We start from the raw sequence: 280,780 nt of genomic DNA on the forward strand, positions 1-280,780 counted from the left end.
CTGCCGCTCTCTCCGGCTCCCGGAGCCCAAGAAGCGGCTTCTTCGCGCAAAGACGATTGTACCGGTCACAGTGCTCTCTTAGCGCGGCTTCTGCCGAAAGACGCCCGGGAGCGGCGCATAGCTCCGGAGAGCATCGTCCCTTCGTCTTTAGCGTCTTTTGTGGTCTACATCCTAGCAGAAAGCTTTTCCACTCTGTCTGGCAAGGAAAACCTGCGGGAGCACAGAAAACATCTCCCATCGTGTTCTGGACGTTGCACGGAGGTCTGCCAAGTGTTTGGCAAAAAGAAAAGAAAAGCTGTCCAAAGCAGCTTCTTATCGAATATTCATGTGACTGGAAATGTCAGGAGAATGGTAAGGTACTGTTTTCTATCAGTTGGCAAGTTGAGCACACGATCCCAGTGTTGTACAGCTTCTTTCTTCACCTTTCCAATGCTGCCGCTCTCTCCTGCTCCCGGAGCCGAAGAAGCGGCTTCTTCGCGCAAAGACGATTGTACCGCTCACAGTGCTCTCTTAGTGCCGCTTCTGCCGAAAGAAGCCCGGAAGCGGCGCTTAACTCCGGAGAGCATCGTACCTTCGTCTTTAGCGTCTTTTGTGGTCTACATCCTAGCAGAAAGCTTTTCCACTCTGTCTGGCAAGGAAAACCTGCGGGAGCACAGAAAACATCTCCCATCGTGTTCTGGACGTTGCACGGAAGTCTGCCAAGTGTTTGGCATAAAGAAAAGAAAAGCTGTCCAAAACAGCTTCTTATCGAATATTCATGTGACTGGAAAAGTCAGGAGAATGGTAAGGTACTGTTTTCTATCATTTGGCAAGTTCAGCACACAATCCCAGTGTTGTACAGCTTCCTTCTTCACCTTTCCCATGCTGCCGCTCTCTCCGGCTCCCGGAGCCCAAGAAGCGGCTTCTTCGCGCAAAGACGATTGTACCGGTCACAGTGCTCTCTTAGCGCGGCTTCTGCCGAAAGACGCCCGGGAGCGGCGCATAGCTCCGGAGAGCATCGTCCCTTCGTCTTTAGCGTCTTTTGTGGTCTACATCCTAGCAGAAAGCTTTTCCACTCTGTCTGGCAAGGAAAACCTGCGGGAGCACAGAAAACATCTCCCATCGTGTTCTGGACGTTGCACGGAGGTCTGCCAAGTGTTTGGCAAAAAGAAAAGAAAAGCTGTCCAAAGCAGCTTCTTATCGAATATTCATGTGACTGGAAATGTCAGGAGAATGGTAAGGTACTGTTTTCTATCAGTTGGCAAGTTGAGCACACAATCCCAGTGTTGTACAGGTTCTTTCTCCACCTTTCCGTTCATGCCGCTCTCTCCGGCTCCCGGAGCCGAAGAAGCGGCTTCTTCGCACAAAGACGATTGTACCGGTCCCAGTGCTCTCTTAGCGCCGCTTCTGCCGAAAGAAGCCCGGGAGCGGCGCTTAGCTCCGGAGAGCATCGTACCTTCGTCTTTAGCGGCTTTTGTGGTCTACATCCTAGCAGAAAACATTTCCACTCTGTCTGGCAAGGAAAACCTGCGGGAGCACAGAAAACATCTCCCATCGTGTTCTGGACGTTGCACGGAGGTCTGCCAAGTGTTCGACAAGAAGAAAAGAAAAGTTGTCCAAAACAGCTTCTTATCGAATATTGATGTGATTGGAAATGTCAGGAGAATGGTAAGGTACTGTTTTCTATCAGTTGGCAAGTTGAGCACACGATCCCAGTGTTGTACAGCTTCTTTCTTCACCTTTCCGATGCTGCCGCTCTCTCCGGCTCCCGGAGCCCAAGAAGCGGCTTCTTCGCGCAAAGACGATTGTACCGCTCACAGTGCTCTCTTAGCGCCGCTTCTGCCGAAAGAAGCCCGGAAGCGGCGCTTAACTCCGGAGAGCATCGTAACTTCGTCTTTAGCGTCTTTTGTGGTCTACATCCTAGCAGAAAGCTTTTCCACTCTGTCTGGCAAGGAAAACCTGCGGGAGCACAGAAACCATCTCCCATCTTGTTCTGGACGTTGCACGGAAGTCTGCCAAGTGTTTGGCATAAAGAAAAGAAAAGCTGTCCAAAACAGCTTCTTATCGAATATTCATGTGACTGGAAAAGTCAGGAGAATGGTAAGGTACTGTTTTCTATCAGTTGGCAAGTTCAGCACACAATCCCAGTGTTGTACAGCTTCCTTCTTCACCTTTCCCATGCTGCCGCTCTCTCCGGCTCCCGGAGCCCAAGAAGCGGCTTCTTCGCGCAAAGACGATTGTACCGGTCACAGTGCTCTCTTAGCGCGGCTTCTGCCGAAAGACGCCCGGGAGCGGCGCATAGCTCCGGAGAGCATCGTCCCTTCGTCTTTAGCGTCTTTTGTGGTCTACATCCTAGCAGAAAGCTTTTCCACTCTGTCTGGCAAGGAAAACCTGCGGGAGCACAGAAAACATCTCCCATCGTGTTCTGGACGTTGCACGGAGGTCTGCCAAGTGTTTGGCAAAAAGAAAAGAAAAGCTGTCCAAAGCAGCTTCTTATCGAATATTCATGTGACTGGAAATGTCAGGAGAATGGTAAGGTACTGTTTTCTATCAGTTGGCAAGTTGAGCACACAATCCCAGTGTTGTACAGGTTCTTTCTCCACCTTTCCGTTCATGCCGCTCTCTCCGGCTCCCGGAGCCGAAGAAGCGGCTTCTTCGCGCAAAGACGATTGTACCGGTCCCAGTGCTCTCTTAGCGCGGCTTCTGCCGAAAGAAGCCCGGGAGCGGCGCTTAGCTCCGGAGAGCATCGTACCTTCGTCTTTAGCGGCTTCTGTGGTCTACATCCTAGCAGAAAACATTTCCACTCTGTCTGGCAAGGAAAACCTGCGGGAGCACAGAAAACATCTCCCATCGTGTTCTGGACGTTGCACGGAGGTCTGCCAAGAGTTCGACAAGAAGAAAAGAAAAGTTGTCCAAAACAGTTTCTTATCGAATATTGATGTGATTGGAAAAGTCAGGAGAATGGTAAGGTACTCTTTTCTATCAGTTGGCAAGTTGAGCACACGATCCCAGTGTTGTACAGCTTCCTTCTTCACCTTTCCGATGCTGCCGCTCTCTCCGGCTCCCGGAGCCGAAGAAGCGGCTTCTTCGCGCAAAGACGATTGTACCGGTCCCAGTGCTCTCTTAGCGCCGCTTCTGCCGAAAGATGCCCGGAAGCGGCGCTTAACTCCGGAGAGCATCGTAACTTCGTCTTTAGCGTCTTTTGTGGTCTACATCCTAGCAGAAAGCTTTTCCACTCTGTCTGGCAAGGAAAACCTGCGGGAGCACAGAAAACATCTCCCATCGTGTTCTGGACGTTGCACGGAAGTCTGCCAAGTGTTTGGCATAAAGAAAAGAAAAGCTGTCCAAAACAGCTTCTTATCGAATATTCATGTGACTGGAAAAGTCAGGAGAATGGTAAGGTACTGTTTTCTATCAGTTGGCAAGTTGAGCACACAATCCCAGTGTTGTACAGCTTCCTTCTCCACCTTTCCGATGCTGCCGCTCTCTCCGGCTCCCGGAGCCCAAGAAGCGGCTTCTTCGCGCAAAGACGATTGTACCGGTCCCAGTGATCTCTTAGCGCGGCTTCTGCCGAAAGAAGCCCGGGAGCGGCGCTTAGCTCCGGAGAGCATCGTACCTTCGTCTTTAGCGGCTTTTGTGGTCTACATACTAGCTGAAAACATTTCCACTCTGTCTGGTAAGGAAAACCTGCGGGAGCACAGAAAACATCTCCCATCGTGTTCTGGACGTTGCACGGAGGTCTGCCAAGTGTTCGACAAGAAGAAAAGAAAAGTTGTCCAAAACAGCTTCTTATCGAATATTGATGTGATTGGAAATGTCAGGAGAATGGTAAGGTACTGTTTTCTATCAGTTGGCAAGTTGAGCACACGATCCCAGTGTTGTACAGCTTCTTTCTTCACCTTTCCGATGCTGCCGCTCTCTCCGGCTCCCGGAGCCGAAGAAGCGGCTTCTTCGCGCAAAGACGATTGTACCGGTCCCAGTGCTCTCTTAGCGCCGCTTCTGCCGAAAGATGCCCGGAAGCGGCGCTTAACTCCGGAGAGCATCGTAACTTCGTCTTTAGCGTCTTTTGTGGTCTACATCCTAGCAGAAAGCTTTTCCACTCTGTCTGGCAAGGAAAACCTGCGGGAGCACAGAAAACATCTCCCATCGTGTTCTGGACGTTGCACGGAAGTCTGCCAAGTGTTTGGCATAAAGAAAAGAAAAGCTGTCCAAAACAGCTTCTTATCGAATATTCATGTGACTGGAAAAGTCAGGAGAATGGTAAGGTACTGTTTTCTATCAGTTGGCAAGTTCAGCACACAATCCCAGTGTTGTACAGCTTCCTTCTTCACCTTTCCGATGCTGCCGCTCTCTCCGGCTCCCTGAGCCGAAGATGCGGCTTCTTCGCGCAAAGACGATTGTACCGGTCCCAGTGCTCTCTTAGCGCCGCTTCTGCCGAAAGAAACCCGGGAGCGGCGCTTAGGTCCGGAGAGCATCGTACCTTCGTCTTTAGCGGCTTTTGTGGTCTACATCCTAGCAGAAAACATTTCCACTCTGTCTGGTAAAGAAAAACCTGCGGGAGCACAGAAAACATCTCCCATCGTGTTCTGGACGTTGCACGGAGGTCTGCCAAGTGTTTGGCATAAAGAAAAGAAAAGCTGTCCAAAACAGCTTCCTATCGAATATTCATGTGATTGGAAAAGTCAGGAGAATGGTAAGGTACTGTTTTCTATCAGTTGGCAAGTTGAGCACACAATCCCAGTGTTGTACAGCTTCCTTCTTCACCTTTCCCATGCTGCCGCTCTCTCCAGCTCCCGGAGCCCAAGAAGCGGCTTCTTTGCGCAAAGACGATTGTACCGGTCACAGTGCTCTCTTAGCACGGCTTCTGCCGAAAGAAGCCCGGGAGCGGCGCTTAGCTCCGGAGAGCATCGTCCCTTCGTCTTTAGCGTCTTTTGTGGTCTACATCCTGGCAGAAAGCTTTTCCACTCTGTCTGGCAAGGAAAACCTGCGGGAGCACAGAAAATATCTCCCATCGTGTTCTGGACGTTGCACGGAGGTCTGCCAAGTGTTTGGCATAAAGAAAAGAAAAGCTGTCCAAAACAGCTTTCTATCGAATATTCATGTGATTGGAAAAGTCAAGAGAATATTAAGGTACTGTTTTCTATCAGTTGGCAAGTTGAGCACACAATCCCAGTGTAGTACAGCTTCCTTCTTAACCTTTCCCATGCTGCCGCTCTCTCCGGCTCCCGGAGCCCAAGAAGCGGCTTCTTCGCGCAAAGACGATTGTACCGCTCACAGTGCTCTCTTAGCGCGGCTTCTGCCGAAAGAAGCCCGGGAGCGGCGCTTAGCTCCGGAGAGCATCGTCCCTTCGTCTTTAGCGTCTTTTGTGGTCTACATCCTAGCAGAAAGCTTTTCCACTCTGTCTGGCAAGGAAAACCTGCGGGAGCACAGAAAACATCTCCCATCGTGTTCTGGACGTTGCACGGAGGTCTGCCATGTGTTTGGCATAAAGAAAAGAAAAGCTGTCCAAAACAGCTTCTTATCGAATATTCATGTGATTAGAAAAGTCAGGAGAATGGTAAGGTACTGTTTTCTATCAGTTGGCAAGTTGAGCACACAATCCCAGTGTTGTACAGCTTCCTTCTTCACCTTTCCGATGCTGCCGCTCTCTCCTGCTGCCTGAGCCGAAGATGCGGCTTCTTCGCGCAAAGACGATTGTACCGCTCACAGTGCTCTCTTAGCGCGGCTTCTGCCGAAAGAAGCCCGGGAGCGGCGCTTAGCTCCGGAGAGCATCGTACCTTCGTCTTTACCGTCTTTTGTAGTCTACATTTAACCGGAATGCTTTTCCACTCTGTCTGGCAAGGAAAACCTGCGGGAGCACAGAAAACATCTCCCATCGTGTTCTGGACGTTGCACGGATATCTGCGATGTGTTTGGCATAAAGAAATAAAAGCTGTACAAAACAGCTTCTTATCGAATATTCATGTGATTAGAAAAGTCAGGAGAATGGTAAGGTACTGTTTCCTATCAGTTGGCAAGTTGAGCACACAATCCCAGTGTTGTACAGCTTCCTTCTTCACCTTTCCCATGCTGCCGCTCTCTCCGGCTCCCGGAGCCGAAGAAGCGGCTTCTTCGCGCAAAGACGATTGTACCGCTCACAGTGCTCTCTTAGCGCGGCTTCTGCCGAAAGAAGCCCGGGAGCGGCGCTTAGCTCCGGAGAGCATCGTACCTTCGTCTTTAGCGTCTTTTGTAGTCTACATTTAAGCAGATAGCTTTTCCACTCTGTCTGGCAAGGAAAACCTACGGGAGCACAGAAAACATCTCCCATCGTGTTATGCACGTTGCACGGAGGTCTGCCATGTGTTTGGCAAAAAGAAAAGAAAAGCTGTCCAAAACAGCTTCCTATCGAATATTCATGTGCTTAGAAAAGTCAGTAGAATGGTAAGGTACTGTTTTCTGTCAGTTGGCAAGGTGAGCACACAATCCCAGTGTTGTACAGCTTCCTTCTTCACCTTTCCCATGCTGCCGCTCTCTCCGGCTCCCGGAGCCCAAGAAGCGGCTTCTTCGCGCAAAGACGATTGTACCGCTCACAGTGCTCTCTTAGCGCGGCTTCTGCCGAAAGACGCCCGGGAGCGGCGCTTAGCTCCGGAGAGCATCGTCCCTTCGTCTTTAGCGTCTTTTGTAGTCTACATTTTAGGAGATAGCTTTTCCACTCTGTCTGGCAAGGAAAACCTGCGTGAGCACAGAAAACATCTCCTATCGTGTTCTGGACATTGCACGGAGGTCTGCCAAGTGTTTGCATGAAGAAAAGAAAAGTTGTCCAAAATAACTTCCTATCGAATGTTCATGGGATGGGAAAAGTCAGGAGAATGGTAAGGTACTTATTTCTATCAGTTGGCAAGTTGAGCACACAATCCCAGTGTTGTACAGCTTCCTTCTTCACCTTTCCCATGCTGCCGCTCTCTCCGGCTCCCTGGGCCAAAGAAGCGGCTTCTTCGCGCAAAGACGATTGTACCAGTAACAGTGATCTCTTAGTGCGGCTTCTGCCGAAAGACGCCCGGGAGCGGCGCTTATCTCCGGAGAGCATCGTACCTTAGTCTTTAGCGTCTTCTGTGGTCTACATCCTAGCAGAAAGCTTTTCCACTCTGTCTGGCAAGGAAAACCTGCGGGAGCACAGAAAACATCTCCCATCGTGTTATGCATGTTGCACGGAGGTCTGCCATGTGTTTGGCATAAAGAAAAGAAAAGCTGTAGAAAACAGCTTCTTATCGAATATTCATGTTATTAGAAAAGTCAGGAGAATGGTAAGGTACTGTTTTCTATCAGTTGGCAAGTTGAGCACACAATCCCAGTGTTGTACAGCTTCCTTCTTCACCTTTCCGATGCTGCCGCTCTCTCCGGCTCTTGGAGCCCAAGAAGCGGCTTCTTCGCGCAAAGACGATTGTACCGCTCACAGTGCTCTCTTAGCCCGGCTTCTGCCGAACGAAGCCCGGGAGCGGCGCTTAGCTCCGGAGAGCAGCGTCCCTTCGTCTTTAGCGTCTTTTGTAGTCTACATTTTAGCAGATAGCTTTTCCACTCTGTCTGGCAAGGGAAACCTGCGGGAGAACAGAAAACATCTCCCATCGTGTTCTAGACATTGCACGGAAGTCTGCCAAGTGTATCCATGAAGAAAAGAAAAGTTGTCCAAAATAACTTCCTATGGAATTTTCATGTGATTGGAAAAGTCAGGAGAATGGTAAGGTACTGGTTTCTGTCAGTTGGCAAGTTGAGCACACAATCCCAGTGTAGTACAGTTCCTTCTTCACCTTTCCCATGCTGCCGCTCTCTCCGGCTCCCGGAGCCCAAGAAGCGGCTTCTTCGCGCAAAGACGATTGTACCGCTCACAGTGCTCTCTTAGCGCGGCTTCTGCCGAAAGAAGCCGGGGAGCGGCGCTTAGCTCTGGAGAGCATCGTCCCTTCGTCTTTAGCGTCTTTTGTGGTCTACATCCTAGCAGAAAGCTTTTCCACTCTGTCTGGCAAGGAAAACCTGCGGGAGCACAGAAAACATCTCCCATCTTGTTCTGGACGTTGCACGGAGGTCTGCCAAGTGTTTGGCATAATGAAAAGAAAAGCTGTCCTAAACAGATTCTTATCGAATATTCATGTGATTAGAAAAGTCAGGAGAATGGTAAGGTACTGTTTTCTATCAGTTGGCAAGTTGAGCACACAATCCCAGTGTTGTACAGCTTCTTTCTTCACCTTTCCGATGCTGCCGCTCTCTCCGGCTCCCGGAGCCCAAGAAGCGGCTTCTTCGCGCAAAGACGATTGTACCGCTCACATTGCTCTCTTAGCACGGCTTCTGCCGAAAGAAGCCCGAGAGCGGCGCTTAGCTCCGGAGAGCATCGTCCCTTCGTCTTTAGCGTCTTTTGTGGTCTACATCCTAGCAGAAAGCTTTTCCACTCTGTCTGGCAAGGAAAACCTGCGGGAGCACAAGAAACCTCTCCCATCGTGTTCTGGACGTTGCACGGAGGTCTGCCAAGTGTTTGCATGAAGAAAAGAAAAGTTGTCCAAAATAACTTCGTATCGAATGTTCATGGGATGGGAAAAGTCAGGAGAATGGTAAGGTACTGTTTTCTATCAGTTGGCAAGTTGAGCACACAATCCCAGTGTTGTACAGCTTCCTTCTTCACCTTTCCGATGCTGCCGCTCTCTCCGGCTCCCGGAGCCGAAGATGCGGCTTCTTCGCGCATAGACCATTGTACCGCTCACAGTGCTCTCTTAGCGCGGCTTCTGCCGAAAGACGCCCGGGAGCGGCGCTTAGCTCTGGAGAGCATCGTCCCTTCGTCTTTAGCGTCTTTTGTGGTCTACATTTTAGCAGAAAGCTTTTCCCCTCTGTCTGGCAAGGAAAACCTGCGGGAGCACAGAAAACATCTCCCAATGTGTTCTGGACGTTGCACGGAGGTCTGCCAAGTGTTTGGCATAATGAAAAGAAAAGCTGTCCAAAACAGCTTTTTATCGAATATTCATGTGATTGGAAAAGTCAAGAGAATAGTAAGGTACTGTTTTCTATCAGTTGGCAAGTTGAGCACACAATCCAAGTGTTGTACAGTTTCTTTCTTTACCTTTCCCATGCTGCCGCTCTCTCCGGCTCCCGGAGCCCAAGAAGCGGCTTCTTCGCGCAAAGACGATTGTACCGCTCACAGTGCTCTCTTAGCGCGGCTTCTGCCGAAAGAAGCCCGGGAGCAGCGCTTAGCTCCGGAGAGCATCGTCCCTTCGTCTTTAGCGTCTTTTGTGGTCTACATTTTAGCAGATAGCTTTTCCACTCTGTCTGGCAAGGAAAACCTGCGGGAGCACAGAAAACATCTCCCATCGTGTTCTGGACGTTGCACGGAGGTCTGCCATGTGTTTGGCATAAAGAAAAGAAAAGCTGTCCAAAACAGCTTCTTATCGAATATTCATGTGATTAGAAAAGTCAGGAGAATGGTAAGGTACTGTTTACTATCAGTTGGCAAGTTGAGCACACAATCCCAGTGTTGTACAGCTTCTTTCTTCACCTTTCCGATGCTGCCGCTCTCTCCGGCTCCCGGAGCCCAAGAAGCGGCTTCTTCGCGCAAAGACGATTGTACCGCTCACTGTGCTCTCTTAGCGCGGCTTCTGCCGAAAGAAGCCCGGGAGCGGCGCTTAGCTCCGGAGAGCATCGTACCTTCGTCATTAGCGTCTTTTGTAGTCTACATTTAAGCAGATAGCTTTTCCACTCTGTCTGGCAAGGAAAACCTGCGGGAGCACAGAAAACATCTCCCATCGTGTTCTGGACATTGCACGGAGGTCTGCCAAGTGTTTGCATGAAGAAAAGAAAAGTTGTCCAAAATAACTTCCTATCGAAAGTTCATGGGATGGGAAAAGTCAGGAGAATGGTAAGGTACTGTTTTCTATCAGTTGGCAAGTTGAGCACACAATCCCAGTGTTGTACAGCTTCCTTCTTCACCTTTCCCATGCTGCCGCTGTCTCCGGCTCCTTGGGCCAAAGAAGTGGCTTCTTCGCGCAAAGACGATTGTACCAGTAACAGTGCTCTCTTAGTGCGGCTTCTGCCGAAAGACGCCCGGGAGCGGCGCTTATCTCCGGAGAGCATCGTACCTTAGTCTTTAGCGTCTTCTGTGGTCTACATCCTAGCAGAAAGCTTTTCCACTCTGTCTGGCAAGGAAAACCTGCGGGAGCACAGAAAACATCTCCCATCGTGTTCTGGACGTTGCACGGAGGTCTGCCATGTGTTTGGCATAAAGAAAAGAAAAGCTGTAGAAAGCAGCTTCTTATCGAATATTCATGTGATTAGAAAAGTCAGGAGAATGGTAAGGTACTGTTTTCTATCAGTTGGCAAGTTGAGCACACAATCCCAGTGTTGTACAGCTTCCTTCTTCACCTTTCCGATGCTGCCGCTCTCTCCGGCTCTTGGAGCCCAAGAAGCGGCTTCTTCGCGCAAAGACGATTGTACCGCTCACAGTGCTCTCTTAGCCCGGCTTCTGCCGAACAAAGCCCGGGAGCGGCGCTTAGCTCCGGAGAGCAGCGTCCCTTCGTCTTTAGCGTCTTTTGTAGTCTACATTTTAGCAGATAGCGTTTCCACTCTGTCTGGCAAGGAAAACCTGCGGGAGAACAGAAAACATCTCCCATCGTGTTCTAGACATTGCACGGAAGTCTGCCAAGTGTATCCATGAAGAAAAGAAAAGTTGTCCAAAATAACTTCCTATGGAATTTTCATGTGATTGGAAAAGTCAGGAGAATGGTAAGGTACTGGTTTCTGTCAGTTGGCAAGTTGAGCACACAATCCCAGTGTAGTACAGTTCCTTCTTCACCTTTCCCATGCTGCCGCTCTCTCCGGCTCCCGGAGCCCAAGAAGCGGCGTCTTCGCGCAAAGACGATTGTACCGCTCACAGTGCTCTCTTAGCGCGGCTTCTGCCGAAAGAAGCCCGGGAGCGGCGCTTAGCTCTGGAGAGCATCGTCCCTTCGTCTTTAGCGTCTTTTGTGGTCTACATCCTAGCAGAAAGCTTTTCCACTCTGTCTGGCAAGGAAAACCTGCGGGAGCACAGAAAACATCTCCCATCTTGTTCTGGACGTTGCACGGAGGTCTGCCAAGTGTTTGGCATAATGAAAAGAAAAGCTGTCCTAAACAGATTCTTATCGAATATTCATGTGATTAGAAAAGTCAGGAGAATGGTAAGGTACTGTTTTCTATCAGTTGGCAAGTTGAGCACACAATCCCAGTGTTGTACAGCTTCTTTCTTCACCTTTCCGATGCTGCCGCTCTCTCCGGCTCCCGGAGCCCAAGAACCGGCTTCTTCGCGCAAAGACGATTGTACCGCTCACATTGCTCTCTTAGCACGGCTTCTGCCGAAAGAAGCCCGGGAGCGGCGCTTAGCTCCGGAGAGCATCGTCCCTTCGTCTTTAGCGTCTTTTGTGGTCTACATCCTAGCAGAAAGCTTTTCCACTCTGTCTGGCAAGGAAAACCTGCGGGAGCACAAGAAACCTCTCCCATCGTGTTCTGGACGTTGCACGGAGGTCTGCCAAGTGTTTGCATGAAGAAAAGAAAAGTTCTCCAAAATAACTTCGTATCGAATGTTCATGGGATGGGAAAAGTCAGGAGAATGGTAAGGTACTGTTTTCTATCAGTTGGCAAGTTGAGCACACAATCCCAGTGTTGTACAGCTTCCTTCTTCACCTTTCCGATGCTGCCGCTCTCTCCGGCTCCCGGAGCCCAAGAAGCGGCTTCTTCGCGCAAAGACCATTGTACCGCTCACAGTGCTCTCTTAGCGCGGCTTCTGCCGAAAGACGCCCGGGAGCGGCGCTTAGCTCTGGAGAGCATCGTCCCTTCGTCTTTAGCGTCTTTTGTGGTCTACATTGTAGCAGAGAGCTTTTCCCCTCTGTCTGGCAAGGAAAACCTGCGGGAGCACAGAAAACATCTCCCAATGTGTTCTGGACGTTGCACAGAGGTCTGCCAAGTGTTTGGCATAATGAAAAGAAAAGCTGTCCAAAACAGCTTTTTATCGAATATTCATGTGATTGGAAAAGTCAAGAGAATAGTAAGGTACTGTTTTCTATCAGTTGGCAAGTTGAGCACACAATCCAAGTGTTGTACAGTTTCTTTCTTAACCTTTCCCATGCTGCCGCTCTCTCCGGCTCCCGGAGCCCAAGAAGCGGCTTCTTCGCGCAAAGACGATTGTACCGCTCACAGTGCTTTCTTAGCGCGGCTTCTGCCGAAAGAAGCCCGGGAGCGGCGCTTAGCTCCGGAGAGCATCGTCCCTTCGTCTTTAGCGTCTTTTGTGGTCTACATTTTAGCAGATAGCTTTTCCACTCTGTCTGGCAAGGAAAACCTGCGGGAGCACAGAAAACATCTCCCATCGTGTTCTGGACGTTGCACGGAGGTCTGCCATGTGTTTGGCATAAAGAAAAGAAAAGCTGTCCAAAACAGCTTCTTATCGAATATTCATGTGATTAGAAATGTCAGGAGAATGGTAAGGTACTGTTTTCTATCAGTTGGCAAGTTGAGCACACAATCCCAGTGTTGTACAGCTTCCTTCTTCACCTTTCCGATGCTGCCGCTCTCTCCGGCTCCCTGAGCCCAAGAAGCGGCTTCTTCGCACAAAGACGATTGTACCGCTCACAGTGCTCTCTTATCGCGGCTTCTGCCGAAAGAAGCCCGGGAGCGGCGCTTAGCTCCGGAGAGCATCGTACCTTCGTCTTTAGCGTCTTTTGTAGTCTACATTTAAGCAGAAAGCTTTTCCACTCTGTCTGGCAAGGAAAACCTGCGGGAGCACAGAAAACATCTCCCATCGTGTTCTGGACGTTGCACGGAGGTCTGCCATGTGTTTGGCAAAAAGAAAAGGAAAGCTGTCCAAAAGAGCTTCCTATCGAATATTCATGTGATTGGAAAAGTCAAGAGAATGGTAAGGTACTGTTTTCTATCAGTTGGCAAGTTGAGCACACAATCCCAGTGTTGTACAGCTTCTTTCTTCACCTTTCCGATGCTGCCGCTCTCTCCGGCTCCCGGAGCCCAAGAAGCGGCTTCTTCGCGCAAAGACGATTGTACCGCTCACATTGCTCTCTTAGCGCGGCTTCTGCCGAAAGAAGCCCGGGAGCGGCGCTTAGCTCCGGAGAGCATCGTCCCTTCGTCTTTAGAGTCTTTTGTGGTCTACATTTTAGCAGAGAGCTTTTCCCCCCTGTCTGGCAAGGAAAACCTGCGGGAGCACAGAAAACATCTCCCATCGTGTTCTGGACGTTGCACGGAGGTCTGCCATGTGTTTGGCATAAAGAAAAGAAAAGCTGTCCAAAACAGCTTCTTATCGAATATTCATGTGATTAGAAAAGTCAGGAGAATGGTAAGGTACTGTTTACTATCAGTTGGCAAGTTGAGCACACAATCCCAGTGTTGTACAGCTTCTTTCTTCACCTTTCCGATGCTGCCGCTCTCTCCGGCTCCCGGAGCCCAAGAAGCGGCTTCTTCGCGCAAAGACGATTGTACCGCTCACTGTGCTCTCTTAGCGCGGCTTCTGCCGAAAGAAGCCCGGGAGCGGCGCTTAGCTCCGGAGAGCATCGTACCTTCGTCATTAGCGTCTTTTGTAGTCTACATTTAAGCAGATAGCTTTTCCACTCTGTCTGGCAAGGAAAACCTGCGGGAGCACAGAAAACATCTCCCATCGTGTTCTGGACATTGCACGGAGGTCTGCCAAGTGTTTGCATGAAGAAAAGAAAAGTTGTCCAAAATAACTTCCTATCGAATGTTCATGGGATGGGAAAAGTCAGGAGAATGGTAAGGTACTGTTTTCTATCAGTTGGCAAGTTGAGCACACAATCCCAGTGTTGTACAGCTTCCTTCTTCACCTTTCCCATGCTGCCGCTCTCTCCGGCTCCCTGGGCCAAAGAAGCGGCTTCTTCGCGCAAAGACGATTGTACCAGTAACAGTGCTCTCTTAGTGCGGCTTCTGCCGAAAGACGCCCGGGAGCGGCGCTTATCTCCGGAGAGCATCGTACCTTAGTCTTTAGCGTCTTCTGTGGTCTACATCCTAGCAGAAAGCTTTTCCACTCTGTCTGGCAAGGAAAACCTGCGGGAGCACAGAAAACATCTCCCATCGTGTTCTGGACGTTGCACGGAGGTCTGCCATGTGTTTGGCATAAAGAAAAGAAAAGCTGTAGAAAGCAGCTTCTTATCGAATATTCATGTGATTAGAAAAGTCAGGAGAATGGTAAGGTACTGTTTTCTATCAGTTGGCAAGTTGAGCACACAATCCCAGTGTTGTACAGCTTCCTTCTTCACCTTTCCGATGCTGCCGCTCTCTCCGGCTCTTGGAGCCCAAGAAGCGGCTTCTTCGCGCAAAGACGATTGTACCGCTCACAGTGCTCTCTTAGCCCGGCTTCTGCCGAACGAAGCCCGGGAGCGGCGCTTAGCTCCGGAGAGCAGCGTCCCTTCGTCTTTAGCGTCTTTTGTAGTCTACATTTTAGCAGATAGCGTTTCCACTCTGTCTGGCAAGGGAAACCTGCGGGAGAACAGAAAACATCTCCCATCGTGTTCTAGACATTGCACGGAAGTCTGCCAAGTGTATCCATGAAGAAAAGAAAAGTTGTCCAAAATAACTTCCTATGGAATTTTCATGTGATTGGAAAAGTCAGGAGAATGGTAAGGTACTGGTTTCTGTCAGTTGGCAAGTTGAGCACACAATCCCAGTGTAGTACAGTTCCTTCTTCACCTTTCCCATGCTGCCGCTCTCTCCGGCTCCCGGAGCCCAAGAAGCGGCTTCTTCGCGCAAAGACGATTGTACCGCTCACAGTGCTCTCTTAGCGCGGCTTCTGCCGAAAGAAGCCGGGGAGCGGCGCTTAGCTCTGGAGAGCATCGTCCCTTCGTCTTTAGCGTCTTTTGTGGTCGACATCCTAGCAGAAAGCTTTTCCACTCTGTCTGGCAAGGAAAACCTGCGGGAGCACAGAAAACATCTCCCATCTTGTTCTGGACGTTGCACGGAGGTCTGCCAAGTGTTTGGCATAATGAAAAGAAAAGCTGTCCTAAACAGATTCTTATCGAATATTCATGTGATTAGAAAAGTCAGGAGAATGGTAAGGTACTGTTTTCTATCAGTTGGCAAGTTGAGCACACAATCCCAGTGTTGTACAGCTTCTTTCTTCACCTTTCCGATGCTGCCGCTCTCTCCGGCTCCCGGAGCCCAAGAAGCGGCTTCTTCGCGCAAAGACGATTGTACCGCTCACATTGCTCTCTTAGCACGGCTTCTGCCGAAAGAAGCCCGGGAGCGGCGCTTAGCTCCGGAGAGCATCGTCCCTTCGTCCTTAGCGTCTTTTGTGGTCTACATCCTAGCAGAAAGCTTTTCCACTCTGTCTGGCAAGGAAAACCTGCGGGAGCACAAGAAACCTCTCCCATCGTGTTCTGGACGTTGCACGGAGGTCTGCCAAGTGTTTGCATGAAGAAAAGAAAAGTTGTCCAAAATAACTTCGTATCGAATGTTCATGGGATGGGAAAAGTCAGGAGAATGGTAAGGTACTGTTTTCTATCAGTTGGCAAGTTGAGCACACAATCCCAGTGTTGTACAGCTTCCTTCTTCACCTTTCCGATGCTGCCGCTCTCTCCGGCTCCCGGAGCCCAAGAAGCGGCTTCTTCGCGCAAAGACCATTGTACCGCTCACAGTGCTCTCTTAGCGCGGCTTCTGCCGAAAGACGCCCGGGAGCGGCGCTTAGCTCTGGAGAGCATCGTCCCTTCGTCTTTAGCGTCTTTTGTGGTCTACATTTTAGCAGAGAGCTTTTCCCCTCTGTCTGGCAAGGAAAACCTGCGGGAGCACAGAAAACATCTCCCAATGTGTTCTGGACGTTGCACGGAGGTCTGCCAAGTGTTTGGCATAATGAAAAGAAAAGCTGTCCAAAACAGCTTTTTATCGAATATTCATGTGATTGGAAAAGTCAAGAGAATAGTAAGGTACTGTTTTCTATCAGTTGGCAAGTTGAGCACACAATCCAAGTGTTGTACAGCTTCTTTCTTAACCTTTCCCATGCTGCCGCTCTCTCCGGCTCCCGGAGCCCAAGAAGCGGCTTCTTCGCGCAAAGACGATTGTACCGCTCACAGTGCTCTCTTAGCGCGGCTTCTGCCGAAAGAAGCCCGGGAGCGGCGCTTAGCTCCGGAGAGCATCGTCCCTTCGTCTTTAGCGTCTTTTGTGGTCTACATTTTAGCAGATAGCTTTTCCACTCTGTCTGGCAAGGAAAACCTGCGGGAGCACAGAAAACATCTCCCATCGTGTTCTGGACGTTGCACGGAGGTCTGCCATGTGTTTGGCATAAAGAAAAGAAAAGCTGTCCAAAACAGCTTCTTATCGAATATTCATGTGATTAGAAATGTCAGGAGAATGGTAAGGTACTGTTTTCTATCAGTTGGCAAGTTGAGCACACAATCCCAGTGTTGTACAGCTTCCTTCTTCACCTTTCCGATGCTGCCGCTCTCTCCGGCTCCCTGAGCCCAAGAAGCGGCTTCTTCGCGCAAAGACGATTGTACCGCTCACAGTGCTCTCTTATCGCGGCTTCTGCCGAAAGAAGCCCGGGAGCGGCGCTTAGCTCCGGAGAGCATCGTACCTTCGTCTTTAGCGTCTTTTGTAGTCTACATTTAAGCAGAAAGCTTTTCCACTCTGTCTGGCAAGGAAAACCTGCGGGAGCACAGAAAACATCTCCCATCGTGTTCTGGACGTTGCACGGAGGTCGGCCAAGTGTTTGCATGAAGAAAAGTTGTCCAAAATAACTTCCTATTGAATGTTCATGTGATTGGAAAAGTCAGGAGAATGGTAAGGTACTGTTTTCTATCAGTTGGCAAGTTGAGCACACAATCCCAGTGTTGTACAGCTTCCTTCTTCACCTTTCCGATGCTGCCGCTCTCTCCGGCTCCCGGAGCCCAAGAAGCGGCTTCTTCGCGCAAAGACGATTGTACCGCTCACATTGCTCTCTTAGCGCGGCTTCTGCCGAAAGAAGCCCGGGAGCGGCGCTTAGCTCCGGAGAGCATCGTCCCTTCGTCTTTAGCGTCTTTTGTGGTCTACATCCTAGCAGAAAGCTTTTCCACTCTGTCTGGCAAGGAAAACCTGCGGGAGCACAGAAAACATCTCCCATCGTGTTCTGGACGTTGCACGGATGTCTGCCAAGTGTTTGGCATAAAGAAAAGAAAAGCTGTCCAAAACAGCTTCTTATTGAATATTCATGTGATTAGAAAAGTCAGGAGAATTGTAAGGTACTGTTTACTATCAGTTGGCAAGTTGAGCACACAATCCCAGTGTTGTACAGCTTCCTTCTTCACCTTTCCGATGCTGCCGCTCTCTCCGGCTCCCTGAGCCGAAGATGCGGCTTCTTCGCGCAAAGACGATTGTACCGGTCACAGTGATCTCTTAGAGCGGCTTCTGCCGAAAGAAGCCCGGGAGCGGCGCTTAGCTCCGGAGAGCATCGTACCTTCGTCTTTAGCGTCTTTTGTGGTCTACATCCCAGCAGAAAGCTTTTCCAATCTGTCTGGCAAGGAAAACCTGCGGGAGCACAGAAAACATCTCCCATCGTGTTCTGGACGTTGCACGGAGGTCTGCCAAGTGTTTGGCATAATGAAAAGAAAAGCTGTCCAAAACAGCTTTTTATCGAATATTCATGTGATTGGAAAAGTCAAGAGAATAGTAAGGTACTGTTTTCTATCAGTTGGCAAGTTGAGCACACAATCCAAGTGTTGTACAGTTTCTTTCTTAACCTTTCCCATGCTGCCGCTCTCTCCGGCTCCCGGAGCCCAAGAAGCGGCTTCTTCGCGCAAAGACGATTGTACCGCTCACAGTGCTCTCTTAGCGCGGCTTCTGCCGAAAGAAGCCCGGGAGCGGCGCTTAGCTCCGGAGAGCATCGTCCCTTCGTCTTTAGCGTCTTTTGTGGTCTACATTTTAGCAGATAGCTTTTCCACTCTGTCTGGCAAGGAAAACCTGCGGGAGCACAGAAAACATCTCCCATCGTGTTCTGGACGTTGCACGGAGGTCTGCCATGTGTTTGGCATAAAGAAAAGAAAAGCTGTCCAAAACAGCTTCTTATCGAATATTCATGTGATTAGAAATGTCAGGAGAATGGTAAGGTACTGTTTTCTATCAGTTGGCAAGTTGAGCACACAATCCCAGTGTTGTACAGCTTCCTTCTTCACCTTTCCGATGCTGCCGCTCTCTCCGGCTCCCTGAGCCCAAGAAGCGGCTTCTTCGCGCAAAGACGATTGTACCGCTCACAGTGCTCTCTTATCGCGGCTTCTGCCGAAAGAAGCCCGGGAGCGGCGCTTAGCTCCGGAGAGCATCGTACCTTCGTCTTTAGCGTCTTTTGTAGTCTACATTTAAGCAGAAAGCTTTTCCACTCTGTCTGGCAAGGAAAACCTGCGGGAGCACAGAAAACATCTCCCATCGTGTTCTGGACGTTGCACGGAGGTCGGCCAAGTGTTTGCATGAAGAAAAGTTGTCCAAAATAACTTCCTATTGAATGTTCATGTGATTGGAAAAGTCAGGAGAATGGTAAGGTACTGTTTTCTATCAGTTGGCAAGTTGAGCACACAATCCCAGTGTTGTACAGCTTCCTTCTTCACCTTTCCGATGCTGCCGCTCTCTCCGGCTCCCGGAGCCCAAGAAGCGGCTTCTTCGCGCAAAGACGATTGTACCGCTCACATTGCTCTCTTAGCGCGGCTTCTGCCGAAAGAAGCCCGGGAGCGGCGCTTAGCTCCGGAGAGCATCGTCCCTTCGTCTTTAGCGTCTTTTGTGGTCTACATCCTAGCAGAAAGCTTTTCCACTCTGTCTGGCAAGGAAAACCTGCGGGAGCACAGAAAACATCTCCCATCGTGTTCTGGACGTTGCACGGATGTCTGCCAAGTGTTTGGCATAAAGAAAAGAAAAGCTGTCCAAAACAGCTTCTTATTGAATATTCATGTGATTAGAAAAGTCAGGAGAATTGTAAGGTACTGTTTACTATCAGTTGGCAAGTTGAGCACAGAATCCCAGTGTTGTACAGCTTCCTTCTTCACCTTTCCGATGCTGCCGCTCTCTCCGGCTCCCTGAGCCGAAGATGCGGCTTCTTCGCGCAAAGACGATTGTACCGGTCACAGTGATCTCTTAGAGCGGCTTCTGCCGAAAGAAGCCCGGGAGCGGCGCTTAGCTCCGGAGAGCATCGTACCTTCGTCTTTAGCGTCTTTTGTGGTCTACATCCTAGCAGAAAGCTTTTCCAATCTGTCTGGCAAGGAAAACCTGCGGGAGCACAGAAAACATCTCCCATCGTGTTCTGGACGTTGCACGGAAGTCTGCCAAGTGTTTGGCATAAAGAAAGGAAAAGCTGTCCAAAACAGCTTCTTATCGAATATTCATGTGATTAGAAAAGTCAGGAGAATGGTAAGGTACTGTTTACTATCAGTTGGAGAGTTGAGCACACAATCCCAGTGTTGTACAGCTTCCTTCTTCACCTTTCCCATGCTGCCGCTCTCTCCGGCTCCCGGAGCCCAAGAAGCGGCTTCTTCGCGCAAAGACGATTGTACCGCTCACAGTGCTCTCTTGGCGCGGCTTCTGCCGAAAGAAGCCCGGGAGCGGCGCTTAGCTCCGGAGAGCATCGTCCCTTTGTCTTCAGCGTCTTTTGTGGTCTACATCCTGGCAGAATGCTTTTCCACTCTGTCTGGCAAGGAAAACCTGCGGGAGCACAGAAAACATCTCCCATCGTGTTCTGGACGTTGCACGGACGTCTGTCAAGTGTTTGGCATAAAGAAAAGAAAAGCTGTGCAAAACAGCTTCTTATCGACTATTCTTGTGATTGGAAAAGTCATGACAATGGTAAAGTACTGTTTACTATCAGTTGGCAAGTTGAGCACACAATCCCAGTGTTGTACAGCTTCTTTCTTCACCTTTCCGATGCTGCCGCTCTCTCCGGCTCCCGGAGCCGAAGAAGCGACTTCTTCGCGCAAAGACGATTGTACCGCTCACAGTGCTCTCTTAGCGCGGCTTCTGCCGAAAGAAGCCCGGGAGCGGCGCTTAGCTCCGGAGAGCATCGTACCTTCGTCTTTAGCGTCTTTTGTAGTCTACATTTTAGCAGATAGCTTTTCCACTCTGTCTGGCAAGGAATACCTGCGGGAGCACAGGAAACATCTCCCATTGTGTTCTGGACATTGCACGGAGGTCAGCCAACTGTTTGCATGAAGAAAAGAAAAGATGTCCAAAATAACTTCCTATCGAATGTTCATGGGATTGGAAAAGTCAGGAGAATGGTAAGGTACTGTTTTCTATCAGTTGGCAAGTTGAGCACACAATCCCAGTGTTGTACAGCTTCCTTCTTCACCTTTCCCATGCTGCCGCTCTCTCCGGCTCCCGGAGCCCAAGAAGAGGCTTCTTTGCGCAAAGACGATTGTACCGCTCACAGTGCTCTCTTAGCGCCGCTTCTGCCGAAAGAAGCCCGGGAGCGGCGCTTAGCTCCGGAGAGCATCGTCCCTTCGTCTTTAGCGTCTTTTGTGGTCTACATCCGAGCAGAAAGCTTTTCCACTCTGTCTGGCAAGGAAAACCTGCGGGAGCACAGAAAACATCTCCCATTGTGTTCTGGACGTTGCACGGAGGTCTGCCATGTGTTTGGCATAAAAAAAGGAAAAGCTGTCCAAAACAGCTTCTTATTGAATATTCATGTGATTAGAAAAGTCAGGAGAATGGTAAGGTACTGTTTTCTATCAGTTGGCAAGTTCAGCACACAATCCCAGTGTTGTACAACTACCTTCTTCACCTTTCCGATGCTGCCGCTCTCTCCGGCTCCCGGAGCCAAAGAAGCGGCTACTTCGCGCAAAGACGATTGTACCGCTCACAGTGCTCTCTTAGCGCAGCTTCTGCCGAAAGAAGCCCGGGAGCGGCGCTTAGCTCCGGAGAGCATCGTCCCTTCGTCTTTAGCGTCTTTTGTGGTCTACATCCTAGCAGAAAACTTTTCCACTCTGTCTGGCAAGGAAAACCTGCGGGAGCACAGGAAACATCTCCCATCGTGTTCTGGACGTTGCACGGAGGTCTGCCAAGTGTTTGGCATAAAGAAAAGAAAAGCTGTCCAAAACAGCTTCTTATCGAATATTCATGTAATTAGAAAAGTCAGGAGAATGGTAAGGTACTGTTTTCTATCAGTTGGCAAGTTGAGCACACAATCCCAGTGTTGTACAGCTTCTTTCTTCACCTTTCCCATGCTGCCGATCTCTCCGGCTCCGGGAGCCAAGAAGCGGCTTCTTCGCGCAAAGACGATTGTACCGCTCACAGTGCTCTCTTAGCGCGGCTTCTGCCGAAAGACGCCCGGTAGCGGCGCATAGCTCTGGAGAGCATCGTCCTTTCGTCTTTAGCGTCTTTTGTGGTCTACATCCTAGCAGAAAGCTTTTCCACTCTGTCTGGCAAGGAAAACCTGCGGGAGCGCAGAAAACATCTCCCATCGTGTTCTGGACATTGCACGGAGGTCTGCCAAGTGTTTGGCATAAAGATAGGAAAAGCTGTCCAAAACACATTCTTATCGAATATTCATGTGATTAGAAAAGTCAGGAGAATGGTAAGGTGCTGTTTTCTGTCAGTTGGCAAGCTGCGCACACAATCCCAGTGTTGTACAGCGTCCTTCTTCACCTTTCCGATGCTGCCGCTCTCTCCGGCTCTTGGAGCACAAGAAGCGGCTTCTTCGCGCAAAGACGATTGTACCGCTCACAGTGCTCTCTTAGCCCGGCTTCTGCCGAACGAAGCCCAGGAGCGGCGCTTAGCTCCGGAGAGCAGCGTCCCTTCGTCTTTAGCGTCTTTTGTAGTCTACATTTTAGCAGATAGCGTTTCCACTCTGTCTGGCAAGGAAAACCTGCGGGAGAACAGAAAACATCTCCCATCGTGTTCTAGACATTGCACGGAAGTCTGCCAAGTGTTTCAATGAAGAAAAGAAAAGTTGTCCAAAACAACTTCTTATCGAATATTGATGTGATTGGAAAAGTCAGGAGAATGGTAAGGTACCGTTTTCTATCAGTTGGCAAGTTGAGCACACGATCCCAGTGTTGTACAGCTTCTTTCTTCACCTTTCCGATGCTGCCGCTCTCTACTGCTCCCGGAGCCGAAGAAGCGGCTTCTTCGCGCAAAGACGATTGTACCGGTCCCAGTGCTCTCTTACTGCGGCTTCTGCCGAAAGAAGCCCGGAAGCGGCGCTTAACTCCGGAGAGCATCGTACCTTCGTCTTTAGCGTCTTTTGTGGTCTACATCCTAGCAGAAAGCTTTTCCACTCTGTCTGGTAAGGAAAACCTGCGGGAGCAGAGAAAACATCTCCCATCGTGTTCTGGACGTTGCACGGAAGTCTGCCAAGTGTTTGGCATAAAGAAAAGAAAAACTGTCCAAAGCAGCTTCTTATCGAATATTCATGTGACTGGAAAAGTCAGGAGAATGGTACGGTACTGTTTTCTATCAGTTGGCAAGTTGAGCACACAATCCCAGTGTTGTACAGCTTCCTTCTTCACCTTTCCCATGCTGCCGCTCTCTCCGGCTCCCGGAGCCCAAGAAGCGGCTTCTTCACGCAAAGACGATTGTACCGGTCACAGTGCTCTCTTAGCGCCCCTTCTGCCGAAAGACGCCCGGGAGCGGCGCATAGCTCCGGAGAGCATCGTCCCTTCGTCTTTAGCGTCTTTTGTGGTCTACATCCTAGCAGAAAGCTTTTCCACTCTGTCTGGCAAGGAAAACCTGCGGGAGCACAGAAAACATCTCCCATCGTGTTCTGGACGTTGCACGGAGGTCTGCCATGTGTTTGGCAAAAAGAAAAGAAAAGCTGTCCAAAGCAGCTTCTTATCGAATATTCATGTGACTGGAAATGTCAGGAGAATGGTAAGGTACTCTTTTCTATCAGTTGGCAAGTTGAGCACACGATCCCAGTGTTGTACAGCTTCTTTCTTCACCTTTCTGATGCTGCCGCTCTCTCCTGCTCCCGGAGCCGAAGAAGCGGCTTCTTCGCGCAAAGACGATTTTACCGGTCCCAGTGCTCTCTTAGTGCCGCTTCTGCCGAAAGAAGCCTGGAAGCGGCGCTTAACTCCGGAGAGCATCGTACCTTCGTCTTTAGCGTCTTTTGTGGTCTACATCCTAGCAGAAAGCTTTTCCACTCTGTCTGGCAAGGAAAACCTGCGGGAGCACAGAAAACATCTCCCATCGTGTTCTGGACGTTGCACGGAAGTCTGCCAAGTGTTTGGCATAAAGAAAAGAAAAGCTGTCCAAAACAGCTTCTTATCGAATATTCATGTGATTGGAAATGTCAGGAGAATGGTAAGGTACTGTTTTCTATCAGTTGGCAAGTTGAGCACACAATCCCAGTGTTGTACAGCTTCCTTCTTCACCTTTCCGATGCTGCCGCTCTCTCCGGCTCCCGGAGCCGAAGATGCGGCTTCTTCGCGCAAAGACGATTGTACCGGTCCCAGTGCTCTCTTAGCGCGGTTTCTGCCGAAAGAAGGCCGGGAGCGGCGCTTAGCTCCGGAGAGCATCGTCCCTTCGTCTTTAGCGGCTTTTGTGGTCTACATCCTAGCAGAAAGCTTTTCCACTCTGTCTGGCAAGGAAAACCTGCGGGAGCACAGAAAACATCTCCCATCGTGTTCTGGACGTTGCACGGAGGTCTGCCAAGTGTTAAGCATAAAGAAAAGAAAAGCTGTCCAAAGCAGCTTCTTATCGAATATTCATGTGAATAGAAAAGTCAGCAGAATGGTAAGGTACTGTTTTCTATCAGTTGGCAAGCGGCGCACACAATCACAGTGTTGTACAGCTTCTTTCTCCACCTTTCCGATGCTGCCGCTCTCTCCGGCTCCCGGAGCCGAAGAAGCGGCTTCTTCGCGCAAAGACGATTGTACCGGTCACAGTGCTCTCTTAGCGCCGCTTCTGCCGAAAGACGCCCGGGAGCGGCGCATAGCTCCGGAGAGCATCGTACCTTCGTCTTTAGCGTCTTTTGTGGTCTACATCCTAGCAGAGAGCTTTTCCACTCTGTCTGGCAAGGAAAACCTGCGGGAGCACAGAAAACATCTCCCATCGTGTTCTGGACGTTGCACGGTGGTGTGCCTAGTGTTTCAATGAAGAAAAGAAAAGTTGTCCAAAACAGCTTCTTATCGAATATTGATGTGATTGGAAAAGTCAGGAGAATGGTAACGTACTGTTTTCTATCAGTTGGCAAGTTGAGCACACAATCCCAGTGTTGTACAGCTTCTTTCTTCACCTTTCCGATGCTGCCGCTCTCTCCTGCTCCCGGAGCCGAAGAAGCGGCTTCTTCGCGCAAAGACGATTGTACCGGTCCCAGTGCTCTCTTACTGCGGCTTCTGCCGAAAGACGCCCGGGAGCGGCGCTTAACTCCGGAGAGCATCGTAACTTCGTCTTTAGCGTCTTTTGTGGTCTACATCCTAGCAGAAAGCTTTTCCACTCTGTCTGGCAAGGAAAACCTGCGGGAGCACAGAAAACATCTCCTATCGTGTTCTGGACGTTGCACGGAGGTCGGCCAAGTGTTTGCATGAAGAAAAGTTGTCCAAAATAACTTCCTATTGAATGTTCATGTGATTGGAAAAGTCAGGAGAATGGTAAGGTACTGTTTTCTATCAGTTGGCAAGTTGAGCACACAATCCCAGTGTTGTACAGCTTCCTTCTTCACCTTTCCGATGCTGCCGCTCTCTCCGGCTCCCGGAGCCCAAGAAGCGGCTTCTTCGCGCAAAGACGATTGTACCGCTCACAATGCTCTCTTAGCGCGGCTTCTGCCGAAAGAAGCCCGGGAGCGGCGCTTAGTTCCGGAGAGCATCGTACCTTCGTCTTTAGCGGCTTTTGTGGTCTACATCCTAGCAGAAAACATTTCCACTCTGTCTGGCAAGGAAAACCTGCGGGAGCACAGAAAACATCTCCCATCGTGTTCTGGACGTTGCACGGAGGTCTGCCAAGTGTTTCAATGAAGAAAAGAAAAGTTGTCCAAAACAACTTCTTATCGAATATTGATGTGATTGGAAAAGTCAGGAGAATGGTAAGGTACTGTTTTCTATCAGTTGGCAAGTTGAGCACACAATCCCAGTGTTGTACAGCTTCCTTCTTCACCTTTCCGATGCTGCCGCTCTCTCCGGCTCCCGGAGCCCAAGAAGCGGCTTCTTCGCGCAAAGACGATTGTACCGGTCACAGTGCTCTCTTAGCGCGGCTTCGGCCGAAAGACGCCCGGGAGCGGCGCATAGCTCCGGAGAGCATCGTCCCTTCGTCTTTAGCGTCTTTTGTGGTCTACATCCTAGCAGAAAGCTTTTCCACTCTGTCTGGCAAGGAAAACCTGCGGGAGCACAGAAAACATCTCCCATCGTGTTCTGGACGTTGCACGGAGGTCTGCCAAGTGTTTGGCAAAAAGAAAAGAAAAGCTGTCCAAAGCAGCTTCTTATCGAATATTCATGTGACTGGAAATGTCAGGAGAATGGTAAGGTACTGTTTTCTATCAGTTGGCAAGTTGAGCACACGATCCCAGTGTTGTACAGCTTCTTTCTTCACCTTTCCAATGCTGCCGCTCTCTCCTGCTCCCGGAGCCGAAGAAGCGGCTTCTTCGCGCAAAGACGATTGTACCGCTCACAGTGCTCTCTTAGTGCCGCTTCTGCCGAAAGAAGCCCGGAAGCGGCGCTTAACTCCGGAGAGCATCGTCCCTTCGTCTTTAGCGTCTTTTGTGGTCTACATCCTAGCAGAAAGCTTTTCCACTCTGTCTGGCAAGGAAAACCTGCGGGAGCACAGAAAACATCTCCCATCGTGTTCTGGACGTTGCACGGAAGTCTGCCAAGTGTTTGGCATAAAGAAAAGAAAAGCTGTCCAAAACAGCTTCTTATCGAATATTCATGTGACTGGAAAAGTCAGGAGAATGGTAAGGTACTGTTTTCTATCAGTTGGCAAGTTCAGCACACAATCCCAGTGTTGTACAGCTTCCTTCTTCACCTTTCCCATGCTGCCGCTCTCTCCGGCTCCCGGAGCCCAAGAAGCGGCTTCTTCGCGCAAAGACGATTGTACCGGTCACAGTGCTCTCTTAGCGCGGCTTCTGCCGAAAGACGCCCGGGAGCGGCGCATAGCTCCGGAGAGCATCGTCCCTTCGTCTTTAGCGTCTTTTGTGGTCTACATCCTAGCAGAAAGCTTTTCCACTCTGTCTGGCAAGGAAAACCTGCGGGAGCACAGAAAACATCTCCCATCGTGTTCTGGACGTTGCACGGAGGTCTGCCAAGTGTTTGGCAAAAAGAAAAGAAAAGCTGTCCAAAGCAGCTTCTTATCGAATATTCATGTGACTGGAAATGTCAGGAGAATGGTAAGGTACTGTTTTCTATCAGTTGGCAAGTTGAGCACACAATCCCAGTGTTGTACAGGTTCTTTCTCCACCTTTCCGTTCATGCCGCTCTCTCCGGCTCCCGGAGCCGAAGAAGCGGCTTCTTCGCACAAAGACGATTGTACCGGTCCCAGTGCTCTCTTAGCGCCGCTTCTGCCGAAAGAAGCCCGGGAGCGGCGCTTAGCTCCGGAGAGCATCGTACCTTCGTCTTTAGCGGCTTTTGTGGTCTACATCCTAGCAGAAAACATTTCCACTCTGTCTGGCAAGGAAAACCTGCGGGAGCACAGAAAACATCTCCCATCGTGTTCTGGACGTTGCACGGAAGTCTGCCAAGTGTTTGGCATAAAGAAAGGAAAAGCTGTCCAAAACAGCTTCTTATCGAATATTCATGTGATTGGAAATGTCAGGAGAATGGTAAGGTACTGTTTTCTATCAGTTGGCAAGTTGAGCACACAATCCCAGTGTTGTACAGCTTCTTTCTTCACCTTTCCCATGCTGCCGCTCTCTCCGGCTCCCGGAGCTGAAGATGCGGCTTCTTCGCGCAAAGGCGATTGTACCGGTCCCAGTGCTCTCTTAGCGCCGCTTCTGCCGAAAGAAGCCCGGGAGCGGCGCTTAGCTCCGGAGAGCATCGTACCTTCGTCTTTAGCGGCTTTTGTGGTCTACATCCTAGCAGAAAGCTTTTCCACTCTGTCTGGTAAGGAAAACCTGCGGGAGCACAGAAAACATCTCCCATCGTGTTCTGGACGTTGCACGGAGGTCTGCCAAGTGTTTCAATGAAGAAAAGAAAAGTTGTCCAAAACAGCTTCTTATCGAATATTGATGTGATTGGAAAAGTCAGGAGAATGGTAAGGTACTGTTTTCTATCAGTTGGCAAGTTGAGCACACGATCCCAGTGTTGTACAGCTTCTTTCTTCACCTTTCCGATGCTGCCGCTCTCTCCTGCTCCCGGAGCCGAAGAAGCGGCTTCTTCGCGCAAAGACGATTGTCCCGGTCACAGTGCTCTCTTAGCGCCGCTTCTGCCGAAAGAAGCCCGGGAGCGGCGCATAGCTCCGGAGAGCATCGTCCCTTCGTCTTTAGCGTCTTTTGTGGTCTACATCCTAGCAGAAAGCTTTTCCACTCTGTCTGGCAAGGAAAACCTGCGGGAGCACAGAAAACATCTCCCATCGTGTTCTGGACGTTGCACGGAAGTCTGCCAAGTGTTTGGCATAAAGAAAGGAAAAGCTGTCCAAAACAGCTTCTTATCGAATATTCATGTGATTGGAAATGTCAGGAGAATGGTAAGGTACTGTTTTCTATCAGTTGGCAAGTTGAGCACACAATCCCAGTGTTGTACAGCTTCCTTCTCCACCTTTCCGATGCTGCCGCTCTCTCCGGCTCCCGGAGCCGAAGAAGCGGCTTCTTCGCGCAAAGACGATTGTACCGGTCCCAGTGATCTCTTAGCGCGGCTTCTGCCGAAAGACGCCCGGGAGCGGCGCTTAGCTCCGGAGAGCATCGTACCTTCGTCTTTAGCGGCTTTTGTGGTCTACATCCTAGCTGAAAACATTTCCATTCTGTCTGGCAAGGAAAACCTGCGGGAGCACAGAAAACATCTCCCATCGTGTTCTGGACGTTGCACGGAGGTCTGCCAAGTGTTTCAATGAAGAAAAGAAAAGTTGTCCAAAACAACTTCTTATCGAATATTGATGTGATTGGAAAAGTCAGGAGAATGGTAAGGTACTGTTTTCTATCAGTTGGCAAGTTGAGCACACAATCCCAGTGTTGTACAGCTTCTTTCTTCACCTTTCCGATGCTGCCGCTCTCTCCTGCTCCCGGAGCCGAAGAAGCGGCTTCTTCGCGCAAAGACGATTGTACCGCTCACAGTGCTCTCTTAGTGCCGCTTCTGCCGAAAGAAGCCCGGAAGCGGCGCTTAACTCCGGAGAGCATCGTACCTTCGTCTTTAGCGTCTTTTGTGGTCTACATCCTAGCAGAAAGCTTTTCCACTCTGTCTGGCAAGGAAAACCTGCGGGAGCACAGAAAACATCTCCCATCATGTTCTGGACGTTGCACGGAAGTCTGCCAAGTGTTTGGCATAAAGAAAAGAAAAACTGTCCAAAACAGCTTCTTATCGAATATTCATGTGACTGGAAAAGTCAGGAGAATGGTAAGGTACTGTTTTCTATCAGTTGGCAAGTTCAGCACACAATCCCAGTGTTGTACAGCTTCCTTCTTCACCTTTCCGATGCTGCCGCTCTCTCCGGCTCCCGGAGCCCAAGAAGCGGCTTCTTCGCGCAAAGACGATTGTACCGGTCACAGTGCTCTCTTAGCGCGGCTTCTGCCGAAAGACGCCCGGGAGCGGCGCATAGCTCCGGAGAGCATCGTCCCTTCGTCTTTAGCGTCTTTTGTGGTCTACATCCTAGCAGAAAGCTTTTCCACTCTGTCTGGCAAGGAAAACCTGCGGGAGCACAGAAAACATCTCCCATCGTGTTCTGGACGTTGCACGGAGGTCTGCCAAGTGTTTGGCAAAAAGAAAAGAAAAGCTGTCCAAAACAGCTTCTTATCGAATATTCATGTGACTGGAAAAGTCAGGAGAATGGTAAGGTACTGTTTTCTATCAGTTGGCAAGTTGAGCACACAATCCCAGTGTTGTACAGCTTCCTTCTTCACCTTTCCGATGCTGCCGCTCTCTCCGGCTCCCGGAGCCCAAGAAGCGGCTTCTTCGCGCAAAGACGATTGTACCGGTCACAGTGCTCTCTTAGCGCCCCTTCTGCCGAAAGACGCCCGGGAGCGGCGCATAGCTCCGGAGAGCATCGTCCCTTCGTCTTTAGCGTCTTTTGTGGTCTACATCCTAGCAGAAAGCTTTTCCACTCTGTCTGGCAAGGAAAACCTGCGGGAGCACAGAAAACATCTCCCATCGTGTTCTGGACGTTGCACGGACGTCTGCCAAGTGTTTGGCAAAAAGAAAAGAAAAGCTGTCCAAAGCAGCTTCTTATCGAATATTCATGTGACTGGAAATGTCAGGAGAATGGTAAGGTACTGTTTTCTATCAGTTGGCAAGTTGAGCACACAATCCCAGTGTTGTACAGCTTCCTTCTCCACCTTTCCGATGCTGCCGCTCTCTCCGGCTCCCGGAGCCGAAGAAGCGGCTTCTTCGCGCAAAGACGATTGTACCGGTCCCAGTGATCTCTTAGCGCGGCTTCTGCCGAAAGACGCCCGGGAGCGGCGCTTAGCTCCGGAGAGCATCGTACCTTCGTCTTTAGCGGCTTTTGTGGTCTACATCCTAGCTGAAAACATTTCCACTCTGTCTGGCAAGGAAAACCTGCGGGAGCACAGAAAACATCTCCCATCGTGTTCTGGACGTTGCACAGAGGTCTGCCAAGTGTTCGACAAGAAGAAAAGAAAAGTTGTCCAAAACAGCTTCTTATCGAATATTGATGTGATTGGAAATGTGAGGAGAATGGTAAGGTACTGTTTTCTATCAGTTGGCAAGTTGAGCACACGATCCCAGTGTTGTACAGCTTCTTTCTTCACCTTTCCGATGCTGCCGCTCTCTCCGGCTCCCGGAGCCGAAGAAGCGGCTTCTTCGCGCAAAGACGATTGTACCGGTCACAGTGCTCTCTTAGCGCCGCTTCTGCCGAAAGATGCCCGGAAGCGGCGCTTAACTCCGGAGAGCATTGTAACTTCGTCTTTAGCGTCTTTTGTGGTCTACATCCTAGCAGAAAGCTTTTCCACTCTGTCTGGCAAGGAAAACCTGCGGGAGCACAGAAAACATCTCCCATCGTGTTCTGGACGTTGCACGGAAGTCTGCCAAGTGTTTGGCATAAAGAAAAGAAAAGCTGTCCAAAACAGCTTCTTATCGAATATTCATGTGACTGGAAATGTCAGGAGAATGGTAAGGTACTGTTTTCTATCAGTTGGCAAGTTCAGCACACAATCCCAGTGTTGTACAGCTTCCTTCTTCACCTTTCCGATGCTGCCGCTCTCTCCGGCTCCCGGAGCCGAAGATGCGGCTTCTTCGCGCAAAGACGATTGTACCGGTCCCAGTGCTCTCTTAGCGCCGCTTCTGCCGAAAGAAGCCCGGGAGCTGCGCTTAGTTCCGGAGAGCATCGTACCTTCGTCTTTAGCGGCTTTTGTGGTCTACATCCTAGCAGAAAACATTTCCACTCTGTCTGGTAAGGAAAACCTGCGGGAGCACAGAAAACATCTCCCATCGTGTTCTGGACGTTGCACGGAGGTCTGCCAAGTGTTTCAATGAAGAAAAGAAAAGTTGTCCAAAACAACTTCTTATCGAATATTGATGTGATTGGAAAAGTCAGGAGAATGGTAAGGTACTGTTTTCTATCAGTTGGCAAGTTGAGCACACAATCCCAGTGTTGTACAGCTTCTTTCTTCACCTTTCCGATGCTGCCGCTCTCTCCTGCTCCCGGAGCCGAAGAAGCGGCTTCTTCGCGCAAAGACGATTGTACCGCTCACAGTGCTCTCTTAGTGCCGCTTCTGCCGAAAGAAGCCCGGAAGCGGCGCTTAACTCCGGAGAGCATCGTACCTTCGTCTTTAGCGTCTTTTGTGGTCTACATCCTAGCAGAAAGCTTTTCCACTCTGTCTGGCAAGGAAAACCTGCGGGAGCACAGAAAACATCTCCCATCGTGTTCTGGACGTTGCACGGAAGTCTGCCAAGTGTTTGGCATAAAGAAAAGAAAAACTGTCCAAAACAGCTTCTTATCGAATATTCATGTGACTGGAAAAGTCAGGAGAATGGTAAGGTACTGTTTTCTATCAGTTGGCAAGTTCAGCACACAATCCCAGTGTTGTACAGCTTCCTTCTTCACCTTTCCGATGCTGCCGCTCTCTCCGGCTCCCGGAGCCCAAGAAGCGGCTTCTTCGCGCAAAGACGATTGTACCGGTCACAGTGCTCTCTTAGCGCGGCTTCTGCCGAAAGACGCCCGGGAGCGGCGCATAGCTCCGGAGAGCATCGTCCCTTCGTCTTTAGCGTCTTTTGTGGTCTACATCCTAGCAGAAAGCTTTTCCACTCTGTCTGGCAAGGAAAACCTGCGGGAGCACAGAAAACATCTCCCATCGTGTTCTGGACGTTGCACGGAGGTCTGCCAAGTGTTTGGCAAAAAGAAAAGAAAAGCTGTCCAAAGCAGCTTCTTATCGAATATTCATGTGACTGGAAATCTCAGGAGAATGGTAAGGTACTGTTTTCTATCAGTTGGCAAGTTGAGCACACGATCCCAGTGTTGTACAGCTTCTTTCTTCACCTTTCCAATGCTGCCGCTCTCTCCGGCTCCCGGAGCCGAAGAAGCGGCTTCTTCGCGCAAAGACGATTGTACCGCTCACAGTGCTCTCTTAGTGCCGCTTCTGCCGAAAGAAGCCCGGAAGCGGCGCTTAACTCCGGAGAGCATCGTACCTTCGTCTTTAGCGTCTTTTGTGGTCTACATCCTAGCAGAAAGCTTTTCCACTCTGTCTGGCAAGGAAAACCTGCGGGAGCACAGAAAACATCTCCCATCGTGTTCTGGACGTTGCACGGAAGTCTGCCAAGTGTTTGGCATAAAGAAAAGAAAAGCTGTCCAAAACAGCTTCTTATCGAATATTCATGTGACTGGAAAAGTCAGGAGAATGGTAAGGTACTGTTTTCTATCATTTGGCAAGTTCAGCACACAATCCCAGTGTTGTACAGCTTCCTTCTTCACCTTTCCCATGCTGCCGCTCTCTCCGGCTCCCGGAGCCCAAGAAGCGGCTTCTTCGCGCAAAGACGATTGTACCGGTCACAGTGCTCTCTTAGCGCGGCTTCTGCCGAAAGACGCCCGGGAGCGGCGCATAGCTCCGGAGAGCATCGTCCCTTCGTCTTTAGCGTCTTTTGTGGTCTACATCCTAGCAGAAAGCTTTTCCACTCTGTCTGGCAAGGAAAACCTGCGGGAGCACAGAAAACATCTCCCATCGTGTTCTGGACGTTGCACGGAGGTCTGCCAAGTGTTTGGCAAAAAGAAAAGAAAAGCTGTCCAAAGCAGCTTCTTATCGAATATTCATGTGACTGGAAATGTCAGGAGAATGGTAAGGTACTGTTTTCTATCAGTTGGCAAGTTGAGCACACAATCCCAGTGTTGTACAGGTTCTTTCTCCACCTTTCCGTTCATGCCGCTCTCTCCGGCTCCCGGAGCCGAAGAAGCGGCTTCTTCGCACAAAGACGATTGTACCGGTCCCAGTGCTCTCTTAGCGCCGCTTCTGCCGAAAGAAGCCCGGGAGCGGCGCTTAGCTCCGGAGAGCATCGTACCTTTCTCTTTAGCGGCTTTTGTGGTCTACATCCTAGCAGAAAACATTTCCACTCTGTCTGGCAAGGAAAACCTGCGGGAGCACAGAAAACATCTCCCATCGTGTTCTGGACGTTGCACGGAGGTCTGCCAAGTGTTCGACAAGAAGAAAAGAAAAGTTGTCGAAAACAGCTTCTTATCGAATATTGATGTGATTGGAAATGTCAGGAGAATGGTAAGGTACTGTTTTCTATCAGTTGGCAAGTTGAGCACACGATCCCAGTGTTGTACAGCTTCTTTCTTCACCTTTCCGATGCTGCCGCTCTCTCCGGCTCCCGGAGCCCAAGAAGCGGCTTCTTCGCGCAAAGACGATTGTACCGCTCACAGTGCTCTCTTAGCGCCGCTTCTGCCGAAAGAAGCCCGGAAGCGGCGCTTAACTCCGGAGAGCATCGTAACTTCGTCTTTAGCGTCTTTTGTGGTCTACATCCTAGCAGAAAGCTTTTCCACTCTGTCTGGCAAGGAAAACCTGCGGGAGCACAGAAAACATCTCCCATCGTGTTCTGGACGTTGCACGGAAGTCTGCCAAGTGTTTGGCATAAAGAAAAGAAAAGCTGTCCAAAACAGCTTCTTATCGAATATTCATGTGATTGGAAAAGTCAGGAGAATGGTAAGGTACTGTTTTCTATCAGTTGGCAAGTTGAGCACACAATCCCAGTGTTGTACAGCTTCCTTCTCCACCTTTCCGATGCTGCCGCTCTCTCCGGCTCCCGGAGCCGAAGAAGCGGCTTCTTCGCGCAAAGACGATTGTACCGGTCCCAGTGATCTCTTAGCGCGGCTTCTGCCGAAAGAAGCCCGGGAGCGGCGCTTAGCTCCGGAGAGCATCGTACCTTCGTCTTTAGCGGCTTTTTTGGTCTACATCCTAGCTGAAAACATTTCCACTCTGTCTGGCAAGGAAAACCTGCGGGAGCACAGAAAACATCTCCCATCGTGTTCTGGACGTTGCACGGAGGTCTGCCAAGTGTTCGACAAGAAGAAAAGAAAAGTTGTCCAAAACAGCTTCTTATCGAATATTGATGTGATTGGAAATGTCAGGAGAATGGTAAGGTACTGTTTTCTATCAGTTGGCAAGTTGAGCACACGATCCCAGTGTTGTACAGCTTCTTTCTTCACCTTTCCGATGCTGCCGCTCTCTCCGGCTCCCGGAGCCGAAGAAGCGGCTTCTTCGCGCAAAGACGATTGTACCGGTCCCAGTGCTCTCTTAGCGCCGCTTCTGCCGAAAGATGCCCGGAAGCGGCGCTTAACTCCGGAGAGCATCGTAACTTCGTCTTTAGCGTCTTTTGTGGTCTACATCCTAGCAGAAAGCTTTTCCACTCTGTCTGGCAAGGAAAACCTGCGGGAGCACAGAAAACATCTCCCATCGTGTTCTGGACGTTGCACGGAAGTCTGCCAAGTGTTTGGCATAAAGAAAAGAAAAGCTGTCCAAAACAGCTTCTTATCGAATATTCATGTGACTGGAAAAGTCAGGAGAATGGTAAGGTACTGTTTTCTATCAGTTGGCAAGTTCAGCACACAATCCCAGTGTTGTACAGCTTCCTTCTTCACCTTTCCGATGCTGCCGCTCTCTCCGGCTCCCGGAGCCGAAGATGCGGCTTCTTCGCGCAAAGACGATTGTACCGGTCCCAGTGCTCTCTTAGCGCCGCTTCTGCCGAAAGAAACCCGGGAGCGGCGCTTAGTTCCGGAGAGCATCGTACCTTCGTCTTTAGCGGCTTTTGTGGTCTACATCCTAGCAGAAAACATTTCCACTCTGTCTGGTAAAGAAAAACCTGCGGGAGCACAGAAAACATCTCCCATCGTGTTCTGGACGTTGCACGGAGGTCTGCCAAGTGTTTCAATGAAGAAAAGAAAAGTTGTCCAAAACAACTTCTTATCGAATATTGATGTGATTGGAAAAGTCAGGAGAATGGTAAGGTACTGTTTTCTATCAGTTGGCAAGTTGAGCACACAATCCCAGTGTTGTACAGCTTCTTTCTTCACCTTTCCGATGCTGCCGCTCTCTCCTGCTCCCGGAGCCGAAGAAGCGGCTTCTTCGCGCAAAGACGATTGTACCGCTCACAGTGCTCTCTTAGTGCCGCTTCTGCCGAAAGAAGCCCGGAAGCGGCGCTTAACTCCGGAGAGCATCGTACCTTCGTCTTTAGCGTCTTTTGTGGTCTACATCCTAGCAGAAAGCTTTTCCACTCTGTCTGGCAAGGAAAACCTGCGGGAGCACAGAAAACATCTCCCATCGTGTTCTGGACGTTGCACGGAAGTCTGCCAAGTGTTTGGCATAAAGAAAAGAAAAACTGTCCAAAACAGCTTCTTATCGAATATTCATGTGACTGGAAAAGTCAGGAGAATGGTAAGGTACTGTTTTCTATCAGTTGGCAAGTTCAGCACACAATACCAGTGTTGTACAGCTTCCTTCTTCACCTTTCCGATGCTGCCGCTCTCTCCGGCTCCCGGAGCCCAAGAAGCGGCTTCTTCGCGCAAAGACGATTGTACCGGTCACAGTGCTCTCTTAGCGCGGCTTCTGCCGAAAGACGCCCGGGAGCGGCGCATAGCTCCGGAGAGCATCGTCCCTTCGTCTTTAGCGTCTTTTGTGGTCTACATCCTAGCAGAAAGCTTTTCCACTCTGTCTGGCAAGGAAAACCTGCGGGAGCACAGAAAACATCTCCCATCGTGTTCTGGACGTTGCACGGAGGTCTGCCAAGTGTTTGGCAAAAAGAAAAGAAAAGCTGTCCAAAGCAGCTTCTTATCGAATATTCATGTGACTGGAAATGTCAGGAGAATGGTAAGGTACTGTTTTCTATCAGTTGGCAAGTTGAGCACACGATCCCAGTGTTGTACAGCTTCTTTCTTCACCTTTCCAATGCTGCCGCTCTCTCCTGCTCCCGGAGCCGAAGAAGCGGCTTCTTCGCGCAAAGACGATTGTACCGCTCACAGTGCTCTCTTAGTGCCGCTTCTGCCGAAAGAAGCCCGGAAGCGGCGCTTAACTCCGGAGAGCATCGTACCTTCGTCTTTAGCGTCTTTTGTGGTCTACATCCTAGCAGAAAGCTTTTCCACTCTGTCTGGCAAGGAAAACCTGCGGGAGCACAGAAAACATCTCCCATCGTGTTCTGGACGTTGCACGGAAGTCTGCCAAGTGTTTGGCATAAAGAAAAGAAAAGCTGTCCAAAACAGCTTCTTATCGAATATTCATGTGACTGGAAAAGTCAGGAGAATGGTAAGGTACTGTTTTCTATCAGTTGGCAAGTTCAGCACACAATCCCAGTGTTGTACAGCTTCCTTCTTCACCTTTCCGATGCTGCCGCTCTCTCCGGCTCCCGGAGCCCAAGAAGCGGCTTCTTCGCGCAAAGACGATTGTACCGGTCACAGTGCTCTCTTAGCGCGGCTTCTGCCGAAAGACGCCCGGGAGCGGCGCATAGCTCCGGAGAGCATCGTCCCTTCGTCTTTAGCGTCTTTTGTGGTCTACATCCTAGCAGAAAGCTTTTCCACTCTGTCTGGCAAGGAAAACCTGCGGGAGCACAGAAAACATCTCCCATCGTGTTCTGGACGTTGCACGGAGGTCTGCCAAGTGTTTGGCAAAAAGAAAAGAAAAGCTGTCCAAAGCAGCTTCTTATCGAATATTCATGTGACTGGAAAAGTCAGGAGAATGGTAAGGGACTGTTTTCTATCAGTTGGCAAGTTCAGCACACAATCCCAGTGTTGTACAGCTTCCTTCTTCACCTTTCCGATGCTGCCGCTCTCTCCGGCTCCCGGAGCCGAAGATGCGGCTTCTTCGCGCAAAGACGATTGTACCGGTCCCAGTGCTCTCTTAGCGCCGCTTCTGCCGAAAGAAGCCCGGGAGCGGCGCTTAGTTCCGGAGAGCATCGTACCTTTCTCTTTAGCGGCTTTTGTGGTCTACATCCTAGCAGAAAACATTTCCACTCTGTCTGGTAAGGAAAACCTGCGGGAGCACAGAAAACATCTCCCATCGTGTTCTGGACAATGCACGGAGGTCTGCCAAGTGTTTCAATGAAGAAAAGAAAAGTTGTCCAAAACAACTTCTTATCGAATATTGATGTGATTGGAAAAGTCAGGAGAATGGTAAGGTACTGTTTTCTATCAGTTGGCAAGTTGAGCACACGATCCCAGTGTTGTACAGCTTCTTTCTTCACCTTTCCGATGCTGCCGCTCTCTCCTGCTCCCGGAGCCGAAGAAGCGGCTTCTTCGCGCAAAGACGATTGTACCGCTCACAGTGCTCTCTTAGTGCCGCTTCTGCCGAAAGAAGCCCGGAAGCGGCGCTTAACTCCGGAGAGCATCGTACCTTCGTCTTTAGCGTCTTTTGTGGTCTACATCCTAGCAGAAAGCTTTTCCACTCTGTCTGGCAAGGAAAACCTGCGGGAGCACAGAAAACATCTCCCATCGTGTTCTGGACGTTGCACGGAGGTCTGCCAAGTGTTTGGCATAAAGAAAAGAAAAACTGTCCAAAACAGCTTCTTATCGAATATTCATGTGACTGGAAAAGTCAGGAGAATGGTAAGGTACTGTTTTCTATCAGTTGGCAAGTTCAGCACACAATCCCAGTGTTGTACAGCTTCCTTCTTCACCTTTCCGATGCTGCCGCTCTCTCCGGCTCCCGGAGCCCAAGAAGCGGCTTCTTCGCGCAAAGACGATTGTACCGGTCACAGTGCTCTCTTAGCGCGGCTTCTGCCGAAAGACGCCCGGGAGCGGCGCATAGCTCCGGAGAGCATCGTCCCTTCGTCTTTAGCGTCTTTTGTGGTCTACATCCTAGCAGAAAGCTTTTCCACTCTGTCTGGCAAGGAAAACCTGCGGGAGCACAGAAAACATCTCCCATCGTGTTCTGGACGTTGCACGGAGGTCTGCCAAGTGTTTGGCAAAAAGAAAAGAAAAGCTGTTTAAAGCAGCTTCTTATCGAATATTGATGTGACTGGAAATGTCAGGAGAATGGTAAGGTACTGTTTTCTATCAGTTGGCAAGTTGAGCACACAATCCCAGTGTTGTACAGGTTCTTTCTCCACCTTTCCGTTCATGCCGCTCTCTCCAGCTCCCGGAGCCGAAGAAGCGGCTTCTTCGCGCAAAGACGATTGTACCGGTCCCAGTGCTCTCTTAGCGCGGCTTCTGCCGAAAGAAGCCCGGGAGCGGCGCTTAGCTCCGGAGAGCATCGTACCTTCGTCTTTAGCGGCTTTTGTGGTCTACATCCTAGCAGAAAGCTTTTCCACTCTGTCTGGCAAGGAAAACCTGCGGGAGCACAGAAAACATCTCCCATCGTGTTCTGGACGTTGCACGGAGGTCTGCCAAGTGTTCGACAAGAAGAAAAGAAAAGTTGTCCAAAACAGCTTCTTATCGAATATTGATGTGATTGGAAAAGTCAGGAGAATGGTAAGGTACTGTTTTCTATCAGTTGGCAAGTTGAGCACACGATCCCAGTGTTGTACAGCTTCCTTCTTCACCTTTCCGATGCTGCCGCTCTCTCCGGCTCCCGGAGCCGAAGAAGCGGCTTCTTCGCGCAAAGACGATTGTACCGGTCCCAGTGCTCTCTTAGCGCGGCTTCTGCCGGAAGATGCCCGGAAGCGGCGCTTAACTCCGGAGAGCATCGTAACTTCGTCTTTAGCGTCTTTTGTGCTCTACATCCTAGCAGAAAGCTTTTCCACTCTGTCTGGCAAGGAAAACCTGCGGGAGCACAGAAAACATCTCCCATCGTGTTCTGGACGTTGCACGGAAGTCTGCCAAGTGTTTGGCATAAAGAAAAGAAAAGCTGTCCAAAACAGCTTCTTATCGAATATTCATGTGACTGGAAAAGTCAGGAGAATGGTAAGGTACTGTTTTCTATCAGTTGGCAAGTTCAGCACACAATCCCAGTGTTGTACAGCTTCCTTCTTCACCTTTCCGATGCTGCCGCTCTCTCCGGCTCCCGGAGCCGAAGATGCGGCTTCTTCGCGCAAAGACGATTGTACCGGTCCCAGTGCTCTCTTAGCGCCGCTTCTGCCGAAAGAAGCCCGGGAGCGGCGCTTAGTTCCGGAGAGCATCGTACCTTCGTCTTTAGCGGCTTTTGTGGTCTACATCCTAGCAGAAAACATTTCCACTCTGTCTGGTAAGGAAAACCTGCGGGAGCACAGAAAACATCTCCCATCGTGTTCTGGACAATGCACGGAGGTCTGCCAAGTGTTTCAATGAAGAAAAGAAAAGTTGTCCAAAACAACTTCTTATCGAATATTGATGTGATTGGAAAAGTCAGGAGAATGGTAAGGTACTGTTTTCTATCAGTTGGCAAGTTGAGCACACGATCCCAGTGTTGTACAGCTTCTTTCTTCACCTTTCCGATGCTGCCGCTCTCTCCTGCTCCCGGAGCCGAAGAAGCGGCTTCTTCGCGCAAAGACGATTGTACCGCTCACAGTGCTCTCTTAGTGCCGCTTCTGCCGAAAGAAGCCCGGAAGCGGCGCATAACTCCGGAGAGCATCGTACCTTCGTCTTTAGCGTCTTTTGTGGTCTACATCCTAGCAGAAAGCTTTTCCACTCTGTCTGGCAAGGAAAACCTGCGGGAGCACAGAAAACATCTCCCATCGTGTTCTGGACGTTGCACGGAAGTCTGCCAAGTGTTTGGCATAAAGAAAAGAAAAACTGTCCAAAACAGCTTCTTATCGAATATTCATGTGACTGGAAAAGTCAGGAGAATGGTAAGGTACTGTTTTCTATCAGTTGGCAAGTTCAGCACACAATCCCAGTGTTGTACAGCTTCCTTCTTCACCTTTCCGATGCTGCCGCTCTCTCCGGCTCCCGGAGCCCAAGAAGCGGCTTCTTCGCGCAAAGACGATTGTACCGGTCACAGTGCTCTCTTAGCGCGGCTTCTGCCGAAAGACGCCCGGGAGCGGCGCATAGCTCCGGAGAGCATCGTCCCTTCGTCTTTAGCGTCTTTTGTGGTCTACATCCTAGCAGAAAGCTTTTCCACTCTGTCTGGCAAGGAAAACCTGCGGGAGCACAGAAAACATCTCCCATCGTGTTCTGGACGTTGCACGGAGGTCTGCCAAGTGTTTGGCAAAAAGAAAAGAAAAGCTGTCCAAAGCAGCTTCTTATCGAATATTCATGTGACTGGAAATGTCAGGAGAATGGTAAGGTACTGTTTTCTATCCGTTGGCAAGTTGAGCACACGATCCCAGTGTTGTACAGCTTCTTTCTTCACCTTTCCAATGCTGCCGCTCTCTCCTGCTCCCGGAGCCGAAGAAGCGGCTTCTTCGCGCAAAGACGATTGTACCGCTCACAGTGCTCTCTTAGTGCCGCTTCTGCCGAAAGAAGCCCGGAAGCGGCGCTTAACTCCGGAGAGCATCGTACCTTCGTCTTTAGCGTCTTTTGTGGTCTACATCCTAGCAGAAAGCTTTTCCACTCTGTCTGGCAAGGAAAACCTGCGGGAGCACAGAAAACATCTCCCATCGTGTTCTGGACGTTGCACGGAAGTCTGCCAAGTGTTTGGCATAAAGAAAAGAAAAGCTGTCCAAAACAGCTTCTTATCGAATATTCATGTGACTGGAAAAGTCAGGAGAATGGTAAGGTACTGTTTTCTATCAGTTGGAAAGTTCAGCACACAATCCCAGTGTTGTACAGCTTCCTTCTTCACCTTTCCCATGCTGCCGCTCTCTCCGGCTCCCGGAGCCCAAGAAGCGGCTTCTTCGCGCAAAGACGATTGTACCGGTCACAGTGCTCTCTTAGCGCGGCTTCTGCCGAAAGACGCCCGGGAGCGGCGCATAGCTCCGGAGAGCATCGTCCCTTCGTCTTTAGCGTCTTTTGTGGTCTACATCCTAGCAGAAAGCTTTTCCACTCTGTCTGGCAAGGAAAACCTGCGGGAGCACAGAAAACATCTCCCATCGTGTTCTGGACGTTGCACGGAGGTCTGCCAAGCGTTTGGCAAAAAGAAAAGAAAAGCTGTCCAAAGCAGCTTCTTATCGAATATTCATGTGACTGGAAATGTCAGGAGAATGGTAAGGTACTGTTTTCTATCAGTTGGCAAGTTGAGCACACGATCCCAGTGTTGTACAGGTTCTTTCTCCACCTTTCCGTTCATGCCGCTCTCTCCGGCTCCCGGAGCCGAAGAAGCGGCTTCTTCGCGCAAAGACGATTGTACCGGTCCCAGTGCTCTCTTAGCGCGGCTTCTGCCGAAAGAAGCCCGGGAGCGGCGCTTAGCTCCGGAGAGCATCGTACCTTCGTCTTTAGCGGCTTTTGTGGTCTACATCCTAGCAGAAAACATTTCCACTCTGTCTGGCAAGGAAAACCTGCGGGAGCACAGAAAACATCTCCCATCGTGTTCTGGACGTTGCACGGAGGTCTGCCAAGTGTTTCAATGAAGAAAAGAAAAGTTGTCCAAAACAGCTTCTTATCGAATATTGATGTGATTGGAAAAGTCAGGAGAATGGTAAGGTACTCTTTTCTATCAGTTGGCAAGTTGAGCACACGATCCCAGTGTTGTACAGCTTCCTTCTTCACCTTTCCGATGCTGCCGCTCTCTCCGGCTCCCGGAGCCCAAGAAGCGGCTTCTTCGCGCAAAGACGATTGTACCGGTCCCAGTGCTCTCTTAGCGCCGCTTCTGCCGAAAGATGCCCGGAAGCGGCGCTTAACTCCGGAGAGCATCGTCCCTTCGTCTTTAGCGTCTTTTGTGGTCTACATCCTAGCAGAAAGCTTTTCCACTCTGTCTGGCAAGGAAAACCTGCGGGAGCACAGAAAACATCTCCCATCGTGTTCTGGACGTTGCACGGAGGTCTGCCAAGTGTTTGGCAAAAAGAAAAGAAAAGCTGTCCAAAGCAGCTTCTTATCGAATATTCATGTGACTGGAAATGTCAGGAGAATGGTAAGGTACTGTTTTCTATCAGTTGGCAAGTTGAGCACACGATCCCAGTGTTGTACAGCTTCTTTCTTCACCTTTCCAATGCTGCCGCTCTCTCCTGCTCCCGGAGCCGAAGAAGCGGCTTCTTCGCGCAAAGACGATTGTACCGCTCACAGTGCTCTCTTAGTGCCGCTTCTGCCGAAAGAAGCCCGGAAGCGGCGCTTAACTCCGGAGAGCATCGTACCTTCGTCTTTAGCGTCTTTTGTGGTCTACATCCTAGCAGAAAGCTTTTCCACTCTGTCTGGCAAGGAAAACCTGTGGGAGCACAGAAAACATCTCCCATCGTGTTCTGGACGTTGCACGGAAGTCTGCCAAGTGTTTGGCATAAAGAAAAGAAAAGCTGTCCAAAACAGCTTCTTATCGAATATTCATGTGACTGGAAAAGTCAGGAGAATGGTAAGGTACTGTTTTCTATCAGTTGGCAAGTTCAGCACACAATCCCAGTGTTGTACAGCTTCCTTCTTCACCTTTCCCATGCTGCCGCTCTCTCCGGCTCCCGGAGCCCAAGAAGCGGCTTCTTCGCGCAAAGACGATTGTACCGGTCACAGTGCTCTCTTAGCGCGGCTTCTGCCGAAAGACGCCCGGGAGCGGCGCATAGCTCCGGAGAGCATCGTCCCTTCGTCTTTAGCGTCTTTTGTGGTCTACATCCTAGCAGAAAGCTTTTCCACTCTGTCTGGCAAGGAAAACCTGCGGGAGCACAGAAAACATCTCCCATCGTGTTCTGGACGTTGCACGGAGGTCTGCCAAGTGTTTGGCAAAAAGAAAAGAAAAGCTGTCCAAAGCAGCTTCTTATCGAATATTCATGTGACTGGAAATGTCAGGAGAATGGTAAGGTACTGTTTTCTATCAGTTGGCAAGTTGAGCACACAATCCCAGTGTTGTACAGGTTCTTTCTCCACCTTTCCGTTCATGCCGCTCTCTCCGGCTCCCGGAGCCGAAGAAGCGGCTTCTTCGCGCAAAGACGATTGTACCGGTCCCAGTGCTCTCTTAGCGCGGCTTCTGCCGAAAGAAGCCCGGGAGCGGCGCTTAGCTCCGGAGAGCATCGTACCTTCGTCTTTAGCGGCTTTTGCGGTCTACATCCTAGCAGAAAACATTTCCACTCTGTCTGGCAAGGAAAACCTGCGGGAGCACAGAAAACATCTCCCATCGTGTTCTGGACGTTGCACGGAGGTCTGCCAAGTGTTCGACAAGAAGAAAAGAAAAGTTGTCCAAAACAGCTTCTTATCGAATATTGATGTGATTGGAAAAGTCAGGAGAATGGTAAGGTACTCTTTTCTATCAGTTGGCAAGTTGAGCACACGATCCCAGTGTTGTACAGCTTCCTTCTTCACCTTTCCGATGCTGCCGCTCTCTCCGGCTCCCGGAGCCGAAGAAGCGGCTTCTTCGCGCAAAGACGATTGTACCGGTCCCAGTGCTCTCTTAGCGCCGCTTCTGCCGAAAGATGCCCGGAAGCGGCGCTTAACTCCGGAGAGCATCGTAACTTCGTCTTTAGCGTCTTTTGTGGTCTACATCCTAGCAGAAAGCTTTTCCACTCTGTCTGGCAAGGAAAACCTGCGGGAGCACAGAAAACATCTCCCATCGTGTTCTGGACGTTGCACGGAAGTCTGCCAAGTGTTTGGCATAAAGAAAAGAAAAGCTGTCCAAAACAGCTTCTTATCGAATATTCATGTGACTGGAAAAGTCAGGAGAATGGTAAGGTACTGTTTTCTATCAGTTGGCAAGTTCAGCACACAATCCCAGTGTTGTACAGCTTCCTTCTTCACCTTTCCGATGCTGCCGCTCTCTCCGGCTCCCGGAGCCGAAGATGCGGCTTCTTCGCGCAAAGACGATTGTACCGGTCCCAGTGCTCTCTTAGCGCCGCTTCTGCCGAAAGAAGCCCGGGAGCGGCGCTTAGTTCCGGAGAGCATCGTCCCTTCGTCTTTAGCGTCTTTTGTGGTCTACATCCTAGCAGAAAACATTTCCACTCTGTCTGGTAAGGAAAACCTGCGGGAGCACAGAAAACATCTCCCATCGTGTTCTGGACGTTGCACGGAGGTCTGCCAAGTGTTTCAATGAAGAAAAGAAAAGTTGTCCAAAACAACTTCTTATTGAATATTGATGTGATTGGAAAAGTCAGGAGAATGGTAAGGTACTGTTTTCTATCAGTTGGCAAGTTGAGCACACGATCCCAGTGTTGTACAGCTTCCTTCTTCACCTTTCCGATGCTGCCGCTCTCTCCTGCTCCCGGAGCCGAAGAAGCGGCTTCTTTGCGCAAAGACGATTGTACCGCTCACAGTGCTCTCTTAGTGCCGCTTCTGCCGAAAGAAGCCCGGAAGCGGCGCTTAACTCCGGAGAGCATCGTACCTTCGTCTTTAGCGTCTTTTGTGGTCTACATCCTAGCAGAAAGCTTTTCCACTCTGTCTGGCAAGGAAAACCTGCGGGAGCACAGAAAACATCTCCCATCGTGTTCTGGACGTTGCACGGAGGTCTGCCAAGTGTTTGGCATAAAGAAAAGAAATACTGTCCAAAACAGCTTCTTATCGAATATTCATGTGACTGGAAAAGTCAGGAGAATGGTAAGGTACTGTTTTCTATCAGTTGGCAAGTTCAGCACACAATCCCAGTGTTGTACAGCTTCCTTCTTCACCTTTCCGATGCTGCCGCTCTCTCCGGCTCCCGGAGCCCAAGAAGCGGCTTCTTCGCGCAAAGACGATTGTACCGGTCACAGTGCTCTCTTAGCGCGGCTTCTGCCGAAAGACGCCCGGGAGCGGCGCATAGCTCCGGAGAGCATCGTCCCTTCGTCTTTAGCGTCTTTTGTGGTCTACATCCTAGCAGAAAGCTTTTCCACTCTGTCTGGCAAGGAAAACCTGCGGGAGCACAGAAAACATCTCCCATCGTGTTCTGGACGTTGCACGGAGGTCTGCCAAGTGTTTGGCAAAAAGAAAAGAAAAGCTGTCCAAAGCAGCTTCTTATCGAATATTCATGTGACTGGAAATGTCAGGAGAATGGTAAGGTACTGTTTTCTATCAGTTGGCAAGTTGAGCACACAATCCCAGTGTTGTACAGCTTCTTTCTCCACCTTTCCGTTCATGCCGCTCTCTCCGGCTCCCGGAGCCGAAGATACGGCTTCTTCGCGCAAAGACGATTGTACCGCTCACAGTGCTCTCTTAGCGCGGCTTCTGCCGAAAGAAGCCCGGGAGCGGCGCTTAGCTCCGGAGAGCATCGTACCTTCGTCTTTAGCGGCTTTTGTGGTCTACATCCTAGCAGAAAACATTTCCACTCTGTCTGGCAAGGAAAACCTGCGGGAGCACAGAAAACATCTCCCATCGTGTTCTGGACGTTGCACGGAGGTCTGCCAAGTGTTAAGCATAAAGAAAAGAAAAGCTGTCCAAAGCAGCTTCTTATCGAATATTCATGTGAATAGAAAAGTCAGGAGAATGGTAAGGTACTGTTTTCTATCAGTTGGCAAGTTGAGCACACAATCCCAGTGTTGTACAGCTTCCTTCTTCACCTTTCCGATGCTGCCGCTCTCTCCGGCTCCCGGAGGCGAAGAAACGGCTTCTTCGCGCAAAGACGATTGTACCGCTCACAGTGCTCTCTTACTGCGGCTTCTGCCGAAAGACGCCCGGGAGCGGCGCTTAGTTCCGGAGAGCATCGTCCCTTCGTCTTTAGCGTCTTTTGTGATCTACATCCTAGCAGAAAGCTTTTCCACTCTGTCTGGCAAGGAAAACCTGCGGGAGCACAGAAAACATCTCCCATCGTGTTCTGGACGTTGCACGGAAGTCTGCCAAGTGTTTGGCATAAAGAAAAGAGAAGCTGTCCAAAACAGCTCCTTATCGAATATTCATGTGATTGGAAATGTCAGGATAATGGTAAGGTACTGTTTTCTATCAGTTGGCAAGTTGAGCACACAATCCCAGTGTTGTACAGCTTCCTTCTTCACCTTTCCGATGCTGCCGCTCTCTCCGGCTCCCGGAGCCGAAGATGCGGCTTCTTCGCGCAAAGACGATTGTACCGCTCACAGTGCTCTCTTAGCGCCGCTTCTGCCGAAAGACGCCCGGGAGCGGCGCTTAGCTCCGGAGAGCATCGTACCTTCGTCTTTAGCGGCTTTTGTGGTCTACATCCTAGCAGAAAGCTTTTCCACTCTGTCTGGCAAGAAAAACCTGCGGGAGCACAGAAAACATCTCCCATCGTGTTCTGGACGTTGCACGGAGGTCTGTCAAGTGTTTCAATGAAGAAAAGAAAAGTTGTCCAAAATAACTTCCTATCGCACATTCATGTGATTAGAAAAGTCAGGAGAATGGTAAGGTACTGTTTTCTATCAGTTGGCAAGTTGAGCACACGATCCCAGTGTTGTACAGCTTCTTTCTTCACCTTTCCGATGCTGCCGCTCTCTCCTGCTCCCGGAGCCGAAGAAGCGGCTTCTTCGCGCAAAGACGATTGTACCGGTCCCAGTGCTCTCTTAGTGCCGCTTCTGCCGAAAGAAGCCCGGAAGCGGCGCTTAACTCCGGAGAGCATCGTACCTTCGTCTTTAGCGTCTTTTGTGGTCTACATCCTAGCAGAAAGCTTTTCCACTCTGTCTGGCAAGGAAAACCTGCGGGAGCACAGAAAACATCTCCCATCGTGTTCTGGACGTTGCACGGAAGTCTGCCAAGTGTTTGGCATGAAGAAAAGAAAAGCTGTCCAAAGCAGCTTCTTATCGAATATTCATGTGACTGGAAAAGTCAGGAGAATGGTAAGGTACTGTTTTCTATCAGTTGGCAAGTTCAGCACACAATCCCAGTGTTGTACAGCTTCCTTCTTCACCTTTCCGATGCTGCCGCTCTCTCCGGCTCCCGGAGCCGAAGATGCGGCTTCTTCGCGCAAAGACGATTGTACCGGTCCCAGTGCTCTCTTAGCGCCGCTTCTGCCGAAAGAAGCCCGGGAGCGGCGCTTAGTTCCGGAGAGCATCGTACCTTCGTCTTTAGCGGCTTTTGTGGTCTACATCCTAGCAGAAAACATTTCCACTCTGTCTGGTAAGGAAAACCTGCGGGAGCACAGAAAACATCTCCCATCGTGTTCTGGACGTTGCACGGAGGTCTGCCAAGTGTTTCAATGAAGAAAAGAAAAGTTGTCCAAAACAACTTCTTATCGAATATTGATGTGATTGGAAAAGTCAGGAGAATGGTAAGGTACTGTTTTCTATCAGTTGGCAAGTTGAGCACACGATCCCAGTGTTGTACAGCTTCTTTCTTCACCTTTCCGATGCTGCCGCTCTCTCCTGCTCCCGGAGCCGAAGAAGCGGCTTCTTTGCGCAAAGACGATTGTACCGCTCACAGTGCTCTCTTAGTGCCGCTTCTGCCGAAAGAAGCCCCGAAGCGGCGCTTAACTCCGGAGAGCATCGTACCTTCGTCTTTAGCGTCTTTTGTGGTCTACATCCTAGCAGAAAGCTTTTCCACTCTGTCTGGCAAGGAAAACCTGCGGGAGCACAGAAAACATCTCCCATCGTGTTCTGGACGTTGCACGGAGGTCTGCCAAGTGTTTGGCATAAAGAAAAGAAATACTGTCCAAAACAGCTTCTTATCGAATATTCATGTGACTGGAAAAGTCAGGAGAATGGTAAGGTACTGTTTTCTATCAGTTGGCAAGTTCAGCACACAATCCCAGTGTTGTACAGCTTCCTTCTTCACCTTTCCGATGCTGCCGCTCTCTCCGGCTCCCGGAGCCCAAGAAGCGGCTTCTTCGCGCAAAGACGATTGTACCGGTCACAGTGCTCTCTTAGCGCGGCTTCTGCCGAAAGACGCCCGGGAGCGGCGCATAGCTCCGGAGAGCATCGTCCCTTCGTCTTTAGCGTCTTTTGTGGTCTACATCCTAGCAGAAAGCTTTTCCACTCTGTCTGGCAAGGAAAACCTGCGGGAGCACAGAAAACATCTCCCATCGTGTTCTGGACGTTGCACGGAGGTCTGCCAAGTGTTTGGCAAAAAGAAAAGAAAAGCTGTCCAAAGCAGCTTCTTATCGAATATTCATGTGACTGGAAATGTCAGGAGAATGGTAAGGTACTGTTTTCTATCAGTTGGCAAGTTGAGCACACAATCCCAGTGTTGTACAGGTTCTTTCTCCACCTTTCCGTTCATGCCGCTCTCTCCGGCTCCCGGAGCCGAAGAAGCGGCTTCTTCGCGCAAAGACGATTGTACCGGTCCCAGTGCTCTCTTAGCGCGGCTTCTGCCGAAAGAAGCCCGGGAGCGGCGCTTAGCTCCGGAGAGCATCGTACCTTCGTCTTTAGCGGCTTTTGCGGTCTACATCCTAGCAGAAAACATTTCCACTCTGTCTGGCAAGGAAAACCTGCGGGAGCACAGAAAACATCTCCCATCGTGTTCTGGACGTTGCACGGAGGTCTGCCAAGTGTTCGACAAGAAGAAAAGAAAAGTTGTCCAAAACAGCTTCTTATCGAATATTGATGTGATTGGAAAAGTCAGGAGAATGGTAAGGTACTCTTTTCTATCAGTTGGCAAGTTGAGCACACGATCCCAGTGTTGTACAGCTTCCTTCTTCACCTTTCCGATGCTGCCGCTCTCTCCGGCTCCCGGAGCCGAAGAAGCGGCTTCTTCGCGCAAAGACGATTGTACCGGTCCCAGTGCTCTCTTAGCGCCGCTTCTGCCGAAAGATGCCCGGAAGCGGCGCTTAACTCCGGAGAGCATCGTAACTTCGTCTTTAGCGTCTTTTGTGGTCTACATCCTAGCAGAAAGCTTTTCCACTCTGTCTGGCAAGGAAAACCTGCGGGAGCACAGAAAACATCTCCCATCGTGTTCTGGACGTTGCACGGAAGTCTGCCAAGTGTTTGGCATAAAGAAAAGAAAAGCTGTCCAAAACAGCTTCTTATCGAATATTCATGTGACTGGAAAAGTCAGGAGAATGGTAAGGTACTGTTTTCTATCAGTTGGCAAGTTCAGCACACAATCCCAGTGTTGTACAGCTTCCTTCTTCACCTTTCCGATGCTGCCGCTCTCTCCGGCTCCCGGAGCCGAAGATGCGGCTTCTTCGCGCAAAGACGATTGTACCGGTCCCAGTGCTCTCTTAGCGCCGCTTCTGCCGAAAGAAGCCCGGGAGCGGCGCTTAGTTCCGGAGAGCATCGTACCTTCGTCTTTAGCGGCTTTTGTGGTCTACATCCTAGCAGAAAACATTTCCACTCTGTCTGGTAAGGAAAACCTGCGGGAGCACAGAAAACATCTCCCATCGTGTTCTGGACGTTGCACGGAGGTCTGCCAAGTGTTTCAATGAAGAAAAGAAAAGTTGTCCAAAACAACTTCTTATTGAATATTGATGTGATTGGAAAAGTCAGGAGAATGGTAAGGTACTGTTTTCTATCAGTTGGCAAGTTGAGCACACGATCCCAGTGTTGTACAGCTTCCTTCTTCACCTTTCCGATGCTGCCGCTCTCTCCTGCTCCCGGAGCCGAAGAAGCGGCTTCTTTGCGCAAAGACGATTGTACCGCTCACAGTGCTCTCTTAGTGCCGCTTCTGCCGAAAGAAGCCCGGAAGCGGCGCTTAACTCCGGAGAGCATCGTACCTTCGTCTTTAGCGTCTTTTGTGGTCTACATCCTAGCAGAAAGCTTTTCCACTCTGTCTGGCAAGGAAAACCTGCGGGAGCACAGAAAACATCTCCCATCGTGTTCTGGACGTTGCACGGAGGTCTGCCAAGTGTTTGGCATAAAGAAAAGAAATACTGTCCAAAACAGCTTCTTATCGAATATTCATGTGACTGGAAAAGTCAGGAGAATGGTAAGGTACTGTTTTCTATCAGTTGGCAAGTTCAGCACACAATCCCAGTGTTGTACAGCTTCCTTCTTCACCTTTCCGATGCTGCCGCTCTCTCCGGCTCCCGGAGCCCAAGAAGCGGCTTCTTCGCGCAAAGACCATTGTACCGGTCACAGTGCTCTCTTAGCGCGGCTTCTGCCGAAAGACGCCCGGGAGCGGCGCATAGCTCCGGAGAGCATCGTCCCTTCGTCTTTAGCGTCTTTTGTGGTCTATATCCTAGCAGAAAGCTTTTCCACTCTGTCTGGCAAGGAAAACCTGCGGGAGCACAGAAAACATCTCCCATCGTGTTCTGGACGTTGCACGGAGGTCTGCCAAGTGTTTGGCAAAAAGAAAAGAAAAGCTGTCCAAAGCAGCTTCTTATCGAATATTCATGTGACTGGAAATGTCAGGAGAATGGTAAGGTACTGTTTTCTATCAGTTGGCAAGTTGAGCACACAATCCCAGTGTTGTACAGCTTCTTTCTCCACCTTTCCGTTCATGCCGCTCTCTCCGGCTCCCGGAGCCGAAGATACGGCTTCTTCGCGCAAAGACGATTGTACCGCTCACAGTGCTCTCTTAGCGCGGCTTCTGCCGAAAGAAGCCCGGGAGCGGCGCTTAGCTCCGGAGAGCATCGTACCTTCGTCTTTAGCGGCTTTTGTGGTCTACATCCTAGCAGAAAACATTTCCACTCTGTCTGGCAAGGAAAACCTGCGGGAGCACAGAAAACATCTCCCATCGTGTTCTGGACGTTGCACGGAGGTCTGCCAAGTGTTAAGCATAAAGAAAAGAAAAGCTGTCCAAAGCAGCTTCTTATCGAATATTCATGTGAATAGAAAAGTCAGGAGAATGGTAAGGTACTGTTTTCTATCAGTTGGCAAGTTGAGCACACAATCCCAGTGTTGTACAGCTTCCTTCTTCACCTTTCCGATGCTGCCGCTCTCTCCGGCTCCCGGAGGCGAAGAAACGGCTTCTTCGCGCAAAGACGATTGTACCGCTCACAGTGCTCTCTTACTGCGGCTTCTGCCGAAAGACGCCCGGGAGCGGCGCTTAGTTCCGGAGAGCATCGTCCCTTCGTCTTTAGCGTCTTTTGTGATCTACATCCTAGCAGAAAGCTTTTCCACTCTGTCTGGCAAGGAAAACCTGCGGGAGCACAGAAAACATCTCCCATCGTGTTCTGGACGTTGCACGGAAGTCTGCCAAGTGTTTGGCATAAAGAAAAGAGAAGCTGTCCAAAACAGCTCCTTATCGAATATTCATGTGATTGGAAATGTCAGGATAATGGTAAGGTACTGTTTTCTATCAGTTGGCAAGTTGAGCACACAATCCCAGTGTTGTACAGCTTCCTTCTTCACCTTTCCGATGCTGCCGCTCTCTCCGGCTCCCGGAGCCGAAGATGCGGCTTCTTCGCGCAAAGACGATTGTACCGCTCACAGTGCTCTCTTAGCGCCGCTTCTGCCGAAAGACGCCCGGGAGCGGCGCTTAGCTCCGGAGAGCATCGTACCTTCGTCTTTAGCGGCTTTTGTGGTCTACATCCTAGCAGAAAGCTTTTCCACTCTGTCTGGCAAGAAAAACCTGCGGGAGCACAGAAAACATCTCCCATCGTGTTCTGGACGTTGCACGGAGGTCTGCCAAGTGTTTCAATGAAGAAAAGAAAAGTTGTCCAAAATAACTTCCTATCGCACATTCATGTGATTAGAAAAGTCAGGAGAATGGTAAGGTACTGTTTTCTATCAGTTGGCAAGTTGAGCACACGATCCCAGTGTTGTACAGCTTCTTTCTTCACCTTTCCGATGCTGCCGCTCTCTCCTGCTCCCGGAGCCGAAGAAGCGGCTTCTTCGCGCAAAGACGATTGTACCGGTCCCAGTGCTCTCTTAGTGCCGCTTCTGCCGAAAGAAGCCCGGAAGCGGCGCTTAACTCCGGAGAGCATCGTACCTTCGTCTTTAGCGTCTTTTGTGGTCTACATCCTAGCAGAAAGCTTTTCCACTCTGTCTGGCAAGGAAAACCTGCGGGAGCACAGAAAACATCTCCCATCGTGTTCTGGACGTTGCACGGAAGTCTGCCAAGTGTTTGGCATGAAGAAAAGAAAAGCTGTCCAAAGCAGCTTCTTATCGAATATTCATGTGACTGGAAAAGTCAGGAGAATGGTAAGGTACTGTTTTCTATCAGTTGGCAAGTTCAGCACACAATCCCAGTGTTGTACAGCTTCCTTCTTCACCTTTCCGATGCTGCCGCTCTCTCCGGCTCCCGGAGCCGAAGATGCGGCTTCTTCGCGCAAAGACGATTGTACCGGTCCCAGTGCTCTCTTAGCGCCGCTTCTGCCGAAAGAAGCCCGGGAGCGGCGCTTAGTTCCGGAGAGCATCGTACCTTCGTCTTTAGCGGCTTTTGTGGTCTACATCCTAGCAGAAAACATTTCCACTCTGTCTGGTAAGGAAAACCTGCGGGAGCACAGAAAACATCTCCCATCGTGTTCTGGACGTTGCACGGAGGTCTGCCAAGTGTTTCAATGAAGAAAAGAAAAGTTGTCCAAAACAACTTCTTATCGAATATTGATGTGATTGGAAAAGTCAGGAGAATGGTAAGGTACTGTTTTCTATCAGTTGGCAAGTTGAGCACACGATCCCAGTGTTGTACAGCTTCTTTCTTCACCTTTCCGATGCTGCCGCTCTCTCCTGCTCCCGGAGCCGAAGAAGCGGCTTCTTTGCGCAAAGACGATTGTACCGCTCACAGTGCTCTCTTAGTGCCGCTTCTGCCGAAAGAAGCCCCGAAGCGGCGCTTAACTCCGGAGAGCATCGTACCTTCGTCTTTAGCGTCTTTTGTGGTCTACATCCTAGCAGAAAGCTTTTCCACTCTGTCTGGCAAGGAAAACCTGCGGGAGCACAGAAAACATCTCCCATCGTGTTCTGGACGTTGCACGGAGGTCTGCCAAGTGTTTGGCATAAAGAAAAGAAATACTGTCCAAAACAGCTTCTTATCGAATATTCATGTGACTGGAAAAGTCAGGAGAATGGTAAGGTACTGTTTTCTATCAGTTGGCAAGTTCAGCACACAATCCCAGTGTTGTACAGCTTCCTTCTTCACCTTTCCGATGCTGCCGCTCTCTCTGGCTCCCGGAGCCCAAGAAGCGGCTTCTTCGCGCAAAGACGATTGTACCGGTCACAGTGCTCTCTTAGCGCGGCTTCTGCCGAAAGACGCCCGGGAGCGGCGCATAGCTCCGGAGAGCATCGTCCCTTCGTCTTTAGCGTCTTTTGTGGTCTACATCCTAGCAGAAAGCTTTTCCACTCTGTCTGGCAAGGAAAACCTGCGGGAGCACAGAAAACATCTCCCATCGTGTTCTGGACGTTGCACGGAGGTCTGCCAAGTGTTTGGCAAAAAGAAAAGAAAAGCTGTCCAAAGCAGCTTCTTATCGAATATTGATGTGACTGGAAATGTCAGGAGAATGGTAAGGTACTGTTTTCTATCAGTTGGCAAGTTGAGCACACAATCCCAGTGTTGTACAGCTTCTTTCTCCACCTTTCCGTTCATGCCGCTCTCTCCGGATCCCGGAGCCGAAGAAACGGCTTCTTCGCGCAAAGACGATTGTACCGCTCACAGTGCTCTCTTAGCGCGGCTTCTGCCGAAAGAAGCCCGGGAGCGGCGCTTAGCTCCGGAGAGCATCGTACCTTCGTCTTTAGCGGCTTTTGTGGTCTACATCCTAGCAGAAAACATTTCCACTCTGTCTGGCAAGGAAAACCTGCGGGAGCACAGAAAACATCTCCCATCGTGTTCTGGACGTTGCACGGAGGTCTGCCAAGTGTTCGACAAGAAGAAAAGAAAAGTTGTCCAAAACAGCTTCTTATCGAATATTCATGTGATTGGAAAAGTCAGGAGAATGGTAAGGTACTCTTTTCTATCAGTTGGCAAGTTGAGCACACGATCCCAGGGTTGTACAGCTTCCTTCTTCACCTTTCCGATGCTGCCGCTCTCTCCGGCTCCCGGAGCCGAAGATGCGGCTTCTTCGCGCAAAGACGATTGTACCGCTCACAGTGCTCTCTTAGCGCGGCTTCTGCCGAAAGAAGCCCGGGAGCGGCGCTTAGCTCCGGAGAGCATCGTACCTTCGTCTTTAGCGTCTTTTGTGGTCTACATCCTAGCAGAAAACATTTCCACTCTGTCTGGTAAGGAAAACCTGCGGGAGCACAGAAAACATCTCCCATCGTGTTCTGGACGTTGCACGGAGGTCTGCCAAGTGTTAAGCATAAAGAAAAGAAAAGCTGTCCAAAGCAGCTTCTTATCGAATATTCATGTGAATAGAAAAGTCAGGAGAATGGTAAGGTACTGTTTTCTATCAGTTGGCAAGTTGAGCACACAATCCCAGTGTTGTACAGCTTCCTTCTTCACCTTTCCGATGCTGCCGCTCTCTCCGGCTCCCGGAGGCGAAGAAACGGCTTCTTCGCGCAAAGACGATTGTACCGCTCACAGTGCTCTCTTACTGTGGCTTCTGCCGAAAGACGCCCGGGAGCGGCGCTTAGTTCCGGAGAGCATCGTCCCTTCGTCTTTAGCGTCTTTTGTGATCTACATCCTAGCAGAAAGCTTTTCCACTCTGTCTGGCAAGGAAAACCTGCGGGAGCACAGAAAACATCTCCCATCGTGTTCTGGACGTTGCACGGAAGTCTGCCAAGTGTTTGGCATAAAGAAAAGAGAAGCTGTCCAAAACAGCTCCTTATCGAATATTCATGTGATTGGAAATGTCAGGATAATGGTAAGGTACTGTTTTCTATCAGTTGGCAAGTTGAGCACACAATCCCAGTGTTGTACAGCTTCCTTCTTCACCTTTCCGATGCTGCCGCTCTCTCCGGCTCCCGGAGCCGAAGATGCGGCTTCTTCGCGCAAAGACGATTGTACCGCTCACAGTGCTCTCTTAGCGCGGCTTCTGCCGAAAGACGCCCGGGAGCGGCGCTTAGCTCCGGAGAGCATCGTACCTTCGTCTTTAGCGTCTTTTGTGGTCTACATCCTAGCAGAAAGCTTTTCCACTCTGTCTGGCAAGAAAAACCTGCGGGAGCACAGAAAACATCTCCCATCGTGTTCTGGACGTTGCACGGAGGTCTGCCAAGTGTTTCAATGAAGAAAAGAAAAGTTGTCCAAAATAACTTCCTATCGCACATTCATGTGATTAGAAAAGTCAGGAGAATGGTAAGGTACTGTTTTCTATCAGTTGGCAAGTTGAGCACACGATCCCAGTGTTGTACAGCTTCTTTCTTCACCTTTCCGATGCTGCCGCTCTCTCCTGCTCCCGGAGCCGAAGATGCGGCTTCTTCGCGCAAAGACGATTGTACCGGTCCCAGTGCTCTCTTAGTGCCGCTTCTGCCGAAAGAAGCCCGGAAGCGGCGCTTAACTCCGGAGAGCATCGTACCTTCGTCTTTAGCGTCTTTTGTGGTCTACATCCTAGCAGAAAGCTTTTCCACTCTGTCTGGCAAGGAAAACCTGCGGGAGCACAGAAAACATCTCCCATCGTGTTCTGGACGTTGCACGGAAGTCTGCCAAGTGTTTGGCATGAAGAAAAGAAAAGCTGTCCAAAGCAGCTTCTTATCGAATATTCATGTGATTAGAAAAGTCAGGAGAATGGTAAGGTACTGTTTTCTATCAGTTGGCAAGTTGAGCACACAATCCCAGTGTTGTACAGCTTCTTTCTTCACCTTTCCGATGCTGCCGCTCTCTCCGGCTCCCGGAGCCGAAGATGCGGCTTCTTCGCGCAAAGACGATTGTACCGCTCACAGTGCTCTCTTAGCGCCGCTTCTGCCGAAAGAAGCCCGGGAGCGGCGCTTAGCTCCGGAGAGCATCGTACCTTCGTCTTTAGCGGCTTTTGTGGTCTACATCCTAGCAGAAAACATTTCCACTCTGTCTGGTAAGGAAAACCTGCGGGAGCACAGAAAACATCTCCCATCGTGTTCTGGACGTTGCACGGACGTCTGCCAAGTGTTAAGCATAAAGAAAAGAAAAGCTGTCCAAAGCAGCTTCTTATCGAATATTCATGTGAATAGAAAAGTCAGGAGAATGGTAAGGTACTGTTTTCTATCAGTTGGCAAGTTGAGCACACAATCCCAGGGTTGTACAGCTTCCTTCTTCACCTTTCCGATGCTGCCGCTCTCTCCGGCTCCCGGAGCCGAAGAAACGGCTTCTTCGCGCAAAGACGATTGTACCGCTCACAGTGCTCTCTTAGCGCGGCTTCTGCCGAAAGACGCCCGGGAGCGGCGCTTAGTTCCGGAGAGCATCGTACCTTCGTCTTTAGCGTCTTTTGTGGTCTACATCCTGGCAGAAAGCTTTTCCACTCTGTCTGGCAAGGAAAACCTGCGGGAGCACAGAAAACATCTCCCATCGTGTTCTGGATGTTGCACGGAGGTCTGCAATGTGTTTGGCATAAAGAAAGGAAAAGCTGTCCAAAACAGCTTCTTATCGAATATTCATGTGATTGGAAATGTCAGGAGAATGGTAAGGTACTGTTTTCTATCAGTTGGCAAGTTGAGCACACAATCCCAGTGTTGTACAGCTTCCTTCTTCACCTTTCCGATGCTGCCGCTCTCTCCGGCTCCCGGAGCCGAAGATGCGGCTTCTTCGCGCAAAGACGATTGTACCGCTCACAGTGCTCTCTTAGCGCCGCTTCTGCCGAAAGACGCCCGGGAGCGGCGCTTAACTCCGGAGAGCATCGTACCTTCGTCTTTAGCGTCTTTTGTGGTCTACATCCTAGCAGAAAGCTTTTCCACTCTGTCTGGCAAGGAAAACCTGCGGGAGCACAGAAAACATCTCCCATCGTGTTCTGGACGTTGCACGGAGGTCTGCCAAGTGTTTAGCATAAAGAAAAGAAAAGCTGTCCAAAACAACTTCTTATCGAATATTCATGTGATTGGAAATGTCAGGAGAAAGGTAAGGCACTGTTTTCTATCAGTTGGCAAGTTCAGCACACAATCCCAGTGTTGTACAGCTTCCTTCTTCACCTTTCCGATGCTGCCGCTCTCTCCGGCTCCCGGAGCCGAAGATGCGGCTTCTTCGCGCAAAGACGATTGTACCGCTCACAGTGCTCTCTTAGCGCGGCTTCTGCCGAAAGACGCCCGGGAGCGGCGCTTAGCTCCGGAGAGCATCGTCCCTTCGTCTTTAGCGGCTTTTGTGGTCTACATCCTAGCTGAAAACTTTTCCAATCTGTCTGGCAAGAAAAACCTGCGGGAGCACAGAAAACATCTCCCATCGTGTTCTGGACGTTGCACGGAGGTCTGCCAAGTGTTTCAATGAAGAAAAGAAAAGTTGTCCAAAATAACTTCCTATCGAACATTCATGTGATTAGAAAAGTCAGGAGAATGGTAAGGTACTGTTTTCTATCAGTTGGCAAGTTGAGCACACGATCCCAGTGTTGTACAGCTTCTTTCTTCACCTTTCCGATGCTGCCGCTCTCTCCTGCTCCCGGAGCCGAAGAAACGGCTTCTTCGCGCAAAGACGATTGTACCGGTCACAGTGCTCTCTTAGCGCGGCTTCTGCCGAAGGAAGCCCGGAAGCGGCGCTTAACTCCGGAGAGCATCGTACCTTCGTCTTTAGCGTCTTTTGTGGTCTACATCCTAGCAGAAAGCTTTTCCACTCTGTCTGGCAAGGAAAACCTGCGGGAGCACAGAAAACATCTCCCATCGTGTTCTGGATGTTGCACGGAAGTCTGCAGAGTGTTTGGCATGAAGAAAAGAAAAGCTGTCCAAAGCAGCTTCTTATCGAATATTCATGTGATTAGAAAAGTCAGGAGAATGGTAAGGTACTGTTTTCTATCAGTTGGCAAGTTGAGCACACAATCCCAGGGTTGTACAGCTTCCTTCTTCACCTTTCCGATGCTGCCGCTCTCTCCGGCTCCCGGAGCCGAAGAAACGGCTTCTTCGCGCAAAGACGATTGTACCGCTCACAGTGCTCTCTTACTGCGGCTTCTGCCGAAAGACGCCCGGGAGCGGCGCTTAGTTCCGGAGAGCATCGTACCTTCGTCTTTAGCGTCTTTTGTGGTCTACATCCTAGCAGAAAGCTTTTCCACTCTGTCTGGCAAGAAAAACCTGCGGGAGCACAGAAAACATCTCCCATCGTGTTCTGGACATTGCACGGAGGTCTGCCAAGTGTTTCCATGAAGAAAAGAAAAGTTGTCCAAAAAAACTTCCTATCGAATATTCATGTGATTAGAAAAGTCAGGAGAATGGTAAGGTACTGTTTTCTATCAGTTGGCAAGTTTAGCACACAATCCCAGGGTTGTACAGCTTCCTTCTTCACCTTTCCGATCATGCCGCTCTCTCCGGCTCCCGGAGCCGAAGAAACGGCTTCTTCGCGCAAAGACGATTGTACCGCTCACAGTGCTCTCTTACTGCGGCTTCTGCCGAAAGACGCCCGGGAGCGGCGCTTAGTTCCGGAGAGCATCGTCCCTTCGTCTTTTGCGTCTTTTGTGGTCTACATCCTGGCAGAAAGCTTTTCCACTCTGTCTGGCAAGAAAAACCTGCGGGAGCACAGGAAACATCTCCCATCGTGTTCTGGACGTTGCACGGAGGTCTGCCATGTGTTTGGCATAAAGAAAGGAAAAGCTGTCCAAAACAGCTTCTTATCGAATATTCATGTGATTGGAAATGTCAGGAGAATGGTAAGGTACTGTTTTCTATCAGTTGGCAAGTTGAGCACACAATCCCAGTGTTGTACAGCTTCCTTCTTCACCTTTCCGATGCTGCTGCTCTCTCCGGCTCCCGGAGCCGAAGAAACGGCTTCTTCGCGCAAAGACGATTATACCGGTCAAGTGCTCTCTTACTGCGGCTTCTGCCGAAAGACGCCCGGGAGCGGCGCTTAGTTCCGGAGAGCATCGTACCTTCGTCTTTAGCGTCTTTTGTGGTCTACATCCTAGCAGAAAGCTTTTCTACTCTGTCTGTCAAGAAAAACCTGCGGGAGCACAGAAAACATCTCCCATCGTGTTCTGGACGTTGCACGGACGTCTGCCATGTGTTTGGCATAAAGAAAGGAAAAGCTGTCCAAAGCAGCTTCTTATCGAATATTCATGTGACTGGAAAATTCAGGAGAATGGTAAGGTACTGTTTTCTATCAGTTGGCAAGTTGAGCACATGATCCCAGTGTTGTACAGCTTCTTTCTTCACCTTTCCGATGCTGCCGCTCTCTCCTGCTCCCGGAGCCGAAGATGCGGCTTCTTCGCGCAAAGACGATTGTACCGCTCACAGTGCTCTCTTAGTGCCGCTTCTGCCGAAAGAAGCCCGGAAGCGGCGCTTAACTCCGGAGAGCATCGTACCTTCGTCTTTAGCGTCTTTTGTGGTCTACATCCTAGCAGAAAGCTTTTCCACTCTGTCTGGCAAGGAAAACCTGCGGGAGCACAGAAAACATCTCCCATCGTGTTCTGGACGTTGCACGGAAGTCTGCCAAGTGTTTGGCATAAAGAAAAGAAAAGCTGTCCAAAACAGCTTCTTATCGAATATTCATGTGACTGGAAAAGTCAGGAGAATGGTAAGGTACTGTTTTCTATCAGTTGGCAAGTTCAGCACACAATCCCAGTGTTGTACAGCTTCCTTCTTCACCTTTCCGATGCTGCCGCTCTCTCCGGCTCCCGGAGCCCAAGAAGCGGCTTCTTCGCGCAAAGACGATTGTACCGGTCACAGTGCTCTCTTAGCGCGGCTTCTGCCGAAAGACGCCCGGCAGCGGCGCATAGCTCCGGAGAGCATCGTCCCTTCGTCTTTAGCGTCTTTTGTGGTCTACATCCCAGCAGAAAGCTTTTCCACTCTGTCTGGCAAGGAAAACCTGCGGGAGCACAGAAAACATCTCCCATCGTGTTCTGGACGTTGCACGGAGGTCTGCCAAGTGTTTGGCAAAAAGAAAAGAAAAGCTGTCCAAAGCAGCTTCTTATCGAATATTCATGTGACTGGAAATGTCAGGAGAATGGTAAGGTACTGTTTTCTATCAGTTGGCAAGTTGAGCACACAATCCCAGTGTTGTACAGGTTCTTTCTCCACCTTTCCAATGCTGCCGCTCTCTCCGGCTCCCGGAGCCGAAGATGCGGCTTCTTCGCGCAAAGACGATTGTACCGGTCACAGTGCTCTCTTAGCGCCGCTTCTGCCGAAAGACGCCCGGGAGCGGCGCTTAACTCCGGAGAGCATCGTACCTTCGTCTTTAGCGTCTTTTGTGGTCTACATCCTAGCAGAAAGCTTTTCCACTCTGTCTGGCAAGGAAAACCTGCGGGAGCACAGAAAACATCTCCCATCGTGTTCTGGACGTTGCACGGAAGTCTGCCAAGTGTTTGGCATAAAGAAAAGAAAAGCTGTCCAAAACAGCTTCTTATCGAATATTCATGTGATTGGAAATGTCAGGAGAATGGTAAGGTATTGTTTTCTATCAGTTGGCAAGTTCAGCACACAATCCCAGTGTTGTACAGCTTCTTTCTCCACCTTTCCGATGCTGCCGCTCTCTCCGGCTCCCGGAGCCCAAGAAGCGGCTTCTTCGCGCAAAGACGATTGTACCGCTCACAGTGCTCTCTTAGCGCGGCTTCTGCCGAAAGACGCCCGGGAGCGGCGCTTAGCTCCGGAGAGCATCGTCCCTTCGTCTTTAGCGGCTTTTGTGGTCTACATCCTAGCTGAAAACTTTTCCACTCTGTCTGGCAAGAAAAACCTGCGGGAGCACAGAAAACATCTCCCATCGTGTTCTGGACGTTGCAAGGAGGTCTGCCAAGTGTTTCAATGAAGAAAAGAAAAGTTGTCCAAAATAACTTCCTATCGATCATTCATGTGATTAGAAAAGTCAGGAGAATGGTAAGGTACTGTTTTCTATCAGTTGGCAAGTTGAGCACACGATCCCAGTGTTGTACAGCTTCTTTCTTCACCTTTCCGATGCTGCCGCTCTCTCCTGCTCCCGGAGCCGAAGAAACGGCTTCTTCGCGCAAAGACGATTGTACCGGTCACAGTGCTCTCTTAGCGCGGCTTCTGCCGAAAGAAGCCCGGAAGCGGCGCTTAACTCCGGAGAGCATCGTACCTTCGTCTTTAGCGTCTTTTGTGGTCTACATCCTAGCAGAAAGCTTTTCCACTCTGTCTGGCAAGGAAAACCTGCGGGAGCACAGAAAACATCTCCCATCGTGTTCTGGACGTTGCACGGAAGTCTGCCAAGTGTTTGGCATGAAGAAAAGAAAAGCTGTCCAAAGCAGCTTCTTATCGAATATTCATGTGATTAGAAAAGTCAGGAGAATGGTAAGGTACTGTTTTCTATCAGTTGGCAAGTTGAGCACACAATCCCAGGGCTGTACAGCTTCCTTCTTCACCTTTCCGATGCTGCCGCTCTCTCCGGCTCCCGGAGCCGAAGAAACGGCTTCTTCGCGCAAAGACGATTGTACCGCTCACAGTGCTCTCTTACTGCGGCTTCTGCCGAAAGACGCCCGGGAGCGGCGCTTAGTTCCGGAGAGCATCGTACCTTCGTCTTTAGCGGCTTTTGTGGTCTACATCCTAGCAGAAAGCTTTTCCACTCTGTCTGGCAAGAAAAACCTGCGGGAGCACAGAAAACATCTCCCATCGTGTTCTGGACATTGCACGGAGGTCTGCCAAGTGTTTCCATGAAGAAAAGAAAAGTTGTCCAAAAAAACTTCCTATCGAATATTCATGTGATTAGAAAAGTCAGGAGAATGGTAAGGTACTGTTTTCTATCAGTTGGCAAGTTTAGCACACAATCCCAGGGTTGTACAGCTTCCTTCTTCACCTTTCCGATGCTGCCGCTCTCTCCGGCTCCCGGAGCCGAAGAAACGGCTTCTTCGCGCAAAGACGATTGTACCGCTCACAGTGCTCTCTTACTGCGGCTTCTGCCGAAAGACGCCCGGGAGCGGCGCTTAGTTCCGGAGAGCATCGTCCCTTCGTCTTTTGCGTCTTTTGTGGTCTACATCCTGGCAGAAAGCTTTTCCACTCTGTCTGGCAAGAAAAACCTGCGGGAGCACAGAAAACATCTCCCATCGTGTTCTGGACGTTGCACGGAGGTCTGCCATGTGTTTGGCATAAAGAAAGGAAAAGCTGTCCAAAGCAGCTTCTTATCGAATATTCATGTGATTGGAAATGTCAGGAGAATGGTAAGGTACTGTTTTCTATCAGTTGGCAAGTTGAGCACACAATCCCAGTGTTGTACAGCTTCCTTCTTCACCTTTCCGATGCTGCTGCTCTCTCCGGCTCCCGGAGCCGAAGAAACGGCTTCTTCGCGCAAAGACGATTATACCGCTCACAGTGCTCTCTTACTGCGGCTTCTGCCGAAAGACGCCCGGGAGCGGCGCTTAGTTCCGGAGAGCATCGTACCTTCGTCTTTAGCGTCTTTTGTGGTCTACATCCTGGCCGAAAGCTTTTCCACTCTGTCTGGCAAGAAAAACCTGCGGGAGCACAGAAAACATCTCCCATCGTGTTCTGGACGTTGCACGGACGTCTGCCATGCGTTTGGCATAAAGAAAGGAAAAGCTGTCCAAAGCAGCTTCTTATCGAATATTCATGTGACTGGAAAATTCAGGAGAATGGTAAGGTACTGTTTTCTATCAGTTGGCAAGTTGAGCACACAATCCCAGTGTTGTACAGCTTCTTTCTTCACCTTTCCCATGCTGCCGCTCTCTCCTGCTCCCGGAGCCGAAGATGCGGCTTCTTCGCGCAAAGACGATTGTACCGCTCACAGTGCTCTCTTAGTGCCGCTTCTGCCGAAAGAAGCCCGGAAGCGGCGCTTAACTCCGGAGAGCATCGTACCTTCGGCTTTAGCGTCTTTTGTGGTCTACATCCTAGCAGAAAGCTTTTCCACTCTGTCTGGCAAGGAAAACCTGCGGGAGCACAGAAAACATCTCCCATCGTGTTCTGGACGTTGCACGGAGGTCTGCCAAGTGTTTGGCAAAAAGAAAAGAAAAGCTGTCCAAAACAGCTTCTTATCGAATATTCATGTGACTGGAAATGTCAGGAGAATGGTAAGGTACTGTTTTCTATCAGTTGGCAAGTTGAGCACACAATCCCAGTGTTGTACAGGTTCTTTCTCCACCTTTCCGATGCTGCCGCTCTCTCCGGCTCCCGGAGCCGAAGATGCGGCTTCTTCGCGCAAAGACGATTGTACCGCTCACAGTGCTCTCTTAGCGCGGCTTCTGCCGAAAGACGCCCGGGAGCGGCGCTTAACTCCGGAGAGCATCGTACCTTCGTCTTTAGCGTCTTTTGTGGTCTACATCCTAGCAGAAAGCTTTTCCACTCTGTCTGGCAAGGAAAACCTGCGGGAGCACAGAAAACATCTCCCATCGTGTTCTGGACGTTGCACGGAGGTCTGCCAAGTGTTTAGCATAAAGAAAAGAAAAGCTGTCCAAAACAGCTTCTTATCGAATATTCATGTGATTGGAAATGTCAGGAGAATGGTAAGGTACTGTTTTCTATCAGTTGGCAAGTTCAGCACACAATCCCAGTGTTGTACAGCTTCTTTCTCCACCTTTCCGATGCTGCCGCTCTCTCCGGCTCCCGGAGCCCAAGAAGCGGCTTCTTCGCGCAAAGACGATTGTACCGCTCACAGTGCTCTCTTAGCGCGGCTTCTGCCGAAAGACGCCCGGGAGCGGCGCTTAGCTCTGGAGAGCATCGTCCCTTCGTCTTTAGCGGCTTTTGTGGTCTACATCCTAGCTGAAAACTTTTCCACTCTGTCTGGCAAGAAAAACCTGCGGGAGCACAGAAAACATCTCCCATCGTGTTCTGGACGTTGCAAGGAGGTCTGCCAAGTGTTTCAATGAAGAAAAGAAAAGTTGTCCAAAATAACTTCCTATCGAACATTCATGTGATTAGAAAAGTCAGGAGAATGGTAAGGTACTGTTTTCTATCAGTTGGCAAGTTGAGCCCACGATCCCAGTGTTGTACAGCTTCTTTCTTCACCTTTCCGATGCTGCCGCTCTCTCCTGCTCCCGGAGCCGAAGAAACGGCTTCTTCGCGCAAAGACGATTGTACCGGTCACAGTGCTCTCTTAGCGCGGCTTCTGCCGAAAGAAGCCCGGAAGCGGCGCTTAACTCCGGAGAGCATCGTACCTTCGTCTTTAGCGTCTTTTGTTGTCTACATCCTAGCAGAAAGCTTTTCCACTCTGTCTGGCAAGGAAAACCTGCGGGAGCACAGAAAACATCTCCCATCGTGTTCTGGACGTTGCACGGAAGTCTGCCACGTGTTTGCAATGAAGAAAAGAAAAGCTGTCCAAAGCAGCTTCTTATCGAATATTCATGTGATTAGAAAAGTCAGGAGAATGGTAAGGTACTGTTTTCTATCAGTTGGCAAGTTGAGCACACAATCCCAGGGCTGTACAGCTTCCTTCTTCACCTTTCCGATGCTGCCGCTCTCTCCGGCTCCCGGAGCCGAAGAAACGGCTTCTTCGCGCAAAGACGATTGTACCGCTCACAGTGCTCTCTTACTGCGGCTTCTGCCGAAAGACGCCCGGGAGCGGCGCTTAGTTCCGGAGAGCATCGTACCTTCGTCTTTAGCGGCTTTTGTGGTCTACATCCTAGCAGAAAGCTTTTCCACTCTGTCTGGCAAGAAAAACCTGCGGGAGCACAGAAAACATCTCCCATCGTGTTCTGGACATTGCACGGAGGTCTGCCATGTGTTTCCATGAAGAAAAGAAAAGTTGTCCAAAAAAACTTCCTATCGAATATTCATGTGATTAGAAAAGTCAGGAGAATGGTAAGGTACTGTTTTCTATCAGTTGGCAAGTTTAGCACACAATCCCAGTGTTGTACAGCTTCCTTCTTCACCTTTCCGATGCTGCCGCTCTCTCCGGCGCCCGGAGCCGAAGAAACGGCTTCTTCGCGCAAAGACGATTGTACCGCTCACAGTGCTCTCTTACTGCGGCTTCTGCCGAAAGACGCCCGGGAGCGGCGCTTAGTTCCGGAGAGCATCGTCCCTTCGTCTTTTGCGTCTTTTGTGGTCTACATCCTGGCAGAAAGCTTTTCCACTCTGTCTGGCAAGAAAAACCTGCGGGAGCACAGAAAACATCTCCCATCGTGTTCTGGACGTTGCACGGAGGTCTGCCATGTGTTTGGCATAAAGAAAGGAAAAGCTGTCCAAAACAGCTTCTTATCGAATATTCATGTGATTGGAAATGTCAGGAGAATGGTAAGGTACTGTTTTCTATCAGTTGGCAAGTTGAGCACACAATCCCAGTGTTGTACAGCTTCCTTCTTCACCTTTCCGATGCTGCTGCTCTCTCCGGCTCCCGGAGCCGAAGAAACGGCTTCTTCGCGCAAAGACGATTATACCGGTCACAGTGCTCTCTTACTGCGGCTTCTGCCGAAAGACGCCCGGGAGCGGCGCTTAGTTCCGGAGAGCATCGTACCTTCGTCTTTAGCGTCTTTTGTGGTCTACATCCTGGCAGAAAGCTTTTCCACTCTGTCTGGCAAGAAAAACCTGCGGGAGCACAGAAAACATCTCCCATCGTGTTCTGGACGTTGCACGGACGTCTGCCATGTGTTTGGCATAAAGAAAGGAAAAGCTGTCCAAAGCAGCTTCTTATCGAATATTCATGTGACTGGAAAATTCAGGAGAATGGTAAGGTACTGTTTTCTATCAGTTGGCAAGTTGAGCACACAATCCCAGTGTTGTACAGCTTCTTTCTTCACCTTTCCCATGCTGCCGCTCTCTCCGGCTCCCGGAGCTGAAGATGCGGCTTCTTCGCGCAAAGGCGATTGTACCGGTCCCAGTGCTCTCTTAGCGCCGCTTCTGCCGAAAGAAGCCCGGAAGCGGCGCTTAACTCCGGAGAGCATCGTAACTTCGTCTTTAGCGTCTTTTGTGGTCTACATCCTAGCAGAAAGCTTTTCCACTCTGTCTGGCAAGGAAAACCTGCGGGAGCACAGAAAACATCTCCCATCGTGTTCTGGACGTTGCACGGAAGTCTGCCAAGTGTTTGGCATGAAGAAAAAAAAAACTGTCCAAAACAGCTTCTTATCGAATATTCATGTGATTAGAAAAGTCAGGAGAATGGTAAGGTACTGTTTTCTATCAGTTGGCAAGTTGAGCACACAATCCCAGTGTTGTACAGCTTCCTTCTTCACCTTTCCGATGCTGCCGCTCTCTCCGGCTCCCGGAGCCGAAGATGCGGCTTCTTCGCGCAAAGACGATTGTACCGCTCACAGTGCTCTCTTAGCGCCGCTTCTGCCGAAAGAAGCCCGGGAGCGGCGCTTAGTCCGGAGAGCATCGTACCTTCGTCTTTAGCGGCTTTTGTGGTCTACATCCTAGCAGAAAACATTTCCACTCTGTCTGGTAAGGAAAACCTGCGGGAGCACAGAAAACATCTCCCATCGTGTTCTGGACGTTGCACGGACGTCTACCAAGTGTTAAGCATAAAGAAAAGAAAAGCTGTCCAAAGCAGCTTCTTATCGAATATTCATGTGAATAGAAAAGTCAGGAGAATGGTAAGGTACTGTTTTCTATCAGTTGGCAAGTTGAGCACACAATCCCAGGGTTGTACAGCTTCCTTCTTCACCTTTCCGATGCTGCCGCTCTCTCCGGCTCCCGGAGCCGAAGAAACGGCTTCTTCGCGCAAAGACGATTGTACCGCTCACAGTGCTCTCTTACTGCGGCTTCTGCCGAAAGACGCCCGGGAGCGGCGCTTAGTTCCGGAGAGCATCGTCCCTTCGTCTTTAGCGTCTTTTGTGGTCTACATGCTAGCAGAAAGCTTTTCCACTCTGTCTGGCAAGGAAAACCTGCGGGAGCACAGAAAACATCTCCCATCGTGTTCTGGACATTGCACGGAGGTCTGCCATGTGTTTGGCATAAAGAAAGGAAAAGCTGTCCAAAACAGCTTCTTATCGAATATTCATGTGATTGGAAATGTCAGGAGAATGGTAAGGTACTGTTTTCTATCAGTTGGCAAGTTGAGCACACAATCCCAGTGTTGTACAGCTTCCTTCTTCACCTTTCCGATGCTGCCGCTCTCTCCGGCTCCCGGAGCCGAAGATGCGGCTTCTTCGCGCAAAGACGATTGTACCGCTCACAGTGCTCTCTTAGCGCGGCTTCTGCCGAAAGACGCCCGGGAAGCGGCGCTTAGCTCCGGAGAGCATCGTCCCTTCGTCTTTAGCGGCTTTTGTGGTCTACATCCTAGCTGAAAACTTTTCCACTCTGTCTGGCAAGAAAAACCTGCGGGAGCACAGAAAACATCTCCCATCGTGTTCTGGATGTTGCACGGAGGTCTGCCAAGTGTTTCAATGAAGAAAAGAAAAGTTGTCCAAAATAACTTCCTATCGAACATTCATGTGATTGGAAAACTCAGGAGAATGGTAAGGTACTGTTTTCTATCAGTTGGCAAGTTGAGCACACAATCCCAGTGTTGTACAGCTTCTTTCTTCACCTTTCCCATGCTGCCGCTCTCTCCTGCTCCCGGAGCCGAAGATGCGGCTTCTTCGCGCAAAGACGATTGTACCGCTCACAGTGCTCTCTTAGTGCCGCTTCTGCCGAAAGAAGCCCGGAAGCGGCGCTTAACTCCGGAGAGCATCGTACCTTCGTCTTTAGCGTCTTTTGTGGTCTACATCCTAGCAGAAAGCTTTTCCACTCTGTCTGGCAAGGAAAACCTGCGGGAGCACAGAAAACATCTCCCATCGTGTTCTGGACGTTGCACGGAGGTCTGCCATGTGTTTGGCATAAAGAAAAGAAAAGCTGTCCAAAACAGCTTCTTATCGAATATTCATGTGACTGGAAAAGTCAGGAGAATGGTAAGGTACTGTTTTCTATCAGTTGGCAAGTTCAGCACACAATCCCAGTGTTGTACAGCTTCCTTCTTCACCTTTCCGATGCTGCCGCTCTCTCCGGCTCCCGGAGCCGAAGATGCGGCTTCTTCGCGCAAAGACGATTGTACCGGTCACAGTGCTCTCTTAGCGCCGCTTCTGCCGAAAGACGCCCGGGAGCGGCGCTTAACTCCGGAGAGCATCGTACCTTCGTCTTTAGCGTCTTTTGTGGTCTACATCCTAGCAGAAAGCTTTTCCACTCTGTCTGGCAAGGAAAACCTGCGGGAGCACAGAAAACATCTCCCATCGTGTTCTGGACGTTGCACGGAGGTCTGCCAAGTGTTTAGCATAAAGAAAAGAAAAGCTGTCCAAAACAGCTTCTTATCGAATATTCATGTGATTGGAAATGTCAGGAGAATGGTAAGGTACTGTTTTCTATCAGTTGGCAAGTTCAGCACACAATCCCAGTGTTGTACAGCTTCTTTCTCCACCTTTCCGATGCTGCCGCTCTCTCCGGCTCCCGGAGCCCAAGAAGCGGCTTCTTCGCGCAAAGACGATTGTACCGCTCACAGTGCTCTCTTAGCGCGGCTTCTGCCGAAAGACGCCCGGGAGCGGCGCTTAGCTCTGGAGAGCATCGTCCCTTCGTCTTTAGCGGCTTTTGTGGTCTACATCCTAGCTGAAAACTTTTCCACTCTGTCTGGCAAGAAAAACCTGCGGGAGCACAGAAAACATCTCCCATCGTGTTCTGGACGTTGCAAGGAGGTCTGCCAAGTGTTTCAATGAAGAAAAGAAAAGTTGTCCAAAATAACTTCCTATCGAACATTCATGTGATTAGAAAAGTCAGGAGAATGGTAAGGTACTGTTTTCTATCAGTTGGCAAGTTGAGCCCACGATCCCAGTGTTGTACAGCTTCTTTCTTCACCTTTCCGATGCTGCCGCTCTCTCCTGCTCCCGGAGCCGAAGAAACGGCTTCTTCGCGCAAAGACGATTGTACCGGTCACAGTGCTCTCTTAGCGCGGCTTCTGCCGAAAGAAGCCCGGAAGCGGCGCTTAACTCCGGAGAGCATCGTACCTTCGTCTTTAGCGTCTTTTGTTGTCTACATCCTAGCAGAAAGCTTTTCCACTCTGTCTGGCAAGGAAAACCTGCGGGAGCACAGAAAACATCTCCCATCGTGTTCTGGACGTTGCACGGAAGTCTGCCACGTGTTTGGCATGAAGAAAAGAAAAGCTGTCCAAAGCAGCTTCTTATCGAATATTCATGTGATTAGAAAAGTCAGGAGAATGGTAAGGTACTGTTTTCTATCAGTTGGCAAGTTGAGCACACAATCCCAGGGCTGTACAGCTTCCTTCTTCACCTTTCCGATGCTGCCGCTCTCTCCGGCTCCCGGAGCCGAAGAAACGGCTTCTTCGCGCAAAGACGATTGTACCGCTCACAGTGCTCTCTTACTGCGGCTTCTGCCGAAAGACGCCCGGGAGCGGCGCTTAGTTCCGGAGAGCATCGTACCTTCGTCTTTAGCGGCTTTTGTGGTCTACATCCTAGCAGAAAGCTTTTCCACTCTGTCTGGCAAGAAAAACCTGCGGGAGCACAGAAAACATCTCCCATCGTGTTCTGGACGTTGCACGGAGGTCTGCCAAGTGTTAAGCATAAAGAAAAGAAAAGCTGTCCAAAGCAGCTTCTTATCGAATATTCATGTGAATAGAAAAGTCAGGAGAATGGTAAGGTACTGTTTTCTATCAGTTGGCAAGTTGAGCACACAATCCCAGGGTTGTACAGCTTCCTTCTTCACCTTTCCGATGCTGCCGCTCTCTCCGGCTCCCGGAGCCGAAGAAACGGCTTCTTCGCGCAAAGACGATTGTACCGCTCACAGTGCTCTCTTACTGCGGCTTCTGCCGAAAGACGCCCGGGAGCGGCGCTTAGTTCCGGAGAGCATCGTCCCTTCGTCTTTAGCGTCTTTTGTGGTCTACATGCTAGCAGAAAGCTTTTCCACTCTGTCTGGCAAGGAAAACCTGCGGGAGCACAGAAAACATCTCCCATCGTGTTCTGGACGTTGCACGGAGGTCTGCCATGTGTTTGGCATAAAGAAAGGAAAAGCTGTCCAAAACAGCTTCTTATCGAATATTCATGTGATTGGAAATGTCAGGAGAATGGTAAGGTACTTTTTTCTATCAGTTGGCAAGTTGAGCACACAATCCCAGTGTTGTACAGCTTCCTTCTTCACCTTTCCGATGCTGCTGCTCTCTCCGGCTCCCGGAGCCGAAGATGCGGCTTCTTCGCGCAAAGACGATTGTACCGCTCACAGTGCTCTCTTAGCGCGGCTTCTGCCGAAAGACGCCCGGGAAGCGGCGCTTAGCTCCGGAGAGCATCGTCCCTTCGTCTTTAGCGTCTTTTGTGGTCTACATCCTGGCAGAAAGCTTTTCCACTCTGTCTGGCAAGAAAAACCTGCGGGAGCACAGAAAACATCTCCCATCGTGTTCTGGACGTTGCACGGACGTCTGCCATGTGTTTGGCATAAAGAAAGGAAAAGCTGTCCAAAGCAGCTTCTTATCGAATATTCATGTGACTGGAAAATTCAGGAGAATGATAAGGTACTGTTTTCTATCAGTTGGCAAGTTGAGCACACAATCCCAGTGTTGTACAGCTTCTTTCTTCACCTTTCCCATGCTGCCGCTCTCTCCGGCTCCCGGAGCCGAAGATGCGGCTTCTTCGCGCAAAGGCGATTGTACCGGTCCCAGTGCTCTCTTAGCGCCGCTTCTGCCGGAAGAAGCCCGGAAGCGGCGCTTAACTCCGGAGAGCATCGTAACTTCGTCTTTAGCGTCTTTTGTGGTCTACATCCTAGCAGAAAGCTTTTCCACTCTGTCTGGCAAGGAAAACCTGCGGGAGCACAGAAAACATGTCCCATCGTGTTCTGGACGTTGCACGGAAGTCTGCCAAGTGTTTGGCATAAAGAAAAGAAATGCTGTCCAAAACAGCTTCTTATCGAATATTCATGTGATTAGAAAAGTCAGGAGAATGGTAAGGTACTGTTTTCTATCAGTTGGCAAGTTCAGCACACAATCCCAGTGTTGTACAGCTTCCTTCTTCACCTTTCCGATGCTGCCGCTCTCTCCGGCTCCCGGAGCCCAAGAAGCGGCTTCTTCGCGCAAAGACGATTGTACCGGTCACAGTGCTCTCTTAGCGCGGTTTCTGCCGAAAGAAGCCCGGGAGCGGCGCTTAGCTCCGGAGAGAATCGTACCTTCGTCTTTAGCTTCTTTTGTGGTCTACATCCTAGCAGAAAGCTTTTCCACTCTGTCTGGCAAGGAAAACCTGCGGGAGCACAGAAAACATCTCCTATCGTGTTCTGGACGTTGCACGGAGGTCTGCCAAGTGTTTCAATGAAGAAAAGAAAAGTTGTCCAAAACAACTTCTTATCGAATATTGATGTGATTGGAAAAGTCAGGAGAATGGTAAGGTACTGTTTTCTATCTGTTGGCAAGTTGAGCACACGATCCCAGTGTTGTAAAGCTTCTTTCTTCACCTTTCCGATGCTGCCGCTCTCTCCTGCTCCCGGAGCCGAAGATGCGGCTTCTTCGCGCAAAGACGATTGTACCGCTCACAGTGCTCTCTTAGTGCCGCTTCTGCCGAAAGAAGCCCGGAAGCGGCGCTTAACTCCGGAGAGCATCGTACCTTCGTCTTTAGCGTCTTTTGTGGTCTACATCCTAGCAGAAAGCTTTTCCACTCTGTCTGGCAAGGAAAACCTGCGGGAGCACAGAAAACATCTCCCATCGTGTTCTGGACGTTGCACGGAAGTCTGCCAAGTGTTTGGCATAAAGAAAAGAAAAGCTGTCCAAAACAGCTTCTTATCGAATATTCATGTGACTGGAAAAGTCAGGAGAATGGTAAGGTACTGTTTTCTATCAGTTGGCAAGTTGAGCACACAATCCCAGGGTTGTACAGCTTCCTTCTTCACCTTTCCGATCATGCCGCTCTCTCCGGCTCCCGGAGCCGAAGAAACGGCTTCTTCGCGCAAAGACGATTGTACCGCTCACAGTGCTCTCTTACTGCGGCTTCTGCCGAAAGACGCCCGGGAGCGGCGCTTAGTTCCGGAGAGCATCGTCCCTTCGTCTTTTGCGTCTTTTGTGGTCTACATCCTGGCAGAAAGCTTTTCCACTCTGTCTGGCAAGAAAAACCTGCGGGAGCACAGAAAACATCTCCCATCGTGTTCTGGACGTTGCACGGAGGTCTGCCATGTGTTTGGCATAAAGAAAGGAAAAGCTGTCCAAAACAGCTTCTTATCGAATATTCATGTGATTGGAAATGTCAGGAGAATGGTAAGGTACTGTTTTCTATCAGTTGGCAAGTTGAGCACACAATCCCAGTGTTGTACAGCTTCCTTCTTCACCTTTCCGATGCTGCTGCTCTCTCCGGCTCCCGGAGCCGAAGAAACGGCTTCTTCGCGCAAAGACGATTATATCGGTCACAGTGCTCTCTTAGTGCGGCTTCTGCAGAAAGACGCCCGGGAGCGGCGCTTAGTTCCGGAGAGCATCGTACCTTCGTCTTTAGCGTCTTTTGTGGTCTACATCCTGGCAGAAAGCTTTTCCACTCTGTCTGGCAAGAAAAACCTGCGGGAGCACAGAAAACATCTCCCATCGTGTTCTGGACGTTGCACGGACGTCTGCCATGTGTTTGGCATAAAGAAAGGAAAAGCTGTACAAAGCAGCTTCTTATCGAATATTCATGTGACTGGAAAATTCAGGAGAATGGTAAGGTACTGTTTTCTATCAGTTGGCAAGTTGAGCACACAATCCCAGTGTTGTACAGCTTCTTTCTTCACCTTTCCCATGCTGCCGCTCTCTCCGGCTCCCGGAGCTGAAGATGCGGCTTCTTCGCGCAAAGGCGATTGTACCGGTCCCAGTGCTCTCTTAGCGCCGCTTCTGCCGAAAGAAGCCCGGAAGCGGCGCTTAACTCCGGAGAGCATCGTAACTTCGTCTTTAGCGTCTTTTGTGGTCTACATCCTAGCAGAAAGCTTTTCCACTCTGTCTGGCAAGGAAAACCTGCGGGAGCACAGAAAACATCTCCCATCGTGTTCTGGACGTTGCACGGAAGTCTGCCAAGTGTTTGGCATGAAGAAAAGAAAAACTGTCCAAAACAGCTTCTTATCGAATATTCATGTGATTAGAAAAGTCAGGAGAATGGTAAGGTACTGTTTTCTATCAGTTGGCAAGTTGAGCACACGATCCCAGTGTTGTACAGCTTCTTTCTTCACCTTTCGGATGCTGCCGCTCTCTCCTGCTCCCGGAGCCGAAGAAACGGCTTCTTCGCGCAAAGGCGATTGTACCGGTCACAGTGCTCTCCTAGCGCGGCTTCTGCCGAAAGAAGCCCGGAAGCGGCGCTTAACTCCGGAGAGCATCGTACCTTCGTCTTTAGCGTCTTTTGTGGTCTACATCCTAGCAGAAAGCTTTTCCACTCTGTCTGGCAAGGAAAACCTGCGGGAGCACAGAAAACATCTCCCATCGTGTTCTGGACGTTGCACGGAAGTCTGCCAAGTGTTTGGCATGAAGAAAAGAAAAGCTGTCCAAAGCAGCTTCTTATCGAATATTCATGTGATTAGAAAAGTCAGGAGAATGGTAAGGTACTGTTTTCTATCAGTTGGCAAGTTGAGCACACAATCCCAGGGTTGTACAGCTTCCTTCTTCACCTTTCCGATGCTGCCGCTCTCTCCGGCTCCCGGAGCCGAAGAAACGGCTTCTTCGCGCAAAGACGATTGTACCGCTCACAGTGCTCTCTTACTGCGGCTTCTGCCGAAAGACGCCCGGGAGCGGCGCTTAGTTCCGGAGAGCATCGTCCCTTCGTCTTTTGCGTCTTTTGTGGTCTACATCCTGGCAGAAAGCTTTTCCACTCTGTCTGGCAAGAAAAACCTGCGGGAGCACAGAAAACATCTCCCATCGTGTTCTGGACGTTGCACGGAGGTCTGCCATGTGTTTGGCATAAAGAAAGGAAAAGCTGTCCAAAACAGCTTCTTATCGAATATTCATGTGATTGGAAATGTCAGGAGAATGGTAAGGTACTGTTTTCTATCAGTTGGCAAGTTGAGCACACAATCCCAGTGTTGTACAGCTTCCTTCTTCACCTTTCCGATGCTGCTGCTCTCTCCGGCTCCCGGAGCCGAAGAAACGGCTTCTTCGCGCAAAGACGATTATACCGGTCACAGTGCTCTCTTAGCGCGGCTTCTGCCGAAAGACGCCCGGGAGCGGCGCTTAGTTCCGGAGAGCATCGTCCCTTCGTCTTTAGCGTCTTTTGTGGTCTACATCCTAGCAGAAAGCTTTTCCACTCTGTCTGGCAAGGAAAACCTGCGGGAGCACAGAAAACATCTCCCATCGTGTTCTGGACGTTGCACGGAAGTCTGCCAAGTGTTTGGCATGAAGAAAAGAAAAGCTGTCCAAAGCAGCTTCTTATCGAATATTCATGTGATTAGAAAAGTCAGGAGAATGGTAAGGTACTGTTTTCTATCAGTTGGCAAGTTGAGCACACAATCCCAGTGTTGTACAGCTTCCTTCTTCACCTTTCCGATGCTGCCGCTCTCTCCGGCTCCCGGAGCCGAAGATGCGGCTTCTTCGCGCAAAGACGATTGTACCGCTCACAGTGCTCTCTTAGCGCGGCTTCTGCCGAAAGAAGCCCGGGAGCGGCGCTTAGCTCCGGAGAGCATCGTACCTTCGTCTTTAGCGGCTTTTGTGGTCTACATCCTAGCAGAAAACATTTCCACTCTGTCTGGTAAGGAAAACCTGCGGGAGCACAGAAAACATCTCCCATCGTGTTCTGGACGTTGCACGGAGGTCTGCCAAGTGTTAAGCATAAAGAAAAGAAAAGCTGTCCAAAGCAGCTTCTTATCGAATATTCATGTGAATAGAAAAGTCAGGAGAATGGTAAGGTACTGTTTTCTATCAGTTGGCAAGTTGAGCACACAATCCCAGGGTTGTACAGCTTCCTTCTTCACCTTTCCGATGCTGCCGCTCTCTCCGGCTCCCGGAGCCGAAGAAACGGCTTCTTCGCGCAAAGACGATTGTACCGCTCACAGTGCTCTCTTACTGCGGCTTCTGCCGAAAGACGCCCGGGAGCGGCGCTTAGTTCCGGAGAGCATCGTCCCTTCGTCTTTAGCGTCTTTTGTGGTCTACATGCTAGCAGAAAGCTTTTCCACTCTGTCTGGCAAGGAAAACCTGCGGGAGCACAGAAAACATCTCCCATCGTGTTCTGGACGTTGCACGGAGGTCTGCCATGTGTTTGGCATAAAGAAAGGAAAAGCTGTCCAAAACAGCTTCTTATCGAATATTCATGTGATTGGAAATGTCAGGAGAATGGTAAGGTACTTTTTTCTATCAGTTGGCAAGTTCAGCACACAATCCCAGGGTTGTACAGCTTCCTTCTTCACCTTTCCGATGCTGCTGCTCTCTCCGGCTCCCGGAGCCGAAGATGCGGCTTCTTCGCGCAAAGACGATTGTACCGCTCACAGTGCTCTCTTAGCGCGGCTTCTGCCGAAAGACGCCCGGGAAGCGGCGCTTAGCTCCGGAGAGCATCGTCCCTTCGTCTTTAGCGTCTTTTGTGGTCTACATCCTGGCAGAAAGCTTTTCCACTCTGTCTGGCAAGAAAAACCTGCGGGAGCACAGAAAACATCTCCCATCGTGTTCTGGACGTTGCACGGAAGTCTGCCAAGTGTTTGGCATAAAGAAAAGAAAAGCTGTCCAAAACAGCTTCTTATCGAATATTCATGTGATTAGAAAAGTCAGGAGAATGGTAAGGTACTTTTTTCTATCAGTTGGCAAGTTCAGCACACAATCCCAGTGTTGTACAGCTTCCTTCTTCACCTTTCCGATGCTGCCGCTCTCTCCGGCTCCCGGAGCCCAAGAAGCGGCTTCTTCGCGCAAAGACGATTGTACCGGTCACAGTGCTCTCTTAGCGCGGTTTCTGCCGAAAGAAGCCCGGGAGCGGCGCTTAGCTCCGGAGAGCATCGTACCTTCGTCTTTAGCTTCTTTTGTGGTCTACATCCTAGCAGAAAGCTTTTCCACTCTGTCTGGCAAGGAAAACCTGCGGGAGCACAGAAAACATCTCCTATCGTGTTCTGGACGTTGCACGGAGGTCTGCCAAGTGTTTCAATGAAGAAAAGAAAAGTTGTCCAAAACAACTTCTTATCGAATATTGATGTGATTGGAAAAGTCAGGAGAATGGTAAGGTACTGTTTTCTATCAGTTGGCAAGTTGAGCACACAATCCCAGTGTTGTACAGCTTCTTTCTTCACCTTTCCCATGCTGCCGCTCTCTCCGGCTCCCGGAGCTGAAGATGCGGCTTCTTCGCGCAAAGGCGATTGTACCGGTCCCAGTGCTCTCTTAGCGCCGCTTCTGCCGAAAGAAGCCCGGAAGCGGCGCTTAACTCCGGAGAGCATCGTAACTTCGTCTTTAGCGTCTTTTGTGGTCTACATCCTAGCAGAAAGCTTTTCCACTCTGTCTGGCAAGGAAAACCTGCGGGAGCACAGAAAACATCTCCCATCGTGTTCTGGACGTTGCACGGAATTCTGCCAAGTGTTTGGCATGAAGAAAAGAAAAACTGTCCAAAACAGCTTCTTATCGAATATTCATGTGATTAGAAAAGTCAGGAGAATGGTAAGGTACTGTTTTCTATCAGTTGGCAAGTTGAGCACACGATCCCAGTGTTGTACAGCTTCTTTCTTCACCTTTCCGATGCTGCCGCTCTCTCCTGCTCCCGGAGCCGAAGAAACGGCTTCTTCGCGCAAAGACGATTGTACCGGTCACAGTGCTCTCTTAGCGCGGCTTCTGCCGAAAGAAGCCCGGAAGCGGCGCTTAACTCCGGAGAGCATCGTACCTTCGTCTTTAGCGTCTTTTGTGGTCTACATCCTAGCAGAAAGCTTTTCCACTCTGTCTGGCAAGGAAAACCTGCGGGAGCACAGAAAACATCTCCCATCGTGTTCTGGACGTTGCACGGAAGTCTGCCAAGTGTTTGGCATGAAGAAAAGAAAAGCTGTCCAAAGCAGCTTCTTATCGAATATTCATGTGATTAGAAAAGTCAGGAGAATGGTAAGGTACTGTTTTCTATCAGTTGGCAAGTTGAGCACACAATCCCAGGGTTGTACAGCTTCCTTCTTCACCTTTCCGATGCTGCCGCTCTCTCCGGCTCCCGGAGCCGAAGAAACGGCTTCTTCGCGCAAAGACGATTGTACCGCTCACAGTGCTCTCTTACTGCGGCTTCTGCCGAAAGACGCCCGGGAGCGGCGCTTAGTTCCGGAGAGCATCGTCCCTTCGTCTTTTGCGTCTTTTGTGGTCTACATCCTGGCAGAAAGCTTTTCCACTCTGTCTGGCAAGAAAAACCTGCGGGAGCACAGAAAACATCTCCCATCGTGTTCTGGACGTTGCACGGAGGTCTGCCATGTGTTTGGCATAAAGAAAGGAAAAGCTGTCCAAAACAGCTTCTTATCGAATATTCATGTGATTGGAAATGTCAGGAGAATGGTAAGGTACTGTTTTCTATCAGTTGGCAAGTTGAGCACACAATCCCAGTGTTGTACAGCTTCCTTCTTCACCTTTCCGATGCTGCTGCTCTCTCCGGCTCCCGGAGCCGAAGAAACGGCTTCTTCGCGCAAAGACGATTATACCGGTCACAGTGCTCTCTTAGCGCGGCTTCTGCCGAAAGACGCCCGGGAGCGGCGCTTAGTTCCGGAGAGCATCGTCCCTTCGTCTTTAGCGTCTTTTGTGGTCTACATCCTAGCAGAAAGCTTTTCCACTCTGTCTGGCAAGGAAAACCTGCGGGAGCACAGAAAACATTTCCCATCGTGTTCTGGACGTTGCACGGAAGTCTGCCAAGTGTTTGGCATGAAGAAAAGAAAAGCTGTCCAAAGCAGCTTCTTATCGAATATTCATGTGATTAGAAAAGTCAGGAGAATGGTAAGGTACTGTTTTCTATCAGTTGGCAAGTTGAGCACACAATCCCAGTGTTGTACAGCTTCCTTCTTCACCTTTCCGATGCTGCCGCTCTCTCCGGCTCCCGGAGCCGAAGATGCGGCTTCTTCGCGCAAAGACGATTGTACCGCTCACAGTGCTCTCTTAGCGCGGCTTCTGCCGAAAGAAGCCCGGGAGCGGCGCTTAGCTCCGGAGAGCATCGTACCTTCGTCTTTAGCGGCTTTTGTGGTCTACATCCTAGCAGAAAACATTTCCACTCTGTCTGGTAAGGAAAACCTGCGGGAGCACAGAAAACATCTCCCATCGTGTTCTGGACGTTGCACGGAGGTCTGCCAAGTGTTAAGCATAAAGAAAAGAAAAGCTGTCCAAAGCAGCTTCTTATCGAATATTCATGTGAATAGAAAAGTCAGGAGAATGGTAAGGTACTGTTTTCTATCAGTTGGCAAGTTGAGCACACAATCCCAGGGTTGTACAGCTTCCTTCTTCACCTTTCCGATGCTGCCGCTCTCTCCGGCTCCCGGAGCCGAAGAAACGGCTTCTTCGCGCAAAGACGATTGTACCGCTCACAGTGCTCTCTTACTGCGGCTTCTGCCGAAAGACGCCCGGGAGCGGCGCTTAGTTCCGGAGAGCATCGTCCCTTCGTCTTTAGCGTCTTTTGTGGTCTACATGCTAGCAGAAAGCTTTTCCACTCTGTCTGGCAAGGAAAACCTGCGGGAGCACAGAAAACATCTCCCATCGTGTTCTGGACGTTGCACGGAGGTCTGCCATGTGTTTGGCATAAAGAAAGGAAAAGCTGTCCAAAACAGCTTCTTATCGAATATTCATGTGATTGGAAATGTCAGGAGAATGGTAAGGTACTTTTTTCTATCAGTTGGCAAGTTCAGCACACAATCCCAGGGTTGTACAGCTTCCTTCTTCACCTTTCCGATGCTGCTGCTCTCTCCGGCTCCCGGAGCCGAAGATGCGGCTTCTTCGCGCAAAGACGATTGTACCGCTCACAGTGCTCTCTTAGCGCGGCTTCTGCCGAAAGACGCCCGGGAAGCGGCGCTTAGCTCCGGAGAGCATCGTCCCTTCGTCTTTAGCGTCTTTTGTGGTCTACATCCTGGCAGAAAGCTTTTCCACTCTGTCTGGCAAGAAAAACCTGCGGGAGCACAGAAAACATCTCCCATCGTGTTCTGGACGTTGCACGGAAGTCTGCCAAGTGTTTGGCATAAAGAAAAGAAAAGCTGTCCAAAACAGCTTCTTATCGAATATTCATGTGATTAGAAAAGTCAGGAGAATCGTAAGGTACTTTTTTCTATCAGTTGGCAAGTTCAGCACACAATCCCAGTGTTGTACAGCTTCCTTCTTCACCTTTCCGATGCTGCCGCTCTCTCCGGCTCCCGGAGCCCAAGAAGCGGCTTCTTCGCGCAAAGACGATTGTACCGGTCACAGTGCTCTCTTAGCGCGGTTTCTGCCGAAAGAAGCCCGGGAGCGGCGCTTAGCTCCGGAGAGCATCGTACCTTCGTCTTTAGCTTCTTTTGTGGTCTACATCCTAGCAGAAAGCTTTTCCACTCTGTCTGGCAAGGAAAACCTGCGGGAGCACAGAAAACATCTCCTATCGTGTTCTGGACGTTGCACGGAGGTCTGCCAAGTGTTTCAATGAAGAAAAGAAAAGTTGTCCAAAACAACTTCTTATCGAATATTGATGTGATTGGAAAAGTCAGGAGAATGGTAAGGTACTGTTTTCTATCTGTTGGCAAGTTGAGCACACGATCCCAGTGTTGTAAAGCTTCTTTCTTCACCTTTCCGATGCTGCCGCTCTCTCCTGCTCCCGGAGCCGAAGATGCGGCTTCTTCGCGCAAAGACGATTGTACCGCTCACAGTGCTCTCTTAGTGCCGCTTCTGCCGAAAGAAGCCCGGAAGCGGCGCTTAACTCCGGAGAGCATCGTACCTTCGTCTTTAGCGTCTTTTGTGGTCTACATCCTAGCAGAAAGCTTTTCCACTCTGTCTGGCAAGGAAAACCTGCGGGAGCACAGAAAACATCTCCCATCGTGTTCTGGACGTTGCACGGAAGTCTGCCAAGTGTTTGGCATAAAGAAAAGAAAAGCTGTCCAAAACAGCTTCTTATCGAATATTCATGTGACTGGAAAAGTCAGGAGAATGGTAAGGTACTGTTTTCTATCAGTTGGCAAGTTTAGCACACAATCCCAGGGTTGTACAGCTTCCTTCTTCACCTTTCCGATGCTGCTGCTCTCTCCGGCTCCCGGAGCCGAAGAAACGGCTTCTTCGCGCAAACACGATTATATCGGTCACAGTGCTCTCTTAGTGCGGCTTCTGCCGAAAGACGCCCGGGAGCGGCGCTTAGTTCCGGAGAGCATCGTACCTTCGTCTTTAGCGTCTTTTGTGGTCTACATCCTGGCAGAAAGCTTTTCCACTCTGTCTGGCAAGAAAAACCTGCGGGAGCACAGAAAACATCTCCCATCGTGTTCTGGACGTTGCACGGACGTCTGCCATGTGTTTGGCATAAAGAAAGGAAAAGCTGTACAAAGCAGCTTCTTATCGAATATTCATGTGACTGGAAAATTCAGGAGAATGGTAAGGTACTGTTTTCTATCAGTTGGCAAGTTGAGCACACAATCCCAGTGTTGTACAGCTTCTTTCTTCACCTTTCCCATGCTGCCGCTCTCTCCGGCTCCCGGAGCTGAAGGTGCGGCTTCTTCGCGCAAAGGCGATTGTACCGGTCCCAGTGCTCTCTTAGCGCCGCTTCTGCCGAAAGAAGCCCGGAAGCGGCGCTTAACTCCGGAGAGCATCGTAACTTCGTCTTTAGCGGCTTTTGTGGTCTACATCCTAGCAGAAAGCTTTTCCACTCTGTCTGGTAAGGAAAACCTGCGGGAGAACAGAAAACATCTCCCATCGTGTTCTGGACGTTGCACGGAGGTCTGCCATGTGTTTCAATGAAGAAAAGAAAAGTTGTCCAAAACAACTTCTTATCGAATATTGATGTGATTGGAAAAGTCAGGAGAATGGTAAGGTACTGTTTTCTATCAGTTGGCAAGTTGAGCACACGATCCCAGTGTTGTACAGCTTCTTTCTTCACCTTTCCGATGCTGCCGCTCTCTCCTGCTCCCGGAGCCGAAGAAGCGGCTTCTTCGCGCAAAGACGATTGTACCGCTCACAGTGCTCTCTTAGCGCCGCTTCTGCCGAAAGAAGCCCGGAAGCGGCGCTTAACTCCGGAGAGCATCGTACCTTCGTCTTTAGCGGCTTTTGTGGTCTACATCCTAGCAGAAAACATTTCCACTCTGTCTGGTAAGGAAAACCTGCGGGAGCACAGAAAACATCTCCCATCGTGTTCTGGACGTTGCACGGAGGTCTGCCAAGTGTTAAGCATAAAGAAAAGAAAAGCTGTCCAAAGCTGCTTCTTATCGAATATTCATGTGAATAGAAAAGTCAGGAGAATGGTAAGGTACTGTTTTCTATCAGTTGGCAAGTTGAGCACACAATCCCAGGGTTGTACAGCTTCCTTCTTCACCTTTCCGATGCTGCCGCTCTCTCCGGCTCCCGGAGCCGAAGAAACGGCTTCTTCGCGCAAAGACGATTGTACCGCTCACAGTGCTCTCTTACTGCGGCTTCTGCCGAAAGACGCCCGGGAGCGGCGCTTAGTTCCGGAGAGCATCGTCCCTTCGTCTTTAGCGTCTTTTGTGGTCTACATCCTAGCAGAAAGCTTTTCCACTCTGTCTGGCAAGGAAAACCTGCGGGAGCACAGAAAACATCTCCCATCGTGTTCTGGACGTTGCACGGAGGTCTGCCATGTGTTTGGCATAAAGAAAGGAAAAGCTGTCCAAAACAGCTTCTTATCGAATATTCATGTGATTGGAAATGTCAGGAGAATGGTAAGGTCCTGTTTTCTATCAGTTGGCAAGTTGAGCACACAATCCCAGTGTTGTACAGCTTCCTTCTTCACCTTTCCGATGCTGCCGCTCTCTCCGGCTCCCGGAGCCGAAGATGCGGCTTCTTCGCGCAAAGACGATTGTACCGCTCACAGTGCTCTCTTAGCGCCGCTTCTGCCGAAAGAAGCCCGGGAGCGGCGCTTAGCTCCGGAGAGCATCGTCCCTTCGTCTTTAGCGTCTTTTGTGGTCTACATCCTAGCAGAAAGCTTTTCCACTCTGTCTGGCAAGGAAAACCTGCGGGAGCACAGAAAACATCTCCCATCGTGTTCTGGACGTTGCACGGAGGTCTGCCAAGTGTTTAGCATAAAGAAAAGAAAAGCTGTCCAAAACAGATTCTTATCGAATATTCATGTGATTGGAAATGTCAGGAGAATGGTAAGGTACTGTTTTCTATCAGTTGGCAAGTTGAGCACACAATCCCAGTGTTGTACAGCTTCCTTCTTCACCTTTCCGATGCTGCCGCTCTCTCCGGCTCCCGGAGCCGAAGATGCGGCTTCTTCGCGCAAAGACGATTGTACCGCTCACAGTGCTCTCTTAGCGCGGCTTCTGCCGAAAGACGCCCGGGAGCGGCGCTTAGCTCCGGAGAGCATCGTACCTTCGTCTTTAGCGGCTTTTGTGGTCGACATCCTAGCAGAAAGCTTTTCCACTCTGTCTGGCAAGAAAAACCTGCGGGAGCACAGAAAACATCTCCCATCGTGTTCTGGACGTTGCACGGAGGTCTGCTAAGTGTTTCAATGAAGAAAAGAAAAGTTGTCCAAAATAACTTCCTATCGAACATTCATGTGATTAGAAAAGTCAGGAGAATGGTAAGGTACTGTTTTCTATCAGTTGGCAAGTTGAGCACACGATCCCAGTGTTGTACAGCTTCTTTCTTCACCTTTCCGATGCTGCCGCTCTCTCCTGCTCCCGGAGCCGAAGAAGCGGCTTCTTCGCGCAAAGACGATTGTACCGGTCACAGTGCTCTCTTAGCGCCGCTTCTGCCGAAAGAAGCCCGGGAGCGGCGCTTAGCTCCGGAGAGCATCGTGCCTTCATCTTTAGCGGCTTTTGTGGTCTACATCCTAGCAGAAAACATTTCCACTCTGTCTGGTAAGGAAAACCTGCGGGAGCACAGAAAACATCTCCCATCGTGTTCTAGACGTTGCACTGAGGTCTGCCAAGTGTTAAGCATAAAGAAAAGAAAAGCTGTCCAAAGCAGCTTCTTATCGAATATTCATGTGAATAGAAAAGTCAGGAGAATGGTAAGGTACTGTTTTCTATCAGTTGGCAAGTTGAGCACACAATCCCAGGGTTGTACAGCTTCCTTCTTCACCTTTCCGATGCTGCCGCTCTCTCCGGCTCCCGGAGCCGAAGAAACGGCTTCTTCGCGCAAAGACGATTGTACCGCTCACAGTGCTCTCTTACTGCGGCTTCTGCCGAAAGACGCCCGGGAGCGGCGCTTAGTTCCGGAGAGCATCGTCCCTTCGTCTTTAGCGTCTTTTGTGGTCTACATCCTGGCAGAAAGCTTTTCCACTCTGTCTGGCAAGGAAAACCTGCGGGAGCACAGAAAACATCTCCCATCGTGTTCTGGACGTTGCACGGAGGTCTGCCATGTGTTTGGCATAAAGAAAGGAAAAGCTGTCCAAAACAGCTTCTTATCGAATATTCATGTGATTGGAAATGTCAGGAGAATGGTAAGGTACTGTTTTCTATCAGTTGGCAAGTTGAGCACACAATCCCAGTGTTGTACAGCTTACTTCTTCACCTTTCCGATGCTGCCGCTCTCTCCGGCTCCCGGAGCCGAAGATGCGGCTTCTTCGCGCAAAGACGATTGTACCGCTCACAGTGCTCTCTTAGCGCGGCTTCTGCCGAAAGACGCCCGGGAGCGGCGCTTAGCTCCGGAGAGCATCGTCCCTTCGTCTTTAGCGGCTTTTGTGGTCTACATCCTAGCTGAAAACTTTTCCACTCTGTCTGGCAAGAAAAACCTGTGGGAGCACAGAAAACATCTCCCATCGTGTTCTGGACGTTGCACGGACGTCTGCCAAGTGTTTCAATGAAGAAAAGAAAAGTTGTCCAAAATAACTTCCTATCCAACATTCATGTGATTAGAAAAGTCAGGAGAATGGTAAGGTACTGTTTTCTATCAGTTGGAAAGTTGAGCACACGATCCCAGTGTTGTACAGCTTCTTTCTTCACCTTTCCGATGCTGCCGCTCTCTCCTGCTCCCGGAGCCGAAGAAACGGCTTCTTCGCGCAAAGACGATTGTACCGGTCACAGTGCTCTCTTAGCGCCGCTTCTGCCGAAAGAAGCCCGGAAGCGGCGCTTAACTCCGGAGAGCGTCGTACCTTCGTCTTTAGCGTCTTTTGTGGTCTACATCCTAGCAGAAAGCTTTTCCACTCTGTCTGGCAAGGAAAACCTGCGGGAGCACAGAAAACATCTCCCATCGTGTTCTGGACGTTGCACGGAAGTCTGCCAAGTGTTTGGCATGAAGAAAAGAAAAGCTGTCCAAAGCAGCTTCTTATCGAATATTCATGTGATTAGAAAAGTCAGGAGAATGGTAAGGTACTGTTTTCTATCAGTTGGCAAGTTGAGCACACAATCCCAGGGTTGTACAGCTTCCTTCTTCACCTTTCCGATGCTGCCGCTCTCTCCGGCTCCCGGAGCCGAAGAAACGGCTTCTTCGCGCAAAGACGATTGTACCGGTCACAGTGCTCTCTTACTGCGGCTTCTGCCGAAAGACGCCCGGGTGCGGCGCTTAGTTCCGGAGAGCATCGTACCTTCGTCTTTAGCGGCTTTTGTGGTCTACATCCTAGCAGAAATCTTTTCCACTCTGTCTGGTAAGGAAAACCTGCGGGAGCACAGAAAACATCTCCCATCGTGTTCTGGACGTTGCACGGAAGTCTGCCAAGTGTTTGGCATAAAGAAAAGAAAAGCTGTCCAAAACAGCTTCTTATCGAATATTCATGTGAATAGAAAAGTCAGGAGAATGGTAAGGTACTGTTTTCTATCAGTTGGCAAGTTGAGCACACAATCCCAGTGTTGTACAGCTTCCTTCTTCACCTTTCCGATGCTGCCGCTCTCTCCGGCTCCCGGAGCCGAAGATGCGGCTTCTTCGCGCAAAGACGATTGTACCGCTCACAGTGCTCTCTTAGCGCGGTTTCTGCCGAATGAAGCCCGGGAGCGGCGCTTAGCACCGGAGAGCATCGTACCTTCGTCTTTAGCGGCTTTTGTGGTCTACATCCTAGCAGAAAGCTTTTCCACTCTGTCTGGCAAGGAAAACCTGCGGGAGCACAGAAAACATCTCCCATCGTGTTCTGGACGTTGCACGGAGGTCTGCCAAGTGTTAAGCATAAAGAAAAGGAAAGCTGTCCAAAGCAGCTTCTTATCGAATATTCATGTGAATAGAAAAGTCAGGGGAATGGTAAGGTACTGTTTTCTATCAGTTGGCAAGCGGCGCACACAATCACAGTGTTGTACAGCTTCTTTCTCCACCTTTCCGATGCTGCCGCTCTCTCCGGCTCCCTGAGCCCAAGAAGCGGCTTCTTCGCGCAAAGACGATTGTACCGCTCACAGTGCTCTCTTAGCGCGGCTTCTGCCGAAAGACGCCCGGGAGCGGCGCATAGCTCCGGAGAGCATCGTACCTTCGTCTTTAGCGTCTTTTGTGGTCTACATCCTAGCAGAAAGCTTTTCCACTCTGTCTGGCAAGGAAAACCTGCGGGAGCACAGAAAACATCTCCCATCGTGTTCTGGACGTTGCACGGAAGTCTGCCAAGTTTTTGGCATAAAGAAAGGAAAAGCTGTCCAAAACAGATTCTTATCGAATATTCATGTGATTGGAAATGTCAGGAGAATGGTAAGGTACTGTTTTCTATCAGTTGGCAAGTTGAGCACACAATCCCAGTGTTGTACAGCTTCCTTCTTCACATTTCCCATGCTTCCGCTCTCTCCGGCTCCCGGAGCCGAAGATGCGGCTTCTTCGCACAAAGACGATTGTACCGCTCACAGTGCTCTCTTAGCGCGGCTTCTGCCAAAAGACGCCCGGGAGCGGCGCTTAGCTCCGGAGAGCATCGTACCTTCGTCTTTAGCGGCTTTTGTGGTCTACATCCTAGCAGAAAACTTTTCCACTCTGTCTGGCAAGAAAAACCTGCGGGAGCACAGAAAACATCTCCCATCGTGTTCTGGACGTTGCACGGAGGTCTGCCCAGTGTTTCAATGAAGAAAAGAAAAGTTGTCCAAAATAACTTCCTATCGAACATTCACGTGATTAGAAAAGTCAGGAGAATGGTAAGGTACTGTTTTCTATCAGTTGGCAAGTTGAGCACACAATCCCAGTGTTGTACAGCTTCCTTCTTCACCTTTCCGATGCTGCCGCTCTCTCCTGCTCCCGGAGCCGAAGAAGCGGCTTCTTCGCACAAAGACGATTGTACCGGTCACAGTGCTCTCTTAGCGCCGCTTCTGCCGAAAGAAGCCCGGAAGCGGCGCTTAACTCCGGAGAGCATCGTACCTTCGTCTTTAGCGTCTTTTGTGGTCTACATCCTAGCAGAAAGCTTTTCCACTCTGTCTGGCAAGGAAAACCTGCGGGAGCACAGAAAACATCTCCCATCGTGTTCTGGACGTTTCACGGAAGTCTGCCAAGTGTTTGGCATGAAGAAAAGAAAAGCTGTCCAAAGCAGCTTCTTATCGAATATTCATGTGATTAGAAAAGTCAGGAGAATGGTAAGGTACTGTTTTCTATCAGTTGGCAAGTTGAGCACACAATCCCAGTGTTGTACAGCTTCTTTCTTCACCTTTCCGATGCTGCCGCTCTCTCCGGCTCCCGGAGCCGAAGATGCGGCTTCTTCGCGCAAAGACGATTGTACCGCTCACAGTGCTCTCTTAGCGCCGCTTCTGCCGAAAGAAGCCCGGGAGCGGCGCTTAGCTCCGGAGAGCATCGTACCTTCGTCTTTAGCGGCTTTTGTGGTCTACATCCTAGCAGAAAACATTTCCACTCTGTCTGGTAAGGAAAACCTGCGGGAGCACAGAAAACATCTCCCATCGTGTTCTGGACGTTGCACGGAGGTCTGCCAAGTGTTAAGCATAAAGAAAAGAAAAGCTGTCCAAAGCAGCTTCTTATCGAATATTCATGTGAATAGAAAAGTCAGGAGAATGGTAAGGTACTGTTTTCTATCAGTTGGCAAGTTGAGCACACAATCCCAGGGTTGTACAGCTTCCTTCTTCACCTTTCCGATGCTGCCGCTCTCTCCGGCTCCCGGAGCCGAAGAAACGGCTTCTTCGCGCAAAGACGATTGTACCGCTCACAGTGCTCTCTTACTGCGGCTTCTGCCGAAAGACGCCCGGGAGCGGCGCTTAGTTCCGGAGAGCATCGTCCCTTCGTCTTTAGCGTCTTTTGTGGTCTACATCCTGGCAGAAAGCTTTTCCACTCTGTCTGGCAAGGAAAACCTGCGGGAGCACAGAAAACATCTCCCATCGTGTTCTGGACGTTGCACGGAGGTCTGCCACGTGTTTGGCATAAAGAAAGGAAAAGCTGTCCAAAACAGCTTCTTATCGAATATTCATGTGATTAGAAAAGTCAGGAGAATGGTAAGGTACTGTTTTCTATCAGTTGGCAAGTTGAGCACACAATCCCAGTGTTGTACAGCTTCCTTCTTCACCTTTCCGATGCTGCCGCTCTCTCCGGCTCCCGGAGCCGAAGATGCGGCTTCTTCGCGCAAAGACGATTGTACCGCTCACAGTGCTCTCTTAGCGCCGCTTCTGGCGAAAGAAGCCCGGGAGCGGCGCTTAGCTCCGGAGAGCATCGTACCTTCGTCTTTAGCGGCTTTTGTGGTCTACATCCTAGCAGAAAGCTTTTCCACTCTGTCTGGCAAGGAAAACCTGCGGGAGCACAGAAAACATCTCCCATCGTGTTCTGGACGTTGCACGGAGGTCTGCCAAGTGTTTAGCATAAAGAAAAGAAAAGCTGTCCAAAACAGCTTCCTATCGAATATTCATGTGATTGGAAATGTCAGGAGAATGGTAAGGTACTGTTTTCTATCAGTTGGCAAGTTGAGCACACAATCCCAGTGTTGTACAGCTTCCTTCTTCACCTTTCCGATGCTGCCGCTCTCTCCGGCTCCCGGAGCCGAAGAAGCGGCTTCTTCGCGCAAAGACGATTGTACCGCTCACAGTGCTCTCTTAGCGCGGCTTCTGCCGAAAGACGCCCGGCAGCGGCGCTTAGCTCCGGAGAGCATCGTACCTTCGTCTTTAGCGGCTTTTGTGGTCTACATCCTAGCAGAAAGCTTTTCCACTCTCTCTGGCAAGAAAAACCTGCGGGAGCACAGAAAACATCTCCCATCGTGTTCTGGACGTTGCACGGAGGTCTGCCAAGTGTTTCAATGAAGAAAAGAAAAGCTGTCTAAAATAACTTCCTATCGAACATTCATGTGATTAGAAAAGTCAGGAGAATGGTAAGGTACTGTTTTCTATCAGTTGGCAAGTTGAGCACACAATCCCAGTGTTGTACAGCTTCTTTCTTCACCTTTCCCATGCTGCCGCTCTCTCCGGCTCCCGGAGCCGAAGATGCGGCTTCTTCGCGCAAAGACGATTGTACCGCTCACAGTGCTCTCTTAGCGCCGCTTCTGCCAAAAGAAGCCCGGGAGCGGCGCTTAGCTCCGGAGAGCATCGTACCTTCGTCTTTAGCGGCTTTTGTGGTCTACATCCTAGCAGAAAGCTTTTCCACTCTGTCTGGTAAGGAAAACCTGCGGGAGCACAGAAAACATCTCCCATCGTGTTCTGGACGTTGCACGGAGGTCTGCCAAGTGTTAAGCATAAAGAAAAGAAAAGCTGTCCAAAGCAGCTTCTTATCGAATATTCATGTGAATAGAAAAGTCAGGAGAATGGTAAGGTACTGTTTTCTATCAGTTGGCAAGTTGAGCACACAATCCCAGGGTTGTACAGCTTCCTTCTTCACCTTTCCGATGCTGCCGCTGTCTCCGGCTCCCGGAGCCGAAGAAACGGCTTCTTCGCGCAAAGACGATTGTACCGCTCACAGTGCTCTCTTACTGCGGCTTCTGCCAAAAGACGCCCGGGAGCAACGCTTAGTTCCGGAGAGCATCGTCCCTTCGTGTTTAGCGTCTTTTGTGGTCTACATCCTGGCAGAAAGCTTTTCCACTCTGTCTGGCAAGGAAAACCTGCGGGAGCACAGAAAACATCTCCCATCGTGTTCTGGACGTTGCACGGAGGTCCGCCATGTGTTTGGCATAAAGAAAGGAAAAGCTGTCCAAAACAGCTTCTTATCGAATATTCATGTGATTAGAAAAGTCAGGAGAATGGTAAGGTACTGTTTTCTATCAGTTGGCAAGTTGAGCACACAATCCCAGTGTTGTACAGCTTCCTTCTTCACCTTTCCGATGCTGCCGCTCTCTCCGGCTCCCGGAGCCGAAGATGCGGCTTCTTCGCGCAAAGACGATTGTACCGCTCACAGTGCTCTCTTAGCGCCGCTTCTGCCGAAAGAAGCCCGGGAGCGGCGCTTAGCTCCGGAGAGCATCGTACCTTCGTCTTTAGCGTCTTTTGTGGTCTACATCCTAGCAGAAAGCTTTTCCACTCTGTCTGGCAAGGAAAACCTGCGGGAGCACAGAAAACATCTCCCATCGTGTTCTGGACGTTGCACGGAGGTCTGCCAAGTGTTTAGCATAAAGAAAAGAAAAGCTGTCCAAAACAGCTTCCTATCGAATATTCATGTGATTGGAAATGTCAGGAGAATGGTAAGGTACTGTTTTCTATCAGTTGGCAAGTTGAGCACACAATCCCAGTGTTGTACAGCTTCCTTCTTCACCTTTCCCATGCTGCCGCTCTCTCCGGCTCCCGGAGCCGAAGAAGCGGCTTCTTCGCGCAAAGACGATTGTACCGCTCACAGTGCTCTCTTAGCGCGGCTTCTGCCGAAAGACGCCCGGGAGCGGCGCTTAGCTCCGGAGAGCATCGTACCTTCGTCTTTAGCGGCTTTTGTGGTCTACATCCTAGCAGAAAACATTTCCACTCTGTCTGGCAAGAAAAACCTGCGGGAGCACAGAAAACATCTCCCATCGTGTTCTGGACGTTGCACGGAGGTCTGCCAAGTGTTTCAATGAAGAAAAGAAAAGCTGTCCAAAATAACTTCCTATCGAACATTCATGTGATTAGAAAAGTCAGGAGAATGGTAAGGTACTGTTTTCTATCAGTTGGCAAGTTGAGCACACAATCCCAGTGTTGTACAGCTTCTTTCTTCACCTTTCCCATGCTGCCGCTCTCTCCGGCTCCCGGAGCCGAAGAAACGGCTTCTTCGCGCAAAGACGATTGTACCGCTCACAGTGCTCTCTTAGCGCCGCTTCTGCCGAAAGAAGCCCGGGAGCGGCGCTTAGCTCCGGAGAGCATCGTACCTTCGTCTTTAGCGTCTTTTGTGGTCTACATCCTAGCAGAAAGCTTTTCCACTCTGTCTGGTAAGGAAAACCTGCGGGAGCACAGAAAACATCTCCCATCGTGTTCTGGACGTTGCACGGAGGTCTGCCAAGTGTTAAGCATAAAGAAAAGAAAAGCTGTCCAAAGCAGCTTCTTATCGAATATTCATGTGAATAGAAAAGTCAGGAGAATGGTAAGGTACTGTTTTCTATCAGTTGGCAAGTTGAGCACACAATCCCAGGGTTGTACAGCTTCTTTCTTCACCTTTCCGATGCTGCCGCTCTCTCCGGCTCCCGGAGCCGAAGAAACGGCTTCTTCGCGCAAAGACGATTGTACCGCTCACAGTGCTCTCTTAGCGCCGCTTCTGCCGAAAGACGCCCGGGAGCGGCACATAGCTCCGGAGAGCATCGTCCCTTCGTCTTTAGCGTCTTTTGTGGTCTACATCCTGGCAGAAAGCTTTTCCACTCTGTCTGGTAAGGAAAACCTGCGGGAGCACAGAAAACATCTCCCATCGTGTTCTGGACGTTGCACGGAGGTCTGCCCTGTGTTTGGCATAAAGAAAGGAAAAGCTGTCCAAAACAGCTTCTTATCGAATATTCATGTTATTGGAAATGTCAGGAGAATGGTAAGGTACTGTTTTCTATCAGTTGGCAAGTTGAGCACACAATCCCAGTGTTGTACAGCTTCCTTCTTCACCTTTCCGATGCTGCCGCTCTCTCCGGCTCCCGGAGCCGAAGAAGCGGCTTCTTCGCGCAAAGACGATTGTACCGCTCACAGTGCTCTCTTAGCGCGGCTTCTGCCGAAAGACGCCCGGGAGCGGCGCTTAGCTCCGTAGAGCATCGTCCCTTCGTCTTTAGCGGCTTTTGTGGTCTACATCCTAGCTGAAAACTTTTCCACTCTGTCTGGCAAGAAAAACCTGCGGGAGCACAGAAATCATCTCCCATCGTGTTCTGGACGTTGCACGGACGTCTGCCAAGTGTTTCAATGAAGAAAAGAAAAGTTGTCCAAAATAACTTCCTATCCAACATTCATGTGATTAGAAAAGTCAGGAGAATGGTAAGGTACTGTTTTCTATCAGTTGGCAAGTTGAGCACACGATCCCAGTGTTGTACAGCTTCTTTCTTCACCTTTCCGATGCTGCCGCTCTCTCCTGCTCCCGGAGCCGAAGAAGCGGCTTCTTCGCGCAAAGACGATTGTACCGGTCACAGTGCTCTCTTAGCGCCGCTTCTGCCGAAAGAAGCCCGGGAGCGGCGCTTAGCTCCGGAGAGCATCGTACCTTCGTCTTTAGCGTCTTTTGTGGTCTACATCCTAGCAGAAAGCTTTTCCACTCTGTCTGGTAAGGAAAACCTGCGGGAGCACAGAAAACATCTCCCATCGTGTTCTGGACGTTGCACGGAGGTCTGCCAAGTGTTAAGCATAAAGAAAAGAAAAGCTGTCCAAAGCAGCTTCTTATCGAATATTCATGTGAATAGAAAAGTCAGGAGAATGGTAAGGTACTGTTTTCTATCAGTTGGCAAGTTGAGCACACGATCCCAGTGTTGTACAGCTTCTTTCTTCACCTTTCCGATGCTGCCGCTCTCTCCGGCTCCCGGAGCCGAAGAAACGGCTTCTTCGCGCAAAGACGATTGTACCGCTCACAGTGCTCTCTTAGCGCGGCTTCTGCCGAAAGACGCCCGGGAGCGGCGCATAGCTCCGGAGAGCATCGTCCCTTCGTCTTTAGCGTCTTTTGTGGTCTACATCCTGGCAGAAAGCTTTTCCACTCTGTCTGGCAAGGAAAACCTGCGGGAGCACAGAAAACATCTCCCATCGTGTTCTGGACGTTGCACGGAGGTCTGCCCTGTGTTTGGCATAAAGAAAGGAAAAGCTGTCCAAAACAGCTTCTTATCGAATATTCATGTTATTGGAAATGTCAGGAGAATGGTAAGGTACTGTTTTCTATCAGTTGGCAAGTTGAGCACACAATACCAGTGTTGTACAGCTTCCTTCTTCACCTTTCCGATCATGCCGCTCTCTCCGGCTCCCGGAGCCGAAGATGCGGCTTCTTCGCGCAAAGACGATTGTACGGCTCACAGTGCTCTCTTAGCGCGGCTTCTGCCGAAAGACGCCCGGGAGCGGCGCTTAGCTCCGGAGAGCATCGTACCTTCGTCTTTAGCGGCTTTTGTGGTCTACATCCTAGCAGAAAACTTTTCCACTCTGTCTGGCAAGAAAAACCTGCGGGAGCACAGAAAACATCTCCCATCGTGTTCTGGACGTTGCACGGAGGTCTGCCAAGTGTTTCAATGAAGAAAAGAAAAGTTGTCCAAAATAACTTCCTATCGAACATTCATGTGATTAGAAAAGTCAGGAGAATGGTAAGGTACTGTTTTCTATCAGTTGGCAAGTTGAGCACACGATCCCAGTGTTGTACAGCTTCTTTCTTCACCTTTCCGATGCTGCCGCTCTCTCCTGCTCCCGGAGCCGAAGATGCGGCTTCTTCGCGCAAAGACGATTGTACCGGTCACAGTGCTCTCTTAGCGCCGCTTCTGCCGAAAGAAGCCCGGAAGCGGCGCTTAACTCCGGAGAGCATCGTACCTTCGTCTTTAGCGTCTTTTGTGGTCTACATCCTGGCAGAAAGCTTTTCCACTCTGTCTGGCAAGGAAAACCTGCGGGAGCACAGAAAACATCTCCCATCGTGTTCTGGACGTTGCACGGAAGTCTGCCAAGTGTTTGGCATGAAGAAAAGAAAAGCTGTCCAAAGCAGCTTCTTATCGAATATTCATGTGATTAGAAAAGTCAGGAGAATGGTAAGGTACTGTTTTCTATCAGTTGGCAAGTTGAGCACACGATCCCAGTGTTGTACAGCTTCTTTCTTCACCTTTCCGATGCTGCCGCTCTCTCCGGCTCCCGGAGCCGAAGAAACGGCTTCTTCGCGCAAAGACGATTGTACCGGTCACAGTGCTCTCTTAGCGCGGCTTCTGCCGAAAGAAGCCCGGAAGCGGCGCTTAACTCCGGAGAGCATCGTACCTTCGTCTTTAGCGTCTTTTGTGGTCTACATCCTGGCAGAAAGCTTTTCCACTCTGTCTGGCAAGAAAAACCTGCGGGAGCACAGAAAACATCTCCCATCGTGTTCTGGACGTTGCACGGAGGTCTGCCATGTGTTTGGCATAAAGAAAGGAAAAGCTGTCCAAAACAGCTTCTTATCGAATATTCATGTGATTGGAAATGTCAGGAGAATGGTAAGGTACTGTTTTCTATCAGTTGGCAAGTTGAGCACACAATCCCAGTGTTGTACAGCTTCTTTCTTCACCTTTCCGATGCTGCCGCTCTCTCCGGCTCCCGGAGCCGAAGATGCGACTTCTTCGCGCAAAGACGATTGTACCGCTCACAGTGCTCTCTTAGCGCCGCTTCTGCCGAAAGAAGCCCGGGAGCGGCGCTTAACTCCGGAGAGCATCGTACCTTCGTCTTTAGCGTCTTTTGTGGTCTACATCCTAGCAGAAAGCTTTTCCACTCTGTCTGGTAAGGAAAACCTGCGGGAGCACAGAAAACATCTCCCATCGTGTTCTGGACGTTGCACGGAGGTCTGCCAAGTGTTAAGCATAAAGAAAAGAAAAGCTGTCCAAAGCAGCTTCTTATCGAATATTCATGTGAATAGAAAAGTCAGGGGAATGGTAAGGTACTGTTTTCTATCAGTTGGCAAGTTGAGCACACAATCCCAGGGTTGTACAGCTTCTTTCTTCACCTTTCCGATGCTGCCGCTCTCTCCGGCTCCCGGAGCCGAAGAAACGGCTTCTTCGCGCAAAGACGATTGTACCGCTCACAGTGCTCTCTTAGCGCGGCTTCTGCCGAAAGACGCCCGGGAGCGGCGCATAGCTCCGGAGAGCATCGTCCCTTCGTCTTTAGCGTCTTTTGTGGTCTACATCCTGGCAGAAAGCTTTTCCACTCTGTCTGGCAAGGAAAACCTGCGGGAGCACAGAAAACATCTCCCATCGTGTTCTGGACGTTGCACGGAGGTCTGCCAAGTGTTTCAATGAAGAAAAGAAAAGTTGTCCAAAATAACTTCCTATCGAACATTCATGTGATTAGAAAAGTCAGGAGAATGGTAAGGTACTGTTTTCTATCAGTTGGCAAGTTGAGCACACGATCCCAGTGTTGTACAGCTTCTTTCTTCACCTTTCCGATGCTGCCGCTCTCTCCTGCTCCCGGAGCCGAAGATGCGGCTTCTTCGCGCAAAGACGATTGTACCGGTCACAGTGCTCTCTTAGCGCCGCTTCTGGCGAAAGAAGCCCGGGAGCGGCGCTTAGCTCCGGAGAGCATCGTACCTTCGTCTTTAGCGTCTTTTGTGGTCTACATCCTAGCAGAAAGCTTTTCCACTCTGTCTGGCAAGGAAAACCTGCGGGAGCGCAGAAAACATCTCCCATCGTGTTCTGGACGTTGCACGGAAGTCTGCCAAGTGTTTGGCATGAAGAAAAGAAAAGCTGTCCAAAGCAGCTTCTTATCGAATATTCATGTGATTAGAAAAGTCAGGAGAATGGTAAGGTACTGTTTTCTATCAGTTGGCAAGTTGAGCACACGATCCCAGTGTTGTACAGCTTCTTTCTTCACCTTTCCGATGCTGCCGCTCTCTCCGGCTCCCGGAGCCGAAGAAACGGCTTCTTCGCGCAAAGACGATTGTACCGGTCACAGTGCTCTCTTAGCGCCGCTTCTGCCGAAAGAAGCCCGGAAGCGGCGCTTAACTCCGGAGAGCATCGTACCTTCGTCTTTAGCGTCTTTTGTGGTCTACATCCTGGCAGAAAGCTTTTCCACTCTGTCTGGCAAGAAAAACCTGCGGGAGCACAGAAAATATCTCCCATCGTGTTCTGGACGTTGCACGGAGGTCTGCCCTGTGTTTGGCATAAAGAAAGGAAAAGCTGTCCAAAACAGCTTCTTATCGAATATTCATGTGATTGGAAATGTCAGGAGAATGGTAAGGTACTGTTTTCTATCAGTTGGCAAGTTGAGCACACAATCCCAGTGTTGTACAGCTTCTTTCTTCACCTTTCCGATGCTGCCGCTCTCTCCGGCTCTCGGAGCCGAAGATGCGGCTTCTTCGCGCAAAGACGATTGTACCGCTCACAGTGCTCTCTTAGCGCCGCTTCTGCCGAAAGAAGCCCGGGAGCGGCGCTTAACTCCGGAGAGCATCGTACCTTCGTCTTTAGCGTCTTTTGTGGTCTACATCCTAGCAGAAAGCTTTTCCACTCTGTCTGGTAAGGAAAACCTGCGGGAGCACAGAAAACATCTCCCATCGTGTTCTGGACGTTGCACGGAGGTCTGCCAAGTGTTAAGCATAAAGAAAAGAAAAGCTGTCCAAAGCAGCTTCTTATCGAATATTCATGTGAATAGAAAAGTCAGGGGAATGGTAAGGTACTGTTTTCTATCAGTTGGCAAGTTGAGCACACAATCCCAGTGTTGTACAGCTTCTTTCTTCACCTTTCCGATGCTGCCGCTCTCTCCGGCTCTCGGAGCCGAAGAAACGGCTTCTTCGCGCAAAGACGATTGTACCGCTCACAGTGCTCTCTTAGCGCGGCTTCTGCCGAAAGACGCCCGGGAGCGGCGCATAGCTCCGGAGAGCATCGTCCCTTCGTCTTTAGCGTCTTTTGTGGTCTACATCCTGGCAGAAAGCTTTTCCACTCTGTCTGGCAAGGAAAACCTGCGGGAGCACAGAAAACATCTCCCATCGTGTTCTGGACGTTGCACGGAGGTCTGCCCTGTGTTTGGCATAAAGAAAGGAAAAGCTGTCCAAAACAGCTTCTTATCGAATATTCATGTGATTGGAAATGTCAGGAGAATGGTAAGGTACTGTTTTCTATCAGTTGGCAAGTTGAGCACACAATCCCAGTGTTGTACAGCTTCCTTCTTCACCTTTCCGATGCTGCCGCTCTCTCCGGCTCCCGGAGCCGAAGAAGCGGCTTCTTCGCGCAAAGACGATCGTACCGCTCACAGTGCTCTCTTAGCGCGGCTTCTGCCGAAAGACGCCCGGGAGCGGCGCTTAGCTCCGGAGAGCATCGTACCTTCGTCTTTAGCGGCTTTTGTGGTCTACATCCTAGCAGAAAACTTTTCCACTCTGTCTGGCAAGAAAAACCTGCGGGAGCACAGAAAACATCTCCCATCGTGTTCTGGACGTTGCACGGAGGTCTGCCAAGTGTTTCAATGAAGAAAAGAAAAGTTGTCCAAAATAACTTCCTATCGAACATTCATGTGATTAGAAAAGTCAGGAGAATGGTAAGGTACTGTTTTCTATCAGTTGGCAAGTTGAGCACACGATCCCAGTGTTGTACAGCTTCTTTCTTCACCTTTCCGATGCTGCCGCTCTCTCCTGCTCCCGGAGCCGAAGAAGCGGCTTCTTCGCGCAAAGACGATTGTACCGGTCACAGTGCTCTCTTAGCGCCGCTTCTGCCGAAAGAAGCCCGGGAGCGGCGCTTAGCTCCGGAGAGCATCGTACCTTCGTCTTTAGCGTCTTTTGTGGTCTACATCCTAGCAGAAAGCTTTTCCACTCTGTCTGGCAAGGAAAACCTGCGGGAGCACAGAAAACATCTCCCATCGTGTTTTGGACGTTGCACGGAAGTCTGCCAAGTGTTTGGCATGAAGAAAAGAAAAGCTGTCCAAAGCAGCTTCTTATCGAATATTCATGTGATTAGAAAAGTCAGGAGAATGGTAAGGTACTGTTTTCTATCAGTTGGCAAGTTGAGCACACGATCCCAGTGTTGTACAGCTTCTTTCTTCACCTTTCCGATGCTGCCGCTCTCTCCGGCTCCCGGAGCCGAAGATGCGGCTTCTTCGCGCAAAGACGATTGTACCGCTCACAGTGCTCTCTTAGCGCCGCTTCTGCCGAAAGAAGCCCGGGAGCGGCGCTTAGCTCCGGAGAGCATCGTCCCTTCGTCTTTAGCGTCTTTTGTGGTCTACATCCTGGCAGAAAGCTTTTCCACTCTGTCTGGCAAGGAAAACCTGCGGGAGCACAGAAAACATCTCCCATCGTGTTCTGGACGTTGCACGGAGGTCTGCCCTGTGTTTGGCATAAAGAAAGGAAAAGCTGTCCAAAACAGCTTCTTATCGAATATTCATGTTATTGGAAATGTCAGGAGAATGGTAAGGTACTGTTTTCTATCAGTTGGCAAGTTGAGCACACAATCCCAGTGTTGTACAGCTTCCTTCTTCACCTTTCCGATGCTGCCGCTCTCTCCGGCTCCCGGAGCCGAAGAAGCGGCTTCTTCGCGCAAAGACGATTGTACCGCTCACAGTGCTCTCTTAGCGCGGCTTCTGCCGAAAGACGCCCGGGAGCGGCGCTTAGCTCCGGAGAGCATCGTACCTTCGTCTTTAGCGGCTTTTGTGGTCTACATCCTAGCAGAAAACTTTTCCACTCTGTCTGGCAAGAAAAACCTGCGGGAGCACAGAAAACATCTCCCATCGTGTTCTGGACGTTGCACGGAGGTCTGCCAAGTGTTTCAATGAAGAAAAGAAAAGTTGTCCAAAATAACTTCCTATCGAACATTCATGTGATTAGAAAAGTCAGGAGAATGGTAAGGTACTGTTTTCTATCAGTTGGCAAGTTGAGCACACGATCCCAGTGTTGTACAGCTTCTTTCTTCACCTTTCCGATGCTGCCGCTCTCTCCTGCTCCCGGAGCCGAAGAAGCGGCTTCTTCGCGCAAAGACGATTGTACCGGTCACAGTGCTCTCTTAGCGCCGCTTCTGCCGAAAGAAGCCCGGGAGCGGCGCTTAGCTCCGGAGAGCATCGTACCTTCGTCTTTAGCGTCTTTTGTGGTCTACATCCTAGCAGAAAGCTTTTCCACTCTGTCTGGCAAGGAAAACCTGCGGGAGCACAGAAAACATCTCCCATCGTGTTCTGGACGTTGCACGGAAGTCTGCCAAGTGTTTGGCATGAAGAAAAGAAAAGCTGTCCAAAGCAGCTTCTTATCGAATATTCATGTGATTAGAAAAGTCAGGAGAATGGTAAGGTACTGTTTTCTATCAGTTGGCAAGTTGAGCACACGATCCCAGTGTTGTACAGCTTCTTTCTTCACCTTTCCGATGCTGCCGCTCTCTCCGGCTCCCGGAGCCGAAGATGCGGCTTCTTCGCGCAAAGACGATTGTACCGCTCACAGTGCTCTCTTAGCGCCGCTTCTGCCGAAAGAAGCCCGGGAGCGGCGCTTAGCTCCGGAGAGCATCGTACCTTCGTCTTTAGCGGCTTTTGTGGTCTACATCCTAGCAGAAAACATTTCCACTCTGTCTGGTAAGGAAAACCTGCGGGAGCACAGAAAACATCTCCCATCGTGTTCTGGACGTTGCACGGAGGTCTGCCAAGTGTTAAGCATAAAGAAAAGATAAGCTGTCCAAAGCAGCTTCTTATCGAATATTCATGTGAATAGAAAAGTCAGGGGAATGGTAAGGTACTGTTTTCTATCAGTTGGCAAGTTGAGCACACAATCCCAGTGTTGTACAGCTTCCTTCTTCACCTTTCCGATCATGCCGCTCTCTCCGGCTCCCGGAGCCGAAGAAACGGCTTCTTCGCGCAAAGACGATTGTACCGCTCACAGTGCTCTCTTACTGCGGCTTCTGCCGAAAGACGCCCGGGAGCGGCGCTTAGTTCCGGAGAGCATCGTCCCTTCGTCTTTAGCGTCTTTTGTGGTCTACATCCTGGCAGAAAGCTTTTCCACTCTGTCTGGTAAGGAAAACCTGCGGGAGCACAGAAAACATCTCCCATCGTGTTCTGGACGTTGCACGGACGTCAGCCATGTGTTTGGCATAAAGAAAGGAAAAGCTGTCCAAAGCAGCTTCTTATCGAATATTCATGTGACTGGAAAATTCAGGAGAATGGTAAGGTACTGTTTTCTATCAGTTGGCAAGTTGAGCACACAATCCCAGTGTTGTACAGCTTCTTTCTTCACCTTTCCCATGCTGCCGCTCTCTCCGGCTCCCGGAGCCGAAGATGCGGCTTCTTCGCGCAAAGACGATTGTACCGCTCACAGTGCTCTCTTAGCGCCGCTTCTGCCGAAAGAAGCCCGGGAGCGGCGCTTAAGTCCGGAGAGCATCGTACCTTCGTCTTTAGCGTCTTTTGTGGTCTACATCCTAGCAGAAAGCTTTTCCACTCTGTCTGGTAAGGAAAACCTGCGGGAGCACAGAAAACATCTCCCATCGTGTTCTGGACGTTGCACGGAGGTCTGCCAAGTGTTAAGCATAAAGAAAAGAAAAGCTGTCCAAAGCAGCTTCTTATCGAATATTCATGTGAATAGAAAAGTCAGGGGAATGGTAAGGTACTGTTTTCTATCAGTTGGCAAGTTGAGCACACAATCCCCGGGTTGTACAGCTTCTTTCTTCACCTTTCCGATGCTGCCGCTCTCTCCGGCTCCCGGAGCCGAAGAAACGGCTTCTTCGCGCAAAGACGATTGTACCGCTCACAGTGCTCTCTTAGCGCGGCTTCTGCCGAAAGACGCCCGGGAGCGGCGCATAGCTCCGGAGAGCATCGTCCCTTCGTCTTTAGCGTCTTTTGTGGTCTACATCCTGGCAGAAAGCTTTTCCACTCTGTCTGGCAAGGAAAACCTGCGGGAGCACAGAAAACATCTCCCATCGTGTTCTGGACGTTGCACGGAGGTCTGCCCTGTGTTTGGCATAAAGAAAGGAAAAGCTGTCCAAAACAGCTTCTTATCGAATATTCATGTGATTGGAAATGTCAGGAGAATGGTAAGGTACTGTTTTCTATCAGTTGGCAAGTTGAGCACACAATCCCAGTGTTGTACAGCTTCCTTCTTCACCTTTCCGATGCTGCCGCTCTCTCCGGCTCCCGGAGCCCAAGAAGCGGCTTCTTCGCGCAAAGACGATTGTACCGCTCACAGTGCTCTCTTAGCGCGGCTTCTGCCGAAAGACGCCCGGGAGCGGCGCTTAGCTCCGGAGAGCATCGTACCTTCGTCTTTAGCGGCTTTTTTGGTCTACATCCTAGCAGAAAGCTTTTCCACTCTGTCTGGCAAGAAAAACCTGCGGGAGCACAGAAAACATCTCCCATCGTGTTCTGGACGTTGCACGGAGGTCTGCCAAGTGTTTCAATGAAGAAAAGAAAAGTTGTCCAAAATAACTTCCTATCGAACATTCATGTGATTAGAAAAGTCAGGAGAATGGTAAGGTACTGTTTTCTATCAGTTGGCAAGTTGAGCACACGATCCCAGTGTTGTACAGCTTCTTTCTTCACCTTTCCGATGCTGCCGCTCTCTCCTGCTCCCGGAGCCGAAGAAGCGGCCTCTTCGCGTTAAGACGATTGTACCGGTCACAGTGCTCTCTTAGCGCCGCTTCTGCCGAAAGAAGCCCGGGAGCGGCGCTTAACTCCGGAGAGCATCGTACCTTCGTCTTTAGCGTCTTTTGTGGTCTACATCCTAGCAGAAAGCTTTTCCACTCTGTCTGGCAAGGAAAACCTGCGGGAGCACAGAAAACATCTCCCATCGTGTTCTGGACGTTGCACGGAAGTCTGCCAAGTGTTTGGCATGAAGAAAAGAAAAGCTGTCCAAAGCAGCTTCTTATCGAATATTCATGTGATTAGAAAAGTCAGGAGAATGGTAAGGTACTGTTTTCTATCAGTTGGAAAGTTGAGCACACAATCCCAGTGTTGTACAGCTTCTTTCTTCACCTTTCCGATGCTGCCGCTCTCTCCGGCTCCCGGAGCCGAAGATGCGGCTTCTTCGCGCAAAGACGATTGTACCGCTCACAGTGCTCTCTTAGCGCCGCTTCTGCCGAAAGAAGCCCGGGAGCGGCGCTTAGCTCCGGAGAGCATCGTACCTTCGTCTTTAGCGGCTTTTGTGGTCTACATCCTAGCAGAAAACATTTCCACTCTGTCTGGTAAGGAAAACCTGCGGGAGCACAGAAAACATCTCCCATCGTGTTCTGGACGTTGCACGGAGGTCTGCCAAGCGTTAAGCATAAAGAAAAGAAAAGCTGTCCAAAGCAGCTTCTTATCGAATATTCATGTGAATAGAAAAGTCAGGGGAATGGTAAGGTACTGTTTTCTATCAGTTGGCAAGTTGAGCACACAATCCCAGTGTTGGACAGCTTCCTTCTTCACCTTTCCGATGCTGCCGCTCTCTCCGGCTCCCGGAGCCGAAGAAACGGCTTCTTCGCGCAAAGACGATTGTACCGCTCACAGTGCTCTCTTACTGCGGCTTCTGCCGAAAGACGCCCGGGAGCGGCGCTTAGTTCCGGAGAGCATCGTCCCTTCGTCTTTAGCGTCTTTTGTGGTCTACATCCTGGCAGAAAGCTTTTCCACTCTGTCTGGCAAGGAAAACCTGCGGGAGCACAGAAAACATCTCCCATCGTGTTCTGGACGTTGCACGGACGTCTGCCATGTGTTTGGCATAAAGAAAGGAAAAGCTGTCCAAAGCAGCTTCTTATCGAATATTCATGTGACTGGAAAATTCAGGAGAATGGTAAGGTACTGTTTTCTATCAGTTGGCAAGTTGAGCACACAATCCCAGTGTTGTACAGCTTCTTTCTTCACCTTTCCCATGCTGCCGCTCTCTCCGGCTCCCGGAGCCCAAGAAGCGGCTTCTTCGCGCAAAGACGATTGTACCGCTCACAGTGCTCTCTTAGCGCCGCTTCTGCCGAAAGAAGCCCGGGAGCGGCGCATAGCTCCGGAGAGCATCGTCCCTTCGTCTTTAGCGTCTTTTGTGGTCTACATCCTAGCAGAAAGCTTTTCCACTCTGTCTGGTAAGGAAAACCTGCGGGAGCACAGAAAACATCTCCCATCGTGTTCTGGACGTTGCACGGAGGTCTGCCAAGTGTTAAGCATAAAGAAAAGAAAAGCTGTCCAAAGCAGCTTCTTATCGAATATTCATGTGAATAGAAAAGTCAGGAGAATGGTAAGGTACTGTTTTCTATCAGTTGGCAAGTTGAGCACACAATCCCAGGGTTGTACAGCTGCTTTCTTCACCTTTCCGATGCTGCCGCTCTCTCCGGCTCCCGGAGCCGAAGAAACGGCTTCTTCGCGCAAAGACGATTGTACCGCTCACAGTGCTCTCTTAGCGCGGCTTCTGCCGAAAGACGCCCGGGAGCGGCGCATAGCTCCGGAGAGCATCGTCCCTTCGTCTTTAGCGTCTTTTGTGGTCTACATCCTGGCAGAAAGCTTTTCCACTCTGTCTGGCAAGGAAAACCTGCGGGAGCACAGAAAACATCTCCCATCGTGTTCTGGACGTTGCACGGAGGTCTGCCCTGTGTTTGGCATAAAGAAAGGAAAAGCTGTCCAAAACAGCTTCTTATCGAATATTCATGTGATTGGAAATGTCAGGAGAATGGTAAGGTACTGTTTTCTATCAGTTGGCAAGTTGAGCACACAATCCCAGTGTTGTACAGCTTCCTTCTTCACATTTCCGATGCTGCCGCTCTCTCCGGCTCCCGGAGCCGAAGATGCGGCTTCTTCGCGCAAAGACGATTGTACCGCTCACAGTGCTCTCTTAGCGCGGCTTCTGCCGAAAGACGCCCGGGAGCGGCGCTTAGCTCCGGAGAGCATCGTACCTTCGTCTTTAGCGGCTTTTGTGGTCTACATCCTAGCTGAAAACTTTTCCACTCTGTCTGGCAAGAAAAACCTGCGGGAGCACAGAAAACATCTCCCATCGTGTTCTGGACGTTGCACGGAGGTCTGCCAAGTGTTTCAATGAAGAAAAGAAAAGTTGTCCAAAATAACTTCCTATCGAACATTCATGTGATTAGAAAAGTCAGGAGAATGGTAAGGTACTGTTTTCTATCAGTTGGCAAGTTGAGCACACGATCCCAGTGTTGTACAGCTTCTTTCTTCACCTTTCCGATGCTGCCGCTCTCTCCTGCTCCCGGAGCCGAAGAAGCGGCTTCTTCGCGCAAAGACGATTGTACCGGTCACAGTGCTCTCTTAGCGCCGCTTCTGCCTAAAGAAGCCCGGGAGCGGCGCTTAGCTCCGGAGAGCATCGTACCTTCGTCTTTAGCGTCTTTTGTGGTCTACATCCTAGCAGAAAGCTTTTCCACTCTGTCTGGCAAGGAAAACCTGCGGGAGCACAGAAAACATCTCCCATCGTGTTCTGGACGTTGCACGGAAGTCTGCCAAGTGTTTGGCATGAAGAAAAGAAAAGCTGTCCAAAGCAGCTTCTTATCGAATATTCATGTGATTAGAAAAGTCAGGAGAATGGTAAGGTACTGTTTTCTATCAGTTGGCAAGTTGAGCACACGATCCCAGTGTTGTACAGCTTCTTTCTTCACCTTTCCGATGCTGCCGCTCTCTCCTGCTCCCGGAGCCGAAGATGCGGCTTCTTCGCGCAAAGACGATTGTACCGCTCACAGTGCTCTCTTAGCGCCGCTTCTGCCGAAAGAAGCCCGGGAGCGGCGCTTAGCTCCGGAGAGCATCGTACCTTCGTCTTTAGCGGCTTTTGTGGTCTACATCCTAGCAGAAAACATTTCCACTCTGTCTGGTAAGGAAAACCTGCGGGAGCACAGAAAACATCTCCCATCGTGTTCTGGACGTTGCACGGAGGTCTGCCAAGTGTTAAGCATAAAGAAAAGAAAAGCTGTCCAAAGCAGCTTCTTATCGAATATTCATGTGAATAGAAAAGTCAGGGGAATGGTAAGGTACTGTTTTCTATCAGTTGGCAAGTTGAGCACACAATCCCAGTGTTGGACAGCTTCCTTCTTCACCTTTCCGATGCTGCCGCTCTCTCCGGCTCCCGGAGCCGAAGAAACGGCTTCTTCGCGCAAAGACGATTGTACCGCTCACAGTGCTCTCTTACTGCGGCTTCTGCCGAAAGACGCCCGGGAGCGGCGCTTAGTTCCGGAGAGCATCGTCCCTTCGTCTTTAGCGTCTTTTGTGGTCTACATCCTGGCAGAAAGCTTTTCCACTCTGTCTGGCAAGGAAAACCTGCGGGAGCACAGAAAACATCTCCCATCGTGTTCTGGACGTTGCACGGACGTCTGCCATGTGTTTGGCATAAAGAAAGGAAAAGCTGTCCAAAGCAGCTTCTTATCGAATATTCATGTGACTGGAAAATTCAGGAGAATGGTAAGGTACTGTTTTCTATCAGTTGGCAAGTTGAGCACACAATCCCAGTGTTGTACAGCTTCTTTCTTCACCTTTCCCATGCTGCCGCTCTCTCCGGCTCCCGGAGCCGAAGATGCGGCTTCTTCGCGCAAAGACGATTGTACCGCTCACAGTGCTCTCTTAGCGCCGCTTCTGCCGAAAGAAGCCCGGGAGCGGCGCATAGCTCCGGAGAGCATCGTCCCTTCGTCTTTAGCGTCTTTTGTGGTCTACATCCTAGCAGAAAGCTTTTCCACTCTGTCTGGTAAGGAAAACCTGCGGGAGCACAGAAAACATCTCCCATCGTGTTCTGGACGTTGCACGGAGGTCTGCCAAGTGTTAAGTATAAAGAAAAGAAAAGCTGTCCAAAGCAGCTTCTTATCGAATATTCATGTGAATAGAAAAGTCAGGAGAATGGTAAGGTACTGTTTTCTATCAGTTGGCAAGTTGAGCACACAATCCCAGGGTTGTACAGCTGCTTTCTTCACCTTTCCGATGCTGCCGCTCTCTCCGGCTCCCGGAGCCGAAGAAACGGCTTCTTCGCGCAAAGACGATTGTACCGCTCACAGTGCTCTCTTAGCGCGGCTTCTGCCGAAAGACGCCCGGGAGCGGCGCATAGCTCCGGAGAGCATCGTCCCTTCGTCTTTAGCGTCTTTTGTGGTCTACATCCTAGCAGAAAGCTTTTCCACTCTGTCTGGCAAGGAAAACCTGCGGGAGCACAGAAAACATCTCCCATCGTGTTCTGGACGTTGCACGGAGGTCTGCCCTGTGTTTGGCATAAAGAAAGGAAAAGCTGTCCAAAACAGCTTCTTATCGAATATTCATGTGATTGGAAATGTCAGGAGAATGGTAAGGTACTGTTTTCTATCAGTTGGCAAGTTGAGCACACAATCCCAGTGTTGTACAGCTTCCTTCTTCACCTTTCCGATGCTGCCGCTCTCTCCGGCTCCCGGAGCCCAAGAAGCGGCTTCTTCGCGCAAAGACGATTGTACCGGTCACAGTGCTCTCTTAGCGCGGCTTCTGCCGAAAGACGCCCGGGAGCGGCGCTTAGCTCCGGAGAGCATCGTACCTTCGTCTTTAGCGGCTTTTGTGGTCTACATCCTAGCAGAAAGCTTTTCCACTCTGTCTGGCAAGAAAAACCTGCGGGAGCACAGAAAACATCTCCCATCGTGTTCTGGACGTTGCACGGAGGTCTGCCAAGTGTTTCAATGAAGAAAAGAAAAGTTGTCCAAAATAACTTCCTATCGAACATTCATGTGATTAGAAAAGTCAGGAGAATGGTAAGGTACTGTTTTCTATCAGTTGGCAAGTTGAGCACACGATCCCAGTGTTGTACAGCTTCTTTCTTCACCTTTCCGATGCTGCCGCTCTCTCCTGCTCCCGGAGCCGAAGAAGCGGCTTCTTCGCGCAAAGACGATTGTACCGGTCACAGTGCTCTCTTAGCGCCGCTTCTGCGGAAAGAAGCCCGGGAGCGGCGCTTAGCTCCGGAGAGCATCGTACCTTCGTCTTTAGCGTCTTTTGTGGTCTACATCCTAGCAGAAAGCTTTTCCACTCTGTCTGGCAAGGAAAACCTGCGGGAGCACAGAAAACATCTCCCATCGTGTTTTGGACGTTGCACGGAAGTCTGCCAAGTGTTTGGCATGAAGAAAAGAAAAGCTGTCCAAAGCAGCTTCTTATCGAATATTCATGTGATTAGAAAAGTCAGGAGAATGGTAAGGTACTGTTTTCTATCAGTTGGCAAGTTGAGCACACGATCCCAGTGTTGTACAGCTTCTTTCTTCACCTTTCCGATGCTGCCGCTCTCTCCGGCTCCCGGAGCCCAAGAAGCGGCTTCTTCGCGCAAAGACGATTGTACCGCTCACAGTGCTCTCTTAGCGCCGCTTCTGCCGAAAGAAGCCCGGGAGCGGCGCTTAGCTCCGGAGAGCATCGTACCTTCGTCTTTAGCGTCTTTTGTGGTCTACATCCTAGCAGAAAACATTTCCACTCTGTCTGGTAAGGAAAACCTGCGGGAGCACAGAAAACATCTCCCATCGTGTTCTGGACGTTGCACGGAGGTCTGCCATGTGTTTGGCATAAAGAAAGGAAAAGCTGTCCAAAACAGCTTCTTATCGAATATTCATGTGATTGGAAATGTCAGGAGAATGGTAAGGTACTGTTTTCTATCAGTTGGCAAGTTGAGCACACAATCCCAGGGTTGTACAGCTTCCTTCTTCACCTTTCCGATGCTGCCGCTCTCTCCGGCTCCCGGAGCCGAAGATGCGGCTTCTTCGCGCAAAGACGATTGTACCGCTCACAGTGCTCTCTTAGCGCGGCTTCTGCCGAAAGACGCCCGGGAGCGGCGCTTAGCTCCGGAGAGCATCGTACCTTCGTCTTTAGCGGCTTTTGTGGTCTACATCCTAGCTGAAAACTTTTCCACTCTGTCTGGCAAGAAAAACCTGCGGGAGCACAGAAAACATCTCCCATCGTGTTCTGGACGTTGCACGGAGGTCTGCCAAGTGTTTCAATGAAGAAAAGAAAAGTTGTCCAAAATAACTTCCTATCGAACATTCATGTGATTAGAAAAGTCAGGAGAATGGTAAGGTACTGTTTTCTATCAGTTGGCAAGTTGAGCACACGATCCCAGTGTTGTACAGCTTCTTTCTTCACCTTTCCGATGCTGCCGCTCTCTCCTGCTCCCGGAGCCGAAGAAGCGGCTTCTTCGCGCAAAGACGATTGTACCGGTCACAGTGCTCTCTTAGCGCCGCTTCTGCCGAAAGAAGCCCGGGAGCGGCGCTTAGCTCCGGAGAGCATCGTCCCTTCGTCTTTAGCGTCTTTTGTGGTCTACATCCTAGCAGAAAGCTTTTCCACTCTGTCTGGCAAGGAAAACCTGCGGGAGCACAGAAAACATCTCCCATCGTGTTCTGGACGTTGCACGGAAGTCTGCCAAGTGTTTGGCATGAAGAAAAGAAAAGCTGTCCAAAGCAGCTTCTTATCGAATATTCATGTGATTAGAAAAGTCAGGAGAATGGTAAGGTACTGTTTTCTATCAGTTGGCAAGTTGAGCACACGATCCCAGTGTTGTACAGCTTCTTTCTTCACCTTTCCGATGCTGCCGCTCTCTCCGGCTCCCGGAGCCGAAGATGCGGCTTCTTCGCGCAAAGACGATTGTACCGCTCACAGTGCTCTCTTAGCGCCGCTTCTGCCGAAAGAAGCCCGGGAGCGGCGCTTAGCTCCGGAGAGCATCGTACCTTCGTCTTTAGCGGCTTTTGTGGTCTACATCCTAGCAGAAAACATTTCCACTCTGTCTGGTAAGGAAAACCTGCGGGAGCACAGAAAACATCTCCCATCGTGTTCTGGACGTTGCACGGAGGTCTGCCAAGTGTTAAGCATAAAGAAAAGAAAAGCTGTCCAAAGCAGCTTCTTATCGAATATTCATGTGAATAGAAAAGTCAGGGGAATGGTAAGGTACTGTTTTCTATCAGTTGGCAAGTTGAGCACACAATCCCAGTGTTGGACAGCTTCCTTCTTCACCTTTCCGATGCTGCCGCTCTCTCCGGCTCCCGGAGCCGAAGAAACGGCTTCTTCGCGCAAAGACGATTGTACCGCTCACAGTGCTCTCTTACTGCGGCTTCTGCCGAAAGACGCCCGGGAGCGGCGCTTAGTTCCGGAGAGCATCGTCCCTTCGTCTTTAGCGTCTTTTGTGGTCTACATCCTGGCAGAAAGCTTTTCCACTCTGTCTGGCAAGGAAAACCTGCGGGAGCACAGAAAACATCTCCCATCGTGTTCTGGACGTTGCACGGACGTCTGCCATGTGTTTGGCATAAAGAAAGGAAAAGATGTCCAAAGCAGCTTCTTATCGAATATTCATGTGACTGGAAAATTCAGGAGAATGGTAAGGTACTGTTTTCTATCAGTTGGCAAGTTGAGCACACAATCCCAGTGTTGTACAGCTTCTTTCTTCACCTTTCCCATGCTGCCGCTCTCTCCGGCTCCCGGAGCCGAAGATGCGGCTTCTTCGCGCAAAGACGATTGTACCGCTCACAGTGCTCTCTTAGCGCCGCTTCTGCCGAAAGAAGCCCGGAAGCGGCGCTTAAGTCCGGAGAGCATCGTACCTTCGTCTTTAGCGTCTTTTGTGGTCTACATCCTAGCAGAAAGCTTTTCCACTCTGTCTGGTAAGGAAAACCTGCGGGAGCACAGAAAACATCTCCCATCGTGTTCTGGACGTTGCACGGAGGTCTGCCAAGTGTTAAGCATAAAGAAAAGAAAAGCTGTCCAAAGCAGCTTCTTATCGAATATTCATGTGAATAGAAAAGTCAGGGGAATGGTAAGGTACTGTTTTCTATCAGTTGGCAAGTTGAGCACACAATCCCAGGGTTGTACAGCTTCTTTCTTCACCTTTCCGATGCTGCCGCTCTCTCCGGCTCCCGGAGCCGAAGAAACGGCTTCTTCGCGCAAAGACGATTGTACCGCTCACAGTGCTCTCTTAGCGCGGCTTCTGCCGAAAGACGCCCGGGAGCGGCGCATAGCTCCGGAGAGCATCGTCCCTTCGTCTTTAGCGTCTTTTGTGGTCTACATCCTGGCAGAAAGCTTTTCCACTCTGTCTGGCAAGGAAAACCTGCGGGAGCACAGAAAACATCTCCCATCGTGTTCTGGACGTTGCACGGAGGTCTGCCCTGTGTTTGGCATAAAGAAAGGAAAAGCTGTCCAAAACAGCTTCTTATCGAATATTCATGTGATTGGAAATGTCAGGAGAATGGTAAGGTACTGTTTTCTATCAGTTGGCAAGTTGAGCACACAATCCCAGTGTTGTACAGCTTCCTTCTTCACCTTTCCGATGCTGCCGCTCTCTCCGGCTCCCGGAGCCCAAGAAGCGGCTTCTTCGCGCAAAGACGATTGTACCGGTCACAGTGCTCTCTTAGCGCGGCTTCTGCCGAAAGACGCCCGGGAGCGGCGCTTAGCTCCGGAGAGCATCGTACCTTCGTCTTTAGCGGCTTTTGTGGTCTACATCCTAGCAGAAAGCTTTTCCACTCTGTCTGGCAAGAAAAACCTGCGGGAGCACAGAAAACATCTCCCATCGTGTTCTGGACGTTGCACGGAGGTCTGCCAAGTGTTTCAATGAAGAAAAGAAAAGTTGTCCAAAATAACTTCCTATCGAACATTCATGTGATTAGAAAAGTCAGGAGAATGGTAAGGTACTGTTTTCTATCAGTTGGCAAGTTGAGCACACGATCCCAGTGTTGTACAGCTTCTTTCTTCACCTTTCCGATGCTGCCGCTCTCTCCTGCTCCCGGAGCCGAAGAAGCGGCCTCTTCGCGTTAAGACGATTGTACCGGTCACAGTGCTCTCTTAGCGCCGCTTCTGCCGAAAGAAGCCCGGGAGCGGCGCTTAGCTCCGGAGAGCATCGTACCTTCGTCTTTAGCGTCTTTTGTGGTCTACATCCTAGCAGAAAGCTTTTCCACTCTGTCTGGCAAGGAAAACCTGCGGGAGCACAGAAAACATCTCCCATCGTGTTCTGGACGTTGCACGGAAGTCTGCCAAGTGTTTGGCATGAAGAAAAGAAAAGCTGTCCAAAGCAGCTTCTTATCGAATATTCATGTGATTAGAAAAGTCAGGAGAATGGTAAGGTACTGTTTTCTATCAGTTGGCAAGTTGAGCACACGATCCCAGTGTTGTACAGCTTCTTTCTTCACCTTTCCGATGCTGCCGCTCTCTCCGGCTCCCGGAGCCGAAGATGCGGCTTCTTCGCGCAAAGACGATTGTACAGCTCACAGTGCTCTCTTAGCGCCGCTTCTGCCGAAAGAAGCCCGGGAGCGGCGCTTAGCTCCGGAGAGCATCGTACCTTCGTCTTTAGCGGCTTTTGTGGTCTACATCCTAGCAGAAAACATTTCCACTCTGTCTGGTAAGGAAAACCTGCGGGAGCACAGAAAACATCTCCCATCGTGTTCTGGACGTTGCACGGAGGTCTGCCAAGTGTTAAGCATAAAGAAAAGAAAAGCTGTCCAAAGCAGCTTCTTATCGAATATTCATGTGAATAGAAAAGTCAGGGGAATGGTAAGGTACTGTTTTCTATCAGTTGGCAAGTTGAGCACACAATCCCAGTGTTGGACAGCTTCCTTCTTCACCTTTCCGATGCTGCCGCTCTCTCCGGCTCCCGGAGCCGAAGAAACGGCTTCTTCGCGCAAAGACGATTGTACCGCTCACAGTGCTCTCTTACTGCGGCTTCTGCCGAAAGACGCCCGGGAGCGGCGCTTAGTTCCGGAGAGCATCGTCCCTTCGTCTTTAGCGTCTTTTGTGGTCTACATCCTGGCAGAAAGCTTTTCCACTCTGTCTGGCAAGGAAAACCTGCGGGAGCACAGAAAACATCTCCCATCGTGTTCTGGACGTTGCACGGACGTCTGCCATGTGTTTGGCATAAAGAAAGGAAAAGCTGTCCAAAGCAGCTTCTTATCGAATATTCATGTGACTGGAAAATTCAGGAGAATGGTAAGGTACTGTTTTCTATCAGTTGGCAAGTTGAGCACACAATCCCAGTGTTGTACAGCTTCTTTCTTCACCTTTCCCATGCTGCCGCTCTCTCCGGCTCTCGGAGCCGAAGAAGCGGCTTCTTCGCGCAAAGACGATTGTACCGCTCACAGTGCTCTCTTAGCGCCGCTTCTGCCGAAAGAAGCCCGGGAGCGGCGCTTAAGTCCGGAGAGCATCGTACCTTCGTCTTTAGCGTCTTTTGTGGTCTACATCCTAGCAGAAAGCTTTTCCACTCTGTCTGGTAAGGAAAACCTGCGGGAGCACAGAAAACATCTCCCATCGTGTTCTGGACGTTGCACGGAGGTCTGCCAAGTGTTAAGCATAAAGAAAAGAAAAGCTGTCCAAAGCAGCTTCTTATCAAATATTCATGTGAATAGAAAAGTCAGGAGAATGGTAAGGTACTGTTTTCTATCAGTTGGCAAGTTGAGCACACAATCCCAGGGTTGTACAGCTGCTTTCTTCACCTTTCCGTTGCTGCCGCTCTCTCCGGCTCCCGGAGCCGAAGAAACGGCTTCTTCGCGCAAAGACGATTGTACCGCTCACAGTGCTCTCTTAGCGCGGCTTCTGCCGAAAGACGCCCGGGAGCGGCGCATAGCTCCGGAGAGCATCGTCCCTTCGTCTTTAGCGTCTTTTGTGGTCTACATCCTGGCAGAAAGCTTTTCCACTCTGTCTGGCAAGGAAAACCTGCGGGAGCACAGAAAACATCTCCCATCGTGTTCTGGACGTTGCACGGAGGTCTGCCAAGTGTTTCAATGAAGAAAAGAAAAGTTGTCCAAAATAACTTCCTATCGAACATTCATGTGATTAGAAAAGTCAGGAGAATGGTAAGGTACTGTTTTCTATCAGTTGGCAAGTTGAGCACACAATCCCAGTGTTGTACAGCTTCTTTCTTCACCTTTCCGATGCTGCCGCTCTCTCCTGCTCCCGGAGCCCAAGAAGCGGCTTCTTCGCGCAAAGACGATTGTACCGCTCACAGTGCTCTCTTAGCGCCGCTTCTGCCGAAAGAAGCCCGGGAGCGGCGCTTAGCTCCGGAGAGCATCGTACCTTCGTCTTTAGCGGCTTTTGTGGTCTACATCCTAGCAGAAAACTTTTCCACTCTGTCTGGTAAGGAAAACCTGCGGGAGCACAGAAAACATCTCCCATCGTGTTCTGGACGTTGCACGGAGGTCTGCCAAGTGTTTGGCATAAAGAAAGGAAAAGCTGTCCAAAGCAGCTTCTTATCGAATATTCATGTGAATAGAAAAGTCAGGGGAATGGTAAGGTACTGTTTTCTATCAGTTGGCAAGTTGAGCACACAATCCCAGTGTTGGACAGCTTCCTTCTTCACCTTTCCGATGCTGCCGCTCTCTCCGGCTCCCGGAGCCGAAGAAACGGCTTCTTCGCGCAAAGACGATTGTACCGCTCACAGTGCTCTCTTACTGCGGCTTCTGCCGAAAGACGCCCGGGAGCGGCGCTTAGTTCCGGAGAGCATCGTCCCTTCGTCTTTAGCGTCTTTTGTGGTCTACATCCTGGCAGAAAGCTTTTCCACTCTCTCTGGCAAGGAAAACCTGCGGGAGCACAGAAAACATCTCCCATCGTGTTCTGGACGTTGCACGGACGTCTGCCATGTGTTTGGCATAAAGAAAGGAAAAGCTGTCCAAAGCAGCTTCTTATCGAATATTCATGTGATTGGAAATGTCAGGAGAATGGTAAGGTACTGTTTTCTATCAGTTGGCAAGTTGAGCACACAATCCCAGTGTTGTACAGCTTCTTTCTTCACCTTTCCCATGCTGCCGCTCTCTCCGGCTCCCGGAGCCGAAGATGCGGCTTCTTCGCGCAAAGACGATTGTACCGCTCACAGTGCTCTCTTAGCGCCGCTTCTGCCGAAAGAAGCCCGGGAGCGGCGCTTAAGTCCGGAGAGCATCGTACCTTCGTCTTTAGCGTCTTTTGTGGTCTACATCCTAGCAGAAAGCTTTTCCACTCTGTCTGGTAAGGAAAACCTGCGGGAGCACAGAAAACATCTCCCATCGTGTTCTGGACGTTGCACGGAGGTCTGCCAAGTGTTAAGCATAAAGAAAAGAAAAGCTGTCCAAAGCAGCTTCTTATCGAATATTCATGTGAATAGAAAAGTCAGGGGAATGGTAAGGTACTGTTTTCTATCAGTTGGCAAGTTGAGCACACAATCCCAGGGTTGTACAGCTTCTTTCTTCACCTTTCCGATGCTGCCGCTCTCTCCGGCTCCCGGAGCCGAAGAAACGGCTTCTTCGCGCAAAGACGATTGTACCGCTCACAGTGCTCTCTTAGCGCGGCTTCTGCCGAAAGACGCCCGGGAGCGGCGCATAGCTCCGGAGAGCATCGTCCCTTCGTCTTTAGCGTCTTTTGTGGTCTACATCCTGGCAGAAAGCTTTTCCACTCTGTCTGGCAAGGAAAACCTGCGGGAGCACAGAAAACATCTCCCATCGTGTTCTGGACGTTGCAAGGAGGTCTGCCCTGTGTTTGGCATAAAGAAAGGAAAAGCTGTCCAAAACAGCTTCTTATCGAATATTCATGTGATTGGAAATGTCAGGAGCATGGTAAGGTACTGTTTTCTATCAGTTGGCAAGTTGAGCACACAATCCCAGTGTTGTACAGCTTCCTTCTTCACCTTTCCGATGCTGCCGCTCTCTCCGGCTCCCGGAGCCCAAGAAGCGGCTTCTTCGCGCAAAGACGATTGTACCGGTCACAGTGCTCTCTTAGCGCGGCTTCTGCCGAAAGACGCCCGGGAGCGGCGCTTAGCTCCGGAGAGCATCGTACCTTCGTCTTTAGCGGCTTTTGTGGTCTACATCCTAGCAGAAAGCTTTTCCACTCTGTCTGGCAAGAAAAACCTGCGGGAGCACAGAAAACATCTCCCATCGTGTTCTGGACGTTGCACGGAGGTCTGCCAAGTGTTTCAATGAAGAAAAGAAAAGTTGTCCAAAATAATTTCCTATCGAACATTCATGTGATTAGAAAAGTCAGGAGAATGGTAAGGTACTGTTTTCTATCAGTTGGCAAGTTGAGCACACGATCCCAGTGTTGTACAGCTTCTTTCTTCACCTTTCCCATGCTGCCGCTCTCTCCTGCTCCCGGAGCCGAAGAAGCGGCTTCTTCGCGCAAAGACGATTGTACCGGTCACAGTGCTCTCTTAGCGCCGCTTCTGCCGAAAGAAGCCCGGGAGCGGCGCTTAGCTCCGGAGAGCATCGTACCTTCGTCTTTAGCGTCTTTTGTGGTCTACATCCTAGCAGAAAGCTTTTCCACTCTGTCTGGCAAGGAAAACCTGCGGGAGCACAGAAAACATCTCCCATCGTGTTCTGGACGTTGCACGGAAGTCTGCCAAGTGTTTGGCATGAAGAAAAGAAAAGCTGTCCAAAGCAGCTTCTTATCGAATATTCATGTGATTAGAAAAGTCAGGAGAATGGTAAGGTACTGTTTTCTATCAGTTGGCAAGTTGAGCACACGATCCCAGTGTTGTACAGCTTCTTTCTTCACCTTTCCGATGCTGCCGCTCTCTCCTGCTCCCGGAGCCGAAGATGCGGCTTCTTCGCGCAAAGACGATTGTACCGCTCACAGTGCTCTCTTAGCGCCGCTTCTGCCGAAAGAAGCCCGGGAGCGGCGCTTAGCTCCGGAGAGAATCGTACCTTCGTCTTTAGCGGCTTTTGTGGTCTACATCCTAGCAGAAAACATTTCCACTCTGTCTGGTAAGGAAAACCTGCGGGAGCACAGAAAACATCTCCCATCGTGTTCTGGACGTTGCACGGAGGTCTGCCAAGTGTTAAGCATAAAGAAAAGAAAAGCTGTCCAAAGCAGCTTCTTATCGAATATTCATGTGAATAGAAAAGTCAGGGGAATGGTAAGGTACTGTTTTCTATCAGTTGGCAAGTTGAGCACACAATCCCAGTGTTGGACAGCTTCCTTCTTCACCTTTCCGATGCTGCCGCTCTCTCCGGCTCCCGGAGCCGAAGAAACGGCTTCTTCGCGCAAAGACGATTGTACCACTCACAGTGCTCTCTTACTGCGGCTTCTGCCGAAAGACGCCCGGGAGCGGCGCTTAGTTCCGGAGAGCATCGTCCCTTCGTCTTTAGCGTCTTTTGTGGTCTACATCCTGGCAGAAAGCTTTTCCACTCTGTCTGGCAAGGAAAACCTGCGGGAGCACAGAAAACATCTCCCATCGTGTTCTGGACGTTGCACGGACGTCTGCCATGTGTTTGGCATAAAGAAAGGAAAAGCTGTCCAAAGCAGCTTCTTATCGAATATTCATGTGACTGGAAAATTCAGGAGAATGGTAAGGTACTGTTTTCTATCAGTTGGCAAGTTGAGCACACAATCCCAGTGTTGTACAGCTTCTTTCTTCACCTTTCCCATGCTGCCGCTCTCTCCGGCTCCCGGAGCCGAAGATGCGGCTTCTTCGCGCAAAGACGATTGTACCGCTCACAGTGCTCTCTTAGCGCCGCTTCTGCCGAAAGAAGCCCGGGAGCGGCGCTTAACTCCGGAGAGCATCGTACCTTCGTCTTTAGCGTCTTTTGTGGTCTACATCCTAGCAGAAAGCTTTTCCACTCTGTCTGGTAAGGAAAACCTGCGGGAGCACAGAAAACATCTCCCATCGTGTTCTGGACGTTGCACGGAGGTCTGCCAAATGTTAAGCATAAAGAAAAGAAAAGCTGTCCAAAGCAGCTTCTTATCGAATATTCATGTGAATAGAAAAGTCAGGAGAATGGTAAGGTACTGTTTTCTATCAGTTGGCAAGTTGAGCACAGAATCCCAGGGTTGTACAGCTGCTTTCTTCACCTTTCCGATGCTGCCGCTCTCTCCGGCTCCCGGAGCCGAAGAAACGGCTTCTTCGCGCAAAGACGATTGTACCGCTCACAGTGCTCTCTTAGCGCGGCTTCTGCCGAAAGACGCCCGGGAGCGGCGCATAGCTCCGGAGAGCATCGTCCCTTCGTCTTTAGCGTCTTTTGTGGTCTACATCCTGGCAGAAAGCTTTTCCACTCTGTCTGGCAAGGAAAACCTGCGGGAGCACAGAAAACATCTCCCATCGTGTTCTGGACGTTGCACGGAGGTCTGCCATGTGTTTGGCATAAAGAAAGGAAAAGCTGTCCAAAACAGCTTCTTATCGAATATTCATGTGATTGGAAATGTCAGGAGAATGGTAAGGTACTGTTTTCTATCAGTTGGCAAGTTGAGCACACAATCCCAGTGTTGTACAGCTTCCTTCTTCACCTTTCCGATGCTGCCGCTCTCTCCGGCTCCCGGAGCCGAAGATGCGGCTTCTTCGCGCAAAGACGATTGTACCGGTCACAGTGCTCTCTTAGCGCGGCTTCTGCCGAAAGACGCCCGGGAGCGGCGCTTAGCTCCGGAGAGCATCGTACCTTCGTCTTTAGCGGCTTTTGTGGTCTACATCCTAGCTGAAAACTTTTCCACTCTGTCTGGCAAGAAAAACCTGCGGGAGCACAGAAAACATCTCCCATCGTGTTCTGGACGTTGCACGGAGGTCTGCCAAGTGTTTCAATGAAGAAAAGAAAAGTTGTCCAAAATAACTTCCTATCGAACATTCATGTGATTAGAAAAGACAGGAGAATGGTAAGGTACTGTTTTCTATCAGTTGGCAAGTTGAGCACACGATCCCAGTGTTGTACAGCTTCTTTCTTCACCTTTCCGATGCTGCCGCTCTCTCCTGCTCCCGGAGCCGAAGAAACGGCTTCTTCGCGCAAAGACGATTGTACCGGTCACAGTGCTCTCTTAGCGCGGCTTCTGCCGAAAGAAGCCCGGAAGCGGCGCTTAACTCCGGAGAGCATCGTACCTTCGTCTTTAGCGTCTTTTGTGGTCTACATCCTAGCAGAAAGCTTTTCCACTCTGTCTGGCAAGGAAAACCTGCGGGAGCACAGAAAACATCTCCCATCGTGTTCTGGACGTTGCACGGAGGTCTGCCAAGTGTTAAGCATAAAGAAAAGAAAAGCTGTCCAAAGCAGCTTCTTATCGAATATTCATGTGAATAGAAAAGTCAGGAGAATGGTAAGGTACTGTTTTCTATCAGTTGGCAAGTTGAGCACACAATCCCAGGGTTGTACAGCTTCTTTCTTCACCTTTCCGATGCTGCCGCTCTCTCCGGCTCCCGGAGCCGAAGAAACGGCTTCTTCGCGCAAAGACGATTGTACCGCTCACAGTGCTCTCTTAGCGCGGCTTCTGCCGAAAGACGCCCGGGAGCGGTGCATAGCTCCGGAGAGCATCGTCCCTTCGTCTTTTGCGTCTTTTGTGGTCTACATCCTGGCAGAAAGCTTTTCCACTCTGTCTGGCAAGGAAAACCTGCGGGAGCACAGAAAACATCTCCCATCGTGTTCTGGACGTTGCACGGAGGTCTGCCCTGTGTTTGGCATAAAGAAAGGAAAAGCTGTCCAAAACAGCTTCTTATCGAATATTCATGTGATTAGAAATGTCAGGAGAATGGTAAGGTACTGTTTTCTATCAGTTGGCAAGTTGAGCACACAATCCCAGTGTTGTACAGCTTCCTTCTTCACCTTTCCGATGCTGCCGCTCTCTCCGGCTCCCGGAGCCGAAGAAGTGGCTTCTTCGCGCAAAGACGATTGTACGGCTCACAGTGCTCTCTTAGCGCGGCTTCTGCCGAAAGACGCCCGGGAGCGGCGCTTAGCTCCGGAGAGCATCGTACCTTCGTCTTTAGCGGCTTTTGTGGTCTACATCCTAGCAGAAAACTTTTCCACTCTGTCTGGCAAGAAAAACCTGCGGGAGCACAGAAAACATCTCCCATCGTGTTCTGGACGTTGCACGGAGGTCTGCCAAGTGTTTCAATGAAGAAAAGAAAAGTTGTCCAAAATAACTTCCTATCGAACATTCATGTGATTAGAAAAGTCAGGAGAATGGTAAGGTACTGTTTTCTATCAGTTGGCAAGTTGAGCACACGATCCCAGTGTTGTACAGCTTCTTTCTTCACCTTTCCGATGCTGCCGCTCTCTCCTGCTCCCGGAGCCGAAGAAGCGGCTTCTTCGCGCAAAGACGATTGTACCGGTCACAGTGCTCTCTTAGCGCCGCTTCTGCCGAAAGAAGCCCGGGAGCGGCGCTTAGCTCCGGAGAGCATCGTACCTTCGTCTTTAGCGTCTTTTGTGGTCTACATCCTAGCAGAAAGCTTTTCCACTCTGTCTGGCAAGGAAAACCTGCGGGAGCACAGAAAACATCTCCCATCGTGTTCTGGACGTTGCACGGAAGTCTGCCAAGTGTTTGGCATGAAGAAAAGAAAAGCTGTCCAAAGCAGCTTCTTATCGAATATTCATGTGATTAGAAAAGTCAGGAGAATGGTAAGGTACTGTTTTCTATCAGTTGGCAAGTTGAGCACACGATCCCAGTGTTGTACAGCTTCTTTCTTCACCTTTCCGATGCTGCCGCTCTCTCCGGCTCCCGGAGCCGAAGATGCGGCTTCTTCGCGCAAAGACGATTGTACCGCTCACAGTGCTCTCTTACTGCGGCTTCTGCCGAAAGACGCCCGGGAGCGGCGCTTAGTTCCGGAGAGAATCGTCCCTTCGTCTTTAGCGTCTTTTGTGGTCTACATCCTGGCAGAAAGCTTTTCCACTCTGTCTGGCAAGGAAAACCTGCGGGAGCACAGAAAACATCTCCCATCGTGTTCTGGACGTTGCACGGACGTCTGCCATGTGTTTGGCATAAAGAAAGGAAAAGCTGTCCAAAGCAGCTTCTTATCGAATATTCATGTGACTGGAAAATTCAGGAGAATGGTAAGGTACTGTTTTCTATCAGTTGGCAAGTTGAGCACACAATCCCAGTGTTGTACAGCTTCTTTCTTCACCTTTCCCATGCTGCCGCTCTCTCCGGCTCCCGGAGCCGAAGATGCGGCTTCTTCGCGCAAAGACGATTGTACCGCTCACAGTGCTCTCTTAGCGCCGCTTCTGCCGAAAGAAGCCCGGAAGCGGCGCTTAGTTCCGGAGAGCATCGTCCCTTCGTCTTTAGCGTCTTTTGTGGTCTACATCCTAGCAGAAAGCTTTTCCACTCTGTCTGGTAAGGAAAACCTGCGGGAGCACAGAAAACATCTCCCATCGTGTTCTGGACGTTGCACGGAGGTCTGCCAAGTGTTAAGCATAAAGAAAAGAAAAGCTGTCCAAAGCAGCTTCTTATCGAATATTCATGTGAATAGAAATGTCAGGAGAATGGTAAGGTACTGTTTTCTATCAGTTGGCAAGTTGAGCACACAATCCCAGGGTTGTACAGCTGCTTTCTTCACCTTTCCGATGCTGCCGCTCTCTCCGGCTCCCGGAGCCGAAGAAACGGCTTCTTCGCGCAAAGACGATTGTACCGCTCACAGTGCTCTCTTAGCGCGGCTTCTGCCGAAAGACGCCCGGGAGCGGCGCATAGCTCCGGAGAGCATCGTCCCTTCGTCTTTAGCGTCTTTTGTGGTCTACATCCTGGCAGAAAGCTTTTCCACTCTGTCTGGCAAGGAAAACCTGCGGGAGCACAGAAAACATCTCCCATCGTGTTCTGGACGTTGCACGGAGGTCTGCCCTGTGTTTGGCATAAAGAAAGGAAAAGCTGTCCAAAACAGATTCTTATCGAATATTCATGTGATTGGAAATGTCAGGAGAATGGTAAGGTACTGTTTTCTATCAGTTGGCAAGTTGAGCACACAATCCCAGTGTTGTACAGCTTCCTTCTTCACCTTTCCGATGCTGCCGCTCTCTCCGGCTCCCGGAGCCGAAGATGCGGCTTCTTCGCGCAAAGACGATTGTACCGGTCACAGTGCTCTCTTAGCGCGGCTTCTGCCGAAAGACGCCCGGGAGCGGCGCTTAGCTCCGGAGAGCATCGTACCTTCGTCTTTAGCGGCTTTTGTGGTCTACATCCTAGCTGAAAACTTTTCCACTCTGTCTGGCAAGAAAAACCTGCGGGAGCACAGAAAACATCTCCCATGGTGTTCTGGACGTTGCACGGAGGTCTGCCAAGTGTTTCAATGAAGAAAAGAAAAGTTGTCCAAAATAACTTCCTATCGAACATTCATGTGATTAGAAAAGACAGGAGAATGGTAAGGTACTGTTTTCTATCAGTTGGCAAGTTGAGCACACGATCCCAGTGTTTTACAGCTTCTTTCTTCACCTTTCCGATGCTGCCGCTCTCTCCTGCTCCCGGAGCCGAAGAAACGGCTTCTTCGCGCAAAGACGATTGTACCGCTCACAGTGCTCTCTTAGCGCGGCTTCTGCCGAAAGAAGCCCGGAAGCGGCGCTTAACTCCGGAGAGCATCGTACCTTCGTCTTTAGCGTCTTTTGTGGTCTACATCCTAGCAGAAAGCTTTTCCACTCTGTCTGGCAAGGAAAACCTGCGGGAGCACAGAAAACATCTCCCATCGTGTTCTGGACGTTGCACGGAGGTCTGCCAAGTGTTAAGCATAAAGAAAAGAAAAGCTGTCCAAAGCAGCTTCTTATCGAATATTCATGTGAATAGAAAAGTCAGGAGAATGGTAAGGTACTGTTTTCTATCAGTTGGCAAGTTGAGCACACAATCCCAGGGTTGTACAGCTTCTTTCTTCACCTTTCCGATGCTGCCGCTCTCTCCGGCTCCCGGAGCCGAAGAAACGGCTTCTTCGCGCAAAGACGATTGTACCGGTCACAGTGCTCTCTTAGCGCGGCTTCTGCCGAAAGACGCCCGGGAGCGGTGCATAGCTCCGGAGAGCATCGTACCTTCGTCTTTAGCGTCTTTTGTGGTCTACATCCTGGCAGAAAGCTTTTCCACTCTGTCTGGCAAGGAAAACCTGCGGGAGCACAGAAAACATCTCCCATTGTGTTCTGGACGTTGCACGGAGGTCTGCCCTGTGTTTGGCATAAAGAAAGGAAAAGCTGTCCAAAACAGCTTCTTATCGAATATTCATGTGATTAGAAATGTCAGGAGAATGGTAAGGTACTGTTTTCTATCAGTTGGCAAGTTGAGCACACAATCCCAGTGTTGTACAGCTTCCTTCTTCACCTTTCCGATGCTGCCGCTCTCTCCGGCTCCCGGAGCCGAAGAAGTGGCTTCTTCGCGCAAAGACGATTGTACGGCTCACAGTGCTCTCTTAGCGCGGCTTCTGCCGAAAGACGCCCGGGAGCGGCGCTTAGCTCCGGAGAGCAACGTACCTTCGTCTTTAGCGGCTTTTGTGGTCTACATCCTAGCAGAAAACTTTTCCACTCTGTCTGGCAAGAAAAACCTGCGGGAGCACAGAAAACATCTCCCATCGTGTTCTGGACGTTGCACGGAGGTCTGCCAAGTGTTTCAATGAAGAAAAGAAAAGTTGTCCAAAATAACTTCCTATCGAACATTCATGTGATTAGAAAAGTCAGGAGAATGGTAAGGTACTGTTTTCTATCAGTTGGCAAGTTGAGCACACGATCCCAGTGTTGTACAGCTTCTTTCTTCACCTTTCCGATGCTGCCGCTCTCTCCTGCTCCCGGAGCCGAAGAAGCGGCTTCTTCGCGCAAAGACGATTGTACCGGTCACAGTGCTCTCTTAGCGCCGCTTCTGCCGAAAGAAGCCCGGGAGCGGCGCTTAGCTCCGGAGAGCATCGTACCTTCGTCTTTAGCGTCTTTTGTGGTCTACATCCTAGCAGAAAGCTTTTCCACTCTGTCTGGCAAGGAAAACCTGCGGGAGCACAGAAAACATCTCCCATCGTGTTCTGGACGTTGCACGGAAGTCTGCCAAGTGTTTGGCATGAAGAAAAGAAAAGCTGTCCAAAGCAGCTTCTTATCGAATATTCATGTGATTAGAAAAGTCAGGAGAATGGTAAGGTACTGTTTTCTATCAGTTGGCAAGTTGAGCACACGATCCCAGTGTTGTACAGCTTCTTTCTTCACCTTTCCGATGCTGCCGCTCTCTCCGGCTCCCGGAGCCGAAGATGCGGCTTCTTCGCGCAAAGACGATTGTACCGCTCACAGTGCTCTCTTAGCGCCGCTTCTGCCGAAAGAAGCCCGGGAGCGGCGCTTAGCTCCGGAGAGCATCGTACCTTCGTCTTTAGCGGCTTTTGTGGTCTACATCCTAGCAGAAAACATTTCCACTCTGTCTGGTAAGGAAAACCTGCGGGAGCACAGAAAACATCTCCCATCGTGTTCTGGACGTTGCACGGAGGTCTGCCAAGTGTTAAGCATAAAGAAAAGAAAAGCTGTCCAAAGCAGCTTCTTATCGAATATTCATGTGATTAGAAAAGTCAGGAGAATGGTAAGGTACTGTTTTCTATCAGTTGGCAAGTTGAGCACACAATCCCAGTGTTGTACAGCTTCCTTCTTCACCTTTCCGATGCTGCCGCTCTCTCCTGCTCCCGGAGCCGAAGATGCGGCTTCTTCGCGCAAAGACGATTGTACCGCTCACAGTGCTCTCTTAGCGCCGCTTCTGCCGAAAGAAGCCCGGGAGGGGCGCTTAGCTCCGGAGAGCATCGTACCTTCGTCTTTAGCGGCTTTTGTGGTCTACATCCTAGCAGAAAACATTTCCACTCTGTCTGGAAAGGAAAACCTGCGGGAGCACAGAAAACATCTCCCATCGTGTTCTGGACGTTGCACGGAAGTCTGCCAAGTGTTTGGCATGAAGAAAAGAAAAGCTGTCCAAAGCAGCTTCTTATCGAATATTCATGTGATTAGAAAAGTCAGGAGAATGGTAAGGTACTGTTTTCTATCAGTTGGCAAGTTGAGCACACAATCCCGGTGTTGGACAGCTTCCTTCTTCACCTTTCCGATGCTGCCGCTCTCTCCGGCTCCCGGAGCCGAAGAAACGGCTTCTTCGCGCAAAGACGATTGTACCGCTCACAGTGCTCTCTTACTGCGGCTTCTGCCGAAAGACGCCCGGGAGCGGCGCTTAGTTCCGGAGAGCATCGTCCCTTCGTCTTTAGCGTCTTTTGTGGTCTACATCCTGGCAGAAAGCTTTTCCACTCTGTCTGGCAAGGAAAACCTGCGGGAGCACAGAAAACATCTCCCATCGTGTTCTGGACGTTGCACGGACGTCTGCCATGTGTTTGGCATAAAGAAAGGAAAAGCTGTCCAAAGCAGCTTCTTATCGAATATTCATGTGACTGGAAAATTCAGGAGAATGGTAAGGTACTGTTTTCTATCAGTTGGCAAGTTGAGCACACAATCCCAGTGTTGTACAGCTTCTTTCTTCACCTTTCCCATGCTGCCGCTCTCTCCGGCTCCCTGAGCCGAAGAAACGGCTTCTTCGCGCAAAGACGATTGTACCGCTCACAGTGCTCTCTTAGCGCCGCTTCTGCCGAAAGAAGCCCGGGAGCGGCGCTTAACTCCGGAGAGCATCGTACCTTCGTCTTTAGCGTCTTTTGTGGTCTACATCCTAGCAGAAAGCTTTTCCACTCTGTCTGGTAAGGAAAACCTGCGGGAGCACAGAAAACATCTCCCATCGTGTTCTGGACGTTGCACGGAGGTCTGCCAAGTGTTAAGCATAAAGAAAAGAAAAGCTGTCCAAAGCAGCTTCTTATCGAATATTCATGTGAATAGAAAAGTCAGGAGAATGGTAAGGTACTGTTTTCTATCAGTTGGCAAGTTGAGCACACGATCCCAGTGTTGTACACCTTCTTTCTTCACCTTTCCGATGCTGCCGCTCTCTCCAGCTCCCGGAGCCGAAGATGCGGCTTCTTCGCGCAAAGACGATTGTACCGCTCACAGTGCTCTCTTAGCGCCGCTTCTGCCGAAAGAAGCCCGGGAGCGGCGCTTAGCTCCGGAGAGCATCGTACCTTCGTCTTTAGCGGCTTTTGTGGTCTACATCCTAGCAGAAAACATTTCCACTCTGTCTGGTAAGGAAAACCTGCGGGAGCACAGAAAACATCTCCCATCGTGTTCTGGACGTTGCACGGAGGTCTGCCATGTGTTTGGCATAAAGAAAGGAAAAGCTGTCCAAAACAGCTTCTTATCGAATATTCATGTGATTGGAAATGTCAGGAGAATGGTAAGGTACTGTTTTCTATCAGTTGGCAAGTTGAGCACACAATCCCAGGGTTGTACAGCTTCCTTCTTCACCTTTCCGATGCTGCCGCTCTCTCCGGCTCCCGGAGCCGAAGATGCGGCTTCTTCGCGCAAAGACGATTGTACCGCTCACAGTGCTCTCTTAGCGCGGCTTCTGCCGAAAGACGCCCGGGAGCGGCGCTTAGCTCCGGAGAGCATCGTACCTTCGTCTTTAGCGGCTTTTGTGGTCTACATCCTAGCTGAAAACTTTTCCACTCTGTCTGGCAAGGAAAACCTGCGGGAGCACAGAAAACATCTCCCATCGTGTTCTGGACGTTGCACGGAGGTCTGCCAAGTGTTTCAATGAAGAAAAGAAAAGTTGTCCAAAATAACTTCCTATCGAACATTCATGTGATTAGAAAAGACAGGAGAATGGTAAGGTACTGTTTTCTATCAGTTGGCAAGTTGAGCACACGATCCCAGTGTTGTACAGCTTCTTTCTTCACCTTTCCGATGCTGCCGCTCTCTCCTGCTCCCGGAGCCGAAGAAGCGGCTTCTTCGCGCAAAGACGATTGTACCGGTCACAGTGCTCTCTTAGCGCGGCTTCTGCCGAAAGAAGCCCGGAAGCGGCGCTTAACTCCGGAGAGCATCGTACCTTCGTCTTTAGCGTCTTTTGTGGTCTACATCCTAGCAGAAAGCTTTTCCACTCTTTCTGGCAAGGAAAACCTGCGGGACCACAGAAAACATCTCCCATCGTGTTCTGGACGTTGCACGGAGGTCTGCCAAGTGTTAAGCATAAAGAAAAGAAAAGCTGTCCAAAGCAGCTTCTTATCGAATATTCATGTGAATAGAAAAGTCAGGAGAATGGTAAGGTACTGTTTTCTATCAGTTGGCAAGTTGAGCACACGATCCCAGTGTTGTACAGCTTCTTTCTTCACCTTTCCGATGCTGCCGCTCTCTCCGGCTCCCGGAGCCCAAGAAGCGGCTTCTTCGCGCAAAGACGATTGTACCGCTCACAGTGCTCTCTTAGCGCCGCTTCTGCCGAAAGAAGCCCGGGAGCGGCGCTTAGCTCCTGAGGGCATCGTACCTTCGTCTTTAGCGTCTTTTGTGGTCTACATCCTAGCAGAAAGCTTTTCCACTCTGTCTGGCAAGGAAAACCTGCGGGAGCACAGAAAACATCTCCCATCGTGTTTTGGACGTTGCACGGAAGTCTGCCAAGTGTTTGGCATGAAGAAAGGAAAAGCTGTCCAAAGCAGCTTCTTATCGAATATTCATGTGATTAGAAAAGTCAGGAGAATGGTAAGGTACTGTTTTCTATCAGTTGGCAAGTTGAGCACACGATCCCAGTGTTGTACAGCTTCTTTCTTCACCTTTCCGATGCTGCCGCTCTCTCCGGCTCCCGGAGCCCAAGAAGCGGCTTCTTCGCGCAAAGACGATTGTACCGCTCACAGTGCTCTCTTAGCGCCGCTTCTGCCGAAAGAAGCCCGGGAGGGGCGCTTAGCTCCGGAGAGCATCGTACCTTCGTCTTTAGCGGCTTTTGTGGTCTACATCCTAGCAGAAAACATTTCCAGTCTGTCTGGCAAAGAAAACCTGCGGGAGCACAGAAAACATCTCCCATCGTGTTCTGGACGTTGCACGGAGGTCTGCCATGTGTTTGGCATAAAGAAAGGAAAAGCTGTCCAAAACAGCTTCTTATCGAATATTCATGTGATTGGAAATGTCAGGAGAATGGTAAGGTACTGTTTTCTATCAGTTGGCAAGTTGAGCACACAATCCCAGGGTTGTACAGCTTCCTTCTTCACCTTTCCGATGCTGCCGCTCTCTCCGGCTCCTGGAGCCGAAGATGCGGCTTCTTCGCGCAAAGACGATTGTACCGCTCACAGTGCTCTCTTAGCGCGGCTTCTGCCGAAAGACGCCCGGGAGCGGCGCTTAGCTCCGGAGAGCATCGTACCTTCGTCTTTAGCGGCTTTTGTGGTCTACATCCTAGCTGAAAACTTTTCCACTCTGTCTGGCAAGAAAAACCTGCGGGAGCACAGAAAACATCTCCCATCGTGTTCTGGACGTTGCACGGAGGTCTGCCAAGTGTTTCAATGAAGAAAAGAAAAGTTGTCCAAAATAACTTCCTATCGAACATTCATGTGATTAGAAAAGTCAGGAGAATGGTAAGGTACTGTTTTCTATCAGTTGGCAAGTTGAGCACACGATCCCAGTGTTGTACAGCTTCTTTCTTCACCTTTCCGATGCTGCCGCTCTCTCCTGCTCCCGGAGCCGAAGAAACGGCTTCTTCGCGCAAAGACGATTGTACCGGTCACAGTGCTCTCTTAGCGCGGCTTCTGCCGAAAGAAGCACGGAAGCGGCGCTTAACTCCGGAGAGCATCGTACCTTCGTCTTTAGCGGCTTTTGTGGTCTACATCCTAGCAGAAAGCTTTTCCACTCTGTCTGGCAAGGAAAACCTGCGGGAGCACAGAAAACATCTCCCATCGTGTTCTGGACGTTGCACGGAGGTCTGCCAAGTGTTAAGCATAAAGAAAAGAAAAGCTGTCCAAAGCAGCTTCTTATCAAATATTCATGTGAATAGAAAAGTCAGGAGAATGGTAAGGTACTGTTTTCTATCAGTTGGCAAGTTGAGCACACAATCCCAGGGTTGTACAGCTTCTTTCTTCACCTTTCCGATGCTGCCGCTCTCTCCGGCTCCCGGAGCCGAAGAAACGGCTTCTTCGCGCAAAGACGATTGTACCGCTCACAGTGCTCTCTTAGCGCGGCTTCTGCCGAAAGACGCCCGGGAGCGGCGCATAGCTCCGGAGAGCATCGTCCCTTCGTCTTTAGCGTCTTTTGTGGTCTACATCCTGGCAGAAAGCTTTTCCACTCTGTCTGGCAAGGAAAACCTGCGGGAGCACAGAAAACATCTCCCATCGTGTTCTGGACGTTGCACGGAGGTCTGCCCTGTGTTTGGCATAAAGAAAGGAAAAGCTGTCCAAAACAGCTTCTTATCGAATATTCATGTGATTAGAAATGTCAGGAGAATGGTAAGGTACTGTTTTCTATCAGTTGGCAAGTTGAGCACACAATCCCAGTGTTGTACAGCTTCCTTCTTCACCTTTCCGATGCTGCCGCTCTCTCCGGCTCCCGGAGGCCAAGAAGCGGCTTCTTCGCGCAAAGACGATTGTACGGCTCACAGTGCTCTCTTAGCGCGGCTTCTGCCGAAAGACGCCCGGGAGCGGCGCTTAGCTCCGGAGAGCATCGTACCTTCGTCTTTAGCGGCTTTTGTGGTCTACATCCTAGCAGAAAACTTTTCCACTCTGTCTGGCAAGAAAAACCGGCGGGAGCACAGAAAACATCTCCCATCGTGTTCTGGACGTTGCACGGAGGTCTGCCAAGTGTTTCAATGAAGAAAAGAAAAGTTGTCCAAAATAACTTCCTATCGAACATTCATGTGATTAGAAAAGTCAGGAGAATGGTAAGGTACTGTTTTCTATCAGTTGGCAAGTTGAGCACACGATCCCAGTGTTGTACAGCTTCTTTCTTCACCTTTCCGATGCTGCCGCTCTCTCCTGCTCCCGGAGCCGAAGAAGCGGCTTCTTCGCGCAAAGACGATTGTACCGGTCACAGTGCTCTCTTAGCGCCGCTTCTGCCGAAAGAAGCCCGGGAGCGGCGCTTAGCTCCGGAGAGCATCGTACCTTCGTCTTTAGCGTCTTTTGTGGTCTACATCCTAGCAGAAAGCTTTTCCACTCTGTCTGGCAAGGAAAACCTGCGGGAGCACAGAAAACATCTCCCATCGTGTTTTGGACGTTGCACGGAAGTCTGCCAAGTGTTTGGCATGAAGAAAAGAAAAGCTGTCCAAAGCAGCTTCTTATCGAATATTCATGTGATTAGAAAAGTCAGGAGAATGGTAAGGTACTGTTTTCTATCAGTTGGCAAGTTGAGCACACGATCCCAGTGTTGTACAGCTTCTTTCTTCACCTTTCCGATGCTGCCGCTCTCTCCGGCTCCCGGAGCCCAAGAAGCGGCTTCTTCGCGCAAAGACGATTGTACCGCTCACAGTGCTCTCTTAGCGCCGCTTCTGCCGAAAGAAGCCCGGGAGCGGCGCTTAGCTCCGGAGAGCATCGTACCTTCGTCTTTAGCGGCTTTTGTGGTCTACATCCTAGCAGAAAACATTTCCACTCTGTCTGGTAAGGAAAACCTGCGGGAGCACAGAAAACATCTCCCATCGTGTTCTGGACGTTGCACGGAGGTCTGCCATGTGTTTGGCATAAAGAAAGGAAAAGCTGTCCAAAGCAGCTTCTTATCGAATATTCATGTGATTGGAAATGTCAGGAGAATGGTAAGGTACTGTTTTCTATCAGTTGGCAAGTTGAGCACACAATCCCAGTGTTGTACAGCTTCCTTCTTCACCTTTCCGATGCTGCCGCTCTCTCCGGCTCCCGGAGCCGAAGATGCGGCTTCTTCGCGCAAAGACGATTGTACCGCTCACAGTGCTCTCTTAGCGCGGCTTCTGCCGAAAGACGCCCGGGAGCGGCGCTTAGCTCCGGAGAGCATCGTACCTTCGTCTTTAGCGGCTTTTGTGGTCTACATCCTAGCTGAAAACTATTCCACTCTGTCTGGCAAGAAAAACCTGCGGGAGCACAGAAAACATCTCCCATCGTGTTCTGGACGTTGCACGGAGGTCTGCCAAGTGTTTCAATGAAGAAAAGAAAAGTTGTCCAAAATAACTTCCTATCGAACATTCATGTGATTAGAAAAGACAGGAGAATGGTAAGGTACTGTTTTCTATCAGTTGGCAAGTTGAGCACACGATCCCAGTGTTGTACAGCTTCTTTCTTCACCTTTCCGATGCTGCCGCTCTCTCCGGCTCCCGGAGCCGAAGAAACGGCTTCTTCGCGCAAAGACGATTGTACCGGTCACAGTGCTCTCTTAGCGCGGCTTCTGCCGAAAGAAGCCCGGAAGCGGCGCTTAACTCCGGAGAGCATCGTACCTTCGTCTTTAGCGTCTTTTGTGGTCTACATCCTAGCAGAAAGCTTTTCCACTCTGTCTGGCAAGGAAAACCTGCGGGAGCACAGAAAACATCTCCCATCGTGTTCTGGACGTTGCACGGAGGTCTGCCAAGTGTTAAGCATAAAGTAAAGAAAAGCTGTCCAAAGCAGCTTCTTATCGAATATTCATGTGAATAGAAAAGTCAGGAGAATGGTAAGGTACTGTTTTCTATCAGTTGGCAAGTTGAGCACACGATCCCAGGGTTGTACAGCTGCTTTCTTCACCTTTCCGATGCTGCCGCTCTCTCCGGCTCCCGGAGCCGAAGAAACGGCTTCTTCGCGCAAAGACGATTGTACCGCTCACAGTGCTCTCTTAGCGCGGCTTCTGCCGAAAGACGCCCGGGAGCGGCGCTTAGCTCCGGAGAGCATCGTCCCTTCGTCTTTAGCGTCTTTTGTGGTCTACATCCTGGCAGAAAGCTTTTCCACTCTGTCTGGCAAGGAAAACCTGCGGGAGCACAGAAAACATCTCCCATCGTGTTCTGGACGTTGCACGGAGGTCTGCCCTGTGTTTGGCATAAAGAAAGGAAAAGCTGTCCAAAACAGCTTCTTATCGAATATTCATGTGATTAGAAATGTCAGGAGAATGGTAAGGTACTGTTTTCTATCAGTTGGCAAGTTGAGCACACAATCCCAGTGTTGTACAGCTTCCTTCTTCACCTTTCCGATGCTGCCGCTCTCTCCGGCTCCCGGAGCCGAAGAAGTGGCTTCTTCGCGCAAAGACGATTGTACGGCTCACAGTGCTCTCTTAGTGCGGCTTCTGCCGAAAGACGCCCGGGAGCGGCGCTTAGCTCCGGAGAGCATCGTACCTTCGTCTTTAGCGGCTTTTGTGGTCTACATCCTAGCAGAAAACTTTTCCACTCTGTCTGGCAAGAAAAACCTGCGGGAGCACAGAAAACATCTCCCATCGTGTTCTGGACGTTGCACGGAGGTCTGCCAAGTGTTTCAATGAAGAAAAGAAAAGTTGTCCAAAATAACTTCCTATCGAACATTCATGTGATTAGAAAAGTCAGGAGAATGGTAAGGTACTGTTTTCTATCAGTTGGCAAGTTGAGCACACGATCCCAGTGTTGTACAGCTTCTTTCTTCACCTTTCCGATGCTGCCGCTCTCTCCTGCTCCCGGAGCCGAAGAAGCGGCTTCTTCGCGCAAAGACGATTGTACCGGTCACAGTGCTCTCTTAGCGCCGCTTCTGCCGAAAGAAGCCCGGGAGCGGCGCTTAGCTCCGGAGAGCATCGTACCTTCGTCTTTAGCGTCTTTTGTGGTCTACATCCTAGCAGAAAGCTTTTCCACTCTGTCTGGCAAGGAAAACCTGCGGGAGCACAGAAAACATCTCCCATCGTGTTCTGGACGTTGCACGGAAGTCTGCCAAGTGTTTGGCATGAAGAAAAGAAAAGCTGTCCAAAGCAGCTTCTTATCGAATATTCATGTGATTAGAAAAGTCAGGAGAATGGTAAGGTACTGTTTTCTATCAGTTGGCAAGTTGAGCACACGATCCCAGTGTTGTACAGCTTCTTTCTTCACCTTTCCGATGCTGCCGCTCTCTCCGGCTCCCGGAGCCGAAGATGCGGCTTCTTCGCGCAAAGACGATTGTACCGCTCACAGTGCTCTCTTAGCGCCGCTTCTGCCGAAAGAAGCCCGGGAGCGGCGCTTAGCTCCGGAGAGCATCGTACCTTCGTCTTTAGCGGCTTTTGTGGTCTACATCCTAGCAGAAAACATTTCCACTCTGTCTGGTAAGGAAAACCTGCGGGAGCACAGAAAACATCTCCCATCGTGTTCTGGACGTTGCACGGAGGTCTGCCAAGTGTTAAGCATAAAGAAAAGAAAAGCTGTCCAAAGCAGCTTCTTGTCGAATATTCATGTGAATAGAAAAGTCAGGGGAATGGTAAGGTACTGTTTTCTATCAGTTGCAAAGTTGAGCACACAATCACAGTGTTGTACAGCTTCCTTCTTCACCTTTCCGATGCTGCCGCTCTCTCCGGCTCCCGGAGCCGAAGAAACGGCTTCTTCGCGCAAAGACGATTGTACCGCTCACAGTGCTCTCTTACTGCGGCTTCTGCCGAAAGACGCCCGGGAGCAGCGCTTAGTTCCGGAGAGCATCGTCCCTTCGTCTTTAGCGTCTTTTGTGGTCTACATCCTGGCAGAAAGCTTTTCCACTCTGTCTGGCAAGGAAAACCTGCGGGAGCACAGAAAACATCTCCCATCGTGTTCTGGACGTTGCACGGAGGTCTGCCATGTGTTTGGCATAAAGAAAGGAAAAGCTGTCCAAAACAGCTTCTTATCGAATATTCATGTGATTGGAAATGTCAGGAGAATGGTAAGGTACTGTTTTCTATCAGTTGGCAAGTTGAGCACACAATCCCAGGGTTGTACAGCTTCCTTCTTCACCTTTCCGATGCTGCCGCTCTCTCCGGCTCCCGGAGCCGAAGATGCGGCTTCTTCGCGCAAAGACGATTGTACCGCTCACAGTGCTCTCTTAGCGCGGCTTCTGCCGAAAGACGCCCGGGAGCGGCGCTTAGCTCCGGAGAGCATCGTACCTTCGTCTTTAGCGGCTTTTGTGGTCTACATCCTAGCTGAAAACTTTTCCACTCTGTCTGGCAAGAAAAACCTGCGGGAGCACAGAAAACATCTCCCATCGTGTTCTGGACGTTGCACGGAGGTCTGCCAAGTGTTTCAATGAAGAAAAGAAAAGTTGTCCAAAATAACTTCCTATCGAACATTCATGTGATTAGAAAAGTCAGGAGAATGGTAAGGTACTGTTTTCTATCAGTTGGCAAGTTGAGCACACGATCCCAGTGTTGTACAGCTTCTTTCTTCACCTTTCCGATGCTGCCGCTCTCTCCTGCTCCCGGAGCCGAAGAAACGGCTTCTTCGCGCAAAGACGATTGTACCGGTCACAGTGCTCTCTTAGCGCGGCTTCTGCCGAAAGAAGCCCGGAAGCGGCGCTTAACTCCGAGGAGCATCGTACCTTCGTCTTTAGCGTCTTTTGTGGTCTACATCCTGGCAGAAAGCTTTTCCACTCTGTCTGGCAAGAAAAACCTGCGGGAGCACAGAAAACATCTCCCATCGTGTTCTGGACGTTGCACGGAGGTCTGCCATGTGTTTGGCATAAAGAAAGGAAAAGCTGTCCAAAACAGCTTCTTATCGAATATTCATGTGATTGGAAATGTCAGGAGAATGGTAAGGTACTGTTTTCTATCAGTTGGCAAGTTGAGCACACAATCCCAGTGTTGTACAGCTTCTTTCTTCACCTTTCCGATGCTGCCGCTCTCTCCGGCTCCCGGAGCCGAAGATGCGGCTTCTTCGCGCAAAGACGATTGTACCGCTCACAGTGCTCTCTTATCGCCGCTTCTGCCGAAAGAAGCCCGGGAGCGGCGCTTAAATCCGGAGAGCATCGTACCTTCGTCTTTAGCGTCTTTTGTGGTCTACATCCTAGCAGAAAGCTTTTCCACTCTGTCTGGTAAGGAAAACCTGCGGGAGCACAGAAAACATCTCCCATCGTGTTCTGGACGTTGCACGGAGGTCTGCCAAGTGTTAAGCATAAAGAAAAGAAAAGCTGTCCAAAGCAGCTTCTTATCGAATATTCATGTGAATAGAAAAGTCAGGAGAATGGTAAGGTACTGTTTTCTATCAGTTGGCAAGTTGAGCACACAATCCCAGGGTTGTACAGCTGCTTTCTTCACCTTTCCGATGCTGCCGCTCTCTCCGGCTCCCGGAGCCGAAGAAACGGCTTCTTCGCGCAAAGACGATTGTACCGCTCACAGTGCTCTCTTAGCGCGGCTTCTGCCGAAAGACGCCCGGGAGCGGCGCATAGCTCCGGAGAGCATCGTCCCTTCGTCTTTAGCGTCTTTTGTGGTCTACATCCTGGCAGAAAGCTTTTCCACTCTGTCTGGCAAGGAAAACCTGCGGGAGCACAGAAAACATCTCCCATCGTGTTCTGGACGTTGCACGGAGGTCTGCCCTGTGTTTGGCATAAAGAAAGGAAAAGCTGTCCAAAACAGCTTCTTATCGAATATTCATGTGATTGGAAATGTCAGGAGAATGGTAAGGTACTGTTTTCTATCAGTTGGCAAGTTGAGCACACAATCCCAGTGTTGTACAGCTTCCTTCTTCACCTTTCCGATGCTGCCGCTCTCTCCGGCTCCCGGAGCCCGAGAAGCGGCTTCTTCGCGCAAAGACGATTGTACCGCTCACAGTGCTCTCTTAGCGCGGCTTCTGCCGAAAGACGCCCGGGAGCGGCGCTTAGCTCCGGAGAGCATCGTACCTTCGTCTTTAGCGGCTTTTGTGGTCTACATCCTAGCAGAAAACTTTTCCACTCTGTCTGGCAAGGAAAACCTGCGGGAGCACAGAAAACATCTCCCATCGTGTTCTGGACGTTGCACGGAGGTCTGCCAAGTGTTTCAATGAAGAAAAGAAAAGTTGTCCAAAATAACTTCCTATCGAACATTCATGTGATTAGAAAAGTCAGGAGAATGGTAAGGTACTGTTTTCTACCAGTTGGCAAGTTGAGCACACGATCCCAGTGTTGTACAGCTTCTTTCTTCACCTTTCCGATGCTGCCGCTCTCTCCTGCTCCCGGAGCCGAAGAAGCGGCTTCTTCGCGCAAAGACGATTGTACCGGTCACAGTGCTCTCTTAGCGCCGCTTCTGCCGAAAGAAGCCCGGGAGCGGCGCTTAGCTCCGGAGAGCATCGTACCTTCGTCTTTAGCGTCTTTTGTGGTCTACATCCTAGCAGAAAACATTTCCACTCTGTCTGGTAAGGAAAACCTGCGGGAGCACAGAAAACATCTCCCATCGTGTTCTGGACGTTGCACGGAGGTCTGCCATGTGTTTGGCATAAAGAAAGGAAAAGCTGTCCAAAACAGCTTCTTATCGAATATTCATGTGATTGGAAATGTCAGGAGAATGGTAAGGTACTGTTTTCTATCAGTTGGCAAGTTGAGCACACAATCCCAGTGTTGTACAGCTTCCTTCTTCACCTTTCCGATGCTGCCGCTCTCTCCGGCTCCCGGAGCCGAAGATGCGGCTTCTTCGCGCAAAGACGATTGTACCGCTCACAGTGCTCTCTTAGCGCGGCTTCTGCCGAAAGACGCCCGGGAGCGGCGCTTAGCTCCGGAGAGCATCGTACCTTCGTCTTTAGCGGCTTTTGTGGTCTACATCCTAGCTGAAAACTTTTCCACTCTGTCTGGCAAGAAAAACCTGCGGGAGCACAGAAAACATCTCCCATCGTGTTCTGGACGTTGCACGGAGGTCTGCCAAGTGTTTCAATGAAGAAAAGAAAAGTTGTCCAAAATAACTTCCTATCGAACATTCATGTGATTAGAAAAGACAGGAGAATGGTAAGGTACTGTTTTCTATCAGTTGGCAAGTTGAGCACACGATCCCAGTGTTGTACAGCTTCTTTCTTCACCTTTCCGATGCTGCCGCTCTCTCCGGCTCCCGGAGCCGAAGAAACGGCTTCTTCGCGCAAAGACGATTGTACCGGTCACAGTGCTCTCTTAGCGCGGCTTCTGCCGAAAGAAGCCCGGAAGCGGCGCTTAACTCCGGAGAGCATCGTACCTTCGTCTTTAGCGTCTTTTGTGGTCTACATCCTAGCAGAAAGCTTTTCCACTCTGTCTGGCAAGGAAAACCTGCGGGAGCACAGAAAACATCTCCCATCGTGTTCTGGACGTTGCACGGAGGTCTGCCAAGTGTTAAGCATAAAGAAAAGAAAAGCTGTCCAAAGCAGCTTCTTATCGAATATTCATGTGAATAGAAAAGTCAGGAGAATGGTAAGGTACTGTTTTCTATCAGTTGGCAAGTTGAGCACACAATCCCAGGGTTGTACAGCTGCTTTCTTCACCTTTCCGATGCTGCCGCTCTCTCCGGCTCCCGGAGCCGAAGAAACGGCTTCTTCGCGCAAAGACGATTGTACCGCTCACAGTGCTCTCTTAGCGCGGCTTCTGCCGAAAGACGCCCGGGAGCGGCGCATAGCTCCGGAGAGCATCGTCCCTTCGTCTTTAGCGTCTTTTGTGGTCTACATCCTGGCAGAAAGCTTTTCCACTCTGTCTGGCAAGGAAAACCTGCGGGAGCACAGAAAACATCTCCCATCGTGTTCTGGACGTTGCACGGAGGTCTGCCCTGTGTTTGGCATAAAGAAAGGAAAAGCTGTCCAAAACAGCTTCTTATCGAATATTCATGTGATTAGAAATGTCAGGAGAATGGTAAGGTACTGTTTTCTATCAGTTGGCAAGTTGAGCACACAATCCCAGTGTTGGACAGCTTCCTTCTTCACCTTTCCGATGCTGCCGCTCTCTCCGGCTCCCGGAGCCGAAGAAGTGGCTTCTTCGCGCAAAGACGATTGTACGGCTCACAGTGCTCTCTTAGCGCGGCTTCTGCCGAAAGACGCCCGGGAGCGGCGCTTAGCTCCGGAGAGCATCGTACCTTCGTCTTTAGCGGCTTTTGTGGTCTACATCCTAGCAGAAAACTTTTCCACTCTGTCTGGCAAGAAAAACCTGCGGGAGCACAGAAAACATCTCCCATCGTGTTCTGGACGTTGCACGGAGGTCTGCCAAGTGTTTCAATGAAGAAAAGAAAAGTTGTCCAAAATAACTTCCTATCGAACATTCATGTGATTAGAAAAGTCAGGAGAATGGTAAGGTACTGTTTTCTATCAGTTGGCAAGTTGAGCACACGATCCCAGTGTTGTACAGCTTCTTTCTTCACCTTTCCGATGCTGCCGCTCTCTCCGGCTCCCGGAGCCGAAGATGCGGCTTCTTCGCGCAAAGACGATTGTACCGGTCACAGTGCTCTCTTAGCGCCGCTTCTGCCGAAAGAAGCCCGGGAGCGGCGCTTAGCTCCGGAGAGCATCGTCCCTTCGTCTTTAGCGGCTTTTGTGGTCTACATCCTAGCAGAAAACATTTCCACTCTGTCTGGTAAGGAAAACCTGCGGGAGCACAGAAAACATCTCCCATCGTGTTCTGGACGTTGCACGGAGGTCTGCCAAGTGTTAAGCATAAAGAAAAGAAAAGCTGTCCAAAGCAGCTTCTTATCGAATATTCATGTGAATAGAAAAGTCAGGGGAATGGTAAGGTACTGTTTTCTATCAGTTGGCAAGTTGAGCACACAATCCCAGTGTTGGACAGCTTCCTTCTTCACCTTTCCGATGCTGCCGCTCTCTCCGGCTCCCGGAGCCGAAGAAACGGCTTCTTCGCGCAAAGACGATTGTACCGCTCACAGTGCTCTCTTACTGCGGCTTCTGCCGAAAGACGCCCGGGAGCGGCGCTTAGTTCCGGAGAGCATCGTCCCTTCGTCTTTAGCGTCTTTTGTGGTCTACATCCTGGCAGAAAGCTTTTCCACTCTGTCTGGCAAGGAAAACCTGCGGGAGCACAGAAAACATCTCCCATCGTGTTCTGGACGTTGCACGGACGTCTGCCATGTGTTTGGCATAAAGAAAGGAAAAGCTGTCCAAAGCAGCTTCTTATCGAATATTCATGTGACTGGAAAATTCAGGAGAATGGTAAGGTACTGTTTTCTATCAGTTGGCAAGTTGAGCACACAATCCCAGTGTTGTACAGCTTCTTTCTTCACCTTTCCCATGCTGCCGCTCTCTCCGGCTCCCGGAGCCGAAGATGCGGCTTCTTCGCGCAAAGACGATTGTACCGCTCACAGTGCTCTCTTAGCGCCGCTTCTGCCGAAAGAAGCCCGGGAGCGGCGCTTAAGTCCGGAGAGCATCGTACCTTCGTCTTTAGCGTCTTTTGTGGTCTACATCCTAGCAGAAAGCTTTTCCACTCTGTCTGGTAAGGAAAACCTGCGGGAGCACAGAAAACATCTCCCATCGTGTTCTGGACGTTGCACGGAGGTCTGCCAAGTGTTAAGCATAAAGAAAAGAAAAGCTGTCCAAAGCAGCTTCTTATCGAATATTCATGTGAATAGAAAAGTCAGGGGAATGGTAAGGTACTGTTTTCTATCAGTTGGCAAGTTGAGCACACAATCCCAGTGTTGGACAGCTTCCTTCTTCACCTTTCCGATGCTGCCGCTCTCTCCGGCTCCCGGAGCCGAAGAAACGGCTTCTTCGCGCAAAGACGATTGTACCGCTCACAGTGCTCTCTTAGCGCGGCTTCTGCCGAAAGACGCCCGGGAGCGGCGCATAGCTCCGGAGAGCATCGTCCCTTCGTCTTTAGCGTCTTTTGTGGTCTACATCCTGGCAGAAAGCTTTTCCACTCTGTCTGGCAAGGAAAACCTGCGGGAGCACAGAAAACATCTCCCATCGTGTTCTGGACGTTGCACGGAGGTCTGCCCTGTGTTTGGCATAAAGAAAGGAAAAGCTGTCCAAAACAGCTTCTTATCGAATATTCATGTGATTGGAAATGTCAGGAGAATGGTAAGGTACTGTTTTCTATCAGTTGGCAAGTTGAGCACACAATCCCAGTGTTGTACAGCTTCCTTCTTCACCTTTCCGATGCTGCCGCTCTCTCCGGCTCCCGGAGCCGAAGATGCGGCTTCTTCGCGCAAAGACGATTGTACCGCTCACAGTGCTCTCTTAGCGCGGCTTCTGCCGAAAGACGCCCGGGAGCGGCGCTTAGCTCCGGAGAGCATCGTACCTTCGTCTTTAGCGGCTTTTGTGGTCTACATCCCAGCAGAAAGCTTTTCCACTCTGTCTGGCAAGAAAAACCTGCGGGAGCACAGAAAACATCTCCCATCGTGTTCTGGACGTTGCACGGAGGTCTGCCAAGTGTTTCAATGAAGAAAAGAAAAGTTGTCCAAAATAACTTCCTATCGAACATTCATGTGATTAGAAAAGTCAGGAGAATGGTAAGGTACTGTTTTCTATCTGTTGGCAAGATGAGCACACGATCCCAGTGTTGTACAGCTTCTTTCTTCACCTTTCCGATGCTGCCGCTCTCTCCTGCTCCCGGAGCCGAAGAAGCGGCTTCTTCGCGCAAAGACGATTGTACCGGTCACAGTGCTCTCTTAGCGCCGCTTCTGCCGAAAGAAGCCCGGGAGCGGCGCTTAGCTCCGGAGAGCATCGTACCTTCGTCTTTAGCGTCTTTTGTGGTCTACATCCTAGCAGAAAGCTTTTCCACTCTGTCTGGCAAGGAAAACCTGCGGGAGCACAGAAAACATCTCCCATCGTGTTCTGGACGTTGCACGGAAGTCTGCCAAGTGTTTGGCATGAAGAAAAGAAAAGCTGTCCAAAGCAGCTTCTTATCGAATATTCATGTGATTAGAAAAGTCAGGAGAATGGTAAGGTACTGTTTTCTATCAGTTGGCAAGTTGAGCACACGATCCCAGTGTTGTACAGCTTCTTTCTTCACCTTTCCGATGCTGCCGCTCTCTCCGGCTCCCGGAGCCGAAGATGCGGCTTCTTCGCGCAAAGACGATTGTACCGGTCACAGTGCTCTCTTAGCGCCGCTTCTGCCGAAAGAAGCCCGGGAGCGGCGCTTAGCTCCGGAGAGCATCGTCCCTTCGTCTTTAGCGGCTTTTGTGGTCTACATCCTAGCAGAAAACATTTCCACTCTGTCTGGTAAGGAAAACCTGCGGGAGCACAGAAAACATCTCCCATCGTGTTCTGGACGTTGCACGGAGGTCTGCCAAGTGTTAAGCATAAAGAAAAGAAAAGCTGTCCAAAGCAGCTTCTTATCGAATATTCATGTGAATAGAAAAGTCAGGGGAATGGTAAGGTACTGTTTTCTATCAGTTGGCAAGTTGAGCACACAATCCCAGTGTTGGACAGCTTCCTTCTTCACCTTTCCGATGCTGCCGCTCTCTCCGGCTCCCGGAGCCGAAGAAACGGCTTCTTCGCGCAAAGACGATTGTACCGCTCACAGTGCTCTCTTACTGCGGCTTCTGCCGAAAGACGCCCGGGAGCGGCGCTTATTTCCGGAGAGCATCGTCCCTTCGTCTTTAGCGTCTTTTGTGGTCTACATCCTGGCAGAAAGCTTTTACACTCTGTCTGGCAAGGAAAACCTGCGGGAGCACAGAAAACATCTCCCATCGTGTTCTGGACGTTGCACGGACGTCTGCCATGTGTTCGGCATAAAGAAAGGAAAAGCTGTCCAAAGCAGCTTCTTATCGAATATTCATGTGACTGGAAAATTCAGGAGAATGGTAAGGTACTGTTTTCTATCAGTTGGCAAGTTGAGCACACAATCCCAGTGTTGTACAGCTTCTTTCTTCACCTTTCCCATGCTGCCGCTCTCTCCGGCTCCCGGAGCCGAAGATGCGGCTTCTTCGCGCAAAGACGATTGTACCGCTCACAGTGCTCTCTTAGCGCCGCTTCTGCCGAAAGAAGCCCGGGAGCGGCGCTTAAGTCCGGAGAGCATCGTACCTTCGTCTTTAGCGTCTTTTGTGGTCTACATCCTAGCAGAAAGCTTTTCCACTCTGTCTGGTAAGGAAAACCTGCGGGAGCACAGAAAACATCTCCCATCGTGTTCTGGACGTTGCACGGAGGTCTGCCAAGTGTTAAGCATAAAGAAAAGAAAAGCTGTCCAAAGCAGCTTCTTATCGAATATTCATGTGAATAGAAAAGTCAGGGGAATGGTAAGGTACTGTTTTCTATCAGTTGGCAAGTTGAGCACACAATCCCAGTGTTGGACAGCTTCCTTTTTCACCTTTCCGATGCTGCCGCTCTCTCCGGCTCCCGGAGCCGAAGAAACGGCTTCTTCGCGCAAAGACGATTGTACCGCTCACAGTGCTCTCTTAGCGCGGCTTCTGCCGAAAGACGCCCGGGAGCTGCGCATAGCTCCGGAGAGCATCGTCCCTTCGTCTTTAGCGTCTTTTGTGGTCTACATCCTGGCAGAAAGCTTTTCCACTCTGTCTGGCAAGGAAAACCTGCGGGAGCACAGAAAACATCTCCCATCGTGTTCTGGACGTTGCACGGAGGTCTGCCCTGTGTTTGGCATAAAGAAAGGAAAAGCTGTCCAAAACAGCTTCTTATCGAATATTCATGTGATTGGAAATGTCAGGAGAATGGTAAGGTACTGTTTTCTATCAGTTGGCAAGTTGAGCACACAATCCCAGTGTTGTACAGCTTCCTTCTTCACCTTTCCGATGCTGCCGCTCTCTCCGGCTCCCGGAGCCGAAGATGCGGCTTCTTCGCGCAAAGACGATTGTACCGCTCACAGTGCTCTCTTAGCGCGGCTTCTGCCGAAAGACGCCCGGGAGCGGCGCTTAGCTCCGGAGAGCATCGTACCTTCGTCTTTAGCGGCTTTTGTGGTCTACATCCCAGCAGAAAGCTTTTCCACTCTGTCTGGCAAGAAAAACCTGCGGGAGCACAGAAAACATCTCCCATCGTGTTCTGGACGTTGCACGGAGGTCTGCCAAGTGTTTCAATGAAGAAAAGAAAAGTTGTCCAAAATAACTTCCTATCGAACATTCATGTGATTAGAAAAGTCAGGAGAATGGTAAGGTACTGTTTTCTATCAGTTGGCAAGTTGAGCACACGATCCCAGTGTTGTACAGCTTCTTTCTTCACCTTTCCGATGCTGCCGCTCTCTCCTGCTCCCGGAGCCGAAGAAGCGGCTTCTTCGCGCAAAGACGATTGTACCGCTCACAGTGCTCTCTTAGCGCCGCTTCTGCCGAAAGAAGCCCGGGAGCGGCGCTTAGCTCCGGAGAGCATCGTACCTTCGTCTTTAGCGTCTTTTGTGGTCTACATCCTAGCAGAAAGCTTTTCCACTCTGTCTGGCAAGGAAAACCTGCGGGAGCACAGAAAACATCTCCCATCGTGTTCTGGACGTTGCACGGAAGTCTGCCAAGTGTTTGGCATGAAGAAAAGAAAAGCTGTCCAAAGCAGCTTCTTATCGAATATTCATGTGATTAGAAAAGTCAGGAGAATGGTAAGGTACTGTTTTCTATCAGTTGGCAAGTTGAGCACACGATCCCAGTGTTGTACAGCTTCTTTCTTCACCTTTCCCATGTTGCCGCTCTCTCCGGCTCCCTGAGCCGAAGAAGCGGCTTCTTCGCGTAAAGACGATTGTACCGCTCACAGTGCTCTCTTAGCGCCGCTTCTGCCGAAAGAAGCCCGGGAGCGGCGCTTAGCTCCGGAGAGCATCGTACCTTCGTCTTTAGCGGCTTTTGTGGTCTACATCCTAGCAGAAAACATTTCCACTCTGTCTGGTAAGGAAAACCTGCGGGAGCACAGAAAACATCTCCCATCGTGTTCTGGACGTTGCACGGAGGTCTGCCATGTGTTTGGCATAAAGAAAGGAAAAGCTGTCCGAAACAGCTTCTTATCGAATATTCATGTGATTGGAAATGTCAGGAGAATGGTAAGGTACTGTTTTCTATCAGTTGGCAAGTTGAGCACACAATCCCAGGGTTGTACAGCTTCCTTCTTCACCTTTCCGATGCTGCCGCTCTCTCCGGCTCCCGGAGCCGAAGAAGCGGCTTCTTCGCGCAAAGACGATTGTACCGCTCACAGTGCTCTCTTAGCGCGGCTTCTGCCGAAAGACGCCCGGGAGCGGCGCTTAGCTCCGGAGAGCATCGTACCTTCGTCTTCAGCGGGTTTTGTGGTCTACATCCTAGCTGAAAACTTTTCCACTCTGTCTGGCAAGAAAAACCTGCGGGAGCACAGAAAACATCTCCCATCGTGTTCTGGACGTTGCACGGAGGTCTGCACTGTGTTTGGCATAAAGAAAGGAAAAGCTGTCCAAAACAGCTTCTTATCGAATATTCATGTGATTGGAAATGTCAGGAGAATGGTAAGGTACTGTTTTCTATCAGTTGGCAAGTTGAGCACACAATCCCAGTGTTGTACAGCTTCCTTCTTCACCTTTCCGATGCTGCCGCTCTCTCCGGCTCCCGGAGCCGAAGAAGCGGCTTCTTCGCGCAAAGACGATCGTACCGGTCACAGTGCTCTCTTAGCGCGGCTTCTGCCGAAAGACGCCCGGGAAGCGGCGCTTAGCTCCGGAGAGCATCGTACCTTCGTCTTTAGCGTCTTTTGTGGTCTACATCCTAGCAGAAAGCTTTTCCACTCTGTCTGGCAAGGAAAACCTGCGGGAGCACAGAAAACATCTCCCATCGTGTTCTGGACGTTGCACGGAGGTCTGCCAAGTGTTAAGCATAAAGAAAAGAAAAGCTGTCCAAAGCAGCTTCTTATCGAATATTCATGTGAATAGAAAAGTCAGGGGAATGGTAAGGTACTGTTTTCTATCAGTTGGCAAGTTGAGCACACAATCCCAGGGTTGTACAGCTTCTTTCTTCACCTTTCCGATGCTGCCGCTCTCTCCGGCTCCCGGAGCCGAAGATGCGGCTTCTTCGCGCAAAGACGATTGTACCGCTCACAGTGCTCTCTTAGCGCGGCTTCTGCCGAAAGACGCCCGGGAGCGGCGCTTAGCTCCGGAGAGCATCGTACCTTCGTCTTTAGCGGCTTTTGTGGTCTACATCCTAGCAGAAAACTTTTCCACTCTGTCTGGCAAGAAAAACCTGCGGGAGCACAGAAAACATCTCCCATCGTGTTCTGGACGTTGCACGGAGGTCTGCCAAGTGTTTCAATGAAGAAAAGAAAAGTTGTCCAAAATAACTTCCTATCGAACATTCATGTGATTAGAAAAGTCAGGAGAATGGTAAGGTACTGTTTTCTATCAGTTGGCAAGTTGAGCACACGATCCCAGTGTTGTACAGCTTCTTTCTTCACATTTCCGATGCTGCCGCTCTCTCCTGCTCCCGGAGCCGAAGAAACGGCTTCTTCGCGCAAAGACGATTGTACCGCTCACAGTGCTCTCTTAGCGCCGCTTCTGCCGAAAGAAGCCCGGAAGCGGCGCTTAACTCCGGAGAGCATCGTACCTTCGTCTTTAGCGTCTTTTGTGGTCTACATCCTGGCAGAAAGCTTTTCCACTCTGTCTGGCAACGAAAACCTGCGGGAGCACAGAAAACATCTCCCATCGTGTTCTGGACGTTGCACGGAGGTCTGCCAAGTGTTAAGCATAAAGAAAAGAAAAGCTGTCCAAAGCAGCTTCTTATCGAATATTCATGTGAATAGAAAAGTCAGGAGACTGGTAAGGTACTGTTTTCTATCAGTTGGCAAGTTCAGCACACAATCCCAGTGTTGGACAGCTTCTTTCTTCACCTTTCCGATGCTGCCGCTCTCTCCGGCTCCCGGAGCCGAAGAAGCGGCTTCTTCGCGCAAAGACGATCGTACCGGTCACAGTGCTCTCTTAGCGCGGCTTCTGCCGAAAGACGCCCGGGAAGCGGCGCTTAGCTCCGGAGAGCATCGTACCTTCGTCTTTAGCGTCTTTTGTGGTCTACATCCTAGCAGAAAGCTTTTCCACTCTGTCTGGCAAGGAAAACCTGCGGGAGCACAGAAAACATCTCCCATCGTGTTCTGGACGTTGCATGGAGGTCTGCCTAGTGTTAAGCATAAAGAAAAGAAAAGCTGTCCAAAGCAGCTTCTTATCGAATATTCATGTGATTAGAAAAGTCAGGAGAATGGTAAGGTACTGTTTTCTATCAGTTGGCAAGTTGAGCACACAATCCCAGTGTTGTACAGCTTCCTTCTTCACCTTTCCGATGCTGCCGCTCTCTCCGGCTCCCGGAGCCGAAGAAGCGGCTTCTTCGCGCAAAGACGATTGTACGGCTCACAGTGCTCTCTTAGCGCGGCTTCTGCCGAAAGACGCCCGGGAGCGGCGCTTAGCTCCGGAGAGCATCGTACCTTCGTCTTTAGCGGCTTTTGTGGTCTACATCCTAGCAGAAAACTTTTCCACTCTGTCTGGCAAGAAAAACCTGCGGGAGCACAGAAAACATCTCCCATCGTGTTCTGGACGTTGCACAGAGGTCTGCCAAGTGTTTCAATGAAGAAAAGAAAAGCTGTCCAAAATAACTTCCTATCGAACATTCATGTGATTAGAAAAGTCAGGAGAATGGTAAGGTACTGTTTTCTATCAGTTGGCAAGTTGAGCACACAATCCCAGTGTTGTACAGCTTCTTTCTTCACCTTTCCCATGCTGCCGCTCTCTCCGGCTCCCGGAGCCGAAGAAACGGCTTCTTCGCGCAAAGACGATTGTACCGGTCACAGTGCTCTCTTAGCGCCGCTTCTGCCGAAAGAAGCCCGGGAGCGGCGCTTAGCTCCGGAGAGCATCGTACCTTCGTCTTTAGCGTCTTTTGTGGTCTACATCCTGGCAGAAAGCTTTTCCACTCTGTCTGGTAAGGAAAACCTGCGGGAGCACAGAAAACATCTCCCATCGTGTTCTGGACGTTGCACGGAGGTCTGCCAAGTGTTAAGCATAAAGAAAAGAAAAGCTGTCCAAAGCAGCTTCTTATCGAATATTCATGTGAATAGAAAAGTCAGGAGAATGGTAAGGTACTGTTTTCTATCAGTTGGCAAGTTGAGCACACAATCCCAGTGTTGTACAGCTTCTTTCTTCACCTTTCCGATGCTGCCGCTCTCTCCGGCTCCCGGAGCCGAAGAAACGGCTTCTTCGCGCAAAGACGATTGTACCGCTCACAGTGCTCTCTTAGCGCGGCTTCTGCCGAAAGACGCCCGGGAGCGGCGCATAGCTCCGGAGAGCATCGTCCCTTCGTCTTTAGCGTCTTTTGTGGTCTACATCCTGGCAGAAAGCTTTTCCACTCTGTCTGGCAAGGAAAACCTGCGGGAGCACAGAAAACATCTCCCATCGTGTTCTGGACGTTGCACGGAGGTCTGCCCTGTGTTTGGCATAAAGAAAGGAAAAGCTGTCCAAAACAGCTTCTTATCGAATATTCATGTGATTGGAAATGTCAGGAGAATGGTAAGGTACTGTTTTCTATCAGTTGGCAAGTTGAGCACACAATCCCAGTGTTGTACAGCTTCCTTCTTCACCTTTCCGATGCTGCCGCTCTCTCCGGCTCCCGGAGCCGAAGAAGCGGCTTCTTCGCGCAAAGACGATTGTACCGCTCACAGTGCTCTCTTAGCGCGGCTTCTGCCGAAAGACGCCCGGGAGCGGCGCTTAGCTCCGGAGAGCATCGTACCTTCGTCTTTAGCGGCTTTTGTGGTCTACATCCTAGCAGAAAACTTTTCCACTCTGTCTGGCAAGAAAAACCTGCGGGAGCACAGAAAACATCTCCCATCGTGTTCTGGACGTTGCACGGAGGTCTGCCAAGTGTTTCAATGAAGAAAAGAAAAGTTGTCCAAAATAACTTCCTATCGAACATTCATGTGATTAGAAAAGTCAGGAGAATGGTAAGGTACTGTTTTCTATCAGTTGGCAAGTTGAGCACACGATCCCAGTGTTGTACAGCTTCTTTCTTCACCTTTCCGATGCTGCCGCTCTCTCCTGCTCCCGGAGCCGAAGAAGCGGCTTCTTCGCGCAAAGACGATTGTACCGGTCACAGTGCTCTCTTAGCGCCGCTTCTGCCGAAAGAAGCCCGGGAGCGGCGCTTAGCTCCGGAGAGCATCGTACCTTCGTCTTTAGCGTCTTTTGTGGTCTACATCCTAGCAGAAAGCTTTTCCACTCTGTCTGGCAAGGAAAACCTGCGGGAGCACAGAAAACATCTCCCATCGTGTTCTGGACGTTGCACGGAAGTCTGCCAAGTGTTTGGCATGAAGAAAAGAAAAGCTGTCCAAAGCAGCTTCTTATCGAATATTCATGTGATTAGAAAAGTCAGGAGAATGGTAAGGTACTGTTTTCTATCAGTTGGCAAGTTGAGCACACGATCCCAGTGTTGTACAGCTTCTTTCTTCACCTTTCCGATGCTGCCGCTCTCTCCGGCTCCCGGAGCCGAAGATGCGGCTTCTTCGCGCAAAGACGATTGTACCGCTCACAGTGCTCTCTTAGCGCCGCTTCTGCCGAAAGAAGCCCGGGAGCGGCGCTTAGCTCCGGAGAGCATCGTACCTTCGTCTTTAGCGGCTTTTGTGGTCTACATCCTAGCAGAAAGCTTTTCCACTCTGTCTGGTAAGGAAAACCTGCGGGAGCACAGAAAACATCTCCCATCGTGTTCTGGACGTTGCACGGAGGTCTGCCAAGTGTTAAGCATAAAGAAAAGAAAAGCTGTCCAAAGCAGCTTCTTATCGAATATTCATGTGAATAGAAAAGTCAGGAGAATGGTAAGGTACTGTTTTCTATCAGTTGGCAAGTTGAGCACACAATCCCAGGGTTGTACAGCTTCTTTCTTCACCTTTCCGATGCTGCCGCTCTCTCCGGCTCCCGGAGCCGAAGAAACGGGTTCTTCGCGCAAAGACGATTGTACCGCTCACAGTGCTCTCTTAGCGCGGCTTCTGCCGAAAGACGCCCGGGAGCGGCGCATAGCTCCGGAGAGCATCGTCCCTTCGTCTTTAGCGTCTTTTGTGGTCTACATCCTGGCAGAAAGCTTTTCCACTCTGTCTGGCAAGGAAAACCTGCGGGAGCACAGAAAACATCTCCCATCGTGTTCTGGACGTTGCACGGAGGTCTGCCCTGTGTTTGGCATAAAGAAAGGTAAAGCTGTCCAAAACAGCTTCTTATCGAATATTCATGTGATTGGAAATGTCAGGAGAATGGTAAGGTACTGTTTTCTATCAGTTGGCAAGTTGAGCACACAATCCCAGTGTTGTACAGCTTCCTTCTTCACCTTTCCGATGCTGCTGCTCTCTCCGGCTCCCGGAGCCGAAGAAGCGGCTTCTTCGCGCAAAGACGATTGTACCGCTCACAGTGCTCTCTTAGCGCGGCTTCTGCCGAAAGACGCCCGGGAGCGGCGCTTAGCTCCGGAGAGCATCGTACCTTCGTCTTTAGCGGCTTTTGTGGTCTACATCCTAGCAGAAAACTTTTCCACTCTGTCTGGCAAGAAAAACCTGCGGGAGCACAGAAAACATCTCCCATCGTGTTCTGGACGTTGCACGGAGGTCTGCCAAGTGTTTCAATGAAGAAAAGAAAAGTTGTCCAAAATAACTTCCTATCGAACATTCATGTGATTAGAAAAGTCAGGAGAATGGTAAGGTACTGTTTTCTATCAGTTGGCAAGTTGAGCACACGATCCCAGTGTTGTAGAGCTTCTTTCTTCACCTTTCCGATGCTGCCGCTCTCTCCTGCTCCCGGAGCCGAAGAAGCGGCTTCTTCGCGCAAAGACGATTGTACCGGTCACAGTGCTCTCTTAGCGCCGCTTCTGCCGAAAGAAGCCCGGGAGCGGCGCTTAGCTCCGGAGAGCATCGTACCTTCGTCTTTAGCGTCTTTTGTGGTCTACATCCTAGCAGAAAGCTTTTCCACTCTGTCTGGCAAGGAAAACCTGCGGGAGCACAGAAAACATCTCCCATCGTGTTCTGGACGTTGCACGGAAGTCTGCCAAGTGTTTGGCATGAAGAAAAGAAAAGCTGTCCAAAGCAGCTTCCTATCGAACATTCATGTGATTAGAAAAGTCAGGAGAATGGTAAGGTACTGTTTTCTATCAGTTGGCAAGTTGAGCACACGATCCCAGTGTTGTACAGCTTCTTTCTTCACCTTTCCCATGCTGCCGCTCTCTCCTGCTCCCGGAGCCGAAGAAACGGCTTCTTCGATCAAAGACGATTGTACCGGTCACAGTGCTCTCTTAGCGCCGCTTCTGCCGAAAGAAGCCCGGAAGCGGCGCTTAACTCCGGAGAGCATCGTACCTTCGTCTTTAGCGTCTTTTGTGGTCTACATCCTGGCAGAAAGCTTTTCCACTCTGTCTGGCAAGAAAAACCTGCGGGAGCACAGAAAACATCTCCCATCGTGTTCTGGACGTTGCACGGAGGTCTGCCATGTGTTTGGCATAAAGAAAGGAAAAGCTGTCCAAAACAGCTTCTTATCGAATATTCATGTGATTGGAAATGTCAGGAGAATGGTAAGGTACTGTTTTCTATCAGTTGGCAAGTTGAGCACACAATCCCAGTGTTGTACAGCTTCTTTCTTCACCTTTCCGATGCTGCCGCTCTCTCCGGCTCCCGGAGCCGAAGATGCGGCTTCCTCGCGCAAAGACGATTGTACCGCTCACAGTGCTCTCTTAGCGCCGCTTCTGCCGAAAGAAGCCCGGGAGCGGCGCTTAGCTCCGGAGAGCATCGTACCTTCGTCTTTAGCGGCTTTTGTGGTCTACATCCTAGCAGAAAGCTTTTCCACTCTGTCTGGTAAGGAAAACCTGCGGGAGCACAGAAAACATCTCCCATCGTGTTCTGGACGTTGCACGGAGGTCTGCCCTGTGTTTGGCATAAAGAAAGGAAAAGCTGTCCAAAACAGCTTCTTATCGAATATTCATGTTATTGGAAATGTCAGGAGAATGGTAAGGTACTGTTTTCTATCAGTTGGCAAGTTGAGCACACAATCCCAGTGTTGTACAGCTTCCTTCTTCACCTTTCCGATCATGCCGCTCTCTCCGGCTCCCGGAGCCGAAGAAGCGGCTTCTTCGCGCAAAGACGATTGTACCGCTCACAGTGCTCTCTTAGCGCGGCTTCTGCCGAAAGACGCCCGGGAGCGGCGCTTAGCTCCGGAGAGCATCGTACCTTCGTCTTTAGCGGCTTTTGTGGTCTACATACTAGCAGAAAACTTTTCCACTCTGTCTGGCAAGAAAAACCTGCGGGAGCACAGAAAACATCTCCCATCGTGTTCTGGACGTTGCACGGAGGTCTGCCAAGTGTTTCAATGAAGAAAAGAAAAGTTGTCCAAAATAACTTCCTATCGAACATTCATGTGATTAGAAAAGTCAGGAGAATGGTAAGGTACTGTTTTCTATCAGTTGGCAAGTTGAGCACACGATCCCAGTGTTGTACAGCTTCTTTCTACACCTTTCCGATGCTGCCGCTCTCTCCTGCTCCCGGAGCCGAAGATGCGGCTTCTTCGCGCAAAGACGATTGTACCGGTCACAGTGCTCTCTTAGCGCCGCTTCTGCCGAAAGAAGGCCGGGAGCGGCGCTTAGCTCCGGAGAGCATCGTACCTTCGTCTTTAGCGTCTTTTGTGGTCTACATCCTAGCAGAAAGCTTTTCCACTCTGTCTGGCAAGGAAAACCTGCGGGAGCACAGAAAACATCTCCCATCGTGTTCTGGACGTTGCACGGAAGTCTGCCAAGTGTTTGGCATGAAGAAAAGAAAAGCTGTCCAAAGCAGCTTCTTATCGAATATTCATGTGATTAGAAAAGTCAGGAGAATGGTAAGGTACTGTTTTCTATCAGTTGGCAAGTTGAGCACACGATCCCAGTGTTGTACAGCTTCTTTCTTCACCTTTCCCATGCTGCCGCTCTCTCCTGCTCCCGGAGCCGAAGAAACGGCTTCTTCGCGCAAAGACGATTGTACCGCTCACAGTGCTCTCTTAGCGCCGCTTCTGCCGAAAGAAGCCCGGAAGCGGCGCTTAACTCCGGAGAGCATCGTACCTTCGTCTTTAGCGTCTTTTGTGGTCTACATCCTGGCAGAAAGCTTTTCCACTCTGTCTGGCAAGAAAAACCTGCGGGAGCACAGAAAACATCTCCCATCGTGTTCTGGACGTTGCACGGAGGTCTGCCATGTGTTTGGCATAAAGAAAGGAAAAGCTGTCCAAAACAGCTTCTTATCGAATATTCATGTGATTGGAAATGTCAGGAGAATGGTAAGGTACTGTTTTCTATCAGTTGGCAAGTTGAGCACACAATCCCAGTGTTGCACAGCTTCTTTCTTCACCTTTCCGATGCTGCCGCTCTCTCCGGCTCCCGGAGCCGAAGATGCGGCTTCTTCGCGCAAAGACGATTGTACCGCTCACAGTGCTCTCTTAGCGCCGCTTCTGCCGAAAGAAGCCCGGGAGCGGCGCTTAGCTCCGGAGAGCATCGTACCTTCGTCTTTAGCGGCTTTTGTGGTCTACATCCTAGCAGAAAGCTTTTCCACTCTGTCTGGTAAGGAAAACCTGCGGGAGCACAGAAAACATCTCCCATCGTGTTCTGGACGTTGCACGGAGGTCTGCCAAGTGTTAAGCATAAAGAAAAGAAAAGCTGTCCAAAGCAGCTTCTTATCGAATATTCATGTGAATAGAAAAGTCAGGAGAATGGTAAGGTACTGTTTTCTATCAGTTGGCAAGTTGAGCACACAATCCCAGGGTTGTACAGCTTCTTTCTTCACCTTTCCGATGCTGCCGCTCTCTCCGGCTCCCGGAGCCGAAGAAACGGCTTCTTCGCGCAAAGACGATTGTACCGCTCACAGTGCTCTCTTAGCGCGGCTTCTGCCGAAAGACGCCCGGGAGCGGCGCATAGCTCCGGAGAGCATCGTCCCTTCGTCTTTAGCGTCTTTTGTGGTCTACATCCTGGCAGAAAGCTTTTCCACTCTGTCTGGCAAGGAAAACCTGCGGGAGCACAGAAAACATCTCCCATCGTGTTCTGGACGTTGCACGGAGCTCTGCCCTGTGTTTGGCATAAAGAAAGGAAAAGCTGTCCAAAACAGCTTCTTATCGAATATTCATGTTATTGGAAATGTCAGGAGAATGGTAAGGTACTGTTTTCTATCAGTTGGCAAGTTGAGCACACAATCCCAGTGTTGTACAGCTTCTTTCTTCACCTTTCCGATCATGCCGCTCTCTCCGGCTCCCGGAGCCGAAGAAGCGGCTTCTTCGCGCAAAGACGATTGTACCGCTCACAGTGCTCTCTTAGCGCGGCTTCTGCCGAAAGACGCCCGGGAGCGGCGCTTAGCTCCGGAGAGCATCGTACCTTCGTCTTTAGCGGCTTTTGTGGTCTACATCCTAGCAGAAAACTTTTCCACTCTGTCTGGCAAGAAAAACCTGCGGGAGCACAGAAAACATCTCCCATCGTGTTCTGGACGTTGCACGGAGGTCTGCCAAGTGTTTCAATGAAGAAAAGAAAAGTTGTCCAAAATAACTTCCTATCGAACATTCATGTGATTAGAAAAGTCAGGAGAATGGTAAGGTACTGTTTTCTATCAGTTGGCAAGTTGAGCACACGATCCCAGTGTTGTACAGCTTCTTTCTTCACCTTTCCGATGCTGCCGCTCTCTCCTGCTCCCGGAGCCGAAGAAACGGCTTCTTCGCGCAAAGACGATTGTACCGCTCACAGTGCTCTCTTAGCGCCGCTTCTGCCGAAAGAAGCCCGGGAGCGGCGCTTAGCTCCGGAGAGCATCGTACCTTCGTCTTTAGCGTCTTTTGTGGTCTACATCCTAGCAGAAAGCTTTTCCACTCTGTCTGGCAAGGAAAACCTGCGGGAGCACAGAAAACATCTCCCATCGTGTTCTGGACGTTGCACGGAAGTCTGCCAAGTGTTTGGCATGAAGAAAAGAAAAGCTGTCCAAAGCAGCTTCTTATCGAATATTCATGTGATTAGAAAAGTCAGGAGAATGGTAAGGTACTGTTTTCTATCAGTTGGCAAGTTGAGCACACGATCCCAGTGTTGTACAGCTTCTTTCTTCACCTTTCCCATGCTGCCGCTCTCTCCTGCTCCCGGAGCCGAAGAAACGGCTTCTTCGCGCAAAGACGATTGTACCGGTCACAGTGCTCTCTTAGCGCCGCTTCTGCCGAAAGAAGCCCGGAAGCGGCGCTTAACTCCGGAGAGCATCGTACCTTCGTCTTTAGCGTCTTTTGTGGTCTACATCCTGGCAGAAAGCTTTTCCACTCTGTCTGGCAAGAAAAACCTGCGGGAGCACAGAAAACATCTCCCATCGTGTTCTGGACGTTGCACGGAGGTCTGCCATGTGTTTGGCATAAAGAAAGGAAAAGCTGTCCAAAACAGCTTCTTATCGAATATTCATGTGATTGGAAATGTCAGGAGAATGGTAAGGTACTGTTTTCTATCAGTTGGCAAGTTGAGCACACAATCCCAGTGTTGTACAGCTTCTTTCTTCACCTTTCCGATGCTGCCGCTCTCTCCGGCTCTCGGAGCCGAAGATGCGGCTTCTTCGCGCAAAGACGATTGTACCGCTCACAGTGCTCTCTTAGCGCCGCTTCTGCCGAAAGAAGCCCGGGAGCGGCGCTTAACTCCGGAGAGCATCGTACCTTCGTCTTTAGCGTCTTTTGTGGTCTACATCCTAGCAGAAAGCTTTTCCACTCTGTCTGGTAAGGAAAACCTGCGGGAGCACAGAAAACATCTCCCATCGTGTTCTGGACGTTGCACGGAGGTCTGCCAAGTGTTAAGCATAAAGAAAAGAAAAGCTGTCCAAAGCAGCTTCTTATCGAATATTCATGTGAATAGAAAAGTCAGGAGAATGGTAAGGTACTGTTTTCTATCAGTTGGCAAGTTGAGCACACAATCCCAGGGTTGTACAGCTTCTTTCTTCACCTTTCCGATGCTGCCGCTCTCTCCGGCTCCCGGAGCCGAAGAAACGGCTTCTTCGCGCAAAGACGATTGTACCGCTCACAGTGCTCTCTTAGCGCGGCTTCTGCCGAAAGACGCCCGGGAGCGGCGCATAGCTCCGGAGAGCATCGTCCCTTCGTCTTTAGCGTCTTTTGTGGTCTACATCCTGGCAGAAAGCTTTTCCACTCTGTCTGGCAAGGAAAACCTGCGGGAGCACAGAAAGCATCTCCCATCGTGTTCTGGACGTTGCACGGAGGTCTGCCCTGTGTTTGGCATAAAGAAAGGAAAAGCTGTCCAAAAGAGCTTCTTATCGAATATTCATGTGATTGGAAATGTCAGGAGAATGGTAAGGTACTGTTTTCTATCAGTTGGCAAGTTGAGCACACAATCCCAGTGTTGTACAGCTTCTTTCTTCACCTTTCCCATGCTGCCGCTCTCTCCGGCTCCCGGAGCCGAAGAAGCGGCTTCTTCGCGCAAAGACGATTGTACCGGTCACAGTGCTCTCTTAGCGCCGCTTCTGCCGAAAGAAGCCCGGGAGCGGCGCTTAGCTCCGGAGAGCATCGTACCTTCGTCTTTAGCGTCTTTTGTGGTCTACATCCTAGCAGAAAGCTTTTCCACTCTGTCTGGTAAGGAAAACCTGCGGGAGCACAGAAAACATCTCCCATCGTGTTCTGGACGTTGCACGGAGGTCTGCCAAGTGTTTGGCATAAAGAAAAGAAAAGCTGTCCAAAGCAGCTTCTTATCGAATATTCATGTGAATAGAAAAGTCAGGAGAATGGTAAGGTACTGTTTTCTATCAGTTGGCAAGTTGAGCACACAATCCCAGGGTTGTACAGCTTTTTTCTTCACCTTTCCGATGCTGCCGCTCTCTCCGGCTCCCGGAGCCGAAGATGCGGCTTCTTCGCGCAAAGACGATTGTACCGCTCACAGTGCTCTCTTAGCGCCGCTTCTGCCGAAAGAAGCCCGGGAGCGGCGCTTAGCTCCGGAGAGCATCGTACCTTCGTCTTTAGCGGCTTTTGTGGTCTACATCCTAGCAGAAAGCTTTTCCACTCTGTCTGGTAAGGAAAACCTGCGGGAGCACAGAAAACATCTCCCATCGTGTTCTGGACGTTGCACGGAGGTCTGCCAAGTGTTAAGCATAAAGAAAAGAAAAGCTGTCCAAAGCAGCTTCTTATCGAATATTCATGTGAATAGAAAAGTCAGGAGAATGGTAAGGTACTGTTTTCTATCAGTTGGCAAGTTGAGCACACAATCCCAGGGTTGTACAGCTTCTTTCTTCACCTTTCCGATGCTGCCGCTCTCTCCGGCTCCCGGAGCCGAAGAAACGGCTTCTTCGCGCAAAGACGATTGTACCGCTCACAGTGCTCTCTTAGCGCGGCTTCTGCCGAAAGACGCCCGGGAGCGGCGCATAGCTCCGGAGAGCATCGTCCCTTCGTCTTTAGCGTCTTTTGTGGTCTACATCCTGGCAGAAAGCTTTTCCACTCTGTCTGGCAAGGAAAACCTGCGGGAGCACAGAAAACATCTCCCATCGTGTTCTGGACGTTGCACGGAGGTCTGCCCTGTGTTTGGCATAAAGAAAGGAAAAGCTGTCCAAAACAGCTTCTTATCGAATATTCATGTTATTGGAAATGTCAGGAGAATGGTAAGGTACTGTTTTCTATCAGTTGGCAAGTTGAGCACACAATCCCAGTGTTGTACAGCTTCCTTCTTCACCTTTCCGATCATGCCGCTCTCTCCGGCTCCCGGAGCCGAAGAAGCGGCTTCTTCGCGCAAAGACGATTGTACCGCTCACAGTGCTCTCTTAGCGCGGCTTCTGCCGAAAGACGCCCGGGAGCGGCGCTTAGCTCCGGAGAGCATCGTACCTTCGTCTTTAGCGGCTTTTGTGGTCTACATCCTAGCAGAAAACTTTTCCACTCTGTCTGGCAAGAAAAACCTGCGGGAGCACAGAAAACATCTCCCATCGTGTTCTGGACGTTGCACGGAGGTCTGCCAAGTGTTTCAATGAAGAAAAGAAAAGTTGTCCAAAATAACTTCCTATCGAACATTCATGTGATTAGAAAAGTCAGGAGAATGGTAAGGTACTGTTTTCTATCAGTTGGCAAGTTGAGCACACGATCCCAGTGTTGTACAGCTTCTTTCTTCACCTTTCCCATGCTGCCGCTCTCTCCTGCTCCCGGAGCCGAAGATGCGGCTTCTTCGCGCAAAGACGATTGTACCGGTCACAGTGCTCTCTTAGCGCCGCTTCTGCCGAAAGAAGCCCGGGAGCGGCGCTTAGCTCCGGAGAGCATCGTACCTTCGTCTTTAGCGTCTTTTGTGGTCTACATCCTAGCAGAAAGCTTTTCCACTCTGTCTGGCAAGGAAAACCTGCGGGAGCACAGAAAACATCTCCCATCGTGTTCTGGACGTTGCACGGAAGTCTGCCAAGTGTTTGGCATGAAGAAAAGAAAAGCTGTCCAAAGCAGCTTCTTATCGAATATTCATGTGATTAGAAAAGTCAGGAGAATGGTAAGGTACTGTTTTCTATCAGTTGGCAAGTTGAGCACACGATCCCAGTGTTGTACAGCTTCTTTCTTCACCTTTCCCATGCTGCCGCTCTCTCCTGCTCCCGGAGCCGAAGAAACGGCTTCTTCGCGCAAAGACGATTGTACCGGTCACAGTGCTCTCTTAGCGCCGCTTCTGCCGAAAGAAGCCCGGAAGCGGCGCTTAACTCCGGAGAGCATCGTACCTTCGTCTTTAGCGTCTTTTCTGGTCTACATCCTGGCAGAAAGCTTTTCCACTCTGTCTGGCAAGAAAAACCTGCGGGAGCACAGAAAACATCTCCCATCGTGTTCTGGACGTTGCACGGAGGTCTGCCATGTGTTTGGCATAAAGAAAGGAAAAGCTGTCCAAAACAGCTTCTTATCGAATATTCATGTGATTGGAAATGTCATGAGAATGGTAAGGTACTGTTTTCTATCTGTTGGCAAGTTGAGCACACAATCCCAGTGTTGTACAGCTTCTTTCTTCACCTTTCCGATGCTGCCGCTCTCTCCGGCTCCCGGAGCCGAAGAAGCGGCTTCTTCGCGCAAAGACGATTGTACGGCTCACAGTGCTCTCTTAGCGCGGCTTCTGCCGAAAGACGCCCGGGAGCGGCGCTTAGCTCCGGAGAGCATCGTACCTTCGTCTTTAGCGGCTTTTGTGGTCTACATCCTAGCAGAAGACTTTTCCACTCTGTCTGGCAAGAAAAACCTGCGGGAGCACAGAAAACATCTCCCATCGTGTTCTGGACGTTGCACAGAGGTCTGCCAAGTGTTTCAATGAAGAAAAGAAAAGTTGTCCAAAATAACTTCCTATCGAACATTCATGTGATTAGAAAAGTCAGGAGAATGGTAAGGTACTGTTTTCTATCAGTTGGCAAGTTGAGCACACAATCCCAGTGTTGTACATCTTCCTTCTTCACCTTTCCCATGCTGCCGCTCTCTCCGGCTCCCGGAGCCGAAGAAACGGCTTCTTCGCGCAAAGACGATTGTACCGGTCACAGTGCTCTCTTAGCGCCGCTTCTGCCGAAAGAAGCCCGGGAGCGGCGCTTAGCTCCGGAGAGCATCGTACCTTCGTCTTTAGCGTCTTTTGTGGTCTACATCCTAGCAGAAAGCTTTTCCACTCTGTCTGGTAAGGAAAACCTGCGGGAGCACAGAAAACATCTCCCATCGTGTTCTGGACGTTGCACGGAGGTCTGCCAAGTGTTAAGCATAAAGAAAAGAAAAGCTGTCCAAAGCAGCTTCTTATCGAATATTCATGTGAATAGAAAAGTCAGGAGAATGGTAAGGTACTGTTTTCTATCAGTTGGCAAGTTGAGCACACAATCCCAGGGTTGTACAGCTTCTTTCTTCACCTTTCCGATGCTGCCGCTCTCTCCGGCTCCCGGAGCCGAAGAAACGGCTTCTTCGCGCAAAGACGATTGTACCGCTCACAGTGCTCTCTTAGCGCGGCTTCTGCCGAAAGACGCCCGGGAGCGGCGCATAGCTCCGGAGAGCATCGTCCCTTCGTCTTTAGCGTCTTTTGTGGTCTACATCCTGGCAGAAAGCTTTTCCACTCTGTCTGGCAAGGAAAACCTGCGGGAGCACAGAAAACATCTCCCATCGTGTTCTGGACGTTGCACGGAGGTCTGCCCTGTGTTTGGCATAAAGAAAGGAAAAGCTGTCCAAAAGAGCTTCCAATCGAAGATTCATGTGATTGGAAACGTCAGGAAAGTGTAAGGTACTGTTTTCTATCAGTTGGCAAGCTGCGCACACAATCCCAGTGTTGTACAGCTTCCTTCTTCACCTTTCCGATGCTGCCGCTCTCTCCGGCTCCCGGAGCCGAAGAAGCGGCTTCTTCGCGCAAAGACGATTGTACCGCTCACAGTGCTCTCTTAGCGCGGCTTCTGCCGAAAGACGCCCGGGAGCGGCGCTTAGCTCCGGAGAGCATCGTACCTTCGTCTTTAGCGGCTTTTGTGGTCTACATCCTAGCAGAAAACTTTTCCACTCTGTCTGGCAAGAAAAACCTGCGGGAGCACAGAAAACATCTCCCATCGTGTTCTGGACGTTGCACGGAGGTCTGCCAAGTGTTAAGCATAAAGAAAAGAAAAGCTGTCCAAAGCAGATTCTTATCGAATATTCATGTGAATAGAAAAGTCAGGGGAATGGTAAGGTACTGTTTTCTATCAGTTGGCAAGTTGAGCACACAATCCCAGTGTTGGACAGCTTCCTTCTTCACCTTTCCGATGCTGCCGCTCTCTCCGGCTCCCGGAGCCGAAGAAACGGCTTCTTCGCGCAAAGACGATTGTACCGCTCACAGTGCTCTCTTAGCGCGGCTTCTGCCGAAAGACGCCCGGGAGCGGCGCATAGCTCCGGAGAGCATCGTCCCTTCGTCTTTAGCGTCTTTTGTGGTCTACATCCTGGCAGAAAGCTTTTCCACTCTGTCTGGCAAGGAAAACCTGCGGGAGCACAGAAAACATCTCCCATCGTGTTCTGGACGTTGCACGGAGGTCTGCCCTGTGTTTGGCATAAAGAAAGGAAAAGCTGTCCAAAACAGCTTCTTATCGAATATTCATGTGATTGGAAATGTCAGGAGAATGGTAAGGTACTGTTTTCTATCAGTTGGCAAGTTGAGCACACAATCCCAGTGTTGTACAGCTTCCTTCTTCACCTTTCCGATGCTGCCGCTCTCTCCGGCTCCCGGAGCCGAAGAAGCGGCTTCTTCGCGCAAAGACGATCGTACCGGTCACAGTGCTCTCTTAGCGCGGCTTCTGCCGAAAGACGCCCGGGAAGCGGCGCTTAGCTCCGGAGAGCATCGTACCTTCGTCTTTAGCGTCTTTTGTGGTCTACATCCTAGCAGAAAGCTTTTCCACTCTGTCTGGCAAGAAAAACCTGCGGGAGCACAGAAAACATCTCCCATCGTGTTCTGGACGTTGCACGGAGGTCTGCCTAGTGTTAAGCATAAAGAAAAGAAAAGCTGTCCAAAGCAGCTTCTTATCGAATATTCATGTGAATAGTAAAGTCAGGAGAATGGTAAGGTACTGTTTTCTATCAGTTGGCAAGTTGAGCACACAATCCCAGTGTTGTACAGCTTCCTTCTTCACCTTTCCGATGCTGCCGCTCTCTCCGGCTCCCGGAGCCGAAGAAGCGGCTTCTTCGCGCAAAGACGATTGTACGGCTCACAGTGCTCTCTTAGCGCGGCTTCTGCCGAAAGACGCCCGGGAGCGGCGCTTAGCTCCGGAGAGCATCGTACCTTCGTCTTTAGCGGCTTTTGTGGTCTACATCCTAGCAGAAAACTTTTCCACTCTGTCTGGCAAGAAAAACCTGCGGGAGCACAGAAAACATCTCCCATCGTGTTCTGGACGTTGCACAGAGGTCTGCCAAGTGTTTCAATGAAGAAAAGAAAAGCTGTCCAAAATAACTTCCTATCGAACATTCATGTGATTAGAAAAGTCAGGAGAATGGTAAGGTACTGTTTTCTATCAGTTGGCAAGTTGAGCACACAATCCCAGTGTTGTACAGCTTCTTTCTTCACCTTTCCCATGCTGCCGCTCTCTCCGGCTCCCGGAGCCGAAGAAGCGGCTTCTTCGCGCAAAGACGATTGTACCGCTCACAGTGCTCTCTTAGCGCCGCTTCTGCCGAAAGAAGCCCGGGAGCGGCGCTTAGCTCCGGAGAGCATCGTACCTTCGTCTTTAGCGTCTTTTGTGGTCTACATCCTAGCAGAAAGCTTTTCCACTCTGTCTGGTAAGGAAAACCTGCGGGAGCACAGAAAACATCTCCCATCGTGTTCTGGACGTTGCACGGAGGTCTGCCAAGTGTTAAGCATAAAGAAAAGAAAAGCTGTCCAAAGCAGCTTCTTATCGAATATTCATGTGAATAGAAAAGTCAGGAGAATGGTAAGGTACTGTTTTCTATCAGTTGGCAAGTTGAGCACACAATCCCAGGGTTGTACAGCTTCTTTCTTCACCTTTCCGATGCTGCCGCTCTCTCCGGCTCCCGGAGCCGAAGAAACGGCTTCTTCGCGCAAAGACGATTGTACCGCTCACAGTGCTCTCTTAGCGCGGCTTCTGCCGAAAGACGCCCGGGAGCGGCGCATAGCTCCGGAGAGCATCGTCCCTTCGTCTTTAGCGTCTTTTGTGGTCTACATCCTGGCAGAAAGCTTTTCCACTCTGTCTGGCAAGGAAAACCTGCGGGAGCACAGAAAACATCTCCCATCGTGTTCTGGACGTTGCACGGAGGTCTGCCAAGTGTTTCAATGAAGAAAAGAAAAGTTGTCCAAAATAACTTCCTATCGAACATTCATGTGATTAGAAAAGTCAGGAGAATGGTAAGGTACTGTTTTCTATCAGTTGGCAAGTTGAGCACACGATCCCAGTGTTGTACAGCTTCTTTCTTCACCTTTCCGATGCTGCCGCTCTCTCCTGCTCCCGGAGCCGAAGAAGCGGCTTCTTCGCGCAAAGACGATTGTACCGGTCACAGTGCTCTCTTAGCGCCGCTTCTGCCGAAAGAAGCCCGGGAGCGGCGCTTAGCTCCGGAGAGCATCGTACCTTCGTCTTTAGCGTCTTTTGTGGTCTACATCCTAGCAGAAAGCTTTTCCACTCTGTCTGGCAAGGAAAACCTGCGGGAGCACAGAAAACATCTCCCATCGTGTTCTGGACGTTGCACGGAGGTCTGCCAAGTGTTTGGCATGAAGAAAAGAAAAGCTGTCCAAAGCAGCTTCTTATCGAATATTCATGTGATTAGAAAAGTCAGGAGAATGGTAAGGTACTGTTTTCTATCAGTTGGCAAGTTGAGCACACGATCCCAGTGTTGTACAGCTTCTTTCTTCACCTTTCCGATGCTGCCGCTCTCTCCGGCTCCCGGAGCCGAAGATGCGGCTTCTTCGCGCAAAGACGATTGTACCGCTCACAGTGCTCTCTTAGCGCCGCTTCTGCCGAAAGAAGCCCGGGAGCGGCGCTTAGCTCCGGAGAGCATCGTACCTTCGTCTTTAGCGGCTTTTGTGGTCTACATCCTAGCAGAAAGCTTTTCCACTCTGTCTGGTAAGGAAAACCTGCGGGAGCACAGAAAACATCTCCCATCGTGTTCTGGACGTTGCACGGAGGTCTGCCAAGTGTTAAGCATAAAGAAAAGAAAAGCTGTCCAAAGCAGCTTCTTATCGAATATTCATGTGAATAGAAAAGTCAGGAGAATGGTAAGGTACTGTTTTCTATCAGTTGGCAAGTTGAGCACACAATCCCAGGGTTGTACAGCTTCTTTCTTCACCTTTCCGATGCTGCCGCTCTCTCCGGCTCCCGGAGCCGAAGAAACGGCTTCTTCGCGCAAAGACGATTGTACCGCTCACAGTGCTCTCTTAGCGCGGCTTCTGCCGAAAGACGCCCGGGAGCGGCGCATAGCTCCGGAGAGCATCGTCCCTTCGTCTTTAGCATCTTTTGTGGTCTACATCCTGGCAGAAAGCTTTTCCACTCTGTCTGGCAAGGAAAACCTGCGGGAGCACAGAAAACATCTCCCATCGTGTTCTGGACGTTGCACGGAGGTCTGCCCTGTGTTTGGCATAAAGAAAGGAAAAGCTGTCCAAAACAGCTTCTTATCGAATATTCATGTGATTGGAAATGTCAGGAGAATGGTAAGGTACTGTTTTCTATCAGTTGGCAAGTTGAGCACACAATCCCAGTGTTGTACAGCTTCCTTCTTCACCTTTCCGATGCTGCCGCTCTCTCCGGCTCCCGGAGCCCAAGAAGCGGCTTCTTCGCGCAAAGACGATCGTACCGGTCACAGTGCTCTCTTAGCGCGGCTTCTGCCGAAAGACGCCCGGGAAGCGGCGCTTAGCTCCGGAGAGCATCGTACCTTCGTCTTTAGCGTCTTTTGTGGTCTACATCCTAGCAGAAAGCTTTTCCACTCTGTCTGGCAAGAAAAACCTGCGGGAGCACAGAAAACATCTCCCATCGTGTTCTGGACGTTGCACGGAGGTCTGCCTAGTGTTAAGCATAAAGAAAAGAAAAGCTGTCCAAAGCAGCTTCTTATCGAATATTCATGTGAATAGAAAAGTCAGGAGAATGGTAAGGTACTGTTTTCTATCAGTTGGCAAGTTGAGCACACAATCCCAGTGTTGTACAGCTTCCTTCTTCACCTTTCCGATGCTGCCGCTCTCTCCGGCTCCCGGAGCCGAAGAAGCGGCTTCTTCGCGCAAAGACGATTGTACGGCTCACAGTGCTCTCTTAGCGCGGCTTCTGCCGAAAGACGCCCGGGAGCGGCGCTTAGCTCCGGAGAGCATCGTACCTTCGTCTTTAGCGGCTTTTGTGGTCTACATCCTAGCAGAAAACTTTTCCACTCTGTCTGGCAAGAAAAACCTGCGGGAGCACAGAAAACATCTCCCATCGTGTTCTGGACGTTGCACAGAGGTCTGCCAAGTGTTTCAATGAAGAAAAGAAAAGCTGTCCAAAATAACTTCCTATCGAACATTCATGTGATTAGAAAAGTCAGGAGAATGGTAAGGTACTGTTTTCTATCAGTTGGCAAGTTGAGCACACAATCCCAGTGTTGTACAGCTTCTTTCTTCACCTTTCCCATGCTGCCGCTCTCTCCGGCTCCCGGAGCCGAAGAAGCGGCTTCTTCGCGCAAAGACGATTGTACCGCTCACAGTGCTCTCTTAGCGCCGCTTCTGCCGAAAGAAGCCCGGGAGCGGCGCTTAGCTCCGGAGAGCATCGTACCTTCGTCTTTAGCGTCTTTTGTGGTCTACATCCTAGCAGAAAGCTTTTCCACTCTGTCTGGTAAGGAAAACCTGCGGGAGCACAGAAAACATCTCCCATCGTGTTCTGGACGTTGCACGGAGGTCTGCCAAGTGTTAAGCATAAAGAAAAGAAAAGCTGTCCAAAGCAGCTTCTTATCGAATATTCATGTGAATAGAAAAGTCAGGAGAATGGTAAGGTACTGTTTTCTATCAGTTGGCAAGTTGAGCACACAATCCCAGGGTTGTACAGCTTCTTTCTTCACCTTTCCGATGCTGCCGCTCTCTCCGGCTCCCGGAGCCGAAGAAACGGCTTCTTCGCGCAAAGACGATTGTACCGCTCACAGTGCTCTCTTAGCGCGGCTTCTGCCGAAAGACGCCCGGGAGCGGCGCATAGCTCCGGAGAGCATCGTCCCTTCGTCTTTAGCGTCTTTTGTGGTCTACATCCTGGCAGAAAGCTTTTCCACTCTGTCTGGCAAGGAAAACCTGCGGGAGCACAGAAAACATCTCCCATCGTGTTCTGGACGTTGCACGGAGGTCTGCCAAGTGTTTCAATGAAGAAAAGAAAAGTTGTCCAAAATAACTTCCTATCGAACATTCATGTGATTAGAAAAGTCAGGAGAATGGTAAGGTACTGTTTTCTATCAGTTGGCAAGTTGAGCACACGATCCCAGTGTTGTACAGCTTCTTTCTTCACCTTTCCGATGCTGCCGCTCTCTCCTGCTCCCGGAGCCGAAGAAGCGGCTTCTTCGCGCAAAGACGATTGTACCGGTCACAGTGCTCTCTTAGCGCCGCTTCTGCCGAAAGAAGCCCGGGAGCGGCGCTTAGCTCCGGAGAGCATCGTACCTTCGTCTTTAGCGTCTTTTGTGGTCTACATCCTAGCAGAAAGCTTTTCCACTCTGTCTGGCAAGGAAAACCTGCGGGAGCACAGAAAACATCTCCCATCGTGTTCTGGACGTTGCACGGAGGTCTGCCAAGTGTTTGGCATGAAGAAAAGAAAAGCTGTCCAAAGCAGCTTCTTATCGAATATTCATGTGATTAGAAAAGTCAGGAGAATGGTAAGGTACTGTTTTCTATCAGTTGGCAAGTTGAGCACACGATCCCAGTGTTGTACAGCTTCTTTCTTCACCTTTCCGATGCTGCCGCTCTCTCCGGCTCCCGGAGCCGAAGATGCGGCTTCTTCGCGCAAAGACGATTGTACCGCTCACAGTGCTCTCTTAGCGCCGCTTCTGCCGAAAGAAGCCCGGGAGCGGCGCTTAGCTCCGGAGAGCATCGTACCTTCGTCTTTAGCGGCTTTTGTGGTCTACATCCTAGCAGAAAGCTTTTCCACTCTGTCTGGTAAGGAAAACCTGCGGGAGCACAGAAAACATCTCCCATCGTGTTCTGGACGTTGCACGGAGGTCTGCCAAGTGTTAAGCATAAAGAAAAGAAAAGCTGTCCAAAGCAGCTTCTTATCGAATATTCATGTGAATAGAAAAGTCAGGAGAATGGTAAGGTACTGTTTTCTATCAGTTGGCAAGTTGAGCACACAATCCCAGGGTTGTACAGCTTCTTTCTTCACCTTTCCGATGCTGCCGCTCTCTCCGGCTCCCGGAGCCGAAGAAACGGCTTCTTCGCGCAAAGACGATTGTACCGCTCACAGTGCTCTCTTAGCGCGGCTTCTGCCGAAAGACGCCCGGGAGCGGCGCATAGCTCCGGAGAGCATCGTCCCTTCGTCTTTAGCATCTTTTGTGGTCTACATCCTGGCAGAAAGCTTTTCCACTCTGTCTGGCAAGGAAAACCTGCGGGAGCACAGAAAACATCTCCCATCGTGTTCTGGACGTTGCACGGAGGTCTGCCCTGTGTTTGGCATAAAGAAAGGAAAAGCTGTCCAAAACAGCTTCTTATCGAATATTCATGTTATTGGAAATGTCAGGAGAATGGTAAGGTACTGTTTTCTATCAGTTGGCAAGTTGAGCACACAATCCCAGTGTTGTACAGCTTCCTTCTTCACCTTTCCGATCATGCCGCTCTCTCCGGCTCCCGGAGCCGAAGAAACGGCTTCTTCGCGCAAAGACGATTGTACCGCTCACAGTGCTCTCTTAGCGCGGCTTCTGCCGAAAGACGCCCGGGAGCGGCGCTTAGCTCCGGAGAGCATCGTACCTTCGTCTTTAGCAGCTTTTGTGGTCTACATCCTAGCAGAAAACTTTTCCACTCTGTCTGGCAAGAAAAACCTGCGGGAGCACAGAAAACATCTCCCATCGTGTTCTGGACGTTGCACGGAGGTCTGCCAAGTGTTTCAATGAAGAAAAGAAAAGTTGTCCAAAATAACTTCCTATCGAACATTCATGTGATTAGAAAAGTCAGGAGAATGGTAAGGTACTGTTTTCTATCAGTTGGCAAGTTGAGCACACGATCCCAGTGTTGTACAGCTTCTTTCTTCACCTTTCCGATGCTGCCGCTCTCTCCTGCTCCCGGAGCCGAAGATGCGGCTTCTTCGCGCAAAGACGATTGTACCGGTCACAGTGCTCTCTTAGCGCCGCTTCTGCCGAAAGAAGCCCGGGAGCGGCGCTTAGCTCCGGAGAGCATCGTACCTTCGTCTTTAGCGTCTTTTGTGGTCTACATCCTAGCAGAAAGCTTTTCCACTCTGTCTGGCAAGGAAAACCTGCGGGAGCACAGAAAACATCTCCCATCGTGTTCTGGACGTTGCACGGAAGTCTGCCAAGTGTTTGGCATGAAGAAAAGAAAAGCTGTCCAAAGCAGCTTCTTATCGAATATTCATGTGATTAGAAAAGTCAGGAGAATGGTAAGGTACTGTTTTCTATCAGTTGGCAAGTTGAGCACACGATCCCAGTGTTGTACAGCTTCTTTCTTCACCTTTCCCATGCTGCCGCTCTCTCCTGCTCCCGGAGCCGAAGAAACGGCTTCTTCGCGCAAAGACGATTGTACCGGTCACAGTGCTCTCTTAGCGCCGCTTCTGCCGAAAGAAGCCCGGAAGCGGCGCTTAACTCCGGAGAGCATCGTACCTTCGTCTTTAGCGTCTTTTGTGGTCTACATCCTGGCAGAAAGCTTTTCTACTCTGTCTGGCAAGAAAAACCTGCGGGAGCACAGAAAACATCTCCCATCGTGTTCTGGACGTTGCACGGAGGTCTGCCATGTGTTTGGCATAAAGAAAGGAAAAGCTGTCCAAAACAGCTTCTTATCGAATATTCATGTGATTGGAAATGTCAGGAGAATGGTAAGGTACTGTTTTCTATCAGTTGGCAAGTTGAGCACACAATCCCAGTGTTGTACAGCTTCTTTCTTCACCTTTCCGATGCTGCCGCTCTCTCCGGCTCTCGGAGCCGAAGATGCGGCTTCTTCGCGCAAAGACGATTGTACCGCTCACAGTACTCTCTTAGCGCCGCTTCTGCCGAAAGAAGCCCGGGAGCGGCGCTTAACTCCGGAGAGCATCGTACCTTCGTCTTTAGCGTCTTTTGTGGTCTACATCCTAGCAGAAAGCTTTTCCACTCTGTCTGGCAAGGAAAACCTGCGGGAGCACAGAAAACATCTCCCATCGTGTTCTGTACGTTGCACGGACGTCTGCCATGTGTTTGGCATAAAGAAAGGAAAAGCTGTCCAAAGCAGCTTCTTATCGAATATTCATGTGACTGGAAAATTCAGGAGAATGGTAAGGTACTGTTTTCTATCAGTTGGCAAGTTGAGCACACAATCCCAGTGTTGTACAGCTTCTTTCTTCACCTTTCCCATGCTGCCGCTCTCTCCGGCTCCCGGAGCCGAAGATGCGGCTTCCTCGCGCAAAGACGATTGTACCGCTCACAGTGCTCTCTTAGCGCCGCTTCTGCCGAAAGAAGCCCGGGAGCGGCGCTTAAGTCCGGAGAGCATCGTACCTTCGTCTTTAGCGTCTTTTGTGGTCTACATCCTAGCAGAAAGCTTTTCCACTCTGTCTGGTAAGGAAAACCTGCGGGAGCACAGAAAACATCTCCCATCGTGTTCTGGACGTTGCACGGAGGTCTGCCAAGTGTTAAGCATAAAGAAAAGAAAAGCTGTCCAAAGCAGCTTCTTATCGAATATTCATGTGAATAGAAAAGTCAGGGGAATGGTAAGGTACTGTTTTCTATCAGTTGGCAAGTTGAGCACACAATCCCAGTGTTGGACAGCTTCCTTCTTCACCTTTCCGATGCTGCCGCTCTCTCCGGCTCCCGGAGCCGAAGAAACGGCTTCTTCGCGCAAAGACGATTGTACCGCTCACAGTGCTCTCTTAGCGCGGCTTCTGCCGAAAGACGCCCGGGAGCGGCGCATAGCTCCGGAGAGCATCGTCCCTTCGTCTTTAGCGTCTTTTGTGGTCTACATCCTGGCAGAAAGCTTTTCCACTCTGTCTGGCAAGGAAAACCTGCGGGAGCACAGAAAACATCTCCCATCGTGTTCTGGACGTTGCACGGAGGTCTGCCCTGTGTTTGGCATAAAGAAAGGAAAAGCTGTCCAAAACAGCTTCTTATCGAATATTCATGTTATTGGAAATGTCAGGAGAATGGTAAGGTACTGTTTTCTATCAGTTGGCAAGTTGAGCACACAATCCCAGTGTTGTACAGCTTCCTTCTTCACCTTTCCGATGCTGCCGCTCTCTCCGGCTCCCGGAGCCGAAGATGCGGCTTCTTCGCGCAAAGACGATTGTACCGCTCACAGTGCTCTCTTAGCGCGGCTTCTGCCGAAAGACGCCCGGGAGCGGCGCTTAGCTCCGGAGAGCATCGTACCTTCGTCTTTAGCGGCTTTTGTGGTCTACATCCCAGCAGAAAGCTTTTCCACTCTGTCTGGCAAGAAAAACCTGCGGGAGCACAGAAAACATCTCCCATCGTGTTCTGGACGTTGCACGGAGGTCTGCCAAGTGTTTCAATGAAGAAAAGAAAAGTTGTCCAAAATAACTTCCTATCGAACATTCATGTGATTAGAAAAGTCAGGAGAATGGTAAGGTACTGTTTTCTATCTGTTGGCAAGATGAGCACACGATCCCAGTGTTGTACAGCTTCTTTCTTCACCTTTCCGATGCTGCCGCTCTCTCCTGCTCCCGGAGCCGAAGAAGCGGCTTCTTCGCGCAAAGACGATTGTACCGGTCACAGTGCTCTCTTAGCGCCGCTTCTGCCGAAAGAAGCCCGGGAGCGGCGCTTAGCTCCGGAGAGCATCGTACCTTCGTCTTTAGCGTCTTTTGTGGTCTACATCCTAGCAGAAAGCTTTTCCACTCTGTCTGGCAAGGAAAACCTGCGGGAGCACAGAAAACATCTCCCATCGTGTTCTGGACGTTGCACGGAAGTCTGCCAAGTGTTTGGCATGAAGAAAAGAAAAGCTGTCCAAAGCAGCTTCTTATCGAATATTCATGTGATTAGAAAAGTCAGGAGAATGGTAAGGTACTGTTTTCTATCAGTTGGCAAGTTGAGCACACGATCCCAGTGTTGTACAGCTTCTTTCTTCACCTTTCCCATGTTGCCGCTCTCTCCGGCTCCCTGAGCCGAAGAAGCGGCTTCTTCGCGTAAAGACGATTGTACCGCTCACAGTGCTCTCTTAGCGCCGCTTCTGCCGAAAGAAGCCCGGGAGCGGCGCTTAGCTCCGGAGAGCATCGTACCTTCGTCTTTAGCGGCTTTTGTGGTCTACATCCTAGCAGAAAACATTTCCACTCTGTCTGGTAAGGAAAACCTGCGGGAGCACAGAAAACATCTCCCATCGTGTTCTGGACGTTGCACGGAGGTCTGCCATGTGTTTGGCATAAAGAAAGGAAAAGCTGTCCGAAACAGCTTCTTATCGAATATTCATGTGATTGGAAATGTCAGGAGAATGGTAAGGTACTGTTTTCTATCAGTTGGCAAGTTGAGCACACGATCCCAGTGTTGTACAGCTTCTTTCTTCACCTTTCCGATGCTGCCGCTCTCTCCTGCTCCCGGAGCCGAAGAAACGGCTTCTTCGCGCAAAGACGATTGTACCGCTCACAGTGCTCTCTTAGCGCGGCTTCTGCCGAAAGACGCCCGGAAGCGGCGCTTAACTCCGGAGAGCATCGTACCTTCGTCTTTAGCGTCTTTTGTGGTCTACATCCTGGCAGAAAGCTTTTCCACTCTGTCTGGCAAGGAAAACCTGCGGGAGCACAGAAAACATCTCCCATCGTGTTCTGGACGTTGCACGGAGGTCTGCCAAGTGTTAAGCATAAAGAAAAGAAAAGCTGTCCAAAGCAGCTTCTTATCGAATATTCATGTGAATAGAAAAGTCAGGAGAATGGTAAGGTACTGTTTTCTATCAGTTGGCAAGTTGAGCACACAATCCCAGTGTTGTACAGCTTCTTTCTTCACCTTTCCGATGCTGCCGCTCTCTCCGGCTCCCGGAGCCGAAGGAACGGCTTCTTCGCGCAAAGACGATTGTACCGCTCACAGTGCTCTCTTAGCGCGGCTTCTGCCGAAAGACGCCCGGGAGCGGCGCATAGCTCCGGAGAGCATCGTCCCTTCGTCTTTAGCGTCTTTTGTGGTCTACATCCTGGCAGAAAGCTTTTCCACTCTGTCTGGCAAGGAAAACCTGCGGGAGCACAGAAAACATCTCCCATCGTGTTCTGGACGTTGCACGGAGGTCTGCCCTGTGTTTGGCATAAAGAAAGGAAAAGCTGTCCAAAACAGCTTCTTATCGAATATTCATGTGATTGGAAATGTCAGGAGAATGGTAAGGTACTGTTTTCTATCAGTTGGCAAGTTGAGCACACAATCCCAGTGTTGTACAGCTTCCTTCTTCACCTTTCCGATGCTGCCGCTCTCTCCGGCTCCCGGAGCCGAAGAAGCGGCTTCTTCGCGCAAAGACGATCGTACCGGTCACAGTGCTCTCTTAGCGCGGCTTCTGCCGAAAGACGCCCGGGAAGCGGCGCTTAGCTCCGGAGAGCATCGTACCTTCGTCTTTAGCGTCTTTTGTGGTCTACATCCTAGCAGAAAGCTTTTCCACTCTGTCTGGCAAGGAAAACCTGCGGGAGCACAGAAAACATCTCCCATCGTGTTCTGGACGTTGCACGGAGGTCTGCCTAGTGTTAAGCATAAAGAAAAGAAAAGCTGTCCAAAGCAGCTTCTTATCGAATATTCATGTGAATAGAAAAGTCAGGAGAATGGTAAGGTACTGTTTTCTATCAGTTGGCAAGTTGAGCACACAATCCCAGTGTTGTACAGCTTCCTTCTTCACCTTTCCGATGCTGCCGCTCTCTCCGGCTCCCGGAGCCGAAGATGCGGCTTCTTCGCGCAAAGACGATTGTACCGCTCACAGTGCTCTCTTAGCGCGGCTTCTGCCGAAAGACGCCCGGGAGCGGCGCTTAGCTCCGGAGAGCATCGTACCTTCGTCTTTAGCGGCTTTTGTGGTCTACATCCCAGCAGAAAGCTTTTCCACTCTGTCTGGCAAGAAAAACCTGCGGGAGCACAGAAAACATCTCCCATCGTGTTCTGGACGTTGCACGGAGGTCTGCCAAGTGTTTCAATGAAGAAAAGAAAAGTTGTCCAAAATAACTTCCTATCGAACATTCATGTGATTAGAAAAGTCAGGAGAATGGTAAGGTACTGTTTTCTATCTGTTGGCAAGATGAGCACACGATCCCAGTGTTGTACAGCTTCTTTCTTCACCTTTCCGATGCTGCCGCTCTCTCCTGCTCCCGGAGCCGAAGAAGCGGCTTCTTCGCGCAAAGACGATTGTACCGGTCACAGTGCTCTCTTAGCGCCGCTTCTGCCGAAAGAAGCCCGGGAGCGGCGCTTAGCTCCGGAGAGCATCGTACCTTCGTCTTTAGCGTCTTTTGTGGTCTACATCCTAGCAGAAAGCTTTTCCACTCTGTCTGGCAAGGAAAACCTGCGGGAGCACAGAAAACATCTCCCATCGTGTTCTGGACGTTGCACGGAAGTCTGCCAAGTGTTTGGCATGAAGAAAAGAAAAGCTGTCCAAAGCAGCTTCTTATCGAATATTCATGTGATTAGAAAAGTCAGGAGAATGGTAAGGTACTGTTTTCTATCAGTTGGCAAGTTGAGCACACGATCCCAGTGTTGTACAGCTTCTTTCTTCACCTTTCCCATGTTGCCGCTCTCTCCGGCTCCCTGAGCCGAAGAAGCGGCTTCTTCGCGTAAAGACGATTGTACCGCTCACAGTGCTCTCTTAGCGCCGCTTCTGCCGAAAGAAGCCCGGGAGCGGCGCTTAGCTCCGGAGAGCATCGTACCTTCGTCTTTAGCGGCTTTTGTGGTCTACATCCTAGCAGAAAACATTTCCACTCTGTCTGGTAAGGAAAACCTGCGGGAGCACAGAAAACATCTCCCATCGTGTTCTGGACGTTGCACGGAGGTCTGCCATGTGTTTGGCATAAAGAAAGGAAAAGCTGTCCGAAACAGCTTCTTATCGAATATTCATGTGATTGGAAATGTCAGGAGAATGGTAAGGTACTGTTTTCTATCAGTTGGCAAGTTGAGCACAGGATCCCAGTGTTGTACAGCTTCTTTCTTCACCTTTCCGATGCTGCCGCTCTCTCCTGCTCCCGGAGCCGAAGAAACGGCTTCTTCGCGCAAAGACGATTGTACCGCTCACAGTGCTCTCTTAGCGCGGCTTCTGCCGAAAGACGCCCGGAAGCGGCGCTTAACTCCGGAGAGCATCGTACCTTCGTCTTTAGCGTCTTTTGTGGTCTACATCCTGGCAGAAAGCTTTTCCACTCTGTCTGGCAAGGAAAACCTGCGGGAGCACAGAAAACATCTCCCATCGTGTTCTGGACGTTGCACGGAGGTCTGCCAAGTGTTAAGCATAAAGAAAAGAAAAGCTGTCCAAAGCAGCTTCTTATCGAATATTCATGTGAATAGAAAAGTCAGGGGAATGGTAAGGTACTGTTTTCTATCAGTTGGCAAGTTGAGCACACAATCCCAGTGTTGTACAGCTTCTTTCTTCACCTTTCCGATGCTGCCGCTCTCTCCGGCTCCCGGAGCCGAAGGAACGGCTTCTTCGCGCAAAGACGATTGTACCGCTCACAGTGCTCTCTTAGCGCGGCTTCTGCCGAAAGACGCCCGGGAGCGGCGCATAGCTCCGGAGAGCATCGTCCCTTCGTCTTTAGCGTCTTTTGTGGTCTACATCCTGGCAGAAAGCTTTTCCACTCTGTCTGGCAAGGAAAACCTGCGGGAGCACAGAAAACATCTCCCATCGTGTTCTGGACGTTGCACGGAGGTCTGCCCTGTGTTTGGCATAAAGAAAGGAAAAGCTGTCCAAAACAGCTTCTTATCGAATATTCATGTGATTGGAAATGTCAGGAGAATGGTAAGGTACTGTTTTCTATCAGTTGGCAAGTTGAGCACACAATCCCAGTGTTGTACAGCTTCCTTCTTCACCTTTCCGATGCTGCCGCTCTCTCCGGCTCCCGGAGCCGAAGAAGCGGCTTCTTCGCGCAAAGACGATCGTACCGGTCACAGTGCTCTCTTAGCGCGGCTTCTGCCGAAAGACGCCCGGGAAGCGGCGCTTAGCTCCGGAGAGCATCGTACCTTCGTCTTTAGCGTCTTTTGTGGTCTACATCCTAGCAGAAAGCTTTTCCACTCTGTCTGGCAAGGAAAACCTGCGGGAGCACAGAAAACATCTCCCATCGTGTTCTGGACGTTGCACGGAGGTCTGCCTAGTGTTAAGCATAAAGAAAAGAAAAGCTGTCCAAAGCAGCTTCTTATCGAATATTCATGTGAATAGAAAAGTCAGGAGAATGGTAAGGTACTGTTTTCTATCAGTTGGCAAGTTGAGCACACAATCCCAGTGTTGTACAGCTTCCTTCTTCACCTTTCCGATGCTGCCGCTCTCTCCGGCTCCCGGAGCCGAAGAAGCGGCTTCTTCGCGCAAAGACGATTGTACGGCTCACAGTGCTCTCTTAGCGCGGCTTCTGCCGAAAGACGCCCGGGAGCGGCGCTTAGCTCCGGAGAGCATCGTACCTTCGTCTTTAGCGGCTTTTGTGGTCTACATCCTAGCAGAAAACTTTTCCACTCTGTCTGGCAAGAAAAACCTGCGGGAGCACAGAAAACATCTCCCATCCTGTTCTGGACGTTGCACAGAGGTCTGCCAAGTGTTTCAATGAAGAAAAGAAAAGCTGTCCAAAATAACTTCCTATCGAACATTCATGTGATTAGAAAAGTCAGGAGAATGGTAAGGTACTGTTTTCTATCAGTTGGCAAGTTGAGCACACAATCCCAGTGTTGTACAGCTTCTTTCTTCACCTTTCCCATGCTGCCGCTCTCTCCGGCTCCCGGAGCCGAAGAAACGGCTTCTTCGCGCAAAGACGATTGTACCGGTCACAGTGCTCTCTTAGCGCCGCTTCTGCCGAAAGAAGCCCGGGAGCGGCGCTTAGCTCCGGAGAGCATCGTACCTTCGTCTTTAGCGTCTTTTGTGGTCTACATCCTAGCAGAAAGCTTTTCCACTCTGTCTGGTAAGGAAAACCTGCGGGAGCACAGAAAACATCTCCCATCGTGTTCTGGACGTTGCACGGAGGTCTGCCAAGTGTTAAGCATAAAGAAAAGAAAAGCTGTCCAAAGCAGCTTCTTATCGAATATTCATGTGAATAGAAAAGTCAGGAGAATGGTAAGGTACTGTTTTCTATCAGTTGGCAAGTTGAGCACACAATCCCAGGGTTGTACAGCTTCTTTCTTCACCTTTCCGATGCTGCCGCTCTCTCCGGCTCCCGGAGCCGAAGAAACGGCTTCTTCGCGCAAAGACGATTGTACCGCTCACAGTGCTCTCTTAGCGCGGCTTCTGCCGAAAAAAGCCCGGGAGCGGCGCATAGCTCCGGAGAGCATCGTCCCTTCGTCTTTAGCGTCTTTTGTGGTCTACATCCTGGCAGAAAGCTTTTCCACTCTGTCTGGCAAGGAAAACCTGCGGGAGCACAGAAAACATCTCCCATCGTGTTCTGGACGTTGCACGGAGGTCTGCCCTGTGTTTGGCATAAAGAAAGGAAAAGCTGTCCAAAACAGCTTCTTATCGAATATTCATGTTATTGGAAATGTCAGGAGAATGGTAAGGTACTGTTTTCTATCAGTTGGCAAGTTGAGCACACAATCCCAGTGTTGTACAGCTTCCTTCTTCACCTTTCCGATGCTGCCGCTCTCTCCGGCTCCCGGAGCCGAAGAAGCGGCTTCTTCACGCAAAGACGATTGTACGGCTCACAGTGCTCTCTTAGCGCGGCTTCTGCCGAAAGACGCCCGGGAGCGGCGCTTAGCTCCGGAGAGCATCGTACCTTCGTCTTTAGCGTCTTTTGTGGTCTACATCCTAGCAGAAAACTTTTCCACTCTGTCTGGCAAGAAAAACCTGCGGGAGCACAGAAAACATCTCCCATCGTGTTCTGGACGTTGCACGGAGGTCTGCCAAGTGTTTCAATGAAGAAAAGAAAAGTTGTCCAAAATAACTTCCTATCGAACATTCATGTGATTAGAAAAGTCAGGAGAATGGTAAGGTACTGTTTTCTATCAGTTGGCAAGTTGAGCACACGATCCCAGTGTTGTACAGCTTCTTTCTTCACCTTTCCGATGCTGCCGCTCTCTCCTGCTCCCGGAGCCGAAGAAGCGGCTTCTTCGCGCAAAGACGATTGTACCGGTCACAGTGCTCTCTTAGCGCCGCTTCTGCCGAAAGAAGCCCGGGAGCGGCGCTTAGCTCCGGAGAGCATCGTCCCTTCGTCTTTAGCGTCTTTTGTGGTCTACATCCTAGCAGAAAGCTTTTCCACTCTGTCTGGCAAGGAAAACCTGCGGGAGCACAGAAAACATCTCCCATCGTGTTCTGGACGTTGCACGGAAGTCTGCCAAGTGTTTGGCATGAAGAAAAGAAAAGCTGTCCAAAGCAGCTTCTTATCGAATATTCATGTGATTAGAAAAGTCAGGAGAATGGTAAGGTACTGTTTTCTATCAGTTGGCAAGTTGAGCACACGATCCCAGTGTTGTACAGCTTCTTTCTTCACCTTTCCCATGCTGCCGCTCTCTCCGGCTCCCGGAGCCGAAGATGCGGCTTCTTCGCGCAAAGACGATTGTACCGGTCACAGTGCTCTCTTAGCGCGGCTTCTGCCGAAAGAAGCCCGGGAGCGGCGCTTAGCTCCGGAGAGCATCGTACCTTCGTCTTTAGCGGCTTTTGTGGTCTACATCCTAGCAGAAAGCTTTTCCACTCTGTCTGGTAAGGAAAACCTGCGGGAGCACAGAAAACATCTCCCATCGTGTTCTGGACGTTGCACGGAGGTCTGCCAAGTGTTAAGCATAAAGAAAAGAAAAGCTGTCCAAAGCAGCTTCTTATCGAATATTCATTTGAATAGAAAAGTCAGGAGAATGGTAAGGTACTGTTTTCTATCAGTTGGCAAGTTGAGCACACAATCCCAGGGTTGTACAGCTTCTTTCTTCACCTTTCCGATGCTGCCGCTCTCTCCGGCTCCCGGAGCCGAAGAAACGGCTTCTTCGCGCAAAGACGATTGTACCGCTCACAGTGCTCTCTTAGCGCGGCTTCTGCCGAAAGACGCCCGGGAGCGGCGCATAGCTCCGGAGAGCATCGTCCCTTCGTCTTTAGCGTCTTTTGTGGTCTACATCCTGGCAGAAAGCTTTTCCACTCTGTCTGGCAAGGAAAACCTGCGGGAGCACAGAAAACATCTCCCATCGTGTTCTGGACGTTGCACGGAAGTCTGCCCTGTGTTTGGCATAAAGAAAGGAAAAGCTGTCCAAAACAGCTTCTTATCGAATATTCATGTTATTGGAAATGTCAGGAGAATGGTAAGGTACTGTTTTCTATCAGTTGGCAAGTTGAGCACACAATCCCAGTGTTGTACAGCTTCCTTCTTCACCTTTCCGATCATGCCGCTCTCTCCGGCTCCCGGAGCCGAAGAAGCGGCTTCTTCGCGCAAAGACGATTGTACCGCTCACAGTGCTCTCTTAGCGCGGCTTCTGCCGAAAGACGCCCGGGAGCGGCGCTTAGCTCCGGAGAGCATCGTACCTTCGTCTTTAGCGGCTTTTGTGGTCTACATCCTAGCAGAAAACTTTTCCACTCTGTCTGGCAAGAAAAACCTGCGGGAGCACAGAAAACATCTCCCATCGTGTTCTGGACGTTGCACGGAGGTCTGCCAAGTGTTTCAATGAAGAAAAGAAAAGTTGTCCAAAATAACTTCCTATCGAACATTCATGTGATTAGAAAAGTCAGGAGAATGGTAAGGTACTGTTTTCTATCAGTTGGCAAGTTGAGCACACGATCCCAGTGTTGTACAGCTTCTTTCTTCACCTTTCCGATGCTGCCGCTCTCTCCTGCTCCCGGAGCCGAAGATGCGGCTTCTTCGCGCAAAGACGATTGTACCGGTCACAGTGCTCTCTTAGCGCCGCTTCTGCCGAAAGAAGCCCGGGAGCGGCGCTTAGCTCCGGAGAGCATCGTACCTTCGTCTTTAGCGTCTTTTGTGGTCTACATCCTAGCAGAAAGCTTTTCCACTCTGTCTGGCAAGGAAAACCTGCGGGAGCACAGAAAACATCTCCCATCGTGTTCTGGACGTTGCACGGAAGTCTGCCAAGTGTTTGGCATGAAGAAAAGAAAAGCTGTCCAAAGCAGCTTCTTATCGAATATTCATGTGATTAGAAAAGTCAGGAGAATGGTAAGGTACTGTTTTCTATCAGTTGGCAAGTTGAGCACACGATCCCAGTGTTGTACAGCTTCTTTCTTCACCTTTCCCATGCTGCCGCTCTCTCCTGCTCCCGGAGCCGAAGAAACGGCTTCTTCGCGCAAAGACGATTGTACCGGTCACAGTGCTCTCTTAGCGCCGCTTCTGCCGAAAGAAGCCTGGAAGCGGCGCTTAACTCCGGAGAGCATCGTACCTTCGTCTTTAGCGTCTTTTGTGGTCTACATCCTGGCAGAAAGCTTTTCCACTCTGTCTGGCAAGGAAAACCTGCGGGAGCACAGAAAACATCTCCCATCGTGTTCTGGACGTTGCACGGAGGTCTGCCATGTGTTTGGCATAAAGAAAGGAAAAGCTGTCCAAAACAGCTTCTTATCGAATATTCATGTTATTGGAAATGTCAGGAGAATGGTAAGGTACTGTTTTCTATCAGTTGGCAAGTTGAGCACACAATCCCAGTGTTGTACAGCTTCTTTCTTCACCTTTCCGATGCTGCCGCTCTCTCCGGCTCTCGGAGCCGAAGATGCGGCTTCTTCGCGCAAAGACGATTGTACCGCTCACAGTGCTCTCTTAGCGCCGCTTCTGCCGAAAGAAGCCCGGTAGCGGCGCATAGCTCCGGAGAGCATCGTCCCTTCGTCTTTAGCGTCTTTTGTGGTCTACATCCTGGCAGAAAGCTTTTCCACTCTGTCTGGCAAGGAAAACCTGCGGGAGCACAGAAAACATCTCCCATCGTGTTCTGGACGTTGCACGGAGGTCTGCCCTGTGTTTGGCATAAAGAAAGGAAAAGCTGTCCAAAACAGCTTCTTATCGAATATTCATGTGATTGGAAATGTCAGGAGAATGGTAAGGTACTGTTTTCTATCAGTTGGCAAGTTGAGCACACAATCCCAGTGTTGTACAGCTTCCTTCTTCACCTTTCCGATGCTGCCGCTCTCTCCGGCTCCCGGAGCCGAAGAAACGGCTTCTTCGCGCAAAGACGATTGTACCGGTCACAGTGCTCTCTTAGCGCCGCTTCTGCCGAAAGAAGCCCGGGAGCGGCGCTTAGCTCCGGAGAGCATCGTACCTTCGTCTTTAGCGTCTTTTGTGGTCTACATCCTAGCAGAAAGCTTTTCCACTCTGTCTGGTAAGGAAAACCTGCGGGAGCACAGAAAACATCTCCCATCGTGTTCTGGACGTTGCACGGAGGTCTGCCAAGTGTTAAGCATAAAGAAAAGAAAAGCTGTCCAAAGCAGCTTCTTATCGAATATTCATGTGAATAGAAAAGTCAGGAGAATGGTAAGGTACTGTTTTCTATCAGTTGGCAAGTTGAGCACACAATCCCAGGGTTGTACAGCTTCTTTCTTCACCTTTCCGATGCTGCCGCTCTCTCCGGCTCCCGGAGCCGAAGAAACGGCTTCTTCGCGCAAAGACGATTGTACCGCTCACAGTGCTCTCTTAGCGCGGCTTCTGCCGAAAGACGCCCGGGAGCGGCGCATAGCTCCGGAGAGCATCGTCCCTTTGTCTTTAGCGTCTTTTGTGGTCTACATCCTGGCAGAAAGCTTTTCCACTCTGTCTGGCAAGGAAAACCTGCGGGAGCACAGAAAACATCTCCCATCGTGTTCTGGACGTTGCACGGAGGTCTGCCCTGTGTTTGGCATAAAGAAAGGAAAAGCTGTCCAAAACAGCTTCTTATCGAATATTCATGTTATTGGAAATGTCAGGAGAATGGTAAGGTACTGTTTTCTATCAGTTGGCAAGTTGAGCACACAATCCCAGTGTTGTACAGCTTCCTTCTTCACCTTTCCGATGCTGCCGCTCTCTCCGGCTCCCGGAGCCGAAGAAGCGGCTTCTTCGCGCAAAGACGATTGTACCGCTCACAGTGCTCTCTTAGCGCGGCTTCTGCCGAAAGACGCCCGGGAGCGGCGCTTAACTCCGGAGAGCATCGTACCTTCGTCTTTAGCGGCTTTTGTGGTCTACATCCTAGCAGAAAACTTTTCCACTCTGTCTGGCAAGAAAAAACTGCGGGAGCACAGAAAACATCTCCCATCGTGTTCTGGACGTTGCACGGAGGTCTGCCAAGTGTTTCAATGAAGAAAAGAAAAGTTGTCCAAAATAACTTCCTATCGAACATTCATGTGATTAGAAAAGTCAGGAGAATGGTAAGGTACTGTTTTCTATCAGTTGGCAAGTTGAGCACACGATCCCAGTGTTGTACAGCTTCTTTCTTCACCTTTCCCATGCTGCCGCTCTCTCCTGCTCCCGGAGCCGAAGAAGCGGCTTCTTCGCGCAAAGACGATTGTACCGGTCACAGTGCTCTCTTAGCGCCGCTTCTGCCGAAAGACGCCCGGGAGCGGCGCTTAGCTCCGGAGAGCATCGTACCTTCGTCTTTAGCGGCTTTTGTGGTCTACATCCTAGCTGAAAACTTTTCCACTCTGTCTGGCAATAAAAACCTGCGGGAGCACAGAAAACATCTCCCATCGTGTTCTGGACGTTGCACAGAGGTCTGCCAAGTGTTAAGCATAAAGAAAAGAAAAGCTGTCCAAAGCAGGTTCTTATCGAATATTCATGTGAATAGAAAAGTCAGGAGAATGGTAAGGTACTGTTTTCTATCAGTTGGCAAGTTGAGCACACAATCCCAGGGTTGTACAGCTTCTTTCTTCACCTTTCCGATGCTGCCGCTCTCTCCGGCTCCCGGAGCCGAAGAAACGGCTTCTTCGCGCAAAGACGATTGTACCGCTCACAGTGCTCTCTTAGCGCGGCTTCTGCCGAAAGACGCCCGGGAGCGGCGCATAGCTCCGGAGAGCATCGTCCCTTCGTCTTTAGCGTCTTTTGTGGTCTACATCCTGGCAGAAAGCTTTTCCACTCTGTCTGGCAAGGAAAACCTGCGGGAGCACAGAAAACATCTCCCATCGTGTTCTGGACGTTGCACGGAGGTCTGCCCTGTGTTTGGCATAAAGAAAGGAAAAGCTGTCCAAAACAGCTTCTTATCGAATATTCATGTGATTGGAAATGTCAGGAGAATGGTAAGGTACTGTTTTCTATCAGTTGGCAAGTTGAGCACACAATCCCAGTGTTGTACAGCTTCCTTCTTCACCTTTCCGATGCTGCCGCTCTCTCCGGCTCCCGGAGCCGAAGAAGCGGCTTCTTCGCGCAAAGACGATCGTACCGGTCACAGTGCTCTCTTAGCGCGGCTTCTGCCGAAAGACGCCCGGGAAGCGGCGCTTAGCTCCGGAGAGCATCGTACCTTCGTCTTTAGCGTCTTTTGTGGTCTACATCCTAGCAGAAAGCTTTTCCACTCTGTCTGGCAAGGAAAACCTGCGGGAGCACAGAAAACATCTCCCATCGTGTTCTGGACGTTGCACGGAGGTCTGCCTAGTGTTAAGCATAAAGAAAAGAAAAGCTGTCCAAAGCAGCTTCTTATCGAATATTCATGTGAATAGAAAAGTCAGGAGAATGGTAAGGTACTGTTTTCTATCAGTTGGCAAGTTGAGCACACAATCCCAGTGTTGTACAGCTTCCTTCTTCACCTTTCCGATGCTGCCGCTCTCTCCGGCTCCCGGAGCCGAAGAAGCGGCTTCTTCGCGCAAAGACGATTGTACGGCTCACAGTGCTCTCTTAGCGCGGCTTCTGCCGAAAGACGCCCGGGAAGCGGCGCTTAGCTCCGGAGAGCATCGTACCTTCGTCTTTAGCGGCTTTTGTGGTCTACATCCTAGCTGAAAACTTTTCCACTCTGTCTGGCAATAAAAACCTGCGGGAGCACAGAAAACATCTCCCATCGTGTTCTGGACGTTGCACAGAGGTCTGCCAAGTGTTTCAATGAAGAAAAGAAAAGCTGTCCAAAATAACTTCCTATCGAACATTCATGTGATTAGAAAAGTCAGGAGAATGGTAAGGTACTGTTTTCTATCAGTTGGCAAGTTGAGCACACGATCCCAGTGTTGTACAGCTTCTTTCTTCACCTTTCCGATGCTGCCGCTCTCTCCTGCTCCCGGAGCCGAAGAAGCGGCTTCTTCGCGCAAAGACGATTGTACCGGTCACAGTGCTCTCTTAGCGCCGCTTCTGCCGAAAGAAGCCCGGGAGCGGCGCTTAGCTCCGGAGAGCATCGTACCTTCGTCTTTAGCGTCTTTTGTGGTCTACATCCTAGCAGAAAGCTTTTCCACTCTGTCTGGCAAGGAAAACCTGCGGGAGCACAGAAAACATCTCCCATCGTGTTCTGGACGTTGCACGGAAGTCTGCCAAGTGTTTGGCATGAAGAAAAGAAAAGCTGTCCAAAGCAGCTTCTTATCGAATATTCATGTGATTGGAAATGTCAGGAGAATGGTAAGGTACTGTTTTCTATCAGTTGGCAAGTTGAGCACACAATCCCAGTGTTGTACAGCTTCCTTCTTCACCTTTCCGATGCTGCCGCTCTCTCCGGCTCCCGGAGCCCAAGAAGCGGCTTCTTCGCGCAAAGACGATCGTACCGCTCACAGTGCTCTCTTAGCGCGGCTTCTGCCGAAAGACGCCCGGGAAGCGGCGCTTAGCTCCGGAGAGCATCGCACCTTCGTCTTTAGCGTCTTTTGTGGTCTACATCCTAGCAGAAAGCTTTTCCACTCTGTCTGGCAAGGAAAACCTGCGGGAGCACAGAAAACATCTCCCATCGTGTTCTGGACGTTGCACGGAGGTCTGCCTAGTGTTAAGCATAAAGAAAAGAAAAGCTGTCCAAAGCAGCTTCTTATCGAATATTCATGTGAATAGAAAAGTCAGGAGAATGGTAAGGTACAGTTTTCTATCAGTTGGCAAGTTGAGCACACAATCCCAGTGTTGTACAGCTTCCTTCTTCACCTTTCCGATGCTGCCGCTCTCTCCGGCTCCCGGAGCCGAAGATGCGGCTTCTTCGCGCAAAGACGATTGTACGGCTCACAGTGCTCTCTTAGCGCGGCTTCTGCCGAAAGACGCCCGGGAGCGGCGCTTAGCTCCGGAGAGCATCGTACCTTCGTCTTTAGCGGCTTTTGTGGTCTACATCCTAGCAGAAAGCTTTTCCACTCTGTCTGGCAAGAAAAACCTGCGGGAGCACAGAAAACATCTCCCATCGTGTTCTGGACGTTGCACAGAGGTCTGCCAAGTGTTTCAATGAAGAAAAGAAAAGCTGTCCAAAATAACTTCCTATCGAACATTCATGTGATTGGAAAAGTCAGGAGAATGGTAAGGTACTGTTTTCTATCAGTTGGCAAGTTGAGCACACAATCCCAGTGTTGTACAGCTTCTTTCTTCACCTTTCCGATGCTGCCGCTCTCTCCGGCTCTCGGAGCCGAAGATGCGGCTTCTTCGCGCAAAGACGATTGTACCGCTCACAGTACTCTCTTAGCGCCGCTTCTGCCGAAAGAAGCCCGGGAGCGGCGCTTAACTCCGGAGAGCATCGTACCTTCGTCTTTAGCGTCTTTTGTGGTCTACATCCTAGCAGAAAGCTTTTCCACTCTGTCTGGCAAGGAAAACCTGCGGGAGCACAGAAAACATCTCCCATCGTGTTCTGTACGTTGCACGGACGTCTGCCATGTGTTTGGCATAAAGAAAGGAAAAGCTGTCCAAAGCAGCTTCTTATCGAATATTCATGTGACTGGAAAATTCAGGAGAATGGTAAGGTACTGTTTTCTATCAGTTGGCAAGTTGAGCACACAATCCCAGTGTTGTACAGCTTCTTTCTTCACCTTTCCCATGCTGCCGCTCTCTCCGGCTCCCGGAGCCGAAGATGCGGCTTCTTCGCGCAAAGACGATTGTACCGCTCACAGTGCTCTCTTAGCGCCGCTTCTGCCGAAAGAAGCCCGGGAGCGGCGCTTAAGTCCGGAGAGCATCGTACCTTCGTCTTTAGCGTCTTTTGTGGTCTACATCCTAGCAGAAAGCTTTTCCACTCTGTCTGGTAAGGAAAACCTGCGGGAGCACAGAAAACATCTCCCATCGTGTTCTGGACGTTGCACGGAGGTCTGCCAAGTGTTAAGCATAAAGAAAAGAAAAGCTGTCCAAAGCAGCTTCTTATCGAATATTCATGTGAATAGAAAAGTCAGGGGAATGGTAAGGTACTGTTTTCTATCAGTTGGCAAGTTGAGCACACAATCCCAGTGTTGTACAGCTTCCTTCTTCACCTTTCCGATGCTGCCGCTCTCTCCGGCTCCCGGAGCCGAAGAAACGGCTTCTTCGCGCAGAGACGATTGTACCGCTCACAGTGCTCTCTTAGCGCGGCTTCTGCCGAAAGACGCCCGGGAGCGGCGCCTAGCTCCGGAGAGCATCGTCCCTTCGTCTTTAGCGTCTTTTGTGGTCTACATCCTGGCAGAAAGCTTTTCCACTCTGTCTGGCAAGGAAAACCTGCGGGAGCACAGAAAACATCTCCCATCGTGTTCTGGACGTTGCACGGAGGTCTGCCCTGTGTTTGCATAAAGAAAGGAAAAGCTGTCCAAAACAGCTTCTTATCGAATATTCATGTTATTGGAAATGTCAGGAGAATGGTAAGGTACTGTTTTCTATCAGTTGGCAAGTTGAGCACACAATCCCAGTGTTGTACAGCTTCCTTCTTCACCTTTCCGATGCTGCCGCTCTCTCCGGCTCCCGGAGCCGAAGATGCGGCTTCTTCGCGCAAAGACGATTGTACCGCTCACAGTGCTCTCTTAGCGCGGCTTCAGCCGAAAGACGCCCGGGAGCGGCGCTTAGCTCCGGAGAGCATCGTACCTTCGTCTTTAGCGGCTTTTGTGGTCTACATCCCAGCAGAAAGCTTTTCCACTCTGTCTGGCAAGAAAAACCTGCGGGAGCACAGAAAACATCTCCCATCGTGTTCTGGACGTTGCACGGAGGTCTGCCAAGTGTTTCAATGAAGAAAAGAAAAGTTGTCCAAAATAACTTCCTATCGAACATTCATGTGATTAGAAAAGTCAGGAGAATGGTAAGGTACTGTTTTCTATCTGTTGGCAAGATGAGCACACGATCCCAGTGTTGTACAGCTTCTTTCTTCACCTTTCCGATGCTGCCGCTCTCTCCTGCTCCCGGAGCCGAAGAAGCGGCTTCTTCGCGCAAAGACGTATTGTACCGGTCACAGTGCTCTCTTAGCGCCGCTTCTGCCGAAAGAAGCCCGGGAGCGGCGCTTAGCTCCGGAGAGCATCGTACCTTCGTCTTTAGCGTCTTTTGTGGTCTACATCCTAGCAGAAAGCTTTTCCACTCTGTCTGGCAAGGAAAACCTGCGGGAGCACAGAAAACATCTCCCATCGTGTTCTGGACGTTGCACGGAAGTCTGCCAAGTGTTTGGCATGAAGAAAAGAAAAGCTGTCCAAAGCAGCTTCTTATCGAATATTCATGTGATTAGAAAAGTCAGGAGAATGGTAAGGTACTGTTTTCTATCAGTTGGCAAGTTGAGCACACGATCCCAGTGTTGTACAGCTTCTTTCTTCACCTTTCCCATGTTGCCGCTCTCTCCGGCTCCCTGAGCCGAAGAAGCGGCTTCTTCGCGTAAAGACGATTGTACCGCTCACAGTGCTCTCTTAGCGCCGCTTCTGCCGAAAGAAGCCCGGGAGCGGCGCTTAGCTCCGGAGAGCATCGTACCTTCGTCTTTAGCGGCTTTTGTGGTCTACATCCTAGCAGAAAACATTTCCACTCTGTCTGGTAAGGAAAACCTGCGGGAGCACAGAAAACATCTCCCATCGTGTTCTGGACGTTGCACGGAGGTCTGCCATGTGTTTGGCATAAAGAAAGGAAAAGCTGTCCGAAACAGCTTCTTATCGAATATTCATGTGATTGGAAATGTCAGGAGAATGGTAAGGTACTGTTTTCTATCAGTTGGCAAGTTGAGCACACGATCCCAGTGTTGTACAGCTTCTTTCTTCACCTTTCCGATGCTGCCGCTCTCTCCTGCTCCCGGAGCCGAAGAAACGGCTTCTTCGCGCAAAGACGATTGTACCGCTCACAGTGCTCTCTTAGCGCGGCTTCTGCCGAAAGACGCCCGGAAGCGGCGCTTAACTCCGGAGAGCATCGTACCTTCGTCTTTAGCGTCTTTTGTGGTCTACATCCTGGCAGAAAGCTTTTCCACTCTGTCTGGCAAGGAAAACCTGCGGGAGCACAGAAAACATCTCCCATCGTGTTCTGGACGTTGCACGGAGGTCTGCCAAGTGTTAAGCATAAAGAAAAGAAAAGCTGTCCAAAGCAGCTTCTTATCGAATATTCATGTGAATAGAAAAGTCAGGAGAATGGTAAGGTACTGTTTTCTATCAGTTGGCAAGTTGAGCACACAATCCCAGTGTTGTACAGCTTCTTTCTTCACCTTTCCGATGCTGCCGCTCTCTCCGGCTCCCGGAGCCGAAGGAACGGCTTCTTCGCGCAAAGACGATTGTACCGCTCACAGTGCTCTCTTAGCGCGGCTTCTGCCGAAAGACGCCCGGGAGCGGCGCATAGCTCCGGAGAGCATCGTCCCTTCGTCTTTAGCGTCTTTTGTGGTCTACATCCTGGCAGAAAGCTTTTCCACTCTGTCTGGCAAGGAAAACCTGCGGGAGCACAGAAAACATCTCCCATCGTGTTCTGGACGTTGCACGGAGGTCTGCCCTGTGTTTGGCATAAAGAAAGGAAAAGCTGTCCAAAACAGCTTCTTATCGAATATTCATGTGATTGGAAATGTCAGGAGAATGGTAAGGTACTGTTTTCTATCAGTTGGCAAGTTGAGCACACAATCCCAGTGTTGTACAGCTTCCTTCTTCACCTTTCCGATGCTGCCGCTCTCTCCGGCTCCCGGAGCCGAAGAAGCGGCTTCTTCGCGCAAAGACGATTGTACCGCTCACAGTGCTCTCTTAGCGCGGCTTCTGCCGAAAGACGCCCGGGAGCGGCGCTTAGCTCCGGAGAGCATCGTACCTTCGTCTTTAGCGGCTTTTGTGGTCTACATCCTAGCAGAAAACTTTTCCACTCTGTCTGGCAAGAAAAACCTGCGGGAGCACAGAAAACATCTCCCATCCTGTTCTGGACGTTGCACAGAGGTCTGCCAAGTGTTTCAATGAAGAAAAGAAAAGCTGTCCAAAATAACTTCCTATCGAACATTCATGTGATTAGAAAAGTCAGGAGAATGGTAAGGTACTGTTTTCTATCAGTTGGCAAGTTGAGCACACAATCCCAGTGTTGTACAGCTTCTTTCTTCACCTTTCCCATGCTGCCGCTCTCTCCGGCTCCCGGAGCCGAAGAAACGGCTTCTTCGCGCAAAGACGATTGTACCGGTCACAGTGCTCTCTTAGCGCCGCTTCTGCCGAAAGAAGCCCGGGAGCGGCGCTTAGCTCCGGAGAGCATCGTACCTTCGTCTTTAGCGTCTTTTGTGGTCTACATCCTAGCAGAAAGCTTTTCCACTCTGTCTGGTAAGGAAAACCTGCGGGAGCACAGAAAACATCTCCCATCGTGTTCTGGACGTTGCACGGAGGTCTGCCAAGTGTTAAGCATAAAGAAAAGAAAAGCTGTCCAAAGCAGCTTCTTATCGAATATTCATGTGAATAGAAAAGTCAGGAGAATGGTAAGGTACTGTTTTCTATCAGTTGGCAAGTTGAGCACACAATCCCAGGGTTGTACAGCTTCTTTCTTCACCTTTCCGATGCTGCCGCTCTCTCCGGCTCCCGGAGCCGAAGAAACGGCTTCTTCGCGCAAAGACGATTGTACCGCTCACAGTGCTCTCTTAGCGCGGCTTCTGCCGAAAGACGCCCGGGAGCGGCGCATAGCTCCGGAGAGCATCGTCCCTTCGTCTTTAGCGTCTTTTGTGGTCTACATCCTGGCAGAAAGCTTTTCCACTCTGTCTGGCAAGGAAAACCTGCGGGAGCACAGAAAACATCTCCCATCGTGTTCTGGACGTTGCACGGAGGTCTGCCCTGTGTTTGGCATAAAGAAAGGAAAAGCTGTCCAAAACAGCTTCTTATCGAATATTCATGTTATTGGAAATGTCAGGAGAATGGTAAGGTACTGTTTTCTATCAGTTGGCAAGTTGAGCACACAATCCCAGTGTTGTACAGCTTCCTTCTTCACCTTTCCGATGCTGCCGCTCTCTCCGGCTCCCGGAGCCGAAGAAGCGGCTTCTTCACGCAAAGACGATTGTACCGCTCACAGTGCTCTCTTAGCGCGGCTTCTGCCGAAAGACGCCCGGGAGCGGCGCTTAGCTCCGGAGAGCATCGTACCTTCGTCTTTAGCGGCTTTTGTGGTCTACATCCTAGCAGAAAACTTTTCCACTCTGTCTGGCAAGAAAAACCTGCGGGAGCACAGAAAACATCTCCCATCGTGTTCTGGACGTTGCACGGAGGTCTGCCAAGTGTTTCAATGAAGAAAAGAAAAGTTGTCCAAAATAACTTCCTATCGAACATTCATGTGATTAGAAAAGTCAGGAGAATGGTAAGGTACTGTTTTCTATCAGTTGGCAAGTTGAGCACACGATCCCAGTGTTGTACAGCTTCTTTCTTCACCTTTCCGATGCTGCCGCTCTCTCCTGCTCCCGGAGCCGAAGAAGCGGCTTCTTCGCGCAAAGACGATTGTACCGGTCACAGTGCTCTCTTAGCGCCGCTTCTGCCGAAAGAAGCCCGGGAGCGGCGCTTAGCTCCGGAGAGCATCGTCCCTTCGTCTTTAGCGTCTTTTGTGGTCTACATCCTAGCAGAAAGCTTTTCCACTCTGTCTGGCAAGGAAAACCTGCGGGAGCACAGAAAACATCTCCCATCGTGTTCTGGACGTTGCACGGAAGTCTGCCAAGTGTTTGGCATGAAGAAAAGAAAAGCTGTCCAAAGCAGCTTCTTATCGAATATTCATGTGATTAGAAAAGTCAGGAGAATGGTAAGGTACTGTTTTCTATCAGTTGGCAAGTTGAGCACACGATCCCAGTGTTGTACAGCTTCTTTCTTCACCTTTCCCATGCTGCCGCTCTCTCCGGCTCCCGGAGCCGAAGATGCGGCTTCTTCGCGCAAAGACGATTGTACCGCTCACAGTGCTCTCTTAGCGCCGCTTCTGCCGAAAGAAGCCCGGGAGCGGCGCTTAGCTCCGGAGAGCATCGTACCTTCGTCTTTAGCGGCTTTTGTGGTCTACATCCTAGCAGAAAGCTTTTCCACTCTGTCTGGTAAGGAAAACCTGCGGGAGCACAGAAAACATCTCCCATCGTGTTCTGGACGTTGCACGGAGGTCTGCCAAGTGTTAAGCATAAAGAAAAGAAAAGCTGTCCAAAGCAGCTTCTTATCGAATATTCATGTGAATAGAAAAGTCAGGAGAATGGTAAGGTACTGTTTTCTATCAGTTGGCAAGTTGAGCACACAATCCCAGGGTTGTACAGCTTCTTTCTTCACCTTTCCGATGCTGCCGCTCTCTCCGGCTCCCGGAGCCGAAGAAACGGCTTCTTCGCGCAAAGACGATTGTACCGCTCACAGTGCTCTCTTAGCGCGGCTTCTGCCGAAAGACGCCCGGGAGCGGCGCATAGCTCCGGAGAGCATCGTCCCTTCGTCTTTAGCGTCTTTTGTGGTCTACATCCTGGCAGAAAGCTTTTCCACTCTGTCTGGCAAGGAAAACCTGCGGGAGCACAGAAAACATCTCCCATCGTGTTCTGGACGTTGCACGGAGGTCTGCCCTGTGTTTGGCATAAAGAAAGGAAAAGCTGTCCAAAACAGCTTCTTATCGAATATTCATGTTATTGGAAATGTCAGGAGAATGGTAAGGTACTGTTTTCTATCAGTTGGCAAGTTGAGCACACAATCCCAGTGTTGTACAGCTTCCTTCTTCACCTTTCCGATCATGCCGCTCTCTCCGGCTCCCGGAGCCGAAGAAGCGGCTTCTTCGCGCAAAGACGATTGTACCGCTCACAGTGCTCTCTTAGCGCGGCTTCTGCCGAAAGACGCCCGGGAGCGGCGCTTAGCTCCGGAGAGCATCGTACCTTCGTCTTTAGCGGCTTTTGTGGTCTACATCCTAGCAGAAAACTTTTCCACTCTGTCTGGCAAGAAAAACCTGCGGGAGCACAGAAAACATCTCCCATCGTGTTCTGGACGTTGCACGGAGGTCTGCCAAGTGTTTCAATGAAGAAAAGAAAAGTTGTCCAAAATAACTTCCTATCGAACATTCATGTGATTAGAAAAGTCAGGAGAATGGTAAGGTACTGTTTTCTATCAGTTGGCAAGTTGAGCACACGATCCCAGTGTTGTACAGCTTCTTTCTTCACCTTTCCGATGCTGCCGCTCTCTCCTGCTCCCGGAGCCGAAGATGCGGCTTCTTCGCGCAAAGACGATTGTACCGGTCACAGTGCTCTCTTAGCGCCGCTTCTGCCGAAAGAAGCCCGGGAGCGGCGCTTAGCTCCGGAGAGCATCGTACATTCGTCTTCAGCGTCTTTTGTGGTCTACATCCTAGCAGAAAGCTTTTCCACTCTGTCTGGCAAGGAAAACCTGCGGGAGCACAGAAAACATCTCCCATCGTGTTCTGGACGTTGCACGGAAGTCTGCCAAGTGTTTGGCATAAAGAAAAGAAAAGCTGTCCAAAGCAGCTTCTTATCGAATATTCATGTGATTAGAAAAGTCAGGAGAATGGTAAGGTACTGTTTTCTATCAGTTGGCAAGTTGAGCACACGATCCCAGTGTTGTACAGCTTCTTTCTTCACCTTTCCCATGCTGCCGCTCTCTCCTGCTCCCGGAGCCGAAGAAACGGCTTCTTCGCGCAAAGACGATTGTACCGGTCACAGTGCTCTCTTAGCGCCGCTTCTGCCGAAAGAAGCCCGGAAGCGGCGCTTAACTCCGGAGAGCATCGTACCTTCGTCTTTAGCGTCTTTTGTGGTCTACATCCTGGCAGAAAGCTTTTCCACTCTGTCTGGCAAGGAAAACCTGCGGGAGCACAGAAAACATCTCCCATCGTGTTCTGGACGTTGCACGGAGGTCTGCCATGTGTTTGGCATAAAGAAAGGAAAAGCTGTCCAAAACAGCTTCTTATCGAATATTCATGTGATTGGAAATGTCAGGAGAATGGTAAGGTACTGTTTTCTATCAGTTGGCAAGTTGAGCACACAATCCCAGTGTTGTACAGCTTCTTTCTTCACCTTTCCGATGCTGCCGCTCTCTCCGGCTCTCGGAGCCGAAGATGCGGCTTCTTCGCGCAAAGACGATTGTACCGCTCACAGTGCTCTCTTAGCGCCGCTTCTGCCGAAAGAAGCCCGGGAGCGGCGCATAGCTCCGGAGAGCATCGTCCCTTCGTCTTTAGCGTCTTTTGTGGTCTACATCCTGGCAGAAAGCTTTTCCACTCTGTCTGGCAAGGAAAACCTGCGGGAGCACAGAAAACATCTCCCATCGTGTTCTGGACGTTGCACGGAGGTCTGCCCTGTGTTTGGCATAAAGAAAGGAAAAGCTGTCCAAAACAGCTTCTTATCGAATATTCATGTGATTGGAAATGTCAGGAGAATGGTAAGGTACTGTTTTCTATCAGTTGGCAAGTTGAGCACACAATCCCAGTGTTGTACAGCTTCCTTCTTCACCTTTCCGATGCTGCCGCTCTCTCCGGCTCCCGGAGCCGAAGAAACGGCTTCTTCGCGCAAAGACGATTGTACCGGTCACAGTGCTCTCTTAGCGCCGCTTCTGCCGAAAGAAGCCCGGGAGCGGCGCTTAGCTCCGGAGAGCATCGTACCTTCGTCTTTAGCGTCTTTTGTGGTCTACATCCTAGCGGAAAGCTTTTCCACTCTGTCTGGTAAGGAAAACCTGCGGGAGCACAGAAAACATCTCCCATCGTGTTCTGGACGTTGCACGGAGGTCTGCCAAGTGTTAAGCATAAAGAAAAGAAAAGCTGTCCAAAGCAGCTTCTTATCGAATATTCATGTGAATAGAAAAGTCAGGAGAATGGTAAGGTACTGTTTTCTATCAGTTGGCAAGTTGAGCACACAATCCCAGTGTTGTACAGCTTCTTTCTTCACCTTTCCGATGCTGCCGCTCTCTCCGGCACCCGGAGCCGAAGAAACGGCTTCTTCGCGCAAAGACGATTGTACCGCTCACAGTGCTCTCTTAGCGCGGCTTCTGCCGAAAGACGCCCGGGAGCGGCGCATAGCTCCGGAGAGCATCGTCCCTTCGTCTTTAGCGTCTTTTGTGGTCTACATCCTGGCAGAAAGCTTTTCCACTCTGTCTGGCAAGGAAAACCTGCGGGAGCACAGAAAACATCTCCCATCGTGTTCTGGACGTTGCACGGAGGTCTGCCCTGTGTTTGGCATAAAGAAAGGAAAAGCTGTCCAAAACAGCTTCTTATCGAATATTCATGTTATTGGAAATGTCAGGAGAATGGTAAGGTACTGTTTTCTATCAGTTGGCAAGTTGAGCACACAATCCCAGTGTTGTACAGCTTCCTTCTTCACCTTTCCGATGCTGCCGCTCTCTCCGGCTCCCGGAGCCGAAGAAGCGGCTTCTTCGCGCAAAGACGATTGTACCGCTCACAGTGCTCTCTTAGCGCGGCTTCTGCCGAAAGACGCCCGGGAGCGGCGCTTAGCTCCGGAGAGCATCGTACCTTCGTCTTTAGCGGCTTTTGTGGTCTACATCCTAGCAGAAAACTTTTCCACTCTGTCTGGCAAGAAAAAACTGCGGGAGCACAGAAAACATCTCCCATCGTGTTCTGGACGTTGCACGGAGGTCTGCCAAGTGTTTCAATGAAGAAAAGAAAAGTTGTCCAAAATAACTTCCTATCGAACATTCATGTGATTAGAAAAGTCAGGAGAATGGTAAGGTACTGTTTTCTATCAGTTGGCAAGTTGAGCACACGATCCCAGTGTTGTACAGCTTCTTTCTTCACCTTTCCGATGCTGCCGCTCTCTCCTGCTCCCGGAGCCGAAGAAGCGGCTTCTTCGCGCAAAGACGATTGTACCGGTCACAGTGCTCTCTTAGCGCCGCTTCTGCCGAAAGACGCCCGGGAGCGGCGCTTAGCTCCGGAGAGCATCGTACCTTCGTCTTTAGCGGCTTTTGTGGTCTACATCCTAGCTGAAAACTTTTCCACTCTGTCTGGCAATAAAAACCTGCGGGAGCACAGAAAACATCTCCCATCGTGTTCTGGACGTTGCACAGAGGTCTGCCAAGTGTTAAGCATAAAGAAAAGAAAAGCTGTCCAAAGCAGGTTCTTATCGAATATTCATGTGAATAGAAAAGTCAGGAGAATGGTAAGGTACTGTTTTCTATCAGTTGGCAAGTTGAGCACACAATCCCAGGGTTGTACAGCTTCTTTCTTCACCTTTCCGATGCTGCCGCTCTCTCCGGCTCCCGGAGCCGAAGAAACGGCTTCTTCGCGCAAAGACGATTGTACCGCTCACAGTGCTCTCTTAGCGCGGCTTCTGCCGAAAGACGCCCGGGAGCGGCGCATAGCTCCGGAGAGCATCGTCCCTTCGTCTTTAGCGTCTTTTGTGGTCTACATCCTGGCAGAAAGCTTTTCCACTCTGTCTGGCAAGGAAAACCTGCGGGAGCACAGAAAACATCTCCCATCGTGTTCTGGACGTTGCACGGAGGTCTGCCCTGTGTTTGGCATAAAGAAAGGAAAAGCTGTCCAAAACAGCTTCTTATCGAATATTCATGTTATTGGAAATGTCAGGAGAATGGTAAGGTACTGTTTTCTATCAGTTGGCAAGTTGAGCACACAATCCCAGTGTTGTACAGCTTCCTTCTTCACCTTTCCGATGCTGCCGCTCTCTCCGGCTCCCGGAGCCGAAGAAGCGGCTTCTTCGCGCAAAGACGATTGTACCGCTCACAGTGCTCTCTTAGCGCGGCTTCTGCCGAAAGACGCCCGGGAGCGGCGCTTAACTCCGGAGAGCATCGTACCTTCGTCTTTAGCGGCTTTTGTGGTCTACATCCTAGCAGAAAACTTTTCCACTCTGTCTGGCAAGAAAAAACTGCGGGAGCACAGAAAACATCTCCCATCGTGTTCTGGACGTTGCACGGAGGTCTGCCAAGTGTTTCAATGAAGAAAAGAAAAGTTGTCCAAAATAACTTCCTATCGAACATTCATGTGATTAGAAAAGTCAGGAGAATGGTAAGGTACTGTTTTCTATCAGTTGGCAAGTTGAGCACACGATCCCAGTGTTGTACAGCTTCTTTCTTCACCTTTCCGATGCTGCCGCTCTCTCCTGCTCCCGGAGCCGAAGAAGCGGCTTCTTCGCGCAAAGACGATTGTACCGGTCACAGTGCTCTCTTAGCGCCGCTTCTGCCGAAAGACGCCCGGGAGCGGCGCTTAGCTCCGGAGAGCATCGTACCTTCGTCTTTAGCGGCTTTTGTGGTCTACATCCTAGCTGAAAACTTTTCCACTCTGTCTGGCAATAAAAACCTGCGGGAGCACAGAAAACATCTCCCATCGTGTTCTGGACGTTGCACAGAGGTCTGCCAAGTGTTAAGCATAAAGAAAAGAAAAGCTGTCCAAAGCAGGTTCTTATCGAATATTCATGTGAATAGAAAAGTCAGGAGAATGGTAAGGTACTGTTTTCTATCAGTTGGCAAGTTGAGCACACAATCCCAGGGTTGTACAGCTTCTTTCTTCACCTTTCCGATGCTGCCGCTCTCTCCGGCTCCCGGAGCCGAAGAAACGGCTTCTTCGCGCAAAGACGATTGTACCGCTCACAGTGCTCTCTTAGCGCGGCTTCTGCCGAAAGACGCCCGGGAGCGGCGCATAGCTCCGGAGAGCATCGTCCCTTCGTCTTTAGCGTCTTTTGTGGTCTACATCCTGGCAGAAAGCTTTTCCACTCTGTCTGGCAAGGAAAACCTGCGGGAGCACAGAAAACATCTCCCATCGTGTTCTGGACGTTGCACGGAGGTCTGCCCTGTGTTTGGCATAAAGAAAGGAAAAGCTGTCCAAAACAGCTTCTTATCGAATATTCATGTGATTGGAAATGTCAGGAGAATGGTAAGGTACTGTTTTCTATCAGTTGGCAAGTTGAGCACACAATCCCAGTGTTGTACAGCTTCCTTCTTCACCTTTCCGATGCTGCCGCTCTCTCCGGCTCCCGGAGCCGAAGAAGCGGCTTCTTCGCGCAAAGACGATCGTACCGGTCACAGTGCTCTCTTAGCGCGGCTTCTGCCGAAAGACGCCCGGGAAGCGGCGCTTAGCTCCGGAGAGCATCGTACCTTCGTCTTTAGCGTCTTTTGTGGTCTACATCCTAGCAGAAAGCTTTTCCACTCTGTCTGGCAAGGAAAACCTGCGGGAGCACAGAAAACATCTCCCATCGTGTTCTGGACGTTGCACGGAGGTCTGCCTAGTGTTAAGCATAAAGAAAAGAAAAGCTGTCCAAAGCAGCTTCTTATCGAATATTCATGTGAATAGAAAAGTCAGGAGAATGGTAAGGTACTGTTTTCTATCAGTTGGCAAGTTGAGCACACAATCCCAGTGTTGTACAGCTTCCTTCTTCACCTTTCCGATGCTGCCGCTCTCTCCGGCTCCCGGAGCCGAAGAAGCGGCTTCTTCGCGCAAAGACGATTGTACGGCTCACAGTGCTCTCTTAGCGCGGCTTCTGCCGAAAGACGCCCGGGAAGCGGCGCTTAGCTCCGGAGAGCATCGTACCTTCGTCTTTAGCGGCTTTTGTGGTCTACATCCTAGCTGAAAACTTTTCCACTCTGTCTGGCAATAAAAACCTGCGGGAGCACAGAAAACATCTCCCATCGTGTTCTGGACGTTGCACAGAGGTCTGCCAAGTGTTTCAATGAAGAAAAGAAAAGCTGTCCAAAATAACTTCCTATCGAACATTCATGTGATTAGAAAAGTCAGGAGAATGGTAAGGTACTGTTTTCTATCAGTTGGCAAGTTGAGCACACGATCCCAGTGTTGTACAGCTTCTTTCTTCACCTTTCCGATGCTGCCGCTCTCTCCTGCTCCCGGAGCCGAAGAAGCGGCTTCTTCGCGCAAAGACGATTGTACCGGTCACAGTGCTCTCTTAGCGCCGCTTCTGCCGAAAGAAGCCCGGGAGCGGCGCTTAGCTCCGGAGAGCATCGTACCTTCGTCTTTAGCGTCTTTTGTGGTCTACATCCTAGCAGAAAGCTTTTCCACTCTGTCTGGCAAGGAAAACCTGCGGGAGCACAGAAAACATCTCCCATCGTGTTCTGGACGTTGCACGGAAGTCTGCCAAGTGTTTGGCATGAAGAAAAGAAAAGCTGTCCAAAGCAGCTTCTTATCGAATATTCATGTGATTGGAAATGTCAGGAGAATGGTAAGGTACTGTTTTCTATCAGTTGGCAAGTTGAGCACACAATCCCAGTGTTGTACAGCTTCCTTCTTCACCTTTCCGATGCTGCCGCTCTCTCCGGCTCCCGGAGCCCAAGAAGCGGCTTCTTCGCGCAAAGACGATCGTACCGCTCACAGTGCTCTCTTAGCGCGGCTTCTGCCGAAAGACGCCCGGGAAGCGGCGCTTAGCTCCGGAGAGCATCGCACCTTCGTCTTTAGCGTCTTTTGTGGTCTACATCCTAGCAGAAAGCTTTTCCACTCTGTCTGGCAAGGAAAACCTGCGGGAGCACAGAAAACATCTCCCATCGTGTTCTGGACGTTGCACAGAGGTCTGCCAAGTGTTTCAATGAAGAAAAGAAAAGCTGTCCAAAATAACTTCCTATCGAACATTCATGTGATTGGAAAAGTCAGGAGAATGGTAAGGTACTGTTTTCTATCAGTTGGCAAGTTGAGCACACAATCCCAGTGTTGTACAGCTTCTTTCTTCACCTTTCCGATGCTGCCGCTCTCTCCGGCTCCCGGAGCCGAAGAAACGGCTTCTTCGCGCAAAGACGATTGTACCGCTCACAGTGCTCTCTTAGCGCCGCTTCTGCCGAAAGAAGCCCGGGAGCGGCGCTTAGCTCCGGAGAGCATCGTACCTTCGTCTTTAGCGTCTTTTGTGGTCTACATCCTAGCAGAAAGCTTTTCCACTCTGTCTGGTAAGGAAAACCTGCGGGAGCACAGAAAACATCTCCCATCGTGTTCTGGACGTTGCACGGAGGTCTGCCAAGTGTTAAGCATAAAGAAAAGAAAAGCTGTCCAAAGCAGCTTCTTATCGAATATTCATGTGAATAGAAAAGTCAGGAGAATGGTAAGGTACTGTTTTCTATCAGTTGGCAAGTTGAGCACACAATCCCAGGGTTGTACAGCTTCTTTCTTCACCTTTCCGATGCTGCCGCTCTCTCCGGCTCCCGGAGCCGAAGAAACGGCTTCTTCGCGCAAAGACGATTGTACCGCTCACAGTGCTCTCTTAGCGCGGCTTCTGCCGAAAGACGCCCGGGAGCGGCGCATAGCTCCGGAGAGCATCGTCCCTTCGTCTTTAGCGTCTTTTGTGGTCTACATCCTGGCAGAAAGCTTTTCCACTCTGTCTGGCAAGGAAAACCTGCGGGAGCACAGAAAACATCTCCCATCGTGTTCTGGACGTTGCACGGAGGTCTGCCCTGTGTTTGGCATAAAGAAAGGAAAAGCTGTCCAAAACAGCTTCTTATCGAATATTCATGTTATTGGAAATGTCAGGAGAATGGTAAGGTACTGTTTTCTATCAGTTGGCAAGTTGAGCACACAATCCCAGTGTTGTACAGCTTCCTTCTTCACCTTTCCGATGCTGCCGCTCTCTCCGGCTCCCGGAGCCGAAGAAGCGGCTTCTTCGCGCAAAGACGATTGTACCGCTCACAGTGCTCTCTTAGCGCGGCTTCTGCCGAAAGACGCCCGGGAGCGGCGCTTAGCTCCGGAGAGCATCGTACCTTCGTCTTTAGCGGCTTTTGTGGTCTACATCCTAGCAGAAAACTTTTCCACTCTGTCTGGCAAGAAAAACCTGCGGGAGCACAGAAAACATCTCCCATCGTGTTCTGGACGTTGCACGGAGGTCTGCCAAGTGTTTCAATGAAGAAAAGAAAAGTTGTCCAAAATAACTTCCTATCGAACATTCATGTGATTAGAAAAGTCAGGAGAATGGTAAGGTACTGTTTTCTATCAGTTGGCAAGTTGAGCACACAATCCCAGTGTTGTACAGCTTCTTTCTTCACCTTTCCGATGCTGCCGCTCTCTCCTGCTCCCGGAGCCGAAGAAGCGGCTTCTTCGCGCAAAGACGATTGTACCGGTCACAGTGCTCTCTTAGCGCCGCTTCTGCCGAAAGAAGCCCGGGAGCGGCGCTTAGCTCCGGAGAGCATCGTACCTTCGTCTTTAGCGTCTTTTGTGGTCTACATCCTAGCAGAAAGCTTTTCCACTCTGTCTGGCAAGGAAAACCTGCGGGAGCACAGAAAACATCTCCCATCGTGTTCTGGACGTTGCACGGAAGTCTGCCAAGTGTTTGGCATGAAGAAAAGAAAAGCTGTCCAAAGCAGCTTCTTATCGAATATTCATGTGATTAGAAAAGTCAGGAGAATGGTAAGGTACTGTTTTCTATCAGTTGGCAAGTTGAGCACACGATCCCAGTGTTGTACAGCTTCTTTCTTCACCTTTCCGATGCTGCCGCTCTCTCCGGCTCCCGGAGCCGAAGATGCGGCTTCTTCGCGCAAAGACGATTGTACCGCTCACAGTGCTCTCTTAGCGCCGCTTCTGCCGAAAGAAGCCCGGGAGCGGCGCTTAGCTCCGGAGAGCATCGTACCTTCGTCTTTAGCGGCTTTTGTGGTCTACATCCTAGCAGAAAGCTTTTCCACTCTGTCTGGTAAGGAAAACCTGCGGGAGCACAGAAAACATCTCCCATCGTGTTCTGGACGTTGCACAGAGGTCTGCCAAGTGTTAAGCATAAAGAAAAGAAAAGCTGTCCAAAACAGCTTCTTATCGAATATTCATGTGAATAGAAAAGTCAGGAGAATGGTAAGGTACTGTTTTCTATCAGTTGGCAAGTTGAGCACACAATCCCAGGGTTGTACAGCTTCTTTCTTCACCTTTCCGATGCTGCCGCTCTCTCCGGCTCCCGGAGCCGAAGAAACGGCTTCTTCGCGCAAAGACGATTGTACCGCTCACAGTGCTCTCTTAGCGCGGCTTCTGCCGAAAGACGCCCGGGAGCGGCGCATAGCTCCGGAGAGCATCGTCCCTTCGTCTTTAGCGTCTTTTGTGGTCTACATCCTGGCAGAAAGCTTTTCCACTCTGTCTGGCAAGGAAAACCTGCGGGAGCACAGAAAACATCTCCCATCGTGTTCTGGACGTTGCACGGAGGTCTGCCCTGTGTTTGGCATAAAGAAAGGAAAAGCTGTCCAAAACAGCTTCTTATCGAATATTCATGTGATTGGAAATGTCAGGAGAATGGTAAGGTACTGTTTTCTATCAGTTGGCAAGTTGAGCACACAATCCCAGTGTTGTACAGCTTCCTTCTTCACCTTTCCGATGCTGCCGCTCTCTCCGGCTCCCGGAGCCCAAGAAGCGGCTTCTTCGCGCAAAGACGATTGTACCGCTCACAGTGCTCTCTTAGCGCGGCTTCTGCCGAAAGACGCCCGGGAGCGGCGCTTAGCTCCGGAGAGCATCGTACCTTCGTCTTTAGCGGCTTTTGTGGTCTACATCCTAGCAGAAAACTTTTCCACTCTGTCTGGCAAGGAAAACCTGCGGGAGCACAGAAAACATCTCCCATCGTGTTCTGGACGTTGCACGGAGGTCTGCCAAGTGTTTCAATGAAGAAAAGAAAAGTTGTCCAAAATAACTTCCTATCGAACATTCATGTGATTAGAAAAGTCAGGAGAATGGTAAGGTACTGTTTTCTATCAGTTGGCAAGTTGAGCACACGATCCCAGTGTTGTACAGCTTCCTTCTTCACCTTTCCGATGCTGCCGCTCTCTCCTGCTCCCGGAGCCGAAGAAGCGGCTTCTTCGCGCAAAGACGATTGTACCGGTCACAGTGCTCTCTTAGCGCCGCTTCTGCCGAAAGAAGCCCGGGAGCGGCGCTTAGCTCCGGAGAGCATCGTACCTTCGTCTTTAGCGTCTTTTGTGGTCTACATCCTAGCAGAAAGCTTTTCCACTCTGTCTGGCAAGGAAAACCTGCGGGAGCACAGAAAACATCTCCCATCGTGTTCTGGACGTTGCACGGAAGTCTGCCAAGTGTTTGGCATGAAGAAAAGAAAAGCTGTCCAAAACAGCTTCTTATCGAATATTCATGTGATTAGAAAAGTCAGGAGAATGGTAAGGTACTGTTTTCTATCAGTTGGCAAGTTGAGCACACAATCCCAGGGTTGTACAGCTTCTTTCTTCACCTTTCCGATGCTGCCGCTCTCTCCGGCTCCCGGAGCCGAAGAAACGGCTTCTTCGCGCAAAGACGATTGTACCGCTCACAGTGCTCTCTTAGCGCGGCTTCTGCCGAAAGACGCCCGGGAGCGGCGCTTAGCTCCGGAGAGCATCGTCCCTTCGTCTTTAGCGTCTTTTGTGGTCTACATCCTGGCAGAAAGCTTTTCCACTCTGTCTGGCAAGGAAAACCTGCGGGAGCACAGAAAACATCTCCCATCGTGTTCTGGACGTTGCACGGAGGTCTGCCCTGTGTTTGGCATAAAGAAAGGAAAAGCTGTCCAAAACAGCTTCTTATCGAATATTCATGTTATTGGAAATGTCAGGAGAATGGTAAGGTACTGTTTTCTATCAGTTGGCAAGTTGAGCACACAATCCCAGTGTTGTACAGCTTCCTTCTTCACCTTTCCGATGCTGCCGCTCTCTCCGGCTCCCGGAGCCGAAGAAGCGGCTTCTTCGCGCAAAGACGATTGTACCGCTCACAGTGCTCTCTTAGCGCGGCTTCTGCCGAAAGACGCCCGGGAGCGGCGCTTAGCTCCGGAGAGCATCGTCCCTTCGTCTTTAGCGGCTTTTGTGGTCTACATCCTAGCAGAAAACTTTTCCACTCTGTCTGGCAAGAAAAACCTGCGGGAGCACAGAAAACATCTCCCATCGTGTTCTGGACGTTGCACGGAGGTCTGCCAAGTGTTTCAATGAAGAAAAGAAAAGTTGTCCAAAATTACTTCCTATCGAACATTCATGTGATTAGAAAAGTCAGGAGAATGGTAAGGTACTGTTTTCTATCAGTTGGCAAGTTGAGCACACGATCCCAGTGTTGTACAGCTTCTTTCTTCACCTTTCCGATGCTGCCGCTCTCTCCTGCTCCCGGAGCCGAAGATGCGGCTTCTTCGCGCAAAGACGATTGTACCGGTCACAGTGCTCTCTTAGCGCCGCTTCTGCCGAAAGAAGCCCGGGAGCGGCGCTTAGCTCCGGAGAGCATCGTACCTTTGTCTTTAGCGTCTTTTGTGGTCTACATCCTAGCAGAAAGCTTTTCCACTCTGTCTGGCAAGGAAAACCTGCGGGAGCACAGAAAACATCTCCCATCGTGTTCTGGACGTTGCACGGAAGTCTGCCAAGTGTTTGGCATGAAGAAAAGAAAAGCTGTCCAAAGCAGCTTCTTATCGAATATTCATGTGATTAGAAAAGTCAGGAGAATGGTAAGGTACTGTTTTCTATCAGTTGGCAAGTTGAGCACACGATCCCAGTGTTGTACAGCTTCTTTCTTCACCTTTCCCATGCTGCCGCTCTCTCCTGCTCCCGGAGCCGAAGAAACGGCTTCTTCGCGCAAAGACGATTGTACCGGTCACAGTGCTCTCTTAGCGCCGCTTCTGCCGAAAGAAGCCCGGAAGCGGCGCTTAGCTCCGGAGAGCATCGTACCTTCGTCTTTAGCGTCTTTTGTGGTCTACATCCTGGCAGAAAGCTTTTCCACTCTGTCTGGCAAGAAAAACCTGCGGGAGCACAGAAAACATCTCCCATCGTGTTCTGGACGTTGCAGGAAGGTCTGCCATGTGTTTGGCATAAAGAAAGGAAAAGCTGTCCAAAACAGCTTCTTATCGAATATTCATGTGATTGGAAATGTCAGGAGAATGGTAAGGTACTGTTTTCTATCAGTTGGCAAGTTGAGCACACAATCCCAGTGTTGTACAGCTTCTTTCTTCACCTTTCCGATGCTGCCGCTCTCTCCGGCTCTCGGAGCCGAAGATGCGGCTTCTTCGCGCAAAGACGATTGTACCGCTCACAGTGCTCTCTTAGCGCCGCTTCTGCCGAAAGAAGCCCGGGAGCGGCGCTTAACTCCGGAGAGCATCGTACCTTCGTCTTTAGCGTCTTTTGTGGTCTACATCCTAGCAGAAAGCTTTTCCACTCTGTCTGGCAAGGAAAACCTGCGGGAGCACAGAAAACATCTCCCATCGTGTTCTGGACGTTGCACGGAGGTCTGCCAAGTGTTAAGCATAAAGAAAAGAAAAGCTGTCCAAAGCAGCTTCTTATCGAATATTCATGTGAATAGAAAAGTCAGGAGAATGGTAAGGTACTGTTTTCTATCAGTTGGCAAGTTGAGCACACAATCCCAGGGTTGTACAGCTGCTTTCTTCACCTTTCCGATGCTGCCGCTCTCTCCGGCTCCCGGAGCCGAAGAAACGGCTTCTTCGCGCAAAGACGATTGTACCGCTCACAGTGCTCTCTTAGCGCGGCTTCTGCCGAAAGACGCCCGGGAGCGGCGCATAGCTCCGGAGAGCATCGTCCCTTCGTCTTTAGCGTCTTTTGTGGTCTACATCCTGGCAGAATGCTTTTCCACTCTGTCTGGCAAGGAAAACCTGCGGGAGCACAGAAAACATCTCCCATCGTGTTCTGGACGTTGCACGGAGGTCTGCCCTGTGTTTGGCATAAAGAAAGGAAAAGCTGTCCAAAACAGCTTCTTATCGAATATTCATGTGATTGGAAATGTCAGGAGAATGGTAAGGTACTGTTTTCTATCAGTTGGCAAGTTGAGCACACAATCCCAGTGTTGTACAGCTTCCTTCTTCACCTTTCCGATGCTGCCGCTCTCTCCGGCTCCCGGAGCCGAAGAAGCGGCTTCTTCGCGCAAAGACGATTGTACCGCTCACAGTGCTCTCTTAGCACGGCTTCTGCCGAAAGACGCCCGGGAGCGGCGCTTAGCTCCGGAGAGCATCGTCCCTTCGTCTTTAGCGGCTTTTGTGGTCTACATCCTAGCAGAAAACTTTTCCACTCTGTCTGGCAAGAAAAACCTGCGGGAGCACAGAAAACATCTCCCATCGTGTTCTGGACGTTGCACGGAGGTCTGCCAAGTGTTTCAATGAAGAAAAGAAAAGTTGTCCAAAATAACTTCCTATCGAACATTCATGTGATTAGAAAAGTCAGGAGAATGGTAAGGTACTGTTTTCTATCAGTTGGCAAGTTGAGCACACGATCCCAGTGTTGTACAGCTTCTTTCTTCACCTTTCCGATGCTGCCGCTCTCTCCTGCTCCCGGAGCCGAAGATGCGGCTTCTTCGCGCAAAGACGATTGTACCGGTCACAGTGCTCTCTTAGCGCCGCTTCTGCCGAAAGAAGCCCGGGAGCGGCGCTTAGCTCCGGAGAGCATCGTACCTTTGTCTTTAGCGTCTTTTGTGGTCTACATCCTAGCAGAAAGCTTTTCCACTCTGTCTGGCAAGGAAAACCTGCGGGAGCACAGAAAACATCTCCCATCGTGTTCTGGACGTTGCACGGAAGTCTGCCAAGTGTTTGGCATGAAGAAAAGAAAAGCTGTCCAAAGCAGCTTCTTATCGAATATTCATGTGATTAGAAAAGTCAGGAGAATGGTAAGGTACTGTTTTCTATCAGTTGGCAAGTTGAGCACACGATCCCAGTGTTGTACAGCTTCTTTCTTCACCTTTCCCATGCTGCCGCTCTCTCCTGCTCCCGGAGCCGAAGAAACGGCTTCTTCGCGCAAAGACGATTGCACCGGTCACAGTGCTCTCTTAGCGCCGCTTCTGCCGAAAGAAGCCCGGAAGCGGCGCTTAGCTCCGGAGAGCATCGTACCTTCGTCTTTAGCGTCTTTTGTGGTCTACATCCTGGCAGAAAGCTTTTCCACTCTGTCTGGCAAGAAAAACCTGCGGGAGCACAGAAAACATCTCCCATCGTGTTCTGGACGTTGCAGGAAGGTCTGCCATGTGTTTGGCATAAAGAAAGGAAAAGCTGTCCAAAACAGCTTCTTATCGAATATTCATGTGATTGGAAATGTCAGGAGAATGGTAAGGTACTGTTTTCTATCAGTTGGCAAGTTGAGCACACAATCCCAGTGTTGTACAGCTTCTTTCTTCACCTTTCCGATGCTGCCGCTCTCTCCGGCTCTCGGAGCCGAAGATGCGGCTTCTTCGCGCAAAGACGATTGTACCGCTCACAGTGCTCTCTTAGCGCCGCTTCTGCCGAAAGAAGCCCGGGAGCGGCGCTTAACTCCGGAGAGCATCGTACCTTCGTCTTTAGCGTCTTTTGTGGTCTACATCCTAGCAGAAAGCTTTTCCACTCTGTCTGGCAAGGAAAACCTGCGGGAGCACAGAAAACATCTCCCATCGTGTTCTGGACGTTGCACGGAGGTCTGCCAAGTGTTAAGCATAAAGAAAAGAAAAGCTGTCCAAAGCAGCTTCTTATCGAATATTCATGTGAATAGAAAAGTCAGGAGAATGGTAAGGTACTGTTTTCTATCAGTTGGCAAGTTGAGCACACAATCCCAGGGTTGTACAGCTGCTTTCTTCACCTTTCCGATGCTGCCGCTCTCTCCGGCTCCCGGAGCCGAAGAAACGGCTTCTTCGCGCAAAGACGATTGTACCGCTCACAGTGCTATCTTAGCGCGGCTTCTGCCGAAAGACGCCCGGGAGCGGCGCATAGCTCCGGAGAGCATCGTCCCTTCGTCTTTAGCGTCTTTTGTGGTCTACATCCTGGCAGAATGCTTTTCCACTCTGTCTGGCAAGGAAAACCTGCGGGAGCACAGAAAACATCTCCCATCGTGTTCTGGACGTTGCACGGAGGTCTGCCCTGTGTTTGGCATAAAGAAAGGAAAAGCTGTCCAAAACAGCTTCTTATCGAATATTCATGTGATTGGAAATGTCAGGAGAATGGTAAGGTACTGTTTTCTATCAGTTGGCAAGTTGAGCACACAATCCCAGTGTTGTACAGCTTCCTTCTTCACCTTTCCGATGCTGCCGCTCTCTCCGGCTCCCGGAGCCCAAGAAGCGGCTTCTTCGCGCAAAGACGATTGTACCGGTCACAGTGCTCTCTTAGCGCGGCTTCTGCCGAAAGACGCCCGGGAGCGGCGCTTAGCTCCGGAGAGCATCGTACCTTCGTCTTTAGCGGCTTTTGTGGTCTACATCCTAGCAGAAAGCTTTTCCACTCTGTCTGGCAAGGAAAACCTGCGGGAGCACAGAAAACATCTCCCATCGTGTTCTGGACGTTGCACGGAGGTCTGCCAAGTGTTTCAATGAAGAAAAGAAAAGTTGTCCAAAATAACTTCCTATCGAACATTCATGTGATTAGAAAAGTCAGGAGAATGGTAAGGTACTGTTTTCTATCAGTTGGCAAGTTGAGCACACGATCCCAGTGTTGTACAGCTTCTTTCTTCACCTTTCCGATGCTGCCGCTCTCTCCTGCTCCCGGAGCCGAAGAAGCGGCTTCTTCGCGCAAAGACGATTGTACCGGTCACAGTGCTCTCTTAGCGCCGCTTCTTTCGAAAGAAGCCCGGGAGCGGCGCTTAGCTCCGGAGAGCATCATACCTTCGTCTTTAGCGTCTTTTGTGGTCTACATCCTGGCAGAAAGCTTTTCCACTCTGTCTGGCAAGGAAAACCTGCGGGAGCACAGAAAACATCTCCCATCGTGTTCTGGACGTTGCACGGAGGTCTGCCCTGTGTTTGGCATAAAGAAAGGAAAAGCTGTCCAAAACAGCTTCTTATCGAATATTCATGTTATTGGAAATGTCAGGAGAATGGTAAGGTACTGTTTTCTATCAGTTGGCTAGTTGAGCACACAATCCCAGTGTTGTACAGCTTCCTTCTTCACCTTTCCGATGCTGCCGCTCTCTCCGGCTCCCGGAGCCCAAGAAGCGGCTTCTTCGCGCAAAGACGATTGTACCGGTCACAGTGCTCTCTTAGCGCGGCTTCTGCCGAAAGACGCCCGGGAGCGGCGCTTAGCTCCGGAGAGCATCGTACCTTCGTCTTTAGCGGCTTTTGTGGTCTACATCCTAGCAGAAAACTTTTCCACTCTGTCTGGCAAGAAAAACCTGCGGGAGCACAGAAAACATCTCCCATCGTGTTCTGGACGTTGCACGGAGGTCTGCCAAGTGTTTCAATGAAGAAAAGAAAAGTTGTCCAAAATAACTTCCTATCGAACATTCATGTGATTAGAAAAGTCAGGAGAATGGTAAGGTACTGTTTTCTATCAGTTGGCAAGTTGAGCACACGATCCCAGTGTTGTGCAGCTTCTTTCTTCACCTTTCCGATGCTGCCGCTCTCTCCTGCTCCCGGAGCCGAAGAAGCGGCTTCTTTGCGCAAAGACGATTGTACCGGTCACAGTGCTCTCTTAGCGCCGCTTCTGCCGAAAGAAGCCCGGGAGCGGCGCTTAGCTCCGGAGAGCATCGTACCTTCGTCTTTAGCGTCTTTTGTGGTCTACATCCTAGCAGAAAGCTTTTCCACTCTGTCTGGCAAGGAAAACCTGCGGGAGCACAGAAAACATCTCCCATCGTGTTCTGGACGTTGCACGGAAGTCTGCCAAGTGTTTGGCATGAAGAAAAGAAAAGCTGTCCAAAGCAGCTTCTTATCGAATATTCATGTGATTAGAAAAGTCAGGAGAATGGTAAGGTACTGTTTTCTATCAGTTGGCAAGTTGAGCACACGATCCCAGTGTTGTACAGCTTCTTTCTTCACCTTTCCGATGCTGCCGCTCTCTCCGGCTCCCGGAGCCGAAGATGCGGCTTCTTCGCGCAAAGACGATTGTACCGCTCACAGTGCTCTCTTAGCGCCGCTTCTGCCGAAAGAAGCCCGGGAGCGGCGCTTAGCTCCGGAGAGCATCGTCCCTTCGTCTTTAGCGTCTTTTGTGGTCTACATCCTGGCAGAAAGCTTTTCCACTCTGTCTGGCAAGGAAAACCTGCGGGAGCACAGAAAACATCTCCCATCGTGTTCTGGACGTTGCACGGAGGTCTGCCCTGTGTTTGGCATAAAGAAAGGAAAAGCTGTCCAAAACAGCTTCTTATCGAATATTCATGTGATTGGAAATGTCAGGAGAATGGTAAGGTACTGTTTTCTATCAGTTGGCAAGTTGAGCACACAATCCCAGTGTTGTACAGCTTCCTTCTTCACCTTTCCGATGCTGCCGCTCTCTCCGGCTCCCGGAGCCCAAGAAGCGGCTTCTTCGCGCAAAGACGATTGTACCGCTCACAGTGCTCTCTTAGCGCGGCTTCTGCCGAAAGACGCCCGGGAGCGGCGCTTAGCTCCGGAGAGCATCGTCCCTTCGTCTTTAGCGTCTTTTGTGGTCTACATCCTGGCAGAAAGCTTTTCCACTCTGTCTGGCAAGGAAAACCTGCGGGAGCACAGAAAACATCTCCCATCGTGTTCTGGACGTTGCACGGAGGTCTGCCCTGTGTTTGGCATAAAGAAAGGAAAAGCTGTCCAAAACAGCTTCTTATCGAATATTCATGTGATTGGAAATGTCAGGAGAATGGTAAGGTACTGTTTTCTATCAGTTGGCAAGTTGAGCACACAATCCCAGTGTTGTACAGCTTCCTTCTTCACCTTTCCGATGCTGCCGCTCTCTCCGGCTCCCGGAGCCCAAGAAGCGGCTTCTTCGCGCAAAGACGATTGTACCGATCACAGTGCTCTCTTAGCGCGGCTTCTGCCGAAAGACGCCCGGGAGCGGCGCTTAGCTCCGGAGAGCATCGTACCTTCGTCTTTAGCGTCTTTTGTGGTCTACATCCTGGCAGAAAGCTTTTCCACTCTGTCTGGCAAGGAAAACCTGCGGGAGCACAGAAAACATCTCCCATCGTGTTCTGGACGTTGCACGGAGGTCTGCCAAGTGTTTCAATGAAGAAAAGAAAAGTTGTCCAAAATAACTTCCTATCGAACATTCATGTGATTAGAAAAGTCAGGAGAATGGTAAGGTACTGTTTTCTATCAGTTGGCAAGTTGAGCACACGATCCCAGTGTTGTGCAGCTTCTTTCTTCACCTTTCCGATGCTGCCGCTCTCTCCTGCTCCCGGAGCCGAAGAAGCGGCTTCTTCGCGCAAAGACGATTGTACCGGTCACAGTGCTCTCTTAGCGCCGCTTCTGCCGAAAGAAGCCCGGGAGCGGCGCTTAGCTCCGGAGAGCATCGTACCTTCGTCTTTAGCGGCTTTTGTGGTCTACATCCTAGCAGAAAGCTTTTCCACTCTGTCTGGCAAGGAAAACCTGCGGGAGCACAGAAAACATCTCCCATCGTGTTCTGGACGTTGCACGGAAGTCTGCCAAGTGTTTGGCATGAAGAAAAGAAAAGCTGTCCAAAGCAGCTTCTTATCGAATATTCATGTGATTAGAAAAGTCAGGAAAATGGTAAGGTACTGTTTTCTATCAGTTGGCAAGTTGAGCACACGATCCCAGTGTTGTACAGCTTCTTTCTTCACCTTTCCGATGCTGCCGCTCTCTCCGGCTCCCGGAGCCGAAGATGCGGCTTCTTCGCGCAAAGACGATTGTACCGCTCACAGTGCTCTCTTAGCGCCGCTTCTGCCGAAAGAAGCCCGGGAGCGGCGCTTAGCTCCGGAGAGCATCGTACCTTCGTCTTTAGCGGCTTTTGTGGTCTAAATCCTAGCAGAAAACATTTCCACTCTGTCTGGCAAGGAAAACCTGCGGGAGCACAGAAAACATCTCCCATCGTGTTCTGGACGTTGCACGGAGGTCTGCCAAGTGTTAAGCATAAAGAAAGGAAAAGCTGTCCAAAACAGCTTCTTATCGAATATTCATGTTATTGGAAATGTCAGGAGAATGGTAAGGTACTGTTTTCTATCAGTTGGCAAGTTGAGCACACAATCCCAGTGTTGTACAGCTTCCTTCTTCACCTTTCCGATGCTGCCGCTCTCTCCGGCTCCCGGAGCCCAAGAAGCGGCTTCTTCGCGCAAAGACGATTGTACCGCTCACAGTGCTCTCTTAGCGCGGCTTCTGCCGAAAGACGCCCGGGAGCGGCGCTTAGCTCCGGAGAGCATCGTACCTTCGTCTTTAGCGGCTTTTGTGGTCTACATCCTAGCAGAAAACTTTTCCACTCTGTCTGGCAAGGAAAACCTGCGCGAGCACAGAAAACATCTCCCATCGTGTTCTGGACGTTGCACGGAGGTCTGCCAAGTGTTTCAATGAAGAAAAGAAAAGTTGTCCAAAATAACTTCCTATCGAACATTCATGTGATTAGAAAAGTCAGGAGAATGGTAAGGTACTGTTTTCTATCAGTTGGCAAGTTGAGCACACGATCCCAGTGTTGTACAGCTTCCTTCTTCACCTTTCCGATGCTGCCGCTCTCTCCTGCTCCCGGAGCCGAAGAAGCGGCTTCTTCGCGCAAAGACGATTGTACCGGTCACAGTGCTCTCTTAGCGCCGCTTCTGCCGAAAGAAGCCCGGGAGCGGCGCTTAGCTCCGGAGAGCATCGTACCTTCGTCTTTAGCGTCTTTTGTGGTCTACATCCTAGCAGAAAGCTTTTCCACTCTGTCTGGCAAGGAAAACCTGCGGGAGCACAGAAAACATCTCCCATCGTGTTCTGGACGTTGCACGGAAGTCTGCCAAGTGTTTGGCATGAAGAAAAGAAAAGCTGTCCAAAACAGCTTCTTATCGAATATTCATGTGATTAGAAAAGTCAGGAGAATGGTAAGGTACTGTTTTCTATCAGTTGGCAAGTTGAGCACACAATCCCAGGGTTGTACAGCTTCTTTCTTCACCTTTCCGATGCTGCCGCTCTCTCCGGCTCCCGGAGCCGAAGAAACGGCTTCTTCGCGCAAAGACGATTGTACCGCTCACAGTGCTCTCTTAGCGCGGCTTCTGCCGAAAGACGCCCGGGAGCGGCGCATAGCTCCGGAGAGCATCGTCCCTTCGTCTTTAGCGTCTTTTGTGGTCTACATCCTGGCAGAAAGCTTTTCCACTCTGTCTGGCAAGGAAAACCTGCGGGAGCACAGAAAACATCTCCCATCGTGTTCTGGACGTTGCACGGAGGTCTGCCAAGTGTTTCAATGAAGAAAAGAAAAGTTGTCCAAAATAACTTCCTATCGAACATTCATGTGATTAGAAAAGTCAGGAGAATGGTAAGGTACTGTTTTCTATCAGTTGGCAAGTTGAGCACACGATCCCAGTGTTGTACAGCTTCTTTCTTCACCTTTCCGATGCTGCCGCTCTCTCCTGCTCCCGGAGCCGAAGAAGCGGCTTCTTCGCGCAAAGACGATTGTACCGGTCACAGTGCTCTCTTAGCGCCGCTTCTGCCGAAAGAAGCCCGGGAGCGGCGCTTAGCTCCGGAGAGCATCGTACCTTCGTCTTTAGCGTCTTTTGTGGTCTACATCCTAGCAGAAAGCTTTTCCACTCTGTCTGGCAAGGAAAACCTGCGGGAGCACAGAAAACATCTCCCATCGTGTTCTGGACGTTGCACGGAAGTCTGCCAAGTGTTTGGCATGAAGAAAAGAAAAGCTGTCCAAAGCAGCTTCTTATCGAATATTCATGTGATTAGAAAAGTCAGGAGAATGGTAAGGTACTGTTTTCTATCAGTTGGCAAGTTGAGCACACGATCCCAGTGTTGTACAGCTTCTTTCTTCACCTTTCCCATGCTGCCGCTCTCTCCTGCTCCCGGAGCCGAAGAAACGGCTTCTTCGCGCAAAGACGATTGTACCGGTCACAGTGCTCTCTTAGCGCCGCTTCTGCCGAAAGAAGCCCGGAAGCGGCGCTTAGCTCCGGAGAGCATCGTACCTTCGTCTTTAGCGTCTTTTGTGGTCTACATCCTGGCAGAAAGCTTTTCCACTCTGTCTGGCAAGAAAAACCTGCGGGAGCACAGAAAACATCTCCCATCGTGTTCTGGACGTTGCACGGAGGTCTGCCATGTGTTTGGCATAAAGAAAGGAAAAGCTGTCCAAAACAGCTTCTTATCGAATATTCATGTGATTGGAAATGTCAGGAGAATGGTAAGGTACTGTTTTCTATCAGTTGGCAAGTTGAGCACACAATCCCAGTGTTGTACAGCTTCTTTCTTCACCTTTCCGATGCTGCCGCTCTCTCCGGCTCTCGGAGCCGAAGATGCGGCTTCTTCGCGCAAAGACGATTGTACCGCTCACAGTGCTCTCTTAGCGCCGCTTCTGCCGAAAGAAGCCCGGGAGCGGCGCTTAACTCCGGAGAGCATCGTACCTTCGTCTTTAGCGTCTTTTGTGGTCTACATCCTAGCAGAAAGCTTTTCCACTCTGTCTGGCAAGGAAAACCTGCGGGAGCACAGAAAACATCTCCCATCGTGTTCTGGACGTTGCACGGAGGTCTGCCAAGTGTTAAGCATAAAGAAAAGAAAAGCTGTCCAAAGCAGCTTCTTATCGAATATTCATGTGAATAGAAAAGTCAGGAGAATGGTAAGGTACTGTTTTCTATCAGTTGGCAAGTTGAGCACACAATCCCAGGGTTGTACAGCTGCTTTCTTCACCTTTCCGATGCTGCCGCTCTCTCCGGCTCCCGGAGCCGAAGAAACGGCTTCTTCGCGCAAAGACGATTGTACCGCTCACAGTGCTCTCTTAGCGCGGCTTCTGCCGAAAGACGCCCGGGAGCGGCGCATAGCTCCGGAGAGCATCGTCCCTTCGTCTTTAGCGTCTTTTGTGGTCTACATCCTGGCAGAAAGCTTTTCCACTCTGTCTGGCAAGGAAAACCTGCGGGAGCACAGAAAACATCTCCCATCGTGTTCTGGACGTTGCACGGAGGTCTGCCCTGTGTTTGGCATAAAGAAAGGAAAAGCTGTCCAAAACAGCTTCTTATCGAATATTCATGTGATTGGAAATGTCAGGAGAATGGTAAGGTACTGTTTTCTATCAGTTGGCAAGTTGAGCACACAATCCCAGTGTTGTACAGCTTCCTTCTTCACCTTTCCGATGCTGCTGCTCTCTCCGGCTCCCGGAGCCCAAGAAGCGGCTTCTTCGCGCAAAGACGATTGTACCGGTCACAGTGCTCTCTTAGCGCGGCTTCTGCCGAAAGACGCCCGGGAGCGGCGCTTAGCTCCGGAGAGCATCGTACCTTCGTCTTTAGCGGCTTTTGTGGTCTACATCCTAGCAGAAAGCTTTTCCACTCTGTCTGGCAAGGAAAACCTGCGGGAGCACAGAAAACATCTCCCATCGTGTTCTGGACGTTGCACGGAGGTCTGCCAAGTGTTTCAATGAAGAAAAGAAAAGTTGTCCAAAATAACTTCCTATCGAACATTCATGTGATTAGAAAAGTCAGGAGAATGGTAAGGTACTGTTTTCTATCAGTTGGCAAGTTGAGCACACAATCCCAGTGTTGTACAGCTTCTTTCTTCACCTTTCCGATGCTGCCGCTCTCTCCTGCTCCCGGAGCCGAAGAAGCGGCTTCTTCGCGCAAAGACGATTGTACCGGTCACAGTGCTCTCTTAGCGCCGCTTCTGCCGAAAGAAGCCCGGGAGCGGCGCTTAGCTCCGGAGAGCATCGTACCTTCGTCTTTAGCGTCTTTTGTGGTCTACATCCTAGCAGAAAGCTTTTCCACTCTGTCTGGCAAGGAAAACCTGCGGGAGCACAGAAAACATCTCCCATCGTGTTCTGGACGTTGCACGGAAGTCTGCCAAGTGTTTGGCATGAAGAAAAGAAAAGCTGTCCAAAGCAGCTTCTTATCGAATATTCATGTGATTAGAAAAGTCAGGAGAATGGTAAGGTACTGTTTTCTATCAGTTGGCAAGTTGAGCACACGATCCCAGTGTTGTACAGCTTCTTTCTTCACCTTTCCGATGCTGCCGCTCTCTCCGGCTCCCGGAGCCGAAGATGCGGCTTCTTCGCGCAAAGACGATTGTACCGCTCACAGTGCTCTCTTAGCGCCGCTTCTGCCGAAAGAAGCCCGGGAGCGGCGCTTAGTTCCGGAGAGCATCGTCCCTTCGTCTTTAGCGTCTTTTGTGGTCTACATCCTGGCAGAAAGCTTTTCCACTCTGTCTGGCAAGGAAAACCTGCGGGAGCACAGAAAACATCTCCCATCGTGTTCTGGACGTTGCACGGACGTCTGCCATGTGTTTGGCATAAAGAAAGGAAAAGCTGTCCAAAGCAGCTTCTTATCGAATATTCATGTGACTGGAAAATTCAGGAGAATGGTAAGGTACTGTTTTCTATCAGTTGGCAAGTTGAGCACACAATCCCAGTGTTGTACAGCTTCTTTCTTCACCTTTCCCATGCTGCCGCTCTCTCCGGCTCCCGGAGCCGAAGATGCGGCTTCTTCGCGCAAAGACGATTGTACCGCTCACAGTGCTCTCTTAGCGCCGCTTCTGCCGAAAGAAGCCCGGGAGCGGCGCTTAACTCCGGAGAGCATCGTACCTTCGTCTTTAGCGTCTTTTGTGGTCTACATCCTAGCAGAAAGCTTTTCCACTCTGTCTGGCAAGAAAAACCTGCGGGAGCACAGAAAACATCTCCCATCGTGTTCTGGACGTTGCACGGAGGTCTGCCATGTGTTTGGCATAAAGAAAGGAAAAGCTGTCCAAAACAGCTTCTTATCGAATATTCATGTGATTGGAAATGTCAGGAGAATGGTAAGGTACTGTTTTCTATCAGTTGGCAAGTTGAGCACACAATCCCAGTGTTGTACAGCTTCTTTCTTCACCTTTCCGATGCTGCCGCTCTCTCCGGCTCTCGGAGCCGAAGATGCGGCTTCTTCGCGCAAAGACGATTGTACCGCTCACAGTGCTCTCTTAGCGCCGCTTCTGCCGAAAGAAGCCCGGGAGCGGCGCTTAACTCCGGAGAGCATCGTACCTTCGTCTTTAGCGTCTTTTGTGGTCTACATCCTAGCAGAAAGCTTTTCCACTCTGTCTGGCAAGGAAAACCTGCGGGAGCACAGAAAACATCTCCCATCGTGTTCTGGACGTTGCACGGAGGTCTGCCAAGTGTTAAGCATAAAGAAAAGAAAAGCTGTCCAAAGCAGCTTCTTATCGAATATTCATGTGAATAGAAAAGTCAGGAGAATGGTAAGGTACTGTTTTCTATCAGTTGGCAAGTTGAGCACACAATCCCAGGGTTGTACAGCTGCTTTCTTCACCTTTCCGATGCTGCCGCTCTCTCCGGCTCCCGGAGCCGAAGAAACGGCTTCTTCGCGCAAAGACGATTGTACCGCTCACAGTGCTCTCTTAGCGCGGCTTCTGCCGAAAGACGCCCGGGAGCGGCGCATAGCTCCGGAGAGCATCGTCCCTTCGTCTTTAGCGTCTTTTGTGGTCTACATCCTGGCAGAAAGCTTTTCCACTCTGTCTGGCAAGGAAAACCTGCGGGAGCACAGAAAACATCTCCCATCGTGTTCTGGACGTTGCACGGAGGTCTGCCCTGTGTTTGGCATAAAGAAAGGAAAAGCTGTCCAAAACAGCTTCTTATCGAATATTCATGTGATTGGAAATGTCAGGAGAATGGTAAGGTACTGTTTTCTATCAGTTGGCAAGTTGAGCACACAATCCCAGTGTTGTACAGCTTCCTTCTTCACCTTTCCGATGCTGCCGCTCTCTCCGGCTCCCGGAGCCCAAGAAGCGGCTTCTTCGCGCAAAGACGATTGTACCGGTCACAGTGCTCTCTTAGCGCGGCTTCTGCCGAAAGACGCCCGGGAGCGGCGCTTAAGTCCGGAGAGCATCGTACCTTCGTCTTTAGCGGCTTTTGTGGTCTACATCCTAGCAGAAAGCTTTTCCACTCTGTCTGGCAAGGAAAACCTGCGGGAGCACAGAAAACATCTCCCATCGTGTTCTGGACGTTGCACGGAGGTCTGCCAAGTGTTTCAATGAAGAAAAGAAAAGTTGTCCAAAATAACTTCCTATCGAACATTCATGTGATTAGAAAAGTCAGGAGAATGGTAAGGTACTGTTTTCTATCAGTTGGCAAGTTGAGCACACGATCCCAGTGTTGTACAGCTTCTTTCTTCACCTTTCCGATGCTGCCGCTCTCTCCTGCTCCCGGAGCCGAAGAAGCGGCTTCTTCGCGCAAAGACGATTGTACCGCTCACAGTGCTCTCTTAGCGCCGCTTCTGCCGAAAGAAGCCCGGGAGCGGCGCTTAGCTCCGGAGAGCATCGTACCTTCGTCTTTAGCGTCTTTTGTGGTCTACATCCTGGCAGAAAGCTTTTCCACTCTGTCTGGCAAGGAAAACCTGCGGGAGCACAGAAAACATCTCCCATCGTGTTCTGGACGTTGCACGGAGGTCTGATCTGTGTTTGGCATAAAGAAAGGAAAAGCTGTCCAAAACAGCTTCTTATCGAATATTCATGTTATTGGAAATGTCAGGAGAATGGTAAGGTACTGTTTTCTATCAGTTGGCAAGTTGAGCACACAATCCCAGTGTTGTACAGCTTCCTTCTTCACCTTTCCGATGCTGCCGCTCTCTCCGGCTCCCGGAGCCCAAGAAGCGGCTTCTTCGCGCAAAGACGATTGTACCGGTCACAGTGCTCTCTTAGCGCGGCTTCTGCCGAAAGACGCCCGGGAGCGGCGCTTAGCTCCGGAGAGCATCGTACCTTCGTCTTTAGCGGCTTTTGTGGTCTACATCCTAGCAGAAAACTTTTCCACTCTGTCTGGCAAGGAAAACCTGCGGGAGCACAGAAAACATCTCCCATCGTGTTCTGGACGTTGCACGGAGGTCTGCCAAGTGTTTCAATGAAGAAAAGAAAAGTTGTCCAAAATAACTTCCTATCGAACATTCATGTGATTAGAAAAGTCAGGAGAATGGTAAGGTACTGTTTTCTATCAGTTGGCAAGTTGAGCACACGATCCCAGTGTTGTGCAGCTTCTTTCTTCACCTTTCCGATGCTGCCGCTCTCTCCTGCTCCCGGAGCCGAAGAAGCGGCTTCTTCGCGCAAAGACGATTGTACCGGTCACAGTGCTCTCTTAGCGCCGCTTCTGCCGAAAGAAGCCCGGGAGCGGCGCTTAGCTCCGGAGAGCATCGTACCTTCGTCTTTAGCGTCTTTTGTGGTCTACATCCTAGCAGAAAGCTTTTCCACTCTGTCTGGCAAGGAAAACCTGCGGGAGCACAGAAAACATCTCCCATCGTGTTCTGGACGTTGCACGGAAGTCTGCCAAGTGTTTGGCATGAAGAAAAGAAAAGCTGTCCAAAGCAGCTTCTTATCGAATATTCATGTGATTAGAAAAGTCAGGAGAATGGTAAGGTACTGTTTTCTATCAGTTGGCAAGTTGAGCACACGATCCCAGTGTTGTACAGCTTCTTTCTTCACCTTTCCGATGCTGCCGCTCTCTCCGGCTCCCGGAGCCGAAGATGCGGCTTCTTCGCGCAAAGACGATTGTACCGCTCACAGTGCTCTCTTAGCGCCGCTTCTGCCGAAAGAAGCCCGGGAGCGGCGCTTAGCTCCGGAGAGCATCGTCCCTTCGTCTTTAGCGTCTTTTGTGGTCTACATCCTGGCAGAAAGCTTTTCCACTCTGTCTGGCAAGGAAAACCTGCGGGAGCACAGAAAACATCTCCCATCGTGTTCTGGACGTTGCACGGAGGTCTGCCAAGTGTTAAGCATAAAGAAAAGAAAAGCTGTCCAAAGCAGCTTCTTATCGAATATTCATGTGAATAGAAAAGTCAGGAGAATGGTAAGGTACTGTTTTCTATCAGTTGGCAAGTTGAGCACACAATCCCAGGGTTGTACAGCTGCTTTCTTCACCTTTCCGATGCTGCCGCTCTCTCCGGCTCCCGGAGCCGAAGAAACGGCTTCTTCGCGCAAAGACGATTGTACCGCTCACAGTGCTCTCTTAGCGCGGCTTCTGCCGAAAGACGCCCGGGAGCGGCGCATAGCTCCGGAGAGCATCGTCCCTTCGTCTTTAGCGTCTTTTGTGGTCTACATCCTGGCAGAAAGCTTTTCCACTCTGTCTGGCAAGGAAAACCTGCGGGAGCACAGAAAACATCTCCCATCGTGTTCTGGACGTTGCACGGAGGTCTGCCCTGTGTTTGGCATAAAGAAAGGAAAAGCTGTCCAAAACAGCTTCTTATCGAATATTCATGTGATTGGAAATGTCAGGAGAATGGTAAGGTACTGTTTTCTATCAGTTGGCAAGTTGAGCACACAATCCCAGTGTTGTACAGCTTCCTTCTTCACCTTTCCGATGCTGCCGCTCTCTCCGGCTCCCGGAGCCCAAGAAGCGGCTTCTTCGCGCAAAGACGATTGTACCGATCACATGCTCTCTTAGCGCGGCTTCTACCGAAAGACGCCCGGGAGCGGCGCTTAGCTCCGGAGAGCATCGTACCTTCGTCTTTAGCGTCTTTTGTGGTCTACATCCTAGCAGAAAGCTTTTCCACTCTGTCTGGCAAGGAAAACCTGCGGGAGCACAGAAAACATCTCCCATCGTGTTCTGGACGTTGCACGGAGGTCTGCCAAGTGTTAAGCATAAAGAAAAGAAAAGTTGTCCAAAATAACTTCCTATCGAACATTCATGTGATTAGAAAAGTCAGGAGAATGGTAAGGTACTGTTTTCTATCAGTTGGCAAGTTGAGCACACGATCCCAGTGTTGTACAGCTTCTTTCTTCACCTTTCCGATGCTGCCGCTCTCTCCTGCTCCCGGAGCCGAAGAAGCGGCTTCTTCGCGCAAAGACGATTGTACCGGTCACAGTGCTCTCTTAGCGCCGCTTCTGCCGAAAGAAGCCCGGGAGCGGCGCTTAGCTCCGGAGAGCATCGTACCTTCGTCTTTAGCGTCTTTTGTGGTCTACATCCTAGCAGAAAGCTTTTCCACTCTGTCTGGCAAGGAAAACCTGCGGGAGCACAGAAAACATCTCCCATCGTGTTCTGGACGTTGCACGGAAGTCTGCCAAGTGTTTGGCATGAAGAAAAGAAAAGCTGTCCAAAGCAGCTTCTTATCGAATATTCATGTGATTAGAAAAGTCAGGAGAATGGTAAGGTACTGTTTTCTATCAGTTGGCAAGTTGAGCACACGATCCCAGTGTTGTACAGCTTCTTTCTTCACCTTTCCGATGCTGCCGCTCTCTCCGGCTCCCGGAGCCGAAGATGCGGCTTCTTCGCGCAAAGACGATTGTACCGCTCACAGTGCTCTCTTAGCGCCGCTTCTGCCGAAAGAAGCCCGGGAGCGGCGCTTAGCTCCGGAGAGCATCGTACCTTCGTCTTTAGCGTCTTTTGTGGTCTACATCCTAGCAGAAAACATTTCCACTCTGTCTGGTAAGGAAAACCTGCGGGAGCACAGAAAACATCTCCCATCGTGTTCTGGACGTTGCACGGAGGTCTGCCAAGTGTTAAGCATAAAGAAAAGAAAAGCTGTCCAAAGCAGCTTCTTATCGAATATTCATGTGAATAGAAAAGTCAGGAGAATGGTAAGGTACTGTTTTCTATCAGTTGGCAAGTTGAGCACACAATCCCAGGGTTGTACAGCTGCTTTCTTCACCTTTCCGATGCTGCCGCTCTCTCCGGCTCCCGGAGCCGAAGAAACGGCTTCTTCGCGCAAAGACGATTGTACCGCTCACAGTGCTCTCTTAGCGCGGCTTCTGCCGAAAGACGCCCGGGAGCGGCGCATAGCTCCGGAGAGCATCGTCCCTTCGTCTTTAGCGTCTTTTGTGGTCTACATCCTGGCAGAAAGCTTTTCCACTCTGTCTGGCAAGGAAAACCTGCGGGAGCACAGAAAACATCTCCCATCGTGTTCTGGACGTTGCACGGAGGTCTGCCCTGTGTTTGGCATAAAGAAAGGAAAAGCTGTCCAAAACAGCTTCTTATCGAATATTCATGTGATTGGAAATGTCAGGAGAATGGTAAGGTACTGTTTTCTATCAGTTGGCAAGTTGAGCACACAATCCCAGTGTTGTACAGCTTCCTTCTTCACCTTTCCGATGCTGCCGCTCTCTCCGGCTCCCGGAGCCCAAGAAGCGGCTTCTTCGCGCAAAGACGATTGTACCGATCACATGCTCTCTTAGCGCGGCTTCTACCGAAAGACGCCCGGGAGCGGCGCTTAGCTCCGGAGAGCATCGTACCTTCGTCTTTAGCGTCTTTTGTGGTCTACATCCTAGCAGAAAGCTTTTCCACTCTGTCTGGCAAGGAAAACCTGCGGGAGCACAGAAAACATCTCCCATCGTGTTCTGGACGTTGCACGGAGGTCTGCCAAGTGTTAAGCATAAAGAAAAGAAAAGTTGTCCAAAATAACTTCCTATCGAACATTCATGTGATTAGAAAAGTCAGGAGAATGGTAAGGTACTGTTTTCTATCAGTTGGCAAGTTGAGCACACGATCCCAGTGTTGTACAGCTTCTTTCTTCACCTTTCCGATGCTGCCGCTCTCTCCTGCTCCCGGAGCCGAAGAAGCGGCTTCTTCGCGCAAAGACGATTGTACCGGTCACAGTGCTCTCTTAGCGCCGCTTCTGCCGAAAGAAGCCCGGGAGCGGCGCTTAGCTCCGGAGAGCATCGTACCTTCGTCTTTAGCGTCTTTTGTGGTCTACATCCTAGCAGAAAGCTTTTCCACTCTGTCTGGCAAGGAAAACCTGCGGGAGCACAGAAAACATCTCCCATCGTGTTCTGGACGTTGCACGGAAGTCTGCCAAGTGTTTGGCATGAAGAAAAGAAAAGCTGTCCAAAGCAGCTTCTTATCGAATATTCATGTGATTAGAAAAGTCAGGAGAATGGTAAGGTACTGTTTTCTATCAGTTGGCAAGTTGAGCACACGATCCCAGTGTTGTACAGCTTCTTTCTTCACCTTTCCGATGCTGCCGCTCTCTCCGGCTCCCGGAGCCGAAGATGCGGCTTCTTCGCGCAAAGACGATTGTACCGCTCACAGTGCTCTCTTAGCGCCGCTTCTGCCGAAAGAAGCCCGGGAGCGGCGCTTAGCTCCGGAGAGCATCGTACCTTCGTCTTTAGCGTCTTTTGTGGTCTACATCCTAGCAGAAAACATTTCCACTCTGTCTGGTAAGGAAAACCTGCGGGAGCACAGAAAACATCTCCCATCGTGTTCTGGACGTTGCACGGAGGTCTGCCAAGTGTTAAGCATAAAGAAAAGAAAAGCTGTCCAAAGCAGCTTCTTATCGAATATTCATGTGAATAGAAAAGTCAGGGGAATGGTAAGGTACTGTTTTCTATCAGTTGGCAAGTTGAGCACACAATCCCAGTGTTGGACAGCTTCCTTCTTCACCTTTCCGATGCTGCCGCTCTCTCCGGCTCCCGGAGCCGAAGAAACGGCTTCTTCGCGCAAAGACGATTGTACCGCTCACAGTGCTCTCTTACTGCGGCTTCTGCCGAAAGAAGCCCGGGAGCGGCGCTTAGTTCCGGAGAGCATCGTCCCTTCGTCTTTAGCGTCTTTTGTGGTCTACATCCTGGCAGAAAGCTTTTCCACTCTGTCTGGCAAGGAAAACCTGCGGGAGCACAGAAAACATCTCCCATCGTGTTCTGGACGTTGCACGGACGTCTGCCATGTGTTTGGCATAAAGAAAGGAAAAGCTGTCCAAAGCAGCTTCTTATCGAATATTCATGTGACTGGAAAATTCAGGAGAATGGTAAGGTACTGTTTTCTATCAGTTGGCAAGTTGAGCACACAATCCCAGTGTTGTACAGCTTCTTTCTTCACCTTTCCCATGCTGCCGCTCTCTCCGGCTCCCGGAGCCGAAGATGCGGCTTCTTCGCGCAAAGACGATTGTACCGCTCACAGTGCTCTCTTAGCGCCGCTTCTGCCGAAAGAAGCCCGGGAGCGGCGCTTAACTCCGGAGAGCATCGTACCTTCGTCTTTAGCGTCTTTTGTGGTCTACATCCTAGCAGAAAGCTTTTCCACTCTGTCTGGTAAGGAAAACCTGCGGGAGCACAGAAAACATCTCCCATCGTGTTCTGGACGTTGCACGGAGGTCTGCCAAGTGTTAAGCATAAAGAAAAGAAAAGCTGTCCAAAGCAGCTTCTTATCGAATATTCATGTGAATAGAAAAGTCAGGAGAATGGTAAGGTACTGTTTTCTATCAGTTGGCAAGTTGAGCACACAATCCCAGGGTTGTACAGCTGCTTTCTTCACCTTTCCGATGCTGCCGCTCTCTCCGGCTCCCGGAGCCGAAGAAACGGCTTCTTCGCGCAAAGACGATTGTACCGCTCACAGTGCTCTCTTAGCGCGGCTTCTGCCGAAAGACGCCCGGGAGCGGCGCCTAGCTCCGGAGAGCATCGTCCCTTCGTCTTTAGCGTCTTTTGTGGTCTACATCCTGGCAGAAAGCTTTTCCACTCTGTCTGGCAAGGAAAACCTGCGGGAGCACAGAAAACATCTCCCATCGTGTTCTGGACGTTGCACGGAGGTCTGCCCTGTGTTTGGCATAAAGAAAGGAAAAGCTGTCCAAAACAGCTTCTTATCGAATATTCATGTGATTGGAAATGTCAGGAGAATGGTAAGGTACTGTTTTCTATCAGTTGGCAAGTTGAGCACACAATCCCAGTGTTGTGCAGCTTCCTTCTTCACCTTTCCGATGCTGCCGCTCTCTCCGGCTCCCGGAGCCCAAGAAGCGGCTTCTTCGCGCAAAGACGATTGTACCGGTCACAGTGCTCTCTTAGCGCGGCTTCTGCCGAAAGACGCCCGGGAGCGGCGCTTAGCTCCGGAGAGCATCGTACCTTCGTCTTTAGCGTCTTTTGTGGTCTACATCCTAGCAGAAAGCTTTTCCACTCTGTCTGGCAAGGAAAACCGGCGGGAGCACAGAAAACATCTCCCATCGTGTTCTGGACGTTGCACGGAGGTCTGCCAAGTGTTTCAATGAAGAAAAGAAAAGTTGTCCAAAATAACTTCCTATCGAACATTCATGTGATTAGAAAAGTCAGGAGAATGGTAAGGTACTGTTTTCTATCAGTTGGCAAGTTGAGCACACGATCCCAGTGTTGTGCAGCTTCTTTCTTCACCTTTCCGATGCTGCCGCTCTCTCCTGCTCCCGGAGCCGAAGAAGCGGCTTCTTCGCGCAAAGACGATTGTACCGGTCACAGTGCTCTCTTAGCGCCGCTTCTGCCGAAAGAAGCCCGGGAGCGGCGCTTAGCTCCGGAGAGCATCGTACCTTCGTCTTTAGCGTCTTTTGTGGTCTACATCCTAGCAGAAAGCTTTTCCACTCTGTCTGGCAAGGAAAACCTGCGGGAGCACAGAAAACATCTCCCATCGTGTTCTGGACGTTGCACGGAAGTCTGCCAAGTGTTTGGCATGAAGAAAAGAAAAGCTGTCCAAAGCAGCTTCTTATCGAATATTCATGTGATTAGAAAAGTCAGGAGAATGGTAAGGTACTGTTTTCTATCAGTTGGCAAGTTGAGCACACGATCCCAGTGTTGTACAGCTTCTTTCTTCACCTTTCCCATGCTGCCGCTCTCTCCGGCTCCCGGAGCCGAAGATGCGGCTTCTTCGCGCAAAGACAATTGTACCGCTCACAGTGCTCTCTTAGCGCCGCTTCTGCCGAAAGAAGCCCGGGAGCGGCGCTTAAGTCCGGAGAGCATCGTACCTTCGTCTTTAGCGTCTTTTGTGGTCTACATCCTAGCAGAAAGCTTTTCCACTCTGTCTGGTAAGGAAAACCTGCGGGAGCACAGAAAACATCTCCCATCGTGTTCTGGACGTTGCACGGAGGTCTGCCAAGTGTTAAGCATAAAGAAAATAAAAGCTGTCCAAAGCAGCTTCTTATCGAATATTCATGTGAATAGAAAAGTCAGGAGAATGGTAAGGTACTGTTTTCTATCAGTTGGCAAGTTGAGCACACAATCCCAGGGTTGTACAGCTGCTTTCTTCACCTTTCCGATGCTGCCGCTCTCTCCGGCTCCCGGAGCCGAAGAAACGGCTTCTTCGCGCAAAGACGATTGTACCGCTCACAGTGCTCTCTTAGCGCGGCTTCTGCCGAAAGACGCCCGGGAGCGGCGCATAGCTCCGGAGAGCATCGTCCCTTCGTCTTTAGCGTCTTTTGTGGTCTACATCCTGGCAGAAAGCTTTTCCACTCTGTCTGGCAAGGAAAACCTGCGGGAGCACAGAAAACATCTCCCATCGTGTTCTGGACGTTGCACGGAGGTCTGCCCTGTGTTTGGCATAAAGAAAGGAAAAGCTGTCCAAAACAGCTTCTTATCGAATATTCATGTGATTGGAAATGTCAGGAGAATGGTAAGGTACTGTTTTCTATCAGTTGGCAAGTTGAGCACACAATCCCAGTGTTGTACAGCTTCCTTCTTCACCTTTCCGATGCTGCCGCTCTCTCCGGCTCCCGGAGCCCAAGAAGCGGCTTCTTCGCGCAAAGACGATTGTACCGATCACAGTGCTCTCTTAGCGCGGCTTCTGCCGAAAGACGCCCGGGAGCGGCGCTTAAGTCCGGAGAGCATCGTACCTTCGTCTTTAGCGTCTTTTGTGGTCTACATCCTAGCAGAAAGCTTTTCCACTCTGTCTGGCAAGGAAAACCTGCGGGAGCACAGAAAACATCTCCCATCGTGTTCTGGACGTTGCACGGAAGTCTGCCAAGTGTTTGGCATGAAGAAAAGGAAAGCTGTCCAAAGCAGCTTCTTATCGAATATTCATGTGATTAGAAAAGTCAGGAGAATGGTAAGGTACTGTTTTCTATCAGTTGGCAAGTTGAGCACACGATCCCAGTGTTGTACAGCTTCTTTCTTCACCTTTCCGATGCTGCCGCTCTCTCCGGCTCCCGGAGCCGAAGATGCGGCTTCTTCGCGCAAAGACGATTGTACCGCTCACAGTGCTCTCTTAGCGCCGCTTCTGCCGAAAGAAGCCCGGGAGCGGCGCTTAGCTCCGGAGAGCATCGTACCTTCGTCTTTAGCGTCTTTTGTGGTCTACATCCTAGCAGAAAACATTTCCACTCTGTCTGGTAAGGAAAACCTGCGGGAGCACAGAAAACATCTCCCATCGTGTTCTGGACGTTGCACGGAGGTCTGCCAAGTGTTAAGCATAAAGAAAAGAAAAGCTGTCCAAAGCAGCTTCTTATCGAATATTCATGTGAATAGAAAAGTCAGGGGAATGGTAAGGTACTGTTTTCTATCAGTTGGCAAGTTGAGCACACAATCCCAGTGTTGGACAGCTTCCTTCTTCACCTTTCCGATGCTGCCGCTCTCTCCGGCTCCCGGACCCCAAGAAACGGCTTCTTCGCGCAAAGACGATTGTACCGCTCACAGTGCTCTCTTACTGCGGCTTCTGCCGAAAGAAGCCCGGGAGCGGCGCTTAGTTCCGGAGAGCATCGTCCCTTCGTCTTTAGCGTCTTTTGTGGTCTACATCCTGGCAGAAAGCTTTTCCACTCTGTCTGGCAAGGAAAACCTGCGGGAGCACAGAAAACATCTCCCATCGTGTTCTGGACGTTGCACGGACGTCTGCCATGTGTTTGGCATAAAGAAAGGAAAAGCTGTCCAAAGCAGCTTCTTATCGAATATTCATGTGACTGGAAAATTCAGGAGAATGGTAAGGTACTGTTTTCTATCAGTTGGCAAGTTGAGCACACAATCCCAGTGTTGTACAGCTTCTTTCTTCACCTTTCCCATGCTGCCGCTCTCTCCGGCTCCCGGAGCCGAAGATGCGGCTTCTACGCGCAAAGACGATTGTACCGCTCACAGTGCTCTCTTAGCGCCGCTTCTGCCGAAAGAAGCCCGGGAGCGGAGCTTAACTCCGGAGAGCATCGTACCTTCGTCTTTAGCGTCTTTTGTGGTCTACATCCTAGCAGAAAGCTTTTCCACTCTGTCTGGTAAGGAAAACCTGCGGGAGCACAGAAAACATCTCCCATCGTGTTCTGGACGTTGCACGGAGGTCTGCCAAGTGTTAAGCATAAAGAAAAGAAAAGCTGTCCAAAGCAGCTTCTTATCGAATATTCATGTGAATAGAAAAGTCAGGAGAATGGTAAGGTACTGTTTTCTATCAGTTGGCAAGTTGAGCACACAATCCCAGGGTTGTACAGCTGCTTTCTTCACCTTTCCGATGCTGCCGCTCTCTCCGGCTCCCGGAGCCGAAGAAACGGCTTCTTCGCGCAAAGACGATTGTACCGCTCACAGTGCTCTCTTAGCGCGGCTTCTGCCGAAAGACGCCCGGGAGCGGCGCCTAGCTCCGGAGAGCATCGTCCCTTCGTCTTTAGCGTCTTTTGTGGTCTACATCCTGGCAGAAAGCTTTTCCACTCTGTCTGGCAAGGAAAACCTGCGGGAGCACAGAAAACATCTCCCATCGTGTTCTGGACGTTGCACGGAGGTCTGCCCTGTGTTTGGCATAAAGAAAGGAAAAGCTGTCCAAAACAGCTTCTTATCGAATATTCATGTGATTGGAAATGTCAGGAGAATGGTAAGGTACTGTTTTCTATCAGTTGGCAAGTTGAGCACACAATCCCAGTGTTGTACAGCTTCCTTCTTCACCTTTCCGATGCTGCCGCTCTCTCCGGCTCCCGGAGCCCAAGAAGCGGCTTCTTCGCGCAAAGACGATTGTACCGGTCACAGTGCTCTCTTAGCGCGGCTTCTGCCGAAAGACGCCCGGGAGCGGCGCTTAGCTCCGGAGAGCATCGTACCTTCGTCTTTAGCGTCTTTTGTGGTCTACATCCTAGCAGAAAGCTTTTCCACTCTGTCTGGCAAGGAAAACCTGCGGGAGCAGAGAAAACATCTCCCATCGTGTTCTGGACGTTGCACGGAGGTCTGCCAAGTGTTTCAATGAAGAAAAGAAAAGTTGTCCAAAATAACTTCCTATCGAACATTCATGTGATTAGAAAAGTCAGGAGAATGGTAAGGTACTGTTTTCTATCAGTTGGCAAGTTGAGCACACGATCCCAGTGTTGTACAGCTTCTTTCTTCACCTTTCCGATGCTGCCGCTCTCTCCTGCTCCCGGAGCCGAAGAAGCGGCTTCTTCGCGCAAAGACGATTGTACCGGTCACAGTGCTCTCTTAGCGCCGCTTCTGCCGAAAGAAGCCCGGGAGCGGCGCTTAGCTCCGGAGAGCATCGTACCTTCGTCTTTAGCGTCTTTTGTGGTCTACATCCTAGCAGAAAGCTTTTCCACTCTGTCTGGCAAGGAAAACCTGCGGGAGCACAGAAAACATCTCCCATCGTGTTCTGGACGTTGCACGGAGGTCTGCCAAGTGTTAAGCATAAAGAAAAGAAAAGCTGTCCAAAGCAGCTTCTTATCGAATATTCATGTGAATAGAAAAGTCAGGGGAATGGTAAGGTACTGTTTTCTATCAGTTGGCAAGTTGAGCACACAATCCCAGTGTTGGACAGCTTCCTTCTTCACCTTTCCGATGCTGCCGCTCTCTCCGGCTCCCGGAGCCGAAGAAACGGCTTCTTCGCGCAAAGACGATTGTACCGCTCACAGTGCTCTCTTACTGCGGCTTCTGCCGAAAGAAGCCCGGGAGCGGCGCTTAGTTCCGGAGAGCATCGTCCCTTCGTCTTTAGCGTCTTTTGTGGTCTACATCCTGGCAGAAAGCTTTTCCACTCTGTCTGGCAAGGAAAACCTGCGGGAGCACAGAAAACATCTCCCATCGTGTTCTGGACGTTGCACGGAGGTCTGCCATGTGTTTGGCATAAAGAAAGGAAAAGCTGTCCAAAGCAGCTTCTTATCGAATATTCATGTGACTGCAAAATTCAGGAGAATGGTAAGGTACTGTTTTCTATCAGTTGGCAAGTTGAGCACACAATCCCAGTGTTGTACAGCTTCTTTCTTCACCTTTCCCATGCTGCCGCTCTCTCCGGCTCCCGGAGCCGAAGATGCGGCTTCTTCGCGCAAAGACGATTGTACCGCTCACAGTGCTCTCTTAGCGCCGCTTCTGCCGAAAGAAGCCCGGGAGCGGCGCTTAACTCCGGAGAGCATCGTACCTTCGTCTTTAGCGTCTTTTGTGGTCTACATCCTAGCAGAAAGCTTTTCCACTCTGTCTGGTAAGGAAAACCTGCGGGAGCACAGAAAACATCTCCCATCGTGTTCTGGACGTTGCACGGAGGTCTGCCAAGTGTTAAGCATAAAGAAAAGAAAAGCTGTCCAAAGCAGCTTCTTATCGAATATTCATGTGAATAGAAAAGTCAGGAGAATGGTAAGGTACTGTTTTCTATCAGTTGGCAAGTTGAGCACACAATCCCAGGGTTGTACAGCTGCTTTCTTCACCTTTCCGATGCTGCCGCTCTCTCCGGCTCCCGGAGCCGAAGAAACGGCTTCTTCGCGCAAAGACGATTGTACCGCTCACAGTGCTCTCTTAGCGCGGCTTCTGCCGAAAGACGCCCGGGAGCGGCGCCTAGCTCCGGAGAGCATCGTCCCTTCGTCTTTAGCGTCTTTTGTGGTCTACATCCTGGCAGAAAGCTTTTCCACTCTGTCTGGCAAGGAAAACCTGCGGGAGCACAGAAAACATCTCCCATCGTGTTCTGGACGTTGCACGGAGGTCTGCCCTGTGTTTGGCATAAAGAAAGGAAAAGCTGTCCAAAACAGCTTCTTATCGAATATTCATGTGATTGGAAATGTCAGGAGAATGGTAAGGTACTGTTTTCTATCAGTTGGCAAGTTGAGCACACAATCCCAGTGTTGTACAGCTTCCTTCTTCACCTTTCCGATGCTGCCGCTCTCTCCGGCTCCCTGAGCCCAAGAAGCGGCTTCTTCGCGCAAAGACGATTGTACCGGTCACAGTGCTCTCTTAGCGCGGCTTCTGCCGAAAGACGCCCGGGAGCGGCGCTTAGCTCCGGAGAGCATCGTACCTTCGTCTTTAGCGTCTTTTGTGGTCTACATCCTAGCAGAAAGCTTTTCCACTCTGTCTGGCAAGGAAAACCTGCGGGAGCACAGAAAACATCTCCCATCGTGTTCTGGACGTTGCACGGAGGTCTGCCAAGTGTTTCAATGAAGAAAAGAAAAGTTGTCCAAAATAACTTCCTATCGAACATTCATGTGATTAGAAAAGTCAGGAGAATGGTAAGGTACTGTTTTCTATCAGTTGGCAAGTTGAGCACACGATCCCAGTGTTGTGCAGCTTCTTTCTTCACCTTTCCGATGCTGCCGCTCTCTCCTGCTCCCGGAGCCGAAGAAGCGGCTTCTTCGCGCAAAGACGATTGTACCGGTCACAGTGCTCTCTTAGCGCCGCTTCTGCCGAAAGAAGCCCGGGAGCGGCGCTTAGCTCCGGAGAGCATCGTACCTTCGTCTTTAGCGTCTTTTGTGGTCTACATCCTAGCAGAAAGCTTTTCCACTCTGTCTGGCAAGGAAAACCTGCGGGAGCACAGAAAACATCTCCCATCGTGTTCTGGACGTTGCACGGAAGTCTGCCAAGTGTTTGGCATGAAGAAAAGAAAAGCTGTCCAAAGCAGCTTCTTATCGAATATTCATGTGATTAGAAAAGTCAGGAGAATGGTAAGGTACTGTTTTCTATCAGTTGGCAAGTTGAGCACACGATCCCAGTGTTGTACAGCTTCTTTCTTCACCTTTCCCATGCTGCCGCTCTCTCCGGCTCCCGGAGCCGAAGATGCGGCTTCTTCGCGCAAAGACGATTGTACCGCTCACAGTGCTCTCTTAGCGCCGCTTCTGCCGAAAGAAGCCCGGGAGCGGCGCTTAAGTCCGGAGAGCATCGTACCTTCGTCTTTAGCGTCTTTTGTGGTCTACATCCTAGCAGAAAGCTTTTCCACTCTGTCTGGTAAGGAAAACCTGCGGGAGCACAGAAAACATCTCCCATCGTGTTCTGGACGTTGCACGGAGGTCTGCCAAGTGTTAAGCATAAAGAAAAGAAAAGCTGTCCAAAGCAGCTTCTTATCGAATATTCATGTGAATAGAAAAGTCAGGAGAATGGTAAGGTACTGTTTTCTATCAGTTGGCAAGTTGAGCACACAATCCCAGTGTTGTACAGCTGCTTTCTTCACCTTTCCGATGCTGCCGCTCTCTCCGGCTCCCGGAGCCGAAGAAACGGCTTCTTCGCGCAAAGACGATTGTACCGCTCACAGTGCTCTCTTAGCGCGGCTTCTGCCGAAAGACGCCCGGGAGCGGCGCATAGCTCCGGAGAGCATCGTCCCTTCGTCTTTAGCGTCTTTTGTGGTCTACATCCTGGCAGAAAGCTTTTCCACTCTGTCTGGCAAGGAAAACCTGCGGGAGCACAGAAAACATCTCCCATCGTGTTCTGGACGTTGCACGGAGGTCTGCCCTGTGTTTGGCATAAAGAAAGGAAAAGCTGTCCAAAACAGCTTCTTATCGAATATTCATGTGATTGGAAATGTCAGGAGAATGGTAAGGTACTGTTTTCTATCAGTTGGCAAGTTGAGCACACAATCCCAGTGTTGTACAGCTTCCTTCTTCACCTTTCCGATGCTGCCGCTCTCTCCGGCTCCCGGAGCCCAAGAAGCGGCTTCTTCGCGCAAAGACGATTGTACCGATCACAGTGCTCTCTTAGCGCGGCTTCTGCCGAAAGACGCCCGGGAGCGGCGCTTAGCTCCGGAGAGCATCGTACCTTCGTCTTTAGCGTCTTTTGTGGTCTACATCCTAGCAGAAAGCTTTTCCACTCTGTCTGGCAAGGAAAACCTGCGGGAGCACAGAAAACATCTCCCATCGTGTTCTGGACGTTGCACGGAGGTCTGCCAAGTGTTAAGCATAAAGAAAAGAAAAGTTGTCCAAAATAACTTCCTATCGAACATTCATGTGATTAGAAAAGTCAGGAGAATGGTAAGGTACTGTTTTCTATCATTTGGCAAGTTGAGCACACGATCCCAGTGTTGTGCAGCTTCTTTCTTCACCTTTCCGATGCTGCCGCTCTCTCCTGCTCCCGGAGCCGAAGAAGCGGCTTCTTCGCGCAAAGACGATTGTACCGGTCACAGTGCTCTCTTAGCGCCGCTTCTGCCGAAAGAAGCCCGGGAGCGGCGCTTAGCTCCGGAGAGCATCGTACCTTCGTCTTTAGCGTCTTTTGTGGTCTACATCCTAGCAGAAAACATTTCCACTCTGTCTGGTAAGGAAAACCTGCGGGAGCACAGAAAACATCTCCCATCGTGTTCTGGACGTTGCACGGAGGTCTGCCAAGTGTTAAGCATAAAGAAAAGAAAAGCTGTCCAAAGCAGCTTCTTATCGAATATTCATGTGAATAGAAAAGTCAGGGGAATGGTAAGGTACTGTTTTCTATCAGTTGGCAAGTTGAGCACACAATCCCAGTGTTGGACAGCTTCCTTCTTCACCTTTCCGATGCTGCCGCTCTCTCCGGCTCCCGGAGCCGAAGAAACGGCTTCTTCGCGCAAAGACGATTGTACCGCTCACAGTGCTCTCTTAGCGCGGCTTCTGCCGAAAGACGCCCGGGAGCGGCGCCTAGCTCCGGAGAGCATCGTCCCTTCGTCTTTAGCGTCTTTTGTGGTCTACATCCTGGCAGAAAGCTTTTCCACTCTGTCTGGCAAGGAAAACCTGCGGGAGCACAGAAAACATCTCCCATCGTGTTCTGGACGTTGCACGGAGGTCTGCCCTGTGTTTGGCATAAAGAAAGGAAAAGCTGTCCAAAACAGCTTCTTATCGAATATTCATGTGATTGGAAATGTCAGGAGAATGGTAAGGTACTGTTTTCTATCAGTTGGCAAGTTGAGCACACAATCCCAGTGTTGTACAGCTTCCTTCTTCACCTTTCCGATGCTGCCGCTCTCTCCGGCTCCCTGAGCCCAAGAAGCGGCTTCTTCGCGCAAAGACGATTGTACCGGTCACAGTGCTCTCTTAGCGCGGCTTCTGCCGAAAGACGCCCGGGAGCGGCGCTTAGCTCCGGAGAGCATCGTACCTTCGTCTTTAGCGTCTTTTGTGGTCTACATCCTAGCAGAAAGCTTTTCCACTCTGTCTGGCAAGGAAAACCTGCGGGAGCACAGAAAACATCTCCCATCGTGTTCTGGACGTTGCACGGAGGTCTGCCAAGTGTTTCAATGAAGAAAAGAAAAGTTGTCCAAAATAACTTCCTATCGAACATTCATGTGATTAGAAAAGTCAGGAGAATGGTAAGGTACTGTTTTCTATCAGTTGGCAAGTTGAGCACACGATCCCAGTGTTGTGCAGCTTCTTTCTTCACCTTTCCGATGCTGCCGCTCTCTCCTGCTCCCGGAGCCGAAGAAGCGGCTTCTTCGCGCAAAGACGATTGTACCGGTCACAGTGCTCTCTTAGCGCCGCTTCTGCCGAAAGAAGCCCGGGAGCGGCGCTTAGCTCCGGAGAGCATCGTACCTTCGTCTTTAGCGTCTTTTGTGGTCTACATCCTAGCAGAAAGCTTTTCCACTCTGTCTGGCAAGGAAAACCTGCGGGAGCACAGAAAACATCTCCCATCGTGTTCTGGACGTTGCACGGAAGTCTGCCAAGTGTTTGGCATGAAGAAAAGAAAAGCTGTCCAAAGCAGCTTCTTATCGAATATTCATGTGATTAGAAAAGTCAGGAGAATGGTAAGGTACTGTTTTCTATCAGTTGGCAAGTTGAGCACACGATCCCAGTGTTGTACAGCTTCTTTCTTCACCTTTCCCATGCTGCCGCTCTCTCCGGCTCCCGGAGCCGAAGATGCGGCTTCTTCGCGCAAAGACGATTGTACCGCTCACAGTGCTCTCTTAGCGCCGCTTCTGCCGAAAGAAGCCCGGGAGCGGCGCTTAAGTCCGGAGAGCATCGTACCTTCGTCTTTAGCGTCTTTTGTGGTCTACATCCTAGCAGAAAGCTTTTCCACTCTGTCTGGCAAGGAAAACCTGCGGGAGCACAGAAAACATCTCCCATCGTGTTCTGGACGTTGCACGGAGGTCTGCCAAGTGTTAAGCATAAAGAAAAGAAAAGCTGTCCAAAGCAGCTTCTTATCGAATATTCATGTGAATAGAAAAGTCAGGAGAATGGTAAGGTACTGTTTTCTATCAGTTGGCAAGTTGAGCACACAATCCCAGTGTTGTACAGCTGCTTTCTTCACCTTTCCGATGCTGCCGCTCTCTCCGGCTCCCGGAGCCGAAGAAACGGCTTCTTCGCGCAAAGACGATTGTACCGCTCACAGTGCTCTCTTAGCGCGGCTTCTGCCGAAAGACGCCCGGGAGCGGCGCATAGCTCCGGAGAGCATCGTCCCTTCGTCTTTAGCGTCTTTTGTGGTCTACATCCTGGCAGAAAGCTTTTCCACTCTGTCTGGCAAGGAAAACCTGCGGGAGCACAGAAAACATCTCCCATCGTGTTCTGGACGTTGCACGGAGGTCTGCCCTGTGTTTGGCATAAAGAAAGGAAAAGCTGTCCAAAACAGCTTCTTATCGAATATTCATGTGATTGGAAATGTCAGGAGAATGGTAAGGTACTGTTTTCTATCAGTTGGCAAGTTGAGCACACAATCCCAGTGTTGTACAGCTTCCTTCTTCACCTTTCCGATGCTGCCGCTCTCTCCGGCTCCCGGAGCCCAAGAAGCGGCTTCTTCGCGCAAAGACGATTGTACCGATCACAGTGCTCTCTTAGCGCGGCTTCTGCCGAAAGACGCCCGGGAGCGGCGCTTAGCTCCGGAGAGCATCGTACCTTCGTCTTTAGCGTCTTTTGTGGTCTACATCCTAGCAGAAAGCTTTTCCACTCTGTCTGGCAAGGAAAACCTGCGGGAGCACAGAAAACATCTCCCATCGTGTTCTGGACGTTGCACGGAGGTCTGCCAAGTGTTAAGCATAAAGAAAAGAAAAGTTGTCCAAAATAACTTCCTATCGAACATTCATGTGATTAGAAAAGTCAGGAGAATGGTAAGGTACTGTTTTCTATCATTTGGCAAGTTGAGCACACGATCCCAGTGTTGTGCAGCTTCTTTCTTCACCTTTCCGATGCTGCCGCTCTCTCCTGCTCCCGGAGCCGAAGAAGCGGCTTCTTCGCGCAAAGACGATTGTACCGGTCACAGTGCTCTCTTAGCGCCGCTTCTGCCGAAAGAAGCCCGGGAGCGGCGCTTAGCTCCGGAGAGCATCGTACCTTCGTCTTTAGCGTCTTTTGTGGTCTACATCCTAGCAGAAAACATTTCCACTCTGTCTGGTAAGGAAAACCTGCGGGAGCACAGAAAACATCTCCCATCGTGTTCTGGACGTTGCACGGAGGTCTGCCAAGTGTTAAGCATAAAGAAAAGAAAAGCTGTCCAAAGCAGCTTCTTATCGAATATTCATGTGAATAGAAAAGTCAGGGGAATGGTAAGGTACTGTTTTCTATCAGTTGGCAAGTTGAGCACACAATCCCAGTGTTGGACAGCTTCCTTCTTCACCTTTCCGATGCTGCCGCTCTCTCCGGCTCCCGGAGCCGAAGAAACGGCTTCTTCGCGCAAAGACGATTGTACCGCTCACAGTGCTCTCTTACTGCGGCTTCTGCCGAAAGAAGCCCGGGAGCGGCGCTTAGTTCCGGAGAGCATCGTCCCTTCGTCTTTAGCGTCTTTTGTGGTCTACATCCTGGCAGAAAGCTTTTCCACTCTGTCTGGCAAGGAAAACCTGCGGGAGCACAGAAAACATCTCCCATCGTGTTCTGGACGTTGCACGGACGTCTGCCATGTGTTTGGCATAAAGAAAGGAAAAGCTGTCCAAAGCAGCTTCTTATCGAATATTCATGTGACTGGAAAATTCAGGAGAATGGTAAGGTACTGTTTTCTATCAGTTGGCAAGTTGAGCACACAATCCCAGTGTTGTACAGCTTCTTTCTTCACCTTTCCCATGCTGCCGCTCTCTCCGGCTCCCGGAGCCGAAGATGCGGCTTCTTCGCGCAAAGACGATTGTACCGCTCACAGTGCTCTCTTAGCGCCGCTTCTGCCGAAAGAAGCCCGGGAGCGGCGCTTAACTCCGGAGAGCATCGTACCTTCGTCTTTAGCGTCTTTTGTGGTCTACATCCTAGCAGAAAGCTTTTCCACTCTGTCTGGTAAGGAAAACCTGCGGGAGCACAGAAAACATCTCCCATCGTGTTCTGGACGTTGCACGGAGGTCTGCCAAGTGTTAAGCATAAAGAAAAGAAAAGCTGTCCAAAGCAGCTTCTTATCGAATATTCATGTGAATAGAAAAGTCAGGAGAATGGTAAGGTACTGTTTTCTATCAGTTGGCAAGTTGAGCACACAATCCCAGGGTTGTACAGCTGCTTTCTTCACCTTTCCGATGCTGCCGCTCTCTCCGGCTCCCGGAGCCGAAGAAACGGCTTCTTCGCGCAAAGACGATTGTACCGCTCACAGTGCTCTCTTAGCGCGGCTTCTGCCGAAAGACGCCCGGGAGCGGCGCCTAGCTCCGGAGAGCATCGTCCCTTCGTCTTTAACGTCTTTTGTGGTCTACATCCTGGCAGAAAGCTTTTCCACTCTGTCTGGCAAGGAAAACCTGCGGGAGCACAGAAAACATCTCCCATCGTGTTCTGGACGTTGCACGGAGGTCTGCCCTGTGTTTGGCATAAAGAAAGGAAAAGCTGTCCAAAACAGCTTCTTATCGAATATTCATGTGATTGGAAATGTCAGGAGAATGGTAAGGTACTGTTTTCTATCAGTTGGCAAGTTGAGCACACAATCCCAGTGTTGTACAGCTTCCTTCTTCACCTTTCCGATGCTGCCGCTCTCTCCGGCTCCCTGAGCCCAAGAAGCGGCTTCTTCGCGCAAAGACGATTGTACCGGTCACAGTGCTCTCTTAGCGCGGCTTCTGCCGAAAGACGCCCGGGAGCGGCGCTTAGCTCCGGAGAGCATCGTCCCTTCGTCTTTAGCGTCTTTTGTGGTCTACATCCTAGCAGAAAGCTTTTCCACTCTGTCTGGCAAGGAAAACCTGCGGGAGCACAGAAAACATCTCCCATCGTCTTCTGGACGTTGCACGGAGGTCTGCCAAGTGTTTCAATGAAGAAAAGAAAAGTTGTCCAAAATAACTTCCTATCGAACATTCATGTGATTAGAAAAGTCAGGAGAATGGTAAGGTACTGTTTTCTATCAGCTGGCAAGTTGAGCACACGATCCCAGTGTTGTGCAGCTTCTTTCTTCACCTTTCCGATGCTGCCGCTCTCTCCTGCTCCCGGAGCCGAAGAAGCGGCTTCTTCGCGCAAAGACGATTGTACCGGTCACAGTGCTCTCTTAGCGCCGCTTCTGCCGAAAGAAGCCCGGGAGCGGCGCTTAGCTCCGGAGAGCATCGTACCTTCGTCTTTAGCGTCTTTTGTGGTCTACATCCTAGCAGAAAGCTTTTCCACTCTGTCTGGCAAGGAAAACCTGCGGGAGCACAGAAAACATCTCCCATCGTGTTCTGGACGTTGCACGGAAGTCTGCCAAGTGTTTGGCATGAAGAAAAGAAAAGCTGTCCAAAGCAGCTTCTTATCGAATATTCATGTGATTAGAAAAGTCAGGAGAATGGTAAGGTACTGTTTTCTATCAGTTGGCAAGTTGAGCACACGATCCCAGTGTTGTACAGCTTCTTTCTTCACCTTTCCCATGCTGCCGCTCTCTCCGGCCCCCGGAGCCGAAGATGCGGCTTCTTCGCGCAAAGACGATTGTACCGCTCACAGTGCTCTCTTAGCGCCGCTTCTGCCGAAAGAAGCCCGGGAGCGGCGCTTAAGTCCGGAGAGCATCGTACCTTCGTCTTTAGCGTCTTTTGTGGTCTACATCCTAGCAGAAAGCTTTTCCACTCTGTCTGGTAAGGAAAACCTGCGGGAGCACAGAAAACATCTCCCATCGTGTTCTGGACGTTGCACGGAGGTCTGCCAAGTGTTAAGCATAAAGAAAAGAAAAGCTGTCCAAAGCAGCTTCTTATCGAATATTCATGTGAATAGAAAAGTCAGGAGAATGGTAAGGTACTGTTTTCTATCAGTTGGCAAGTTGAGCACAGAATCCCAGGGTTGTACAGCTGCTTTCTTCACCTTTCCGATGCTGCCGCTCTCTCCGGCTCCCGGAGCCGAAGAAACGGCTTCTTCGCGCAAAGACGATTGTACCGCTCACAGTGCTCTCTTAGCGCGGCTTCTGCCGAAAGACGCCCGGGAGCGGCGCATAGCTCCGGAGAGCATCGTCCCTTCGTCTTTAGCGTCTTTTGTGGTCTACATCCTGGCAGAAAGCTTTTCCACTCTGTCTGGCAAGGAAAACCTGCGGGAGCACAGAAAACATCTCCCATCGTGTTCTGGACGTTGCACGGAGGTCTGCCCTGTGTTTGGCATAAAGAAAGGAAAAGCTGTCCAAAACAGCTTCTTATCGAATATTCATGTGATTGGAAATGTCAGGAGAATGGTAAGGTACTGTTTTCTATCAGTTGGCAAGTTGAGCACACAATCCCAGTGTTGTACAGCTTCCTTCTTCACCTTTCCGATGCTGCCGCTCTCTCCGGCTCCCGGAGCCGAAGATGCGGCTTCTTCGCGCAAAGACGATTGTACCGATCACAGTGCTCTCTTAGCGCGGCTTCTGCCGAAAGACGCCCGGGAGCGGCGCTTAGCTCCGGAGAGCATCGTACCTTCGTCTTTAGCGTCTTTTGTGGTCTACATCCTAGCAGAAAGCTTTTCCACTCTGTCTGGCAAGGAAAACCTGCGGGAGCACAGAAAACATCTCCCATCGTGTTCTGGACGTTGCACGGAGGTCTGCCAAGTGTTAAGCATAAAGAAAAGAAAAGTTGTCCAAAATAACTTCCTATCGAACATTCATGTGATTAGAAAAGTCAGGAGAATGGTAAGGTACTGTTTTCTATCAGTTGGCAAGTTGAGCACACGATCCCAGTGTTGTACAGCTTCTTTCTTCACCTTTCCGATGCTGCCGCTCTCTCCTGCTCCCGGAGCCGAAGAAGCGGCTTCTTCGCGCAAAGACGATTGTACCGGTCACAGTGCTCTCTTAGCGCCGCTTCTGCCGAAAGAAGCCCGGGAGCGGCGCTTAGCTCCGGAGAGCATCGTACCTTCGTCTTTAGCGTCTTTTGTGGTCTACATCCTAGCAGAAAGCTTTTCCACTCTGTCTGGCAAGGAAAACCTGCGGGAGCACAGAAAACATCTCCCATCGTGTTCTGGACGTTGCACGGAAGTCTGCCAAGTGTTTGGCATGAAGAAAAGAAAAGCTGTCCAAAGCAGCTTCTTATCGAATATTCATGTGATTAGAAAAGTCAGGAGAATGGTAAGGTACTGTTTTCTATCAGTTGGCAAGTTGAGCACACGATCCCAGTGTTGTACAGCTTCTTTCTTCACCTTTCCGATGCTGCCGCTCTCTCCGGCTCCCGGAGCCGAAGAAGCGGCTTCTTCGCGCAAAGACGATTGTACCGCTCACAGTGCTCTCTTAGCGCCGCTTCTGCCGAAAGAAGCCCGGGAGCGGCGCTTAGCTCCGGAGAGCATCGTACCTTCGTCTTTAGCGTCTTTTGTGGTCTACATCCTAGCAGAAAACATTTCCACTCTGTCTGGTAAGGAAAACCTGCGGGAGCACAGAAAACATCTCCCATCGTGTTCTGGACGTTGCACGGAGGTCTGCCAAGTGTTAAGCATAAAGAAAAGAAAAGCTGTCCAAAGCAGCTTCTTATCGAATATTCATGTGAATAGAAAAGTCAGGGGAATGGTAAGGTACTGTTTTCTATCAGTTGGCAAGTTGAGCACACAATCCCAGTGTTGGACAGCTTCCTTCTTCACCTTTCCGATGCTGCCGCTCTCTCCGGCTCCCGGAGCCGAAGAAACGGCTTCTTCGCGCAAAGACGATTGTACCGCTCACAGTGCTCTCTTACTGCGGCTTCTGCCGAAAGAAGCCCGGGAGCGGCGCTTAGTTCCGGAGAGCATCGTCCCTTCGTCTTTAGCGTCTTTTGTGGTCTACATCCTGGCAGAAAGCTTTTCCACTCTGTCTGGCAAGGAAAACCTGCGGGAGCACAGAAAACATCTCCCATCGTGTTCTGGACGTTGCACGGACGTCTGCCATGTGTTTGGCATAAAGAAAGGAAAAGCTGTCCAAAGCAGCTTCTTATCGAATATTCATGTGACTGGAAAATTCAGGAGAATGGTAAGGTACTGTTTTCTATCAGTTGGCAAGTTGAGCACACAATCCCAGTGTTGTACAGCTTCTTTCTTCACCTTTCCCATGCTGCCGCTCTCTCCGGCTCCCGGAGCCGAAGATGCGGCTTCTTCGCGCAAAGACGATTGTACCGCTCACAGTGCTCTCTTAGCGCCGCTTCTGCCGAAAGAAGCCCGGGAGCGGCGCTTAACTCCGGAGAGCATCGTACCTTCGTCTTTAGCGTCTTTTGTGGTCTACATCCTAGCAGAAAGCTTTTCCACTCTGTCTGGTAAGGAAAACCTGCGGGAGCACAGAAAACATCTCCCATCGTGTTCTGGACGTTGCACGGAGGTCTGCCAAGTGTTTCAATGAAGAAAAGAAAAGTTGTCCAAAATAACTTCCTATCGAACATTCATGTGATTAGAAAAGTCAGGAGAATGGTAAGGTACTGTTTTCTATCAGTTGGCAAGTTGAGCACACGATCCCAGTGTTGTACAGCTTCTTTCTTCACCTTTCCGATGCTGCCGCTCTCTCCTGCTCCCGGAGCCGAAGAAGCGGCTTCTTCGCGCAAAGACGATTGTACCGGTCACAGTGCTCTCTTAGCGCCGCTTCTGCCGAAAGAAGCCCGGGAGCGGCGCTTAGCTCCGGAGAGCATCGTACCTTCGTCTTTAGCGTCTTTTGTGGTCTACATCCTAGCAGAAAGCTTTTCCACTCTGTCTGGCAAGGAAAACCTGCGGGAGCACAGAAAACATCTCCCATCGTGTTCTGGACGTTGCACGGAAGTCTGCCAAGTGTTTGGCATGAAGAAAAGAAAAGCTGTCCAAAGCAGCTTCTTATCGAATATTCATGTGATTAGAAAAGTCAGGAGAATGGTAAGGTACTGTTTTCTATCAGTTGGCAAGTTGAGCACACGATCCCAGTGTTGTACAGCTTCTTTCTTCACCTTTCCGATGCTGCCGCTCTCTCCGGCCCCCGGAGCCGAAGATGCGGCTTCTTCGCGCAAAGACGATTGTACCGCTCACAGTGCTCTCTTAGCGCCGCTTCTGCCGAAAGAAGCCCGGGAGCGGCGCTTAGCTCCGGAGAGCATCGTACCTTCGTCTTTAGCGTCTTTTGTGGTCTACATCCTGGCAGAAAGCTTTTCCACTCTGTCTGGCAAGGAAAACCTGCGGGAGCACAGAAAACATCTCCCATCGTGTTCTGGACGTTGCACGGAGGTCTGCCCTGTGTTTGGCATAAAGAAAGGAAAAGCTGTCCAAAACAGCTTCTTATCGAATATTCATGTTATTGGAAATGTCAGGAGAATGGTAAGGTACTGTTTTCTATCAGTTGGCTAGTTGAGCACACAATCCCAGTGTTGTACAGCTTCCTTCTTCACCTTTCCGATGCTGCCGCTCTCTCCGGCTCCCGGAGCCCAAGAAGCGGCTTCTTCGCGCAAAGACGATTGTACCGCTCACAGTGCTCTCTTAGCGCGGCTTCTGCCGAAAGACGCCCGGGAGCGGCGCTTAGCTCCGGAGAGCATCGTACCTTCGTCTTTAGCGGCTTTTGTGGTCTACATCCTAGCAGAAAACTTTTCCACTCTGTCTGGCAAGAAAAACCTGCGGGAGCACAGAAAACATCTCCCATCGTGTTCTGGACGTTGCACGGAGGTCTGCCAAGTGTTTCAATGAAGAAAAGAAAAGTTGTCCAAAATAACTTCCTATCGAACATTCATGTGATTAGAAAAGTCAGGAGAATGGTAAGGTACTGTTTTCTATCATTTGGCAAGTTGAGCACACGATCCCAGTGTTGTGCAGCTTCTTTCTTCACCTTTCCGATGCTGCCGCTCTCTCCTGCTCCCGGAGCCGAAGAAGCGGCTTCTTCGCGCAAAGACGATTGTACCGGTCACAGTGCTCTCTTAGCGCCGCTTCTGCCGAAAGAAGCCCGGGAGCGGCGCTTAGCTCCGGAGAGCATCGTACCTTCGTCTTTAGCGTCTTTTGTGGTCTACATCCTAGCAGAAAGCTTTTCCACTCTGTCTGGCAAGGAAAACCTGCGGGACCACAGAAAACATCTCCCATCGTGTTCTGGACGTTGCACGGAAGTCTGCCAAGTGTTTGGCATGAAGAAAAGAAAAGCTGTCCAAAGCAGCTTCTTATCGAATATTCATGTGATTAGAAAAGTCAGGAGAATGGTAAGGTACTGTTTTCTATCAGTTGGCAAGTTGAGCACACGATCCCAGTGTTGTACAGCTTCTTTCTTCACCTTTCCCATGCTGCCGCTCTCTCCGGCTCCCGGAGCCGAAGATGCGGCTTCTTCGCGCAAAGACGATTGTACCGCTCACAGTGCTCTCTTAGCGCCGCTTCTGCCGAAAGAAGCCCGGGAGCGGCGCTTACCTCCGGAGAGCATCGTACCTTCGTCTTTAGCGGCTTTTGTGGTCTACATCCTAGCAGAAAGCTTTTCCACTCTGTCTGGTAAGGAAAACCTGCGGGAGCACAGAAAACATCTCCCATCGTGTTCTGGACGTTGCACGGAGGTCTGCCAAGTGTTAAGCATAAAGAAAAGAAAAGCTGTCCAAAGCAGCTTCTTATCGAATATTCATGTGAATAGAAAAGTCAGGGGAATGGTAAGGTACTGTTTTCTATCAGTTGGCAAGTTGAGCACACAATCCCAGGGTTGTACAGCTTCTTTCTTCACCTTTCCGATGCTGCCGCTCTCTCCGGCTCCCGGAGCCGAAGATGCGGCTTCTTCGCGCAAAGACGATTGTACCGCTCACAGTGCTCTCTTAGCGCGGCTTCTGCCGAAAGACGCCCGGGAGCGGCGCATAGCTCCGGAGAGCATCGTCCCTTCGTCTTTAGCGTCTTTTGTGGTCTACATCCTGGCAGAAAGCTTTTCCACTCTGTCTGGCAAGGAAAACCTGCGGGAGCACAGAAAACATCTCCCATCGTGTTCTGGTCGTTGCACGGACGTCTGCCATGTGTTTGGCATAAAGAAAGGAAAAGCTGTCCAAAGCAGCTTCTTATCGAATATTCATGTGACTGGAAAATTCAGGAGAATGGTAAGGTACTGTTTTCTATCAGTTGGCAAGTTGAGCACACAATCCCAGTGTTGTACAGCTTCTTTCTTCACCTTTCCCATGCTGCCGCTCTCTCCGGCTCCCGGAGCCGAAGATGCGGCTTCTTCGCGCAAAGACGATTGTACCGCTCACAGTGCTCTCTTAGCGCGGCTTCTGCCGAAAGAAGCCCGGGAGCGGCGCTTAAGTCCGGAGAGCATCGTACCTTCGTCTTTAGCGTCTTTTATGGTCTACATCCTAGCAGAAAGCTTTTCCACTCTGTCTGGTAAGGAAAACCTGCGGGAGCACAGAAAACATCTCCCATCGTGTTCTGGACGTTGCACGGAGGTCTGCCAAGTGTTAAGCATAAAGAAAAGAAAAGCTGTCCAAAGCAGCTTCTTATCGAATATTCATGTGAATAGAAAAGTCAGGAGAATGGTAAGGTACTGTTTTCTATCAGTTGGCAAGTTGAGCACACAATCCCAGGGTTGTACAGCTGCTTTCTTCACCTTTCCGATGCTGCCGCTCTCTCCGGCTCCCGGAGCCGAAGAAACGGCTTCTTCGCGCAAAGACGATTGTACCGCTCACAGTGCTCTCTTAGCGCGGCTTCTGCCGAAAGACGCCCGGGAGCGGCGCATAGCTCCGGAGAGCATCGTACCTTCGTCTTTAGCGTCTTTTGTGGTCTACATCCTGGCAGAAAGCTTTTCCACTCTGTCTGGCAAGGAAAACCTGCGGGAGCACAGAAAACATCTCCCATCGTGTTCTGGACGTTGCACGGAGGTCTGCCCTGTGTTTGGCATAAAGAAAGGAAAAGCTGTCCAAAACAGCTTCTTATCGAACATTCATGTGATTAGAAAAGTCAGGAGAATGGTAAGGTACTGTTTTCTATCAGTTGGCAAGTTGAGCACACAATCCCAGTGTTGTACAGCTGCTTTCTTCACCTTTCCGATGCTGCCGCTCTCTCCGGCTCCCGGAGCCGAAGAAACGGCTTCTTCGCGCAAAGACGATTGTACCGCTCACAGTGCTCTCTTAGCGCGGCTTCTGCCGAAAGACGCCCGGGAGCGGCGCATAGCTCCGGAGAGCATCGTACCTTCGTCTTTAGCGTCTTTTGTGGTCTACATCCTAGCAGAAAGCTTTTCCACTCTGTCTGGCAAGGAAAACCTGCGGGAGCACAGAAAACATCTCCCATCGTGTTCTGGACGTTGCACGGAGGTCTGCCAAGTGTTTCAATGAAGAAAAGAAAAGTTGTCCAAAATAACTTCCTATCGAACATTCATGTGATTAGAAAAGTCAGGAGAATGGTAAGGTACTGTTTTCTATCAGTTGGCAAGTTGAGCACACGATCCCAGTGTTGTACAGCTTCTTTCTTCACCTTTCCGATGCTGCCGCTCTCTCCTGCTCCCGGAGCCGAAGAAGCGGCTTCTTCGCGCAAAGACGATTGTACCGCTCACAGTGCTCTCTTAGCGCCGCTTCTGCCGAAAGAAGCCCGGGAGCGGCGCTTAGCTCCGGAGAGCATCGTACCTTCGTCTTTAGCGTCTTTTGTGGTCTACATCCTAGCAGAAAGCTTTTCCACTCTGTCTGGCAAGGAAAACCTGCGGGAGCACAGAAAACATCTCCCATCGTGTTCTGGACGTTGCACGGAAGTCTGCCAAGTGTTTGGCATGAAGAAAAGAAAAGCTGTCCAAAGCAGCTTCTTATCGAATATTCAGGTGATTAGAAAAGTCAGGAGAATGGTAAGGTACTGTTTTCTATCAGTTGGCAAGTTGAGCACACGATCCCAGTGTTGTACAGCTTCTTTCTTCACCTTTCCCATGCTGCCGCTCTCTCCGGCTCCCGGAGCCGAAGATGCGGCTTCTTCGCGCAAAGACGATTGTACCGCTCACAGTGCTCTCTTAGCGCCGCTTCTGCCGAAAGAAGCCCGGGAGCGGCGCTTAGCTCCGGAGAGCATCGTACCTTCGTCTTTAGCGGCTTTTGTGGTCTACATCCTAGCAGAAAACATTTCCACTCTGTCTGGTAAGGAAAACCTGCGGGAGCACAGAAAACATCTCCCATCGTGTTCTGGACGTTGCACGGAGGTCTGCCAAGTGTTAAGCATAAAGAAAAAAAAAGCTGTCCAAAGCAGCTTCTTATCGAATATTCATGTGAATAGAAAAGTCAGGGGAATGGTAAGGTACTGTTTTCTATCAGTTGGCAAGTTGAGCACACAATCCCAGTGTTGGACAGCTTCCTTCTTCACCTTTCCCATGCTGCCGCTCTCTCCGGCTCCCGGAGCCGAAGAAACGGCTTCTTCGCGCAAAGACGATTGTACCGCTCACAGTGCTCTCTTACTGCGGCTTCTGCCGAAAGAAGCCCGGGAGCGGCGCTTAGTTCCGGAGAGCATCGTCCCTTCGTCTTTAGCGTCTTTTGTGGTCTACATCCTGGCAGAAAGCTTTTCCACTCTGTCTGGCAAGGAAAACCTGCGGGAGCACAGAAAACATCTCCCATCGTGTTCTGGACGTTGCACGGACGTCTGCCATGTGTTTGGCATAAAGAAAGGAAAAGCTGTCCAAAGCAGCTTCTTATCGAATATTCATGTGACTGGAAAATTCAGGAGAATGGTAAGGTACTGTTTTCTATCAGTTGGCAAGTTGAGCACACAATCCCAGTGTTGTACAGCTTCTTTCTTCACCTTTCCCATGCTGCCGCTCTCTCCGGCTCTCGGAGCCGAAGATGCGGCTTCTTCGCGCAAAGACGATTGTACCGCTCACAGTGCTCTCTTAGCGCCGCTTCTGCCGAAAGAAGCCCGGGAGCGGCGCTTAACTCCGGAGAGCATCGTACCTTCGTCTTTAGCGTCTTTTGTGGTCTACATCCTAGCAGAAAGCTTTTCCACTCTGTCTGGTAAGGAAAACCTGCGGGAGCACAGAAAACATCTCCCATCGTGTTCTGGACGTTGCACGGAGGTCTGCCAAGTGTTAAGCATAAAGAAAGGAAAAGCTGTCCAAAACAGCTTCTTATCGAATATTCATGTGATTGGAAATGTCAGGAGAATGGTAAGGTACTGTTTTCTATCAGTTGGCAAGTTGAGCACACAATCCCAGTGTTGTACAGCTTCCTTCTTCACCTTTCCGATGCTGCCGCTCTCTCCTGCTCCCGGAGCCGAAGAAGCGGCTTCTTCGCGCAAAGACGATTGTACCGGTCACAGTGCTCTCTTAGCGCCGCTTCTGCCGAAAGAAGCCCGGGAGCGGCGCTTAGCTCCGGAGAGCATCGTACCTTCGTCTTTAGCGTCTTTTGTGGTCTACATCCTAGCAGAAAGCTTTTCCACTCTGTCTGGCAAGGAAAACCTGCGGGAGCACAGAAAACATCTCCCATCGTGTTCTGGACGTTGCACGGAAGTCTGCCAAGTGTTTGGCATGAAGAAAAGAAAAGCTGTCCAAAGCAGCTTCTTATCGAATATTCATGTGATTAGAAAAGTCAGGAGAATGGTAAGGTACTGTTTTCTATCAGTTGGCAAGTTGAGCACACGATCCCAGTGTTGTACAGCTTCTTTCTTCACCTTTCCGATGCTGCCGCTCTCTCCGGCTCCCGGAGCCGAAGATGCGGCTTCTTCGCGCAAAGACGATTGTACCGCTCACAGTGCTCTCTTAGCGCCGCTTCTGCCGAAAGAAGCCCGGGAGCGGCGCTTACCTCCGGAGAGCATCGTACCTTCGTCTTTAGCGGCTTTTGTGGTCTACATCCTAGCAGAAAACATTTCCACTCTGTCTGGTAAGGAAAACCTGCGGGAGCACAGAAAACATCTCCCATCGTGTTCTGGACGTTGCACGGAGGTCTGCCAAGTGTTAAGCATAAAGAAAAGAAAAGCTGTCCAAAGCAGCTTCTTATCGAATATTCATGTGAATAGAAAAGTCAGGGGAATGGTAAGGTACTGTTTTCTATCAGTTGGCAAGTTGAGCACACAATCCCAGGGTTGTACAGCTTCTTTCTTCACCTTTCCGATGCTGCCGCTCTCTCCGGCTCCCGGAGCCGAAGATGCGGCTTCTTCGCGCAAAGACGATTGTACCGCTCACAGTGCTCTCTTAGCGCGGCTTCTGCCGAAAGACGCCCGGGAGCGGCGCATAGCTCCGGAGAGCATCGTCCCTTCGTCTTTAGCGTCTTTTGTGGTCTACATCCTGGCAGAAAGCTTTTCCACTCTGTCTGGCAAGGAAAACCTGCGGGAGCACAGAAAACATCTCCCATCGTGTTCTGGACGTTGCACGGACGTCTGCCATGTGTTTGGCATAAAGAAAGGAAAAGCTGTCCAAAGCAGCTTCTTATCGAATATTCATGTGACTGGAAAATTGAGGAGAATGGTAAGGTACTGTTTTCTATCAGTTGGCAAGTTGAGCACACAATCCCAGTGTTGTACAGCTTCTTTCTTCACCTTTCCCATGCTGCCGCTCTCTCCGGCTCCCGGAGCCGAAGATGCGGCTTCTTCGCGCAAAGACGATTGTACCGCTCACAGTGCTCTCTTAGCGCCGCTTCTGCCGAAAGAAGCCCGGGAGCGGCGCTTAAGTCCGGAGAGCATCGTACCTTCGTCTTTAGCGTCTTTTGTGGTCTACATCCTAGCAGAAAGCTTTTCCACTCTGTCTGGTAAGGAAAACCTGCGGGAGCACAGAAAACATCTCCCATCGTGTTCTGGACGTTGCACGGAGGTCTGCCAAGTGTTAAGCATAAAGAAAAGAAAAGCTGTCCAAAGCAGCTTCTTATCGAATATTCATGTGAATAGAAAAGTCAGGAGAATGGTAAGGTACTGTTTTCTATCAGTTGGCAAGTTGAGCACACAATCCCAGGGTTGTACAGCTGCTTTCTTCACCTTTCCGATGCTGCCGCTCTCTCCGGCTCCCGGAGCCGAAGAAACGGCTTCTTCGCGCAAAGACGATTGTACCGCTCACAGTGCTCTCTTAGCGCGGCTTCTGCCGAAAGACGCCCGGGAGCGGCGCATAGCTCCGGAGAGCATCGTACCTTCGTCTTTAGCGTCTTTTGTGGTCTACATCCTGGCAGAAAGCTTTTCCACTCTGTCTGGCAAGGAAAACCTGCGGGAGCACAGAAAACATCTCCCATCGTGTTCTGGACGTTGCACGGAGGTCTGCCCTGTGTTTGGCATAAAGAAAGGAAAAGCTGTCCAAAACAGCTTCTTATCGAACATTCATGTGATTAGAAAAGTCAGGAGAATGGTAAGGTACTGTTTTCTATCAGTTGGCAAGTTGAGCACACGATCCCAGTGTTGTACAGCTTCTTTCTTCACCTTTCCGATGCTGCCGCTCTCTCCTGCTCCCGGAGCCGAAGAAGCGGCTTCTTCGCGCAAAGACGATTGTACCGGTCACAGTGCTCTCTTAGCGCCGCTTCTGCCGAAAGAAGCCCGGGAGCGGCGCTTAGCTCCGGAGAGCATCGTACCTTCGTCTTTAGCGTCTTTTGTGGTCTACATCCTAGCAGAAAGCTTTTCCACTCTGTCTGGCAAGGAAAACCTGCGGGAGCACAGAAAACATCTCCCATCGTGTTCTGGACGTTGCACGGAAGTCTGCCAAGTGTTTGGCATGAAGAAAAGAAAAGCTGTCCAAAGCAGCTTCGTATCGAATATTCATGTGATTAGAAAAGTCAGGAGAATGGTAAGGTACTGTTTTCTATCAGTTGGCAAGTTGAGCACACAATCCCAGTGTTGTACAGCTTCTTTCTTCACCTTTCCGATGCTGCCGCTCTCTCCGGCTCCCGGAGCCGAAGATGCGGCTTCTTCGCGCAAAGACGATTGTACCGCTCACAGTGCTCTCTTAGCGCCGCTTCTGCCGAAAGAAGCCCGGCAGCGGCGCTTAGCTCCGGAGAGCATCGTACCTTCGTCTTTAGCGGCTTTTGTGGTCTACATCCTAGCAGAAAACATTTCCACTCTGTCTGGTAAGGAAAACCTGCGGGAGCACAGAAAACATCTCCCATCGTGTTCTGGACGTTGCACGGAGGTCTGCCAAGTGTTAAGCATAAAGAAAAGAAAAGCTGTCCAAAGCAGCTTCTTATCGAATATTCATGTGAATAGAAAAGTCAGGGGAATGGTAAGGTACTGTTTTCTATCAGTTGGCAAGTTGAGCACACAATCCCAGTGTTGGACAGCTTCCTTCTTCACCTTTCCGATGCTGCCGCTCTCTCCGGCTCCCGGAGCCGAAGAAACGGCTTCTTCGCGCAAAGACGATTGTACCGCTCACAGTGCTCTCTTACTGCGGCTTCTGCCGAAAGAAGCCCGGGAGCGGCGCTTAGTTCCGGAGAGCATCGTCCCTTCGTCTTTAGCGTCTTTTGTGGTCTACATCCTGGCAGAAAGCTTTTCCACTCTGTCTGGCAAGGAAAACCTGAGGGAGCACAGAAAACATCTCCCATCGTGTTCTGGACGTTGCACGGACGTCTGCCATGTGTTTGGCATAAAGAAAGGAAAAGCTGTCCAAAGCAGCTTCTTATCGAATATTCATGTGACTGGAAAATTCAGGAGAATGGTAAGGTACTGTTTTCTATCAGTTGGCAAGTTGAGCACACAATCCCAGTGTTGTACAGCTTCTTTCTTCACCTTTCCCATGCTGCCGCTCTCTCCGGCTCCCGGAGCCGAAGATGCGGCTTCTTCGCGCAAAGACGATTGTACCGCTCACAGTGCTCTCTTAGCGCCGCTTCTGCCGAAAGAAGCCCGGGAGCGGCGCTTAACTCCGGAGAGCATCGTACCTTCGTCTTTAGCGTCTTTTGTGGTCTACATCCTAGCAGAAAGCTTTTCCACTCTGTCTGGTAAGGAAAACCTGCGGGAGCACAGAAAACATCTCCCATCGTGTTCTGGACGTTGCACGGAGGTCTGCCAAGTGTTAAGCATAAAGAAAAGAAAAGCTGTCCAAAGCAGCTTCTTATCGAATATTCATGTGAATAGAAAAGTCAGGAGAATGGTAAGGTACTGTTTTCTATCAGTTGGCAAGTTGAGCACACGATCCCAGTGTTGTACAGCTTCTTTCTTCACCTTTCCGATGCTGCCGCTCTCTCCGGCCCCCGGAGCCGAAGATGCGGCTTCTTCGCGCAAAGACGATTGTACCGCTCACAGTGCTCTCTTAGCGCCGCTTCTGCCGAAAGAAGCCCGGGAGCGGCGCTTAGCTCCGGAGAGCATCGTACCTTCGTCTTTAGCGTCTTTTGTGGTCTACATCCTGGCAGAAAGCTTTTCCACTCTGTCTGGCAAGGAAAACCTGCGGGAGCACAGAAAACATCTCCCATCGTGTTCTGGACGTTGCACGGAGGTCTGCCCTGTGTTTGGCATAAAGAAAGGAAAAGCTGTCCAAAACAGCTTCTTATCGAATATTCATGTTATTGGAAATGTCAGGAGAATGGTAAGGTACTGTTTTCTATCAGTTGGCTAGTTGAGCACACAATCCCAGTGTTGTACAGCTTCCTTCTTCACCTTTCCGATGCTGCCGCTCTCTCCGGCTCCCGGAGCCCAAGAAGCGGCTTCTTCGCGCAAAGACGATTGTACCGGTCACAGTGCTCTCTTAGCGCGGCTTCTGCCGAAAGACGCCCGGGAGCGGCGCTTAGCTCCGGAGAGCATCGTCCCTTCGTCTTTAGCGTCTTTTGTGGTCTACATCCTAGCAGAAAGCTTTTCCACTCTGTCTGGCAAGGAAAACCTGCGGGAGCACAGAAAACATCTCCCATCGTGTTCTGGACGTTGCACGGAGGTCTGCCAAATGTTTGGCATAAAGAAAAGAAAAGCTGTCCAAAACCGCTTCTTATCGAATATTCATGGGATAAGAAAAGTCAGGAGAATGGTAAGGTACTGTTTTCTATCAGTTGGCAAGTTGAGCACACAATCCCAGTGTTGTACAGCGTCCTTCTTCACCTTTCCGATGCTGCCGCTCTCTCCGGCTCCCGGAGCCGAAGAAGCGGCTTCTTCGCGCAAAGACGATTGTACTGCTCACAGTGCTCTCTTAGCGCGGCTTCTGCCGAAAGACGCCCGGGAGCGGCGCTTAGCTTTGTAGAGTATCGTCCCTTCGTCTTTAGCGTCTTTTGTGGTCTACATCCTGGCAGAAAGCTTTTTCAGTCTGTCTGGCAAGGAAAACCTGCGGGAGCACAGAAAACATCTCCCATCCTGTTCTGGACGTTGCACGGAAGTCTGCCAAGTGTTTGAAAAGAAGAAAAGGAAAGTTGTCCAGAACACCTTCTAATCGAATATTCATGTGATTGGAAAGTCAGGAGAATGGTAAGGTACTGTTTTCTATCAGTTGGCAAGTTGAGCATACAATCCCAGTGTTGTACAGCTTCCTTCTTCACCTTTCCGATGCTGCCGCTCTCTCTGGCTCCCGGAGCCGAAGATGCGGCTTCTTCGCGCAAAGACGATTGTACCGCTCACAGTGCTCTCGTAGCGCGGCTTCTGCCGAAAGAAGCCCGGGAGCGGCGCTTAGCTCCGGAGAGCATCGTACCTTCGTCTTTAGCGTTTTTTGTGGTCTACATTTTAGCAGAGAGCTTTTCCACTCTCTCTGGAAAGGAAAACCTGCGGGAGCACAGAAAACATCTCCCATCGTTTTCTAGACATTGCACGGAGGTCTGCCAAGTGTTTCCATGAAGAAATTAAAAGTTGTCAAAAATAACTTCCTATCGAATATTCATGTGATTTGAAAAGTCAGGAATGTGGTAAGGTACTTTTTTCTGTCAGCTGGAAAGCTACGCACACAATCCCAGTGTTGTACAGCTTCCTTCTTCACCTTTCCGATGCTGCCGCTCTCTCCGTCTCCCTGAGCCGAAGAAGCGGCTTCTTCGCGCAAAGACGATTGTACCGCTCACAGTGCTCTCTTAGCGCGGCTTCTGCCGAAAGAAGTGCGGGAGCGACGCTTAGCTCCGGAGAGCATCGTACCTTCGTCTTTACCATCTTTTATGGTCTACATCCTAGCAGAAAGCTTTTCCACTCTGTCTGGCAAGGAAAACCTGCGGGATCACAGGAAACATCTCCCATCGTGTTCTGGACGTTGCACGGAGGCCTGCCAAGTGTTTGGCATAAAGGAAAGAAAAGCTGTCCAAAACAGCTTCTTATCGAATATTCATGGGATTAGAAAAGTCAGGAGAATGGTAAGGTACTGTTTTCTATCAGTTGGCAAGTTGAGCACACAATCCCAGTGTTGTACGTCTTCCTTCTTCACCTTTCCCATGCTGCCGCTCTCTCCGGCTCCCGGAGCCGAAGAAGCGGCTTCTTCGCGCAAAGACGATTGTACCGCTCACAGTGCTCTCTCAGTGCGGCTTCTGCCGAGAGACGCCCGGGAGCGGCGCATAGCTCCAAAGAGCATCGTACCTTCGTCTTTAGCGTCTTTTGTGGTCTACATCCTAGCAGAAAGCTTTTCCAATCTGTCGGGCAAGGAAAACCTGCGGGAGCACAGAAAACATCTCCCATCGTGTTCTGGACGTTGCACGGAGGCCTGCCAAATGTTTGCATGAAGAAAATAAAAGTTGTCCAAAATAACTTCCTATCGAATGTTCATGTGATTGGAAAAGTCAGGAGAATTTAAGGTATTGTTTTCTGTCAGTTGGCAAGCTGCGCACACAATCCCAGTGTTGTACAGCTTCCTTCTTCACCTTTCCGATGCTGCCGCTCTCTCCGGCTCCCGGAGCCGAAGAAGCGTTTTCTTCGCGCAAAGACGATTGTACCGGTCACACTGCTCTCTTAGCGCGGCTTCTGCCGAAAGACGCCCGGGAGCGGCGCTTAGCTCCGGAGAGCATCGTACCTTCGTCTTTAGCATCTTTTGTGGTCTACATCCTAGCAGAAAGCTTTTCCACTCTGTCTGGCAAGGAAAACCTGCGGGAGCACAGGAAACATCTCCCATCGTGTTCTGGACGTTGCACGGAGGTCTGCCAAGTGTTTCCATGAAGAAAACAAAAGTTGTCCAAAATAACTTCCTTTCGAATGTTGATGTGATTGGAAAAGTCAGGAGAATGTAAGGTACTGTTTTCTATCAGTTGGCAAGTTGAGCACACAATCCCAGTGTTGTACAGCTTCCTTCTTCACCTTTCCCATGCTGCCGCTCTCTCCGGCTCCCTGAGCCGAAGATGCGGCTTCTTCGCGCAAAGACGATTGTACCGGTCACAGTGCTCTCTTAGCGCGGCTTCTGTACGAAAGACGCCCGGGAGCGGCGCATAGCTCCGGAGAGCATCGTCCCTTCGTCTTTAGCGTCTTTTGTGGTCTACATCCTGGCAGAAAGCTTTTCCACTCTGTCTGGCAAGGAAAACCTGCGGGAGCACAGGAAACATCTCCCATCGTGTTCTGGACGTTGCACGGAGGTCTGCCAAATGTTTGGCATAAAGAAAAGTAAAGCTGTCCAAAACCGCTTCTTATCGAATATTCATGGGATTAGAAAAGTCAGGAGAATGGTAAGGTACTGTTTTCTATCAGTTGGCAAGTTGAGCACACAATCCCAGTGTTGTACAGCGTCCTTCTTCACCTTTCCGTTGCTGCCGCTCTCTCCGGCTCCCGGAGCCGAAGAAGCGGCTTCTTCGCGCAAAGACGATTGTACTGCTCACAGTGCTCTCTTAGCGCGGCTTCTGCCGAAAGACGCCCGGGAGCGGCGCTTAGCTTTGGAGAGTATCGTCCCTTCGTCTTTAGCGTCTTTTGTGGTCTACATCCTGGCAGAAAGCTTTTTCAGTCTGTCTGGCAAGGAAAACCTGCGGGAGCACAGAAAACATCTCCCATCCTGTTCTGGACGTTGCACGGAAGTCTGCCAAGTGTTTGAAAAGAAGAAAAGGAAAGTTGTCCAGAACACCTTCTAATCGAATATTCATGTGATTGGAAAGTCAGGAGAATGGTAAGGTACTGTTTTCTATCAGTTGGCAAGTTGAGCATACAATCCCAGTGTTGTACAGCTTCCTTCTTCACCTTTCCGATGCTGCCGCTCTCTCTGCCTCCCGGAGCCGAAGAATCGGCTTCTTCGCGCAAAGACGATTGTACCGCTCACAGTGCTCTCTTAGCGCGGCTTCTGCCGAAAGAAGCCCGGGAGCAGCGCTTAGGTCCGGAGAGCATCGTACCTTCTTCTTTGGCGTCTTTTGTATTCTACATTTTAGCAGATAGCTTTTCCACTCTGTCTGGCAAGGAAAACCTGCGGGAGCACAGAAAACATCTCCCATTATGTTCTGGACGTTGCACGGAAATCTGCCAAGTGTTTGAAAAGAAGAAGAGGAAAGTTGTCCAGAACACCATCTAATCGAATATTCATGTGATTGGAAAAGTCAGGAGAATGGTAAGGTACTGTTTTCTATCAGTTGGCAAGTTGAGCATACAATCCCAGTGTTGTACAGCTTCCTTCTTCACCTTTCCGATGCTGCCGCTCTCTCTGGCTCCCGGAGCCGAAGATGCGGCTTCTTCGCGCAAAGACGATTGTACCGCTCACAGTGCTCTCGTAGCGCGGCTTCTGCCGAAAGAAGCCCGGGAGCGGCGCTTTACTCCGGAGAGCATCGTACCTTCGTCTTTAGCGTCTTTTGTGGTCTACATTTTAGCAGAGAGCTTTTCCACTCTCTCTGGAAAGGAAAACCTGCGGGAGCACAGGAAACATCTCCCATCATTTTCTAGACATTGCACGGAGGTCTGCCAAGTGTTTCCATGAAGAAATTAAAAGTTGTCAAAAATAACTTCCTATCGAATATTCATGTGATTTGAAAAGTCAGGAATGTGGTAAGGTACTTTTTTCTGTCAGCTGGAAAGCTACGCACACAATCCCAGTGTTGTACAGCTTCCTTCTTCACCTTTCCCATGCTGCCGCTCTCTCCGTCTCCCTGAGCTGAAGAAGCGGCTTCTTCGCGCAAAGACGATTGTACCGCTCACAGTGCTCTCTTAGCGCGGCTTCTGCCGAAAGACGCCCGGGAGCGGCGCATAGCTCCGGAGAGCATCGTCCCTTCGTCTTTAGCGTCTTTTGTGGTCTACATCCTGGCAGAAAGCTTTTCCACTCTGTCTGGCAAGGAAAACCTGCGGGAGCACAGAAAACATCTCCCATCGTGTTCTGGACGTTGCACGGAGGTCTGCCAAGTGTTTCCATGAAGAAAAGAAAAGTTGTCCAAAATAACTTCCTTTCGAATGTTGATGTGATTGGAAAAGTCAGGAGAATGTAAGGTACTGTTTTCTATCAGTTGGCAAGTTGAGCACACAATCCCAGTGTTGTACAGCTTCCTTCTTCACCTTTCCCATGCTGCCGCTCTCTCCGGCTCCCTGAGCCGAAGATGCGGCTTCTTCGCGCAAAGACGATTGTACCGGTCACAGTGCTCTCTTAGCGCGGCTTCTGTACGAAAGACGCCCGGGAGCGGCGCATAGCTGCGGAGAGCATCGTCCCTTCGTCTTTAGCGTCTTTTGTGGTCTACATCCTAGCAGAAAGCTTTTCCACTCTGTCTGGCAAGGAAAACCTGCGGGAGCACAGAAAACATCTCCCATCGTGTTCTGGACGTTGCACGGAGGTCTGCCAAATGTTTGGCATAAAGAAAAGAAAAGCTGTCCAAAACCGCTTCTTATCGAATATTCATGGGATAAGAAAAGTCAGGAGAATGGTAAGGTACTGTTTTCTATCAGTTGGCAAGTTGAGCACACAATCCCAGTGTTGTACAGCGTCCTTCTTCACCTTTCCGATGCTGCCGCTCTCTCCGGCTCCCGGAGCCGAAGAAGCGGCTTCTTCGCGCAAAGACGATTGTACTGCTCACAGTGCTCTCTTAGCGCGGCTTCTGCCGAAAGACGCCCGGAAGCGGCGCTTAGCTTTGTAGAGTATCGTCCCTTCGTCTTTAGCGTCTTTTGTGGTCTACATCCTGGCAGAAAGCTTTTTCAGTCTGTCTGGCAAGGAAAACCTGCGGGAGCACAGAAAACATCTCCCATCCTGTTCTGGACGTTGCACGGAAGTCTGGCAAGTGTTTGAAAAGAAGAAAAGGAAAGTTGTCCAGAACACCTTCTAATCGAATATTCATGTGATTGGAAAGTCAGGAGAATGGTAAGGTACTGTTTTCTATCAGTTGGCAAGTTGAGCATACAATCCCAGTGTTGTACAGCTTCCTTCTTCACCTTTCCGATGCTGCCGCTCTCTCTGGCTCCCGGAGCCGAAGATGCGGCTTCTTCGCGCAAAGACGATTGTACCGCTCACAGTGCTCTCGTAGCGCGGCTTCTGCCGAAAGAAGCCCGGGAGCGGCGCTTAGCTCCGGAGAGCATCGTACCTTCGTCTTTAGCGTTTTTTGTGGTCTACATTTTAGCAGAGAGCTTTTCCACTCTCTCTGGAAAGGAAAACCTGCGGGAGCACAGAAAACATCTCCCATCGTTTTCTAGACATTGCACGGAGGTCTGCCAAGTGTTTCCATGAAGAAATTAAAAGTTGTCAAAAATAACTTCCTATCGAATATTCATGTGATTTGAAAAGTCAGGAATGTGGTAAGGTACTTTTTTCTGTCAGCTGGAAAGCTACGCACACAATCCCAGTGTTGTACAGCTTCCTTCTTCACCTTTCCGATGCTGCCGCTCTCTCCGTCTCCCTGAGCCGAAGAAGCGGCTTCTTCGCGCAAAGACGATTGTACCGCTCACAGTGCTCTCTTAGCGCGGCTTCTGCCGAAAGAAGTGCGGGAGCGAAGCTTAGCTCCGGAGAGCATCGTACCTTCGTCTTTAGCATCTTTTATGGTCTACATCCTAGCAGAAAGCTTTTCCACTCTGTCTGGCAAGGAAAACCTGCGGGATCACAGGAAACATCTCCCATCGTGTTCTGGACGTTGCACGGAGGCCTGCCAAGTGTTTGGCATAAAGGAAAGAAAAGCTGTCCAAAACAGCTTCTTATCGAATATTCATGGGATTAGAAAAGTCAGGAGAATGGTAAGGTACTGTTTTCTATCAGTTGGCAAGTTGAGCACACAATCCCAGTGTTGTACGTCTTCCTTCTTCACCTTTCCCATGCTGCCGCTCTCTCCGGCTCCCGGAGCCGAAGAAGCGGCTTCTTCGCGCAAAGACGATTGTACCGCTCACAGTGCTCTCTCAGTGCGGCTTCTGCCGAGAGACGCCCGGGAGCGGCGCATAGCTCCAAAGAGCATCGTACCTTCGTCTTTAGCGTCTTTTGTGGTCTACATCCTAGCAGAAAGCTTTTCCAATCTGTCGGGCAAGGAAAACCTGCGGGAGGACAGAAAACATCTCCCATCGTGTTCTGGACGTTGCACGGAGGCCTGCCAAATGTTTGCATGAAGAAAATAAAAGTTGTCCAAAATAACTTCCTATCGAATGTTAATGTGATTGGAAAAGTCAGGAGAATTTAAGGTATTGTTTTCTGTCAGTTGGCAAGCTGCGCACACAATCCCAGTGTTGTACAGCTTCCTTCTTCACCTTTCCGATGCTGCCGCTCTCTCCGGCTCCCGGAGCCGAAGAAGCGTTTTCTTCGCGCAAAGACGATTGTACCGGTCACACTGCTCTCTTAGCGCGGCTTCTGCCGAAAGACGCCCGGGAGCGGCGCTTAGCTCCGGACAGCATCGTACCTTCGTCTTTAGCGTCTTTTGTATTCTACATTTTAGCAGATAGCGTTTCCACTCTGTCTGGCAAGGAAAACCTGCGGGAGCACAGAAAACATCTCCCATTATGTTCTGGACGTTGCACGGAAATCTGCCACGTGTTTGAAAAGAAGAAGAGGAAAGTTGTCCAGAACACCATCTAATCGAATATTCATGTGATTGGAAAAGTCAGGAGAATGGTAAGGTACTGTTTTCTATCAGTTGGCAAGTTGAGCATACAATCCCAGTGTTGTACAGCTTCCTTCTTCACCTTTCCGATGCTGCCGCTCTCTCTGGCTCCCGGAGCCGAAGATGCGGCTTCTTCGCGCAAAGACGATTGTACCGCTCACAGTGCTCTCGTAGCGCGGCTTCTGCCGAAAGAAGCCCGGGAGCGGCGCTTTACTCCGGAGAGCATCGTACCTTCGTCTTTAGCGTCTTTTGTGGTCTACATTTTAGCAGAGAGCTTTTCCACTCTCTCTGGAAAGGAAAACCTGCGGGAGCACAGGAAACATCTCCCATCGTTTTCTAGACATTGCACGGAGGTCTGCCAAGTGTTTCCATGAAGAAATTAAAAGTTGTCAAAAATAACTTCCTATCGAATATTCATGTGATTTGAAAAGTCAGGAATGTGGTAAGGTACTTTTTTCTGTCAGCTGGAAAGCTACGCACACAATCCCAGTGTTGTACAGCTTCCTTCTTCACCTTTCCCATGCTGCCGCTCTCTCCGTCTCCCTGAGCTGAAGAAGCGGCTTCTTCGCGCAAAGACGATTGTACCGCTCACAGTGCTCTCTTAGCGCGGCTTCTGCCGAAAGAAGTGCGGGAGCGACGCTTAGCTCCGGAGAGCATCGTCCCTTCGTCTTTAGCGTCTTTTGTAGTATACATCTTAGCAAATAGCGTTTCCAGTCTGTCTGGCAAGGAAAACCTGCGGGAGCAACGAAAACATCTCCCATCGTGTTCTGGACGTTGCACGGAGGTCTGCCAAGTGTTTGGCATAAAGAAAAGAAAAGCTGTCCAAAACAGCTTCTTATCGAATATTCATGTGATTGGAAAAGTCAGGAGAATGGTAAGGTACTGTTTTCTATCAGTTGGCAAGTTGAGCACACAATCCCAGTGTTGTACAGCTTCTTTCTTCACCTTTCCGATGCTGCCGCTCTCTCCGGCTCCCGGAGCCGAAGCAGCGGCTTCTTCGCGCAAAGACGATTGTACTGCTCACAGTGCTCTCTTAGCGCGGCTTCTGCCGAGAGACGCCCGGTAGCGGCGCATAGCTCCAGAGAGCATCGTACCTTCGTCTTTAGCGTCTTTTGTGGTCTACATCCTAGCAGAAAGCTTTTCCAGTCTGTCTGGCAAGGAAAACCTGCGGGAGCACAGAAAACATCTCCCATCGTGTTCTAGACATTGCACGGAGGTCTGCAAAGTGTTTGCATGAAGAAATAAACAGTTGTCCAAAATAACTTCCTATCGAATGTTCATGTGATTGGAAAAGTCAGGAGAATGGTAAGGTACTGTTTTCCGTCAGTTGGCAAGCTGCGCACACAATCCCAGTGTTGTACAGCTTCCTTCTTCACCTTTCCGATGCTGCCAGTCTCTCCGGCTCCCGGAGCCGAAGAAGCGGCTTCTTCGCGCAAAGACGACTGTACCGGTCACAGTGCTCTCTTAGCGCGGCTTCTGCCGAAAGACGCCTGGGTACGGCGCTTAGTTCCGGAGAGCATTGCACATTCGTTTTTAGCGTCTTTTGTGGTCTACATCCTAGCAGAAAACTTTTCCACTCTGTCTGGCAAGGAAAACCTGCGGGAGCACAGAAAACATCTCCCATCGTGTTCTGGACGTTGCACGGAGGCGTGCCAAGTGTTTGGCATAAAGATAGGAAAAGCTGTCCAAAACAGCTTCTTATCGAATATTCATGTGATTAGAAAAGTCAGGAGAATGGTAAGGTACTGTTTTCTATCAGTTGGCAAGTTGAGCGCACAATCCCAGTGTTGTACAGCTTCCTTCTTCACCTTTCAGATGCTGCCGATCTCTCCGGCTCCCTGAGCCGAAGATGCGGCTTCTTTGCGCAAAGACGATTGTACCGCTCACAGTGCTCTCTTAGCGCGGCTTCTGCCGAAAGACGCCCGGGAGCGGCGCTTAGCTTTGTAGAGTATCGTCCCTTCGTCTTTAGCGTCTTTTGTGGTCTACATCCTGGCAGAAAGCTTTTTCAGTCTGTCTGGCAAGGAAAACCTGCGGGAGCACAGAAAACATCTCCCATCCTGTTCTGGACGTTGCACGGAAGTCTGCCAAGTGTTTGAAAAGAAGAAAAGGAAAGTTGTCCAGAACACCTTCTAATCGAATATTCATGTGATTGGAAAGTCAGGAGAATGGTAAGGTACTGTTTTCTATCAGTTGGCAAGTTGAGCATACAATCCCAGTGTTGTACAGCTTCCTTCTTCACCTTTCCGATGCTGCCGCTCTCTCTGGCTCCCGGAGCCGAAGATGCGGCTTCTTCGCGCAAAGACGATTGTACCGCTCACAGTGCTCTCGTAGCGCGGCTTCTGCCGAAAGAAGCCCGGGAGCGGCGCTTAGCTCCGGAGAGCATCGTACCTTCGTCTTTAGCGTCTTTTGTGGTCTACATTTTAGCAGAGAGCTTTTCCACTCTCTCTGGCAAGGAAAACCTGCGGGAGCACAGAAAACATCTCCCATCGTTTTCTAGACATTGCACGGAGGTCTGCCAAGTGTTTCCATGAAGAAATTAAAAGTTGTCAAAAATAACTTCCTATCGAATATTCATGTGATTTGAAAAGTCAGGAATGTGGTAAGGTACTTTTTTCTGTCAGCTGGAAAGCTACGCACACAATCCCAGTGTTGTACAGCTTCCTTCTTCACCTTTCCGATGCTGCCGCTCTCTCCGTCTCCCTGAGCCGAAGAAGCGGCTTCTTCGCGCAAAGACGATTGTACCGCTCACAGTGCTCTCTTAGCGCCGCTTCTGCCGAAAGAAGTGCGGGAGCGACGCTTAGCTCCGGAGAGCATCGTACCTTCGTCTTTAGCATCTTTTATGGTCTACATCCTAGCAGAAAGCTTTTCCACTCTGTCTGGCAAGGAAAACCTGCGGGATCACAGGAAAGATCTCCCATCGTGTTCTGGACGTTGCACGGAGGCCTGCCAAGTGTTTGGCATAAAGGAAAGAAAAGCTGTCCAAAACAGCTTCTTATCGAATATTCATGGGATTAGAAAAGTCAGGAGAATGGTAAGGTACTGTTTTCTATCAGTTGGCAAGTTGAGCACACAATCCCAGTGTTGTACGTCTTCCTTCTTCACCTTTCCCATGCTGCCGCTCTCTCCGGCTCCCGGAGCCGAAGAAGCGGCTTCTTCGCGCAAAGACGATTGTACCGCTCACAGTGCTCTCTCAGTGCGGCTTCTGCCGAGAGACGCCCGGGAGCGGCGCATAGCTCCAAAGAGCATCGTACCTTCGTCTTTAGCGTCTTTTGTGGTCTACATCCTAGCAGAAAGCTTTTCCAATCTGTTGGGCAAGGAAAACCTGCGGGAGCACAGAAAACATCTCCCATCGTGTTCTGGACGTTGCACGGAGGCCTGCCAAATGTTTGCATGAAGAAAATAAAAGTTGTCCAAAATAACTTCCTATCGAATGTTCATGTGATTGGAAAAGTCAGGAGAATGGTAAGGTACTGTTTTCTGTCAGTTGGCAAGCTGCGCACACAATCCCAGTGTTGTACAGCTTCCTTCTTCACCTTTCCGATGCTGCCGCTCTCTCCGGCTCCCGGAGCCGAAGAAGCGTTTTCTTCGCGCAAAGACGATTGTACCGGTCACACTGCTCTCTTAGCGCGGCTTCTGCCGAAAGACGCCCGGGAGCGGCGCTTAGCTCCGGAGAGCATCGTACCTTCGTCTTTAGCATCTTTTGTGGTCTACATCCTAGCAGAAAGCTTTTCCACTCTGTCTGGCAAGGAAAACCTGCGGGAGCACAGGAAACATCTCCCATCGTATTCTGGACGTTGCACGGAGGTCTGCCAAGTGTTTCCATGAAGAAAAGAAAAGTTGTCCAAAATAACTTCCTTTCGAATGTTGATGTGATTGGAAAAGTCAGGAGAATGTAAGGTACTGTTTTCTATCAGTTGGCAAGTTGAGCACACAATCCCAGTGTTGTACAGCTTCCTTCTTCACATTTCCCATGCTGCCGCTCTCTCCGGCTCCCTGAGCCGAAGATGCGGCTTCTTCGCGCAAAGACGATTGTACCGGTCACAGTGCTCTCTTAGCGCGGCTTCTGTACGAAAGACGCCCGGGAGCGGCGCATAGCTGCGGAGAGCATCGTCCCTTCGTCTTTAGCGTCTTTTGTGGTCTACATCCTGGCAGAAAGCTTTTCCACTCTGTCTGGCAAGGAAAACCTGCGGGAGCACAGGAAACATCTCCCATCGTGTTCTGGACGTTGCACGGAGGTCTGCCAAATGTTTGGCATAAAGAAAAGAAAAGCTGTCCAAAACCGCTTCTTATCGAATATTCATGGGATTAGTAAAGTCAGGAGAATGGTAAGGTACTGTTTTCTATCAGTTGGCAAGTTGAGCACACAATCCCAGTGTTGTACAGCGTCCTTCTTCACCTTTCCGATGCTGCCGCTCTCTCCGGCTCCCGGAGCCGAAGAAGCGGCTTCTTCGCGCAAAGACGATTGTACTGCTCACAGTGCTCTCTTAGCGCGGCTTCTGCCGAAAGACGTCCGGGAGCGACGCTTAGCTCCGGAGAGCATCGTACCTTGGTCTTTAGCGTCTTTTGTAGTCTACATCTTAGCACAAGCTTTTCCACTCTGTCTGGCCAGAAAAACCTGCGGGAGCACAGGAAACATCTCCCATCGTGTTCTAGACATTGCACGTAGGTCTGCCAAGTGTTTGCATGAAGAAATAAAAAGTTGTCAAAAATAACTTCCTATCGAATATTCTTGTGATTGGAACAGTCAAGAAAGTGGTAAGGTACTGTTTTCTGTCAGCTGGCAAACTGCGCACACAATCCCAGTGTTGTACAGCTTCCTTCTTCACCTTTCCGATGCTGCCGCTCTCTCCGGCTCCCTGAGCCCAAGAAGCGGCTTCTTCGCGCAAAGATGATTGTACCGCTCAGAGTGCTCTCTTAGCGCGGCTTCTGCCGAAAGAAGTGCGGGAGCGGCGCTTAGCTCCGGAGAGCATCGTCCCTTCGTCTTTAGCATCTTTTGTGGTCCACATTTTAGCAGAAAGCTTTTCCACTCTGTCTGGCAAGGAAAACCTGCGGGAGCACAGAAACAATCTCCCATCGTGTTCTGGACGTTGCACGGAGGTCTGCCATGTGTTTGGCATACAGAAAAGAAAAGCTGTCCAAAACACCTTCCAATCGAATATTCATGTGATTGGAAAAGTCAGGAGAATGGTATGGTACTGTTTTCTATCAGTTGGCAAGTTGAGCACACAATCCCAGTGTTGTACAGCTTCCTTCTTCACCTTTCCGATGCTGCCGCTCTCTCCGGCTCCCGGAGCCCAAGAAGCGGCTTCTTCGCGCAAAGACGATTGTACCGCTCACAGTGCTCTCTTAGCGCCGCTTCTGCCGAAAGAAGCCCGGGGGCGGCGCTTAGCTCCGGAGAGCATCGTCCCTTCGTCTTTAGCGTCTTTTGTGGTCCACATTTTAGCAGAAAGCTTTTCCACTCTGTCTGGCAAGGAAAACCTGCGGGAGCACAGAAAACATCTCCCATCGTGATCTGGACGTTGCACGGAGGTCTGCCAAGTGTTTGGCATAAAGAAAAGAAAAGCTGTCCAAAACAGCTTCTTATCGAATATTCATGTGATTAGAAAAGTCAGGAGAATGGTAAGGTACTGTTTTCTATCAGTTGGCAAGTTGAGCACACAATCCCAGTGTTGTACAGCTTCCTTCTTCACCTTTCCGATGCTGCCGCTCTCTCCGGCTCCCGGAGCCGAAGAAGCGGCTTCTTCGCGCAAAGACGATTGTACCGCTCACAGTGCTCTCTTAGCGCGGCTTCTGCCGAAAGAAGCCCGGGAGCGGCGCTTAGCTCCGGAGAGCATCGTCCCTTCGTCTTTAGCGTCTTTTGTGGTCTACATCCTAGCAAATAGCGTTTCCACTCTGTCTGGCAAGGAAAACTTGCGGGAGCACAGGAAACATTTCCCATCGTGTTCTGGACGTTGCACGGAGGTCTGCCAAGTGTTTGGCATAAAGAAAAGAAAAGCTGTCCAAAACAGCTTCTTATTGAATATTCATGTGATTAGAAGGGTCAGGAGAATGGTAAGGTACTGTTTTCTATCAGTTGGCACGTTGAGGACACAATCCCAGTGTTGTACAGCTTCCTTCTTCACCTTTCCCATGCTGCCGCTCTCTCCGGCTCCCGGAGCCCAAGAAGCGGCTTCTTCGCGCAAAGACGATTGTACCGCTCACAGTGCTCTCTTAGCGCGGCTTCTGCCGAAAGAAGCCCGGGAGCGGCGCTTAGCTCCGGAGAGCATCGTCCCTTCGTCTTTAGCGTCTTTTGTGGTCCACATTTTAGCAGAAAGCTTTTCCACTCTGTCTGGCAAGGAAAACCTGCGGGAGCACAGAAAACATCTCCCATCGTGTTCTGGACGTTGCACGGATGTCTGCCAACTGTTTGGCATAAAAAAAAGAAAAGCTGTCCAAAACAGCTTCTTATCGAATATTCATGTGATTGGAAAATTCAGGAGAATGGTAAGGTACTGTTTTCTATCAGTTGGCAAGCTGCGCACACAATCCCAGTGTTGTACAGCGTCCTTCTTCACCTTTCCGATGCTGCCGCTCTCTCCGGCTCCCTGAGCCGAAGATGCGGCTTCTTCGCGCAAAGACGATTGTACCGCTCACAGTGCTCTCTTAGCGCGGCTTTTGCCGAGAGACGCCCGGGAGCAGCGCTTAGCTCCGGAGAGCATCGTACGTTCGTGTTTAGCGTCTTTTGTGGTCTACATCCTAGCAGAGGGCGTTTCCACTCTCTCTGGAAAGGAAAACCTGCGGGAGCACAGAAAACATCTCCCATCGTGTTCTGGACGTTTCACGGAGGTCTGCCAAGTGTTTGGCATAAAGAAAGGAAAAGATGTGCAAAACAGCTTCTTATCGAACATTCATGAGATAGGAAAAGTCAAGAGAATGGTAAGGTACTGTTTTCTATCAGTTGGTAAGTTGAGCACACAATCCCAGTGTTGTACAGCTTCCTTCTTCACCTTTCCGATGCTGCCGCTCTCTCCGGCTCCCGGAGCCCAAGAAGCGGCTTCTTCGCGCAAAGACGACTGTACCGGTCACAGTGCTCTCTTAGCGCGGGTTCTGCCGAAAGACGCCTGGGTACGGCGCTTAGCTCCGGAGAGCATTGCACCTTCGTCTTTAGTGTCTTTTGTGGTCTACATTTTAGCAGAGAGCTTTTCCCCTCTGTCTGGCAAGGAAAACCTGCGGGAGCACAGAAAACATCTCCCATCGTGTTCTGGACGTTGCACGGTGGTCTGCCAAGTATTTGAAAAGAAGAAAAGGAAAGTTGTCCAGAACACCTTCCAATCGAATATTTATGTGATTGGAAAAGTCAGGAGAATGGTAAGGTACTGTTTTCTATCAGTTGACTAGTTGAGCATACAATCCCAGTGTTGCACAGGTTCCTTCTTCACCTTTCGAATGCTGCCGATCTCTACGGCTCCCGGAGCCGAAGAAGCGGCTTCTTCGCGCAAAGACGTTTGTACCGCTCACAGTGCTCTCTTAGCGCGGCTTCTGCCGAAAGACGCCCGGGAGCGATGCTTAGCTCCGGAGAGCATCGTACCTTCGTCTTTAGCGTCTTTTGTAGTCTACATCTTAGCAAATAGCGTTTCCAGTCTGTCTGGCAAGGAAAACCTGCGGGAGCACAGAAAACATCTCCCATCGTGTTCTAGACATTGCACGGACGTCTGCAAAGTGTTTGCTTGTAGAAATAAACAGTTGTCCAAAATAACTTCCTATCGAATGTTCATGTGACTGGAAAAGTCAGGAGAATGGTAAGGTACTGTTTTCTGTCAGTTGGCAAGCTGCGCGCACAATCCCAGTGTTGGACAGCTTCCTTCTTCACCTTTCCGATGCTGCCGCTCTCTCCGGCTCCCGGAGCCGAAGAAGCGGCTTCTTCGCGCAAAGACGACTGTACCGATCACAGTGCTCTCTTAGCGCGGCTTCTTCCAAAAGACGCCTGGGTACAGTGCTTAGCTCCGGAGAGCATCGTACCTTCGTCTTTAGCGTCTTTTGTGGTCTACATCCTGGCAGAAAGCGTTTCCACACTGTCTGGCAAGGAAAACCTGCGGGAGAACAGAAAACATCTCCCATCGTGTTCTGGACGTTGCACGGAGGCGTGCCAAGTGTTTGGCATAAAGGTAGGAAAAGCTGTCCACAACAGCTTCTTATCGAATATTCATGTGATTAGAAAAGTCAGGAGAATGGTAAGGTACTGTTTTCTATCAGTTGGCAAGTTGAGCGCTGAATCCCAGTGTTGTACAGCTTCCTTCTTCACCTTTCAGATGCTGCCGATCTCTCCGGCTCCCTGAGCCGAAAATGCGGCTTCTTCGCGCAAAGACGATTGTACCGCTCACAGTGCTCTCTTAGCGCGGCTTCTGCCGAAAGACGTCCGGGAGCGACGCTTAGCTCCGGAGTGCATCGTACCTTGGTCTTTAGCGTCTTTTGTAGTCTACATCTTAGCAAAAGCTTTTCCACTCTGTCTGGCCAGGAAAACCTGCCGGAGCACAGAAACCATCTCCCATCGTGTTCTGGACGTTGCACGGAGGTCTGCCATGTGTTTGGCATACAGAAGAGAAAAGCTGTCCAAAACAGCTTCTTATCGAATATTCATGTGATTAGAAAAGTCAGGAGAATGGTAAGGTACTGTTTTCTATCAGTTGGCAAGTTGAGCACACAATCCCAGTGTTGTACAGCTTCCTTCTTCACCTTTCCGATGGTGCCGCTCTCTCCGGCTCCCGGAGCCCAAGAAGCGGCTTCTTCGCGCAAAGACGATTGTACCGCTCACAGTGCTCTCTTAGCGCGGCTTCTGCCGAAAGAAGCCCGGGAGCGGCGCTTAGCTCCGGAGAGCATCGTCCCTTCGTCTTTAGCGTCTTTTGTGGTCTACATCCTAGCAAATAGCGTTTCCACTCTGTCTGGCCAGGAAAACCTGCGGGAGCACAGTAAACATCTCCCATCGTGTTCTAGAAATTGGACGTAAGTCTGCCAAGTGTTTGCATGAAGAAATTAAAAGTTGTCAAAAATAAGTTCCTATCGAATATTCTTGTGATTGGAACAGTCAAGAAAGTGGTAAGGTACCGTTTTCTGTCAGTTGGCAAACTGCGCACACAATCCCAGTGTTGTACAGTTTCCTTCTTCACCTTTCCGATGCTGCCGCTCTCTCCGGCTCCCGGAGCCGAAGAAGCAGCTTCTTCGCCCAAAGGCGATTGTACCGCTCACAGTGCTCTCTTAGCGCGGCTTCTGCCGAGAGACGCCCGGGAGCGGCGCATAGCTCCAGAGAGCATCGTCCCTTCGTCTTTAGCGTCTTTTGTGGTCTACATCCTAGCAGAAAGCTTTTCCACTCTGTCTGGCAAGGAAAACTTGCGGGAGCACAGGAAACATTTCCCATCGTTTTCTGGACGTTGCACGGAGGTCTGCCAAGTGTTTGGCATAAAGAAAAGAAAAGCTGTCCAAAACAGCTTCTTATCGAATATTCATGTGGTTAGAAAAGTCAGGAGAATGGTAAGGTACTGTTTTCTATCAGTTGGCAAGTTGAGCACACAATCCCAGTGTTGTACAGCTTCCTTCTTCACCTTTCCCATGCTGCCGCTCTCTCCGGCTCCCGGAGCCGAAGAAGCGGCTTCTTCGCGCAAAGACGATTGTACCGCTCACAGTGCTCTCTTAGCGCGGCTTCTGCCGAAAGAAGCCTGGGAGCGGCGCTTAGCTCCGGAGAACATCGTCCCTTCGTCTTTAGCGTCTTTTGTGGTCCACATTTTAGCAGAAAGCTTTTCCACTCTGTCTGGCAAGGAAAACCTGCGGGAGCACAGAAAACATCTCCCATCGTGATCTGGACGTTGCACGGATGTCTGCCAACTGTTTGGCATAAGAAAAAGAAAAGCTGTCCAAAACAGCTTCTTATCGAATATTCATGTGATTGGAAAATTCAGGAGAATGGTAAGGTACAGTTTTCTATCAGTGGGAAAGCTGCGCACACAATCCCAGTGTTGTACAGCGTCCTTCTTCACCTTTCCGATGCTGCCGCTCTCTCCGGCTCCCTGAGCCGAAGATGCGGCTTCTTCGCGCAAAGACGATTGTACCGCTCACAGTGCTCTCTTAGCGCGGCTTCTGCCGAGAGACGCCCGGGAGCAGCGCTTAGCTCCGGAGAGCATCGTCCCTTCGTCTTTAGCGTCTTTTGTGGTCTACATCCTAGCAGAGAGCTCTTCCACTCTCTCTAAAAAGGAAAACCTGCGGGAGCGCAGAAAACATCTCTCATCGTGTTCTAGACATTGCACGGAGGTCTGCCAAGTGTTTGGCATAAAGAAAGGAAAAGCTGTGCAAAACAGCTTCTTATCGAATATTCATGACATAGGAAAAGTCAAGAGAATGGTAAGGTACTGTTTTCTATCAGTTGGCAAGTTGAGCACACAATCCCAGTGTTGTACAGCTTCCTTCTTCACCTTTCCCATGCTGCCGCTCTCTCCTGTTCCCTGAGCCCAAGAAGCGGATTCTTTGCGGAAAGACGATTGTACCGGTCACAGTGCTCTCTAAGCGCGGCTTCTGCCGAGAGACGCCCGGGAGCGGCGCCTAGCTCCGGAGCGCATCGCCCCTTCGTCTTTAGCGTCTTTTGTGGTCTACATCCTAGCAGAAAGCTTTTCCACTTTGTCTGGCAAGGAAAACCTGCGGGAGCACAGAAAACATCTCCCATCATGTTCTGGACGTTGCACGGAGGTCTGCCATGTGTTTGGCAAAAAGAAAAGTAAAGCTGTCCAAAACAGCTTCTTATCGAATATTCATGTGATTAGAAAAGTCAGGAGAATGGTAAGGTACTGTTTTCTATCAGTTGGCAAGTTGAGCACACAATCCCAGTGTTGTACAGCTTCTTTCTTCACCTTTCCCATGCTGCCGCTCTCTCCGCTCCCGGAGCCGAAGATGCGACTTCTTCGCGCAAAGACGATTGTACCGCTCACAGTGCTCTCTTAGCGCGGCTTCTGCCGAAAGAAGCCCGGGAGCGGCGCTTAGCTCTGGAGAGCATCGTCCCTTCGTCTTTAGCGTCTTTTGTGGTCTACATCCTAGCAGATAGCTTTTCCACTCTGTCTGGCAAGGAAAACCTGCGGGAGCACAGAAAACATCTCCCATCGTGTTCTGGACGTTGCACGGATGTCTGCCAAGTGTTTGGCATAAAGAAAAGAAAAGCTGTCCAAAACAGCTTCTTATCGAATATTCATGTGATTGGAAAAGTCAAGAGAATTGTAAGGTACTGTTTTCTATCAGTTGGCAAGTTGAGCACACAATCCCAGTGTTGTACAGCTTCTTTCTTCACCTTTCCGATGCTGCCGCTCTCTCCGGCTCCCGGAGCCCAAGAAGCGGCTTCTTCGCGCAAAGACCATTGTACCGCTCACAGTGCTCTCTTAGCGCGGCTTCTGCCGAAAGACGCCCGGGAGCGGCGCTTAGATCCGGAGAGCATCGTCCCTTCGTCTTTAGCGTCTTTTGTGGTCTACATCCTGGCAGAAAACTTTTCCACTCTGTCTGGCAAGGAAAACCTGCGGGAGCACAGAAAACATCTGCCATCGTGTTCTGGATGTTGCACGGAGGTCTGCAGAGTGTTTGGCATAAAGAAAAGGAAAGCTGTCCAAAACAGCTTCTTATCGAATATTCATGTGATTAGAAAAGTCAGGAGAATGGTAAGGTACTGTTTTCTATCAGTTGGCAAGTTGAGCACACAATCCCAGTGTTGTACAGCTTCCTTCTTCACCTTTCCGATGCTGCCGCTCTCTCCGGCTCCCGGAGCCCAAGAAGCGGCTTCTTCGCGCAAAGACGATTGTACCGCTCACAGTGCTCTCTTAGCGCCGCTTCTGCCGAAAGAAGCCCGGGAGCGGCGCTTAGCTCCGGAGAGCATCGTCCCTTCGTCTTTAGCATCTTTTGTGGTCTACATCCTGGCAGAAAGCTTTTCCAGTCTGTCTGGCAAGGAAAACCTGCGGGAGCACAGAAAACATCTCCCATCGTGTTCTGGACATTGCACGGAGGTCTGCCAAGTGTTTGCATGAAGAAAAGTTGTCCAAAATAACTTCCTATCGAATGTTCATGTGATTGGAAATGTCAGGAGAATGGTAAGGTACTGTTTCATGTCAGCTGGCAATCTACGCACACAATCCCAGTGTTGTACAGCTTCCTTCTTCACCTTTCCGATGCTGCCGCTCTCTCCGGCTCCCTGAGCCGAAGAAGCGGCTTCTTCACGCAAAGACGATTGTACCGCTCACAGTGCTCTCTTAGCGCGGCATTTCCTGAAAGACGTCCGCGAGCGACGCTTAGCTCCGGAGAGCATCGTCCCTTCGTCTTTAGCGTCTTTTGTGGTCTACATCCTAGCAAATAGCGTTTCCAGTCTGTCTGGCCAGGAAAACCTGCGGGAGCACAGGAAACATCTCCCATCGTGTTCTAGACATTGCACTTAGGTCTGCCAAGTGTTTGCATGAAGAAATTAAAAGTTTTCAAAAATAACTTCCTATCGAATATTCTTGTGATTGGAAATGTCAAGAAAGTGGTGAGGTACTGTTTTCTGTCAGCTGGCAATCTACGCACACAATCCCAGTGTTGTACAGCTTCCTTCTTCACCTTTCCGATGCTGCCGCTCGCTCCGGCTCCCGGAGCCGAAGAAGCAGCTTCTTGGCGCAAAGACGATTGTACCGCTCACAGTGCTCTCTTAGCGCGGCTTCTGCCGAGAGACGCCCGGGAGCTGCGCATAGCTCCAGAGAGCATCGTACCTTCGTCTATAGTGTCTTTTGTGGTCTACATTTTAGCAGATAGCTTTTCCACTCTGTCTGGCAAGGAAAACCTGCGGGAGCACAGAAAACATCTCCCATTATGTTCTGGACGTTTCACGGAGGTCTGCCAAGTGTTTGAAAAGAAGAAAAGGATAGTTGTCCAGAACACCTTCCAATCGAATATTCATGTGATTGGAAAAGTCAGGAGAATGGTAAGGTACTGTTTTCTATCAGTTGGCAAGTTGAGCACACAATCCCAGTGTTGTACAGCTTCTTTCTTCACCTTTCCCATGCTGCCGCTCTCGCCGGCTCCCGGAGCCGAAGAAGCGGCTTCTTTGCGCAAAGACGATTATATCGCTCAGAGTGCTCTCTTAGCGCCGCTTCTGCCGAAAGAAGCCTGGGAGCGGCGCTTAGCTCCGGAGAGCATCGTCCCTTCGTCTTTAGCGTCTTTTGTGGTCCACATTTTAGAAGAAAGCTTTTCCACTCTGTCTGGCAACGAAAACCTGCGTGAGCACAGAAACCATCTGCCATCGTGTTCTGGACGTTGCACGGAGGTCTGCCATGTGTTTGGCATAAAGAAAAGAAAAGCTGTCCAAAACAGCTTCTTATCGAATATTCATGTGATTAGAAATGTCAGGAGAATGGTAAGGTACTGTTTTCTATCAGTTGGCAAGTTGAGCACACAGTCCCAGTGTTGTACAGCTTCCTTCTTCACCTTTCCGATGCTGCCGCTCTCTCCGGCTCCCTGGGCCCAAGAGGCGGCTTCTTCGCGCAAAGACGATTGTACCGCTCACAGTGCTCTCTTAGCGCCGCTTCTGCTGAAAGGCGCCCGGCCACGGCTCTTAGCTCCGGAGAGCATCGTACCTTAGTCTTTAGCGTCTTCTGTGGTCTACATCCTAGCAGAAAGCTTTTCCACTCTGTCTGGCAAGGAAAACCTGCGGGAGCACAGAAAACATCTCCCATCGTGTTCTGGACGTTGCACGGAGGTCTGCCATGTGTTTGGCAAAAAGAAAAGTAAAGCTGTCCAAAACAGCTTCTTATCGAATATTCTTGTGATTGGGAAAGTCAGGAAAGTGCTAAGGTAATGTTTTCTATCAGTTGGCAAGCTGCGCACAGAATCCCAGTGTTGTACAGCTTCCTTCTTCACCTTTCCGATGCTGCCGCTCTCTCCGGCTCCCGGAGCCCAAGAAGCGGCTTCTTCGCGCAAAGACGATTGTACCGCTCAAAGTGCTCTCTTAGCGCGGCTTCTGCCGAAAGAAGCCCGGGAGCGGCGCTTAGCTCCGGAGAGCATCGTACCTTCGTCTTTAGCGTCTTTTGTGGTCTACATCCTAGCAGAAAGCTTTTCCACTCTGTCTGGCAAGGAAAACCTGCGGGAGCACAGAAAACATCTCCCATCGTGTTCTGGACGTTGCACGGATGTCTGCCAAGTGTTTGGCATAAAGAAAGGAAAAGCTGTCCAAAACAGCTTCTTATCGAATATTCATGTGATTAGAAAAGTCAGGAGAATGGTAAGGTACTGTTTTCTATCAGTTGGCAAGTTGAGCACACAATCCCAGTGTTGAACAGCTTCCTTCTTCACCTTTCCCATGCTGCCGCTCTCTCCGGCTCCCTGAGCCCAAGAAGCGGCTTCTTCGCGCAAAGACGATTGTACCGCTCACAGTGCTCTCTTAGCGCGGCTTCTGCCGAAGGAAGCTCGGGAGCGGCGCTTAGCTCCGGAGAGCATCGTACCTTCGTCTTTAGCGTCTTTTGTAGTCTACATTTTAGCAGATAGCTTTTCCACTCTGTCTGGCAAGGAAAACCTGCGGGAGCACAGAAAACATCTCCCATCGTGTTCTGGACATTGCACGGAGGTCTGCCAAGTGTTTGCATGAAGAAAAGTTGTCCAAAATAACTTCCTATCGAATGTTCATGTGATTGGAAAAGTCAGGAGAATGGTAAGGTACTGTTTTCTATCAGTTGGCAAGTTGAGCACACAATCCCAGTGTTGTACAGCTTCCTTCTTCACCTTTCCCATGCTGCCGCTCTCTCCGGCTCCCGGAGCCGAAGAAGCGGCTTCTTCGCGCAAAGACGATTGTACCGCTCACAGTGCTCTCTTAGCACGGCTTCTGCCGAAAGAAGCCCGGGAGCGGCGCTTAGCTCCGGAGAGCATCGTCCGTTCGTCTTCAGCGTCTTTTGTGGTCTACATCCTAGCAGAAAGCTTTTCCACTCTGTCTGGCAAGGAAAACCTGCGGGAACACAGGAAACATCTCCCATCGTGTTCTGGACGTTGCACGGAGGTCTGCCAAGTGTTTGGCATAAAGAAAAGAAAAGCTGTCCAAATCAGTTTCTTATCGAATATTCATGTGATTGGAAAATTCAGGAGAATGGTAAGGTACTGTTTTCTATCAGTTGGCAAGTTGAGCACACAATCCCAGTGTTGTACAGCTTCCTTCTTCACCTTTCCGATGCTGCCGCTCTCTCCGGCTCCCGGAGCCGAAGATGCGACTTCTTCGCGCAAAGACGATTGTACCGCTCACAGTGCTCTCTTAGCGCGGCTTCTGCCGAAAGAAGCCCGGGAGCGGCGCTTAGCTCCGGAGAGCATCGTCCCTTCGTCTTTAGCGTCTTTTGTGGTCTACATCCTGGCAGAAAGCTTTTCCACTCTGTCTGGCAAGGAAAACCTGCGGGAGCACAGAAAACATCTCCCATCGTGTTCTGGACGTTGCACGGAAGTCTGCCAAGTGTTTGGCATAAAGAAAAGAAAAGCTGTCCAAAACAGCTTCTTATCGAATATTCATGTGTTTGGAAAAATCAGGAGAATGGTAAAGTACTGTTTACTATCAGTTGGCAAGTTGAGCACACAATCCCAGTGTTGTACAGCTTCTTTCTTCACCTTTCCGATGCTGCCGCTCTCTCCGGCTCCCGGAGCCCAAGAAACGGCTTCTTCGCGCAAAGACGATTGTACCGCTCACAGTGCTCTCTTAGCGCGGCTTCTGCCGAAAGAAGCCCGGGAGCGGCGCTTAGCTCCGGAGAGCATCGTACCTTCGTCTTTAGCGTCTTCTGTGGTCTACATTTTAGCAGATAGCGTTTCAAGTCTGTCTGGCAAGGAAAACCTGCGGGAGCACAGGAAACATCTCCCATCGTTTTCTAGACATTGCACGGAGGTCTGCCAAGTGTTTGCATGAAGAAATTAAAAGTTTTCAAAAATAACTTCGTATCGAATATTCATGTGATTGGAAATGTCAGGAAAGTGGTAAGATACTGTTTCCTGTCAGCTGGCAAGCTACGCACACAATCCCAGTGTTGTACAGCTTCCTTCTTCACCTTTCCTATGCTGCCTCTCTCTCCGGCTCCCGGAGCCGAAGAAGCGGCTTCTTCGCGCAAAGACGATTGTACCGCTCACAGTGCTCTCTTAGCGCGGCATTTCCTGAAAGACGTCCGGGAGCGGCGCTTAGCTCCGGAGAGCATCGTCCCTTCGTCTTTAGCGTCTTTTGTGGTCTACATCCTAGCAAATAGCGTTTCCAGTCTGTCTGGCCAGGAAAACCTGCGGGAGCACAGGAAACATCTCCCATCGTCTTCTAGACATTGCACGTAGGTCTGCCAAGTGTTTGCATGAAGAAATTAAAAGTTGTCCAAAATAACTTCCTATCGAATATTCATGTGATTAGAAATGTCAAGAAAGTGGTAAGGTACTGTTTTCTGTCAGCTGGCAAACTGCGCACACAATCCCAGTGTTGTACAGCTTCCTTCTTCACCTTTCCGATGCTGCCGCTCTCTCCGGCTCCCGGAGCCGAAGAAGCAGCTTCTTGGCGCAAAGACGATTGTACCGCTCACAGTGCTCTCTTAGCGCGGCTTCTGCCGAGAGACACCCGGGAGCGGCGCATAGCTCCAGAGAGCATCGTACCTTCGTCTATAGTGTCTTTTGAGGTCTACATCCTAGCAGAAAGCTTTTCCACTCTGTCTGGGAAGGAAAACCTGCGGGAGCACAGAAAACATCTCCCATCATGTTCTGGACGTTGCACGGAGGTCTGCCAAGTGTTTGAAAAGAAGAAAAGGAAAGTTGTCCAGAACAACTTCCAATCGAATATTCATGTGATTGGAAAAGTCAGGAGAATGGTAAGGTACTGTTTTCTATCAGTTGGCAAGTTGAGCACACAATCCCAGTGTTGTACAGCTTCTTTCTTCACCTTTCCCCTGCTGCCCATCTCGCCGGCTCCCGGAGCCGAAGAAGCGGCTTCTTCGCGCAAAGACGATTATACCGCTCAGAGTGCTCTCTTAGCGCGGCATCTGCCGAAAGAAGCCCGGGAGCGGCGCTTAGATCCGGAGAGCATCGTCCCTTCGTCTTTAGCGTCTTTTGTGGTCCACATTTTAGAAGAAAGCTTTTCCACTCTGTCTGGCAAGGAAAACCTGCGGGAGCACAGAAACCATCTGCCATCGTGTTCTGGACGTTGCACGGAGGTCTGCCATGTGTTTGGCATAAAGAAAAGAAAAGCTGTCCAAAACAGCTTCTTATCGAATATTCATGTGCTTAGAAAAGTCAGGAGAATGGTAAGGTACTGTTTTCTATCAGTTGGCAAGTTGAGCACACAATCCCAGTGTTGTACAGCTTCTTTCTTCACCTTTCCGATGCTGCCGCTCTCTCCGGCTCCCGGAGCCCAAGAAGCGGCTTCTTCGCGCAAAGACGATTGTACCGCTCACAGTGCTCTCTTAGCGCGGCTTCTGCCGAAAGAAGCCCGGGAGCGGCGCTTAGCTCCGGAGAGCATCGTCCCTTCGTCTTTAGCGTCTTTTGTGGTCTACATCCTAGCAGAAAGCTTTTCCACTCTGTCTGGCAAGGAAAACCTGCGGGAGCACAGAAAACATCTGCCATCCTGTTCTGGATGTTGCACGGAGGTCTGCCAAGTGTTTGGCATAAAGATAGGAAAAGCTGTCCAAAACAGCTTCTTATCGAATATTCATGTGATTAGAAAAGTCAGGAGAATGGTAAGGTACTGTTTTCTATCAGTTGGCAAGTTGAGCACACAATCCCAGTGTTGTACAGCTTCCTTCTCCACTTTTCCGATGCTGCCGCTCTCTCCGGCTCCCTGGGCCCAAGAAGCGGCTTCTTCGCGCAAAGACGGTTGTTCCGCTCACAGTGCTCTCTTAGCGCGCTTCCGCTGAAAGACGCCCGGGAGCGGCGCTTAGCTTTGGAGAGCATCGTACCTTAGTCTTTAGCGTCTTTTGTGGTCTACATCCTAGCAGATAGCTTTTCCACTCTGTCCGGCAAGGAAAACCTGCGGGAGCACAGAAAACATCTCCCATCGTGTTCTGGACGTTGCACGGAGGTCTGCCATGTGTTTGGCATAAGGAAAAGAAAAGCTGTCCAAAACAGCTTCTTATCGAATATTCTTGTGATTGGAAAAGTCAGGAAAGTGCTAAGGTAATGTTTTCTATCAGTTGGAAGCTGCGAACACAATCCCAGTGTTGTACAGCTTCCTTCTTCACCTTTCCGATGCGTCTGCTCTCTTCGGCTCCCGGAGCCGAAGAAACGGCTTCTTCGCGCAAAGACGATTGTACCGGTCACAGTGCTCTCTTAGCGCGGCTTCTGCCGAAAGAAGCCCGGGAGCGGCGCTTAGCTCCGGAGAGCATCGTCCCTTCGTCTTTAGCGTCTTTTGTGGTCTACATCCTAGCAGAAAGCTTTTCCACTCTGTCTGGCAAGGAAAACCTGCGGGAGCACAGAAAACATCTCCCATCGTGTTCTGGACGTCGCACGGATGTCTGCCAAGTGTTTGGCATAAAGAAAGTAAAAGCTGTCCAAAACAGCTTCTTATCGAATATTCATGTGATTAGAAAAGTCAGGAGAATGGTAAGATACTGTTTTCTATCAGTTGGCAAGTTGAGCACACAATGCCAGTGTTGTACAGCTTCCTTCTTCACCTTTCCCATGCTGCCGCTCTCTCCGGCTCCCTGAGCCCAAGAAGCGGCTTCTTCGCGCAAAGACCATTGTACCGCTCACAGTGCTCTCTTAGCGCCGCTTCTGCCGAAAGAAGCCCGGGAGCGGCGCTTAGCTCCGGAGAGCATCGTACCTTCGTCTTTAGCGTCTTTTATAGTCTACATATTAGCAGATAGCTTTTCCACTCTGTCTGGCAAGGAAAACCTGCGGGAGCACAGAAAACATCTCCCATCGTGTTCTGGACATTGCACGGAGGTCTGCCAAGTGTTTGCATGAAGAAAAGTTGTCCAAAATAACTTCCTATCGAATGTTCATGTGATTGGAAAAGTCAGGAGAATGGTAAGGTACTGTTTTCTATCAGTTGGCAATTTGAGCACACAATCCCAGTCTTGTACAACTTCCTTCTTCACCTTTCCGATGCTGCCGCTCTCTCCGGCTCCCTTGGCCCAAGAAGCGGCTTCTTCGCGCAAAGACGATTGTACCGCTCACAGTGCTCTCTTAGCGCGGCTTCTGCCGAAAGACGCCCGGGAGCGGCGCTTAGCTCCGGAGAGCATCGTCCCTTCGTCTTTAGCGTCTTTTGTGGTCTACATTTTAGCAGATAGCTTTTCCACTCTGTCAGGCAAGGAAAACCTGCGGGAGCACAGGAAACATCTCCCATCGTGTTCTGGACGTTGCACGGAGGTCTGCCAAGTGTTTGGCATAAAGAAAGTAAAAGGTGTCCAAAACAGCTTCCTATCGAATATTCATGTGATTGGAAAAGTCAGGAGAATGGTAAGGTACTGTTTTCTATCAGTTGGCAAGTTGAGCACACAATCCCAGTGTTGTACAGCTTCCTTCTTCACCTTTCCCATGCTGCGCTCTCTCCGGCTCCCGGAGCCGAAGAAGCGGCATCTTTGTGCAAAGACGATTGTACCGCTCACAGTGCTCTCTTAGCGCGGCTTCTGCCGAAAGAAGCCCGTGACCGGCGTTTAGATCTGGAGAGCATCGTCCCTTCGTCTTTAGCGTCTTTTGTGGTCTGCATCCTAGCAGAAAGCTTTTCCACTCTGTCTGGCAAGGAAAACCTGCGGGAGCACAGGAAACATCTCCCATCGTGTTCTGGACGTTGCACGGATGTCTGCGATATGTTTGGCATAAAGAAAAGAAAAGCTGTCCAAAACAGCTTCTTATCGAATATTCATGTGATTGGAAAAGTCAGGAGAATGGTAAGGTACTGTTTTCTATCAGTTGGCAAGTTGAGCACACAATCCCAGTGTTGTACAGCTTCTCTCTTCACCTTTCCGATGCTGCCGCTCTCTCCAGCTCCCGGAGCCGAAGAAGCGGCTTCTTCGCGCAAAGACGATTGTACCGCTCACAGTGCTCTCTTAGCGCGGCTTCTGCCGAAAGACGCCCGGGAGCGGCGCTTAGCTCCGGAGAGCATCGTCCCTTCGTCTTTAGCGTCTTTTGTGGTCTACATCCTGGCAGAAAGCTTTACCACTCTGTCTGGCAAGGAAAACCTGCGGGAGCACAGGAAACATCTCCCATCGTGTTCTGGACGTTGCACGGAGGTCTGCCAAGTGTTTGGCATAAAGAAAAGAAAAGCTGTCCAAAACAGCTTCTTATCGAATATTCATGTGATTAGAAAAGTCAGGAGAATGGTAAGGTACTGTTTTCTATCAGTTGGCAAGTTGAGCACACAATCCCAGTGTTGTACAGCTTCCTTCTTCACCTTTCCCATGCTGCCGCTCTCTCCGGCTCCCGGAGCCCAAGAAGCGGCTTCTTCGCGCAAAGACGATTGTACCGCTCACAGTGCTCTCTTAGCGCGGCTTCTGCCGAAAGAAGCCCGGGAGCGGCGCTTAGCTCCGGAGAGCATCGTCCCTTCGTCATTAGCGTCTTTTGTGGTCTACATATTAGCAGATAGCTTTTCAGCTCTGTCTGGCAAGGAAAACCTGCGGGAGCACAGGAAACATCTCCCATCGTGTTCTGGACGTTGCACGGAGGTCTGCCAAGTGTTTGGCATAAAGAAAAGAAAAGCTGTCCAAAACAGATTCTTATCGAATATTCATGTGATTGGAAAAGTCAGGAGAATGGTAAGGTACTGTTTTCTATCAGTTGGCAAGTTGAGCACACAATCCCAGTGTTGTACAACTTCTTTCTTCACCTTTCCCATGCTGCCGCTCTCTCCGGCTCCCGGAGCCGAAGATGCGACTTCTTCGCGCAAAGACGATTGTACCGCTCACAGTGCTCTCTTAGCGCCGCTTCTGCCGAAAGAAGCCCGGGAGCGGCGCTTAGCTCCGGAGAGCATCGTCCCTTCGTCTTTAGCGTCTTTTGTGGTCTACATCCTAGCAGAAAGCTTTTCCAATCTGTCTGGCAAGGAAAACCTGCGGGAGCACAGAAAACATCTCCCATCGTGTTCTGGACGTTGCACGGAGGTCTGCCAAGTGTTTGGCATAAAGAAAAGAAAAGCTGTCCAAAACAGCTTCTTATCGAGTATTCATGTGTTTGGAAAAATCAGGAGAATGGTAAAGTACTGTTTACTATCAGTTGGCAAGTTGAGCACACAATCCCAGTGTTGTACAGCTTCTTTCTTCACCTTTCCGATGCTGCCGCTCTCTCCGGCTCCCTGAGCCCAAGAAGCGGCTTCTTCGCGCAAAGACGATTGTACCGCTCACAGTGCTCTCTTAGCGCGGCTTCTGCCGAAAGAAGCCCGGGAGCGGCGCTTAGCTCCGGAGAGCATCGTCCCTTCGTCTTTAGCGTCTTTTGTAGTCTACATTTTAGCAGATATCTTTTCCACTCTGTCAGGCAAGGAAAACCTGCGGGAGCACAGGAAACATCTCCCATCGTGTTCTGGACGTTGCACGGAGGTCTGCCAAGTGTTTGGCATAAAGAAAAGAAAAGCTGTCCAAAACAGCTTATAATCGAATATTCATGTGATTAGAAAAGTCAGGAGAATGGTAAGGTACTGTTTTCTATCAGTTGGCAAGTTGAGCACACAATCCCAGTGTTGTACAGCTTCCTTCTTCACCTTTCCCATGCTGCCGCTCTCTACGGCTCCCTGAGCCCAAGAAGCGGCTTCTTCGCGCAAAGACGATTGTACCGCTCACAGTGCTCTCTTAGCGCCGCTTCTGCCGAAAGAAGCCCGGGAGCGGCGCTTAGCTCCGGAGAGCATCGTACCTTCGTCTTTAGCGTCTTTTGTAGTCTACATTTTAGCAGATAGCTTTTCCACTCTGTCTGGCAAGGAAAACCTGCGGGAGCACAGAAAACATCTCCCATCGTGTTCTGGACATTGCACGGAGGTATGCCAAGTCTTTGCATGAAGAAAAGTTGTCCAAAATAACTTCCTATCGAATGTTCATGTGATTGGAAAAGTCAGGAGAATGGTAAGGTACTGTTTTCTATCAGTTGGCAATTTGAGCACACAATCCCAGTGTTGTACAACTTCCTTCTTCACCTTTCCGATGCTGCTGCTCTCTCCGGCTCCCTGGGCCCAAGAAGCGGCTTCTTCGCGCAAAGACGATTGTACCGCTCACAGTGCTCTCTTAGCGCGGCTTCTGCCGAAAGACGCCCGGGAGCGACGCTTAGCTCCGGAGAGCATCGTCCCTTCGTCTTTAGCGTCTTTTGTGGTCTACATTTTAGCAGATAGCTTTTCCACTCTGTCTGGCAAGGAAAACCTGCGGGAGCACAGGAAACATCTCCCATCGTGTTCTGGACGTTGCACGGAGGTCTGCCAAGTCTTTAGCATAAAGAAAAGAAAAGCTGTCCAAAACAGCTTCTTATCGAATATTCATGTGATTAGAAAAGTCAGGAGAATGGTAAGGTACTGTTTTCTATCAGTTGGCAAGTTGAGCACGCAATCCCAGTGTTGTACAGCTTCCTTCTTCACCTTTCCCATGCTGCCGCTCTCTCCGGCTCCCTGAGCCCAAGAAGCGGCTTCTTCGCGCAAAGACCATTGTACCGCTCACAGTGCTCTCTTAGCGCCGCTTCTGTCGAAAGAAGCCCGGGAGCGGCGCTTAGCTCCGGAGAGCATCGTCCCTTCGTCTTTAGCGTCTTTTGTGGTCTACATCCTGGCAGAAAGCTTTTCCACTCTGTCTGGCAAGGAAAACCTGCGGGAGCACAGAAAACATCTCCCATCGTGTTCTGGACGTTGCACGTAGGTCTGCCAAGTGTTTGGCATAAAGAAAAGAAAAGCTGTCCAAAACAGCTTCTTATCGAATATTCATGTGATTGGAAAAGTCAGGAGAATGGTAAGGTAAAGTTTTCTATCAGTTGGCAAGCTGCGCACACAATCCCAGTGTTGTACAGCTTCCTTCTTCACCTTTCCCATGCTGCCGCTCTCTCCGGCTCCCGGAGCCCAAGAAGCGGCTTCTTCGCGCAAAGACGATTGTACCGCTCACAGTGCTCTCTTAGCGCGGCTTCTGCCGAAAGAAGCCCGGGAGCGGCGCTTAGCTCCGGAGAGCATCGTCCCTTCGTCTTTAGCGTCTTTTGTGGTCTACATCCTAGCAGAAAGCTTTTCCACTCTGTCTGGCAAGGAAAACCTGCGGGAGCACAGGAAACATCTCCCATCGTGTTCTGGACGTTGCACGGATGTCTGCCAAGTGTTTGGCATAAAGAAACGAAAAGCTGTCCAAAACAGCTTCTTATCGAATATTCATGTGATTAGAAAAGTCAGGAGAATGGTAAGGTACTCTTTTCTATCAGTTGGCAAGTTGAGCACACAATCCCAGTGTTGTACAGCTTCTTTCTTCACCTTTCCGATGCTGCCGCTCTCTCCGGCTCCCTGGGCCCAAGAAGCGGCTTCTTCGCGCAAAGACGTTTGTACAGCTCACAGTGCTCTCTTACCGCGGCTTCTGCCGAAAGAAGCCCGGGAGCGGCGCTTAGCTCCGGAGAGCATCGTCCCTTCGTCTTTAGCGTCTTTTGTAGTCTACATATTAGCAGATAGCTTTTCCACTCTGTCTGGCAAGGAAAACCTGCGGGAGCACAGGAAACATCTCCCATCGTGTTCTAGACATTGCACGGAGGTCTGCCAAGTGTTTGCATGAAGACATTAATAGTTGTCCAAAATAAATTCCTATCGAATATTCTTGTGACTGGAAAAGTCAGGAAAGTGGTAAGGTAAAGTTTTCTATCAGTTGGCAAGCTGCGCACAAATCCCAGTGTTGTACAGCTTCCTTCTTCACCTTTCCCATGCTGCCGCTCTCTCCGGCTCTTGGAGCCCAAGAAGCGGCTTCTTCGCGCAAAGACGATTGTACCGCTCACAGTGCTCTCTTAGCGCGGCTTCTGCCAAAAGAAGCCCGGGAGCGACGCTTAGCTCTGGAGAGCATCGTCCCTTCGTCTTTAGCGTCTTTTGTGGTCTACATCCTAGCAGAAAGCTTTTCCACTCTGTCTGGCAAGGAAAACCTGCGGGAGCACAGAAAACATCTCCCATCGTGTTCTGGACGTTGCACGGATTTCTGCCAAGTGTTTGGCATAAAGAAAGGAAAAGCTGTCCAAAACAGCTTCTTATCGAATATTCATGTGATTAGAAAAGTCAGGAGAATGGTAAGGTACTCTTTTCTATCAGTTGGCAAGTTGAGCACACAATCCCAGTGTTGTACAGCTTCTTTCTTCACCTTTCCGATGCTGCCGCTCTCTCTGGCTCCCGGAGCCCAAGAAGCGGCTTCTTCGCGCAAAGACGATTGTACCGCTCACAGTGCTCTCTTAGCGCCGCTTCTGCCGAAAGACGCCCGGGAGCGGCGCTTAGCTCCGGAGAGCATCGTCCCTTCGTCTTTAGCGTCTTTTGTGGTCTACATCCTGGCAGAAACTTTACCACTCTGTCTGGCAAGGAAAACCTGCGGGAGCACAGAAAACATCTCCCATCGTGTTCTGGACGTTGCACGGAGGTCTGCCAAGTGTGTGGCATAAAGAAAAGAAAAGCTTTCCAAAACAGCTTCTTATCGAATATTCATGTGATTAGAAAAGTCAGGAGAATGGTAAGGTACTGTTTTCTATCAGTTGGCAAGTTGAGCACACAATCCCAGTGTTGTACAGCTTCCTTGTTCACCTTTCCCATGCTGCCGCTCTCTCCGGCTCTTGGAGCCCAAGAAGCGGCTTCTTCGCGCAAAGACAATTGTACCGCTCACAGTGCTCTCTTAGCGCGGCTTCTGCCGAAAGAAGCCCGGGAGCGGCGCTTAGCTCCGGAGAGCATCGTGCCTTCGTCTTTAGCGTCTTTTGTAGGCTACATTTTAGCAGATAGCTTTTCCACTCTGTCTGGCAAGGAAAACCTGCGGGAGCACAGAAAATATCTCCCATCGTGTTCTGGACGTTGCACGTAGGTCTGCCAAGTGTTTGGCATAAAGAAAAGAAAAGCTGTCCAAAACAGCTTCCTATCGAATATTCATGTGATTGGAAAAGTCAAGAGAATGGTAAGGTACTGTTTTCTATCAGTTGGCAATTTGAGCACACAATCCCGGTGTTGTACAGCTTCCTTCTTCACCTTTGCGATGCTGCCGCTCTCTCCGGCTCCCGGACCCCAAGAAACGGCTTCTTCGCGCAAAGACGATTGTACCGCTCACAGTGCTCTCTTAGCGCGGCTTCTGCCGAAAGAAGCTCGGGAGCGGCGCTTAGCTCCGGAGAGCATCGTCTCTTCGTCTTTAGCGTCTTTTGTAGTCTACATTTTAGCAGATAGCTTTTCCACTCTGTCTGGCAAGGAAAACCTGCGGGAGCACAGAAAACATCTCCCATCGGGTTCTGGACGTTGCACGGAGGTCTGCCAAGTGTTTGGCATAAAGAAAAGAAAAGCTGTCCAAAACAGATTCTTATCGAATATTCATGTGATTGGAAAAGTCAGGAGAATGGTAAGGTACTGTTTTCTATCAGTTGGCAAGTTGAGCACACAATCCCAGTGTTGTACAGCTTCCTTCTTCACCTTTCCCATGCTGCCGCTCTCTCCGGCTCCCGGAGCCCAAGAAGAGGCTTCTTTGCGCAAAGACGATTGTACCGCTCACAGTGCTCTCTTAGCGCGGCTTCTGCCGAAAGAAGCCCGGGAGCGGCGCTTAGCTTCGGAGAGCATCGTCCCTTCGTCTTTAGCGTCTTTTGTGGTCTATATCCTGGCAGATAGCTTTTCCCCTCTGTCTGGCAAGGAAAACCTGCGGGAGCACAGAAAACATCTCCCATCGTGTTCTGGACGTTGCACGGTGGTCTGCCATGTGTTTGGCATAAAGAAAAGGAAAGCTGTCCAAAACAGCTTCTTATCGAATATTCATGTGATTGGAAAAGTCAGGAGAATGGAAAGGTACTGTTTTCCATAAGTTGGCCAGTTGAGCACACAATGCCAGTGTTGTACAGCTTCCTACTTCACCTCTCCCATGCTGCCGCTCTCTCCGGCTCCCTGGGCCCAAGAAGCGGCTTCTTCGCGCAAAGACGATTGTACCGCTCACAGTGCTCTCTTAGCGCGGCTTCTGCCGAAAGACGCCCGGGTGCGGCGCATAGCTCCGGAGAGCATCGTCCCTTCGTCTTTAGCGTCTTTTGTGGTCTACATCCTAGCAGAAAGCTTTTCCACTCTGTCTGGCAAGGAAAACCTGCGGGAGCACAGGAAACATCTCCCATCGTGTTCTGGACGTTGCACGGAGGTCTGCCAAGTGTTTGGCATAAAGAAAAGTAAAGCTGTCCAAAACAGCTTCTTATCGAATATTCATATGATAGGAAAAGTCAGGAGAATGGTAAGGTACTGTTTTCTATCAGTTGGCAAGTAGAGCACACAATCCCAGTGTTGTACAGCTTCCTTCTTCACCTTTCCGATGCTGCTGCTCTCTCCAGCTCCCGGAGCCGAAGAAGCGGCTTCTTCGCGCAAAGACGATTGTACCGGTCACACTGCTCTCTTAGCGCGGCTTCTGCCGAAAGAAGCCCGGGAGCGGCGCTTAGCTCCGGAGAGCATCGTATCTTAGTCTTTAGAGTCTTCTGTGGTCTACATCCTAGCAGAAAGCTTTTCCACTCTGTCTGGCAAGGAAAACCTGCGGGAGCGCAGAAAACATCTCCCATCGTGTTCTGGACGTTGCACGGAGGTCTGCCAAGTGTTTGGCATAAAGAAAAGAAAAGCTGTCCAAAACAGCTTCTTATCGAATATTCATGTGATTGGAAAAGTCAGGACAATAGTAAAGTACTGTTTACTATCAGTTGGCGAGTTGAGCACACAATCCCAGTGTTGTACAGCTTCTTTCTTCACCTTTCCGATGCTGCCGCTCTCTCCGGCTACCTGGGCCCAAGAAGCGGCTTCTTCGCGCAAAGACGATTGTACCGCTCACAGTGCTCTCTTAGCGCGGCTTCTGCCGAAAGACGCCCGGGAGCGGCGCTTAGCTCCGGAGAGCATCGTCCCTTCGTCTTTAGCGTCTTTTGTGGTCTACATTTTAGCAGATAGCTTTTCCACTCTGTCTGGAAAGGAAAACCTGCAGGAGCACAGAAAACATCGCCCATCGTGTTCTGGACGTTGCACGGAGGTCTGCCAAGTGTTTGGCCTAAAGAAAAGGAAAGCTGTCCAAAACAGCTTCCTATCCAATATTCATGTGATTGGAAAATCAGGAGAATAGTAAGGAACTGTTTTCTATCAGTTGGCAAGTTGAGCACACAATCCCAGTGTTGTACATCTTCCTTCTTCACCTTTCCGATGCTGCCGCTCTCTCCGGCTCCCGGAGCCAAAGAAGCGGCTTCTTCGCGCAAAGACGATTGTACCGCTCACAGTGCTCTCTTAGCGCGGCTTCTGCCGAAAGAAGCCCGCGAGCGGCGCTTAGCTCCGGAGAGCATCATCCCTTTGTCTTTAGCGTCTTTTGTAGTCTGCATTTTAGCAGGTAGCGTTTCCACACTGTCTGGCAAGGAAAACCTGCGGGAGCACAGAAAACATCTCCCATCGTGTTCTGGACGTTGCACGGAGGTCTGCCAAGTGTTTGGCATAAAGAAAAGAAAAGCTGTCCAAAACAGCTTCTTATCGAATATTCATGTGATTGGAAAAGTCAGGAGAATGGTAAGGTACTGTTTTCTATCAGTTGGCAAGTTGAGCACACAATCCCAGTGTTGTACAGCTTCCTTGTTCACCTTTCCCATGCTGCCGCTCTCTCCGGCTCTTGGAGCCCAAGAAGCGGCTTCTTCGCGCAAAGACGATTGTACCGCTCACAGTGCTCTCTTAGCGCGGCTTCTGCCGAAAGAAGCCCGGGAGCGGCGCTTAGCTCCGGAGAGCATCGTCCCTTCGTCTTTAGCGTCTTTTGTAGTCTACATTTTAGCAGATAGCTTTTCCACTCTGTCTGGCAAGGAAAACCTGCGGGTGCACAGAAAACATCTCCCATCGTGTTCTGGACATTGCACGGAGGTCTGCCAAGTGTTTCCATGAAGAAAAGTTGTCCAAAATAACTTCCTCTCGAATGTTCATGTGATTGGAAAAGCAGGAGAATGGTAAGGTACTGTTTTCTATCAGTTGGCAATTTGAGCACACAATCCCAGTGTTGTACAGCTTCCTTCTTCACCTTTCCCATGCTGCCGCTCTCTCCGGCTCCCTGGGCCCAAGAAGCGGCTTCTTCGCGCAAAGACGATTGTACCGCTCACAGTGCTCTCTTAGCGCAGCTTCTGCCGAAAGACGCCCGGGAGCGGCGCTTAGCTCCGGAGAGCATCGTCCCTTCGTCTTCAGCGTCTTTTGTGGTCTACATCCTAGCAGAAAGCTTTTCCACTCTGTCTGGCAAGGAAAACCTGCGGGAGCACAGGAAACATCTCCCATCGTGTTCTGGACGTTTCACGGAGGTCTGCCAAATGTTTGGCATAAAGAAAAGAAAAGCTGTCCAAAACAGCTTCTATCAAATATTCATGTATTTGGAAAAATCAGGAGAATTGTAAAGTACTGTTTACTATCAGTTGGCAAGTTGAGCACACAATCCCAGTGTTGTACAGCTTCTTTCTTCACCTTTCCGATGCTGCCGCTCTCTCCAGCTCCCTGAGCCCAAGAAGCAGCTTCTTCGTGCAAAGACGATTGTACCGCTCACAGTGCTCTCTTAGCGCGGCTTCTGCCGAAAGAAGCCCGGGAGCGGCGCTTAGCTCCGGAGAGCATCGTACCTTCGTCTTTAGCGTCTTTTGTGGTCTACATCCTAGCAGAAAGCTTTTCCACTCTGTCTGGCAAGGAAAACCTGCGGGAGCACAGGAAACATCTCCCATCGTGTTCTGGACATTGCACGGAGGTCTGCCAAGTGTTTACATGAAGATATTAAAAGTTGTCCAAAATAACTTCCTATCGAATATTCTTGTGATTGGAAAAGTCAGGAAAGTGCTAAGATAATGTTTTCTATCAGTTGGCAAGCTGCGCACACAATCCCAGTTTTGTACAGCTTCTTTCTTCACCTTTCCGATGCTGCCGCTCTCTCCGGCTCCCGGAGCCGAAGAAGCGGCTTCTTCGCGCAAAGACGATTGTACCGCTCACAGTGCTCTCTTAGCGCGGCTTCTGCCGAAAGAAGCCCGGGAGCGGCGCTTAGCTCCGGAGAGCATCGTCCCTTCGTCTTTAGCGACTTTTGTGGTCTACATCCTGGCAGAAAGCTTTTCCGCTCTGTCTGGCAAGGAAAACCTGCGGGAGCACAGGAAACATCTCCCATCGTGTTCTGGACGTTGCACGGACGTCTGCCAAGTGTTTGGCATAAAGAAAAGAAAAGCTGTCCAAAACAGCTTCTTATCGAATATTCATGTGATTGGAAAAGTCAGGAGAATGGTAAGGTACTGTTTTCTGTCAGTTGGCAAGTTGAGCACACAATCCCAGTGTTGTACAGCTTCTTTCTTCACCTTTCCGATGCTGCCGCTCTCTCCAGCTCCCGGAGCCCAAGAAGCGGCTTCTTCGCGCAAAGACGATTGTACCGCTCACAGTGCTCTCTTAGCGCGGCTTCTGCCGAAAGACGCCCGGGAGCGGCGCTTAGCTCCGGAGAGCATCGTCCCTTCGTCTTTAGCGTCTTTTGTAGGCTACATTTTAGCAGATAGCTTTTCCACTCTGTCTGGCAAGGAAAAACTGTGGGAGCACAGAAAACATCTCCCATCGTGTTCTGGACATTGCACGGATGTCTGCCAAGTGTTTGGCATAAAGAAAAGAAAAGCTGTCCAAAACAGCTTCTTATCGAATATTCATATGATAGGAAAAGTCAGGAGAATGGTAAGGTACTGTTTTCTATCAGTTGGCAAGTAGAGCACACAATCCCAGTGTTGTACAGCTTCCTTCTTCACCTTTCCGAAGCTGCTGCTCTCTCCAGCTCCCGGAGCCGAAGAAGCGGCTTCTTCGCGCAAAGACGATTGTAGCGCTCACAGTGCTCTCTTAGCGCGGCTTCTGCCGAAAGACGCCCGGGAGCGGCGCTTAGCTCCAGAGAGCATCGTATCTTAGTATTTAGAGTCTTCTATGGTCTACATCCTAGCA

This window comes from Ammospiza nelsoni, chromosome 4, assembly GCF_027579445.1.
Source record: "Ammospiza nelsoni isolate bAmmNel1 chromosome 4, bAmmNel1.pri, whole genome shotgun sequence".
NCBI lineage: Eukaryota > Metazoa > Chordata > Aves > Passeriformes > Passerellidae > Ammospiza > Ammospiza nelsoni.